The sequence below is a fragment of the Eubalaena glacialis genome, chromosome 1, assembly GCF_028564815.1.
Source record: "Eubalaena glacialis isolate mEubGla1 chromosome 1, mEubGla1.1.hap2.+ XY, whole genome shotgun sequence".
NCBI classification, from domain to species: domain Eukaryota; kingdom Metazoa; phylum Chordata; class Mammalia; order Artiodactyla; family Balaenidae; genus Eubalaena; species Eubalaena glacialis.
In genome coordinates, this window is record NC_083716.1 from 218,179,009 (window position 1) to 218,467,366 (window position 288,358).

Below are 288,358 nucleotides of genomic sequence, written 5' to 3' on the forward strand. Positions count from 1 at the left end.
ATCTCTTTCCAGCTTGGCTGCTGCAGATGTATTTAATTATTGTTAAGTCACTTCAAGAATGTAAGCAAATAGCTGAGTGAACCCCTTACTCAGCTCCCAGACTTCCTGTGCACAGTTCCTACTTACCATTCTATCGCCAAAGAACTACTTATCATTCCATTTTCAGGGCACATCCTTCGGCATAAAATAAAACCTGCTCCATAACCTGAACTGATGTGCTCCATCCAATGATTAAAACACCCCTTGGAAGGAAATTCCATTTCCTTCTTTATCCATACATTCGAGTGTTAATACCCTTTTTCTAAGCAACAAGTTCTTATTTCCCAAGCTCAAGCTTTCTGCTTCATCCCTATCACAGGAAATGAACAATGATGTAATGAGCACAAGACCAGCTAATCACTAGCTATCGAGAAATATATAATATCTGAACGTATTTTGTTCATTCAAAATTAGGGTGCATTTGATTAATGGTATTTGGTATAATTAATATTTAAATTACATGATATTTTATTGCCCTCTAAATAAACTGTGTAACCATACAATTTTAAAAAGGTTTGAAATAATTTAATATTTTTACAGTCCTCTTAATAAATGATTGACCATGTAACTATGAACAGTTTTGAGAGTGTAAAGAAGCATTATGAGTGACTAAGCTTGGTTCACAGATGTAAACCAGGACTGTCCTGTGCAAACCAGGATGCATGTTCTCCCTGCTTCCAAAGCACATTCTCAAGCTAAAGAAGAGCTAAGTTTCCTCAGCCAAGCAGGCAACTTTCTCCCATTTAAAGTTAGAGTTCACATCTGCAAGCAAATGAAATAATCAATTCCCCATTCCTGCAAATAGGGAAACCCTGTCTACTTAAATTTTCAACATCAATAACTTCTCCAATGTGCATGTAACTAAATTATACTACATCACTCCTCCACCAAAACTGAGGAATAATGTAGCGAGAACTTCTTGTTCCACTCTCTCTGCCACTCTCTCCTACTATCTGAAAATATCGCTTACAATTTTGTTTTCCAGTTTGTTTTCTGTCCCCCCACCTCTCCCAAACCACCATGTGAGCTCCATAGAGGCAAATACTTTTTCTGGTTTATTGCTGTATCCTCACTGCCCAGAACATAGTAGGTGCTCAACAAATATTTACTGAATGAATGAAAGTCCATATGCAATAAGTATTATTCAATTAAAAGCTGAAAAGGAGATAGATAGGAGGACGATACTCTTGGCAGGGTTTTGTCGGGCCACAATTTCAAATGTCTCTTAGGGCAGGTAAAGGATGAAATGATTTCCCCCACAGCCAGGGGAAATCCTTATGCCTACAATGCGGGGGCAGTGGGGATCGTGCTCCACTGAAACCTGCAGCTACACACCAGCTCCAGCCAGTTGCTGCTGTGTAAAGGTGGAGAGTCCAGTGATGTCAAATCTTCCACGTTTTCAAGACCAGAAATTTGAATTTCAAGCCAATACCTAGGAAGTAACATGTTGGCTCTTTAATCTTTTCTATAACATTGTGCAGATTAAGTGAAACGTATCTTGTGTAGAATCTGGTTTTTCAACTGCACATTTGTGACCTCTGGTATAATTCTAATTCCACCAATTGAAAATTCATTAGGATAAATTCTTTTTTTCTGATATAAATAATGTTTAGAGTATTAATCTTCCCTCTCATTCTCAATTTCAAAACAATGACTTTTGTTACATTAATACATCTGCAGCTATTACCTTCCAGAACTGGGAGATTTGACTGTGGGATGAAAAGGGACTAACCTATCATATCTGACTTTGAGAGTGGATCATTTTTTTTTTTAATCTCTCTTCTCAATATGACAAAATCATTTTTTTTTACATCTCCCTTCTCGATATGACAAAATTATTTTTAAAATAATTATCATGAAATAAAACTAATAGTAGCCACAAAAGCAATGAAAACTGTGAAGATTTATCTTTTATTGAATTTCACATATAGTCATGCCAGTAAAAAATAGAAAATTAATAAACTTAGAGAATAGAATAAATATTATGTTAAACAAAGAAAAAAGTAACAGATTGATACTTTTTAATGATCTTAATACATTTTTTTGTTAGAAAAAGGGAAAAAACATCTTTTTAGTTATCTGTTGCTAAATGAATAATAGTTTCTGTGTCAAGCCTTATCGTCTGCAAATTTGTCAATGCCTTCATCAAAATAGATTTTTGTGTATTTAAGCTCATTAGCAAGTGTAGCCAGACTGTTTAATCTATCTTCGCTCATAGCTCAAAGAACACATTAATTTCAAAACAGTTCTCTCACTCAAAGCAACAATTATATAGTTAGGAAAGCCTTAAAAATAAGTTTGGTAGAGATTTACAAAAATTTCATTTCACAATAAATTTAGCTACCCCAATACTCATCACACCTTTATTTCTTTGGGATTGATACTAGCAGCCTTTAAATGTCTATGTAGTCAAAAAATTTTGAACAGGGCTTCCCTGGTGGCGCAGTGGTTAAGAATCCACCTGCCAATGCAGGGGACACAGGTTCCAGCCCTGGTCCGGGAAGATCCCACATGCCGTGGAGCAACTGGGCCCTGGGCCCATGTGCCACAACTACTGAGCCTGCGCTCTAGCGCCTGCTAGCCACAACTACTGAAGCCTGCATGACCTAGAGCTCGTGCTCTGCAACGAGAAGCCACCGCAATGAGAAGCCTGTGCACCGCAACGAAGAGTAGCCCCCGCTCACCGCAACTCGAAGAAGCCCGCACGCAGCAACGAAGACCCAACACAGCCAAAAATAAATAAAATTAAAAAAAATTTTTTTGAACATAAATAAAAACTTGAGGAGCCTACATAGAATGACAGAATTGAAGTAACAAGTGCCCTTTCTTCTTCTTTACAATTACAGTGTTATCATTGTTTATTTAAAACCTGTTTAAATGCTGGAATATATAATTTCAGAGGAGCTGGAGGTAGAAATCCCACTACGGCAAGTTGGAAAGATTCTGAATCGTCTTGAACGTATAACCTGGCATTCTCCAAATTTTCCTCCATGTAGAATACAATATTTATCAAAGGATAATTTTCTTTAAACTTCTAATTTTAAGTTTGCATATATATTATTAAAACTCAGTAACAACATCAATTGTTTAAAACTTATATTGACAAAAGATGTTTTCGGAAAGGAGTATTTTATCACTGATGTTTGGAGTTGCTGGAGCTAGGTGAAAAATTTTTTTTTAAAGTCTTTTAGTTGGTTCTATTATTATTTTTAAATTCCCAATTTCATCTGCATTGAGGTGGACAGATTCCACTGCCACTTTTGAAAGGTCACAGGAAAGGAGTAATAAATTGAGGGACAAAAGAAATAGATGAGGAAGAGTATTTTATACCCACACGCTCCCTTTCCACTTTTATGGGAGATGCTCGCAAATTGTCTTATGTTTACCCTCTGGATCTGATTTCCTACATACGCTAAGGTAAGTCATTGTTTTTATTTAAAGAAGGAGTCACTGAGGATGCTAAAGTAACTGAGCTCTGGTACCCCTCAACTCATTGGAAGTCATTTTAGTCCCTTTTGCTCCCCAGGGGCTTAATTCAGGGCCACCACTGCCTGCTGTTCAACTCGAGTTTCAGCAACCTACTGTTGCCGGACACGCAGCGATCTAAATGCTGAAACACCAAAGTTTGCAGCAGAGAAGGGGTTTACTCACCAGGCAGATAAGTGAGAGGATGGGAGAACAAACCTCAAATCCGCCCCTCCAAAGGTGAGGGGCTCGGGATACTTACAGGATAAAGCCGAGGCTGGGAAGCACGCGGAAAGGTAACTGGAGAAAAGGAAAAGGTGAGGGAATCATTGCTCTGCACAGGCACGACTAAGGCAAAGATTTCTTCACAGGACGCCGGTCCAGAAAATGGCGGCGCGAATGCGCTCTGAGGGTGGAGCTCCTGGTCGTTTGACGTCAAAAGGTCCAAGCAGACACTCGCGCATGCCCAGTTGGAAGGGCCGTGGTCCTAACCAGTCTTAACCGGCTCGGGCCCAAACTAGACACAGTTGAGTTCAAGCGCCTGCAAATCAACTCGGGCAAACATCTTGTTTGTATGTGATGCTTGGCGGTCTTTTGTAGCAACAATTAAAGCCAGCTTGAGCAGCGAGGCAGGATCCAGGTGTAATGGATTTAACTGATGATTACCCTCGGGTTCACTCTGGCGCTTATTTCAGCTGTTTCTGATCCATGAACCTGTTTATCTTGTTTTCGAAACCAGTTCTGGTTTTGTTCTATCTTTTGCATTTTATCTACTGTTATTCTATTTTTGTATTAAAGGTGGGTGCAGCAGAGCTTCGACTCCAAGCTGGCATCTCTGTATTCCACTGGCATGTACATATGCATGCACGTTTGTAAGGTTAATTTAAACTCTTAAAAAGTTCTGGAGTGAAATGCACGAAATTCATCATGGTGCTTATCCTGGGGCGATGAGGAGGACGCTCATATTGGGAGCAGTGTCAAAATCACTTTAATCTTATCTGTAATATTTTAAGTTTTAAGGGAGAATGTAGAAATATATTAATTCAATCATTTAAAATTCACTTAAACATTAATGAAATAAAACCTAATGAGAATGAGGAATGAGGGGAAGTATTTTATAAATACGTGCTGTTTTATTCTTTTTAGTTTTTAACTTAGAAGCATGATTTTACCTCTATTAAGGCTCAGTCCATCTATTTATGTGATGTTACTTTAATGGAGCTTTAAAAATATTAAAATTATATTGTTGCACTTCATGCTTTTATTAAGAGATGTTTAAATTTTAAAAATTGAAAAATTATTCACAAAGAACAATTCACTGAAATATTGTAATGAACCATTTACTCTTCGAGCGCTAAAATCTACAGAGATAAAAGTATACATCTGTGTCGCCATTTTTCTGAAAGTAATTAATTTACTAAGAAAACTCATTTCTCTGTGGTAGCTCTTACTGATACGTAACATAATGCCTTAACTGGATTGTTAGGTAGGATTTAAATGATTCACATGTGATTCTGCGACAAAGCCGCTTCTCTAAGAACAGCTCAATATGATTCATGCTCTGTGCTATATTTTAAGAAAACAAGAAAGAATAGAGAAACGACTACAAAAGCAGATGGGAAAAATACTTTAGAAGCTGTCTTGGTATCTATAAGTGTTGTAGAACCACCTGGCTAAAAAAGCAAAAGAATGTTCATTAGGAAAATTAGCAGAGTTGTTGGGAAGAGATTCTTTTGGAAAGACCCCAAACTCAGGTGTGTCTTCCTTTTGTATGTGGCAGTTGAGTGCATTTCCGTTTTTTAAAATGTTCCATTAGTTTCTTTTTTTTTAAACATCTTTCTTGAAGTATAATTGCTTTACAATGGTGTGTTACTTTCTGCTTTATAACAAAGTGAATCTGTTATACATATACATATGTTCCCATATCTCTTCCCTCTTGCATCTCCCTCCCTCCCACCCTCCCCATCCCACCCCTCTAGGTGGTCACAAAGCACCGAGCTGATCTCCCTGTGCTATGCGGCTGCTTCCCACTAGCTATCTATTGTACATTTGGTAGTGTATATATGTCCATGACACTCTCTCACCCTGTCACATCTCACCCCTCTCCCTCCCCATATCCTCAAGTCCATTCTCTAGTAGGTCTGAGTCTTTATTCCCGTCTTGCCAATAGGTTCTTCATGGCCTTTTTTTTTCCCCCTTAGATTCCATATATATATGTTAGCATACTGTATTTGTTTTTCTCTTTCTGACTTACTTCACTCTGTATGACAGACTCTAACTCCATCCACCTCATTACAAATACCTCCATTTCATTTCTTTTTATGGCTGAGTAATATTCCATTGTATATATGTGCCACATCTTCTTTATCCATTCATCCGATGATGGACACTTAGGTTGCTTCCATGTCCTGGCTATTGTAAATAGAGCTGCAATGAACATTTTGGTACATGACTCTTTTTGCACTATGGTTTTCTCAGGGTATATGCCCAGTAGTGGGATTGCTGGGTCGTATGGTAGTTCTATTTGTAGTTTTTTAAGGAACCTCCATACTGTTCTCCATAGTGGCTGTATCAATTTACATTCCCACCAACAGTGCAAGAGTGTTCCCTTTCCTCCACACCCTCTCCAGCATTTATTGTTTCTAGATTTTTTGATGATGGCCAATCTGACCGGTGTGAGATGATATCTCATTGTCGTTTTGATTTGCATTTCTCTAATGATTAATGATGTTGAGCATTCTTTCATGTGTCTGTTGGCAATCTGTATATCTTCTTTGGAGAAATGTCTATTTAGGTCTTCTGCCCATTTTTGGATTGGGTTGTTTGTTTTTTTGTTATTGAGCTGCATGAGCTGCTTGTAAATCTTGGAGATTAATCCTTTGTCAGTTGCTTCATTTGCAAATATTTTCTCCCATTCTGAGGGTTGTCTTTTGGTCTTGTTTATGGTTTCCTTTGCTGTGCAAAAGCTTTTAAGTTTCATTAGGTCCCATTTGTTTATTCGTGTTTTTATTTCCATTTCTCTAGGAGGTGGGTCAAAAAGGATCTTGCTGTGATTTATGTCATAGAGTGTTCTGCCTATGTTTTCCTCTAAGAGTTTGATAGTGTCTGGCCTTACACTTAGGTCTTTAATCCATTTTGAGTTTATTTTTGTGTATGGTGTCAGGGAATGTTCTAATTTCATACTTTTACATGTACCTGTCCAATTTTCCCAGCATCACTTATTGAAGAGGCTGTCTTTTCTCCACTGTATATGCTTGCCTCCTTTATCAAAGATAAGGTGACCATATGTGCGTGGGTTTATCTCTGGGCTTTCTATCCTGTTCCATTGATCTATATTTCTGTTTTTGTGCCAGTACCAAACTGTCTTGATTACTGTAGCTTTGTAATATAGTCTGAAGTCAGGGAGCCTGATTCCTCCAGCTCCATTTTTCGTTCTCAAGATTGCTTTGGCTATTCGGGGTCTTTTGTGTTTCCATACAAATTGTGAAATTTTTTGTTCTAGTTCTGTGAAAAATGCCAGTGGTAGTTTGATAGGGATTGCATTGAATCTGTAGATTGCTTTGGGTAGTAGAGTCATTTTCACAATGTTGATTCTTCCAATCCAAGAACATGGTATATCTCTCCATCTATTTGTATCATCTTTAATTTCTTTCATCAGTGTCTTATAATTTTCTGCATACAGGTCTTTTGTCTCCTTAGGTAGGTTTATTCCTAGATATTTTATTCTTTTTGTTGCAATGGTAAACGGGAGTGTTTTCTTAATTTCACTTTCAGATTTTTCATCATTAGTATATAGGAATGCAAGAGATTTCTGTGCATTAATTTTGTATCCTGCTACTTTACCAAATTCATTGATTAGCTCTAGTAGTTTTCTGGTAGCATCTTTAGGATTCTCTATGTATAGTATCATGTCATCTGCAAACAGTGACAGCTTTACTTCTTCTTTTCCGATTTGGATTCCTTTTATTTCTTTTTCTTCTCTGATTGCTGTGGCTAACACTTCCAAAACTATGTTGAATAATAGTGGTGAGAGTGGGCAACCTTGTCTCGTTCCTGATCTTAGTGGAAATGGTTTCAGTTTTTCACCATTGAGGACAATGTTGGCTGTGGGTTTGTCATATACGGCCTTTATTATGTTGAGGAAAGTTCCCTCTATGCCTACTTTCTGCAGGGCTTTTATCATAAATGGGTGTTGAATTTTGTTGAAAGCTTTCTCTGCATCTATTGAGATGATCATATGGTTTTTCTCCTTCAATTTGTTAATATGGTGTATCACGTTGATTGATTTGCCTATATTGAAGAATCCTTGCATTCCTGGGATAAACCCCACTTGATCATGGTGTATGATCCTTTTAATGTGCTGTTGGATTCTGTTTGCTAGTATTTTGTTGAGGATTTTTGCATCTATGTTCATCAGTGATATTGGCCTGTAGTTTTCTTTGTGACATCTTTGTCTGGTTTTGGTATCAGGGTGATGGTGGCCTCGTAGAATGAGTTGGGGAGTGTTCCTCCCTCTGCAATATTTTGGAAGAGTTTGAGAAGGATAGGTGTTAGCTCTTCTCTAAATGTTTGATAGAATTCGCCTGTGAAGCCATCTGGTCCTGGGCTTTGGTTGTTGGAAGATTTTTAATCCCAGTTTCAATTTCAGTGCTTGTGATTGGTCTGTTCATATTTTCTATTTCTTCCTGGTTCAGTCTCGGCAGGTTGTGCATTTCTAAGAATCTGTCCATTTCTTCCAGGTTGTCCATTTTATTGGCATAGAGTTGCTTGTAGTAATCTCTCATGATCGTTTGTATTTCTTCAGTGTCAGTTGTTATTTCTCCTTTTTCATTTCTAATTCTATTGATTTGAGTCTTCTCCCTTTTTCTCTTGATGAGTCTGGCTAATGGTTTATCAATTTTGTTTATCTTCTCAAAGAACCAGCTTTTAGTTTCATTGATTTTTGCTATTGTTTCCTTCATTTCTTTTTCATTTATTTCTGATCTGATCTTTATGATTTCTTTCCTTCTGCTAGCTTTGGGGTTTTTTTGTTCTTCTTTCTCTAATTGCTTCAGGTGCAAGGTTAGGTTTTTTATTCGAAATGTTTCCTGTTTCTTGAGGTAGGCTTGTATTGCTATAAACTTCCCTCTTAGCACTGCTTTTGCTGCGTCCCATAGGTTTTGGGTCATCGTGTCTCCACTGTCATTTGTTTCTAGGTATTTTTTGATTTCCCCTTTGATTTCTTCAGTGATCACTTCGTTATTAAGTAGTGTATTGTGTAGCCTCCATGTGTTTGTATTTTTTACAGATCTTTTCCTGTAATTGATATCTAGTCTCATAGCGTTGTGGTCGGAAAAGATACTTGATATGATTTCAATTTTCTTAAATTTACCAAGGCTTGATTTGTGACCCAAGATATGATCCTGGAGAATGTTCCATGAGCACTTGAGAAAAATGTGTATTCTGTTGTTTTTGGGTGGAATGTCCTATAAATATCAATTAAGTCCATCTTGTTTAATGTATCATTTAAAGCTTGTGTTTCCTTATTTATTTTCATTTTGGATGATCTGTCTATTCGTAAAAGTGGGGTGTCAAAGTCCCCTACTATTATTGTGTTACTGTCGATTTCCCCTTTTATGGCTGTTAGCATTTGCCTTATGTATTGAGGTGCTCCTATGTTGGGTCCATAAATATTTACAATTGTTATATCTTCTTCTTGGATTGATCCCTTGATCATTGTGCAGTGTCCTTGTCTCTTGTAATAGTCTTTATTTTAAAGTCTATTTTGTCTGATATGAGAATTTCTACTCAAGCTTTCTTTTGATTTCCATTTGCATGGAATATCTTTTTCCATCCCCTCACTTTCAGTCTGTATGTGTCCCTAGGTCTGAAGTGCGTCTCTTGCAGACAAGTGTATATACGGGGCTTGTTTTTGTATCCATTCAGCCAGTCTATGTCTTTTGGTTGGAGCATTTAATCCATTTACAATTAAGGTAATTATTGATATGTATGTTCCTATTACCATTTTCTTAATTGTTTTGGGTTTGTTATTGTAGGTCTTTTCCTTCTGTTGTGTTTCCTGCCTAGAGAAGTTCCTTTAGCATTTGTTGTAAAGCTGGTTTGGTGGTGCTGAATTCTCTTAAGTTTTGCTTGGCTGTAAAGTTTTAATGTCTCTTTCGAATCTGAATGAGATCCTTGCTGGGTAGAGTAATCTTGGTTGCAGGTTTTTCCCTTTCATCACTTAAAATATGTTCTGCCACTCCCTTCTGGCTTGCTGAGTTTCTGCTGAAAGGTCAGCTGTTAGCCTTATGGGGATTCCCTTGTATGTTATTTGTAGCTTTTCCCTTGCTGCTTTTAATATTTTTTCTTCGTATTTAATTTTTGCCAATTTGATTAATATGTGCCTTGGCATGTTTCTCCTCGGATTTATCCTGTATGGGAGTCTCTGCACTTCCTGGACTTGATTGACTATTCCCTTTCCCATGTTAGGGAAGTTTTCAACTATAATCTCTTCAAGTATTTTCTCAGACCCTTTCTTTTTCTCTTCTTCTTCTGGGACCTCTATAATTCGAATGTTGGTGCGTTTGATATTGTTCCAGAGGTCTCTAAGAGCGTCCTCAATTCTTTTCATTCTTTTTTCTTTATTCTGCTCTGTGGTAGTTATTTCCACTATTTTATCTTCCAGGTCACTTATCCATTCTTCTGCATCAGTTATTCTGCTACTGATTTCTTCTAGAGAAATTTTAATTTCATTTATTGTGTTGTTCATCATTGTTTGCTCTTTAGTTCTTCTACGTCCTTGTTAAACGTTTCTTGTATTTTCTCCATTCTATTTCCACAATTTTGGATCATCTTTACTATCATTACTCTGAATTCTCTGAATTGTTTTTCAGGTAGACTGCATATTTCCTCTTCATTTGTTTGGTCTGGTGGGTTTTTACCTTGCTCCTTCATCTGCTGTGTATTTCTGTCTTCCCATTTTGCTTAACTTACTGTGTTTGGGGTCTTCTCTTTGTAGGCTGCAGGTTCGTAGTTCCCATTGTTTTTTGTGTCTGCCCCCAGTGGCTAAGGTTGGTTCAGTGGCTTCTGTAGGCTTCCTAGTGGAGGGGACTGGTGCCTGTGTTCTGGTGGGTGGGGCTGGATCTTGTCTTTCTGGTGGGCAGGGCTGTGTCCAGTGGTGTGTTTTGGGGTGTCTGTGAACTTAGTATGATTTTTGGCAGCCTCTCTGCTAATGGGTGGGGTTGTGTTCCTGTCTTGCTATTTGTTTGGCATGGGGTGTCCAGCACTGGAGCCTGCTGGCTATTGGGTGGAGCTGGGTCTTAGCATTGAGACGGAGATCTCTGGGAGAGCTCTTGCCGATTGATGTTACTTGGGGCCCGGAGGTCTCTGGTGGTCCAATGTCCTGAACTCAGCTCTCCTACCTCAGAGGCTCAGGCCTGACACCAGGCCAGAGCTCACAGACCCTGTCTTGAGTCACGTGTACTATGTCCAGATGGTCTCAACACCACAGTGGTCTCTCAGGGCTGCCTCCTTAAAGTAGCTCCCACTGTGGAAACTGGGCAAAACAGAGTACTTGGTCTTGAATCCAAGTCTCCTCCTCATCCTTCCAGCCACCTTTGATCCAAGAGTGCCCAGCAGATACTCCCCCTGGGTAATTTCTATGTGCAGCTCAAACTGACAATCCCTGAGATATGGCATACCATAATGGAAAATATATGCCTAAAATCATATTCTACTCTTCATAAAATATTATAAGTTTTACTCAGATTTTGTTGAGAGGAAAGTTGAAACAGGATTTTTAGGAATTATGTTAATACCTTCATCTGTCCATCCATACCCCCATTTATTCAACAAGCAGTTAACCGATTTCTGATCTATGCCAAATTGAGCTTAGTTTATAATCGTAATTTAGGGCAATTATCTTTTTAAAAATAGGACTATACTGACCCTTTCTTGGGAGAATTTAACCTGAAGAGATAAAGTGAAGGAACAGTTTTGTAACTACTGGGGCTCAGACTAAGGTGGAAATAATTTTGTCAACTAGATATCTTCTGCTGTGACTCTTTTCTCTTTGAACAGATGCTTTAAGGGGAATGGAGTGAATGAAATCCAGTTAAGAGGATTCCTGGAATCAAGAAAATGCAGAAAGTTCATCGTAAAACTGTTAAGTGCAAATAGTTATCATGTCATCCACAGGAAATTTTGATTTTAGGATTTTCCTTTTAGAAGACACACTGTAAGCAAAAATGTTTTTTAAATTTGCATTTATTACTGGTCTTGATAGCTGAAACCAAGCCACGGCACTAAGATGTCAATGAGAGCTATCATTTGTGCAGAACTTACTGTAAGTAGGGTCTTTTCTAAGCACCTTCAACATCATGCAATCCTCATAGCAATTCTGTGCAGTAGTTACTAGCATTATCTCCACTTTTAAAACAAGAAAACTGAGTTACTGAATGGATAAGTAAAATGTCCAAGATTGCTCAGATAAGGAAACGGGAAGTGAACCTCAAAACTGGGTGATGAATTTCAAAACTGGGAGTTGAACCAAGGCAGTTGGTTCAAAGGCCAACCTTTGACCTCAAAGTGTGTCTGAGGGGCAGCAGCAGTGGGCATCCCTGTGAGCTTGTTAGAAATGCAGAGTCCTAGGCTCTTTCCCAGACCTACTCATCAACACCTGCATTTTAGTAAGATTCCTGGGTGATTCATATGTACCATTAAGCTTGAGAAGCAATTTTCTAAATCCCTGTTTTATACTACCTTCCAGGTTTGATGGGCTCAGTTTTATGAGCTGCTTATAAAAGTGTAGATACAATTAATGTACATGTTGTTGGTATATATATATATATATATATATATATATATATATATATATATACTGGCCATAATGAGGAGCCCAGTCAGAAGTAAGGTATATTAGATTCTTCTCTAAAAGAATGATTCTCCAAACTCCTTGAAGATAAAAATCACCTGGGTACTTGTTAATAAGAACTACTCCCTAATCACTCACCTACTAAATCATATTATCCAGGGGAAGGTCCTAGAAAGATGTATTTTTTTTTTTTTAACGAAGAGCCCTAAGTTATTCTTATTACGAGGGAAGTTTGGAAATATTGCTCAAGTTAAGCTTTTCAATCAATAAATAATGAAGACACAAAATCACTGCATCTGAAAAACCGTATCTTGATCGAAAGTGCTGTATTATCATGTCTAAAGAAATAAAGGTCCATCAAAAGGGAGCTGGTTGGCCATAGAAGCAATGAAAATAGCTTCTCAGAGACAAAGCTTTGATGTCAGAGCTCAGGGCTCACTCAGCTCTGATAAGGCAAGAAAGTTTCCACAATCAAGGATGTGTCTTTTGAAGGTGTAGCCTACCATGGAGATGGATGCTTCAAGCTGGAGAAGCCTGATGACATTAAACACTGGAGTCATGTAATTAACTCAACTTGCCCCGAGTCTCTGCTCAGCAGGCAACCTTCTGATTAAAGCTTGACTTCCTATGTATTGTGCTTGCAGGGAAGAAAATGTATTGGCTGGGGGATAGAAAAGTTCAGTTAAAGTTCTCATTGTATATCAATAATCTGACACTCAGATTTTACACATCAGTGTTCTGGACTTTGATGTGAGTCCACCTATAGGAGATATGCTCCTTTATGCTGGTGAGATATGATTCTGAGCCTGCAGAGCTGAGGTGGGGTGAGAGGTAATGCCTGTCATTCCTTGTGGGAAAGACCTGCTTGGATAGCCCTGCCAGAGCCCTCTTCCTTTGAAGCTTTTCTCATTTGCCTTTCTGATTACAATGCCTTTCCTCTTTAGCTTAAGGCATTTATCTGCTAGGGGGGTGAGCTGGAAGGACAGTAACTCTGGAGGACAGGGTATTAAGAAGGGATTTGCTAAATTTCTTTGATTTTCCTCCTTCCACCCCATTTAGTAGATTAACAATCTAGCCTGGAAAACTAGGGAGTGAGTTCAAAATCACAGAGTTTTCTTGTAATGTAAAGAAAATACATTTTCTGTCTTAAGATTTGCTATTCATTTGTAGAATGGGGATCAGATGTAGATAAAGCTTGCTTGCTTTCCATCCTGGGGAATTAAGGGCAGGACTTCGGAAAGAGAGTAGGTAAGTGGAGAAGAGAGTGAACATAGTGCTGATTTTCTACTCTGGGTTTTGACACAGGAGTGTGTGTGTCTCTCTGTGTTAAATATTTATTAAATGAGCTTAATGTGGAAGGTGAGCCACTGTGTATCACTTTGGAACTTGCCACTTCAAAGTAAACTAGATCACACGGTATGGCACAATAAAGGAGACACTGGGTCTTAGTGTAGCCACCTTGAGTTGAGTGCGGTATGGTCTCGGACTTGAGAGCAGTGTTCCTTGACTAGGTGACCTCTGTGCTAAGGGTGAACTGCAGTGCCTATGCGAGAAATGGAAGATGTAACAAACACTGAAGGCTGAGGATGAGTCAGCCAGGAAGTACTACCACACTCTGATCAAGCCAAAAAGACCAGATCACAAGTTATGTCAGCACAGGCTTCAGCCATTAATCCTAACAAGGAAAACAGTGCCCAGGGAACAGGGGACATTGCCCACCGCAGAGACTATCAGAGGCAGAGGACACTACCCCTGGCAAACTTGACCCTCTCCTGCACTCATGAGGACACATAAGATCCCTTTTCTGGCATAACTGGTAATTCCCCTCCAACTACCACCTAGTTCTCTGTTTCCTTTCCCCTTATGCTCTTGAAAAAGTTAACTGTATATTTCATCTCCACCTTCCCTCCTATTATTTATTGAACTTATTCCTGAGGTTTTTTTTCTTCTAGCATTCCACAGAAATGTCTCTTGTCAAGGTCACTCATGAGTATGTCAAATCAAATGGTCAGTTTTCAGTTCTTATTTTAATCTGCCTAGCAGCTGCCCAGACAAGGGCAGCTATTCCCTCCATTTTAAAAACACTTTCTCTTCTTGGCTTGCATGTTACACATTATTTCTGGATGTTCTTTCTCTACTTCAAAAATACCACAATGCCCCAGGATGGTCTCTTTAGATGGTTTCTCCGCTTTAGACACATTCATCTCCCTGAATAACCCCATTCAGACTTGTGGCTTGAATGTCCATCCCTAGGCCAATGACTTTCACACTTTATTTTCCCAATATGGACCTTTTTCTGAACTCCAGATATATAGATCTATCTGCTCACTCAACATTTCCTCTAGATGTCTAATAAGCATCTCAAACTTAATGTGCCTTAAAACTAGCCCTTGAGTTTCCCTCCTAAACCTCCACTGCCTCTCCAGTTTCCCCATCCTCCAATAAATGACAATTCTATTTATCCAGTTGCTCAGGTCAAAATTCCTGGATTCATTCTTGGCTCTTTTTTTTTTTTTTCTTACGTATTTCTCACTAATCTGGCAGCAAGTCCTGTCAGCTATGCCTTCAAATTATATCCAGAATCTGACGATGTTGTACCATCTCCGCAGCTACAAACTTTATTCTGCTGTGCTAGTTTCCTAGATTGCCCTGACTTCTGCTTTGCCTCCCTGCAGTCTGTCCTCCATAGCTGCCAGAGTGGTCCTTCAGGCTTGCTGGATCCGTGGTTAAAAAAATGTCATCAGGACGTGGTTTATTATGTCATTTTTCAGTTCTGCTTGTCTGTGCTTGACTTAATATTAAGTATGTGAGCTCTTCCTATGTTATAAACAAGATGGCAGTTCGGAACCCTAGACTCACTTCCATTCAGTTTAGCAATCCCAGGAAAAGGAAATGTCTCTCTCAAAGTTTAAAGATTAATTCAACGAGAAGGAACCAAGATGGTGGAGTAGAAGGACGTGCTCTCACTCCCTCTTGCGAGAACACCAGAATCACAACTAGCTGCTAGACAATCATCGACAGGAAGACACTGGAACTCACCAAAAAAGATACCCTACATCCAAAGACAAAGGAGAAGCCACAGTGAGATGGTAGGAGGGGCGCAATCACAGTAAAATCAAATCCCATAACTGCTGGGTGGGTGACCCACAGACTGGAGAACACTTATACCACAGAAGTCCACCCACTGGAGTGAAGGTTGTGAGCCCCACGTCAGGCTTCCCAACCTGGGGGTCTGGCAACAGGAGGAGGAATTTCTAGAGAATTAGACTTTGAAGACTAGGGGAAATGGATTGCAGGACTTCGACAGGACTGGGGGAAACAGAGACTCCACTCTTGGAGGGCACACACAAAGTAGTGTGCGCATCAGGACCCAGGGGAAGAAGCAGTGACCCCGGGGGAGACTGAACCAGACCTACCTGCTGGTGTTGGAGGGTCTCCTGCAGAGGTGGGGGGTGGCTCTGTTTCACCATGGGGACAAGGACACTGGCAGCAGAAGTTCTGGGAAGTACTCCTTGGCGTGAGCCCTCCCAGAGTCTGTCATTAGCCCCACCAAAGAGCCAGGTAGGCTCCAGTGTTGGGTTGCCCCAGGCCAAACAACCAACAGGGAGGGAACCCAGCCCCACCCATCAACAGTCAAGTGGATTAAAGTTTTACTGAGCTCTGCCCACCAGAGCCAAACCCAGCTCTACCCACCACCAATCCCTCCCCATCAAGCCTCTTAGATAGCCTCATCCACCAGAGGGCAGACAGCAGAAGCAAGAAGAACTACAATCCTGCAGCCTGTGGAACAAAAACCACATTCACAGAAAGATAGACAAGATGAAAAGGCAGAGAGCTATGAACCAGATGAAGGAACAAGATAAAATCCCAGAAAAACAACTAAATGAAGTGGAGATAGGCAACCTTCCAGAAAACAGATTCAGAATAATGATAGTGAAGATGATCCAGGACCTCGGAAAAAGAATGGAGGCAAAGGTCGAGAAGATGCAAGAAATGTTTAACAAAGACCTAGAAGAATTAAAGAACAAACAAACACTGATGAACAATATAATAACTGAAATGAAAACTACACTAGAAGGAATCAATAGCAGAAAAACTGAGGCAGAAGAACGGATAAGTGACCTGGAAGACAGAATGGTGGAATTCACTGCTATGGAACAGAATAAAGAAAAAAAGAATGAAAAGAAATGTAGGCAGCCTAAGAGACCTCTGGGACAACATTAAATGCAACAACATTCACATCATAGGGGTCCCAGAAGGAGGAGAGAGAGAGAAAGGACCCGAGAAAATATTTGAAGAGATTATAATTGAAAACTTCCCTAACATGGGAAAGGAAATAGCCACCCAAGTCCAGGAAGCGCAGCGAGTCCCATACCGGATAAACCCAAGGAGAAACATGCCGAGACACATAGTAATCAAATTGGCAAAAATTAAAGACAAAGAAAAATTATTGAAAGCAGCAAGGGAAAAATGACAAATAACATACAAGGGAACTCCCATAAAGTTAACAGCTGATTTCTCAGCAGAAACTCTACAAGCCAGAAGGGAGAGGCATGATATACTTAAAGTGATGAAAGGGAAGAAGCTACAGCCAAGATTACTCTACCAGCAAGGATCTCATTCAGATTCAATGGAGAAATCAAAAGCTTTACAGACAAGCAAAAGCTAAGAGAATTCAGCGCCACCAAACCAGCTCTAAAACAAATGCTAAAGGAACTTCTCTAAGTGGGAAACACTAGAGAAGAAAAGGACCTACAAAAACAAACCCAAAACAATTAAGAAAACGGTCACAGGAACATACATATCGATAATTACCTTAAACGTGAATGGATTAAATGCTCCAACCAAAAGACACAGGCTTGCTGAATGGATACAAAAACAAGACCCATCTATATGCTGTCTACAAGAGACCCACTTCAGACCTAGGGACACATACGGACTGAAAGTGAGGGGATGGAAAAAGATATTCCATGCAAATGGAAATCAAAAGAAAGCTGGAGTAGCAATACTCACATCAGATAAAATAGACTTTAAAATAAAGAATGTTACAAGAGACAAGGAAGGACACTACATAAGGATCAAGGGATCAATGCAAGGAGAAGATATAACAATTATAAATATATATGCACCCAACATAGGAGCACCTCAATACATAAGGCAACTGCTAACAGCTATAAAAGAGGAAATCGATAGTAACACAATAATAGTGGGGGACTTTAACACCTCACTTACACCAATGGACAGATCATCCAAAATGAAAATAAATAAGGAAACAGAAGCTTTAAATGACACAATGGACCATATAGATTTAATTGATATTTATAGGACATTCTATCCAAAAACAGCAGATTACACTTTCTTCTCAAGTGTGCACGGAACATTCTCCAGGATAGATCAGGTCTTGGGTCACAAATCAAGCCTCAGTAAATTTAAGAAAACTGAAATCATATCAAGCATCTTTTCTGACCACAACACTATGAGATTAGAAATGAATTACAGGGGAAAAAACGTAAAAAACACAAACACATGGAGGCTAAACAATACATTACTAAATAGCCAAGAGATTACTGAAGAAATCAAAGAGGAAATCAAAAAATACCTAGAGACAAATGACAATGAAAACACGACGATCCAAAACCTATGGGATGCAGCAAAAGCAGTTCTAAGAGACAAGTTTATAGCTATACAAGCCTACCTCAAGAAACAAGAAAAATCTCAAATAAACAATCTAACCTGACACCTAAAGGAACTAGAGAAAGAAGAACAAACAAAACCCAAAGTTAGCAGAAGGAAAGAAATCATAAAGAGCAGAACAGAAATAAATGAAATAGAAACAAAGAAAACAATAGCAAAGATCAATAAAACTAAAAGCTGGTTCTTTGAGAGGATAAACAAAATTGATAAACCATTAGCCAGACTCATCAAGAAAAAGAGGGAGAGGACTCAAATGAATAAAGTTAGAATGAAAAAGGAGAAGTTACAACAGACACCGCAGAAATACAAAGCATCCTAAGAGACTACTACAAGCAACTCTATACCAATAAAATGGACAACCTGGAAGAAATGGACAAATTCTTAGAAAGGTATAACCTTCCAAGACTGAACCAGGAAGAAATAGAAAATATGAACAGACCAATCACAAGTAATGAAATTGAAACTGTAATTAAAAATCTTCCAACAAACAAAAGTCCAGGACCAGATGGCTTCACAGCTGAATTCTATGAAACATTTAGAGAAGAGCTAACACTCATCCTTCGCAAATTCTTCCAAACAATTGCAGAGGGAGGAAAACTCCCAAACTCATTCTATGAGGCCACCATCACCCTGATATCAAAACCAGACAAAGATACTACAAAAAAAGAAAATTACAGACCAATATCACTGATGAATATAGATGCAAAAATCCTCAACAAAATACTAGCAAACAGAATCCAACAACACATTAAAAGGATCATACACCATGATCAAGTGGGATTTATCCCAGGGATGAAAGAATTCTTCAATATACACAAATCAAACAATGTGATACACCATATTAACTAATTGAATAAAAACCATATGATCATTTCAATAGATGCAGAAAAAGCTTTTGACAAAATTCAACACCCATTTATGATGAAAACTCTCCAGAAAGTGGGAATAGAGAGAACCTACCTCAACATAATAAAGGCCATATATGACAAACCCACAGCAAACATCATTCTCAATGGTGAAAAACTGAAAGCATTTCCTCTAAGACCAGGAAAAAGACAAGGATGTCCACTCTCGCCACTATTATTCAACATAGTTTTGGAAGTCCTAGCCACGGCAATCAGAGAAGAAAAAGAAATAAAAGGAATACAAATTGGAAAAGAAGAAGTAAAATTGTCACTGTTTGCAGATGACATGATACTATACATAGAGAATCCTAAAGATGCCACCAGAAAACTGCTAGAGCTAATCAATGAATGTGGTAAAGTTGCAGGATACAAAATTAATGCACATAAATCTCTTGCATTCCTATACACTAATGATGAAAAATCTGAAAGAGAAATTAAGGAAACACTCACATTTACCACTGCAACAAGAAGAATAAAATACCTAGGAATAAACCTACCTAGGGAGACAAAAGACCTGTATGCAGGAAACTATAAGACACTGATGAATGTAATTAAAGATGATACCAACAGAGGGAGAGATATACCATGTTCTTGGATTGGAAGAATCAATATTGTGAAAATGACTATACTACTCAAAGCAATCTACAGATTCAATACAATCCCTATCAAATTACCAATGGCATTTTTTATGGAACTAGAACAAAAAATCTTAAAATTTGTATGGAGACACAAAAGACCCCGAATAGCCAAAGCAGTCTTGAGGGGAAAAAAACGGAGCTGCAGGAATCAGACTCCCTGACTTCAGACTATACTACAAAGCTACAGTAATCAAGACAATATGGTACTGGCACGAAAACAGAAACATAGATCAATGGAACAAGATAGAAAGCCCAGAGATAAACCCACGCACCTATGGTCAACTAATCTATGACAAAGGAGGCAAGGATATACAATGGAGAAAAGACAGTCTCTTCAATAAGTGGTGCTGGGAAAACTGGACAGCTACATGTAAAAGAATGAAATTAGAACACTCCCTAACATCATACACAAAAATAAACTCAAAATGGATTAGAGACCTAAATGTAAGACTGGACACTATAAAACTCTTAGAGGAAAACATAAGAAGAACACTCTTTGACATAAGTCACAGCAAGATCTTTTTTGATCTACCTCCTAGAGTAATGGAAATAAAAACAAAAATAAACAAATGGGACCTCATGAAACTTAAAAGCCTTTGCACAGCAAAGGAAACCATAAACAAGACCAAAAGACAACCCTCAGAATGGGAGAAAATATTTGCAAACGAATCAACAGACAAAGGATTAATCTCCAAAATATATAAACAGCTCATGCAGCTCAGTATAAAAAAAAAAAAACAACCCAATCTAAAAACGGGCAGATGACCTAAATAGACATTTCTCCAAAGAAGACATACAGATGGCCAAGAAGCACATGAAAAGCTGCTCAACATCACTAATTATTAGAGAAATGCAAATCAAAACTACAATGAGGTATCACCTCACACCAGTTAGAATGGGCATCATCAGAAAATCTACAAACAACAAATGCTGGAGAGGGTGTGCAAAAAAGGGAACCCTCTTGCACTGTTGGTGGGAATGTAAATTGATACAGCCACTATGGAGAACAGTATGGAGGTTCCTTAAAAAACTAAAAATAGAATTACCATATGATCCAGCAATCCCACTACTGGGCATATACCCAGAGAAAACCATAATTCAAAAAGACACATGCACCCCAATGTTCATTGCAGCACTATTTACAATAGCCAGGTCATGGAAGCAACCTAAATGCCCATCGACAGACGAATGGATAAAGAAGTTGTGGTACATATATACAATGGAATATTACTCAGCCATAAAAAGGAACGAAATTGAGTCGAATTTGTAGAGACATGGATGGATCTAGAGACTGTCATACAGAATGAAGTAAGTCAGAAAGAGAAAAAGAAATATCGTATATTAACGCATATATGTGGAACCTAGAAAAATGGTACAGATGAACCGGTTTGCAGGCCAGAAATTTAGACACAGATGTAGAGAACAAACGTATGGACACCAAGGGGGGAAAGCTGCAGGGGGTGGGGGTGGTGGTGTGATGAATTGGGAGATTGGGATTGACATGTATACACTGATGTGTATAAAATTGATGACTAATAAGGACCTGCTGTATAATAAAATTAATAAAATTCAAAATTAAAAAAAATAAAAACTAAAACAAACAAAAAAGATTAATTCAAGGATGATTGCCTAATTTTACTGGAGTCATGTGTCAATCTCTAAAGTAATCAAAGTGGTCACGCGAAATTAGGTACTCTGGCCATCCTGGGTCATCTGCCCACCCTAACTGCTTAGCATCTGTGCTTTATGCAGAAACAACATTTAAATGTAAAATGTTTGGTCATCTGAACATTTTTCCCTAGCAGTTAACATTAAATTATAATAGCTAGTCTTCTAAAGCTAAAACAAACATAACTGCAAAAAATTCAGAGCAAAATTATGAAAATATTTCTAAATTGAAACAGACTTTTTGGTGCCTCAAAGATTGAGCAAGAATAGTTGGTACTCTGCTGGGTATGGCAGATACAATGATGAAGGAATAATAGGTCACTACTCTTGATCAACTTAGAGTGTAATGGGAAGAGAAAGATGGTATAGAGATGATTATAATGCAGCAGGGAAACACTGCTGCAGAGGCCTGCACAGAATGCTTTTGTAATGAGGATAGAACAATGAAATCTCCCTGAGGCTTTCTGGGAAGATTTCCTTAAAGAAAAGGTGAAGAAGAAGAGTTTCTAGATAAAAGCTAAGTGGGAACAGGGAAAAGGTCTTTCAAGAGAAAAGAGTATTGTGAGCAAAGTGGCACAAGAGTGCGAAAAGATCTGTCATAATAGGAAATAGCAAGCAATTCATTGAAGATGGGCGTAGACTACATGAGGAAGAGAGGTGGACGTGGTGGGGTGCCTTATGAAATATTGATACTTTGAGGGTCAGTTAAGGAGTTTGCATTTCGTTCTACAGATTATGGAAAACCAGTCTGGGTTGATAAGTAAGGGAGGGATAAGATTAAGTGTCACAAATGATGCCAAAGGAAATAATATCATTCCCTTTTAGCTTGCTGTTATTATACTTAAAAACTTAGGTTGATAAGCATACTTTAATGAAGCAAGCAGGCTCCCAGGCTCCCGTCGAGGTAAGCGGATGCAAGCCTGCTGCGTCACCCTCACCCTCACCCAGGAGGGCATTTGCTGTTGTCTAGGAAATTATCATCTCTGAGGAGAAGAATGAATCATTCGGGCAGGCAGCACATTTGGAGAAGGTAGTTGTACATATCATTTTTCCAAATGTTTTAATATTATGAAAATCAGGTTTTATAGGTGAGGTGAAGATTGCCACAATCCTCAGAGGTAATTTAGGTAACTCATATGAAAAAGCAGAATCTGTACGGGTTATCCAGAGTGGAGGCAGTCCTCCAAGAACTGGGAATTCTCAAAACATTTTCTCTACTGCAGAGAAGCCCCAAGGGATGGGGGTTCAAATAGTTTTTTATGTACGTTCCTTACTTATACGTAAAAATGCACCGTGAAACTCTTATACAGTACATCCTCACAGACAAAAAGACAAAGAAGAAATAAATGTGCAGGAATGTACAGAAGCAAAGCATTAGAATTCCATTCCCAAAGAAGGTACCAAAATCCTCCTATTCCAGTGGATTCACTGTAATAGCTGTATTATGGAATAAAGCGTCATCTTTCCTTTTTCTTCTCCATGAATAAACTACCTCATGGGAAACTTCACTGCATTTCATAGATTTAAACAGAATAAAGATGCTTGGTTTCCATACCAACCATGCCTGCTTCTCTTTTGTTTCTCATTCATTTATTTATTCATCTATTTAACCAACAAATCTTTATTGAGTACCACAAATATTTATCGTGTGTGTAGGTACTGATGGGAAAACTAGGAAGATCAAAGTAGGTCTCCTGTCTTCATAGAGCTTCATGTCTAGTGAGGGAGAGAAATACTAAATAAACACTCAAAAGTGCCATCCCTGTCATCCAGAGGCCAGCTTGGATTTCCCTGCCTACTGAGAGGTAGATGAGATTGGCTGGAACCTCCCAGATCCACATCCTGGGGGGTCAGAAGCTCTGCTCAGCACATATCCGGACCCCTCTGACTCATGGTCTCCCCTCCCGCCAGGCTTCTCCTGCTCGGTGGTGAAGCAGGCATTGTTCTGTGCCTCTTTCAAAGAAGACAACTCATCCCTTCCTCAACTTCCACTGGACACTCATTCACATAAAGCATTTGTAAGTATGACTGACTTTAACCAAGATTTAGGGGTAGGAGGACAGTCCACAGCATGGCTGCCCAGCAAACGAATGTGAAAACATTTGGATATTCATGGTTTTAAAAGTCCATTCAACCACTTAGTTTCTCAATACTCAGTTTCTCTTCAATACTCAGCCTTCTACCATCTCACTGGTTCCTCCTTTCTCCATTTCCTTTCTCTCCTCCCCCTGTGTTTCTCTTCCTACAACTGCTCAGAAGCAAGCAGCCAACCACCACAATAACAAACACAATGAACAATAAACAAATCCCTTTATTCTCTCATGGAGCCTGACCATTTTTTTGCTTGTTTGGACTCCTGAAGACACTCATCCTCTCAGAATTACACTGTCTACTCCAGAAAGCTTATCTATGTATTATATTCAACAGGATATTTTCTACCTTAAATTTTGTTGCCATCTGTTAAGATATATATCATTAATCTAGATATATTACAAATTAGGATGCAAGCTCTCACAGAAAATTAGGAAGTACAATAGAGTGCAGTTTTAGGACTGGGGGATTAGATTTAAACTGAAGAATTAGGGAAGGAAAGCTTCTCTGAGAAAGAACAACATTTCTGAAGGCTTAGCTAGGCACAAACTGTGGGGGAAGGGCAAGTCACGCAGGGAGACAGACATATGAAAATACACGCAGAGGTGTGGAGGGAGGAAGGAGTTTGGTGCACTGGCAAAACCAAAAAGAGGCCAGCATGGCTACACCCTAAAGAGGAAGAGGAGAAAGAAAGCGATGAAGGTGCAGAAGTAAGCAGGGGCCAGGTCCCATGGGAGCTTGTCATCCATGTGACTCCAATTTTTAAATTCCTGGCTCTTCCCTAACAAATGAAATGACTTCATGAACTGTTTTTACTAAATGTTGATTTTATTGATTTTCAAAACAGAAACAGTTGTGCCAAAGCAAACTTATACACACACACACACACACACACACAAGTTATGTAAAGCACCTTCCCCAAGGGCCATATAATTTGGCATTATTACGAAGTCTATTCCATAGCCATATATATGATTCTGGGTCAGCCGGGTAATTAGCTGAAAATTATCTTCATATTCATTTTCCCTCCATAGGAATGTTTCCTTCAGAGAGATCCAGAATATGAACCTTTCTGTAATAGCTTTAAAAAATGTTGTCTGCCAGCAGCACATGAATTCTCTATCATCTTTCAGGATTTGTATCTGCCCAGCTGACACACCTATTTCCGCCGAAAAGCAAGTAGCTTCTTGCTCTGCTCCGTGCCTTACTATTGGCAAGGCATTGCAGGAATAGATTTAAGCTCTATTTACCACCAGGGTAAACTGCCCTTCTATAGCATTCTTGTAGAAAGGCATTTCGGGGGGGGGGGTCAGTATGTCCCCATGTATTTACAGGTACTGAAAATGACATACACACACTAGACATTGTGCCCACTCCTTACTGCCAATGTTAATCTGGCCCTTGGCACTTTACAGATCACAAGAGATTCATGTATTCATGATGATGTTCATTCTGTTATTTTCTGAAAATAAATTGTTTGCTCTCCCAATTCTACCTACCCCAAACTACCTTACTTTTCTTCTCCACTCTTTCTTTTCAACTGCTAATAGCCATGCTCTTATTATTGAAAGTATTGAAAGTATTATTGAAAGTGTCTTATTATTGAAAGTAATAAATTAAGGCATTCATCTTCAGTGGTTTCACCTTTGCATAAGAGTCAGCAGCTTACACACTAGCATGCTCACAGTGTAGAGTAGACAGGAATTCATTTCAGTAGTAAAAACATTCACTGACCTTAGAAAGAAAACTTTCCATTTATAGTTACTGGCTAGTCTTGCACAATTGTAACTTTCCAATACAGTATAAGACTTTAAAATTAAGATATTTTGAGGAATTTGTATCTTCTGTGGCTCTTCCTCAAAATGAAGCCATTGTTGAGACTGAGTTTGCTGGAGGTACTAAGACTACAGCTGGTCATCTTGTGAGTCAGTGCTTATGGTGGAACCTTGGCTACTGGTATCGGCAGTTTCATAGCACTTTTGGTCTTTGGCAAAGTTGATGAAAACCTGATTTTTCAAGGGAAATAAAGCCATTAGTACTTGGTAAACCAAAGGAAGAAATAAGGTGTGTGTGTATGCACAATGGGAGAGCAAATAAGAAGAAAACTAGATTTCATAGGGGCACGCCCAAACACATAAACAAACTCTCACTAGGAGTCCTTCCTTTAGGTATTGAAATTTATCTGGGGTTTGAAAATAATATGTATATCTGCAACCTATAAACACATTTATAGGTTTATACATAATCATAATATAAATCTAAAGCTATAATTAAATATCTATAGCCACATATTTGTATCTATTTGATCTGTATCAGTATCTTTCAAGTATCTTTTAACAAGGAGCACAACCCAAGCCCTTATCAAATGTTTGTATGATGATGTTGAGAGAAATTTCACTAGTTTCAAGAGTTTCACTAGTTTCAACAGTTAATGCACTAAAATAAAATTTGTATACAGAGCTCACATCAACATTATGTTCAGTAAGCTTATTATTTAACAGGCTGACCTTTATGACTTTGTTTAAAATTCTATTAGTCATAGATTCATCCAGAAAATATTGAGAGTCTACTTTGTGCCAGACATGATACTGGTAATTGGTTACAAGTCAAAGGATAAATCTTCTGTGTTGGCAAAGCCATAATTGCCTTAACTCCCCATAAAAAATTGTCCATGAGATGCAGCATGATTCAGAGGCCTCTGTAGCCTCACTTTCAGACCCATTCCAGTGATAGGTCCAATCAAATGTTCTATATATCAGGTTGGTTGAACTGTATAAAACTAAAACAGTGCAAAGGTGATGACGGATGTTCCATGATGCCTCGAGTTATTGAATATAAATGTAATTAAGACAGATGATGTGAATGAAACAAAAGAATCCTGCATTTACCACTTTGGTTGCCTGAATCTAGCAGATCTAAAGCTTTGGCACCAAATTCTCACTAGATAAGCCCATCCTCCCCTAATCTAGGAAGCCAATCAATAGAAATGTTATTTAAGAAACCTACCAAGGGGAAAGTAAGGAAAGTGTTAACAGCTATTTGTTTTATAGATGAAAATAATTGTTGCTTTACATATACAGATAACTGGTGGGTATAGATGTCGTACAGAAGGAAAAAAATCTTCTTTTCTCCATTAAAAATAGTTAACTCTTTTCACATTTTTTCCTAACATCCCAAAATGCACTTAGAAATAAATTAAGCTAAGTTTTTCAGGTGCAAGTTTAGATATTGCTTCAATTAAAAACAAATTCAATGTCATTAAAAAGAAATAATCAGAATGTGTAATAATTAATGTGACATTGTGCACATGGATCATGGTATCCAGCTTACCTCTTCCAGAGTAGTCTGACTCACTAAGAAATTTGTGATATTTAAAGCAGTCTTGTTGGTTTCCAGCAGATCAAAAATGTTTGCTACTCCTCCTGCGGTGACCGGCACATGATACTCTAGCATGCTGAGGTGCTGATCCTGTGGGAACCAGAGGGAAAAAATGTATTTCTCAATGTCAGGTAATATTGACTTGACTAGACATAACTTGACCAAGAGCTAAGAAACGTACTGAAATTCATTCCTCTGAAAACGATGTCACAGTGTAAATAATGGGTATGTTTTGAGACTAACAGCTTTCGAAGACGAGATAAAAAGTTTTATGAATATCCAAGAGAAAACAAATTAAAAAGCTAATGAAAATTCCAAAATATTCTACATTCATGTGCACTTATAAAGACATTACAGTCTTGCCTAGGAAAAAACATTGTGGAATGGTATTGCCAATGTCAGATTACGCTTAGCTCACATAAGTGTTTTCAGAGATAACTTTTAGAAATTTCATTTTTTTTTTAATGTTAGAATTGTTCTAAAAGGCTAAGGATTAGCTGTTCAATTTATATTGGCTAAAGTTGCCAGATTTCAAAAGCACTGTCTATGAGAAACCTCATTCAAATAATGCTACATTCTTTCTTAACTCACTCTAAAGTTCTTTTCAGTTTATTTAGTCTGTAGTATCACCATCAATTTAGTAACCTATTCTTATTTCCTTAGAGTATCTTTAACATCTTGCTTTTCTGCATATTTCATCAATTATCATATCTTATTTATTTTTCCTCTAAAATAACTCTCAAATGTAACCTTTCCTCTCTATTTGCACCATCAATTTTATTAACTTGATGCTCACCACTCCACATCTGAGTTATTGCAACAGCCTCTTCAGAAGCTTAGAAACCGTATACACTCATATGTTCTGGCACAAAGTAGCTAGGATAATCTTTCCTAAACACTAGTCTGGTCAGGATGGTTTTTTTTACTCCATAAACAATCCCTGTAACCTACATTGATCAGATCAAGATTGTATATTGCAGCCTGGTATTCCAGACCTGCGTTACTGGAAACCCCTCTTCTCACTCCTTTGCTCACTGTCTAGCCCCTCTCATTGATTTGTGTTTACATCACACCTGACACTGCAATCAGGCTATCTTATTGATATTTATTTTTACTCCCAAATTGTTGTTTGGTTATTTCCCTTTTAGAGATCTAGAAACCATCACATACTTGTAGAGAATGGTCTGCTTAGGAAGTAATCAAACTTTTATCATCACTGCACTTGTCTTGTATAGCGCTAGTCCCCTGAGGAACAGACCAGGGCAAATGTAATCTCATCACTCAGTGAATAAACACAGATTTCAACCCAGACGTTCACTGAAAGAAGAAGTACTATGACCAATGTGGTTTGTGCAAAAAAAAAAAAAAAGTGTCCTTTAATTTTTAAATTTGATTTTAATTTAGATGATAGAAAATGGACTTTGATAAGAATCAGAGGTTGAGGCAAAGGTATTTTATAGAGATAAAAGGATTGTTTTTAAAAATGAACTCTATTTTGCTTTCCAAAATCACTTCACGTTAATATGGTGCCTGACAGTTTATGAAGCATCTTTGTGGACATTTTATCATTTAGTTCTCACACCAGTCTTGTGAAGTAGATGTCAACAGTATTTGTAAAATAGGAGTACGAGGCTCAGAGACTTTAAATGTCTTGCTGGAAATCACACAGGCAGAGCTGGACCTCAGCCCAAGTCTTCCAATTTCTTTTCATCATTCCACAACTGCCTTCCATTTAAAAACAATCACTTGCTATAATCATCTTATATCAATTACCTGCACATCAAAGATGTTACAATGATAACTTTTCTGTCAAGTGCATTTAAATATGTACTATGTGAGATTTATATGTATATATCTGTGTGTGTCCATCCTGTTGATATGTATATGTAAGATGAAATTAATTGAGCAATGTTTCAGGTAGTGTGGGATTTAAGAACTTGATTTCCAAGCAATTCTGCTCAAAACTTTGTGGGCTTATCTTTCAAGTGAGGAAAGCAAAGGAGATAATGTCTTCTAGCTGTGACATTCTGGAACTTTGTAATTTTTTTTTCTTAGAAGAAATGCCCTTGGTCATATGTATCTGTCATTCCTCAATTCCCTAACATATGTAACTAATAATCTAGTTAAGTATACAACCTGAAAACTAATACGATATGGTCATAAAGCCTTTGTGAGGAAGAAATAAAGGTATGTAAAAGGACTATGTTACTCTTAAGTAGCTACAAAAATATATAACTAATTTGAAGATTTTATCTGTTAATACTAAGTGTGCTTCAGAGTATCTTAAGCATCTGGAACTAATAAATATATTAAGATGAATAATAAAGCTATGGTCAGCTTGAAAATGACAAACATCCACTACGATATTAGATTATGACTATCAAAACCAGTCAATCTCTTACTTTTAAGTATGTTTTTGGAAAGTGAAGTTGCATGAACCTTGTGAGGGGCTCCATGCTCACTCTAGCATTCTTCACGTGAACCTTGACGGTAAATCCTCGTCCAAACCTAGAAAGAAGTGCAAAATACAGTATGAGTTATGTTTTGCTGAAATAGCTCCTCTGGAATTCTAGATAATGAAACAGGACCCAAGCTGATCATGATAGCCCCTTTTCCTATATAAAGACTATCATTTTGCCATAAAAGTTCAGGGCATCTTGCAAACTGGAAATAGTGTAATGCCATGACTTTTTATTTATTTCTACCACTATACAAAGTCAGATCCTTTGGACAAAAGTTGCATTAGAAAGAAAATACAAAATCTTGGCTTTCTTTGGCATCCATGAATTGGTAATTGATGTAAATTCCTGGAGCTACATACTTTCTAATTTAAAGCAAAGAGAATCTTTAGAGGCAAGTTATTGGAGATTCGATGTCAATCGTAAAGATTAAAATCACTGGGTTTTTAAAAATAAATAATAAATCAATATACTAGCTAACAGTTTGCACCAAAAATAGAGTTTGTAAACAAGTCACAACAGACTCTCTGGGAACAACATATAAGGCCTTTTTCATCCTTTTTTCTTATCTTGGTTAATATTGTCTTATAAGAAAGCCAAGCTGTTGTACAGACAAAGGTATAAAGTAATGTCATGATGTTGGAAGATTAACATGGATATGTATAAACGCATATGCACTCTGACAAACATAAAAATACTAATTTAATTTTAATTTGATAGTATGATATTTATGCACATCTCCCCAATGTATTTTTGATGAAAAGGTTTTGAATGCAGTAAAAATGTTAAATAGCTTGCTGAAAGCCTGTGCAAATGGCAAATGAACGTGTTAGATAAAAATCGATGCCTTCATGTACTTGTTAAGATATAATTTGTTACCGAGATAACTCTTTTTTTTTTTTTTTTGTGCGGGTTTCTCATTGCGGTGGCTTCTCTTGTTGCGGAGCTTGGGCTCTAGGAGCGCGGGCTTCAGTATTTGTGGCTCGCGGGCTCTAGAGCACAGGCTCAGTAGTTGCGGCGCACAGGCTTAGCTGCTCCGCGGCATGTGGGATCTTCCCGGACCAGGGCTCGAACCCGTGTCCCCTGCACTGGCAGGCAGATTCTTAACCACTGCGCCACCAGGGAAGTCCTATCATTTATTTTATTTTATTTTATTTTTTTGAATTTTTGAATTTTATTTTATTTATTTTTGTATACAGCAGGTTCTTATTAGTCACCAATTTTATACACATCAGTGTATACATATCAATCCCAATCGCCCAATTCATCACACCACCACCCCCACGCCCACGTGGCTTTCCCCCCTTGGTGTCCGTATGTGTGTTCTCTACATCTGTGTCTCAACTTCTGCCCTGCAAACTGGTTCATCTGTACCATTTTTCTAGGTTGCACATACATGAGTTAATATACGATATTTGTTTTTCTCTGACTTACTTCACTCTGTATGACAGTCTCTAGATCATCCACGTCTAAACAAATGACTCAATTTCGTTCCTTTTTATGGCTGAGTAATATTCCATTGTATATATGTACCACAACTTCTTTATCCATTTGTCTGTCGATGGGCATTTAGGTTGCTTCCATGACCTGGCTATTGTAAATAGTGCTGCAATGAACATTGGGGTGCATGTGTCTTTTTGAATTATGGTTTTCTCTGGGTATATGCCCAGTAGTGGGATTGCTGGATCAAATGGTAATTCTATTTTTAGTTTTTTAAGGAACCTCCATACTGTTCTCCATAGTGGCTGTATCAATTTACATTCCCACCAATAGTGCAAGAGGGTTCCTTTTTCTCCACACCCTCTCCAGCATTTGTTGTTTGTAGATTTTTCTGATGATGCCCATTCTAACTGGTGTGAGGTGATACCTCATTGTAGTTTTGATTTGCATTTCTCTAATAATTAGTGATGTTGAGCAGCTTTTCATGTGCTTCTTGGCCATCTGTATGTCTTCTTTGGAGAAATGTCTATTTAGGTCTTCTGCCCATTTTTGGATTGGGTTGTTTCTTTCTTTAATACTGAGCTGAATGAGCTGTTTATATATTTTGGAGATTAATCCTTTGTCCGTTGATTCGTTTGCAAATATTTTCTCCCATTCTGAGGGTTGTCTTTTCGTCTTGTTCATGGTTTCCTTTGCTGTGCAAAAGCTTTTAAGTTTCATGAGGTCCCATTTGTTTATTTTTGTTTTTATTTCCATTACTCTAGGAGGTGGATCAAAAAAGATCTTGCTGTGATTTATGTCAAAGAGTGTTCTTCCTATGTTTTCCTCTAAGAGTTTTATAGTGTCTGGTCTTACATTTAGGTCTCGAATCCATTTTGAGTTTATTTTTGTGTATGGTGTTAGGGAGTGTTCTAATTTCATTCTTTTACATGTAGCTGTCCAGTTTTCCCAGCACCACTTATTGAAGAGACTGTCTTTTCTCCATTGTATATTCTTGCCTCCTTTGTCATAGATTAGTTGACCATAGGTGTGTGGGTTTATCTCTGGGCTTTCTATCTTGTTCCATTGATCTATGTTTCTGTTTTTGTGCCAGTGCCATATTGTCTTGATTACTGTAGCTTTGTAGTATAGTCTGAAGTCAGGGAGTCTGATTCCTGCAGCTCCGTTTTCTTCCCTCAAGACTGCTTTGGCTATTCAGGGTCTTTTGTGTCTCCATACAAATTTTAAAATTTTTTGCTCTAGTTCCATAAAAAATGCCATTGGTAATTTGATAGGGATTGCACTGAATCTGTAGATTGCTTTGGGTAGTATAGTCATTTTCACAATATTGATTCTTCCAATCCAAGAACATGGTATATCTCTCCCTCTGTTGGTATCATCTTTAATTTCTTTCATCAGTGTCTTATAGTTTTCTGCATACAGGTCTTTTGTCTCCCTAGGTAGGTTTATTCCTAGGTATTTTATTCTTTTTGTTGCAGTGGTAAATGGGAGTGTTTCCTTAATTTGTCTTTCAGATTTTTCATCATTAGTGTACAGGAATGCAAGAGATTTCTGTGCACTAATTTTGTATCCTCCAACTTTACCAAATTCATTGATTAGCTCTAGCAGTTTTCTGGTGGCATCTTTAGGATTCTCTATGTATAGTATCATGTCACCTGCAAACAGTGACAGTTTTACTTCTTCTTTTCCAATTTGTATTCTTCTTCTTTCTTTTTCTTCTCTGATTGCTGTGGCTAGGACTTCCAAAATTATGTTGAATAACAGTGGTGAGAGGGGACATCCTTGTCTTGTTCCTGATCTTAGAGGAAATGCTTTCAGTTTTTCACCATTGAGAATGATGTTTGCTGTGGGTTTTTCATATACGGCCTTTATTATGTTGAGGTAGGTTCCCTCTATGCCCACTTTCTGGAGAGTTTTTATCATAAATGGGTGTTGAATTTTGTCAAAAGCTTTCTCTGCATCTATTGAGACGATCATATGGTTTTTATTCTTCAATTTGTTAATATGGTGTATCACATTGATTGATTTGTGTATATTGAAGAATCCTTGCATCCCTGGGATAAATCCCACTTGATCATGGTGTATGGTCCTTTTAATGTGTTGTTGGATTCTGTTTGCTAGTATTTTGTTGAGGATTTTTGCATCTATATTCATCAGTGATATTGGTCTGTAATTTTCTTTTTTTGTAGTATCTTTGTCTGGTTTTGGTATCAGGGTGATGGTGGCCTCATGGAATGAGTTTGGGAATGTTCCTTCCTCTGCAATGTTTTGGAAGAGTTTGAGAAGGATGGGTGTTAGCTCTTCTCTAAATGTTTGATAGAATTCACCTGTGACGCCATCTGGTCCTGGACTTTTGTTTGTTGGAAGATTTTTAATCACAGTTTCAATTTCATTACTTGTGATTGGTCTGTTCATATTTTCTATTTCTTCCTGGTTCAGTCTTGGAAGGTTATACCTTTCTAAGAACTTGTCCATTTCTTCCAGGTTGTCCATTTTATTGGCATAGAGTTGCTTCTAGTAGTCTCTTAGGATGCTTTGTATTTCTGCGGTGTCTGTTGTAACTTCTCCTTTTTCATTCTAACTTTATTCATTTGAGTTCTCTCCCTCTTTTTCTTGATGAGTCTGGCTAATGGTTTATCAATTTTGTTTATCTTCTCAAAGAACCAGCTTTTAGTTTTATTGATCTTTGCTATTGTTTTCTTTGTTTCTATTTCATTTATTTCTGCTCTGGTCTTTATGATTTCTTTCCTTCTGCTAACTTTGGGTTTTGTTTGTTCTTCTTTCTCTAGTTCCTTTAGGTGTCAGGTTAGATTGTTTATTTGAGATTTTTCTTGTTTCTTGAGGTAGGCTTGTATAGCTATATACTTCCCTCTTAGAACTGCTTTTGCTGCATCCCATAGGTTTTGGATCATTGTGTTTTCATTGTCATTTGTCACCGAGATAACTCTTGAAACTGCTTTCTGAGAGTATTTTGGTTGGGGAATAATAATAATAATAATGATATTATTATTATTAGCTTTTAGGCCTTCCAGGTTTTGGGGTTATTAATTAAAAAAAATTCAATCCTCAGTACTATAATTTAACTTTAAGGTGAATCAGTGATTAGTTTCTCCATTCCAGTTTTACTACTCATTGTAGGATGGGCTGCTGAGATAATCCCTGAAGGTGAGTATAGTACTGGTAGATTGATTACCCTACACCATGGGTTAAACAATACATTTGTTCCTCACCTGCTCTTAATATGCTGCAATGATCCAATACACTGGAACCTTCCATTCACCATAATGGCCAACCTGGTACAGAGAGCTTCACATTCCTCCATGCTGGAAGACAGAATCATGTCAGCATTCCGGGCACAGAAAATTGGTTTAAGTTCATGAGCATAAGCTTAACTTTTTTCATTATGGCACCTTAGAAACACTGTTTGAGTATTTGAGTTCCTTAAAATGTCCTTTCCCTTGAAGAACAAAAAAATCTTTTAACATATAAATTAAATGTCTTCACATAGGGTTTATTACTGTTTCTTCTCAAACTTGAGGCCATCTCTCTCACCTGGATTGCCCACTCTATCAAACACAGTATTTCTTTTAAGCTCTTTCAAACTTTGACTCAAGACCTACATTTTGTAAGAAATGTTTCCAGAATAATACTAAGCTGTTTTCATTACGCCTTATACTCTGTATTCAGTTGGCTTTTATGCTTTTGTGTTTATAACTAGTTAACCTGTACTGGATTATATAATTCTAATTTCATGGACGATGATAACTGGAGGAGATCTTAGGTATCACCCTGTCCACTTAATACAAAAGTTAATGGAAATTAGGGGAGTTTGGGGGAGAATGGATACATGTATATGTATGGTTGAGTCCCTTTGCTGTGCACCTGAATCTATCACAATGTTATTAATCGGCTATACTCCAATATAAAATAAAAAGTTAAAAAAAAAGTTAATGGAAATTAAATGATTGGCTTCAGAACATATACTGTGCTAGGGCAAGGCTAGTATATAGGATATAAACAAGTCTCTTGATTCTAAACATACCTAGTTCTTTTTTCTACTATATGATCATTATAACAAAAGGATGAACTTAACATAAGGCCGACCTTGTAAGAAAGGCACAGAGAAAATACTTCAGTAGCTTTTTTACCTAATTGATTGGAAGGGTCTACTTCATGGAGAAGGCTTGTGAACTAGTTCTTAAAGGACTAGTAAGATTAGAATCTGGAGAGATTTTGTGAAAAGATCAACTCCAGTAGAAGGCGCAGCCAAAGAAAGCGCACGTGATAGGAAAGGGCAGTGAGTGTAAACGGAACCACGAGTCATTCAGATTGACAGATAGGAGAGGGTGTCATAGGAAAAAAAGACTAGAAGTTTAGACGGGGCCAGATAATAAAAGGCCTTGCATACTAAGCCGAAAAATGCTGAATTTTATGTGATAGGCAATAGGGAGGCATAGTTGAATTAAGAGGGCCATAAGTTATGGGAAATATGTTTTTTAAATGATTGCTTAGGCCCTGTCCCACCACAGGAGCTGGAGTCTCACCATGAAACCTTCCGGACTTGCTCCTTTGACTGTGAACATAAAATACTTTAATCCAATTGCGGAATTCACTATCAGTATATATTACACGGGATTACCTTTCCCGTCTCTCATCCTAACATCGTGTCATCTGACCCTCAGTTTACCTGTGAGAAGTGAGGATGACGGAACATTTATTCTGTACTTCTTCTGAAATGATCTTCCAGAGGTGCCGTTTTGATTTAGGATCCATCCCAGAGCTTGGCTCATCCTTATTAGAAAGTTACAAGAAGAATTTATCAAATTAATTAAATTTTGATGAGGTTCTTTACATGAATCATTGCATCTCACTTGCCTAGAACAGAAATCACTTTTCCAGGTCACGTGACTAACTTGTTTTATACTTAATAGGCTTCTTTCTGCTGCTGTCAAAAAGCTCAAAATTAATCATTTAAAATTGTCAATCTGTGTTAAAAAGTGTCTCAGTGAAGTTGTACTCTTACTTTACACTTGTCTCTCATATTTCTTTGGAAAAAATTCTGCTTCAATTACTGACAAAGCAAGAATTTTTACATTTAATACGATATTGTCACATATATATTTGAAGCTACATCAGCAAGACTGCTACCTTGCTCCTGATGGCAGAATTGTGGCTGTGAGTGAGAGATAATATGTTATGTGAAGCACAGAGAATTCAATTTGATTTGTTTTTGTTAATATGATAGAGGTGTATTTTCAGTTTTATGTTATTAATTGAAATTTAATACTCCTTGGGGAAATAAAAGTAAGATTTGTAGAAATTGCCAAATAGAAAGATATAAATTACATTTTAAAGTAAACGATGTTTAGAAAAATTATTCAGACATAAAATTAGAAATGCAGCAATGAAAAACCTAAACAAGCAATAGTAAATCCTGACAGATGATTAAAAAACCAAATTATAGGTAGAGATTAGGTAAAAATTAAAAACATATGTCTGAAATGGAAAGTATATACATAGGATCATCAGAGGTTTATTTTTATAGCAAGGGGTTAAATTTAAATTTAAAGAAAGAAATGAGTGTTAATTTGGGGAAACAGTAAAGGTTATATTGTCACTGTTCCTATTTTTGAAGACAATGGCATTACAGTAAATATATATAAAAGAAAATACGGTATCTTTCTCTCATAGCCTGATTTCAGTTCAGCTCATTAATACATAATATTTGCATACAGCTTTTAACATTTTAAAGTACTTTACATCTGTTATCTCACAGGGGTGCCTAAAGATTGTTTTCTTCAATTTAAGGGACACTTATACAATAGAATTCCATTATGAGCATCGATTGGCAGGGATATAATGCATTATAAGCTTCCGGTATTATAGAGAGATGGGTTGTGCATTACTCTAACTGGGCAGTTTAAATGATTTGATCCTCCATATTACTTAATCTCTGGAATAATGTGATGATTTATAACTGGTGATTTTATTGCATATAGTTAAGCCTCTTTTGGAGTTTGGAAGTCCTTGAATGGAGGGGATCTTCCAAAATAAGGGCAAGCTTATTTCTCTGAAATAAACACTTTTCACAGTGTTTGGCCTGGGGAGCAGAATGCTATGTCACTCCTAGTGTAATTTATATTTCCAGATGATCAATTTAATTTTTCAGCTCTTAATCAAAATATAAATGTGACATGTATTTCTTGCCTCCAAAAAATTCAGATAAAGTAGAATGGCATATTGTCAAGATTGCGTCTCAAGCTAGGTAACTCATATTTTTAAGCAACAAGGAAATAACATTTTAGCACAGCATGTTGTCCTCAAATGTGTATTTCCTTTTTGGTAGAAGTTGGAAAATGTGTTAGTTCACCTGATCAGTCACTAATAGAACTGATTTCTTCAATAACTGGGAATCAAATTCTGTCATAATTTTACTTACTCATTTGAATATCCTGACTTTGTTTCAGCTACTTCCGATTCCCATGTTTCCTCTGAAACCGACTGAGCCATAGCTTCAGACAAAAACATTTTTGAGGGCATATTTTTGTGGCAACAAATTATCTGATATAAATTCCCTTAGTGAGACAATATATGTAAAGTGTTTTACAAAATAACTAGCATATAGTGAGACCTCAGTAAATGTTTATTGCAATAATGATAATGAACTGTTACACACACTATTGGATATGTGGTTCTAATTAGGTAGTAGCCTTTTTCACAATGATTCTCTTACCAGCAACAGTATGGAAGGTTTCCCTATCAAGGCCAGTGCAGTGGATAATTTTCTTTTTGTGCCATAACTACACATAGAGGTAGTTTTGTCCTTGTAGGGCATCAGGTAAAGCCTCCTAAGGAGTTTATGAACAGTCTGTGGGTGGAAAAGAGGACTTAAGTTGATTTTCCCTTGCCAAAACCCTTAAAGCATTAAACGGGAAAAAAGCTACTTGTGAAAAGAAAGTTTTATAATGAAGAAACACATTCCTGAAAAAATTAAAACATTTAAATTCAACATAAATTTTAGTTTATTTTCAAAGGTCCACTTAAAAATTAATAGTTCAGGGACTTCCCTGGTGGCGCAGTGGTTAAGAATCTTCCTGCCAATGCAGGGGACACGTGTTTGAGCCCTGGTCTGGGAAGATCCCACATGCCGCGGAGCAACTAAGCCTGTGCGCCACAACTACTGAGCCTGCGCTCTAGGGCCCGCGCACCACAACTACTGATCCCAGGTGCTGCAACTACTGAAGCCCGCGCGCCTAGAGCCCATGCTCCACAACAAGAGAAGCCACCGCAATGAGAAGCCTGCGCACCGCAACGAAGAATAGCCCCTGCTCAACGCAACTAGAGAAAGCCTGCACGCAGCAAAGAAGACTCAATGCAGCCAAAAAATAAAAAAAAATTAAAAAAAAAGAAATATAAAAAATCAAATTGGAAGCTATTCTATTTTACTTGGGCATTTTGTAGGTAATTCCATGTTTCAGTACTTACCTGAACACTAAAGGATATACAGGCATCACCAAACATGGCTCAACCCAGAGCCTAAGGCAAATGTCATTCTTTATTTGATAGTTTTTAAAAGACAACTGAACAAACATGGGCCAAGATGTTTCTAAAGTCGAGTTCATAGGTTCATTTATGATATACACAATCAAGCTAATACTGCCTCAATTATCACTGTCAGGAGAAGAATGTCATAATTTTCCAGATGTCAACTTGGTCTCGAGGGTGGGTGTGTGGGAAGCAGAAATAATAATGGTTTTCAAATGAACTAGTTTTTCACACTTATACTCACTTCTTTAATGTCTTTTTCTGGAATTCCATGTATCCTAGCATAGAAATACAAATGTTCTTCCACGGTTACCAGGTCATCCAAAGCATCTTCCTGAGGACAGTAGCCAATTAATGAGCTGTGAGAGTCCACGTGAGTCAGAGACCTGAATTGAAAGAATCAAAAACACAAATGACTTTGAGAAGATGTTTCCCTCTTAGTCCTCAGATGTTGGGAAGGTAGCTCTATTTGGGTCATGGTGATTGGTGAGTCTGGTAAAAAGAGGTAAAAACAATCCCACCATCATAGTCATACTTAAAGGTTTAAAAATTTCCACTCGAGTAGCTGTTTTTCCTCTAAGGATTTAATAATAAAACCACAAAATAACATAAAGAGTTCATTTTAATTATTTTTCTCATTTAACTATGTTGTGTTCAGTAATTTGAAGCATTTGTTTTCACACCCAAACTTATTTCTGATCAGAATGTTTCCACTTGTAGGAATTATGTCTCCAGTCAGCATCTTGAAGATGGTGGTCTTTCCTGCTCCATTCACCCCAAGAAGGCCAAAGCACTGGTTTGAGGGAGAAAAAAAAAAGATGTAAACTTTAATTCAAACCAAAGACATGGTACTATTATATCTCTTTTCTTCTTCTCCTTGGGTGAAATAAATTACCAAGAAAAATAAATCACTTGAATTACTCATGGATATTGCAGTGCTTTGTTGGCACTGGATAAAACTTTCTCTTTTAAAACAATTAGGTACTTAAGTATCTTTTTTCCTTTAATCATCTGAACATTTTACATATACATAGGACTTGTTTTACATACTATATTATAGCACACCTCTGTGTGACATGATAGAATACCCAAGTCAGATATGCTAACCTGACAAAGTAATTATATTTATAGATTTCAAATTATTCACACAAAATCACAACTTTACTGAATAAGCTACTGAAGCGATAATCTCTTTATGTGGTAGAATAAACCTGATGCATTTAGTTTGCAGCCAGGCTCGGAAAAAAGGGAAATGTCCACATTCTTCTTCTCCTTTCAAAGCTGCCTTACTATTGTTTCTATGAAAACAGCAAGAATATGAATATGAATGCAGTTCTAGTACCTCACTTGCGACAACTGATTTCTTTATGCTGTCTTTTGAAGAGCCCTGGAAACTAAGAGTTGAAAAGAGCACCCTGCATAGACTTCTTGACTGGAAGTCCACTCAGGGAGGATAGTAACTTGGGAGGGGGCTCAGGACTGGGTGTGTGGTGAGTCCTCCCCGCCAAAACGAAGACTTACGGGGTAAGTAACACATAGACACATGTAAATTACATATATAGAATCCATCAAAATATTCAGAGGTTGACTTTCATATTTCTAGAAAAAAATTAAGGAAAGATAAAGATTTTTGCCACTTACCATGTCAATACAAAGGATAGCTAGAAACAAAACACTATTCCTCACCTCCCCAGCAGGTATCCCAATGCTGATGTTGTTTACAGCTATAATCTTTTTGTGGATAAGGTGGTAGGTCTTTGTAAGACGATGGAGTTGGACCAGGTCATATTCATTCACACCATTCTCAACTCTAAACCTCTCAGCCCACACATCTTCATCTTCAACTATTGTCTCAATAACAGGTGAAGAATGAAATTTTTTGAAGCAGAGTCTAAAAAATGGGCCCAATGATTCTGCATCAATGACTTTGAAATGGTACCACTCAGTTTTGACATATTTTAATAAGTTCTCACTTCATTAAAAGTGGGCTATCACATACTAGGTTTCTTTTAAATTTTTTATGCATTATGGTACTCAAATAACTTAAAAATTAGTATGGATGCTCTTTACAATATTTGTTATAATATTTGGGAAACAGCTTTTGCTTTCCATGACTTAAATGCTTACAGATCCACTATTAAAAGTCAGAATTTTAATTTCAGTAACTAAGGAAATTAGTTTGGGTTTGAAAGTTACTGCCTAACAGAGAGACTAGAGTCATTAGTAAGACTCAACACTTTACAAGCCCATGATCAATGATCACCTTTTTTAAATCCTCTCTATTTCTTCTTTTGTCATCACGATATGAATGTTATTCTACAGTCTTTTTACTGTGAATGTCTTACCTAGGATCTAGCCAATATATTAAGGTTATCAGTCCTGAAAACTCACGAAATCTCAAACCCACTTCAGTATCTTGCCTAATGAATACCAAAGCAAACCAAACCAACAAATCAATTCAGGTCTTCCTCCCAATGTCCCCTGTTTCTTTTAATGATACCCCCCGAGATTCCAATTGTGATGTTTTCTTTGAAAACATCCCCATTCCAAAATCCACTCATGCAGTCAGACTCCTAGCACTGGAAATGCCTTATAACAGCCAGTCATCTATCATTTTCTGACTTTTTCTATTACCATCACAGGCTTTCATTTTTTTTTCACACAGATTTATCCAAGAACCTCAAACTGGTCCAGCGTCTCTGACTCTTCCCTTACAGTATGCACTGTCTCCACAAAAATCACAGCTCCTAAAGCACCATTTGATCCTGTTGGTGTCTGTTCAAAAACCTTTAATGTGCTACTATTTGTTTCTTGAATAAAGTCCAAGCTATCGCTTTTTAACCAATCAGTAGACTCCATAATTTTCCAACCCCATGCTTTAGCTCCTACTCTTTCATTACATCTAGTCTATGCTCTAGTCAAATTGTATTACTCATTTCTCAAATATGCCTCAAGATTTTTCTATCTTTGCTCTTGTCTTTCCTTTCATTATTATTAACTTAAATCTTATTTTTCAATAGGTGATACATGCACTTCATGTATTAAAATTAAAATGGTACTGAAGAATATTTAGTGAAAAGTTAAGTCTCCTTCAACCATATACAGTTTTTTAACAGAGGCACTCATAATTAGAAATAATCTATGCATATGTATGCATAAGTAATATATATTCCTTTTTTAAAACTCAAATTGTAATATACTTCATTTATAGTTCTGAACTTGCATTTCTCACTTAATAAATATTAGAAGTAATCCCAAACATTACATAGTGAACTGCATCATTCTTTCTAATGGCTGCATAGTGTTTCATTGATAAATTATACATATAATTCATTTAACCAGCTCCCAAATGAAGGACATTTAGGTTGTTTTCATTCTTTTGCTATTAGGAATTCTTTTGCTATGATGAGTAACTTTATACATACACAATTCTGCATATGTGTTAGCATATCCATTGGAAAAATTCCTGGAAGTAGAATTGTTGGGTCAATGGTATGTGTATTTTTATTTATGATTTTGTCCTCACTTTACTCAATCTTCTTTTCCCAAATCCATTGCTAATATTCTACATACTCAATTCTCTTTCCCCACTTCTACTTTCTATTCTTCCAAACACAACTCAAAGACTACATCTTTTGTTTATGTACATATTTTCTCTCTACCACTGAATCTTGATCTCTTGGAGGCTAACAATTGTGCTTATTTAATTTTACTCCCTCACTTTACAATACCTGCAGAGCCACAGTAAAGTCTGATAACTATTTACTGAATTAAGTAGATTGTGAATTATGTTACAATTTTTAAAAGTTTTTTGAGCAAAACATTTCCATATTACTAATTGAAAAGCTTAGACTACTGACCCCTCTCTGAATATTTTGAATTGAGTTTTGTCATGGATGTCAAACACTGTTTTCATTGTATTTACCTGAGTTTATTTATTAGCCACTCATTGATTAAAAGTCGCAAGAAAAAGAACATGGTTCCTTGAGAAACCAAAGCCACAAACATTGCACCTAGTTTATCCATCTCAAAGGTTTCACTTGGATATTCCACTCCATATGCTTTTAAGAAGTCTAGGACTGACTGTTGTTGAGAAAGTTCAATCAAACCATAGCCAAAACAGAACTGCGGGAAAATCAGGAAAATGCGCTTGAGGGTTTCAGAAATAAGTTCTAAAGTCTGAAATAAAAGAAATAAAAATAAAGCTCAGTGTTAGCCTTCCAACAAATTGACAAAAAATTGAAACTAGATGTAGATAAATATTGAAACCTGAGAAGCTTATCTAGATTGGCAATTGTTTCACATGCATACTGAATTTACATATAAACATTTACTATAACCAAATGGTGGAGATTTATTACTAAAATACAAGCCAAAAAGGATTTTATATATATATATTTGAGATGGTCTAAGGTGTCAGGCCAAACCCTGGGGGCAGAATCACTTTTAGACCTGCCTTAGGTCCTAGGAATGTAGTGACAGCCAGGGTGCTAGGGTCTGATAGAGTATCTATGGGTAGGTGTCTGAGTAAAGGAGGGATTTAGTACAGTAAAGTTTCAGAACCTAAGGTAATTCCTACTAGAAGAGGGAATAAAATGGTAAAATGATATGGAAGGAGAGACAACCTATCTCAACGAGGAGCAAATGGCTCATTTTCACGTTATTCACGCTTGGGACCAACCACTTGCACCTCATGAATTTTCTTCTTCCTCCTGGAGTGTGCTTGTCTATTCCTCACTTCATTTTCTTTCTATTCTTTTCCATTCAGTTGTCCAGCACTGAGTGTGCTTGTCTATTCTTCACTTCATTTTCTTTCTATTCTTTTCCATTCAATTGCCCAGCACTGGTAGGGCTTCCCTTGTCACCAATCATGACTGTTAGCTCTGAATGGAAAGTGATGCTTACAATGAAGTAGACTCCAATACATGACTGAAAGGGAATGAATCAGGTTTTTTCTCTATGTATGTTCAAATGAATCTTAACCCATAGTCATATAACTAAGCCATTGTCCTTGTCCCTACCATACCATAACAATTTGTTAATGAGTAAAAAGTTTAGCTGACTGATTGGTTGCATGGTTTTTGTAGTGCCATACAAGGTATCTGACTGAATGTATCTCCATTTACCTACTCAAGCCCTATCAAATGTCAATAGTTTTGACACTGCATAAATATAATCATAGACATTAACCTAGATGGAACCTAAAAAGAATTTTAAAATGCCATAGTTTCCCCTCTACTATATTTAATAGAATCAAATGAAATTCCCCTATTCTATTTAGAGAATGCAAAATACAGAAAATCTTTCCACCTTGGAACATGTTGAAGCATTTGATACAATAACTGAAGTTTAGCAGACTAATAAAGGACCTTACCATATCATTAGGCTTTTCCTTGGAAAGGAAGTACACCACCGACAGGGAAACAATGGAATTGATGCCAAAAAAAAGGTTGATGCAGACATAAGTGATGAAAGCCACTCCTGTTTCATGGAAGAGCCCAGCCAGCAAGTACATCCAAGAAAATGTGGCATACCTTTATGTTAATAACACTAAGAATTAAAATCATGCCATAATTATTCTTTTACTAAATAAATAACTTCGATAGTGTTCCAAAGTGAAAATAAACATTAGAGATCAGTTGTCAAGCCTTGTAGTTAGATCTCTCTTTTATCCCTCTTTTTAACAACAGCCAAAAAAAAAAAAGTGAAGCACGCTTTTTAAATGACAGTAAAGGTCTTTTAAGGACTCTTGAGTAGTCATTACAATTACAAATTAATTTTTCCTGGAGATGGTGTTACCCCACCCAGGCAAGACATTTTTTTTTGGCTCAGAAATGTGAGTTTAATAGATATATCTTATAATTTAAAGTTGAGAAAAAAAATGACATTGTCAGCTAGCTAAGCAGACAGAGTATGCTTAGAAGCTGCATGTCCTGTTTTGAGCAAATACTTGAGCAACCTTTGGGGTAATGAAGTAGAACTAGAGACAGAGAGATCCTTCATCAGCTACAACTGCTAACTAAATGGATACTACCCATTCATTCAGGGCAGAAAGAACTGCTACGGTAAGTATTGGTTATATCAAACTGTATTACCTGTATTAATTACCCTAATTCAGAAACAATATTATGTGTGTTCTTAGGCATCGATAAAAATAAATATACATGAATATATTTACTTTTTAATGCCTTATATATTTATATACACTCACAACTTGTTAATACATAAATTCATACATGTATACACATTTTTCTGATCATTCTAAGGCCTCCACTTTTACGTGAATTAAATTACATATGTAAATTGTTAAGTGTGACAGTCAGCACCCAGTAAGTGCTCATTAATGACAGGTATTCTGTTAACAACAACAACATTAATTTTCACAAGTATTACACTTTACAGACTATGGACAGCAGGTGTAATGTATTGTTAGTCATTACTCATGGCTAATGAAACCCCAAGACAATTGTAAATTAGCTACTGAGATTTAGGTCCTGTTTGTATCTAGGAGCATTTAATTCTGTTAATTCTTTCACTGCAGCTTACCCAAACAACAGAAGTAGGAGAGATACAGCGCTTAGGTTGTTTTCACTGTAGAAGGCAGGTATCTTGAAAATTGCAATGACACCAATTGAAAATGCTACAGGCACCAAATAGAAGGCCTATGGGAATATGTAAAACTACGTTTAATACATGGCAAATATTTTTTAAAAAATCAATAGCCCATCTAGTTTAAAACTGTAACAAATTGAACTAGAAACACTTGAAGAAATGAAGTTTTATCTATGTTCTTGTTGCTTGTAACATTCAGTTCATTTTACATTGATTTCACTCTAGAATTTGTCTCCTGCAATATGAGGTCAAGCCAGTCTCCATCTTTATAGAGACACTAACAGTCCCTGGTGTTCCTCCCTCCAGGCTTTGAGACTTGGGATCATTTGGTGACAAAGGTTCAGTGAGAAAGATAAGACAGCAAGGTATCTTTGTATTCGATTCAGCCCTCAAAGTATTGATTTCATTTTGAACGCTGGAACTCTCTCAGATGGTTGATTTCTAAGGCTTGGTTATCAGTGAGAGCCACCCTGTGCAAAACAGCAGGGCAGTGGGTACCACACATTCTTGGAATCACAAGGATATGAACAAAGAATTCAGTGTTTCATCAGCAAGCAGAAATAGTAAATGCTGAGGGTTTGCAGCAAGATGTACACAATGAAAGAGATGGGAATTTGATTAGGGAGGAAAATCTCCTAAAATTGGAATGAGAACCAGAATCTAAGTAGTAAGTAGCCCTTCAAAGAAGTGTGTAGTTTAAGCTTTCTTGACATATTAAAGCTCCTATTAAGTCCAGAGGAATCATTACCATTTTTTTTTTAGATTTGACTTCTACAACAATCGCATTTCAGACCTCACTGGATACATTAACCAAACGGATAGGCAGTTAATTACTCTCCAACCCTGCAAGCCAATGACAATTTCACCATAATCACCAGGCAAATACATACCCATCCTGGGCTTTTGGCCATACTGACACATTTGGAGTCAAGAAAAACCATCTGAATTTGGGACCATTTTATGCAAATAAGAGAGCTATCAATTAAATTCACCTTTTATTTTCCCTACTAATCTCTAATGTGTCATTCAGCAGAGGCTACTACTTCGAATTTTTCACTATTAGTTGATTAAATTTTTATAAGCTTGCTTATGTGGTACCACTGGGCAAGGCTATTCTGCTCCTAAGCTTCCATTTCTCCACAGTAGTGGTTCTCAAACTTCAATGTGCTTAAAATAACTTGGGGGAGCGGTTGTTAAAAATGCATATTCTCCATGCTCCACTCCCAAGATATGGACCTCTTAAGTCTGGAGTGAGGACCAGCAATCTGGATTCTAACAAATGTCCTGGGGAATCTAATATAGAAGGTCCTCAGACCACAGAGATAAGGGCAAGGCAGGTGGATTTCTCTTTCTTCCAGCCACTGGATGAATATAAGCCTGATGCAATTTTTTTCTTAATTTATTGTCTTTGTGGTAATAATCTGAACAAACCAGGTCAAATAAATCTCAAATATAAAATTGTCTTCTACCCAAATCGGTCCTGTCTTTCTTGCAAAGACACAAGTTACTCACCATGTCATAAATGAAGTTTGTTACCCAGTAGCATGTGACACCAATGCCTGAAATGTGCTGCAGCTGCTTGGCTTTGGTCTGATGCTCCCGTACAACATAGGTGACAAAGCTGGCAGTGGTGACAGAGTAGCCCAGCAGGATGGAGAGTGCCACTAAAATATCGATTAAGCTGCTCATTCTACATTGAGCAATAGGGAGAGGAGAGCACACATAAGTTTTGGGAACTCTTTTCTTTTCAGAAAGATTCATGGCTAAAGCCATCAACAAAACAGTGCAAGAGCTGGCTGTGACACAAATAAGTCTTCTTGCAAGGCAGCCAGATAATATCTTCTACATGACTTGGCTGTGACCCTGGGATAAATGTAGCTTGAGTGCATCTGAATTGATGAGGGATATTTGATGGAAAAACCTCAGTCTCCAAGGGCTACAGGGTGTATGCAAGAGATATAGTTCTTGAGCATAGAAATCGTACTTAAATGCTATGCAGGGAAGTTGAAATGATGAAACACTTATGCACTTGACTTACAAAAGCAGGAGATTCTGTGAATCTACAGTCAACAAGCTCTACTTGGCAACCTCACTCTACACACTTTCAGAAACCTCCTTTTATCCCAGTGAGTGACTTATATTACCAGCTCTTCTAGATTGACATTCATTCAGATACAACTGTGATTTCCAATTATAGCACTTTATACAAAAGCTCAATAAGCCAAGGAGAAAAGAGTCATGCCATATATGTCTGCTTACGTGGCTTGTTCTTGGTCTTGCACTCCTGGATAAGGATGGCTATACAGGATGATACCTTAAAGAAGAGATGGTTCTTTTCATTAGTAGGTATTCAGTTAATCGGGAATACCAATTTTTATGCACACTACTATATATAAAATAGACAACTAATAAGAACCTGCTGTACAGCACAGGGAACTCTACTCAATACTCTGTAATGGCCTATGTGGGAAAAGAATCTAAAAAAAAATGAGAAAGTGGATATATGTATATGTATAACTGATTCACTGTGCTGTACACCTGAAACTAACACAAAATCAACTATACTCCAATAAAAATTTTAAAAAAAGAAGTACCAATTTTTATTATTTATTTATTTATTTACTTATTTAACATCTTTTTGGAGTATAATTGCTTTACAATGGTGTGTTAGTTTCTGCTGTATAACAAAGTGAATCAGCTATACATATACATATATCCCCATATCTCCTCCCTCTTGTGTCTCCCTCCCACCCTCCCTATCCCACCCCTCTAGGTGGTCACAAAGCACGGAGCTGATCTCCCTGTGCTGTGTGGCTGCTTCCCACTTAAAGAATTTTATTTTGGGGATACTCCTTTAAAGGAAAATGATGTCCCCCCCACCCCTCCCCCCACCCCCGCCAATCTCATCAATACCACACAATTGATGGTATTCACACACACACAAAAAGCCCAAAACAGTTTTTCACACTGTGCATGGAATTTTGGGGGAAGGGGCAAGAATTTACACTTCTTATATAGCATGTTTCTCCTCTACTACATTTAAGTCATTGTTTTCCAGTTTCTTATCTCCACCTGGTAATATGGATGTTTGTATTCAGTAGCACTTTAGAAATGCATGACATTTAAAGAAGCACCTCAAAGGGAGACCAATTATATGAGGCTCTCCTAAAGAACAGACATTTTCCACCCCCATCCCTCTTCATTGTGCTATTGGCTGCCGTAGGGAAATATTGTAGCCTGAGAGGATCCCTTCTCCTCCTTTACTGCTTCTGAGATGCCTATTGTTCTAGAACTCTACCAAGAGTAGAGCTTGGGAGCTTCAGCCACTCTGAAGGGATTGTCACTGAGACATAAAGATCCAAAACGATTCAGAGAAACTAGCTGGCTCCAGAAAAGTAGTCACTTAATTCCAATGCAGTCCTAAATTATTTGTACCTCCAAGGGTTGGTTATACTTTCTGAGTATAAGTGTAAGCAAGGTTCTTTCCTCCCTTTTCTTACAGGACGTTGGTTAGCCAGAGTCAAAATGGGCTGACAAGTTTCGCAAAGGGCCACGGTGTGAAGGCAAAGCCTATACTGTCTGAGTAACTTTGGAAAAGAACAGTAAGGGTAGGAGCGAGGATATCCCTTAAGTACTTTTTCCTATAAAGTCATAAGCTGAACAAGAACTTTCTCACTACTGCTCATATAGTATATGTTCATTATATTAGGATATTAAGGCCCTTTGATAGCACCCAAATATTATAGATTATTCTAAAGTTCTATTATTTCCATTAACTTAAATTTATAATTTTTATTAAGTAGAGTGTGACATATTTTGAGGTTGAAATCTGCAATTGTTATATATTGAAGAAAAAATATAATATATAGTTAAATCAAAACAAAGAAACCACCAGCAACAATAATCAATTTGACCTATAATTTTAATCACATCATTGGGGGAATGCACTTCTCTTATCTTTTGTGTAAATTAATGGGCTCTCTTTTTACTGAGATTCAATTTTCTTTGGGTCCTACTTAAACCTTGTTGCTGGATTATAACATAGGCAAGGGGAAAACATTTCTCTTAGTCCTGATCTGTATTTCAGAATCAAGAAATACTCTATTTCACCAGAGGAATCTTTACAAATACACTTACTCCAATATGAAAAATGTTGCTAAACCAATTTTTTTTTACAGATCTTTAGCAGAAACATCAAGTACATGTATTAGGGTTTGGAATCTATATCACAATCTTTTCTGTGGGTTCTACAGCATCCAGCATAATGTCTTAAGTACAGTGACTAGTCAATGAATGCTTATTGACTCGAATAAAATCTTAAAATTTCAATTATTTCCCCCATATACAATACACATTAAAAAGAATACACTTTCTGTTATTTCTACATGTGTAAACCTAAAATGAGTAACTTCCCATTGACCACTGCTAGTAATGCAATAAGAATAAACATTAGGGTGGAGGGAACAATGTGTCAATATTTTTGGAAAAAAGCCTGGTTGTGTAGCATTTGTTAGTGAAAACAAGTAAATCTGTATTCTAGGGGAAGAAAGAACAGAACTTCCAGGTTAAATTAACCACTAGAGGGAACCACATGAATATAACAGATATTGACATTGCAAAGGAAAGCTAATTAAAAGATTTTTATTAGCATGTTAAAATTCAAAGAGAATCAATTTTACAGCTAAAGCAAAATCTCAATTCATGTAGAATCCAACAAGGTGCCTTAAGACAGCTAGTGTAGTAAGGGGAGGTGGCAGGAGAATAATTGAGCTGATTTTTAAAGACAACATTATCATGGCAGATCCCATACATGCATTACAAAACAATAAAAGCATTTTAAGGTGACATGGATTTCTTTTTTGAAAGAAAACAAACTCCTTCCAGAGAAGGTGGAAAGCTACCACTTTCATAAGCCTATATGAGAAAAGTTAATAAAAAATAGAAGGCACACTACTACTAATCTCTATATAACTCAAGCTAAGCCTTATTTTTAAATTAAAAACATTTCCTTTTAGGGTCAATATGAAGTTTATGTTCCAGAATTCTTAACTCTTTAGACTATGTAACTTAAAAATACAGTTGTAGGGGCCACAACAAGCCTGCTGGGATCCAGAGTGATTCAGACTGCTTTCATCTTGGTAAAGAACGCTAGTAATAAATGAAACCTGAATATAGGTTTCAAAAGTTGATCCTTCAAAAGTGGCATTGTCTCTTTTTCTTACCTACATACCTTTGCAACATTTCCTCCTAGTCATTTCTATGGTTCTTACACTTTCATTTTCCGTCATGGCAACAAATGTCTTTTGCTCTCAATAAGACATCCTACTGAAAGTCAAGGGTTCAGTAGTGTTTCAAACCAGCTTATACCAGACCCACCTGGCTTTAGTCATCATTTAACTTAATTTACCACTTTTGACTCCACACTTTATTGATGCTCTAGGTCTAAGGACTATCTATCAATCTTGTAGGAAGCAGTAGGAAACAATAATACTCATCCTGAGAGGGAGCTAATGATTAGCAATATTTTATACAAAGCATGCGTCATTACGGTAAGTACTCAGTTAATGGTAGCACTTCTTTCCTGTTAGAACTTCTTAGCTTAAAAGTTTTGTTTTCACATTTAGATTTGTGTACAATATTTATTGGCATTATTATTTTATTTTTTAGCCTATGTACAAGTAAATAGTTATAAAATATTTTCCTATGAGATATAAATACTAGCTGTGAGAGCAGAAATAAGTGTGAAGTCAGCATTATTATCCTGACTTGATAAATGAGGAAACTAAGTTAACCTGAAGTTAAGGGGATTATCCAGAATGTTCCATCTGGTGGTAGTTACTACTTCCAAACTCCTTTTAAAGATCTGTGATTTAAATACCATAAAATAGCTGCCACTGGGAGGAAATGGCATCTAGTGCACATTTTCATATGGACAGTAGCAAAAGTTGCAATACAAGAAACTTCTAAGTAAGTAACTTTACCATGTCGGGCAGCATCGTATTTTGACATGTTAACTCGCAGGAGGAAATTATTCAAGCTGTTGAGGTAAGCTGGAAGGGAGTGATAGCCTTCTGGATCATACCATACCTGTTAAAATTCCGGAAGAAGGCAAGATCAGTATGGTGTTCAAATAAATCAGGCAGTCTTTACATCTTACAGCCTATATAATTTATATTTAAAATAAGGGCACCAATTTCCCAGTAACTTATTTCATCTTGGCAGATTATGAACCATCCACCAGTGTTGACCACAGAACTCTAAGTTTCCAACCTAGAGATGGGCAGAGATTGGGAAAACAACTTTTTTTTCCCTGCATGAGAGCACCAAGTTACTAGTTATTCTAGACCTTCTCTAAAGGTAAAGCTTGAAATAAACAGAAGACATCAGTATTATCTTCATTTCTGTGACTGGACTGTAGTGATTCTGGAACTAGAACTAGGGCATTCTGTCTCTCAGTAATAATGATAATAATAATAATAATAATTAAAAAGCAACTGGCATATAGGCCAGGCTGTAGGAAGAAATTAAATACATATACAAGCATTGTGTCCTTAGCAACAAGATTGATAACCTTGAAATACCCCCACTAACTTTCTATTCCTACTTGTAACCCACAAGAAAGTGAGTTAGTTCATCTGCTATGTCAAAAGCAGAGGGATTTAAAATACTGGTATACCTCAATTCAAGAAAGCCAGTTGGTAATTCAAAATTACAAATCTGATTTAGAGAGAAATTATTTAATATTAGAACTCCCTTACTCTATGTGTGGAGAGAGGGAGAAAAGGAACAAAGCGGGGCTGGAGGCGGGGGTGGACATTCAAGTCCCTAGCACTACTATTTACTTTCTATATGACCTTATAAAACCCAGCTAAAATAGACTTAACAATATCTATCTCTTAGGGATGTTGTGAGGATGTGTAGGTAGTTTGTATAAAAGGTGATAACTAGTTCTTGGTTTATTAACAGTCACTAAATGAATATTATTTTCTTCACTTCCCCCAAGGTTGTATATATCTCTTACTACCAAATGAGAAATATGTGAAGAACAATTTAAAATTTAAAGACTGGGGCTTCCCTGGTGGCGCAGTGGTCGAGAATCTGCCTGCCAATGCAGGGGACACGGGTTCGAGCCCTTGTCTGGGAAGATCCCACATGCCGCGGAGCGACTAGGCCCGTGAGCCACAATTGCTGAGCCTGCGCGTCTGGAGCCTGTGCTCCGCAACAAGAGAGGCCGCGATAGTGAGAGGCCCGCGCACCGCGATGAAGAGTGGCCCCCACTTGCCACAACTAGAGAAAGCCCTCGCACAGAAACGAAGACTCAACACATCCATAAATTAAATAAATAAATAAATAATTTAAAGACTGCTTGTGATCATATGTGTAATCATATGTGTCTGATTCTGTGACTCTAGCTTGTTTCAAATTCAAAGCATAGGTAAAATCTAGAAGAAAAAAAGTCAACAGGATTATTTATATCCACCAAATTCTAAGTTTCCATGTTCTTTGAAAAGCAAAGCTAAACATATATGACACATATACAAGGAAAAATGCATAAAACATTCATGTATAGTTTAACAAAAAATTATAAAGGGAGTATACCCATCACTCAGGTTGAGAAACAAAAATTGCCAGCATCCAGAACACCTCCCTGACACTCTGTGTCCTTCCAAATCACAATGTGCTCTCTCTCTCCCCTAGACAATATGGTTGTTTTGCCTACTCTCAAAGTTTATGATAAATGCAATTATAGTTGTGTATTCCTTTTTGTTTTTTCTTTTGCTTACTAATAATGTTTGGAAGAGTTAGCCTGCTTGTTGTATGGAAAAGAGTTCATTCATTTCCATGGCTGAAAGTTCTGTTAAATGAGTATCTAACAATTTATTTATTTATTCTACTGTGTATGGACATTTGGGGTTGTGTTTTCGGCTAATATGAGAAATGTTACCACGCACATTTTTGTGTATGTATCCGGGTACTTGTGTGTACACGTTTCCCTAGGATAAATACACAGGACTGGAACCACTGCATTATGGAGTATGCATTATTCCAAAGTGCTTTTCAAATCTACTGACCCATGTTTTGTGTTTACCTCATGAAAATGCTTGAACATTTCAAGTTCACATTCCCATTTGTATGACATCCCAAAAGAAAGATCACAATTTACCTTGGCAAGTGTTCTATTAGCAGGAACTGTTGTTATATCAAAACGAAGGTCTTTAGTCAAAGGCAGCCCAAAACTCCAACCTCCATATCTACACAGAAAAATTGTTTTAATGGAGAAAATATGCATAAATAGATCTAAAATGTTTAACTAAGAGCTCATTTTTTTTTTCTTTCCATCAGGAACACATTTACAGTATGAAATAAATACTGTCTGACAAATGTTTTACAGTTTTATCGATTTCTTTTATCATATTTTAGTCTAAAACATACATTATAGCTAGAAGTTCATGGACTCTTAAAAATAAAAAGTGGATTAAAAAAATTCAAATGGTAATTTTAAGGACAGATTAGTTTAAATATTCACCAAATTAAGACTGGGTTAAATAAATAATGGTGTAGTTACACTAAAATAATTTTCTTGTAACTGTTATCCTAAATGTGATGCTATACAGCTATATTTCTGACATGGAGAGAACACTATAGCACATTCTTCACTTCTTTTAAGAAGTAGGTTTTGGAATGGTTTATTTATAATAAACCTCATTTTGTTGAAAATATTTACATGCATATTCATGTGTACTTACCAACTTTCCCTCCCCAGCTTTATTAAGACATAATTGACAAACAAAAAGTGTATATACTTAAGGCATACAAATGCTTTGATATATGTACACCTTGTGAAATAATCCCCACAATCAAGCTAATTAACACATCCAGTATCTCACATAGTTACCATTTTCTTGTATGTATGTGTTGAGAATTCTTCAGGTCTACCCTCTTAACAAATTTCAAGTAACAATACAGTATTCTTAACTATAGTCACATTGCTGGACTTAGACCTCCAGAATGTATTCACCTTGCATTACTGAAACTTTGTACCCCTTGACCAACATCTCCCTGTTTCGCCCTTCCCCCCAGACCCTAGAACCCACAACTCTACTCTCTGCTTCTATGAATCTGACTATTTTGGATTTCATATATAAGTGAAACCATGCCATGTTTGTCTATTATTTCACTTAGCATAGTGTCTTCCAGGTCCATCCATGTCGTTGCAAATGTAAGCCTGCCACGCTTACATCTATGGCAAATGTTCAGGTGGCTTAGGAACATGCCTGTGGCTTTGCTATACAAAAAGACACTTTATTCACATGCAGATATCATACTCCAAGTTTTGAGATATTCATATTGGAACTAAGGACAACTGTCACCAAAAGCCACACCTTAAAATTCTGCAAGCTGGCACAATCTAGTCAACAACTTCACTTTCGCTTCGAGAAAAAAATATGTACACATTTAACAATACATTTTTGAGGCCTAAAACAATGCTTTTCAATGTGCTCAAATAAATCTTAATTTAGAGTCATTAAATTAATTTACTTAAATTTTAATATGTAAGGCTGTTTAGATAAAACAGAATTTACTCATATAAATAATCAATAGAAACTTGCATTTATTGTCACAAATTCAAAAGATAGTTACTATTAAAATTAGAAAGCATGATATTCTAAGTTAAACGTGTTATAAACAGAGTATTTTTACCTTTTTTGCATAAACTTATTGGCAGTTGATATAAGATAGTTTTCCAAGTGGTGGTCAGTGAGGTTATAAATTACTTGGGAAGAATAAGTTCTTCTATGAGGTGGAGAATAGTTAAATTTAGGACATTCCTGAAAGATAAGGTTAAAAAAAGTTCTCTTTGGACAATGCTGTACAAATTAAATAGACAATGTCAAGGAGCTTCAGTCTCATGATTTGTCTATTAGTGCAACTGGTAGAGTGTGATAAGAGTGTCCTCTGCCTCTAAAGAGCTTTGAAAAGGAAGTCATCTTGCCTATGCCAAAAAATCAGAACATTTATTATTTATACAGAGAATATACATGTGTTTAGGACTTGCTTAAAGCCAAAAAAGAACACAAGTTAACTAATGTTCAATATTTCTTTCACTGTACTGACAAGCTTGATATGTTTGGAGGATAACATTAAACGTTAAGATGACTCAAAATTCCCTCAATAATTCACAGGGAAGAGAAAAATGTTTGCCCCAAATTGAAAAGATAACATTAACAGACATAAGTTCTCAGGGATGAACAGCAGTCGATAAAAAGTTTGTGTTATATTAGTTTTAAGGTACCAACCTAGGTGTCAGAACCCAATTTTTCCCGTATCCAGATCCAATCTTTATATATATATGACTTATATATATGTATATATGTGTCACTTATACATATACAAGTTGCAGAGACAGTACAGAGAGTCCCTGCATGCCTTTCACCCAGTTTTCCCCACTGTTAGCATCTCACATTACCATCATACATTTGTCAAAATTAAGTGCCTTGGTACATTACTATTAACCAATCTCAGAGCTTAGTTTAAACCACTTATTTATATGTTCGTAGCTTTCTGCACTTCCTGACTACTAACTTTTCATTGAAGTGTCCCGTGCTTCACTGCCACGAACTTTAGTTTGGGAAAAGCCTAGCACTTTGCCAGTTTTTCCTTCCATCTTTCACATGGTGTTCCAGAGCCTGAGGCTAGCACCACATGTGTATCAAGAGCATAATGTTGCAGGTTGCTCTAAAAAATGAAGGCTGAATTTCACCTTGCATCGAGTTGTATCAGCTTGAAGGTCACATTCTATAATGCCACCGGTTTCATAAACAGAGATATCCTTATGTATGCAACTTAATTTTTAGCTTTAACTTTTTATTGACTTACATTATACATACAGAAAAGCACACATATTATAAGGATACTGCTTGATGAATTTTGACAAACTGAACACACCCTTGAACCAGCAACTGGATCAGAAAACAGAACAATGCTATTACCCCAGAAGCCCCCTCATCACACTTCCTTCCAATCCTACCACTCCCAAAGTAACCAGCACAGAAGAGTTTTTCCCGTTTTTGTATTTTATATAAATGGAACTGTATCATATGTACTCTCTCGTATTTGGCTTTTTTCACTCATCATTTGTTTCTGAGAATATGATGTGTGTAGTGTAGATCATTCTCATCTTGCTGTATATAGAATTTCATTGTGGAAATAGATTACATTTGATTTATCTACTCTACTGTTGCTGGGAATTTGGGTGGCTATTACAAACGGTATTGCTATGAATATTCCAGTATATATCTCTTGGTGAATTTATTCACATTTCTGATGGGTATATAACAGGAGTGGAATTGCTGAGTCCATAGAGTATGTATAACTTCAGCATTAGTAGATACTGTCAATGCTTTTAAAAGCTGTTTACACAAATCTGGATTCCCATCAATGGAATATAAGGTTGGAAAAATTTTAATCTACTGGGTTGTTTTTTTTTTTTTTTTTTTTGGTTTTTTTAATTAATAAAATTTATCTAGATTCCAATTTTAAATACTAAGTTGGTAGACTTTTACTGTGACCTAAAGAAAATACATGAAGGATTTCAGAAATTAGCTAGGTTAGGTGAGGGATTAGAAAATGCTTTGAGTACTGGGTAAGAATAATACTTATATATGCAAGGATTTCAAAAAATGCTTGCTTGATCCCAGCTTTTATTGCTAGTCACCATCTTACGTGAGACCACAAAAATAGGCTGCATTTACTGAAAACATCTTTATTTTAAAATAGTGTACCAAGACAGTTTAGGACGTAATCATATGTCACCTTGAAGAAAATACTGCTAGATTCCTCCTCTATGGGGAGGTAAGTTGACAACATAGTGACTCTCAGAAACTAATAGTTACCTCTTCTCTTCAACAATCTTTAATTTCCCCAGTGAATTTGTTTTCCTTAAAAGTTTATTGAATTGATAGGCCTAGAAAACTAAGGTGTGTATTTATAGAATACAGACAGGGTGTTGGTTGGAGAATCTTTAATGTTTCTTTCAGGACATGGATTTTTCTTGCATCCTGGAGGTGCTGCTTGGAGACATACAGAGTTCTGTTCTGGACTTACACATTACTAACTTCCCAGATGACCACTATAGTAGCAGTCTCACTGTATTTTCAAATATGACAGTTATGTGAAACACAGAGCTTTCTGGTTACAACTGAACTGAGACCAAAAACTCATTTTCTGTCAGCTTCCACAAAGACTGTCATAGAATTACCTACCTCAGGAAGTTTGTCCTGAGATGGATTTAAAACAGTGACCTGAAGTTCAGTGTTTTTCAGCTGCCCAGGTCGACATCGCTGAGCTACTAGCCTCCATACAATGAAATTATACCAACTCTTTGGTAACCTAGATAGATCTTTCAAGCTTTGATATTTATTCCTTTCTTTTTTCTACTTTCCTGAAAGCGAATTCCATCTTACCTGGATATTTTCTGAGCAGGAGCAAACACCAAAATTAGTGATAGGTTCTCCACTGCTGTTCCATTTTCCCAGACTGTCTTTCTTTAAACACCTTCTGCAAGTAAAAATGATATTGAAGTGAGGTATGTGTACATTTGCATGTTTATGTACGAGCATATAAGTGAGAATTTGGTATTAAATTCAGGTGTATAGTCCTAAGTTCAGTTTACTGATTTTTCGTAACTTGAATATACATTGCACTACCATTTCCAAGTGAGTTGACATTTTATGGGAGATTGAGGGAGAGCATTTAAAGATTAAACAGTGAAGAGACCAAAGCTCACTGAATTGTCTTAATGTGGCAGGATGGAACTTTTCGGACCCCTTTATCTTCTTTGCTCTTTTCATCCTCTCCTCTGAAGGGAAGGGGATACTTTAGCAAAATAATGCACCGATGTCAGGTTTCCATGTGTCATGTACCATCTTTCATGAAGTTTCAATAAGCAACACTATGTAGTGCAAAAGCATGGGGATTGAACTCGGAAGATGTGGGTCTCAGCTTTAGCTACACAACCTACTTTCTAGATTTCTTTAGACAAGTTATCTTAGTCCACATGACCCTCAGTTTCTTCATCTTAAAAATGAGATTAATAATTCAGTGACTGTTTAATGAAAATATGTACACAAACGAACTTTACAAGTTATAAAGCACCTCTTTATTATTACAGTATAGCATAACCATGGAATGAACTAAAGGAGATAGATAAAATCTGTTAAAGATAGAGTTCAATCAGGGTGCTGACCTCCTCCAGCCAAATCACACACACTCACTTAACCACACTCCCCCACATACATACACACACGCATACACATGCACACACACACTGGAATGTTGGGAAAAAAAAAAAAAAACAAGAACCACTTACGGATCACTGATACTCAAACACATGTTGTCAATGCCAGGGAAGCTCCACATTGCTGAGACCAGTTCTTTTGTGCTTGGGTGAGAATTTCTGTAATATTAAAGGATAGAAACAAATTCATGATTCCTCCACTAGTCTCCCATATTAAACTCATGCTCATAAATAATTTGAAGAAATGAAATATGCTGTCTATAGGACTGCTTTCTTAAAAATCTAAGAAAGACTCAGACTCAGAAAAAAAATGGTCACCAAAAAAATAAGCACATGTCTCTATTTGGCTGCCTTATTATTTGTCACATGCATTTAGTGATCACCTACTGTACATATAACATTATATTATACAGAATTCTGACACTGCTATTCAATATTCAATAAAAAGCTATTTGCTATATATTACAACAGATTGGGAAGCCATACCTAACCTGGCTTTCCTGATTTAAAGTCTCTTAATTAAAAATAAAGATGTACTATAACTTTATTTTTAGACAAACACAAAAATTCTTAAAAAGTTGTTTGTTGGTGACAGAAGTATCACGCTGCAATAAAGCAAACTGTGTATTCCTTTGGCAGGATCAGGTACTGCGGCTACTAAGTTCTTTATTCTTTAGCACTACATGGCATTCATTCAGGCACAACGTACCTCTGGAGGTGTGTGGAAATGTTGTTTTAGTTAAAGGGAAGAAACTTACGCATAGAAGGTTGTCTGTTCAGAGGTACCGTAAAGAGACGGGGAGATCTGGATCTCCGGATAGCTGTTGCTGGAACTTCTTAGCGTGCCAAGGCCCATGGCGGTGGTTACAAAGATGATGGGGAGAATAACCTGAGCTATGAAACCTTTCCAGTTCCTGCGGGTGTGGTGGAACCTCTGAATGAGTATAGCCATTATCTTCTTCAGTAACAGTCCAAAACCATCCAATCTCTCTCCTCTGGTCAGGATTTTGTCTGATTAAAAAAAAAAAAAAAAAAGATTTAATATGGTTCTGGGAAATCCTGATAAATCAAGAACTAAAGTAACTTCAGAACCTATAGATGAATGGTATAATGTGGCATGGTAGGAAAAGCTTATATTTTAAAGATTTGCATTTGAAGTTCAGCTCTTCATTGATCAGCTTTGGGCCCGAGCCTCTCCATCTCATACAGCTTCTGTAAAAGTGCTTTGAAAATTATAAATTACTATGCACAAAATATTCTTTGTCATACACATAGTACTTTAACATGTCAAAGTGAGATATCTAGAATTTTATAAATGAATATTGTTCCCAATCTCATAAAGTCTCAATGCAGAATCAGTATTATTACTAATTACTAATATTCAAGAGGTAGCTTCTATCAAGAGACTGAATTCAAATAAAATAAATAGAAATCAAAACAGCAGCCTCGTCTAACTCATTCCTATTGTGGGTAACTTAGTGATGGTAAGTGTAATTGGCTCTCATTGTAATGTGAAGTCCAATGAAGTCACCTTAAACATAGGAAAAGGAAAATGCTCTCCGCCAAAGTATAATTCTAGTTCAAATACTTATTCATTACATTCCTTTTAGAAATCTGGACTGATTATATGGCGTTTCAAAACTCTATTTTTACCGCATGAGTCACAAGAAAGAACTCATTGGAAAAAAATGCCTACCCTCTTTCCCCCCAAACCCACCCCACACTGCCCTGAAATGCTTGCTCTTCAGGTGCTGAGTAGATATCCCATGGCTTCGGAGAGTGAGAGCAGCTGTGGAGGCCATAAACTGTTGCTTCCCCAACAGTGCTCATACAACTAATAATTTCAGCAGCCCCTCTAAAAATAGTTTCAAATATAACATTCCCTCCGAAGGCCTGCCACCAAGCACTCCTTTACATGTGATAAGATGACAGTATTTGTCAACTCTGCGGATATTTTTAATTCTCCATCACAAATTATGCAGCACAAAAATCATTATCTTCATTTAGCTGATAAGGAAGAATACAAAGCTGCTTAATTTAAAATGAATTCCAATTAAATAGAGTGAACAAGTTTAAATGCAAACTCCTATCTCTGCAAAGGGGAACTGCAGAAGGAGCTGACTATTTTAAGTTAATTAGTATGCTTTTCTGTTTCTTGAGAAATTACATGTTGATGACTTACAGGTGTATCAAATGGAGCAAATGTGCTTTCTAAAAGATAATGTCAATGAGGGGAACATTCTGACTGAAGAATAGTTTCAAATTATGAGACAAAGGCAGAGGCAAATACATAACATTTACTTCCTGAAGCAGATGACCACTCTCTAATCAAAGTCTTCCATTCCATAGTCTCGACAATTACATTCCCAAAAGATGATACCTGAGGAATCTAGCAGGGGACAAATGAGACTCCCAAGTTCTAGAATTACACAAACATTAGAGATTATCTTTTCTGAGTTTTAGAGCCAAGCAAATGTTTAATCAAAAGTTCTATTCCTAGAGATTTTTCCCAATTTAAGCAAACTGTTGAAATGACTACTCCATCGTTTATACATGATTTTACTATATGCTTCCTTAAGTAAATAGTGTTTCCAAAGGCATAAATTAACTGTCAGAAAGATAATAAGACAGGATAAAAGTTATTTTCAAAAGAGCCCAATCCCTCAAAGTCATGTCAAGAAACATGATTTTCCAAACATATCTTGTGTGAAGAATTGGGGGGAAACCTATTATTATAGATTCTTAACCATCAAGTACAACTTCACCAATTCAGAGACCCTCTCCCAAAAGCATCTTCTCAGAGCCTGAATTTTCTCAGCATATGAATCACTCAGAGGTGGGGGAAGGTTAGACATGTTTTCCAATGAGGTCCCATAAAGAGGGATGACTCTTTTTTACAAAGAACCTGTTTTTAATGACTATGACCACCACTTGAACACGTGTAATAGCAGTGAGTGAGCTACCTTACAAGGTAACTTGGCTCATTGTTGGACACCACCAATTACAAGAAGGATTTTAACTTGTTGAACACAACTCTGGAGTTGTAGTAAGTCACATCCTGAAAATGACTTCTGGTGGCTAGAAGGAATACTAATCACCACCCTAACAAGGAAGTTCTTTCACATTCTTCAAAATGTTTCTGAAACAGAGAATTCAATTTGGTTTAATAAATATTTTGTATATAAAAAAGAAAGCTTATATTTCTTTAGTCTTTTTAAATTTAGAAAGAAAATTTAAAGTTGAATTAAAAAAAAAAAAATCTGTCCTGTGATTTTTCTCCCTTAGGTCATTTATTGGAATTAAGCAAAATGTGCACATTAGATTTATTGTACCATCTCTGTCTGTGAAATTGCTGCTGCTCACAGATAAATCATCAGGAGTTGAGATGCCACTGGTACTGGAATTTCCAATTTTCTTTTGTGTTAAGTGCTCAAGACTCATAGCATTATTCTTCTGTGACCCTTTAGTCAAGTTCAGAAAGACCTAGAAAGAGAAGCCAGAACACTTCATTAGTGTAAAACATGCATGTGTTTTCTAGTTTCTTTTTTTTTTTTTTAACATCTTTATTGGAGTATAATTGCTTTACAATGGTGTGTTAGTTTCTGCTTTATAACAAAGTGAATCAGTTATACATATACATATATCCTCATTATCTCTTCCCTCTTGTGTCTCCCTCCCACCTTCCGTATCCCACCCCTCTAGGTGGTCACAAAGCACCGAGCTGATCTCCCTGTGCTATGCGGCTGCTTCCCACTAGCTATCTTACATATGGTAATGTATATATATATGTCCCTGCCACTCTCTCACTTTGTCCCAGCTTCCCCTTCCCCTTCCCCGTGTCCTCAAGTCCATTCTCTACGTCTGCATCTTTATTCCTGTCCTGCCCCTAGGTTCTTCATGACAATTTTTTTTTTTTTTTAAGATTCCATATATATGTGTTAGCATACGGTATTTGTTTTTCTCTTTCTGACTAACTTCACTCTGTATGACAGACTCTAGGTCCATCCACCTCACTACAAATAACTCAGTTTTGTTTCTTCTTATGGCTGAGTAATATTCCATTGTATATATGTGCCACACCTTCTCTATCCATTCATCTGTCGATGGACATTTAGGTTGCTTCCATGTCCTGCCTATTGTAAACAGAGCTGCAATGAACATTATGGTATATGACTCTTTTTGAATTATGGTTTTCTCAGGGTATATGCCCAGTAGTGGGATTGCTGGGTCGTATGGTAGTTCTATTTTTAGTTTTTTAAGAAACCTCCATACTGTTCTCCATAGTGGCTGTATCAATTTACATTCCCACCAACAGTGCAAGAGGGTTCCCTTTTCTCCGCACCCTCTCCAGCATTTACTGTTTGTAGATTTTTTGATGGTGTCTTGTTTTCTAGTTTCTAAGCTCAATTTTGATTTTAAATTTTTACCATATTTATTGAGACAAATAAGTACGACTTTAAGTGAACATTTTTGAGAGTGACTTTAAGTGAACATATTTGTATGTAAAAGATATGTGTTCTCTAAGTGAAGCAACATGTTTGTTCTCAGAAGTCAGTCTTACATAACAATGGTATTGAGATAATTTTAAGATTTTCTGATTTTGTAAAATGCTTTTTTTTATTTTTAAATTTTTTGTAATCAAAAGCATCTTTATTTTTGGTTCCCTTCTTGAAATGTTTATTTATTTATTTATGTTTAAAAATTTATTTATTTATTTTTGGCTGTGTTGGGTCTTCGTTGCTGCATGTGGCTTTCTCTAGTTGTGGCGAGCGGGGAGTGCTACTCTTGGTTGCGGTGCGCGGGCTTCTCATTGTGGTGGCTTCTCTTGTTGCGGAGCATGGACTCTAGGCACGCAGGCTTCAGTAGTTGTGGCCTGTGGGCTCTAGAGCGCAGGCTCAGTAGTTGTGGCACACGGGCTTAGTTGCTCCGCGGCATGTGGGATCTTCCCGGACCAGGGATCGCACCTGTGTCCCCTGCATTGGCAGGCGGATTCTTAACCACTGCACCACCAGGGAAGCCCTGAAATGTTTACTTTTAAATATTTCTTTTCTTTCTAAAAAGAACTGTTCACATTTATTCTCAAGGAACAGCAAGTTAACCAGTTTTAAGCAAAAAGGAAATGTCCAGGTGTACCTCTTCCATGGTGGTATCTGAAATGCCGTAGCACCCGATGTTGAGGTCACTCAGGCCATTGTCCAGTGCTCTCAGGAGTGAAAGATAGGCCCCTGAGACTTTGGTGCTAAACGGAGGAAGCACATAGACAAGCTCTCCCCCGATGTCCTCCTTGAGGTAGGCTTCAGGGAGATGTGACTGGATCACTGCTGTCACAGCTGTCGTGTCACATACTGTACTTGCATTTACATTTGGACTCTAGAGACGAAAAGAGAAGTTAAGAACTCCCTTGTCTTTACACTGTAGTGCCCAAGGGCCCCAATCAGAGGGCAGCAAGTGCTTTTAGGCCAGTTCAGACCTAAGCCAGGTAACACATCCCTCCTCTCCTGGCTTCCCGTCCCACTTGGGAGCCCTACACTTGCCTGTAAGTCACTTTCTACTGGCTCCCCTCTCCCACCTCACCCTGTCCCTTCTCCAGCCTCCTTGCCCACCATCCTCTTTTCCCTCTTATGTGCTCCACCCTAGTGACAACAGACTCTTTCTGTTGTCCGATGCTTCAGGCTCAGGCATGCTTCCTCCTCAGGGCCTTTGCAATTGTTCCTTTGCCCCAGATAGTGACATGGCTCACTCTCTGCCTGGCCTCAACTCTTGGCTCAACTGTCACCTTCTCAGAGACCCCTTCTCTTACTGCCCTACTTAAAATGGCACCACCCAGCATTCCCCATGCCCCTTCCTCTGCTTTATTCTACCCATAGCATTTATCACCTGCTAATATTCTAAATAATATATTTATCAATTTTACCACCTGAATTCCCCACACTCCATCAGAATATAAACTCCATGAGGGCAGAGATCTTAATATCATCAGTTCACTGCTGTATCCCCAGCGCCTAGAACAGTGTCTTGGGCACATATTAAGACATCATATGCACCTAATACATAAGTTTTTGAATGAATTAATGAATATAACAATGAACTACTTTTTTATATTTTGGAAGTCACATCCGGATGATCAGATATAAAATAAATGATAGTAGTCAAAACCTTTCTAATAGCATATACATCTGGCACAGTATTGATACCTATGCTATTTTAGGTGGTATAGGGAGCCTTAGTAAGCATTTTTGTTCTTCAAAGATGTGAAAGCACCACTGGCCTGTCTGAATTAATCTCCACATTGCCATTCAAGGAATACTGATCAGAAAGTGAATACATGACTGCATATTCTCTTCATTTGCTTTTTATAGAGCGGAAAATCTAATTTTTAGCTTTATAGGCTGAAATGCTAGGGAAACTAACAGGCTGATCCTCCGTCAGTAACCTTAGTACAGACCTTTCTTTTGTCTAGCACATTGGTTCTCAGTGTGCAATCCCAGACCAGTAGCAGCAGCATCACATGGGCTGATGTGGACCTTGGCAGAAATGCAGTAAATTCTGGAGCCTCATACCAGATCTACTGAATCAGAGACTCTTGGGGGTGGAGCCAGAAATTTGGGTTTAACAAAAGACCTTCAGTGGTTCTGATACCCGCTCAGTTTGAGAAACATGAACCTAACAGATTAATTTTAGCAATGAATAAAGCTGGACAGATTCTGCTTCTGTTTCATACAAAACTTAATTTATGGTCCCATAATGAGGTATGTTTTCTCTCCTACAAACCTTTTTCTTGGTGAGTGTGAGGTGATACCCGTCCCCAAAGGCTTCCTTGAGATAAAACGGTGACCCGCAGCAGCGCAGCCCACCCTCCTCCAGGAAGGCGATGCGGTCACTCAGCACTTCAGCCTCGTCCAAGTGGTGTGTCGACAGAATGATTGTTCTGGCTTGAAAATACAGAGGAGAACAACCAAGAATGAAAAGTGAAGCTGCAGTCCCCAGGATGTACTGAGTTAGCACAAGTAAATCCTGTGATTTATGAGGAGGAGAGTCACGTTTTATGGGCTAAGTGAAAAACTGATCAGAGGAGCTTTCAAAATGAGAAATTCAGACGGGGTATTCCTAAATATTTTTCTTATGAATTGGCAGCAAACACACATTGGTTATGCTGTAAGGCTAAATGTCCATGCTCTGTAGTGGGGGCAACTCCTCCTACTCCCTTAGTCTGTTCCCTTGGCTTCACTTCCATTCTCCCTCTTTCTTTCTGTCTCTCTCTCCCTCCCTCCCTCCCTTCACTATGAAAAAGCAGTAATTTTAAAGACTTTTTGAATATTCCTCTCTGATTAATCCACTCCACTCTGATTGCTCCTTTGCTTCACATCCTGTTAGCACTTATTTAGTCTGTTTTCAGTTTATTTTCATTTGTGTATGTTTGGTATCTCTAATTAGATTCTAAGATCCTCTAGGCAGAATTTGGAACTTCTATTGGATTTGCATGCTCTCAAAAGGGCCAGTTAAGTGCTCAATTCACAGTGGGCATTACATAGATATTAACTAATTGATCCAGAAATTTAGCTGGGAGAAGAGAAGACCTCACAAAAGGAAGAGCACACCTTAGATCTTTAATGGAGATTATAAACAGAAAAGGCTTTAACTTCTTTGCGTGCATCCCAGAGGGCAAAATTATGACTGTTGCTTGGCGAAGTTATACGAAGATACTCATACCAGTTTTGTTCTTGGATATAACATCCCATATACTTCGGCGAGAGCATGGGTCAACTCCAGTGGATGGTTCATCTAAAATTACCACCCTTGATCCTCCAATTAGAGCTATGGATATGGATAACTTCCTCTTCATTCCTCCTGACAACGTTCCAACTCTCTTATGACGATGGCTATATAGTCCAGTATCTTTTAAAGTCCTTAAAAAATGATGTATAGTGGTTATTTTTTTTACAGACAGAAAATGTGAACAATGGAAAAATACGAAAAGCACCCTAAATGAGAGGTATTCACTAAGCAACTATTATGTGCTCAGCAAGGTAAACTATTGAAGATTCATGATACAGTTTTCTGTTACTTATCATCTAGCTGGAGGTATAAAACTAATACTCAGAAAACAACATAAGGAATATATGGCTCATTATTTCATTCATTCATTTGACAAATATTTATAGAGTGCCTGCCTATGTTCTGCCAGACTGTGTTTCAGGGGCTGTGGAAAGGCACTGAGCCGATAATGTTCCTAACCCATAAGGAGACTATGTTCTAGTATATGTGTGTATCAGGAGGAATGCTGGGGAAATTCAGTAGATAAACATATTCCCAAGTAAGTTTATGATATGCTATTTTGTGATAAGTGTGATTAAAAAAAAAATACAGGGTATATGAGATGAGTGCCTGGGATATGCTATTTTAGGCATCTATTTTACACATGGTGGTCCCCTCAGAGAAGCTGACATTTGAGCAGAGACCAGTAAGGTGGAGGAGTAAGTCAAAGGGCTGTCTGGGGAAGGCTGCTCTAAGTAGAGGGAACATGGGAAGCCCTGAGGTTGGAGCAGGCCTAGCATAACTAAGTGTGCACCTGGGTGAGCGTGCCTAGAGCAGAGTGAATGGGGGAAAAGCAGAAGGAAATAAAATCAAAAGGATTGGAGGCAGGTCACGAAGTGCCTCATAGACCTTGCTAAGAACATTCCTGAGTTTGACACTGAGTGTGGTGAGAAGCCATTAGAGGGTTTTGACAGAGGAGTGACCTGGTCTGATCTGCAGTTTAAAAAGGTCACCTTGTCTGCTCTTTGAATAGACTGTACAAGGGAAAGTAAAAGCCGGGAGTCCAGTTAAGACCGGTATGGTAGGGACTTCCCTAGTGGTCCAGTGGTAAAGAATCCACCTTCCAATGCAGGGGATGTAAGTTCTATCCCTGGTCAGAGAACTAAGATCTCACATGCCGCAGGGCAACTAAGCCCATGTGCCACAACTACTGAGCTTGCGTGCCTCAATGAGAGAGCCCGCATGCCGCAAACTACAGAGCCCACACGCCCTGGAGCCCACATGCCATAACTAGAGAGAGAAAACCTACACGCCACAACTAGAGAGAAGGCCGTGTGCCACAACTAAGACCCGAGGCAGCCAAGAAAAAAAAAAAGACCAGTATGGTAGTCACGGAGATTAGAAACAGAGGATTGGGGGTAATATGGGAGTCAGATGAAGACAGTTAAACAATTCCAGTATAATAACTGGCCAGTGAGGATAATGCCCTTAAATGTATACAATACTAGAAAAGTAGAAAAACTAAAAACAATTGTTTCCTGAGAAACTGTCTCCTACTGGTATTATTACTATAGCTTGACCTCTTTTTGAGAGGAGTTACCCACACATGTTCTCATTGCTGTCATATCTGACCTTTTTACTTCCTCGTGCAGCTCCTTTTTAGTCCAGTGAGGAGATTTGATGGAGCCGTATAAGAGGAGGTGCTCCTTGGTAGTGAGGTAACTGAACAGGACATCATGTTGCATGCAGACCCCCAGGTTCTTCCTCACGGTGTGGAGATCTGTTTTGATATCTTTTCCATAAACAAAGATGGTACCTGCTGAGGCATCAAACAGCCCAGTCAACAGGGAGCTGGGAATGAAGAAACCGTAAATTAGGTGTGAACCAGAACTCTGAGTTAGATTTTAGGACTAAATGTATCTCAGTTGTTAGCAAAAAATGTTACAGTGTATCTTCCCAGGCCAGGTCAAGCTATGAAGTAAAATGGGATGAACTGGGAATAGAAATTAAAATTACTTTTACGCCTCTAATAATTTAGAGTGTGATAGAAACACTATGTGATGATGATGATGATGATGATAGTGGTGGGGTGATGGTGGTAGTAATGACAGAAATGGTTGCGCTTTTTAACTGCAAATGCACTCCCTCCTTGAGCAAACTCCTGCACTTCCCTGGCATCAGGTAGTACCCATACGCAATTAAGCCTCAAATTTCTGTTTTCCACATGAACTCTGGTCATCTTCAGTCCCTTACTCTACCCTGTGACGAGAATATTCTCACCTACAAACTCCTCACCATATTTCAGATGGTCAGTAAACTGGGGACTTATTTAAATTTATTTATTTATTTTTGGCTGTGTTGGGTCTTCGTTTCTGTGTGAGGGCTTTCTCTAGTTGCGGCAAGCGGGGAACACTCTTCATCGCGGTGCACGGGCCTCTCACTATCGCGGCCTCTCTTGTTGCGGAGCACAGGCTCCAGACGCGCAGGCTCAGTAGTTGTGGCTCACGGGCCTAGTTGCTCCGCGGCATGTGGGATCTTCCCAGACCAGGGCTCGAACCCGTGTCCCCTGCATTGGCAGGCAGATTCTTAACCACTGCGCCACCAGGGAAGCCCTGGGGACTTATTTAATATCCATCTTCTCCACTAAAATGTAAGCTCCATGAGGTCAGGGAAAGGACTTGTTATCTCACCACTCTCAGTACCTAACTAGTGTCTTGCACGTAATCGATCTTAAATGACTATTGCGGATTAAATAGGGAATCAATATAATATGTAATTCTTCCCATAAAAACACATTAAAATCAAATAACATATTTCTTTATATATTCTTTATATTCAGAAAACTGAAATGGGGACTTTCTCAGCTAAAATTATAGCCTCTTCAAAATCCTTCTCCATCACTTTTCTTCATTGTCCTCTTATTACCTGTTAGAAATCTTACATTTTAAGCACTGTATTCTTACTAGAAAGCCAACTCTGAATTGAAACAGGTCATATAAATGAGAGTAGCTGCATTTCACTCATTTCATAACTCTCCTTTGTGCCCTTTTATTTACTAAAGATTAATTTGTGTATGTTTTGGCAGTCACTGAGCTTACTCATGATGATAGCAAATAGCATAGCCAACAACAGACGCTTGTTCTCAAGTAAGGCCTAGAGCACCAACAGCATCTTAGAGTGGACTCCAAGCTAAGCCTAGTAGAGCACTGGAGGTGAGTCACAGAAAAAAATTCAAAAGAACGTAACTTTAAAAACATTTGTATCTTCTCCATTAGGATATAGGAAAACGCTAGTTAAGTGGAGAGAGAGAAAGAACAGCCCATGTACCACTTGTGGACTCTTTGATCTATATCTGATAGCTGGTGATTCTTTTCTTTCTTCATGAATCCAGGCAAGGGTTCCCTGTAATAGAGTGGCTGGGGCTGAGTGCATTTATACCAAGGCTTGTGAACCCAAACTGGTACACGGGCCAGGATAAAAACGCAAAGAAATGAAATAGACTGAATGTATGAGGCAGTAAAGATTGGTGGGGGCCAGGGATGAACCAGAAAGTAGACGACCCCTTTGAGAACAGTCACTAACAAGCCCCAAACCATTGTCTCTACCTAAGCCTGTAGATCCAATGTTGCCAGAACTTCCTATTATGTAAGAGATAGCAGGAATACTTATTTTTATTGGAGAACTCTCCCATTTTTAAATGCTGGCACTGAAATTAAAAATTTTGAGAGGTACCAGTGTGCCAATATTAGGTAGCCCAAATAAACCTATCTGGTGGGTCTGATCTGGACTTTGAGCTCACAATTTGGACCTTTGATTTAGACTCCATTTTACCGGAAACAACTTGAGCTATCTTAATCCATCTGGGAGCTGTAACAACTTTACATTTATGAAAGAAGTGAGGAAATATTAAGTAATACGCTTCCATGACACCTAAGTGTTGAAAAGTAACATACATGGTAGTAGTTTTCCCAGCGCCATTGGGCCCCAGCAATGAAGTAATATGCCCTTCATAAAAGTTCAGACTGAGGTTAGCAACAGCAATTTTTGAGCCGTAGTTCTTTGTGACCCCATGCAGGGCAACCCCAACTGTGAGATCTTTAGGTTCAGACTCAGTGTTGGAGGGAAACATGTATTCAGGACCTGGAAAGAAATTAAGAAAAGAGTTGTAAGCTCACAACGAAGAAAAATGAAGCTAGAGTTAGACTTTTCATTAATTAAAAATTGAAGACTATGAAAGCACAAGCCTCAAAGTAAAAAATAATTCCAGGAATAAATGATCTATTATAGTCTTCAGCCTTCTCACTTGTTTCAAAAATGAATGAGAGTGTTGGAACCACACTCTAAGGTTTATATTGCCCTTCTCTGTCAGAAAAAGTAGTCTCAGAATATAGTATCATAATAATGAATTCTCCTTTATTCCACAGATCTCAAATACTCAAAACACAATTTTAAGGCTTGGTCCTCCAATTGGACAGGATGATATCTACTTACAGAATAAATGTCTACAGTGACAAGGCTCACTCAGATCTGTGGTTTACAGAATCGGTTCATTAATTACTCTCTACATTTCCTTCAGGCATCACAAAAGGACCACTTATATGGGTCATCCTTACTTTATAAACCTGACACTGCTCACCCAATGTCAGTAAAACATGAGCCTTAAACTGTTTGTTCAGTGTTGGTGATGGGTTATGCTAAATTATCCATACTTGTTACTTGGTTACTCCTTATGACTAGTGACAGACGCCTGAGGTGAGGGGTGCAGACTGGGGCCAAGGAACAAAGTTTTTCTCTGTGTGACTCTAACTGGAACACAAAGGGATCTGCAATCTTGGCCTAATTAGCACCATATGCTAACCAACTGAGCTAATGAGCTCAGAAAAAGCCACAATTTAATCTCTCTAAGAGTCCAAACACATATGTGTAGACATATTCATCCATGACTAAAAGGATAATTTTGCCATTTAGAAAAAGATAATTAAAATCACTAGTCATGTAAATTTTATATCACTTCTCTCATAATAATGCATCTTGTTGACCTACTTGTCTTACTGGCAGATGGGCTGGTGATCTGCATCATGATATTAGTAAACATAAGGCCATTGCTTTTCTCATGCTTCACTTCTGCACATCCCAATCGCTCCTTCCAATAGGAAGGAAGGAATGGAAAATACCATGGAGCTGCCATACCATATGTACCTGTAACAAAAATGTATTAGGAAAAGTAATTATTAATTGATTGTTAACATTAAGCATCAGAAGCGAAATAACAGAGTACTTACTATACAGTGTTCAGGAAGTATTTTCATTTTTTTTGACACTATATAAAACTAAAGTGGTCTCAGTTTCCAAAGTAAAGTAAAAAAGATAGCGTTTCAAAAAATTCTTTCTGTTTTAAACAGCTTCATTGGGTATAGTTACACACCATAAAATTTAAACATTGTAAGTGCAGAGTGAGATGATTTTTAGTAAATAAAGTTGTGCAACCATAACCACAATCCAAAAATTCCAATAACTCCAAAGATTTCTCCCATGCCCTTTGCAGATAATCCCTACTTTCAACCCAAGTTAAAGGCAATCACTGACCTGCTTTCTGTCTCTATATACCTCTCGTTTACAGAAATTTTATATAACTGGAATAGAATAATAGTCTTTTATTCATTTATAGCATCAAAAACCTACAAATATAAATAAGGCTTAATGGAAAAACTCCTGATCATGTTGAAGTTTTAACCACTTGAGACCTAGGAGGGGAATCCCACTAGTCTTGTTCCATGAGAACTGGATAAATTCTCCTTAGAATTAGGAGACTTGATTTTTGCCTTATAATATCTTGTTCTTCCATTTGGAAAGACTGGATTCCATGCTCCTTAATTCACTCTGTCCTTTAAAGGAACATCAGAGAAAAAAACTCAACAGTGCATTATCTCATCCTGGAAAATTCTGTTTAGTTTTGGGATTTAAGTATTTCTTTTTGGAGATGATATGTGGCAAATAAAAATATTAGAAAATATATATTAGCAGATTTATAATAAATATAATTTATTACCATAAAAAAGCATGCATCTATAGGAAGCATGTTCGTACCTGGGAAAACGTTCCTGACATACCAAGCTATAAGGAAATAAATGAAAGAGTCAACTAGGATTAGACAGCATAGCCAGCCAAACGAAGTGGTGTCATCCTGAACTGGGGAACTGTACATATTTTCCCACTGAAGACCTAAGAAGTGAACACATAGATTTATTCTTCTGTGAGACATATTGCAGGTGTGAAAGATAAAATCCAGTTGTAAAGGAAGTGAACCTACCAATGCCCTGCTCCTCATATCGTGCAATGTACTGACTTGCATAGCTGAAAGCTGTTGGGGACAGCAGGTTCTGTGAAGAAAATCAATGGCAATGATAGTTCTTGTAGATTTCACACATTTCGCCCAGAGGGATCTTAACATACTTAAAACTTTGGGCACTTATATAGATAAAACTGACGTTAACTCTCTAAGCATATTTAAAAACACAGAGGTCCCTTACCAAGCATGCTACAACTCTGGAAGAAGAGGAGAGGACATAGCAGAAAACAAAAGCAGTAAAATTATAACTTAAAAATATTTATCAAAAATCCAAAATATATATATCTAAACTTATTAAATGTTGCTTAGCAATTTATAAAACCAGTAATAATAGGGTAATGCAATGTTAAGGCTAATATCAAATGAAATGTTAGGGACCAGAAGGTGTTTTTACTTCAGAGGTTGACTTCAAGTAATAGAAGTTTTATGCATGAAAATATACTAAAATGTCAACTGAGTACTAATAATGCAACAAATTAAAAATTTAGATGTTGTTTAAACTCAAGGTGGTTGTTTAAACTCAAATGAAAGTTATTTATCACTTTCTATTTCCATAAACAGCAAAGTTTTAACATGACTCTCAGTCAATGATGAGCTTTACTTCTGCTTTCCAAATTTCAAAGTCAGTAAACTTAATGCTTTCGTTAAAATTCTTAAATTAATTTAGTACTTTAATTGAAAAAGCAGAAAAGAATTCAAAATTGATTATATGCTCTCAGCGTATTTGTCTTTATGCCTGTATGTTATATTATATGTCATAAAAACCATGAGAATTATTCATTTATGAGAATAATGCCAGTTATAGAGGCTCTAAGATATTTAAGGAATTGGGCCAAAGAGAAGTCAGAATTCTTGATGATCTTCAAAACTTGATGTATTACATTTTAACTGTTCTTTCTTCAGGTACTATCTCTTAACAGCATCACATATTATAGTTTTAGAAACCATGGAGGAAAAGTTTTCTTTTCATAGTCTTACGCTTGTATGGTAGACAATGATGTAACTGACTCTCATTAGGACAGTTACTCATATTTTGCAAACACTGAACTTTTACATTTAGATAAGTATATTCTCAGTTGGAGAGCCAAAACCACCAAAAAAGGTCCATTCCTTTCACACCCTGGCCATTCAGTTGTGACAGTTGACTCACCATGAATACTTTTACTATATAGCTCAACTCATTCTCAATTGTAACCAGAACAATAAATGGAAAAAAGGCAATGATGTAGATGAGGCTTCCAATCAGAGCTGCAATGTTGGTGTTGTTGAAGAAGACACTGATAAGGTAGCTCATGGCAAGAACTGAGAAGCTATAGTCCGAAAAATACAGGAACAAAATGAACCCATTTGTTTTAGGAAGAATATTGCCAAACTTGAGTATAATGATGAGGATGATGATGGTAACCAGTAAAAATCCAACACTCTCTATAAGCCAGGCAAAAAAGTGGCTGCAGGAGTTTACACCCATCATCTTCATGTACTGTAAAAAGGAAAAAGTGTTAGCGCCTTCTTAAGCTAATATACACTTAAATAACAATTATTCCTGTATCATTCCAAAATGTCCATGAGACTCTTCATACACATGGAACTAGGCATTTTAATGATTTATCTAAGTCTAGTATTTGTCCATGCTTGTTAGGTGAAATTAATATGACCATTTATTCCAGCCTATCTTAGATTGTATGTTCCCAGAGTGCCCCAATATAATGAATGATTTGGATGGTGAGGTTTGTTTTGTTTATTGACAATTTCATTTTATAACTGGTATCTAAGTGATGTCTCCAGATTAAACTAGTTTAGAATAGATCATCAAAATTTACGGTATACCCTGCAGAATTTTACAACATGAATTTGACATTTGTGCAGGCATGAATATTTCAAGCTGGCGAAAACCCATGGTTTACTTCAAATTCAATGTAGGGACTGAGGTAATAAAATTCCATAATATTTTTACTAAACATGAATGAAAAACACAATCAGTATTCATATTCCCGAGAGAATTAGTATAGACCTGATTCTTAAGAATTTAAAACAAGCAAACTTTGAAGGGGGACTTTCTGCCTTTTGACATAACGTCCCCATCCTTAAAATCCCCAACAGTCTAGGTCAGGTATGTCATCTTTGTTTTCCAAAAAGATGTCCATGAACCCAAAATGAACTCATGTATCTCAGGTAATCTATACCTCTCTCTCTCTCAGTTGATATTCTTTAATAACCCAGTGATATCCCTAGAGACCAAGGCATTCCACCAAGGTAGAAAAACAGACCAGCATGTTTGTGCATTAACTCAAAAGGATTCTGAAAGATCTGAAGTCCCTAGGACCTTGGGTGTCTTGAATTTGGTGACTTGAATTTGTACCTGGTTTCTAGTTTTAACAACTCTTGATTAATGTTAAGCTTATGAATGTAAATTCCATTTAAAAAAAGAACAAAAGAAATGTTCCACTAACAGCTTTATAATCCAGTATTTTTTTTTGTAAAATCAAGGATTTTCAATGTCCTCCCCCTTTAAATCTAGCTTGTCCAGGAAAAAAAAAAAAAGGGAACGTGCCATATCTTTTGCTTTACAAGCAAAATTGTGAATTTTACTTTTTGCCTTTGCAACTTATTACATTTTGATAACTCTGCTGCTCCAGTTGTTACCATGGAAACAGCTACCTGACTGGCAAGAGTCTAAGCTGTGGGCCTTAAGCTAATCACCACTGTGGAAATCCTGTGACTTTTCCTCTTAACTTTGCCCTTTTCCTCACCCTCTTCTCTCCTACTACTTCTCTCCTCCCAGACCCTGCCACCCTTTGCAGTAAAGACTCAATCTATGTTTCCATAGGAATAAATGTGTGGGTCAAAGTAAAAAAATCAGCATGGAGTGAAGATTCACTATGGAAGGTTTTCTCCATTGCTATGTATCTATCATTGAAAAGAAAACTACATTTTGGTGTGAAAAAGACCTCACAGATCTTATTTTAGCAATTCTTTCCCTGCACCCCACCCCATTTGAGAAATTACCGCGTCATGTTTGACACATTACATGTGTCATGTTTGATGACTTCATTTCAGAGATATTCACCAATTTTTTTGGTGACTTACCGGTTATTTGTATTTTGACGTTTTTACTGAGTGTAATGCCTATCTGAATATAATTAAATGGTGAGTTATAGAACCCATATAACTACCCCAAAGCTGATATTCACCACCTAATTTCATGTGACCTACACAAAAAATATTCCCCCCCCCCATAGCAATGTATGTCAGTAGGAGGCAAGTCACTATATTTTACAAGGGGGATATACAATATCAAGGACTCTATCAAAGACATGAAATACAGCTGACTTAATGTATAAATATGTTTTCCTTCTCTGACAATGGATAGCTTCAGTATAAAACATTTATATATCTAGAAAATTCTCCATTCATAGCCTTGTTAAAAAGTAACTTAGCAAACCCAAAGACCAGGACTGAAGGTGTTGATCACCGTAATTTTGAAGTTTTCAAGGCTCAAGATCAGATTTCTATTCCCAAGAGTTGGTAAAAGTTGGAGACTGATCATTGCTTTTTATCAAAACAGATCAGGTTAGGTACTTCCAAAAGTGCTTACTACTTAACATTCTAGATCAAACTTCAGTGTTAAACTTCAGGATTTTATGCCATGAAAAGAACAGCTGTTATTCATAAAGAGAAAAGGCAATGAGACCATGTAAGTCATCCATAAATTATTCAGATTCACTGCCAATTTCGAGATAATCAACAAGACCAAACTTGCTAATGGAAGGTCACCCACAGAGAACGGCTGGCGTTAGTGTCTCCTCAGGGTGACAGATTCAGGTGTTGGCTTTGTAATCAGAGTCACTTTTCTCAAGCCCCCCAAACCTGCTGGAGCAATTCATCAATATCTGATAACGTGTTACTCAGGAAAACCCCTCTGCACAGTGGTCAAAGTCTGTTCCAGTTCTTGGCAGAAAATAATGACAAGAAAGAGATTCTGTAAGATTGTGGATAAATGTGTCACATTCAAGAGAAGCTTATGCACAGGGATTGACATTAATGTTGTCAGGAAAAGAAATCATAAATATACATATATTTACTTGACAGCAATGTCTTCATTCAATTCAACAAGAATGTCAAGCACTGGTTAATAAGAAATAATAACATTTTCTACCTCAAATTTTATATCCTATTATAGATATTTATGTTATTGGTTTTAGTTAAGATATAAAGGATATTGTGATCATTACTTGGAATATTCCAAATTCTCACTAGTAGGATGGATAGTGTGTACTAAGAAGACATAAAAAAGAATAAATTAGGCAGAAGGGGAGAGGCAGCATGACCAAAGGAGGGCCTCTGGGGTGTGGAGTTCTGGAGTTTGGAGGAAAACACATCCCCTTTCTCACAGAGCTGAGGTTGAGGAACAGTTGCCTGGCTGCATAGAGTGAAAAAGAGAACCTGGGTGGGAAGGTCTCCATGTCACTTACTATGAAAAAAGTAGAGGCATAAAGAGGCTAAATAATTAGTCAAAAATGCAACAGCCAGGAGACCTTCATGATGGCAGAAGAGTAAGACGTGGAGATCACCTTCCTCCCCACAAATACATCAGAAATACATCTACAGGTGGAACAACTCCTACAGAGCACCTACTGAACGCTGGCAGAAGACCTCAGACCTCCCAAAAGGCAAGAAACTCCCCACATACCAGGGTAGGGCAAAAGAAAAAAGAAAAAACAGACACAAAAGAATAGGGATGGGACCTGCATCTCTGGGAGGGAGCTGTGAAGGAGGAAAGGTTTCCACACACTAGGAAGCCCCTTCGCGGGCGGAGACTGCGGGTGGCGGAGGGGGGAGCTTCGGAGCCACGGAGGAGAGCGCAGCAACAGGGGTGCAGAGGGCAAAGCGGAGAGATTCCCGCACAGAGGATTGGTGCCGACCAGCACTCACCAGCCCGAGAGGCCTGTCTGCTCACCCGCAGGGGCGGACGGGGGCTGGGAGCTGAGGCTCGGGCTTCAGAGGTCAGATTCCAGGGAGAGGACTGGGGTTGGCTGCGTGAACACAGCCTGAAGGGGGCTACTGCGCCACAGCTAGCCGGGAAGGAGTCCGGGAAAAAGTCTGGAACTGCCTAAAAGGCAAGAGACCATTGTTTCAGGGTGCATGAGGAGAGGGGATTCAGAGCACCGCCTAAACGAGCTCCAGAGACAGGCACGGGCCGCGGCTACCAGCGTGACACCAGAGACGGGCATGAGACGCTAAGGCTGCTGCTGCAGCCACCAAGAAGCCTGTGTGCAAGCACAGGTAACGATCCACACCTCTCGTCCTGGGAGTCTGTTCAGCCCGCCACTGCCAGGGTCCCGTGATCCAGGGACAACTTCCCCGGGAGAACGCACGGCGCACCTCAGGCTGTCGCAACGTCACGCCAGCCTCGGCCACCGCAGGCTCGCCCCACGTTCCATACCCCTCCCTCCTCCCGGCCTGAGTGAGCCAGAGCCCCCTAATCAGCTGCTCCTTTAACAACGTCCTGTCTGGGCAGAAACAGACACCCTCAGGCGACCTACATGCAGAGGCGGGGCCAAATCCAACGCTGAACCCAAGGAGCCTCGCGAACAAAGAAGAGAAAGGGAAATCTCTCCCAGCAGCCTCAGGAGCAGCGGATTAAATCTCCACAATCAACTTGATGTACCCTGCATCTGTGGAATACCTGAATAGACAATGAATCAGCCCAAAATTGAGGTGGTGAACTTTGGGAGCAACGATATATATATTTATTTCCTTCTTCTCTTTTTGTGAGTGTGTATGTGTATGCTTCTGTGTGTGATGTTGTCTGTATAGCTTTGCTTTTACCATTTGTCCTAGGGTTCCGTCTGTCCGTTTTTTTTTTGTTTGTTTGCTTGTTTTGTTTTTGTTTTTAGTATAGTTTTCAGCACTTGTTATCATTGGTGGATTTGTTTTTTGGTTTGGGTGCTCTCTTCTTTCTTTTTTTTCCTTTTTAATTTCTTTTATTTTTAATAATTATTTTTGATTTAAATAACTTTATTTTATTTTATTTTTTTCTTTCTTTCTTTCTTTTTTTCTCCCTTTTCTTCTGAGCCATGTGGTTGACAGGGTCTCGGTGCTCCAGCTGGGTGTCAGGCCTGAGCCTCTGAGGTGGGAGAGCCGAGTTCAGGACATTGGTCCACCAGAGACCTCCCAGCTCCACGTAATATCAAACGGTGAAAGCTCTCCCAGAGATCTCCATCTCAACGCTAAGATCCAGTTCCACTCAACGACCAGCAAGCTACAGTGCTGGACACCCTATGACAAACAACTAGCAAGACAGGAACACAGCCCCACCCATTAGCAGGGAGGCTGCCTAAAATCATAATAAGGTCACAGACACCCCAAAACACACTACCGGACGCAGACCTGCCCACCAGAAAGACAAGATCTAGCCTCATCCACCAGAACACAGGCACCAGTCCCCTCCACCAGGAAGCCTACACAACCCACTGAACCAACCTTACCCACTGGGGGCAGACACCAAAAACAACAGCAACTACGAACCTGCAGCCTGCGAAAAGGAGACCCCAACCACAGTAAGTTAAGCAAAATGAGAAGACAGAGAAACACACAGCAGATGAAGGAGCAAGGTAAAAACCCACCAGACCAAACAAATGAAGAGGAAATAGGCAGTCTACCTGAAAAAGAATTCACAATAATGAGAGTAAAGATGATCCAAAATCGTGGAAATAGAATGGAGAAAATACAAGAAACGTTTAACAAGGACCTAGAAGAACTAAAGAGCAAACAAACAATGATGAACAACACAATAAATGAAATTTAAAATTCTCTAGAAGGAATCAATGCAGAATAACTGAGGCAGAAGAAAAGATAAGTGACCTGGAAGATAAAATAGCGGAAATAACTAGTGCAGAGCAGAATGAAGAAAAAGGAATGAAAAGAATTGAGGACAGTCTCAGAGACCTCTGGGACAACATTAAATGCACCAACATTCGAATTATAGGGGTCCGAGAAGAAGAAGAGAAAAAGAAAGGGACTGATAAAATGCTTGAAGAGATTATAGTTGAAAACTTCCCTAATATGGGAAAGGAAATAGTCAATCAAGTCCAGGAAGTGCAGAGAGTCCCATACAATATAAATCCAAGGAGAAACACGCCAAGACACATATTAATCAAACTACCAAAAGTTAAATACAAAGAAAAAATATTAAAAGCAGCAAGGGAAAAGCAACAAATAACATACAAGGGAATCCCCATAAGGTTAACAGCTGATCTTTCAGCAGAAACTCTGCAAGCCAGAAGGGAGTGGCAGGACATATTTTAAGTGATGAAAGGGAAAAACCTACAACCAAGATTACTCTACCCAGCAGGGATATCATTCAGATTCAACGGAGAAACTAAAACCTTTACAACAAGCAAAAGCTAAGAGAATTCAGCACCACCAAACCAGCTTTACAACAAATGCTAAAGGAACGTCTCTAGGCAGGATACACAAGAGAAGAAAAGGACCTACAATAACAAACTGAAAACAATTAAGAAAATTGTAATAGGAACATACATATCGATAATTACCTTAAATGTAAATGGATTAAATGCTCCAACCAAAAGACATAGACTGGATGAATGGATACAAAAACAAGACCCATATATATGCTGTCTACAAGAGACCCACTTCAGACCTAGGGACACATACAGACTGAAAGTGAGGGGATGGAAAAAGGTATTCCATGCAAATGGAAACCAAAAGAAAGATGGAGTAGCAATTCTCATATCAGACAAAATAGACTTTAAAACAAAGACTATTACAAGAGACAAAGAAGGACACTACATAATGATCAAGGGGTCAATCCAAGAAGAAGATATAACAATTGTAAATATTTATGCACCCAACATAGGAGCACCTCAATACGTAAGGCAAATGCTAACAGCTATAAGAGGGGAAATCGGCAGTAACACAATAATAGCAGGGGACTTAAACACCCCACTTTCACCAATGGTCAGATCATCCAAAATGAAAATAAATAAGGAAACACAAGCTTTAAATGATACATTAAACAAGATGGACTTAATTGATATGGACATTCAAGCCAAAAACAACAGAATACACTTTCTTTTCAAGTGCTCATGGAACATTCTCCAGGATAGATCATATCTTGGGCCACAAATCAAGCCTTGGTAAATTTAAGAAAATTGAAATCATATCAAGTATCTTTTCCGACCACAATGCTATGAGACTAGACATCAATTACAAGAAAAAATCTATAAAAAGTACAAACACATGCAGGCTAAACAACACACTACTTAATAACCAAGAGATCACTGAAGAAATCAAAGAGAAAATCAAAAAATTCGTAGAAACAAATGACAATGAACACACGACAACCCAAAACCTATGGGATGTGGCAAAAGCAGTTCTAAGAGGGAAGTTTATAGCAATACAATCCTACATCAAGAAACAAGAAACATCTCAAATAAACAACCTAACCTTACACTTAAAGCAATTAGAGAAAGAAGAACAAAAAACCCCCAAAGTTAGCAGAAGGAAAGAAATCATAAAGATCAGATCAGAAATAAATGAAAAAGAAATGAAGGGAACAATAGCAAAGATCAATAAAACTAAAAGCTGGTTCTTTGAGAAGATAAACAAAATTGATAAACCTTTAGCCAGACTCATCAAGAAAAGAAGGGAGAAGACTCAAATCAACAGAATTAGAAATGAAAAAGGAGAAGTAACCACTGACACTGCAGAAATACAAAGGATCATGAGGGATTACTACAAGCAACTATATGCCAATAAAATGGACAACCTGGAAGAAATGGACAAATTCTTAGAAAAGCAGAACTTTCTGAGACTGAACCAGGAAGAAATAGAAAATATAAACATACCAATCACAAGCACTGAAATTGACACTGTGATTAATAACCTTCCAACAACCAAAGCCCAGAACCAGATGGCTTCACAGGCGAATTCTATCAAACACTTAGAGAAGAGCTAACACCCATCCTTCTCAAACTCTTCCAAAATATAGCAGAGGGAGGAACACTCCCCAACTCATTCTACAAGGCCACCATCACCCTGATACCAAAACCAGACAAAGATGTCACAAAGAAAGAAAACTACAGGCCAATATCACTGATGAACATAGATGCAAAAATCCTCAACAAAATGCTAGCAAACAGAATCCAACAGCACATTAAAAGGATCACACACCATGATCAAGTGGGGTTTATCCCAGGAATGCAAGGATTCTTCAATATATGCAAATCAATCAATGTGATAAACCATATTAACAAACTGAAGAATAAAAACCATATGATCATCTCAATAGATGGAGAAAAAGCTTTTGACAAAATTCAACACCAATTTATGATAAAAAACCCTCCAGAAAGTAGGCATAGAGGGAACTTACCTCAACATAATAAAGGCCATATATGACAAACCCACAGACAACATCATCCTCAATGGTGAAAAACTGAAACCATTTCCAGTAAGATCAGGAATAAGACAAGGTTGCCCACTCTCACCACTATTATTCAACATAGTTTTGGAAGTTTTAGCCACAGCAATCAGAGAAGAAACAGAAATAAAAGGAATCCACATCAGAAAAGAATAAGTAAAGCTGTCACTGTTTGAAGATGATATGATACTATACATACAGAATTCTAAAGACGCCACCAGAAAACTACTAGAGCTAATCAATGAATTTGGTAAAGTAGCAGGATACAAAATTAATGCACAGAAATCTCTTGCATACCTATACACTAATGATGAAAAATCAGAAAGTGAAATTAAGGAAACACTCACATTTACCACTGCAACAAAAAGAATAAAATACCTAGGAATAAACCTACCTAAGGAGACAAAAGACCTGTATGCAGAAAACTATAAGACACTGATGAAAGAAATGAAAGATGATACAAACAGATGGAGAGACATACCATGTTCTTGGATTGGAAGAATCAACATTGTGAAAATGACTATACTACACAAAGCAATCTACAGATTCAATGCAATCCCTGTCAAACTACAAATGGCATTTTTCACAGAACTAGAACAAAAAATTTCACAATTTGTACGGAAACACAAAAGACCCCGTATAGCCCAAGCAATCTTGAGAAGGAAAAACGGAGCTGGAGGAATCAGGCTCCCTGACTTCAGACTATACTACAAAGCTACAGTAATCAAGACAGTATGGTACTGGCACAAAAACAGAAATATAGATCAATGGAACAGGATAGAAAGCCCAGAGATAAACCCACGCGCATATGGTCACCTTATCTTTGATAAAGGAGGCAAGAATATACAATGGAGAAAAGACAGCCTCTTCAATAAGTGGTGCTGGGGAAACTGGACAGCTACATGTAAAAGAATGAAATTAGAGCACACCCTAACACCATACACAAAAATGAACTCAAAATGGATTAAAGACCTAAATGTAAGGCCAGACACTATCAAACTCTTAGAGGAAAACATAGGCAGAACACTCTATGACATAAATCACAGCAAGATCCTTTTTGACCCACCTCCCAGAGAAATGGAAATAAAAACAAAAATAAACAAATGGGCTGTAATGAATCTTAAAAGCTTTAGCACAGCAAAGGAAACCATAAACAAGATGAAAAGACAGCCCCCAGAATGGGAGAAAATATTTGCAAATGAAGCAACTGACAAAGGATTAATCTCCAAAATTTACAAGCAGCTCATGCAGCTCAATATCAAAAAAAACAAACAAGCCAATCCCAAAATGGGCAGAAAACCTAAATATACATTTCTCTAAAGAAGATATACAGATTGCCAACAAACACATGAAAGAATGCTCAACATCATTAATCATTAGAGAAATGCAAATCAAAACTACAATGAGGTATCACCTCACACCTGTCAGAATGGCTATCATCAAAAAATCTACAAACAATAAATGCTGGAGAGGGTGTGGAGAAAAGGGAACCCTCTTGCACTGTTGGTGGGAATGTAAATTGATACAGCCACTATGGAGAACAGTATGGAGGTTCCTTAAAAAACTAAAAATAGAACTACCATATGACCCAGCAATCCCACTACTGGGCATATACCCTGAGAAAACCATAATTCAAAAAGAGTCATGTACCGCAATGTTCACTGCAGCTCTATTTACAATAGCCAGGACATGGAAGCAACCTAAGTGTCCATCGACAGACGAATGGATAAAGAAGATGTGGCATATATATACAATGGAATATTACTCAGCCATGAAAAGAAACGAAATTGAGTTATTTGTAGTGAGGTGGATGGACCTAGAGTCTGTCTGTCATACAGAGTGAAGTAAGTCAGAAAGAGGAAAAGAAATACTGTATGCTAACACATATATATGGAATCTTAAAAAAATAAAAATGGTTATGAAGAACCTAGGGGCAGGGCAAGAATAAAGACACAGATGTAGAGAATGGACTTGAGGACACGGGGAGGGGGAAGGTTAAGCTGGGACGAAGTGAGAGAGTGGCATGGACTTACATATATTATCAAATGTAAAGTAGATAGCTAGTGGGAAGCAGCTGCATCGCACGGGGAGATCAGCTCAGTGCTTTGTGACCACCTAGAGGGGTGGGATAGGGATGGTGGGAGGGAGACGCAAGAGGTAGGGGATATGGGGATATATGTATACATACAGCTGATTCCCTTTGCTGTACAGCAGAAACTAACACACCATTGTAAAGCAATTATACTCCAATAAAGATGTTAAAAAGAAAAAGAATAAATTAGCATTCAAATAAAAAGAAGACATAAAAAAATTGCCTCAAGTGAAGCACCACAGGACTACAGACTCTTGCGTAATTCTTGGTAATCTTGTCTGCCGACCACAGATATTTTAGGTTACCTGTCTGAACTGAGAGAGAGGACAACTCCAAAATTTTGTCTCCAAAGCAATATAAACAATCAAGTCCCCATAAATGACTTATATTAGAGCAAATAGATGAAACTAACCACGAAACCGAGAACATAATGTGAAAAACAACTCTTTGGTGTGATATAAAATCAGCTTTTATACAGATTTAATATTTTAATTTTAAAAAGCAAGGAATGCAGAATAAAACTCAATTGCGAGACATTTTGAAATAGTTTTTTTTAAATCTACAGGCTTAATTTTATCAATAAACTTATTGGGCATTAATATTTGTGCTAAATTTCTTTAACAAGTTAAAGGAGTTTACTAGAATCATACCATAACAAGTTCAAAGGTGAATGGCTTCACTGAATTAGCAACTGACCTGGTTTCTCTGCCTAGCTGTGACAACAATTACAGAAGGAAAAATGTTTTGTTGGTTTGTTTGTTTACTTTTTTATTCAATTGGGAAAAGGAAACAGAGAATGGGCAGCTTTAGATCTTAGTAAATATTAAAATGATAATATTAAAAAGTGATCTTGAGTCGCTGGTAACCTAAGAGTCTATCCACCATCATCTTCAATAGTCGTTAGAAGTCTAGGCTACTAAAATAAAATTGTGAGAGAGAAGGTAGCTATGACACGGTAAAGAATTGGTCAGAAGTCCAGACACTTGAGTTTTAGACCCAGGTCTACCATTAACTAGCCCATAGTTTTCATCAAGTCACCTCTCACTTTCTGGGCTCAGCTTTTTCATCTTTAAAAAGGAGGAGGTTAGTTTAGAACTGTTGGCAGAGGAGGGAGGCTGAGCAGGGGCATTAGAAATATTCTACTCATTCCACACCAGCTTCCGTCAACTCATCTCACGAATAGACCATATTCCTTTAAATTTACGACACTGCTAATTTTAAGATGTGTCATTATTTTACATGCCACCAAGAAAGAAAAATCACTGCCAAATAAATTATGACACCTTATCAAATACATCTCAATTTCAGAGGCTTTAAAATGTGAAAAAAAAAAATCATTCTTAGAATTGATAAAAAAATGAATAATCGAATATCTCTTCTGTTCTGGCAGTGAGAAAGTACATTCTGGAAATATAATGCTGAATGAAGTCTAGATGACAAGACTCAGAGAGTTTAAGGGATTGGGCCCAAGTGAATATGAACTGGAAGACTCAAAGCCTTATTTTCTGATTCCAAGTTCAGTGATCTTCCACTATGTAACTTTGACCCCCAAGACTCAGCTAGTTAAATTTTGAAAGTAGATGCCTGCAAAATGAAGACACAGAGCTACCAAACAGAAACTGGTTCATTGTTAAAAATGTCTTTCATGTCTTCTATTGAGAAAAACTCTTTATTGTGCTTTGATGTTTTTTTGATGACATCCATAGATGCATTCAGAGAGTACTATTTATTTATTTATTTATTTTTGGGCCATGCCATGCAGCATGTAGAATCTTAGTTCCCCGACCAGGGATCGAACCCGCTCCCCCCTGCATTGGAAGTGCAGAGCCCTAACCACTGGACCACCAGGGAATCCCCCAGAGAGTACTATTTTCAAACCAAAATAATACAGAATGCATGTATTTTACATATACGTATATAATATATACATAACAGACATATATCACAACACATATATACACACACACATGCTTATATTTACTTATATTTTTAAGGTAGATTATTTACTGTGCTGTAGAAAAGAACTCAGTTTCTATCACAGTTTGCTATTTCAAAGTTTTCCTTTAATTTGTAAAGATTCACTTCTGAGTACCAGGAACCTGACAGAGAAATATAAGGTAGGAGCTTGCAACCAAAGTTATGGTCCAGGGCATGGATTCGAGTTTCTAAATTGGGGTTAAGAAAACATTGTACACAGTCCTGAAAACAACGGGGCTCAAACCAGTTGATGAGACTTTTACCAAATTATAACTGAAATATAAAAATGCAGCTGAAGATCACCCAGAATTCAAATAGGAAAGGTAAAAAGTGTGGGTTCAAACTCTAGGACAACCCTGGAAGTCTGATGTTGAGCTGACAAAAACATAAAGCAGTAATTTGTACTTTGTAAGGAGAAATAATCAATTGCCTAAAAGCACTGGCAAAGTAAGTCTGAAAAGTACAATTGGGCTAACAGGTTACTCTAACCTCATTGTTTCAGATTGTCAGCCAGGCCTGCAATAATTATTGTCCCTCAGTTTTGAAATGTTTCCGCTATCTTGTCACTTCGTGAGTGAGTGTAAAGAATGGGCTCATTACAGGATTAGCAGATAAAATTATTTCTACTGTAATACAATCAAAACATCACACAATGCTTTTTCATAAATTCTAAAAAGAAGTGAGATATTTTGGATTTGGGGATAATGATGAAGAATACGTTCAAGAAGAGATCATGCTTTACATCCCAGGTTCTGTCTTTCATCGTCATATTATTAACCTAATCAGTAGCATAACGTGAAATTCTTAGTCTCTATAAATCACAAGTCAGTGAGAGAGAACTGAAGGAGACAAGGTATACTGGAAAGAGAATTTGCTTCTTGAGAGCTGAAACAAGCCATATGTCTCTGTCCACGTCCAAATCTGTATCTATCTATATCTATATCTATGTCTGTATCTATATATCTGTATCTTCATTTGGACTCATTTAGTTACTATGCCAACAATTTTCCTGCCTTAATAGTTATTATTGTTATTATTTAAAATTCTTTTGTTAAATCCTAAGTCCTACAGGTAACTTCTTGGGCAAAAATTACTGTTAGTATCATAAATCATACTCAGATTTTATTCAGAATTATTCAGATTTCGTTTTTCAGAAGCATTTATAAAATAACTTCTACACAACTTTTTGAGAAGACAAAATATTGCCGTACCAGCTGCCTTAATGTTTCATAATATATTTTTCCATCTAATTCACCAGGTATGGGTCAGGCTTTCTGAGTTTGCTTAGGTATGATGAAAATCATGGTAATTAATTATATCCATGTACAACTTATTTAATAAGAGATTCTCAACATACCTCATGAAGTCGGAGGTCTTTCTCATAAACAAGTTTTTTTACAAATGCAGCTATAAATATAACCCAGGCAACCATGAGCACAATTGGAAGGGAATAAGAGACACTGGTTAGGAAGCTGTAAGGAAAAACAAAAACAAAAACAAAAAAACAAAAATCCAGTGACCAAAATGAATGTCACACTTGCAGATTTTAATGTATAAAGAACACACTCCCTCCTACACTGACATTATACTCATGTTCTGAAATTGAGACTAATTATTATTATGACTCTTTCATTTATGAAGTGTGAAGCTGACTTAACAGTAAGTGCATGATTTTCTTGCCGTACTGCTGCAAGAGTAAAACAGTTCTGGGTTGTTAGATAAAATTGCCAAATTGTTTAAAGGGTGTTTGTGTATGTCCTGTTCAGGAAAATAATTATTATACAGATATAATTGCAAGGCTCTAAGCCCTTCTGTCTAAACTAAATTCTTATCTAAAAGGCAGATTTAAAATTAGATGATGATTGGTTTACCTAGCTAAAAGATATATCTTCTCAAATTACTGTATTTATCTACTCTTTGGAAGCTGATAGTTATTATTAAACCAAATTTCCCAAAACGAAATAGAATGAAACTCAAAATCATTTGATTTAAAATGCAAAGAACTTGGATTCCTCAAAATAATGCTCTAGGGGATGTTTCATAAACAGTATAGAAATGTTTTTTCTGGTAACTAGAGGGTTGCTGGAAGACTTCACTGGGCCCTACATATATTCCTGAATGGCTGGCCCATAGTACCTGAATGTTCAAATGCAGTGTTTCTCAAAGTTGAGCATGCATCGAAATCACCTGAAGGGCTTTTTAAAACAGATTCTGGGCTCCATCCATGAGCTTCTGATTTATTATATCTGAGAGGGGGTTTGGAATTTGCATTTTAAACAATTTCCCAGGTGATGCTGATGCTGCTGGTCTGGAGACCACACTCTAAGAACCATGATGCTGACATTAGCCACCAACTACGGGCTAAGGCAAAGGAGTAGTTTTCAATGAGAGAATCTCTAAATTGATCTGTTTTACATATTAGGCTCCACTGAAACTTTCACTTGCAGAAATGCCCCAAGGCCATTTTCTTTTTAATCTATGAGGTCAAGGAATTACCTTCAAGTTCCCCATGAAAATTGCAAATATTTATGGAACATGACATCACCATCATTCATTTTCACTTTAGCATCAGAAGTGTATCACCAACAGAGATATGAAGGATTTTTTAGTGGGGGAGAAGTGAGGGTTGGGGCCACATCCAATTTTTTTGGTTCCTGGGAAACTGGCAAGGGGGAAGCACTTAAAGAATATTTGTTGAATGAATTTTGTGTTGGATCAGGTCCAGCCTTGATGCTGTTTCTGGCCCTGGAATTAGGAAAAGGCCTTCATTCATTAATAACAAATCCCCGCTAATGTTTCTTTCAAGTGACTGTGTATTTTAGGTTTGGTATAGTATGAAAGAGAAAATTCTGGTATTGTAATTAATGGACCAATGCAGTACCAGCTATTCAATTTCAGGCAATTTACTTGGATTTCAATTTTTTCATCTGGAAAGCGTGGCTGATAATATCTGCTCTCACTTTATGAGGTTGTTTGGTGCAACAAATGAAATAATATATGTGAAAGCACTTTGTATGCAACAAAGAGTTTATATGGGTACATTAAGGCATTATGTTCATACTCCCATGAAGAATGCAGAGTACAGTTACTTTACTCTTAAAAGAAACATCCAGGTAACTACCATCCTAGGTACTAAAATTTATAAGGGGAAGAAAGTCAGAAGGAAAATAGATGAGAATTTTCATTTAATTGAAACCACAGGTCTTAACTATGGTTCATGCAAGCCATTTCAGTTCACACATGGTTTAGGCAACAAGGTCCTGACTGGCTTCTACAATAAGTAGCTAACCTTGACAACCTGCTGACAGAATCATCACCTGTCTTCTCGTATCACTGCTGCACAAACAGCTACATAACCTCATCTCTATAGCTCTTGAAGCAGTCAAAGGAGACAGAAGCATTGATAGAAACAGAAAAAAAAAAATCCAGACCCATCTCAATTGTATATAAACTGCAATAACTGGGCTGAATAACAAGCACAATTCGTTTAAAGTAATATTCAGCCTCAAGCTTTTGTGTAGAATGAGCATGAAAAACTTAGCCCACCAACCTTATTTTCTTACTGTGGTCAGAGTGGAAGAACCATTCAGTGCTACCCTACTGGCAAATTTCTTGAATATTCAAATTCAATGGTCTAAAAGCATGATCTTTACATTTTTTGTTCATTTAGCAAAACCATTTTAGATAAAGATTCCTACCAAGTGGACTGAGAATACATACGATAGTTTCAGATAGCACAATATTTATCTTAGAGAGTTGATCAATAATGTTTTATTAATTTTTTTCTGTAAAACTGACCCTACACTCACATATTTCTAATTAAATTTGAGAGTTGGAAGGGATTTTAAGATTGTTGTGTTTAACATCCTTATTTGATTAGAGAAAAGTAAAACCAGTTGAGAGTGGGTAACATCAAAATCATGCAGTGATGCACTCAAGTCTGGAGTCCAACTCTCTTAATTTGGGGGCCAAAGTACTTGGAAGGCTAAGGATTATATTAAAGAAAACATGGATCATTTAGTAAGAACTTTAGCATCATTTGGGTAGCGATGAGCAGCTATAGTAAGCTGTGCCCTATACTGCGGATCTTTTCCTTGAAACAAGCATTCGACAAAGGTTTGGTGAACGTTATTCCTTTCACGTGACACATGTGAATGAATGAAAAGAAATGAATTCTAAAAAAAGTGGTTGATTATTTAAAATGCCTGGAAGTGCATGGACTTACTTGTCTTTCATGTAGCAGGGATAAGGAATTGCTTGGACCTGGACTGCTATTTCCTGGGAGTTCCTTCCAGTCTGCAATTCAATGATTGCTCTTTCAATACTATCCTGTAAGTAAACAAAAGCCCTGCCATAGATCTGGTTGTTTGATGGAGAATTGTGTGGCCCTGGGGCCCATATCTTGGTTCTTATGCTTCTTGTGGTCTGTGAGGTCTTGAGACTCATGCGGATGGTATATTTTACAACAGGAGGAAGAGAGACGTTTTCAGAGTCATAGCTTCTGTGCTGGCTGCTATTAGAAGGAAGCTTAAAAATAACACCTAAAAATAAAATGGCAACAACATCAGAAGGTTATTTTATGGTTGACATTATTCATTGTTTGGAGGGTACACATAGGGGGCAGCCAAACAGGCAACTGACTTAGTAATGTGACAGTAAGGTCAGACTTCTAATTTACAGAAAAGGTGGCTAACTGAAAGTGACAACCTCAGAGACTCAAAGCAGGAGTTTGAGAAGATAATCACAAACTAAGTGGCCACATTAAATATATCACTCTAAGCCACTTACTGAAATTAAACACACACACAAATGAATAATCTTGACTGATTACGAGGATGGACTCAACTTCATCCTGTAACTATGTAATCCTTTACAGTTTTAATTTTAACCATACCAACAAAATTACACATATTGAAGGCTCCTCAACCAATACGGTTGGTTGCCTACATGAAAGGTTCTCATTTCTAAGGACATCAGAGGGGACAGTGTCCTCCCTCCACCCCCAACTACTTTTCTGAGTTCTGGATGAAAGGAGCGAGGGAAGAATTTGGCCAATTTTAGTACAGAGAGAAGCTCAAATTCTAGTAGAATAACACTTACTTCCAAAGAGTTCATTGCTTTTGTAGAGTCTTTTAGCCTCTCTTTCCATTTCATCTATGCTTTTTGCTGCCTGAATACGGTCATACAATATACAGGAGGAAATATTTACTGTCAGGGAAGACAGTGTGTTAAGATGATCAATGAGGTCAATGCCGTTCTCTAATTTTAGCCTTAGAATATCTAAAGAAGAAAAAAAAAAGACACAAAGCATATTATAATGTTGTGTTATAATGTTGTTTCTAGTAGTAACAGGACAAAATACTGATATTTTGGTAAGTAGTAAACCTTAAACTAGATTATAAATAATAAGAACTTGTAGAATTTACTCTAAAAATATCTAGTACTCTATATCTGGGAAAATGTAGCCAGTTGTGCAAATGTTCACTGAGGAGAATGTTGAACTAGTTACAGACACAGTAAACCCAAGTACAAAGAATGGTACAAACTAATTCAGAAGTATATTCTGCTACAATTCAATTAACCAAAGACTAAAGGTGAATAACTTTTAAAAATCTATCTGCATCAGTTAGGAAGAAAACTATAAACTAGAGGTGAAACGTTTGAATAAACAGAAATGCTTGCTTTGTTCAGGGAATGTAGATGTAAGAATTTAAGCAAGGAAAGTCTATGCAGAGGGTGTAGAACAAATAAATGACATCATTCGGTCAGTTGGGATACAGAATCATTTCTCAGGTGACAATCTATGCCACATAGTTACAACTTTCTAATACTGTTTGACTTAAAACCTTATGTGAGCTATCTCTATTCATATCTGTATTAATCTAGATAAAATGATCAAGATTTTTTTCCAGGTAATTACTCTGGAAGAAAGAGGATTTAATTGCTCTTCAATTTCAGGATTCCTTATGAGGAAATCAACTGAGACAAAGGGTAAATATAAAATTGCAAGTTAATAAATCACTTGGCCAATTAAAGTTTCACTGACTTCATCATCATGAATACTGAGAAGGCTGTGATATCATAAATCCCTCTTCACAGAACCCAAACATGTCTCTACCATCGTCCAATAGAAGACTAAATTTCTCACAGGGGGCAACTTCTTAAATGCACCTCTCATTAGAATTTAAAGTGAAATGCTTTGCTTCATATAGACATTGGTGGGGGAGGGGTAAAATTGTGGTTGAACAGTGGCCTCCAGCGGCCACTGGAAATCAACACAACAGCAAAGGGTTCTTCAGAAATGCTGGTAGATAGAGCTATGAAGAGTCAGTGCTCCCCAAATCCAAACTATAAAACCTCTTTGATACTAAGTTAAATATACAATTACACAAACAGTAAGTCTCACTGCTGTAGTCATTTTAACCTTCTTTTAAATTGTAAAACTCATCTCCTATATCCAAAGTTAGAAATAAAAAAAAAAACTATATAGGAAATTTGTAGTTTATCCCTGATATTTTGATCAAATGTTTCCTTACCCAAATGATAATTTTAGAGAATAAATCACTAACATCTTTCTTTAATCAAACAGGGTTGACTATCATAAAGTACATAAAATTATACAGAATATAAATGTAGGCATAATTCCTCCCCACCGGTTTACAACCTAAATCACATAAGTCCCAGTAGCACTGGGGAGGAGGAGGGGCAATTGCTCTACTGCGGTCAAATTCTGATGCTTTCAATCCCTTCCTCTTACCCATGGTTGCATAGCAACAGGGAATCAGACACAGACTGAATTAGACATCTTGCATCCCTTATGTTGAAGGTGGGGATGTGGCAGAGGGAATGCATAAGTTCAGACAGCTTTCTTTGATCCTCTTCTGCCTGTTCCTTTTAAATGATCATGAGAGGAGGAGCCGACCTTGAATAGTGATTTAGGTTTATTTTCGTTTGAGTCTCTGCATTGCTTTGGTTTTGTTTTTGCTAACTCTATAACTTCTCCTGGTTACATTCTGAGTTAGTCAAAGTGATACTAAGGCCAGTGGAGATAAAATTATAAATGTAGCCAGAAATAAACCATTTCATCTTCTTTTGTCCTTAAAGACTTGCTTTTCATCAAGTTACCCCAAAAAAGTGTCCTCCTGTAGCAACCTACCTGTGATTGAAGGACAAGCTGCATTTACATGGAATATATTGCATTATAATTATTGAAACTAACTACAGGCACTGGGTATCAAAATAATCATTACTACTTGTAACTGTACAACTAACTAGGAAGAAGATGGATAGATATATCCAGGATTTTACTTTTCTTAGGATAACTAGATAGAAACCAAATACAGAAGAAAAGGAAAAGAAGATCTTATATGGCACAAGGCTTTTCACATTTCTGACGTGACAAGTAAATAAAAGTTTTGTGACTCTGGACTCACCGAGTTCATCCATCTGTTTCAAGAGTTCAATAGCATCAAGTCCCACGGAGAATTTTACAAAAACTTGCACAAAGGGGTTTCTTAGAGTATTCTAACAATATAGGGAATCAGTTTCAATACAAAAAGAAAACATGTTTAATCATCGTCTCTCAAATAACACCACAGTGAAATGAGGTACCACTACTGGGCATTTTCAATGCACCATTTTGCAAAGGCTCCCAACTGATTTGTATTCTAGTCCTACTACTTCCTAGCTCAGAGGCTTTCAGCAAGCACTCAGCCTTTTCCAGCTTCAGGTTACTTTTCCGTAAAGTGGTATCTAATCAGATTACTCAAATGTAAATTATTATGGTACTGTTTTATACTGTAATAAGTGCAGCTATGTGAACATGGAAAAATAAACTGATGATAAAACTTTACATGGAGTAACTCATGGAAAGACTGAAAATTAAAAAAAAAAATAAGTGCTTTAAAAATATAAAGGCTTTTGTAGCTATCTTGCAAATTAGGAGACATAAATTCTACCACTGTAGTTGTCTACTAGGTAATACTTATTGAGATTTTACTAAGTCCTGGGCTTAGAGTCTAGAGTCTACCTTAGAGTCTAATAGAGTTTACCTTACCTTGATTTTCTCACTTAGTTTTCAATAATACCTAGAGGTAAGTACTATTATTATCCCCAGTTAATAGAGGACAAGGCTAGGGCCCAAGAAGCTATGTAAATTTCCCTAAGGATGTATAATTAATAAGGGTCGAAAGGAAAGTTGAAGAGAGAGACTTCAACTTGATTAAAGAAATGTTTATTCATCTTGTGTGTAAATTCATGGCCTAGTTTTTATGTGAGCTATGCTTAAGTTGTTTTCCCTTTAGAGGACAGTTCAGTACTACTTATTATTCTGTCCTTCTACCAATATCTTGTTTTGTTATCATGGAGATAAATGATTAAGAATAATATGTATTAATAGAGCATATATATAATAGAATTAATTTGCTAAATCTATAGTTGCTGAGGAGACTAAGAGTAGTTGGTAGCATGAAGACAGATGGCTATCATGCAGCTATACACTATGATAACCCAAGTTCCTTAAAATCTAACTATTTACCAGGAATTAATTTGCACATTGTGGAAAATCTGAATCAGAACGTTACTAATAAGGAAAGCACTGTGTTAGTTGCAATTCAGAGACGATCCATCAAATTCTATTTCCATTCTCTTATCACTCCTGTTACAATCAATCCTGTCTATAATATATAATACTATTTTCAAATGCTTCCACAATATGATCTTCACAAGTCTGTGAAGTGGTTATCAATGGACCCATTTTAGAGTTTCATAAACTGTAGCAAGTATTTTAAGTCATTTGCCTAAGAGTTCACAATGGCAAAGCCAGGTCATGTGCTAAAAGCTTGAAGTTTCAAATTCTGTACACATTTTCAGAAATAAGTTTTCCTCAATAATTGAGAACAAGAACTTATTTTGGTCTAGAACAAAATAAAGATACTCCCATTAGATAATGATCCCTTTATGGACATGGTCATAGCATTTCTTCTTAGCAAATTACTGTACTTTGGAACTGTTATGCACAGATAATGTCCTTTCTTAATTCACTGCTTTAGCCAACAAAACTTTCCTTAATGAAATAATATGTGTAGGATTTTTATCTGTTCACAGAAAAAAAGTTTTCGGAGAAAAGAGCAATTTTCCACTGAGGAAAACACATGTGTCAAAAGTACCTTCCATGTAGCCTTTGTTATCTGAGATTCACTAAAAAAGGCCACTTAAAATATCCATTTGTGATTACCAGAGGTAGGGGGTGGGGAGATGGGGAATTGGATAAAGGTGGTCAAAAGGTAGAAACTTCCAGTTATAAGATAAATATGTAGTAGGGATGTAATCTACAACATGATAACTATAGTTAACACCGCTGTATGACATATAGGAAAGTTGTTAAGAGAGTATGGCCTGAGAGTTTTCATCACAAGGAGAAAATTTTTTTCCTTTTTTTTTTAAATTGTATCTGTATGAGATGATGGATGTTAACTAAACCTACCATGGTCATCATTTCATAATATGTATATATCAAATCATCATGCTATATACCTTAAACTTATACAGTGATGTATGTTAATTATTTCTCAGTAAAACTGGGGTGGGGGGGACTGAGATTTAATCAAGATAGTAATGTGCTCAAGATCAGAGAAGAGTAGAATATTAAAATAAATGGACATGCTTAATATTAGAACTAAATTTAATAGTAAATTGTGGGGAAGATGTTTGATGAAAAGTTTATTTTGTATTAATTGTGTTAAATATCTATTTTAGAAATTAATTTTATCATTTATAACAAAATTCAGGTTGTAATTGTAACTATGCACTAGTTGATAGTCAAAACAAAGACTGAGTAAAGCATCTTTTGCGTATAACTTTTCTAACAAAGTTGTATGACACAAATTCTTTGTTCTATGTTTAACTTCTTGAGCATGATTATAAAGAAGGGCATTTTTGTTGTTGCAAAAATCTTCTAGGGCTCCATCAATTTTCCAAGGGCCTCTCTCAAGTCTTTGAATACACAAGCCATACTCTCTTGAAGTTCCTAAGTTGTCACCATTCCTGAAAATTTTCTCTTCTCCTATTGATAATGGGTCTAACTCTGCTGCTTGATGTTTAGCTGCCAATAGCTCTCTTTGTGACTGGAACATTTCCCCACACTACTTGCATCCTTTTCAGAAAACCCTGCATCTTTTATGGGAATTGCAGATTACACTTTTCAACTAGTGTGTATTGGATTTGAGTTGCACTGTCAAATCTTTAACCTAAAATAGAGTGTCAAATGTTTCGACCAAAGAACTCCCCAGATTTAACATTCTTCTTCAGAATATTAGTATTTTAGGAATTCTGGTTCGGTTAAAATAGCAAAACATAATCTAGAGAAATAAAATAAGCATATTTTAAGTACTTTTTATTGCATTTAATTTTGGAAAATAGATTTACATCACTAGTTATGCCTCAGGATCAACTTGTAAAATGATTTATCTCTGAATTACATACAGAGAAACTGTGGTGTAAGAAATGAGGATGGTTACAAACATGACTGACAGATCTGTTATCCTGTCTCAGATCTGCTCTCTGGAGCAGAGGCAATTTTAATCTGTTGAATATGGATTCTAAATTACTATCTGCCCATTCACATAACGATGGTGATTAAAATCTCAAAGAATTACAATTCATACAAAAGTGAATAACAGAACCATCTCCTACCTGGAGAATTGGAATCGTCTGGTTTAACAGGTGGAAGGAATTCATGAAAAATGGTGACTTATCCACCCACTCTTGAGATTTTTCTTTTAATTCTGCCAGCTGCCTCAGAGTTACATTAGACTTGAAGAAACAGAAACAAATCTGGTCCATTAGTATTTTTCCTATATTTCAAAAAGGTATCTTAAGGTTGTTTTGTTACATAATTTCAAGAAACAGTTCTAAAAAGTAGAGATAGTAGAACATTGTCAGAAATTTCCCATATGGTCAAAAGTTTTTAAGTGGCAGCTTTTATAGGATCGAGATCACTTATAAAAATTCTGGAAAATCTAGGGTTTACTTCATGTCCACAGAAAATTTACAGCCAAAAGCATGTCTTCTGGAATTCTCACAAGTTACCCATTTTTACCAATGGTACACTTTACTACTAAAGAAACATTCTAGTTCAAGGATATAAGAAGAAGAATACTTTCATGTATTGCTGGTGGATGTATATAGTTTTTTTTGGAAAGCAATCTGACAATAGTCATTAAAACAGAATATAATATTCTTCAATCCCTCAATCTTGAACATTCACCTCTGTGAAATAAAAATACCACTGTGTAAAGTCATAGGCACAAAAGTAGTTGTTGCCGCATTGCTTACATGAGCAAAAAAACAAAAGCAAACACTAGAAACAAAAAGAATGTCCAACAATTGAGGATTGGCTGAGTAAATTCCATGGTATGAAAAAATTTACAATCTTCAAAAAGAATGAATAAACTAAATCTATTGAATTGGAAGAATTTCCACAAGGTATTGCTGTGTGACTAAAGTAATATGCAGAAAAGTATTATAATGAAACCTCATTTTAATAATGCAAACAATGACCATTCTGCATATGAATGTGCATACAGTATATAATATATAAAGGATTAGAGGAATGCACATAAATTATAGAAAGCCACATCCTTGAATGCTAACATTCATTAGTTTACATGAAAGGAAGAGTAGGATCAAGCAGGGAGAAAAAGAGGTGAGAGTCAAGCAAAAAGAAAAGAAAAAAAAAAAAAAGACTGCACTTAGAAAATAAGCATTTAATGACTTCATTTATGCAAAATTATGTAAAAGTGTGTAGTCAATAAAGCAAATAAGGTATTAAAACACAAACAGTGAAAACAAAGATCATTCTAGAAATCAGTGATGACTTCATGTTTATTTTTATATAGACCTAAAACTAATTTATATTTATATAAACTATAGTTTAATGACCAAGTAATGGTAAAGAAGTTTTTTTTTTTTTTTTTTACTTTCACTCTATCATTTTAAAAGCATCAAGTTTATAATTCAAATCACTAAAGCCAACTTTAAAAGTGAGAGAGAAATGCTATTATGGTTATATTAGGTAGGTGATAAGTATAGTTACTATTAATAATGTCTTTCTCAACACCTATCCTCTATATAAGATATTAAGTTGTACAACCAAATATGAAGCCAATAATCTATAATTTAGCAATTGTTTTTGTTCAAACTAGTTATATAATGCCCAATATTGTTTTTTCTAGTGCCATTATTTTTACATACTTTGAAACTTAGATGCTAGTTGTAGAAAAGTTTTCTGCTTTTGAAGATAAATGGAAAAATCTGAGGTCTTGCTCCAACTAACCTCATTCTCAAGTGTTAACAAGGTTCATTTCTCTTCAAGGAGCTACCACTCAATCTACATTGTTTACACATATACAGGGCAGAAGTTGAGAATTGTTAAGAGTTTCAGAAAGCCAAAGGTAATAGTATCTAGGCTATAAAGAAATCTGAGCCAGCTAGACTAAATTTGGAAGCTGACTACTTTAAAAATCATCTTAATACTCAAGATAGAAACTTTGAGTGATAATGGTCAAACCTTTTCCATTATTGCCTTTGTGATGGGGGTATATGGTGCATACAAAATCCTTCCCAACAACATGGGTTTCAAGAAAGCCCAAATCACAGGTCCAGCAGGCATATTAATGATGTCTTTATAAAGAGAAAAGCAAAATGGTGCTGGAAAGAAAAAGTGCAATAAAACCATTTAATACATGCATTTAAAATCTATTCATGGTAAATTGACAAATATTATTGTTATAGCACCCCAAAATACACGCCTTATACTTCCTTTCTTATTAACAAATGTGACGCATCTGGTGTCAAAGTAAGAAAGCATAGTAACAAATCTTTTTTAGGTGTAAAAGTTTAATCCAATAAATAAGCAAGTGCATAGTAAGTGATGGCATTTTGCCAAGAGGAGCTAGAAAGGTTGAAAAGCACATTTCAGACTGTCTTCCAACAGATATTCCTCACCAGCCCTTAATTTTTAAAAATATGCAAAAGTTTGCTATTGTATTAGATACATAAGAGCTGTCCAATAAATGTTTGTTGAATGAATAAAAAGATGCATAAATGCATCAATCCAATTGCTATATTAAACATCCCTATATTGTTTGGAAAAGCTCAGCCAATCATATTTTACATCTCAAAGCTTATAGATCAAGTAAACAGCTTTGATGTGCCACTGAACGTTTATAGTTCTGCTACATTCATGAAGCTGTTCTGTGTGTGATACAAATTTCTAATTCTAAAAAGTTAAGAAAAAATATTGACCTGAGCAGATTTAAGGCACATTGTTGTATCATTTACTGGCAAGATGTAGTGGTTAAGAGGCTAGACTTTGCAGCAGACTGCCTGGGTTCAAATCATAGCTTTGATACTTTCATGTTGGACAACGGTGTCCACGTTACTCGATTACTTTGTACCTCATTTCCCTTACTAAGATGCAGCTATAGTAGCACCTACCTCATAGGTAAGTGAAGAGTGAATGAGTTGATATGCAGAACATGCTTGATGTGTGGTTAAGTGCTGTATGAGTGCTTTCTTGGGGAAAATTAATGCTTCATTTATTACAAAAGGCTAAGATAACAGCTCAGCATTAAAAAAACACCCGATTAAAAAATGGGGAGAAGACCTGAATAGTCATTTTTGCAAAGAGGAAATGCAGATGGCAAACAGGCACATGAAAAGATGCTCAACATGGCTAAACATCAGGCAAATGCAAATCAAAACCACAATGAGATATTACCTCACGTCTGTCAGAATGGCTATCATCAAAAAGAACAAAAATAACAAATATCGGTGAGGATGTGGAGAAAAGGGAACCCTCGTACACTGCTGGTGGGAATGTAAATTGGTGCAGCCATTGTGGAAAACAGTACAGAGTTTTTCTCAAAAAAACTAAAAATAAAACTACCATATGACTCAGCACTTCCACTCGGGTATATACCCAAAAAAACCAAAAACACTAATTAGAAAAGATTCATGCACCTCAATATTCATAGCAGCATTATTTACATTTGCCAAGATATGGAAGCAGCCAAAGTGTCTATCAACAGATGAATGGATAAATAAGATGTAGTGTGTATGTGTGTGTATATATATATATATATATATATATATATATATATATATATATATATATATATATATAATGGAATATTACTCAGTCATAAAAAAGAATGAAATTTTGCCATTTGCAACAACGTGGATGGACTTGGAGGGCATTGATGTTAAGTGAAATAAGTCAGACAAAGACAAATACTGTATATTACTCTTATGTGGACTCTAAAAAATACAACAAACTAGTGAATATAACACAAAAGAAACAGACTCACAGATATAGAAAACAAACTAGAGGTTACCAGTGGGGAAAGGGAAGGAGGGAGGGGCAAGATGGGGTAGGGGACTAAGAGGCACAAACTATTATGTATAAAATAAGCTATAAGGATATATTGTACAATACAGGGAATACAGCCAATTAAAATAAAAAAGGCCAAGATTTAGCAGACAATGTTGTTAGGAGGCAACATTACCATGCTGATTTTGAAGTATACTCACTGGCATGTAAGGGAATTCCATATTTTGCAGCAATTTGCTCTTTACGTAATTTATAAGTCAAAAAATCCTTGGTGTGGTTGCCTCTCTGCCTCTGAGAAGAGGGCAGCATGGCAACTAAATATTCAGTGGTAATTCCTTGGGAGCACAGTGCTTGGGAAATGGTACTAAATGATCCTTGCGGAGTGTTTAGCCGGTTGTTTCTGTACATTGCCTGTGAGATAAAAATACATGATTTATTAACATTATATGAGCTATAAATGCTACTGAAAACAATATAGAAGAAAACCTGATAATCCTTAGACGATCCTTATAATTCCACAATTCCTTTAAAACATGTATCCCAAATGTAAATGTACAACACTAAACTTCTCCAATTTAAGTGGCAAAAACTTTTGCCAGAGTAGAAGAGTTTTTCTGTAAGTGATTTTTGTCAATGTACTATATTTGTAGCTGAATGTATTATAACTAATCTCAAATAAAAGTTAAGATGACAAAAGGAATTTTCCAGCAAGAATATTACTGCGTGACTTTTCTACCTGTGTTAATGGAAAACTTCTGGGCAGGTGCATTTGTTTCAGGGATCTCATTTTGTCTAGCAGCGGTCGTGCGACAGAAGCCATCTGATTGAGAATCTCCTTTAGCCTTATGAAGAGTTCTATCATCTTTTCTACTGGCTTTCGATTTTCCCTAGGGAAAAACACCTGACAGGAACAGCAACAACAAAAAAAGAAATTATTTTTGTGGAGAAACTGGAACCCTCACACACTGTTGGTGAAAATATTAAAAAGTACAGTCACTTTGGAAAACATTTTGGAAGTTTATTAAATAGTTAAACATAAATTTACCATACAACCAGAAATTGGATTCCTAGGCATTTACCCAAGAGAAATGAAAAAATATGTCTACACAAAGATTTGTACGGGAATGTCTATGGCAGCATTACTCACAATAGCCAACAAGTGGAAACAATCCAAATGAATGGATAAACAAAATTTATATCCTTAAATTGGAATACTATTTGGTAAAAGAAAGAAATTACTTATTGACACATTACAACATGTATGAAACTCAAAACATTATACTAAGTGAGAAAAGCTACACACAAAGACCACATATTGTACGATTCAATTTAAATAAAATGTCTAAAAAGGCGAATCCATAGAGACAGAAAATAGATTAGAGGGTGCCTGTGCTACAGGTCAGAATGAGAATTGACTGTAAATGGACGCAAGGTTTCTTTTTGGGTTGATAGAAATGTTATAAAATCAGATTGTGGTAACGGTTGCATAATTCCATAATTTACTAAAAAACCCATTAAATTGTACACTTAAAATGAGTGAATTTTATAACATATAAATAATACCTCAATAACTTTGCCAAAAATAAATGATTTTAAAAGTCAGAAAGGCAAATGTCAATTACATAATTCTTCATGTACACCCTTATTCAAAAATCATATAATGTGCTCCTTAAAATCAGAAAAGCTCTGTCAAAAAGCTCATGTGGTCTATCAGGTTTAATCATAATCCCCGAATGTATTTCTGTTGCAGGAAGAACACTGAAAATGTTTTTTAAATTAAAATTTTAATTTTATTCTCTCATTCACTCAATTATTCAACAAACGTTAATTGAGTGCCTGTTATGTTCCCAGCACTGGGTGAGGTGATGGGTACGAGGTGATGGGTACAGTGGTACACAAACTGGCATCATCCTTCCACTCAGGGAGTTTTGTAATAATAGGAGAAACAGATATGAAACAAATCAATGAACAAAAAGCTGGGGAATATGAGGAGGTAGGGAGTTTAGCTAAGAAATCAAAAGAAGTCTTTCCAAGATGACACCCCAAAGGGGAGAAAGAACAAACCATAGGAGGAATAAGGAGAGGAAGGTAATAGACAGAGGGGGAAAGATTTGTGAGGTTCATGAAGAGTGAAAGCTCTTGGTGTGTCCAAGGGGGTCAAAGACCACTATATGAGGACAAGATTCATTTGGAGAAATATCACAAAGACAGAGCTGTCTCAATAACACAGCTATTAATTGCAATCAGATTTTTCTAAATCAGATTCAACATTTTAATTTTTCTTCCAGTTCTGCCAAAATTCTAGGAATTCTGACACTGATTTGAAATAAACTGACTAATGATGAGAAATTTTTATTATTTTTACTTGCAATATCTGAAAGAATTAGGAATGGTCTTCTGCTTATAAAATGCACATATTTACTATACTCAACAAGAAATAGTTGGTTTGATATGTGCTCTGCAGAGACATTGTAAGATAAGGATTAAAATTTTAGATAAAAAAATTAATAATATCAATTTATATGCATTTTAAGCTAGGTAAAATAAATATTCATTTAGTTAATGGGTATTTGCTAAGTTCTTCTATGGGCCAGGCACTATTCTTGGCATCTGAAATGTTCAGTGAACCAAGAGGCCCTTGTGGAGCTTACACCAAATAGAGGTAGACAGAAAATAAACAACAAAAGTGAATACTAAATAAAATACATAGTATGCTGGAAGTGTAACAGAAAACAAACAGAGCATCGAAAGGAGGTTTGAGAGTGCTATAGATGAAAGTTGGTTGCATTTTAAATAGGATTGTCAGGGTATCTTATTGAGAAGGTCAATATTGAGTAAAGACACATAGTGCTGCAAATCAGGTGAAGGGCATGGCCTGGAGTGGTCCCATGCAGCTGCCCTGGGCCCAAGGAGTAGCCACGTAGGAAATGGGATTTTAGAAATATGGAGAGGTTGTGCAGGCCCTGGGGCCCCTGCAGGATTTGAGGGTTTACTGGAATAAAATGAGGAGGCACTGGGGAAGGTGTTGAGCAGAGGAGTGACATAATACGATTTAAGTTTTAAAGGGATCACTCTTGCTGCTCAGGGAGTGGTGGGGACAAGTGTGGAGGCAAGGGAGGCCAGTTAGGAGGCCACTGCAGAATATAAGGGTCGGATAATGATGACTTTGAACAGGATTATTTGTAACTAGTCCTAAAATGCCTTCATCCCCTTTGCTGAAATGCATCAACAACATAAGTCAGCCGTGCTGCTTCTGGTTTTTCTTACTTTAAAGAGAAAAACATTTTTTTTTTCAGTGTTTTCAATAACATGTAAATAATTTTGACCTAATATAGATTTGGGTGGATAAAGGTGTTTAATTTTCCTATGTTTATATTTTTCTTTCAGTTTTTTATTCACTAAGTACTTATAAAGCATCTAGTTATTGCAAGATGGAGTTACTGCTGACTTTACAGCTCTAATAATGACCACTGTTTTGTTGTACTGGATAAATAATGGTAGCCTCTATCAAAACTTGATGAAGGAAACACAAAAAGTACTTTTTTAAATACCCAAAAAAACCTCGATTCTTTTACTTAAAAACGAAAAACTTTGTTCTAATCTTTATTTTTATCCCACCAAATTAATGTGCATTCACTTTTTAAAAAAGTTATTATAACATTTGTATTTCATACTCTAGTATAGTGTATATTAAATTTAATTCCTGGTCTTGGATATACAAATTGAGAGTTAATAAGGCCATAATATTAATTTCCTCATCTATTAAATATGCAAATTTACAATATATGATCGCTAAGGTCCCACTTAGCTCTAAAATAAAGCTATAATTCCAAAAGCTGTATAAATGGATCACATTCCTTATAGTATCAGGGAGCATACAGGTATAATCAATTTTTTATATTATACTATAAATATTAAAATATTTCATCAATAGCAACTTGCCTTGTATGTGAAGTTGTGAATGTCTAAGTAGTGCAGAAGAGTGAGTCCAATGAGGTAAGACAGACGGGATCTCTCTGAAAGAGGTATGCTGCAGAATTCCTTCATTGCATCTTCCAATTTGGGACTGGTCATATTAGCATCACAAGAATGCAACCAGAACACACTAGAAATAATCTACAAGTTGGAGGAAGAAAAATATTTTAGCTGTGAATCCTCTGAAGCCACCTGTCCATTTTGAGAGGTTTTCTTATACTTTTAGACTTCATTTAAAAATAAGACAAATTATACTCAAAATCATATAATTTTTTTGTTTAAAGCACTAATTACTATCAATAAACCTATAAAGAGTCCATAGTTCACTTAAGAAAAGTGAAAAAGGAAAAAGGAAAGCTTAAGAAGTTAAGATGGGAAAAGAGACAGAAAAAAATCCATAATGATTCCCAGATTTCTTGCTTGAACGACTGGGTGAATGACGACACCAAGAAAGAAAATTGGTTTGGATTGTTTGGGGAAATTACTAGTTTAAGACTTTTGCTCTCTCGGGAATTCCCTGGTGGCGCAGTGGTTAAGAATCTGCCTGCCAATGCAGGGGACACAGGTTTGAGCCCTGGTCTGGGAAAGATCCCACATGCCACAGAGCAACAAAGCCCGTGTGCCACAACTACTGAGCCTGTGCTCCAGAGCCCGCGAGTCACAACTACTGAAGCCCGTGAGCCTAGAGCCCGTGCTCCGCAACAAGAGAAGCCACCGCAATGAGAAGCCCGCGCACCACAACGAAGAGTAGCCCTCGCTCACCACAACGAGAGAAAGCCCGCGTGCAGCAACAAAGACCCAACGCAGCCAAAAATAAATAAATAAAATAAATAAATTTTTTAAAAAACTGATAAACTTTAAAAAAAAAAGACTTTTGCTCTCTTTAAAATTTTACTCTTACTTTATTTAAATTGCATTTCATTTATATAATCATTTGAAGTTATAATCTTGTACAATAAACTCTGGGGTCCAGAGATGAAAGGTGAAGAAAAAAAGCCCAGAATCACACAATAATATGAATCAACCATCCTGGAGAGCAATGCTTGTGTGAAAAGTGATGTGTGACTATGGGAAGTAAGATGGCAACTCTATTGCCACTGAGTTGAAATAAAGAAAAAGTTTATGAAATTCAAGATTATAGAAACTTTTCTCTCTTTCCTTTTTAAAGTAATAAGAATGTATGCTCTCTATTTACCTGCTTCTACTTACTAAAATGAACCTGCTCTTCAGAGGCCAAAAATGTGATAGTTGAAATTAGATCTTAGGATCATACAAGTGAAAGGTGAAACCAAAGGGGAAAGAATTAATAAAGAAATATTAATTGCTGGGCTTCCCTGGTGGCGCAGTTGAGAACTGCGCCTGCCAATGCAGGGGACATGGGTTCGAGCCCTGGTCTGGGAAGATCCCACATGCCATGGAGCAACTAAGCCCGTGTGCCACAACTACTGAGCCTGCGCTCCAGAGCCCATGAGCCACAACTACTGAGCCCGCATGCTACAACTACTGAAGCCCATGTGCCTAGAGCCCATGCTCCGAAACAAGAGAAGCCACCACAATGAGAAGCCCGCGCACCACAACAAAGAGTAGCTCCTGCTCGCCACAACTACAGAAAGCCCGTGAGCAGCAACGAGGACCCAATGCAGCCAAAAATAAATTAAAAAAAAAAAGAAAAAGAAAGAAATATTAATTGCTATAACAAGAGGAAGAAAAGTGAAGGTAAAGCAGTTTTAATTTTTGTTTCGGAGAACCAATTAAAATGACACAAACATAAATATTCCAAAGTCAGCCTTTAAGGCTTTTAAAAAACTTTATCCCATATTGGAGAATAACTGGGTTGTGTTTAGAAATGACACACTCTGTCACACGTAAGTTTTGAATGGATGAGGTCTTAAGTGCTGAAATTCTTTTAGAAAATTTCTATGACACTTCCAGACAATGAACTTGGAAAAGTGGTAAAAGATAAAACATTTCAAGTGGAAAACCCTATTATCAGCCTATGAGGAAATAACATTACTCATTTTCACAGCAAAAAATGTTTACTATACCTCCAAACTTACCCAGAGTTCCCTTGACCCTATCTATTTTATGTAGTCTGTCTTGTCTTGGGGCTTTTAAAAGATAAAAAGAAGTATTCTTTTTTATTTTAGTTTCAACAAATTGTAAATCGTCTTTTTTTCCCCCAATTAGATTACTGAAACTCGACTTTGATATCATCATAATAGAATGTGAAAATTTACCTCAGATAATGTGAATGTGATAATGAATATAAAGAATTACTGATGGCACCACTTATTTAAGAAAAGCATCTGGGGTAAAGAAAAGGAGAGGACAAAGGAGGCAAAGGAAGGGATAGGAAAAGTAGAGGGAAAGGAACAGACAGTGATAATGTTCCTGCTTCAGAATTTTTCTTCTATTTTCACTTAAGAATTAGGCCTCTAATTTTATCATTTGCATGGAAAATTCACCATATTTGCATGCAGCTTCTCAGTGTTTTACTGGTAAGTGCTCAACAAATACTAAATGCTATTTAAACTTTTAAAAAACTGGATGTAAATACAAACACATTCCACCCCACCTCAGCTCTGTTGTCAGGGATGGGAATGGCCAGCAAATTGTCGATACTCCGATTGGACATTCCTGTTGTTCTCCTCAGTTCTTCTTTCAGTTCTTCAACATTTTTAAACATTTCTATTAACTGACCTGAAAAAAAGCAAAACAAAACAAAACTCACATGTGGGTTGCAATGTAATTCTTTTTAGTCGTTCTAACATAGAGAAACCTTCTAGATAAAACATATAGTCAACATATATGCCTTGTGTCAGGAACAGATGTCTCTCAGTTTTGGCAAACTTTGCATCTTTAGGATCTATTTCTATCTGATTTAGACTTATTCCTATTATGATATTATTAACCTAAGGTAACAGATTGCTCTGGATTATAAATTTTCCTTAAATGTCTACAACGAAAGGTTGATTCAAAGAAAAATATGGTTTCCTCGCAGACTTTGATCACACAATGTGCTAAATATATATTTCTACATTTGATTTAAAACATCACACAAATTCAGAATGCTTTTTAACCTTGGATCATATAATATTGTCAGCTTAGGACAAGGTTTGCTAAATCTGAAATGTAATGCCACAGAGCACTTTTTCCTTAACTTTGTCCAGCACCTTACGGCTTATAAAGGGTTTTTACAATCATTACTTCAATTTTTAAATAGAATGTGTTTAACTCCAAACTCTTTTAGGACAGTTATTACAATTATTTCATATCTGGGTCTTTCAATGAATAGCAAAAAATATTTTGACTTTATCTTAGCAGATTGTGATCTCTAGTTTGCAAATGCCTTTCAGTTTCTTTATGAAGTATCTCTCATGCAAATATACCTTCTTTATTTTTGGACTTAGTGCCCTTCCAATTTTGTGGCTGCCTGTTGTCCAAAATTCCGAATGTCTTTCTTTTCAGTATTGAGGTATTACGCAAAGGATAAATGTATTGCATGATGCATCATGCTCAGAATACTAATATGAGGTTCTGAATCGATATTTCTGTAGACAGCAGTGCATCTTTATTTTTAAAATCAGATTATTCTCACTGAAGTAAATAAATTTCATCCTTGCTCTTGCAAAAGACTATCTAATGCACTTTAATATATCAGAGAAATAAAAGGTGAATAGTTTAACTAGTTAAATTTTTGAAGACATTTTTCTGTGAAACCAAATTTCGCTGTTTCGTTCTCTGCTGGCTTGCTGTGTTGTTTATTTTAGACAAGTAACCATATTTGAAAGCTTCAGGTGTCTCATGTATAAGGGCAGATACAAAGTAGGTTTGGTTAGGAACTTCAAAAAAGCCTTTTCTAAACTGCAGCATGAGAATCACATGCATTTTAATAAGACAGCATTTAAAACATGGATGGGGAAACACCTGGTTTTTCCAAGGTGTCTGCACTATTATTGACATGCAGCATGGCTTCTATCGTCGGCATTAACCGTGTGATATTTTCCAAGTAATTCATTTGCAATGCCTGTTCTAGAAACCTGGAACAAAGCAGAAAAGGAGAAGAAATTGAACTAGGCATATCAATAATTATTTGAGAAGGGATTTCACCAAGGAAGAAGACAATGGAAAAACTTACCGATCCAAATCTAAATTAATTTTGCTTGGATCCCCAGAAAGCAAATCCCTCAGTTTTTCAGATAGAATATTGTCATGATACAGTAAGCTGGTGGCTATTTCGGTGCTGAATTCTGCTGCTTTGAGGAGTTGCACATGAAACGCACTCTCTTCACACAGGTTCCCAAAGTCCATACTAGACAGCTGGCACATTTTCTCTAGTGAACTGAAAGTTTCAGGTTCACAAAGAAGTTTGGTCAAGTTTCGAAGTTGAGACAGCTTTCGAGAGGGGGAAAGATGGGAAACATTAGTTATATTATTCTAAATATTTATTAGTTGATAATAAGCAACCAAAATTGATTTACTTCCTAAAAACATTTTGCTTATGTGTTTAGTGAGTTGGTATTTGACAACAGTTTTACCACAAAGCACTATTTTCTATCATTTGAGTTTACTGTTCTCTTAAGAATTTTATAAAACTTTTGGACCTGTTAGACCTCTTTCTAAAATGTAGTCATATCTTGTAGATTCACAGGTTGAAAAGATGTAGTTTAGTTTTATCTCATTTAAATCACAAATACTTAAACTAATTTTATATTTTAGTTTATTTTTTAAACCACGTGTAAGGGCAGATAGCAAAGCAGATTTGGTTTGGAACTTCAAAAAAGGTTTTCTTCACACCCACTAGGATGCCTACTATCAAAACAAACAAACATACAAACGAACAAATAAATAAATAAAACCAGAAAATAACAAGTGTTGGCAAGGATATGGAGAAATTAGAACCCTTGTGCACTGTTGGTGGGAATATAAAATGATGTAGCTACTGTAAAAAATAGTACGGTGAGTCTTCAAGAAAATTTGAAATAGAATTAACATATGACTCAGTAATTCCACTTCTAGGTATATACTCAAAAGTATTTATTGAAAGTTGGGTTTTGAACAGATATTTGTAGACCCATGTTCACAGCAGCATTATTCACGATAGCCAAGAGGTAGAAGCGCCCCATGTCCATTGACAGATGAATGGATAAACACAATGTGGTAAACACATAAAATGGAATATTATTTAGCCTTAAAAAGTAAGGAGCTTCTCTCACATATTATAACATGGATGAGCCTAGAGGGCATTATGCTAAGTGATATAAGCCAGTCATAAAAAGACAAATACTGTATGATTCTACTTATATGAAGTACCAAGCATAGTCAAATTAATAGCAACAGGAAGTAGAATTGCAGGTGCCAGGGACTAGGGGGAGAGGGAAATGAGAAATAGGTGTTTCACGGGTAGAGGGTTTTAGTTTTGCAAGATTAAGAGTTCTACAATCTGTGTGTATTTAACACAAATGAACTGCACAGTTAAAAATAGTTAAGGTGGTACATTTTATGTTATGTGTATTTTATCACAAGTTTAAAAAAATTAATTAACCAAAAAAAGACTTTTTAAAACTGCGCATGAGAATCACATATATTTTAAAATATGGATTGGTATATACCTTGTTTTTCAAAAGTGTCTGTACTGTTATTGACATTATCTTCTATCCTCTTACCTACTGAGGGAAACTTTTGTTCTATGGAGTGCTTAAAAGGGCCTAAAATCCCATACTCAGAGAAAAAGGAGAAAAATGAAAATCAACTACTTTCCTACGCAAGTATATTCCTCCTTGCGGTTCACTATGCTTTGTGTGTTCTGAGGATATATCCCCAAGTCATACTTCCTGGGGTAAAAAATTATGCCTCTGGGGAAGCCAGTTCTGTTGTGCTTGGAAGCAACCCTAGAGCTACTCTTTTTAAGAAGTGAAATAATTTGGAGAAACATCTAAAGAAGCAAATATGTGTCATTCATCGCAGCTGAGTTTCTAATCAGAAGTTGCATTTTGACAGAAATGAATTATGATACAGGAAAATGTTCAGGAATATTTCTTTGCCTATGTCAAATGGGAAAGGTACAATGATGTGTCTTGGATGAGAGATTTATAGTAACTACACGTAGGCAGTAGCAATTAAACACCAATCATCTTAGATAGTAAAAATCATTGGTCTACTTTCCACTGTATTTAATATTCTAATTGACTTCTGGTTTTGAACTATCTAAAATGGTTTCGTATGTATTAAAATTCTACTTACTAGTCTTATTACTATGAGAAATTTTCCATTCTGTAATAAACCCAATCATTTTACCAGATGTAACTGTTATGTTTGTCACTTGTTCCTTCCTTTGATTTTCCAAATACTAGATATGATTAAACTTCTAATGAATACAGCCCAACCTCTCTGCCAGTGACTTTTATTTTGGTGATTTCTTAAATAAAAAGACAAATACTGGGAGCCCAATTAATTTTTTTAATTGAGCTTTTAAGGGTGTAGTAAATTTGAATGACTTTACTCGGTAGAGACTGAAATATATTTTTTAATTGCAAGTCTGACATACATGTAACAAGAAACCAATAAAAGTCCATAGAGTATAATCTTGGCTTGATAAAAGATATAGAAGGAGAAATTGGAAATCTAGCCGTGTTACTGAAGTAGAACTGGTCCTCTGAAATAAGAATTTAATTCAGGGTTAATAATGTGGCCTGCCCTGTGAGGCACATCCGCCAAGGAGCAACATCATGGTCATTTACTATTTGTCATTATTTACTACTTTCTTCTAAAAGCAATACATGCATTAAACTTTTAGAAACTTCATAGATCATTAGTAATCAACATACATTCAGAGAATTATAATTATCTCTTCAAAAGTATGTGTCAAGTCCAGATTACAGGTTTGTCACAGTCTCATGTATCACAACACTGGTCTACATAGTAAGGGCTCAGGCCTAAACTTGAACAATGACCCCTAACTAACTCCACGTCCAGCTGTGACTGAATTCCCTAGTGCCTACGGTTCCTAATGCATCTGAATCAGAATTGTAAGTAACATGATGGCGTAGACTTCAAAATACTGTATGTGTGAAAATGCTGAAACTGCAACACTTCTGGGCTCTTAGCAGGTAAATGAAAGGAAATGAGACCTATTTAAAAATGCAAAGGTATTACAATATAAGTAGTGTCCTATCTGTATTTCTGCTTAATATAGAGAATATCCATTTTATGAGTATTTCCCCAATCAGGAAGTTATCCTTCCCACCAGAGAGACTGGAAATAAAAGAGGAGAAAACAGACGATGAAGGGAGGAGAAAACTCTAAAGTTCAAGAACAGTAGAATGTTCGGGGCTAGAAAAGAAAAAAAGTCACCAATGAATGACAGGCATTTGGCATTTTGGAGGGTCTAAACCTTCTTAGAAATATCATGAATAAAAATGTTAGGGTGGGCCCTAACTCACTGTCACAATCAAGATACCAATTACCAAGGAGGACAAAGCAGGGAAGTAAAAGCATCTCTTCTTACAAAACTCTGGGAGTCTGTCTTCATTCTTTCAATGATATGTACTGAATATTTTCCATGTGTCAGACTCTGTGCCAGGTGCTGAGAGTACAGAGTAAAGTGACAGACTTAACCATGTTCCTATGGAGCCTGTAGTCCTGGAATGAACGGGTTCTGTCAATTGCAAATAGTAGCCATGCTTTTTATAAATGACAATAGATTTCCCACCTAAGGGACAGGATTGTAGTTTATTTCCACTTCTGTGGCTTCTTGAACCTTTTTCATAATGTAACCCACAAGGGGAGCAGTATACTCAAAATGTGGATGCTGTTTTAAGTTATCCTTAGCTCCATTCCCATACCATTATTGTAAATGACTGAGAATGTATTGTTTCCATTTCCCAATGTATATTGTGTGCTGCTCAGTTACTTTGTAAGTTGAGAACTACAATGAGTAATTGCCCAGGTAATACGATTACATCACCAGGGCTCTACTTTAACACCATCATTTGTTCACACATTCATGAGTCAAGTCTTAAGATACTACTATGTGCTAGATGTGAGACTTTAGAGATGCAGAAGGCATAATTTCATCAGATTTTACACTCTAGTGAGGGAAACAGACCCTACATATACAATGAGTTATAATGCTAAGTAGTAAATTCCAAAAGCCAGAAATCTCACTGTAATCGGAGATTCCTCTTCCCTATGCCTCACACCTCACTGGCTGCCAAGTTGTGTCAACCCACCTCCTACAATGCTCTTGAAATTCTTTTCCTTCTATTCTCTGCCACTGACATAGTGCAGGGCCTCACTTTTTGCTTAGGTTACTACAAAAAATCACCTACTTGGCTTTCTTCCAATCTGTCCTCCATAATTCTCCTAGAGAGACCTTTTCCGAAAATGCAGAATTCACCTTCTTCAAATTCACAATTTTCAGGATCAGATTCAAACTCCTTGACTAAACATAAAGAGTCCTTGGGGATCTGGGCCCCCTTTCCTGCCTCTCTCATGGGCATCTTGTGCTCCAGCTGGACACATAACTCCAGGTAACCTATATCTGTCCTTCAGGTTCATGCCTCTTACCAGTGCATGTCTCTATGTCTGGCATGTAGGACTATAACCTAATCCCACACAGCCTGCAAGACTTAGAGTAAGGAGTATCTCCTCCATGAAGTTTCTTCTCTCCACCTTCACGCTCTGCAATCTGCGTCAGATATGCCACCTCCATATACAGAATCCTGTCCATCCACATACCACAACACTTACCTCACTGTGTTATAATCATTGGCCTTCTTTTCCATCTCCTCCACTGGATTGATTATAAGGACTTTGGGGTTAGAGATTATATCTTTTAAATAAACAGATTAGCATTATGGGAGCATAGATGATGGGTGGAATGAATGAATGGGTAAATATTACATGCATACAAAGTCATTATCCTGACTTGGAAACAGTGAGAAAGGAGATACTCTAATATTATAAGAGTGACATTTAAACTTATCCTTGAAGAATGAGTAGGACTTTTCCAGATGAATGCATAACTTCCTTCTCATTTGCACAAACTAAGATAGTGCTAAATTAAGTACACTAGAAATTTTGATTCATGTAGAAGACTAAGACTACAATGTAGGTAATCTAACTAGCATATTTATTTGTAATATACATGGACGCATGTTTTGTATGCCTGCTTAATTAGACCAGGCTGACTACACAGCAAGTCATCCTGCTTGTTCTGAATAAACCAGTTCTAATTTTACTTTATCCCTGGCTACATAAATCCAATTAAACTGCTGTTCTTACTAGGAGAGCTGCTTTCAAAATTTAAAGGGTTATTTAAGAAAGAGAGTGAATTTCATGATAACCTGTGTACTGTATGTATGAGCTAAACAAAGAATAAGAGACAAACACCAACCAATTCAAACTTCAGAGTTAACATTTTTCCCATTGCTTTCCCTCTCTTTCTTCAATATCATACATTTTAATATGATTTACAGTATTAGTTTCTGCTTCTGATGATAATAATACAAATAAGGTGAGTCAACTTCTGAGATTTTTGTACACTGTGAAGTCTAAAACATCAGCTTTTGAAATCAACTTTTATAGTTTTAAAAACTAGGGGGCTTCCCTGGTGGCGCAGTGGTTAAGAATCCGCCTGCCAATGCAAGGGACACGGGTTTGAGCCCTGGTCCGGGAAGATCCTACATGCTGCGGAGCAACTAAGCCCGTGCACCACAACTACTGAGCCTGCGCTCTAGAGCCCGCGAGCCACAACTACTAAGCCCACGTGCCACAACTACTGAAGCCCACACGCCCACAGCCCATGCTCTGCAACAAGAGAAGCCACCGCAATGAGAAGCCCGCGCACCACAACAAAGAGTAGCTCCTGCTCGCCGCCAACTAGAGAAAGCCCGCGTGCAGCAACGAAGACCCAATGCAGCCAAAAATAAATAAATAAATAAATTTATTAAAAAAAAAAAAAAAACTAGGGACATTTCAAATTAGGAATCAAATTTTTAATGCTTTTTCAAATCGTGTAGCTTAATGAGACAACTACATCAGGAGCTATTCCTTTACGTATTGCATTCTGTAATTAGTCTCTTATGGGTCATTTCAGACAGAGATATCCACTGATTAAAAACAAAATACAATTATGTAGCACCAGAACTCTTGTCACCCTTTTTCTAGCATTAATCTAGACTCAAAATAGAACCAGTATTTAAAAAAATACAGATTTAGAACTTAAATTACAAATATATCTTGCCAGAGAATTACAGGAAGTTTTGATGTTTTTTTTTTTTTCTGTCATGGCTTACTTTTGATTTCAAGACTTCAGGAACTGGAGGGAAGTAATCCTCATAGGAACCATTTTGAAGAAAAGATTTTTTAAATCGAATTGTAGAGTGCAGCAGTCTTAAATTTTCTGTAAAGAAGGAGAAAAGAATTACCTTATGTGAACTGCAAGGTCATCTAGGAAACCTATTTGAAAGACACCTTTATCCTAATTTATTACTAAGTTTTTTCTAAGATAATAGCCTATTTCAATCTAAATATAAAATGAGTGAAAATTTAATCTTTCCTTGAACCATGGAGACTACAGAGTTCATTATTTTTAAAATATTCATAGATATTCTGCTTAGAGACAAAAATATTTCCAGCAAAGGTGCTATACAGTTTTGGTTCTTGGTGAACTGAACATGCTTTTATTTTGGATGTACTATTAAGTTGAAGTGTTTGAGAATAGGTTGTATAATCACTGTGACACAAATATGCCCTTCCAACCTTGATTAATTCATGTCCAGTAAACAGAGACCACACTTAAATATCTGTTGTGCTATTTGCTTGCCATTAAGTCTCAAAAAGCTATTTTGGTGTAGGAACAGTGAATGTATATCTCCTACAAAGTGTAAGAAAATAGATGTTTTATCTTTAAAAAAAGGAAAAGAAATATTTGATTAAATGCAATCTTCACGGTTAAAGTGTGTAAGGATCAGAAGTTAAAATAGTCTGCTACAAAAATGCCTTTCTTTATGTAATTTACATCTGCTTTTGGAAGTCTACATTATCCTTCTTCACTATTTTTTGACAACTAAGATTATTAAGGGCATAGAAAATGTCATGGAGGGTTACGTGAACTCCTAATTCTGGAGACTTGGAAAGTTCATCCAGGTGGCCATTAACACATCTGTTACCTGGCCATTATACATTAAAGTTTGTCCAGGTGTCCAGGTGGTACTAGCAGCAGGAACAGGAGTAATAATATATGATTAGACAGTCCCTTTATATATCAAACCACTGAAACAGATGCATATGGAAACTAAGATTTTTAAATTTTCTTTCTTTTTTAAGCCAACATCTTATAAGATTTACTATTTTAGAACAAAATTACAAACCATGAGTAGTAGCATTTTGACTCTTAAGAAGAGTATTACCTTTTGATCCCATGGCCAAATTGTCAGTGACATTTCTCACACATGCCAAGTAAGGAATATAAGGACTATCTACTGATATATTTAAGAGGGCATCTTCAAAGTTTTCCAGTATTAGGAGCCTATAGAATTAGAAAAGAATATATAAATTAAGTCATATAAAAATAAAGCAAAGCCATTTTGTTGAGACCATGCGAGTCCCTGGTTGTTTGGCATTGGCTGATTTGAGCACTGAAGCACCGTGAAGTAAGACATCTTCCCCCATCCAGCCCAGCTGCACAGTGGCAGCACTACTCTGGATCCTCTAAGTATTTACCTTTCCATGGGCATTATCTCTATATTTAATTATTTTAATATCCAATCATAAGTGATCTTAAGATCATTTCTAGGCACATTTACATGAAAGAAAAAATCACTGGGCTAGGGTTGCCAGACAAAATACAGGAGTCCCAGTTAAATTTGAATTCCAGGTAAATAATGAACAATTTTTCAGTATTAGTATGTCCCATGAGTCTTGCATGTTTCCTTCCTCTCCCCTCCCCTCCCCTCCCCTCCCCTCTCCTCCTTCCCCTCCCTTCCCTTCCCTTCCCTTCTCTTCTCTTTTTTCTTTTCTCTTTCCTCTAAATCTGGCAACCCTCTCTCTGAGCTTCAGTTTCCTCTCTTGTCAAATGATCTGCTAGATCCCTTCCACCTATAATATTCTCTAAATAATTTAAATTCATTTAACTGTGATTAAAAAGAAATGGTAGAATCCAAATGAACAATGTAAGTTCCTTTTTTTTTTCTTTAAACAACCAATTCAGAGTTCCCAAATTAACCACTTTCCGGTTTCCTTTCAAACTGACTGGCATGTGAGGATATAGTCTAAGATTTTTGAGGCATACATATGTGAGTAAGTAAACGTGTATGTTACACATGCCCTGTCACTTCAACTGTGAGCCTGCATCTCTACTTATTTTGTAATTTCTTCCCTTAGTGTCTACTATTGAATGTTATGTACAGCAGAGATAGAACAAGTATCAGTGGTTTATTTGGGAACCATCTATTTTGAATCAAACTGCACAACACACAAATTAACTAGTTCTATTGGATATTTAATTTAGATTTAATTCAAATACTAATGGAAGAGACTTATCCTGGCATAGCTAGTAAACATGTAGGACAATGTCTGCATTAACATCAAAGAAGTCTCAGGGTGTTTACATGTGGGTTAATGACACTGGATCTTTGAGGAAGTTTAACAAGAAAAAAAATCTATGGCAAGAAAAGTCCCTAACTTGGCAGTCAGAGCACAGTTAATTGGTCAGATGGCCGACTCTCATTTAAATACAGTCCACAGCCTCCATGTTTAAAAAAATTGCACCCATTCCTGAGGCTTCTTGCTTTTGTTTAGGCATTTCCTTGACCAGAGACTCTCCTCTCAGTATTACCTCTCTTTCTTTTGTGTTTGTCTTCCTCTTTGTCTTAATCATTATAGCACTGAGCCATTTCCATTCTGGTGCTGTGCTCAGTAGCAAAATACTGGTCTACCTTTCCAGATGAAACGGCACAAGAATGGTGAATGGTGAATTTTCAAGCTTTAAATAGAAGAATGTTGGGCTAAAAGTGACCTTGAAATATCATCTAAGCATTATCTTAGTTCCATAAAGAATATGTGATTGCCGAGATTTTTGAGATTAGATTTAAGATACACCAAAAATTAAGATACATATGTGCCACTGTTTTGGCATAAACATCCAAGTATTCCTTTAAACGATTTAATTTATGTATTCTTTATATAAAAATCTCACCTACTTCTCAAGAATGGTTACAACTAAAGATGAGCTTATGGATGCATGCATGCATGTGTGTGCACGCACACACACACACACACAACACAATAAAAAATAATTAACTTTAGTGCAAAAATAATGAAGGAGAAGAGCTCTGAGGAAAAAAAAATTTTTTGAGCAGCTTTCTTTAGAAAATTCTGGACCATAAACATTTTTATCTCATGCCAAGTACTGCCACTCTATGATTATTTTAAAGTGGGGAGGGAAAGGAAGTCCAAAGATAAGAAATCCCTTAATTGCATCAATCTCAACAAGAGCCATCTTAAAAGTATTGAATTCTTTCTAATAAACTGTCAGCTAGCTGTCAGTAACCAACTACATTTGCTGTGGAATTTTCAGGTCTGAAGCGCTAACATTATCAATGCTATGGATGCCCCAAGGCTCTGATAAAGATACCTGGCTTCAGCAATAAGCATCCAGTTGTCTCAATTCAGTTTTTTTATATATATATATATATATATATATATATTTATTTATTGGAGTATAATTGCTTTACAATGTTGTTAGTTTCTGTTGTACAACAAAGTGAATCAGCTATAAGTATACATATCCCCTCTCTCTTGAGCCTCCCTCCCATCCTCCCTATCCCGTCCCTCTAGGTCGTCACAAAGCATCGAGCTGATCCCCCTGTGCTACGGAGAAGCTTCCCACTAGCTATCTATTTTACATTTGGTAATGTATATATGTCAGTGCTACTCTCACTTCGTCTCAGCTTCCCCTTCCCCACCGTGTCCTCAAGTCCGTTCTCTCCATCTGCGTCTTTATTCCTGCCCTTTCACTAGGTTCATCAGTACTGTTTTCTTAGATTCCATATATGTGCATTAGCATACGGTATTTGTTTTTCTCTTTCTTACTTCATTCAATTCAGAGGTTTTTTTAAAAAATTATTTTTCTGGCTATACAGAGAATGTGTTTAAAAGACTTGATTATTTGGAACATGGAATCCTGTCTGGGGTAAAATTGCCCAGAGCTGTGAGATTGCTCTTGGGAGAAGCATCTGGTTCAGCCACCTTAGAGGAGGAGAGATGTGGGAGCAGAAAGAGGAGGTGGTTATTGATGGAAGGATTTTGCCTAAAATTACCCAGAGTTGGGGAACTTCTCATCGAATAATAGAAAGTTTATAAACAATTGCATAGATTTTATTTTAGAAAAAGAAATGAATGGTTAAAAGTAAGTCCTATTATTTGTTTTTATTTGTACACATTTCCATTAGCACAAAAATACATCCTTTGGGACTAAAGTTAAAGAATTTCAATAATATAATTTATCAGGCCAAAACAACCTTTTACGTAACAGGCCACCTAGTCTCTAAATTTGCCTTGAACTATATGCATTTACTTCAGTCAGCTTCTACCATAACTATTACAGTTACTTCAGAGAACTGCTTAGATTAATGGTCCTTAGAAGCTAAGGTAACTGCTGTTATTTCCACTGCCTATTCCTGAGACAACGTATTTACATGCCCCACAAAGAGTCCAAAATTAAATTACCTATAAACAGTTTTGGCTACCTGAATACTACTGAAGCAACCAAAGTTTGCATTACCTTGAGTGAGCATACAAAATATTTTGATTTTTTAAAACCGAAATAAATAGTACTGTAAAAAATTGGAGACTTCTACATCTTTCATGATGAAAGACCTGAAAAGAGTTGGAAATTGGGCCTCCAGCTAGATTCTCCTCATAGACATAAGGTAACCAATCCAGACAGAACATGTGGGATCTAGTTATACAATCTTAGAACTGAAAAACAGATCCTCATGTTGCATTATCCGAAAGTACCATTGAATAATACCAAAAAACAACTTTCAACTTTACTGCACTTCAACTGTGGTCTTTTTCTGTGGTCAGTCAATAATTGATTTTTCTATTCCATGGCCTTATATACTGATAAAAGAATTATGTTTATGAATTGTTTTGATTGCTTATTCAGCCAAGTTACTTACCAGTTTAGAAACAAACCAACAAACCAACAAAGACTTACTGTGCAGCCAGGCTGCTTGGGGATAGAGACTGTCCATCTTCCTCACTCCACACATGTGTTGTATTATCAGAGCCACCTAAAGTGATAATATTTATATAGGAGAATATTTAACATTTCTGTAAAGGATTTATTTTTCTAAGCAAAAATCATCCCAGGTCAAATTAATGGGAAAAAAATGCAGGAAGTCTGCAGAATTTTTCTCCAAAGGATTTTACAAGAGATGTCTAAGCTCTTTCAGTTGGAAACATTTAAGATATTTATAGGAAATAGATGCCTACTAATTGAAATAATTCCAATGGTCAAGCGTATGTATTTCGAACAAATTATTTCTCTGTGCATCAAACCATTGCATTATTTTATCCTAAGACCTGTATGCATAGATGACTCTTAAATATCATAATGCAAATTGACTACCCCATAACTTCTTAATCAAACGAAGCCAATTTCAGTCTCACGGGTCACTGGATTTTTTTGTTTGTTTGTCTTCGGTTGTCTAGAATGTAGCCGTAGGAAACATCTACCATCACTAATCTATATTTTCTATCTTTCAAAAAGCAGCCAGTGATTTCAACTGAATGCAGCTGTGAATGCAAATTGGCTAATGTTAACAGAACCATTCTGAGTGGTCTCAAATAATATGAAAGTTTGGAGTGTGGAAGGCAATCACTAAGTTGGGTCTAATGGAAACCATATGTGAAGATCTAATTCAACACAGAGAATTGTCCCTAGAAGTTAAACAGGTTCCTTATTCAGCTTGCTGCATAACATTGTATTGTTAAAGAGTAAGTATGCAAAAACATTCACATGCAAAATTGAAAATGAAATACTTTAAACAGCTACTACATAAATAAAAACATCATAAATCCAGTGCTTTCATTCGGCCCCTTTAAAGAAACGGTATTACTTATTTCAGTCTTCCCTGTAGACACTACTAATTCCTTATAAATAATCCAGTAGTTTTAGTGCTGTCATTTTTTAACATTGGCCTAACCATTTTCAATAGGATATTTTATTGCCAGCTTTAACGCTTCTCCCGTTGTCTCTAGTTCGCGTGTTCTAAAGCCTTCTAAGAAGGTCCTAGCACAAAACTAGGAAACCATCTGTACTTTTCTCACGCTGATCATTTTGTTTAAGCATGTGTGTAAAAGACTCACAGAATTAAAGACCTCCTTGTCTACGTCTGTATCAGTCATGTCTGAGTAATGTCTGCTCTGTCCCTAGTATCTGGCAGAGTGGCTTTTTCAGTTTTCCTCTCTGGCAGAAGGGAGTTCTCTGCTCTGCTCAAGATGCAGCTAAGTATTATTACTCTAATGATAGCAATGCATTAGTGAGTGAAAGGACCAAGAAGAAGATACCCAGAATAAATAAACCTAATTAATAATGGTAATACCTATTATTTATCGGCATCCATATATGGAATAATCCAGGATAGGACTCTGGAGACCTATATGCTTTTGCAGTGTAAAAGTATATAAAACCATTTTCCCAAGATCATATCTTGCTCACTTTGAATTCCTATGTGATGCTGAGCAAGTTCGTTAGCATTTGTATTCTATATGGTTATGGAGTGTCTCTTCCTCATCACGCTATTCAAATGAATAACTAATAGAAATTAACTTTATACATATCAATTATAGGCTTGACCTTGATGTTAAGTACGGACTTCTCCCTCTGGCCACTTTTCATTCTGGACTCTAAGGTGTCTGAGAAGAAATACTGTATTAAATAGGCTTTAATGAAGTGGAAATTGTTACAGACCTTTAAAAAGTCAGATTTTACTTTATTTGTAGAATTAGGCATATATAAAAAGGGTGCCCAAAGACACAGAAAGAAATCCAGTGCACAGATAACCTCTTTCACCAGTAAAGATTGCTTTCTGTTTTTAAAGATGTAATTTCATGTAATTTACTACTTTGCAAAACAGCAAACTTCAATGAGCCAAAAAGGTAATCTTTGCTCTCAAAACTCAGTTTTATAAATGAAAATACTAAACTGTGAAGTAGGGATCCTCAGTGGGGTGGAGCTGAGAATTAGACTCCTTAAAACAGGAAGTTAGGAGACAAGCTTCTTCCCAAGTGTTTATTAGCATCTCCATATTATCATGGTTGCTGAGGAGGCTTCTGAAAAAACCTTGAACTATGTTCATAACCAGGGTTGAATCAGAACTAGACATGGGGTGGGGAGGTTTGAATTAGAAACAGACATGTGGTGTGGAAAGGAATGGGGCAATGACTATCAAAAAATGTATCATGTGGGAAGGAATCTGACACACATAGTCAAACTCCATCAGTGGCTGAAAGTGGAGCCATTCTGAGGTTTGGTGGTGGCAGGTACTTGTGTGAGCTATCATAATGTGTATGTGTCCCAGGTGGTAAATATGAGTGAGGCCATCTAACAAAGAGCTTGGGGGCCTGGCTTTGGGCTTAGACAGATCTAGGCTCTAAATCTCAGTTCAGTCACTTGCTGGATGTATAACACAGGCAAAGTGCCCAGCCTCCCTTTGCCTCAGTTTCTTTGTCTGCAAAATGGGATAATAACTATCGCTTATAGAGTTGTTTTTGACGATAGAAGGGACTTAAGATAATAAAACATTTATCACTGACACAAAAAATACTACCTTTTTATTTTTTCTTTGAAAGAGAGGAGTGAGACCTTCAAAGCTATCTGAGCCCTGTCATGCATTAGAGAGGACCCAAGCAACTCCATTCCACTCCAGTTTACTGAATGTAAAGCCAAGGGAAGAATTATGTTCACAAATACCGCTAAACGCCATGGAGACTAACCACGGGTGGCTTGGGCAACGTGGCAGGTGTCTGTACTTCAAAACAAGTGTGAGTTTCCTGAAGGATTCCCAGAAATACCTGGAAGGATTTTTCAAAGGCCATGAAATTTCTGCTCAGGCAGGTAGGTAGAGGTTTAGGGTTAAATGACTTAGGAATTGACATTAATGCTACTGCGTTGGTATCCTCAGACTGATAAAGTCACACGTGTAGGAAATTAAAAAACAAACAAATATAAGCACATCTAATTTTAAAAATAAAAACACATTTCCTTGATGTATTTCCTTGTCATCCTGACTATCCAGTGGCATGGCTTAATACATGCCAAAATCATTAGCATGTTCATAGACATGAGACATGGCCATTGTTAAGGATTGAAAATTGAGTTAGTTATACTCTTCAACAGAAAAAAGTGTTTTGCTGCCTCAGTTAATGACAGGTTCTTTTGCTTCTAAGGCACTGAGGAGCTTTTGTCCTTTGTAAAAAAATTTTCAACTTCATCCCTCTACTTTACAATTACAAGGTGTGAGTCTGAAGATGAAAAGGAAAAGAATGGTAAGGAGAAACTTGAAGTTCTCAAGTCTTTAAAATGAAAATATAAAAATATACAGAGGAAATAATTAGTGTTTTTTACTGTACTGTCTGGTTTTCTGGTCTGGACTTTTTTAAAAGTGCAAGTTTTTTTTTTAACCTTAATGTTCGTCAAGACCATTGAATTTAACAAGAGTCAATCTTGCAAGCTAGACATTAATTCTGTAATTGATTATATAAAAAATGTTCTAGACTAACAGAAATTGGTATCCAAGTGTATGTTAGACCCCCCTTCGAGAAGTCTTCAAAGCCTTTCCAAACCTGCTATTCATATGAAAACTAATAAAGACCTTGTAATAAACAATCAGGTTGTGACCTGATGCTCTCAGGACACTTATCAGTAATCCAAAGGTAAAGTCTACATATTTAAAAGCTGACAAACTCAGTTGAGAAAGCCTATTTCTAAATTCATTCAGGAGAGGTAAATGTTAATGAAACATTTTACTTGGGAAGTAGGGATTTATTCCTTATAGCCCTAAATGTTTGTCTGTATATGGCTGTGTGTGTGTCTGTGCATTTCCATGTGTGTGGTATATAATGCTATCCTCTATATGCAAAGGTGATTTTTTTCTGATTCACTAGCAACATGCTATAGTTTGTCTTATACCTATAAGTGACAGTAGATCTATAGTGATCTATTCACGCTCTGATGTCCATCATGCATTTTCAAGATGGCTGGTTGAGGGGTATATTTTTACCAAATACTCATCCTGATTAAAAAGACAAAATTTGGAAATGAGGGTAAAGATACTGCGATTCAGTGTAGGCTTTTGTTCAAAAAGTAGTGGTAGAAATCTACTTGCTGAGGCTTACTCCCTTACTCTGATATTTATTTTTCATACCAACTATAAACATAGTTTTATAATATAGCTAAGAGAGATCATTTTTACCAAAATAAAAATCCTAGAAAGTCACAGCCTCTTTTCTGGCCATTTCTCCTTGTCTCCACACTTTGGTTATCTAAAGACCCAGATTTAGTTGTAGCTTATGTCCCCACCTAAGAATAATACCATCCATAACTGATTACTTCACTTGTACTTTGTTTTTTATTTTTAATGGAACTGAATACAGAATTGCAACACAGAATTGAACACAGGAAGATGGAAATATAATACCTGGAGATGGGGAGTCCAAAGTGTAAAGCAGATGTTTAACAAATTTATGGAGAGTTCTGAAACCTTCGTTAGTTGTAACACGTGGATAAACCTTCTGCACGGCCAGCAGCGCACTAACAAGTTGAAAAACAATTAAACCAGATTGCATTTCAAGGTTTGCAGACAGAAACAAAAGGTTATTCAAGGAGAAAATAGCTACAGTATAGAAAACTATTCTTATAACATAAGAAACAAGATGCTGCTTTTGTCATCTAATTACTTGTTTGTCTGTTTATGCACAAAATCCCAACAAAGTGTTCTTGAACCAGACAGAGCACTTCACGTTTCCAGGATTCTAAAACCTAAAAGGCCTTAAAGTAAGAAGTGAATTTCATGTCAGTTTTTTTTTTTTTTTTTCTTTGTTAAGACCTAAAAATAAGTGGTTAGAAATAGAAGCTTCCAGTGAAAGGATACTTCTTTTTTTTTTTTTTTTAATTAAAAGAAAAAATTAAATATTGGAAATTACTTTCATTAAAAATCAAGCCCAGATAAAAGATCCAGTTTCAAGAATAATTATTAATTAAGCATTTGATAAATATTTACCTTTACAAAGGTAAACAAATGGTAATGTTTTTGAAAAAAAAAATGGAGCTTGCCTTAATGAAAGACTGCATTCTATCCCCTAAATGGCCCATAGGCACTGCTCCAGGGGTAGCTCAAAACTAATATCCAGACTAACTGGCACTGTCCTCCTATGATATTTATGTTACTAATAAGATGGGCAGTCTACACTGTGGATGAACAATCAGCAAATTCACTTACGCTGGAGTTCATTCTCTATTTCCAAAAAATCAACTAGTGACTTAAGAAATGCCTTTTTTATCCCCTTATTGTCATTAGCACATTTTAAAAATGTTAGCATTGTACAAGTATGTCTGAATTTCACAAATACTGTGAGGCAATGCTTTAATATACATGAGTAGTAACTTAAAAGGCTTTGTTAAGGATTTGCCACTGTGAAGTTAAATGTAACACATACTAGGTGATAGTTTTTCCATGTGTATCCTAATCAACTGAAGGCTCACTCCAGCAACAGCATGTGCATATACTTTCTACCATATTTTTGGAATTTTTAATATTTAAATTAAGATCATTTTAATTTTAGCTCTCTAGCTATGAATGAAAATATTTAGAGAGCTAAGAGTATCCTCTAGTTTCTAGTAGATAGGTGTCTATATATAAACATATATATATTTATAATTTTATTTACTTCTCTAATAGTTCCATAAAGTCATTTTCATTTGTTTTGTTTTATAGACAGGAAAACTAAAGTTCAAAAAGTTAAATAACTTACACGAGGTTATACAAATAAATAGAACTGGTTCTGTCTAATTTCAAAGTTTATGTTCTTTCCACTTTATGTCTTGCCTCTGGCACTTTGCCCCAACATGGCGGGGAAGAGGACAGAACATTTCTGCACTGAGCCCACAGCATTGTTAGCTTGTTTTTACAGCTGTGTGTTTGGCCATAGGGGCATGGCTGTATTTTTTTCATTTCTGCTCTATATACATAACAGTCAATACCTCAGGAATTTTTATATTTGCCCCCAAGAATCTCCTGGTTCTCAGACTTTGAGTTACTTCTGAACCCTGGTCATCATGGAGACCAGTTAAATGTTCTGAGGTTGTAGATCTCTGCCAGCCTTCTCCCAGCTTGGCCTTCTGCTTGACTCAGCTAATCTGTTGTCTCAAAGTAACACCTTCAAAGACTGAACACTTGGCAATCTCATTGTAACTGTCAGCATTATTGTTATTAATATCATTAATAAAAATGTCAGAAGACTCAATTCATCTTTTTCTAACAAAACGTGACTTAAAAATGACACCTGACCATTGTCCTCTCTGAAATCCTTTAAACTATTGATCGAAATACTTTTATTTCACTTCATTGATTTTGTTTTTCTGTCCTTTTCATCATATATAAATGGAAGTTATCCAAAACAAGTCTCCTTACATGTAAAGGTAATTTAAAAAGGAGTTTTTGTGATTCATATCTCAGCACAACTTCTTCCTCATAAATGGTGAATATCATGTATGTTTTTTCATATACACTTCTTGACTTCTGAGATTACTCATTTTTGCTAACCTCTGTCATAATCTTTTTTTTTTTTATTTCAACATTTATTCAACACTGTGGCTCCATCATTTTATTTTATTTTATTTTTTTTAATTTTTTTTAATTTTTTTATTTTTTATTTTCCACGCACACACACACACACACACACTATTTTATTTTTACAAGAGATAAATAGACTGCTCTGTCATAATCTTAACATTATATAATCTGGTTTTGGTGACTGAACTATATAACAACTTACAACTTTGCAAAATTGCTGGTGTAAATAACCTCAAAACCTTTTTATGGGGTTTATTTGTCCATATTACTTGATCAACAAAGAGTAAGATAAACCAATGATCTGATGATAAAATACAGTCATTTGTGAAGAATTTACGGATTTTACTGATACTGTTAGTTTAATAATAATAGTAAAGAAGATTTAACTTTAAAAAAAGGTTTATAAAGGGCTCTCCAACAGAAATATAATGCAAGCCACATATTTAATTTTAATTTTCTAGTAGTCACATTAAAAAAAGTTAAAAGAAACAGATGAAATTAATTTAATAATATATTTTATTTGATCAATACATCCAAAATGTTATAATTTCAACACCTAATCAATATAAAATATATTAATATTTTGTCTTTTATTGTATTGTCTTCAAATTTCACTGTATATTTTACACTTATGAAGCATCTCAACTCAGATGCTAAATTTTCATTGAAAGTACTTAATCTGTATTTAGATTTCATTACAATTATCAGTGAAAAGTAGATTCACATACCCATGTTGTTTCAAACATATTAAAACTTTTTCTAATAATTGGATCAAGTATCAGTGTTTAAAATTTAAATTAATTAAAGGTAAAGTTAAAAATTCAATTCCTTAGTAATAATAGCACACCAAGTGCTCAAAATCACATGTGATACACTGTGCACCTTAAATTTACAAAATGTAACATGTCGAATTTATTAAATTAAAAAACCTCACAGGTGGCTAGAGGCTATCATATTAGAAAAAACAAGTATATAAATTGGCAATAAAAATTTAAATTAATTAATTAGTTAATTAAATAATAATAAATAAGTAAAAGTCAACTACTTTAAAAAAAAGTTATTCAGGTTAGATAAAAGTGAAATGTCACTTGCTTTATAATAATTTGAAGCGATTTCTTTTAAAAGCTGTTTTCATTATTATGTAGACTGGTTTACAACATTCTAATCATTACCTGAGAATATACCCTATTGCATAATGCAGTAATTTTATTTTAAATTTGAAGAGAATTAAAATAGTCACCGTGCAATGTCCTTATGTAATTTACTCTACCAAAATAATGTCTGACATATTTTTAATTAATTAATTTATTTTTGACCCGAGAGTATTTTTTGGATCTTCCACCTTCCAGTGAGTATTATTTTGTGGCATTTTTGGTTTTTATTTGTTGTTTAATAATGAAATTTCATTGAGGTATAATTCACATAAAATATGATGCACCTATTTGAAGTTACAGTTCCATGAGTTTTGACAAATCTATACACTCATGTAACTACCATGCTAATTAAGATATATTTGGATCACCCCAAAAAAGTTTTGTCATGCTTCCAACAGTTCTCCCAAGATCCACTGATCTGATTTCTAACATTATACATTAATTTTGTCAATAACATAATATCTACACATCTAGTATGTGTTCCTTTTTTGTTTTTTGGTCTGGGTTTTTTTTGCCAGCATAATATTCATGAGATTTATCTATGTTGTTGTGTGATTCAGCAATCTGTTTATTTTTCTTACTGAGTAGAATTCCAATGTATGAGTAAACTACTAATTTTTTCATCCATTCTGTTTATGGATATTTGTTTTTCCCTTAATTTTTAGCTATTATGAATAAATCTGCTATAAACATTGGCATACAAGTCTTCATGTGAGCATATGCTTTCATTTGCTTGGGTAAATATCCAGGGGTAGACTGCTACATCATATGGAGCTATTTTTAACTTCATTAGAACCTGTCACACTGTTTTCTGAAATGGTTGTATCATTTTACACTCTAGCTTGCAATGTATGAAAGTTCTATTTGCTCTACATTTTTAAAAAATTAATTAATTAATTTTTGGCTGCACTGGGTCTTCGTTGCTGCGCGCGGGCTTTCTCTAGTTCCGGCGAGCAGGGGCTACTTTTCGTTGCGGTACGCGGACTTCTCATTGCGGTGGCTTCTCTTGTTGCGGAGCATGGGCTCTAGGCACGTGGGCTTCAGGAGTTGTGGCACGTGGGCTCAGTAGTTGTGGCTCGTGGGCTCCAGAGCGCAGGCTCAGTAGTTGTGGCACACAGGCTTAGTTGCTCCATGGCATGTGGGATCTTCCCGGACCAGGGCTCGAACCCATGTCCCCTGCGTTGGCAGGCAGATTCTAACCACTGCGCCACCAGGGAAGCCCCCTGCTCTACATTCTTGCCGCTGACTGGGGTTGTCCATCTTTTAAAATTTTACCCATTCTAGTGAGTGTTAGTGATATCTTACTGTGGTCTGAATAGTATCTTGACTCTTTTCATTGCTACATTATACAATTCAGACGATCCCCTTTCTCTTCTGATTTACCTGTTTGTTTTCTAAAACAGAATATACAAAGGAGGGAAAGAATCGAGTGTCAAAATTCTGGGTCAGTGAAAATTTCCCTAAGAGCCAAAATGAGGACCAAATCAAATTTCCTAATATCTTGCTTCTTCTAATAGCTTAGTTATGACATGTTATTGTGGAAAGAGCACAGGACTTGGGTTCGGATTCCTTGAGTTCGGGTCCTAGCTTCACCACTTACTAGTTGTAGAACCTTGAGGAAGTCATTTGACCTCCATGAGGGTGTGTTTCCTCTTCTATAAAATGGGGATATCTGTAGTCTCAATCTCAAAGCACTGTTGTGAGAATCAAATGAAATTAATGCAACAACATGAGGGCTTATTATAAGGTCTTTGAACAAATATAAACTCTTGGGAGCTTACCAGAGAAGATGAGAAAACTCTTCTGGTGCTTCAGTCATTAGCGATGGAATCCACTGTGCTCTTAGTGACATATTAGAGAGGCAGTCTGGGTTCTGGAGTTAAAAAACCCAGGTTCAAACCCTCCTAGCTGCATGATCATCAAATATTTAATTTTTATAACCTTCTGTTATCTCACTTATAAAATAAATAATAGTTCTGTTGTAAGTTTCAATGTGATATATATAAAGGGTCCAGTAAAGTGTCTGGCATGTAACAGGCACTCAGTAATTGCTAGTTGTTAATGTAGTTGTTGTTGTTTTGTGTAATGCACATTTCCAAATTAGCTAGACAGGACAGCCAAAACCTAAGTATGTGTCCATCAAACTCTGAATGCTGGCCATGCTCTGATCTCTTTCATGAGGAACGCAGGCTTTAAAAGGGTTTCTTCTGCAAAATTTTTCAAATCTTTGTGTCATATGTGTCAAATAAAGCCAACCCAATATGCAGGCTTAAGCTGGCTGCACGCGAGGGAGGCCAACCCCCTTGGGGTGACTTGGTGTAAACTCTAGCCAATGGGGTTGTTTTTTACTGTGTAGTACCAACCAAAACCCAATGAAATATTTTCTTCTTGAACAGTTAAAATACTAGATGCACAGAGCCCTGGTTGTCCCTGAGTCAGCCTGAGCCAAGGTTCCAATCTACCATTGGTCCTGCTCTACCATCTTTCTCAGAAGTTCTGGGATACCAACTGACACTATAGGTGTTATGATTATGTTCCTCCTTGTTTCCTCATAAACCTGTCAATAATCCTGATGACCACAATGTGTGTTTCTCCTTTGCTTAATTAATACACTTAGTTTCGTTGCCAAAATCTGCAATAAGGTGCTGAAGGATTATTTGCTGTGTTTAAATTACCTACCTGCCAGTGATCCTAAAGGTAATATTAAAAAAAAAAGAAAGAAAGATATCTTTATGAACAGTAACATTCCCATTAATTCTTACTTTTTCTTACCTGTTTGCACTTCGAAGAACATCAAATAGATTGCTTAGTGTCGTGTCATTCTGGAACACGTTAGGAAAACTGGAGAGAAGCTGCCACACAGCTGTCTGCTCTTGCACTTGTGAGAAAAACGACAGCACTTTGACCATTTCCTGAAACACTGTCTTCTGGTTATTGGGATCACTTGATAGCTTAAAAAATAAAACCACCAACAGGGTGAAATGAGACTTCAACATCTGTAACCACATGGCTAACTGCCTTTGAAAACATTAAAAGTTTAGATTTTCACATAAGCAATTCTTTCAGATTTTCATTCAGTTTGAAGTCATCTTTTACTGGAAAAACTATAACCATTTCAAATGTTCTTACACATAATTAGATTCTTTCCTATAGTTCCAGAAATTGGCATATTTAACGTTTTGTTAACAAAAGTGTTTATACAAAATATTTTAAATTGTGTTTGGGAAATTAAAATTAATTTCTTAAAATAAAATTAGCTTCAGAGTAATATTTTTGTTTTTCTTTAGGATCTGGTTTAGGATCTGCAGACGTATCTTCTCTATATCCATTAGTAGACCTTATATTATTTATTATTTGCATAGAAAACCCTTAAAATTTATATATTTTATATTATATGTGTGTGAATATGTATACATACAAACATATGAAAATGTCTACTATTACAATTATACATACTTAACAAAATAAAATATTTCCAAAGTTCTGCTGGAATACAAGGAACTTCAGTTATAATAATGATTTAGAGTGAATATCCTATGTAATAATCATATCTTGTACTATAAGCAAACAAATAAATGAAAACCATGACCTGTACTTTTGCTCTGAATCACAGGACCCAGCTAATACCTTCATTATATTCCCACCCAAAACAATCTTCTTAATAAGCTCATTCATACTAGTAAAGTCAGGCTTTTGTTCTGTCTTAATTCAAGGTCTTTCACGCTGAAAATGTGATTTTGAACAACATATTCTTAACCACACATTCTACGTGACTGCTGAGTTTGCTGAGATAGAATTTTAAGTGCTCTACATTGGACCGGGGTTATTATAACAGTGTCTCTAATCTAGTTCATTTGGAAAACTCAGATTACTGAAGAGTAATTTAAGCATTCTGCACTTACAATAAAATTCAGAGAATCAAGGGGAAAAATGTTAGATGTGGACATGTTTCATTTATTCCTGTTTATAAAATTTTGAGAGAATTCTGAATATTTTTGTGAACTTTCATTGTATGTGGAGTTTCATTAAAAGAAGATTATCAGTGTCTAATTTTCGCATCTTAATTTAAGACTAGCATTTAAAAATAGTCATTAGCACTCCATATTATAAAGTTCTTGGTTTTAATATATAATATTTGGGAAAGAGGGATTATATTATTTCATAAAAAAATCAAATTTGTAAATTGGGTTTGACCTTAGAAGAAACATTTTAAAGATTATTCTAACTTCTGAGAGTTATAAGGCTCTGATAGTTTAGTTATTAAACTTACATTGTATCCTGAGTAATCTCACTTAAATAAAATATCTCAGAGAAAACAGTCAATCTTCATTCACCATAGGGCAAAGTCAAATTTCATCTACAAAGATGTCTTCACATTAACCATAATGCAATATTTTTGGTTCAACATTAACATAATTTCAATCCTGCACATTTAAATAGCAAATAGACATATTACTTAGAATTAGACATTGTATGTGAATCTCTGTGCGAGGAATTCATGCCAAAGGTGAGCCAACATTTCAGTCAGCACTTCCTAGTCCATGTGGGCTATGCATTTGCTCTTTGATTCATTTTGAGTCACTTTGTGTACACGAGAATGGAAACAATACACTTCCTTCTATTGTTTATGAGATCTTGATCACGTTAAAATATTTACACTCACCTGAGAGAACTGGTTTGTTAGTTCTTGGAGAGAAGACTCTAAAAGGGTCATGTTGGACAGGCAAAATATGTTAAAAACATTTTTCCCTAGAGTGGTCCAAGAGAAGGCATAATCAGCAGTATATCTTGGATAGCTCTCACACAGTTCTCTTCGTATGTCTTCTGAAGTCGAATTTTGCTGTAAAAGCAATGTGTGTGAGAAGAGTGGTATAATAATGTTAGTAAATATAGATATTAACGTGTCCTAGTCTTCAAGGAAACTGACCTGTCTACATAATAGCCATTTTAAGGTCCTGCATTATAGCAACTATTAAGTTAACACTAAAATACATTGGGTTTACCCATGAAAAGTCACTGGGAGAATGTGTGAATGTGGTAACTCTTGCCATCTTTATGATTTAAAAGATTTGCATATGATTTTTTTAACTGAACACATTTCCTGTCTCTGACTAGACAACCTAAACGTACTAGATCTTGTCTCACAAAAATCTTCAGGCTTAAAAATCTTAAGCTTTTCCTGGACATTTAACAGCAGAGACTTAGGTGTCCTGATAATTTGTGACACTTCATTGGAAACTGGCCAGGATCTTTGGAAGACTTCCAAAAAGGAAGAGCTTCAGAGTCTAGTCTCAAGACCAACAGTGTTTGTTTAGAGAAGTGGAAAAACATGGATTGTGTTTCATTTGCAAAGCAATTATTTCATTTAAGAATTATGCATATAAAGAAAAAAGAAAACACATATATGAAAATACATACAAGCATATAATTATCAAAGGCAATAATTGGAAAGCATTTTTATAATGGAAGTCCCCCATATATTTCACAGTACAGACCAGTTAACAGATGCAGCACTATTTTCAGCTATAATATTGATCACATTCACCATTAAGTTGTTTAGATATTTATAGAGCCAATTACAGTTAGTTGCAATATTTAATGCATCCTTCCTAATAATTAATTATTATAACCTGTGAGATGAGGGCTAGCTAACTTCATCCTCCCTTTATATCACAAAATCTACACTCTACCTTCCAGTGATTCAACTTCTAAATGTAAGGAAACAAGACAGGCTCCACTTATTCCAGGAGATACTCTAAGTGCCAGGTCTTCTAGTCATTCATCCACATCTCTTTCTTAACATTACATATAAACTCACCCCAAAATGATTTCTCTACTTATTCTTGCAAAGGTTGCAGAAAGCAGTACACAGAAAGGAAAAGGAATCAGAGAGATTGCTGACAGAGGCATCAATATGTGATCCTAATTTTTACATCCCTTTTCTGCTCCAACTACTCTGAAAATATATATCTATACATAGAAAATTCATTTTTGACTTATCTCCATCGGATACATGACTCTGTGCTGCCTCACAAAATTCTGAAATTTTATTCCATGTGAGAAAGAGAACCTGGGAGTTTCAATACAATAAAGTGGTTATTTTTGAGACTAGCACTGCTATTCTAGCTATTAAAGAACTTAACTGATACAATGCAAGGCTGTTTGCTTCTAGGAACCAACATAGAAGAAATAGAATGGAATAAAATAACTTTCCCTAGTTTGCACCCTAGCATGATTTGTGGAGGCTTTATACTGGAATTACGTGGGCACATGGCGGGGCTTCCTCAGCTACACAGGGTGCTTTAGGTACCTCAACTATTATATAAACTAGACTTTCCAAATCTAGACTGGACTGACTCTGGAAGTCTTATATTTCAACCAGCACTGGCAGAATTGCCTTGACAGGTATGGTGCCTTTTCCTGACATACATTTTTGTGTTGTTCTTTGGCTTACTGACATAAACAAGTTTATCAAGATGCCTCAGGTATACAGAATATTAATTCAAGGGGAACTAATAGACACATATCAAGCAGCAGTGGTTATGGTCACAGGAATATGAATAAAGACCAGAGTTATGTCCCTATGTTTCAGATGGAAGAAACGTCTACTACATAAGACATGGATATATTATTAAAAATTCTTATGTGTGTGTGTGATAGATAGTTAGAGAGAGAGAGAGAGAGAGAGAGAAGTAGTCTCTCCATGGCAAAATATTAAAAATGATCTCCTCTTAATTTCTGAAGAGCACGTAAAGCAGGACTCATGGGCCAGCCAAATAACTTAAATGTATGAATCTGGGGGCTTCCCTGGTGGCGCAGTGGTTGAGAGTCTGCCTGCCAATGCACGGGACACGGGTTTGAGCCCTGGTCTGGGAAGATCCCACATGCCACGGAGCAACTAGGCCCGTGAGCCACAATTACTGAGCCTGCGCGTCTGGAGCCTGTGCTCCGCAACAAGAGAGGCTGCGATAGTGAGAGGCCCGGGCACTGCGATGAAGAGTGGTCCCTGTTTGCCACAACTAGAGAAAGCCCTCACAGAGAAACGAAGACCCAACACAGCCATAAATTAAAAAAATAAAAAATAAAAAAGAATACCTATGGCTTAAATTATTAAAAAAAAATGTAAGAATCTGGTTGGATAAAAGACAATAAGGAAAAGTGGGGATTGCAGCTGACAGAAGAGTACCTCTTCTGCCTAAAGGCATTCAAATTCAATTTCTCAAAATCCCTGTATATGTGCACACATACACATATAGCCCATAGGTTGTCAGTTTACACCTCTGATAGAAATGATGTTTATCATCTTGCAATCTGGAATCTTAAAGTGGAAGACTGCTAAACAGACGGAAATCCATAGGTAAGCGCTTTAAACCACGCTAAGGAAAGGGATTTTATTACTTTGGGGAGATATTTTTTATAGCTCTAATTTTTCCAAAAGCATTATTAGTATAGATAAGGCAGCAAGTCTGATGGGTGTTAAAGCTTCATCTGCTTTCATACAGCATTTTTTCTTTCCTGCTTCAGGAAATTAAAAGATCACATGTAATGCCACCCTATTTTTTACTAAATGAAAATCTTAAGTTCATTTAAGGGACTTAACAGGGAAGTAAATAAATATCCAAGACCTTAAGGAATTTAGAATGCCTCAAAATTAAGCTTTTTATCAAAGAGCTCCTAAGAAAAGAATCTCCCGGAGGTATTACTCCAAATGGGAATACTCTTCCTATTTGGAAGATTCCTCTATTAATCTAAGAGGCATTTGTTTACCTGCTTTTTCTTATGAGTCCATACAAAACTGAGTGAAATTACCTTTTCCAAACTAAGGATCCAGGCAAGCACTTGACTACCATTGAAAGTATCTGTTCCATTACTTTCCAAATCAGAACTTGGACTAGGAAATACTGCGGCTGTTGTAAAAGAAAGAAGAGATTAGCATACTATACACACACACACACACACACACACACACACACACACAGGCAGGTTCACATAAGAATCCATAAATATCACTTATGCTCTCATATACTCCACAGCAAGAATATGCTCAAATATGCATCTTCCATGAAAGTTTCATACTGGCCAAATGGCAAAGTCCATCAGTTTTTCCTTTCACATAAAACTGTGATGGTTTTGGTCTGCTTTTGGGTTTTTTCCAATCATTTTTGGATGTCATTTGCTTTCATTCCAGTTTATATCATTAAACTTTATCACCAATATTATTGCCTAATAAACTGAATCATTTCTGTTCAGGCCTAGAGGATCTGAGGTGCCTCCACTAGCTCCACAGATCCATCATACCCAACATCTGTTCAAAGGATCTGCCAACGCACATCTGGTGATAATGTTTTTTTTTTTTTTTTAATTATTCAATTGGGAGGCTAAAATCTGCTTAGGATCATAAATTCTCTCCTCCCTGATGTGGTTTTTGTATGGATTTCAGATCAAATAAATGGGAGGAAGCAATAAGTCCAGACTACAGTATATGCTAATTAAGTAATTCCCAAAGCTGCCTCATCCAGTACTATTTATAATGTGGCAGAGTGTTCCTGGTCAGGAGCGTCAGCTGGAAGAGTACGTTCAGATCTATAGCATGGATGTTCATTAAGCCAGTGTGTTCACTTTTATAAACTGTGCACAGAAATACTTTATTATCCTCACAACAAAGAATCCTAGTATTCAAAGATACAGCGGCCTAACATCAGTGGGGCCTAGGCTTTGTTAAAATGCTCACTGGGCTGAAGAATTTACCAACTGATTCCTCTAGACCAAAGCAATACATTTGTGAGATGACTGACCAAGCTAAGAAACATAATCTGTGGCTACTGAGCAAAGCAAAGCTTACTGGACCACAACAGTATGATCTTATTTCTACTGTGCTTTAACCTACTCAGCCAAACACCCAGAGATCATTCACAACAGCACGTTAACGCCTCAAAACCATTCACCACCATAGTCCTACTACAATAACAAAGGACCTTTTTTCATTTGGTCCATCAACTTGTATTGGAATGTTAATATCATAGAATCTTAAATATTGCATGGCATTTTTAAAGGTACTCCTTTTTCTCCCCAGATCACCAATCATATTCTGACATACAGGAATCTTTGTTTTGTTCACTAATGTATCTTCAGTACCTAAGACAGTGCCTACATGATAGCAGGCACCCAATAAATATTTGCTAATGAATATAAAACAGTCCTGCTGTTTTGAGAGTTTACTCTCAATTTGTGGCTTCTAACAAGTGTCTCTCAAGACCATCTGCAGCAGAAGCACCTGGACATAAGGTTCAGGAAGCTCAGCCTGTGGGTTTCTGCACATTAATGTCTGAGGGCCACTGGCCTAGCTGTGAATGAAAGAAGTACACAAGCACAGTGAATGACTGTGATGCTGAGTGGTAGAGTGGGAGGAAGAAGACTATAGCTAGAAAAGTCCCATCTTGGCAGTTGCTCTAGTACCAGGTCAGCCGGATGACTGGGACAGGGAGGGTGTTTAACCTTGTTGGGCCTCATATTCCTCATCTGTAAAATGTAAAGTTTGGACAAATCTCTGAGATTCTATCCAACATTTTTTATTGCTGGGCATTCTAACCATCCCAGTGTCATCTAATTGCAGGCAACTGAAGAGTCCCTAGTCAATTTTGGCAAAGTGTGTAATTCTCAACATTATACTAGTACCATTTAGGGTTTTGCTCCTAGAGAGTATTTCAGTAAGAACTTAATTTCCAATTATTCTCAAGACCTTTGCATAACGGCACCACCACACTCAGGCAACCATAAGGAATATTTAGATCTCTTAGGGATATTCTAGGCATTCCATCTTTGTTTGAAAAGTTAAAAGTATAACTTTTAAAGATTAGACCTTTACTGGTTGTTCCAAAAGGCCTGTTCTAAACTGGGCAGAAGAGGATAGCTTACCCAGTGATGCGTGCCTTTTTTCTGGAACTTCAGTGCTCTGGAGTGATAAATTGCTGTCCTTCTCCGGGTTGGATGACTTTCTCAGAATTTCACTAGAGAAGAAAAAGCAAGAACTCTGTAACTTCACTCACATTAATTTCAGTTAGTTACAGCAATGTATTATGTGGTAGATTCCAGGGCTCTCCCAGGACTTTCAAATTTTTAATCTACTTTCTGGGATTTTAATGACAAAACTCACCTAACCATATACCAATGAATATATAAGGGCTCCTACAAGGTAAATTTTTAGTCAGAGAAAATGGCCTAGATAAGGTTTAAAATACTTATTTTTTACTTCACTATTATAGGAAGAAAAAAGGACTTTAGAGCTAAATACTGAAAATATTTATGATATATATTTTTTCTTTTAAAAAGATGGTGGATCCCAAATAGATGGTAGTCAAAGGGTGCTTCAGAGACTGAAATCAAGGTCTGCTTATTTGTCAACCACCAAAGAAAAATAAGTTTTCTATGTTAAATTATAGATGGCATTTTGAAGACTGTCAAAGATGAATACTTGCAAGACAGATTCAAAGAAGAAGGAGAAGAACACACATTTATTGAATATCTAGTCTGTGCTAGGCACCGTGGTTGGTGTCATTACAGGTGGCACCAGGTGTTAAAGAAATAATGATGTACTCAGGGTTTTAATTGTACTGAATGTATCAAGGCTGTAATGATAGCATGTGGTGCCAGGAATCCCTGCACAACATGATCACACCAGCTTTTGGAAGAAAATATTATTGGACCACTCCACAATTCAGTAACCCTCTTTTTAAAACATCGCTCCCTGTTTAGTTTATTATTATTAAAATGGAAATAATCATATTTTCTTGAAAACTTGATATACCTAAAGTAAGTGTCTAAAATAAATATATCTATTTCAAGAGTGAAATAAGTCCAGATGTCTGGAATGAATAATCTGCATTTTGTCTGATTGTTTATAAAAAGCTTACTTACGGTACGTAAGAATGGATATAAAAAGATAACAGTGGAAAAGCAAGAAGTTCTGCTTGCTACTGTGGTTCGATTTGACTTCCCTTTTTAGAAACAAGATCTGAGTCCTGGTTCCAGGATACTTTATGATTTATAACTGGAAAAAAAAATGTTTTTTTTTTCCCAGCGTGTCCTTTTAATAAAAATGATAAGAAGGGGTGATATTTGTTTTCATTCCCTAGTGTTCTTCCAATATTCTCTATAAAATGTACTGGTTGCTCCAGAAGTTCTGCATTCTTAATGTATATTTGAATTATTCATGACCATGACTGTATTCCCCTAAATCTTCTTACATTCCTTATGCTGACTATTTGGATGGGAAAACTGTTCAGATAAAAATAAGAACTGACCTGAACCTTTTCCCTGCTCTCATACAGAAGTTTTAGAAAGTTTGAGAAAGTCAGGTTCACTTTTCTTTTTCTCGACATTTTTTTAGTTCAGCTTGAAATACTGTAAGAAACACTACTGAATATCAACACATTTTGAAAATAAAGGGAAAAACTACCTTCATAAAATTTTTAAGGAATAGGGACAGCAACAAAAACCAAAGGGAGAGTGACAAACATCAAAAAGAACAAAGAAGGAGCAAGAGAAAACAGAGACTGAAAAATAAATGGGAGTGGGGGAGAAACAAAAAAGAGGTGATGGGAAATTAAGAAAGCGTGAGCTTGGAGAAGCAAAAGCTGCATCAACTCTACAGGGGACACCTTGCCCATTTTCCCACGTTCAGATAAGAGCCCAAAAACTATTCCTTCAAATATTCTTTCAATGCCAAAGACAAGTTCATCCCCTTCCCAGCAAGCTGCTGGCTCAACAGGTTTGAACTTGCTCAACAGAAAATGTCTTCCAGACAAGGAACTCTGGAGGCCTCTTTTCTAACAGGACCCGTCCTTGACCAGGAAGTGCCCACAATTACACGGTCGCCTACGAATCCCGCATTACAGGAGTGGGGAGGTGGTTCATCTCCTTTTAGGTGGTCCTGGTACGGCTTTTTGTCAGGGAGAGAGCATGGGATATCACACGTACTTTGCTGGTCATCTTCCTGCAAATTTTCCCCAGTTTTGCTTTGCATTTACAATGTGTAGTGTGATGGCACGCGTCCTCTGCCACTGCTCAACGTAACTATTGTCTCTAAACTCTTAAAATGGAAACCACAAAATAAATGAACAACAGCAAGCATTTTGTGGGTAAAAAGATGAATGAAGGCTCAAAGTTGAAATACAGCTTACCTCCCCCAAGCAAAGGTAATTAGTTCTTTTGACTCCCTATTAAATTACTAAAGGAGGACAGGAAGGTAGCCAGTCTTACTGAGTTAAGTGTAATCTCTGAACTTTCTAATTAGCTTGACCATACTTACAGACAGAGAACTCTATGCTTCTTAGAGCGATGAATGAGAACCAGTATCTTTTCCATCATTTTACATAATTTAAGCACTTTGTACATACTTACTTTATATAAATTTTAAGTGTATTATGTTTGTTTGTGTACCTATTCCCATCACTCTTCCATTCTAGGCTGTGACATCTTTGCAAGCAGGCACCATGATGATGCTCTTTTTATCCGAAACACCTAGCACAGTACTGAACCGTAAGATCAGATGGCTGATTAAATAAAAAGAGACAGTGTTGCTGGGGTGTAGAAGAAAGAACTTTGGAGTTGTTAGATATCTTTTGAATCCCAGCTCTGCTTCTTCCTAAAAAATTTCAGCCTCATCTGAAAATCAGGAATGATACACCTATCTTGCAAGGCTGTTGTGAGTACTATGTGAGATGTCCTTAACAAGTGCCTATCTGGGCCTTGTCATCATAAGCACTCACCAATATTAACTGTCGAAGTGCCCACAAAGAAGATGGTACAAAGACACAGCCTTCACCATCAGTATGGAGCTGAAGCCCCATACTTATGTATCTATACTCCCCACATAATCTTACAATACTAGAACCTTCAAGATCTCTGGACACCAAATGGATGCACCCTTTTCATTCATAATCTGGAACCTGCGAGCACTGGCTGGTGAGGTGGGAAGAGGGAAAGTACCTTACCCGGAATTTTGTAACCCTTTCTTCATTTTTTTTTTTAATTGTATATATTTAATGTGTACAACATGATGTTTTGTTTTGCTTTTTTAAAAATTTTATTTATTTATTTATTTATGGCTGTGTTGGGTCTTCGTTTCTGTGCGAGGGCTTTCTCTAGTTGTGGCAAGCGGGGGCCACCCTTCATCGCGGTGCGCGGGCCTCTCACTATCGTGGCCTCTCTTGTTGCGGAGCACAGGCTCCAGACGCGCAAGCTCAGTAGTTGTGGCTCACGGGCCCAGTTGCTCCGCGGCATGTGGGATCCTCCCAGACCAGGGCTCGAACCCGTGTCCCCTGCATTGGCAGGCAGATTCTCAACCACTGCGCCACCAGGGAAGCCCACCCTTTCTTCATTTTATTATTTAATTTCTTTATCAGTTTACTCATAAGAGGAATTTTCCATTTGAAGTAATGATAAATTTTCTCCTCAGACTGTAAAATGCTTGAGAAAAGTCTATTTACAGTGCACTGTGTTGGCAGATGGTAGGATGTTTAGCACATGGCAAGCACTGAATAATAGATAATAAAGAATACCGCTTGGAAGAACTGACAGCTAAGGAAGCGTCTTTTTTTTTAAAAATAGCCTGCCCTGCCTCCACTGTTGCACACCTGCTTCTGCAAAGGTCCTTGGAAGAGTAAACACCCAGAGATGGCACCACAGACACAAACATATAATCAATCTTACACTGTACCCACCATATTCATTCATAAACTCACTAACATTTATTAAATTCCCACGATATGTAATATAATGGGAAAGTCAAATAAAAAAAACAGGGATTGTAATACGTTAATGATAATAGCTAAGTAAGGACATGCCCAGGGAATGATGACAACACATGACTGGGGGTGCTAAATTAGAGTCGTCATTTGTGTTTCTTATAGAGCGAGATCCTAGAATCATAACCTAATTCATGCCTCTTGCTACCTTAAAATCTTTTTCTTCATACTTTCACTAGACTAGTGGTTTTCAACTGGGGGCAATTTTGTGCTCCCTCCCCTGCTCCCAGGGGATATTTGACAATATCTGGAGAAATATTTAGTTGTCACAACTGGACGGGAGTGATTCTACTGGTATCTAGTGGGTAGAGGCCAGGGATGCTACTAAACATTCTACAGTGCACAGCACAACAAAGAATTATCTGATCCCAAGTAGCAATAATGTTCAGATTGAGAAACCCTGCACTAGGCTGTGACAGAGAAGTGGATTTATTCAATGATGACTCCTCCCTAATCCCACTCTCTAGGACCAACTCAGGAGATTTAAAACTCCTATTCCGGAACTCTGAATAGCTCTAAGAAAGTCTCAGAGAATCTCTCTCATACTAGATATCTCTGGGAGGTATATTAAGGCATTATGCAAAACTTGGATGCCCCCTGAATCCAGCAGGTAGGCTCACCTGAGTCCAGAGAATTCAACCTTCTGGGTGAGGCAAGAAAGCCTGAGTCAAATCTCCAAGTGGCCCATGGCATTACTTTACTGCCTTTTACTGGACCCAGCCACATGTACAGTACCACGGAGATGGCTAAGGGCCCGCCTCTAAGATGTTGAAGAGGTAGAGTCTGCCTCTATGGCATTTATAGTGCTCTACTTTGAAAAGGAATTTAATAAGGGAAACATCTTGGATTCAAAATGTTAAATTTAAGATACCAGGAGGGAAACTAGGCTCAGAGTAGTTTTACTTCTTCTCAGACATGTCTACCAACAGTTACATTGGGGAAATGTCACATTTATAGATATCACTGCAACGGTAGGATTTATGCACTTATATTGAATGTCTCTGTATTTCCTGTGAGTGGGAAAGACTACCTGTGTGGGCGGCATCCATGTGTGCCATGGTAATTCTGTCTTTAAAAGGAATTGCTTACAGGAAAGACACATATGGCAAATCCTGAAAAGAAAATTCTGACATTCTTTTTTTGTCTTTAAGGATTAGTTAAACTTTTTATATTTTTTTTCCTTTTTCCCGAGAATTATAATTATATGGGTATGTAGTGACACCTGGAAAGAAGGTATGAAATCTGCTCCAGGCCCAGTTCTGATTCCAGCTTCAGATGACATTCATTACTGACTTTTAAGTACAAATAAGAATGTTGTAATGGCATTGAGGCCTCCTCAGTGATTTGATACGGTTGTCCTTCCTGACTCCCCCAAGAAGAAGTCATTTTAATTTTTTTCATTATTTTCTTCAATTTCATTCTGATGTTCATTCCTTCAGGGTCATCTATGCTTCAGATACAACCCCTGCCTGCCCATGTTCAACATACACCTCTCTTCTAGGTAGTTCACTTACCAATCAACAATCTATACCATTAAGGTGTTAAGATTTAGAAATGCCTTCATATGTTGCTCTGTCCTAAGATTTTTTATATTCTTTGGAGGGACTTTGGGGATATAATGTATATCTGAGCTAATACATTTCTAAAGGCACCATGATGGGCAGATGAGGAAATGCCTTGGGGGTAGATGTGTATCAGAAGCACGTAGAATATAGAGGAGATAACATCACAGTAGCTTTCAGATGACCCTGTACATATTATGTTCTACCTAGCCCTGACACAGGCAGATTAATATGGCAACACTACAAGGGAATTTGTCATTCTGCCATCACAGTCAGCAGCAAAGCTACCTGCCTATTCCTCTAAACTGACTATACAAGGGCCGCCATTGATTTCTTCCTTTTATTAAGTTCTGAGATTCTTTTTTTATGGCCTATCTCAAACACACCTTCCTCTAGTCTGGTAACCACCACCCTATCTGTCCTTAATGATCTTACTCACACAGGTCTCTGGAGAACTCTTCTGACATCTCCCCACCCAAACCTCCCTCCACTCCAATAATATATCCAACAGTGAGATGCACATTCCTCAGGCAGAAACAATGTCTCAGGGTGTCTGTGTAACTATTCACCATTTGCTGTCTGACGTTCTGGGCACAGTGAGAACTAAACAAATATTCATCACATTTACCATGTCATAGATTAATTTACCTGTTTAGTAGTCTCTATCTCTCTCTCCCACTAGATTTTAAGTTTATATAGGGATATGCCTTAGTCATCTATGTATCTATAGTGACTTGCATTGTCTCCAGCACGTGGTACACATTCAGTACATTCTAACTCAATGAATTAACAATTTTGCCTGTGTGGCAGTTAAGACTTCCTTCCACTTTGTTTTTGATAAATGAGATTTTAACCTTTATTTTTATATGAATACTCACTAAAATGATTACTAGATAGTTAATAATTACTCTGAAATTAATACAGTGTGAGACCTATACATCTCACCTCATCTTTATAGTCAAATGAGGACACATAACTGTTTTACTTCCACTTCCCTTATATTCCCAATAATACCTTCAGGTCAGTTTGTAAATACATCCATATTTTTCAGTATTAAGCAAAAGTCTTGGCACTTTAAAAATTTCCCCGAATAGAATCTGATTAGCTATGTTTCAAGTTCTGTAGGAGCCATTCAATAGGAGCAGAGGTATGAATTTGGAAAACACAGGTCATGGATGAGTGTCGACATGACAGAGATAGGGAGTAAATCCATAGAGGCAATACCCCACAGGAGCTGCAGGAATGCTGAATTGCTTCTCCAAATAATGACCCTGTGAGCTCTGCAAGATGATCTTTGCCATTTGCCAGCTGTGTGAGCAATGGCACAGCCAGGGGTTCCCACTGTTCTGATGTATTCTTAGAGGCAGGGCAGGGAGGAAGGACCACAAGGCTAAGTCCCATGATGCTGGATCATCATCACTGTGCATTAAGGGCCAAAAAATCATAAATGTAATCATTTCTTCTTTCAGACAGCTAGTTACAGTTGATGCTGAGTATAGTGTTGAATTTTTTTTTAAAGCACCTCATCCTGAAGCTAATGCTTAAGAGAAATATGAATTTAATAACAGAAGGTTGGTGCCAATGCAAAAACGCATCAAAACGCTTGGCGACTGGCCAGCAAGTAGTGACTGAGTGTGATCATGTCTTTCAAAATAAACATGGTGGGCCTCTTTTGATGAAACCAAAGATGGCATTTTTTTTCCCTGACTGTTTTGTTTCTTAATGAGGCTATGCTGGTGAATCTTTCTTCACCAAAGGGAAGTAATTTAGTGCAATGGCTTACTTAGTATGGAACGGCTTACCTAGTAACCATGCCCCAGTTTCATTGCATGGCTATATAAAGCATAAACGTTAATAGCATGGTGGGAAATATCATTAATGCAATTTTATTATTGTACGTAATTTTCCAAATTAAGTTCCAATTACTTGGTAGTTTAGAGAAAATACTGAATATACAGCATTATACAGCTTGAGCTCAATAAAATACCTGGAGATTAGAATAAAACTGAAAAAAAAGAGACACCATCAGCTATCTGGAGAATAACCAACAGAGAGTAAAATAAACCTGGACTTTAATCCTAGTTCCAAAACCAACTCAATGGCTCATCTCAGGGGACTCCATGAATTTGGTTCTCTATTATATTACATAGAAAAATACTTCTTTGGGGGGAGGTATATTTATGGACTTCTTAGATTTTGTTAACTATTTCCCTCATTGTTACTTAGTTCTTCATGGAAAAAAAAAAAAAAAAAGATACAAAGATGAGAGCCCCAGCTGGAGCTGTAATCCAATTTGTAAATAATGGACATTAATTTTCCCCATATCTTCTCTATCACTTGGTTCTCGAAATGTCCATCTCAAGTACAACTTTTCCATGAAGATTTACCTGATTATGTCAGCTGAAAGCTCTCTTTCTACTTTAAGTATGGAGGTGTCTTGCTTCAGCATCCTTCTGGCACTCTTCATTGCACTATCTCCTACTATCATTGATTTAATATTTACCTTACCCTCCTAGAACATAGGCATAAATCTTGTGGGGACACAGAGACTATCTATGAAGTGGTTGAATGAATAAAATATTCATTCACTTTATCTCTACACTGATTATACAAGGGGGCATAGGCTCTAGTCAGCTTTGGGTCTCCTTGCAAAGATACACAACTCAACTAGTTGCTGGCTGAGGTAATGCTTGTATATGCCTAGAATATATTAGTCTCATAGAAAATATGTCATGTCATTTCCCTGCTTAAAAATTTCCAGTGGCTTCTCATTATACTAAAAACAAAAGACAAATCCTTTCCCTTTCCTTACCTGTTTGATTCTTCAGGCTCTTTCTCTCATGGTTTTTATTTTTTCACCATATCCCCTACCGCTTTCATTATCCCTCACTATGTTCTAGTCGTATTAGCCGACTTTCTGTTCCTCTAAATGATCAGGTTTGCCCCCACTTCAGGATCACTGACTATTTCTCTGCCTGGAACTTTATCTTCTAGATGTTCACATGCTGGTGCTGGTTTCTCCCTGTCCTTGTTGGTCTCTACCCAAATGTCACCTTCTAGCAGAGGCCCTTCTTTTGCTACCCTATTAAATTCCGATCTTTCAGTTTCTACCTCTTAACCTGCTCTATTTTCTTGCTAGTACATTTATTATTATCAGTAATTATGCTATTTATTTATTTTATTGCTTTTTTGCTTACTTTTCCATTAGAATGCAAGTAACAAAATGGTAGAGAATTTGTTTGGTTCACAAAACCAATGTGAATTAGCAACCCAATAATTAGGTGTCTCAAGTCATTTCCCAGGACAATTCTTGACATGTTGATATTTTATGCTAAGCAGCTTGTAGTTAGTTACTCTCTTAGAGTATCTCCCATATTATCTGATGATCAAAATCACGATGATAATATTAAAGGAGAAATGGTGCTACATGTCAAGGAATTTAAATTAAAATTTTGGAACCAAATATCTCTGATTATAGATAAATATAATCTTTTCTTGAGAGACACTTAAAAAAATCTCTACCAGGATGGTCAATTCAGATTACAATGTTTTTCTCAGTTCTACAGACAGTTGGGCTCTTGGGTGTCTCTTTAGGTTTAAAATCTCAGGATGGAAAACTGAGGTTGTAAATGGTCTAGATTCCCTATCTTTATTCTTCAGTTTCTTCTCACACCATGCACATTAACCTCATTTAAAGACTGCTGTTTAATTAAGAATACTTTCAACTTTATTACTTTGATTTCTAGACCCTTAATTTACTTATTTGCATTTCCTGGTTTCTGTTATATCTAGAAGTTCCACATAGAGCTAGATAAATATGTTATTCTTCCAGGAGATAATACCCCTGACATCGCCCTATATCTTACGCTTGTGATCGTGTCTTAGGGCAATGTCACTGACAATTTGAGGTAGGACAGAGAACCTCTGAGGGAAGTTAAGAAGGACTGCCTTGCCTACCCAGGTTTTTTGGTTTTTTTTGATTTTTATTGGAGTATAGTTGATTTACAATGTTGTGTTAGTTTCAGGTGTACAGCAAAGTGAATCAGTTATACATACACGTATATCCACCCTTATTTTTTTTTTCTTTTAAGATTCTTTTCCCCTATAGGCCATCACAGAGTATTGAGTAGGGTTCCCTGTGCTATACAGTAGGTCCTTATTAGTTATCTATTTTATGTGTATAGTAGTGTGTATATGTCAGTCCCAATTTCCCAATTTATCCCCACCCCCATCCTCCGGTAACCGTAAGTAGTTTTAAAAGGCAAAATTTGAGTAATTCATCAAAGTAGATTATGCTTAATCCCACATAAAAATGGTAATTCCAGTTTGTACCCACCTCATTCATTCATATTTAGATCATCACATTTGTAGATATAGAAAATAAAGTTGTATACCTAACCTAGGATGGCTTCCTGGATATCTCATAAGGAAACAAGATCTGATCTCTCAAAGCAACTGAACACACTTGGAAGTGTCCCTACCTGTCTTTAAATTGTGCATCATCAATTCCTTTCCTACGAAGCAGATCTTGTGGCCCATAGGGTGTGTCTTTGCATTTAGAGTCTGTGTCACAGAGTAGGGTTTGCAGCAATGGGAAGAAGCCAGTACTAGGAAGGTTTCGAGGTGCAAGGTAACCTAAAAGTTAAAAACAAACAAACAAACAATAATTAGATCACTACGATGTTTGCCTGGGAAGGGAAAGGAGTGCAGTAACTGTTTTGTGAAATTATCTTCTGGATTATGACTGTTTGGGTCCCCCATGTATCAAAAGACTTTAAAATGCTCGTTGCCCCACAAATTTCTCTTCCTGGGATTTATTCTAAGGAAATAGCTGCAAGAATGTTTGCCAGAGTGTTTTAAAAATAAATCACAGTGTACCCATATAATAAAACACAAGGCAGCCAATAAAAATGTTGTCAAATAATATGGAAAATATTTGTAATATATTGCTTATTAAAAAGAGTAGATCAGAAAACAGTATGACCAGAATAGCCATAATTATAAAAAATATATATAAATATATGTAGTATATTTAAAAATCTGGAGTGGGACTTCCCTGGTAGTCCAGTGGTTAAGACTCCATGCTTCCACTGCAGGGGTCATGGGTTCGATCCCTTGTCAGGGAACTAAAATCCTACATGTCGCATGGCATGGCCAAGTAAACAATAAATAAATTTAAAAAATAAAAATAAAAAATCTGGAGGAATTTTTTTCCTTGGTGGTTATTTCACATGACTTTGTTTACTTTCATTTGACTGTATATTAACTATTTTCTCCCACAATGTACATGTCTTCTTCTGTAATCAAAGTCATTATAAATGCAGCCAATCTTCCAAATACAGGAAATATTTTTGGTGTCCTCAAAATTTAACATACTAGATAAATTAATTATCCTGTACACACAACATTTTCTTCCTATTTAAAAACCAATAATAATGGTGTGAATTAATATGCAGATTTTCCCCAATATTAAAGCCACAAGTATTGTAACAGTTAATGGTTTTGTAACCTTTAACGTTTGCTTTGTAAAATATGATAATGGCATACACATGAGTCAAGATGAAAGGCAAGCTGTGAATTACAAATCTTTTCACAACTAGGTTTAATACTAAAACACTAGCTTCCTCCCTTTGGGGAATACAGAGACAATGAACTTTCAAAAAAGGCAGGTTTACCTCCCGGGAGCCTGTGCAGCCCGCCACTGCCAGGGTCCGGTGATCCAGTGACAACTTCCCCGGGAGAACGCATGGCGCGCCGCAGGCTGGTGCAACGTCATGCCGGCCTCTGCCGCCGCAGGCTCGCCCTGCATCCGTACCCCTCCCTCCCCGCGAACTGAGTGAGCCAAAGCCCCCGAATCAGCTGCTCCTTAAACCCCGTCCTGTCTGAGCGAAGAACAGACGCCCTCAGGCGACCTACACGCAGAGGCGGGGCCAAATCCAAAGCTGAACCCGCAGAACTGTGCGAACAAAGAAGAGAAAGGGAAATCTCTCCCAGCAGCCTCAGGCGCAGCGGATTAAATCTCCACAATCAACTTGATGTACCCTGCATCTGTGGAATACCTGAAGAGACAACGAATCAGCCCAAATTGAGGAGGTGGACTTTGGGAGCAACGATATGTATATTTTTCCCTTTTTCTCTTTCTGTGAGTGTGTATGTGTATGTTTCTGGGTGTGATTTTGTCTGTATAGCTTTGCTTTTACCATTTGTCCTAGGGTAATGTCTGTCCGTTTTATGTTTTTTGGGTTTTTTTTAGTACAGTTTTTAGCACTTGTTATCATTGGTGGATTTGTTTTTTGATTTGGGTGCTCTCTTTTTCTTTTTTTTTTATTACTTTAAAAAAATTTTTTTAAATAATTTTTTATTTTTTATTTTAATAACTTTATCTTCTTTCTTTCTTTCTTTTTTTCCTCTCTTTTATTCTGATCTGTGTGGATGACAGGCTCTTGGTGCTCCAGCCAGGCGTCACGGCTGTGTCATTGAGGTGGGAGAGCCAAGTTCAGGACACTCATCCACAAGAGACCTCCCGGCTCCACGTAATATCAAATGGCGAAAATCTCCCAGAGATCTCCATTTCAACGCCGAAACCCAGCTCCACTCAATGAACAGCAACCTACAGTGCTGGACACCCTTTGCCAAACAACTAGCAAGACAGGAACACAAAACCACCCATTAGCAGACAGGCTGCCTAAAATCATAATAAGGCCACAGACACCCCAAAACACACCACCAGACGTGGACCTGCCCACCAGAAAGACAAGATCCAGCCTCATCCACCAGAACACAGGCACTAGTCCCCTCTACCAGGAAGCCTACACAACTCACTGAACCAACCTTAGCCACTGGGGGCAGACACCGAAAACAACGGGAACTACGAACCTGCAGGCCGCAAAAAGGAGACTCCAAACACAGTAAGTTAAGCAAAATGAGAAGACAGAGAAACACACAGCAGATGAAGGAACAAGATAAAAACCCACCAGACATAACAAATGAAGAGGAAATAGGCAGTCTACTTGAAAAAGAATTCAGAATAATGATAGTAAAGATGATCCAAAATCTTGGAAATAGAATGGAGAAAATAGAAGAAACGTTTAACAAGGACCTAGAAGAACTAAAGAGCAAACAAACAGTGATGAACAACACAATAAATGAAATTACAAATTCTCTAGACGGGATCAACAGCAGAATAACTGAGGCAGAAGAATGGATAAGTCACCTGGAAGATAAAATAGTGGAAATAACTACTGCAGAGCAGAATAAAGAAAAAAGAATGAAAAGAATTGAGGACAGTCTCAGAGACCTCTGGGACAACATTAAACACACCAACATTGAATTATAGGGGTCCCAGAAGAAGAAGAGAAAAAGAAAGGGACTGAGAAAATATTTGAAGAGATTATAGTTGAAAATTTCCCTAATATGGGAAAGGAAATGGTTAAGTTCAGGAAGCACAGAGAGTCCCATACAGGATAAATCCAAGGAGAAACACGCCAAGACACATATTAATCAAACTATCAAAAATTAAATACAAAGAAAAAATATTAAAAGCAGCAAGGGAAAAACAACAAATAACATAAAACGGAATCCCCATAAGGCTAACAGCTGATCTTTCAGCAGAAACTCAGCAAGCCAGAAGAGAGTGGCAGGACATCTTTAAAGTGATGAAGGGGAAAAACCTACAACCAAGATTACTCTACCCAGCAAGGATCTCATTCAGATTTGACAGAGAAATTAAAACCTTTACAGACAAGCAAAAGCTAAGAGAATTCAGCACCACCAAACCACCTTTACAACAAATGCTAAAGGAATTTCTCTAGGCAGGAAACACAAGAGAAGGAAAAGACCTACAATAACAAACCCCAAACAATTAAGAAAATGGTAATAGGAATATACATATCAATAATTACCTTAAATGTAAATGGATTAAATGCTCCAACCAAAAGACATAGACTGGATGAATGGATACAAAAACAAGACCCATATATATGTTGTCTACAAGAGACCCACTTTAGACCTAGGGACACATACAGACCGAAAGTGAGGGGATGGAAAAAGATATTCCATGCAAATGGAAATCAAAAGAAAGCTGGAGTAGCAATTCTCATATCAGACAAAATAGACTTTAAAACAAAGACTATTACAAGAGACAAAGAAGGATACTACATAATGATCAAGGGATCAATCCAAGAAGAAGATATAACAATTGTAAATATTTATGCACCCAACATAGGAGCACCTAAATACATAAGACAAATGCTAACAGCCATAAAAGGGGAAATCAACAGTAACACAATCATAGTAGGGGACTTTTACACCCCACTTTCACCAAGGGACAGATCATCCAAAATGAAAATAAATAAGGAAACACAAGCTTTAAATGATATATTAAACAAGATGCACTTAATTGATATTTATAGGACATTCCAGCCAAAAACAACAGAATACACTTTCTTCTCAAGTGCTCATGGAACATTCTCCAGGATAGATCATATCTTGGGTCACAAATCAAGCCTTGGTAAGTTTAAGAAAACTGAAATCATATCAAGTATCTTTTCCGAGAACAACGCTATGAGACTAGATATCAATTACAGGGAAAAATCTATAAAAAATACAAACACTAAACAATACACTACTTAATAACCAAGAGATCACAGAAGAAATCAAAGAGGAAATAAAAAAATACCTAGAGACAAAAGACAATGAAAACACGACGAGCCAAAACCTATGGGATGCAGCAAAAGCAGTTCTAAGAGGGAAGTTGATAGCAATACAATCCTACCTTAAGAAACAAGAAATATCTCAAACAAACAACCTAACCTTACACTTAAAGCAATTAGAGAAAGAAGAACAAAAACACCCCAAAGTTAGCAGAAGGAAAGAATCATAAAGATCAGATCAGAAGTAAATGAAAAACAAATGAAGGAAACTATAGCAAAGATCAATAAAACTAAAAGCTGGTTCTTTGAAAAGATAAACAAAAATTGATAAACCATTAGCCAGACTCATCAAGAAAAAAAGGGAGAAGACTCAAATCAATAGAATTAGAAATAAAAAGGGAGAAGTAACAACTGACACTGCAGAAATACAAAGGATCATGAGAGATTACTACAAGCAACTCTATGCCAATAAAATGGACAACCTGGAAGAAATGGGCACATTCTTAGAAATGCACAACCTTTAGACACTGAACCAGGAAGAAATAGAAAATATGAACAGACCAATCACAAGCACTGAAATTGAAACTGTGATTAAAAATCTTCCAACACACAAAAGCCCAGGACCAGATGGCTTCACAGGCGAATTCTATCAAACATTTAGAGAAGGGCTAACACCTATCCTTCTCAAACTCTTCCAAAATATAGCAGAGGGAGGAATACTCCCAAACTCATTCTGTGAGGCCACCATCACCCTGATACCAAAACCAGACAAAGATGTCACAAAAAAAGAAAACTACAGGCCAATATCACTGATGAACATCGATGCAAAAGTCCTCAACAAAATACCAGCAAACAGAATCCAACAGCACATTAAAAGGATCATACACCACGATCAAGTGGGGTTTATCCCAGGAATGCAAGGATTCTTCAATATACGCAAATCAATCAATGTGATATACCATATTAACAAATTGAAGGAGAAAAACCATATGATCATCTCAATAGATGCAGAGAAAGCTTTCAACAAAATTCAACACCCATTTATGATAAAAAAACCCTCAAGAAAGTAGGCATAGAGGGAACTTACCTCAACATAATAAATGCCATATATGACAAACCCACAGCCAACATCGTCCTCAATGGTGAAAAACTGAAACCATTTCCACTAAGATCAGGAACAAGACAAGGTTGCCCACTATCACCACTATTATTCAACATAGTTTTGGAAGTTTTAGCCACAGCAATCAGAGACGAAAAAGAAATAAAATGAATCCAAATCGGAAAAGAAGGAGTAAAGTTGTCACTGTTTGCAGATGACATGATACTATACATAGAGAATCCTAAAGATGCTACCAGAAAACTACTAGAGCTAATCAATGAATTTGGTAAAGAAGCAGGATACAAAGTTAATGCACAGAAATCTCTTGCATTCCTATATCCTAATGATGAAAAATCTGAAAGTGAAATTAAGAAAACACTCCCATTTACCACTGCAACAAAAAGAATAAAATACCTAGGAATAAACCTACTTAAGGAGACAAAAGAGCTGTATGCAGAAAATTAAAAGACACTGATGAAAGAAATTAAAGATGATACAAACAGATGGAGAGATATACCATGTTCTTGGATTGGAAGAATCAACATTGTGAAAATGACTCTGCTACCCAAAGCAATCTACAGATTCAATGCAATCCCTATCAAACTACCACTGGCATTTTTCACAGAACTAGAACAAAAAATTTCACAATTTGTATGGAAACACAAAAGATCCCGAATAGCCAAAGCAATCTTGAGAAAGAAAAATGGAGCTGGAGGAATCAGGCTCCCTGACTTCAGACTATACTACAAAGCTACAGTAATCAAGACAGTATGGTACTTGCACAAAAACAGAAATATAGATCAATGGAACAGGAAAGAAAGCCCAGAGATAAACCCACACACATATGGTCACCTTCTCTTTGATAAAGTAGGCAAGCATATACAGTGGAGAAAAGACAGCCTCTTCAATAAGTGGTGCTGGGAAAACTGGACAGGTACATGTAAAAGTATGAAATTAGAAGAGTCCCTAACACCATACACAAAAATAAACTCAAAATAGATTAGAGACCTAAATGTAAGACTGGACACTCTTAAACTCTTAGAGGAAAACATAGGCAGAACATTCTATGACATAAATCAGAGCAAAATCCTTTTTGACCCACCTCCTAGAGAAATGGAAATAAAAACAAAAATAAACAAATAGGACCTAATGAAACTTAAAAGCTGTTGCACAGCAAAGGAAACCATAAACAAGACCAAAAGACAACCCTCAGAATAGGAGAAAATATTTGCCAATGAAGCAACTGACAAAGGATTAATCTCCAAAATTTACAAGCAGCTCATGCAGCTCAGTATCAAAAAAACAAACAACCGAACCCCAATATGGGCAGAAGTCCTAAATAGACATTTCTCCAAAGAAGATATACAGATTGTCAACAAACACATGAAAGAATGCTCAACATCATTAATCATTAGAGAAATGCAAATCAAAATGACAATGAGATATCATCTCACACCGGTCAGAACGGCCATCATCAAAAAATCTACAAACCGTAAATGCTGGAGAGGGTGTGGAGAAAAGGGAACCCTCTTTCATTGTTGGTGAGAATGTAAACTGATACAGCCACTATGGAGAACAGTATGGAGGTTCCTTAAAAAACTAAAAATAGAACTACCATACGACCCAGCAATCCCACTACTGGGCATATACCCTGAGAAAACCATAATTCAAAAAGAGTCATGTACCACAATATTCACTGCAGCCCTATTTACAATAGCCAGGACATGGAAGCACCCTAAGTGTCCATCGACAGATGAATGGATAAAGAAGATGTGGCACATATACACAATGGAATATTACTCAGCCATACAAAGAAACGAAATTGAGTTATTCGTAGTGAGGTGGATGGAATTAGAGTTTGTCATACAGAGTGAAGTAAGTCAGAAAGAGGAAAACAAATACAGTATGCTAACACATATATATGGAATCTAAGGGAAAAAAAAAAAGGTCATGAAGAACCTAGTGGCAAGACGGGAATAAAGACACAGACCTACTAGAGAATGGACTTGAGGATATGGAGAGGGGGAAGGGTAAGCTGTGACAAAGTGAGAGAGTGGCATGGACATATATACACTACCAAACGTAAAATAGATAGCTAGTGGGAAGCAACCGCATAGCACAGGGAGATCAGTTCTGTACTTTGTGACCACCTAGAGGGGTGGGATAGGGAGTGTGGGAGGGAGGGAGATGCAAGAGGGAAGAGATATGGGGATATATGTATATGTATAACTGATTCACTTTGTTATAAAGCAGAAACTGACACACCATTGTAAAGCAATTATACTCCAATAAAGATGTTAAAAACATAAAATAAAATAATAAAAAATTAAATTAAATTAAAACGGCAGGTTTAGAAAAAATGAGGGTAATTCCAAACCAAAGACTGCAGAGTAAAACCTTAACTTCCTCATGAATCTGTTAAAAAGATTGTCGGTACAGATATGTTTTTATTATAAAAAGAAAGAAGAAAAAAATAGTAAGAGCAACATGGCTAAGTATGCACTATTAGTAGAATGAAGAATAAATAGAAATTCAGTCTAAATAACTGAAATGCAGATCTACATAAAAAAATAAAATTGAAAATAAAAAGGAAGGGGTAATAGGAAAGTTGGCCAGAAAAAAAGTAAAGAGAAAAAAAAAAATGAAATGGAGAGAAAGATTGGAAGATGCTATACTGTTGACTTTGAAGATTGAGGAAAGAGCCAAAAGCCAAGGAAAGTGGGCAACCTCTAGAAGCCAGAAAACAGATCCTCCTAGAGCCTCCAGAAGAAATGCAGCCCTGCCAACACCTTAATTTTTAACTCACTAAGACTAAATTTTGGGCTTCTGAACTCCAGAACCATAAATTAATAAATTGGTGTTGTTTTTAAGTCACAAAGTTTGTGGTAATCTGTTACAGCAGCTGTAGGAAAAACTAACACATATGATAATACCAGTATGAATTAAAGTTTCGAAAATTCAAAAGAAATTGGAAAGACCTTAAATCCATCAGAGTATTCTCTACTACCTTCTAAGAAGTTTCTTTTTCTGAACCCAGAAAGACCCGTGTCTCTCCTAATATTAAACAAGTGAAAATTGCAGTGAACCTTCAATGTTTTCACTGTGGCGCAATTCCTTGAATAAGCTCAGAGCAGCAAATTACCTGTTAGCATTTCACATCACCCCTCTATAACAAAATTCTGCCACAGTGAACTGCATACAGCAAGACCTTTATAGTTCTGCAGTGGAATTTCACCATTAATCGTAAGTCACCCTTTTACACAGATTCCACGTGGATCCACTAACTCAGGGTGTGGGTCTGCAAGTTGGCTTCTTCCTAGTCCATCTCAAACACATGCAGGGGGTCGTTTGAATGGAAGGCAGATAGAAACAGATGACCCCTTTGCTCTATAGCACTCATCAAGCTGATGGCGTGACTAGGCCAGTGCTGAAAACAATGGCAGCAGCTCAGGAGAAGCCATATCGCAACAGGAAGAAAGGAAAAGAAGCGAAAAGATGTCACGGGAAGAAGGTCTAGGAAGAGGTGGCACATTACATCCAGTTTTACTTACTCTGGCACTAATTACAATTGGAAAATTATTAAAGAAAAATTTGAAAGAATTTAAACCCACAACATTCTTTGCTATGGTTAACAACAGATATGCTTATCCTACAGGAAAATTCATCAAGGAATTTCTTTAGAAATAAGATCCCATGGTATTTAAAAAGTATAGACAGTCCACGTTTTGCAGTTTTTTTGATTTGATAACTGATATTTAATTTGTTACAATGGGTTCATGAAAAAGAGGAACTGGTTGCGGTATGTACAAGTTTAAGTTAACACAGCATCATGCAGAATATGAACTGTCTGCGTTATTTATTTTACCATCACTTTTTAACCAAGAACCATACACCATTAAAATAAGAGAGCAACAACAATAACACTGACTTATCAAGCATCTACTGTATTCCATGTATGTCATTCATCCTTCTTTGATATCCACAGTATACTTTCTCATGCACATCAACCTGTCACAAAATCTGGAAATCCTCTAGAACTAACAAGTCAGAATGAAATAGATTTAAACTGTATTGTAGCTTTCTTGTGAAAAAAAAAGAAATTTTCAATCTTCTGCCCATCTTAGTTATTTGTACAAGGAAGTAACTACTCAGAGCAATGGTGGAATCCAACCATCCATCACATGTTTTGAAGAGCTGCTACTTCTAAACTGAACTCATTCTACTCTGAAGGTGTCTCTGGCACTTTCAGGCTCCAAAATTATGTTTGTCTTTATATTCCTAAATGCTAGGATGCTGGAAAAAGAGTCACATTTCTCTATCCTTCACAGAACTTCTGTGCAGCGAGCATGGAGCATGCAAAGTTAAAGCTAATAATTGATGGCCCATGTTCACAGCCAGAGCACAGATTTAAGGATACATGTAGAGGAAGATGATAAATGTGCAAACTATGGCACCACTTGTAGGTGAAAAACCAGATCTCAGGGTCTTGGGATGGAGTGTGAGGCAGAATAAAGTCCTTGGTATCACGAGTCCCCAAAATCTCTCACTCAGGACAACATTCATACCCATCTCCAGGAGGAAAGCTATTGAAGAACTTGCAATTTCGCAGGGAAATTGGAGCCCCAAGACTCCAGCAGAGTCTGGGAGTGAGGTGGGGTGGGTAGTAAGCAAAATTTCAAGCCACTTATGCCAGGCATCGGCAGTGAGGTGGGAAGAGGGTAGTCCCGTAAGATGGATGCAGTCAACATTATTGACACAGTCCAGTAACACTGACAGAGTCCAACGGTATTCCAGGAAGTGGATTCAAACCAAACTATAAAATATTGTTAGTAGTAAACCACCAGTTAACTAAGCTTTTAACTAAATCAAATTTAGTTTTCATCGTTTTAAGAATGAAACTGGCATTATAAAAAGATCCAGTTTAAGAATTTTCAATAAGATACTTTGTAAAGAATTATGATATCAACCTATACCTCTGTGTTTACCTAGAAAGAGGATCAAGTTTGATTTTCCTTTCCCTTTCTGCACGAATGTCCTTATTCAGTACAACATTAGGGTGACATGACATAAAAATGACAGCAGTAGCTCTCAAAGTGCAGTGCCTGGCTCAACAGCACCAGCGTCACCTGGAAACTTATTAGAAATGAAAATGTGAGATCTACTTCGTAAAAAACTTTGGGGATGGGGTTCAGTAATCTTTATTTTAACAAACCCTCCAGGTAATTCTGATGCACACTAAAGTTTGAGAACAACGGGATTAGACTGCAAACTTTTCCATAAGAGTTAGATAGTAAATATTTTATGGTGTGGGCCATACTGTCTCCATCACAATTACCCAACCCTGCCATTGTAGCATGAAAGCAGCCATAGACAATGTGTACATCAATGGGCCTGCTTGTATTCCAATAAAACTTAATTTATAAAAAAGGCAATGGACTGGATTTGGTCCACAGGCTGTAGTTTGCTGACCCCCAGGAGGATAACCTCTTACACATGTCCCTCTCCCTCTCCCGCCTCGTTCATTTCTTGTTTTCACTTGACCTCCATCCTTCTTTTCCCTTATCTCATCTAATCTACTTACTATTCTCTCTTCTCTATTTCTTAATCTTTTGTTCTTTCCTTTCCACTTGCCACCTTCTTCTTTCCATTTCTTCTTTTCTCTCCTCCTCCTGCTGCTCCCCTTTCTCTCACCTACCTCTCTATCTCATTACTCATTGATATAGCCAAGAAGGCACATTTCTCCCAACATCTTCTCTTATTCTTTTTTTTCTTTTTCACCACTACAGAAGGATTTTTGCCCACTTCCATAATAAATTCAGGAGCTTTTTGCTCATTGGCACTATCTACAGAAGTACTATTTTCTACTCACTGTATTTTTAAAGAAAGAAATGTCACAGTCTTTTTGGTAATGAAGCCACTTCCATTTGACATCATTAGGCTCAGAAAGCATTCTGTAGGCTGCCTTGGTGACATCTGTAAATATTATAATAATGGTAGAATTGGAGAACTTCCACTGTGTTTCTTTGTGTTTTTCTCGAAGCAGGTCAGAACCCAACCTAGGTGGTATTTTTGTGTTTCTAGGTGAAAGGAATTTGTTCTTTACCCTAGTGAAGAGATGAATGATAAATCTTGGAAGAAAATTCTGACTTTTTAAAATATGGAGTTATTCATTTGAGGAGTTATATTTTTCTTAACTTTTTGGATATAGGGTCACATTTGCAGAAAAAGTATCAGGCCTTCTAATCAGGCAAATGATAAGTCGCCTTGTGAAACACCATGGCAAGAATCTGTCACCATGACAAGCACACAAAATGAGACAAGTATATCTGGAAACATTACCTGCAAACAATCAGATAACAATCAGATAATGAATAAAGAAAATATGGAAAGGAAATGAATCTCAGAAGTATATCTGTAATAATTTATTAAAGTAAGTCCTTTTATTCTTCTAATTTTTGAGCAAATTTCCTTCTCAATAACATTTTTAAAGAGATAATTAAAATTATGAATGACATAAACCTTACCTTTCAAATTATCATGAACCACAGGACTGTCCTTGTTCTCGTACAAATGCACTTTCCATTTGGAAGATCAGGCTGTTCCCTGAGGACAGCTGTCTTGTTCCCCTGCCCATCACGAGGTAAAATCAAATACACTAGCTCTTCCTGACTTCACTCCCTCTGAAAACCAGCTTTTTTTTTAACCTTTGTAGCCCAGAGACCTTAGCTTAGGATTAAATACTGATATGACTGTGAATCTTCAGATAGAGACATTAGCTCAATAAACCTGCACTTTTTGAGAGACTAAAGAATAAGCTATTTAAAAGAAAGAAAATTTCTTACATATTTTTTAGCACAATGCTTGACACATTGTAAGCAATAATTAATTATATTAATAAATGAATCAATGAATAGATGAAACCCTGAGGGTCACAGTGAGACAGCATGATTTAGGATTTTAACATAATATACATCTTTATCTTTATTATTTGTAAGACAAAGTTTCAAATTTTATCCCCAAATTATAGTAAGTTCAATGGATAACAATGGATATAGTAAGTTCAATGGATAATACGTACAAAGGATAGCATTGCATTATATTCATGTTCCTTATAAAAGCAGAGAGATTGATATTGATGAATGAAATCAATAACATTTATCATTACAGGCTCTTTAGTTCTTGGTTTCTCTGAAAACCTAGCTAGTACACACTGAAAAACATCAACCACTGAGTTTATTATCCACAAAGTGAATCCATCCATCATCTATTCAATAAATATTTACTGAACAGATATTGTGTGTCTGTGGTGCTAAGTAAGGTTCATTCTTCTATTAAATTTTCTTTCATTTAAACATTTTTAAAATGTACCTCTGGGTTATTAGTGTGTGTGTGTGTGTGTGTGTGTGTGTCTGTGTGTGACTGTGTTTGAGAGAGATAAAGCAAGTGAGTGCCTGCTTTCAAAGCTCATCATACTTTTATTAAACAAAATGCATATAGAAGTCATTTGTTTTCATGAATCGTCAGAAATTTTATGTATAAAATATAATTTAAAATAAATAGTAAAACATTGGCTTAAAAAAACTTCATATTTTGAGAGAATTAAACAATTATCATTTCATGTGATAGGATAGGCAGGGCAAGTGTACACCTATTTTGCAGATAACCGCAGAAAGATCAAACAATTTGCTCAAGGTTACATGAAAAGCAAAACGCCAGGGATGGATCTAGAACAACATGATATATGACAATAATGAAAACAACATTTTTTTCAGCTAAGTTTCAGTATATCTTGGAGTGAACAGACTGAGAATTTGAAAAACAGGTACCACCTCTGGTTTTGCTGTTGATTCATTGAATCCCCAGGGGTAACTTAACCTCTTTATATCTCTATTTCCATATCTAGCTAATTGAGGATAATGGGCCTTGCCACCTCACAGGGCAACAAGAGAGATTAACTAAAGCTTGTGTAACGTGCTTTAGCCCTTGTGTAAGGGCTAAAGTGAAACTGGGTATACATGGTATGACTGTGCTGATTGGTCATATCAAAATTGAAGCATTGAAGAGGAAAGGCCACACAGAATCATGAGTTACCATTGCTCACCAGACTGCTGTTGCAACATCTGTCTAATTCACACGCAGTGGCTGGGGCTCTGCTGCTCTTTGTGGTCTCCCATCTCTGTGCCTTAAACCAATGAATGGCTAGGATGATTGCATGACGTGTTTCTCTCCCTAGTAATTCATAATGTGTACCTCTATCAACTGGTGTAGTGCTTCAGTTACTGCGTGCTCAGTGGGTGTGGCGCCGTGACACATTCTTCCTCATTCTCCCCAGGCAAGTCTTGCTTCATAGCATAGGTGCTTTTCCAAGTTCAAACCCATTGGCAAAATGTAGACAGTTTCTGGCAGTGAGGTCTGAGGCACAATGACTACTCCTTAAAGCGGTGGGTAAGGAGGTACTGTATACTCAAAAGGTTGGCATCTGTATATGTTTAATGGCTAGAGCCACAGAGAACAAGAACAAACTTTGGGTCTTTGAGATGGTGTTTTTTTTTTTTTTTTTTTTTAAACATCTTTATTGGAGTATAATTGCTTTACAATGGTGTGTCAGTTTCTGCTTTATAACAAAGTGAATCAGTTATACATATACATATATCCCCATATCTCTTCCCTCTTGCATCTCCCTCCCTCCCACACTCCCTATCCCACCCCCTCTAGGTGGTCACAAAGTACAGAACTGATCTCCCTGTGCTATGCGGTTGCTTCCCACTAGCTATCTATTTTACGTTTGGTAATGTATATATGTCCATGCCACTCTCTCACTTTGTCACAGCTTACCCTTCCCCCTCTCCATATCCTCAAGTCCATTCTCTAGTAGGTCTGTGCCTTTATTCCTGTCTTGCCACTAGGTTATTCATGACCTTTTTTTTTTATTCCCTTAGATTCCATATATATGTGTTAGCATACTGTATTTGTTTTTCTCTTTCTGACTTACTTCACTCTGTATGACAAACTCTAACTCCATCCACCTCACTACGAATAACTCAATTTCGTTTCTTTTTATGGCTGAGTAATATTCCATTGTATATATGTGTCACATCTTCTTTATCCATTCATCCGATGATGGACACTTAGGTTGCTTCCATATCCTGGCTATTGTAAATAGAGCTGCAATGAACATTTTGGTACATGACACTTTTTGAATTATGGTTTTCTCAGGGTATATGCCCAGTAGTGGGATTGCTGGGTCGTATGGTAGTTCTATTTGTAGTTTTTTAAGGAACCTCCATACTGTTCTCCATAGTGGCTGTATCAATTTACATTCCCACCAACAGTACAAGAGTGTTCCCTTTTCTCCACACCCTCTCCAGCATTTACTGTTTCTAGATTTTTTGATGATGGCCATTCTGACCGGTGTGAGATGATATCTCATTGTAGTTTTGATTTGCATTTCTCTAATGATTAATGATGTTGAGCATTCTTTCATGTGTTTGTTGGCAATCTGTATATCTTCTTTGGAGAAATGTCTATTTAGGTCTTCTGCCCATTTTTGGATTGGGTTGTTTGTTTTTTTGTTATTGAGCTGCATGAGCTGCTTGTAAATTTTGGAGATTAATCCTTTGTCAGTTGCTTCATTTGCAAATATTTTCTCCCATTCTGAGGGTTGTCTTTTGGTCTTGTTTATGGTTTCCTTTGCTGTGCAAAAACTTTTAAGTTTCATTAGGTCCCATTTGTTTATTTTTGTTTTTATTTCCATTTCTCTAGGAGGTGGGTCAAAAAGGATCTTGCTGTGATTTATGTCATAGAGTGTTCTGCCTATGTTTTCCTCTAAGAGTTTGATAGTGTCTGGCCTTACATTTAGTTACCACTGGCATTTTTCACAGAACTAGAACAAAAAATTTCACAATTTGTAGGGAAACACAAAAGACCCCGAATAGCCAAAGCAATCTTGAGAACGAAAAATGGAGCTGGAGGAATCAGGCTCCCTGACTTCAGACTATACTACAAAGCTACAGTAATCAAGACAGTATGCTACTCGCACAAAAACAGAAATACAGATCAATGGAACAGGATAGAAAGCCCAGAGATAAACCCACACACATATGGTCACCTTCTCTTTGATAAAGTAGGCAAGCATATACAGTGGAGAAAAGACAGCCTCTTCAATAAGTGGTGCTGGGAAAACTGGACAGGTACATGTAAAAGTATGAAATTAGAACACTCCCTAACACCATACACAAAAATAAACTCGAGATGGTGTTCTTCATGCTGGGATCCTTCCCACATCTCCCACATCCCTTGGAGTTGCTTCCAAGTATCACAGTGAACAGATTTTGAAAGGTGCAAAAAGTGTCCCTGTGGGGATAATTTTGGGCTCTGGCTATGACACTGCAGGTGTGAGAGGAAGTGGGGAAAGATTCCTGCCTGCTTTATGTCTTTGGCTTATTACTATTATTATTTTTTAAAATTTTATTTATTTTTGGCTGCGTTGGGTCTTCATTGCTGCACACGGGCTTTCTCTAGTTGGGATGAGTGGGGGCTACTCTTTGTTGCAGTGCACGGGCTTCTCATTGTGGTAGCTTCTCTTGTTGTGGAGCACGGGCTCTAGGCTCCCAGGTTTCAGTAGTTGCAGCACGCTGGCTCAGTAGTTGTAGCTCGCAGGCTTTAGAGAGCAGGCTCAGTAGTTGTGGTGCACAGGCTTAGTTGCTCTGTGGCACGTGGGATCTTCCCAGACCAAGGATCGGACCCATGTCCCCTGTACTGGCAGGCTGCACCACCAGGGAAGTCCCCTATTATTTTTTTTTTTTAACATCTTTATTGGAGTATAATTGCTTTACAATGGTGTGTTAGTTTGTGCTTTATGACAAAGTGAATCAGCTATACATATACATATATCCCCATATCTCCTCCCTCTTGCGTCTACCTCCTACCCTATTTTTTAAGATAGGAGGGTGAGGCAGTTTGGACTTGGGACATTGTTATCTCTTTGGATGTTATCTCTTTGATCCTAAAGTACACACTTGAATCGATGGTCACCCTAAACGGCTCCATAATCCACCTTACTAAGTTTCTGGAACAGATTGTGCTGCTCTCCTTTCTGAATATTAAGGAGACCCTGCTGGGTGATGAGTTCCAAAGGGTATGGTCCAATCTATTCAAATTGTAAACAAAATGGTTTGATTCAAGGCTAGGAGACATAACAGGAACACATACATGCTAGGTAATAATCTGCCACATGGACTGAATCTGGAGAAATTCAAAAGCAGGAATCTCCACTAATACTATTCAAAATATTCCCACTTGGCAAAGAATGTTGAGTTCTACAGCTCATCTTGGGGTCTGTTCATCCTGTTAGACAGGGCCTAACGGTAACCAATATTTTGCTTTTCTGAAGCTTGTTTTTTAGGAAGAGAGATTCACAATTTCATTTTAAAAATCTCCCTGCCATGGCCATTCAGAAACAGAATCTTGGCAACTGTTTTATTTCCTTCTAAATTAAAGTTAAAAGAAAAATGAATCCTACATCCTCATTTCATTGCAGGACATTCTTCCTATAAAACTTAATTTCCTAAATCTCCCTGGATGTGGCTGACCAGGAGAGGGCCCTCTGGCCTCTGGGGCAGGGCTAAAGTGAAACTGGGTATACATGGTATGACTGTGCTGATTGGTCATATCAAAAAGACCTGGTACCAGTGGGTTGAGAGCCACTGTGCTGAGCCCCATCCATTGCAGCCCCTCCTCTGATACAATTCCCCCTCCCACAGGTCCAGCAATATCAGTTAACATGTAGCAAAAAGAGGGAGTACTCTGGAGGAGTGATACTTCCTCCAGTGCCACCACATCTGTTCTGATTTGTGCAAGAAGTGCTATGCTAATTGTTAACTACATTGCGTATCAACCGGGTATTTAAGTAGTTAACTCTCAAAGCCTGCACTGGGAGAGTGAACTGAGGAATTAATTCCTCTCCCATTACAGAGGGTCTCCAATGTGATGTTGGGGATTGGGGGAGTAGGTAGTGGGGGGAATATCAGGACCTCCATAAACCAGACTCTGGGGCCAAATGAGTTTAGGAAACTAAATTCTACCTCCTGTTCTGGGAAAGCCAGAATATATTTGCATATTAAAGACTCTGAGAAGTTTTTTAGTAAAAAACCTGAATAACTTCAGTTAATTCCACATTTCCACATATGTGAACACAGAATTTTTTTCCTTTCTTCTTCTTCCTGTTTCTTAAGGTAGCACTGGATCATATCCTGAGAATCAATATCCCACAGGGCACACTTTGGGAAGCAGTGCCTTAACCCATTGTCTCATGTATTCCCAACTGAAAAGGGACCTGGAACTGGAAAGATTCCTCCCAGCAACCCCTTCCAGGAGGGAACTTTTTAATAAGAAAATATCTTGGCTTTGAGTCTTATTGTACTAAAACTTACATGTAAGCATTCTCTTCACTAAGTTGGCTTAGATATAGTAATTCAGCAAGCACCTTAGCGTTTATTTATGGGAGTCCATTACAACTGTGGGAGTCCTTCAGCAAAACCTAAGCCATTGCTTGGAGAAGGGAATTTCATTCCAGAAGGATTTGGGGAGGTTTTTAAAAGTACACACTCTGGGACTTCCTTGGTGGCGCAGTGGTTAAGAATTCGCCTGCTGAGAAGATGCAAGAAATGATTAACAAAGACCTAGAAGAATTAAAGAACAAACAAACAGAGATGACCAATACAATAACTGAAATGAAAACTACACTAGAAGGAATCAATAGCAGAATAACTGAGGCAGAAGAACGGATAAGTGACTTGGAAGACAGAATGGTGGAATTCACTGCTGCAGAACAGACTAAAGAAAAAAGAATGAAAAGAAATGAAGACAGCCTAAGAGACCTCTGGGACAACATTAAACGCAACAACGTTCGCATTATAGGGGTCCGAGAAGGAGAAGAGAGAGAGAAAGGACCAGAGAAAATATTTGAAGATATTATATTCGAAAACTTCCCTAACATGGGAAAGGAAATAGCCACCCAAGTCCAGGAAGCGCAGCGAGTCCCATACAGGATAAACCCAAGGAGAAACACGCCAAGACACATAGTAATCAAAGTGGCAAAAATTAAAGACAAATAAAAATTATTGAAAGCAGCAAGGGAAAAATGACAAATAACATACAAGGGAACTCCTATAAGGTTAACAGTTGATTTCTCAGCAGAAACTCTACAAGCCAGAAGGGAGTGGCATGATATACTTAAAGTGATGAAAGGGAAGAACCTACAAGCAAGATTACTCTACCCAGCAAGGATCTCATTTAGATTTGATGGAGAAATCAAAAGCTTTACAGACAAGCAAAAGCTAAGAGAATTCAGCACCACCAAACCAGCTCTACAACAAATGCTAAGGAACTTTTCTAAGCGGGAAACACAAGAGAAGAAAAGGACCTACAAAAACAAACCCAAAACAATTAAGAAAATGGTCATAGGAACATACATATCGATAATTATCTTAAACGTGAATGGATTAAATGCCCCAACCAAAAGACACAGGCTTGCTGAATGGATACAAAAACAAGACCCATATATATGCTGTCTACAAGAGACCCACTTTAGACCTAGGGACACATACAGACTGAAAGTGAGGGGATGGAAAAAGATATTCCATGCAAATGGAAATCAAAAGAAAGCTGGAGTAGCTATACTCATATCAGATAAAATAGACTTTAAAATAAAGAATGTTACAAGAGACAAGGAAGGACACTACATAATGATCAAGGGATCAATCCAAGAAGAAGATATAACAATTATAAATATACATTCACCCAACATAGGAGCACCTCAATACATAAGGCAACTGCTAACAGCTATAAAAGAGGAAATTGACAGTAACACAATAATAGTGGGGGACTTTAACACCTCACTTACACCAATGGTCAGATCATCCAAAATGAAAATTAATAAGGAAACAGAAGCTTTAAATGACACAATAGACCAGATAGATTTAATTGATATTTATAGGACATTCCATCCAAAAACAGCAGATTACACGTTCTTCTCAAGTGCACACGGAACATTCTCCAGGATAGATCATATCTTGGGTCACAAATCAAGCCTCAGTAAATTTAAGAAAATTGAAATCATGTCAAGCATCTTTTCTGACCACAACGCTATGAGATTAGAAATGAATTACAGGGAAAAAAACGTAAAAAACACAAACACATGGAGGCTAAACAATACGTTACTAAATAACCAAGAGATCACTGAAGAAATCAAAGAGGAAATAAAAAAATACCTAGAGACAGATGACAATGAAAACACGACAATCCAAAACCTATGGGATGCAGCAAAAGCAGTTCTAAGAGGGAAGTTTATAGCAATACAAGCCTACATCAAGAAACAGGAAACATCTCGAATAAACAACCTAACCTTGCACCTAAAGCAATTAGAGAAAGAAGAACAAAAAAAAACCCCAAAGCTAGCAGAAGGAAAGAAATCATAAAGATCAGATCAGAAATAAATGAAAAAGAAATGAAGGAAACAATAGCAAAAATCAATGAAACTAAAAGCTGGTTCTTTGAGAAGATAAACAAAATTGATAAACCATTAGCCAGACTCATCAACAGAAAAAGGGAGAAGACTCAAATCAATAGAATTAGAAATGAAAAAGGAGAAGTAACCACTGACACTGCAGAAATACAAACGATCATGAGAGATTACTACAAGCAACTCTATGCCAATAAAATGAACAACCTGGAAGAAATGGACAGATTCTTAGAAATGCACAACCTGCCAAGACTGAACCAGGAAGAAATAGAAAATATGAACAGACCAATCACAAGCACGGAAATTGAAACTGTGATTAAAAATCTTCCAACACACAAACGCCCAGGACCAGATGGCTTCACAGGCGAATTTTATCAAACATTTAGAGAAGAGCTAACACCTATCCTTCTCAAACTCTTCCAAAATATTGCAGAGGGAGGAACACTCCCCAACTCATTCTACGAGGCCACCATCACCCTGATACCAAAACCAGACAAAGATGTCACAAAGAAAGAAAACTACAGGCCAATATCACTGATGAACATAGATGCAAAAATCCTCAACAAAATACTAGCAAACAGAATCCAACAGCACATTAAAAGGATCATACACCATGATCAAGTGGGGTTTATTCCAGGAATGCAAGGATTCTTCAATGTACGCAAATCAATCAACGTGATACATCATATTAACAAATTGAAGGAGAAAAACCATATGATCATCTCAATAGATGCAGAGAAAGCTTTCGACAAAATTCAACACCCATTTATGATAAAAGCCCTACAGAAAGTAGGCATAGAGGGAACTTTCCTCAACATAATAAATGCCATATATGACAAACCCTCAGCCAACATTGTCCTCAATGGTGAAAAACTGAAACCATTTCCACTAAGATCAGGAACAAGACAAGGTTGCCCACTATCACCACTATTATTCAACACAGTTTTGGAAGTGTTAGCCACAGCAATCAGAGACGAAAAAGAAATAAAAGGAATCCAAATCGGAAAAGAAGAAGTAAAGCTGTCACTGTTTGCAGATGACATGATACTATACATAGAGAATCCTAAAGATGCTACCAGAAAACTACTAGAGCTAATCAATGAATTTGGTAAAGTAGCAGGATACAAAATTAATGCACAGAAATCTCTTGCATTCCTATATACTAATGATGAAAAATCTGAAAGTGAAATTAAGAAAACACTCCCGTTTACCATTGCAAAAAAAGAATAAAATATCTAGGAATAAACCTACCTAAGGAGACAAAAGACCTGTATGCAGAAAATTATAGGACACTGATGAAAGAAATTAAAGATGATACAAATAGATGGAGAGATATACCATGTTCTTGGATTGGAAGAATCAACAGTGTGAAAATGACTCTACTACCCAAAGCAATCTACAGATTCAATGCAATCCCTATCAAACTACCACTGGCATTTTTCACAGAACTAGAACAAAAAATTTCACAATTTGTAGGGAAACACAAAAGACCCCGAATAGCCAAAGCAATCTTGAGAACTAAAAATGGAGCTGGAGGAATCAGGCTCCCTGACTTCAGACTATATTACAAAGCTACAGTAATCAAGACAGTTTGGTACTGGCACAAAAACAGAAATATAGATCAATGGAACAGGATAGAAAGCCCAGAGATAAGCCCACGCACATATGGTCACCTTATCTTTGATAAAGGAGGCAAGCATATACAGTGGAGAAAAGACAGCCTCTTCAATAAGTGGTGCTGGGAAAATTGGACAGGTACATGTAAAAGTATGAAATTAGAACATTCCCTGACACCATACACAAAAATAAACTGAAAATGGATTAAAGACCTAAGTGTAAGGCCAGACACTATCAAACTCTTAGAGGAAAACATAGGCAGAACACTCTATGACATAAATCACAGCAAGATCCTTTTTGACCCAGCTCCTAGAGAAATGGAAATAAAAACACAAATAAACAAATGGGACCTAATGAAACTTAAAAGTTTTTGCACAGCAAAGGAAACCATAAACAAGACCAAAAGACAACCCTCAGAATGGGAGAAAATATTTGCAAATGAAGCAACTGACAAAGGATTAATCTCCAAGATTTACAAGCAGCTCATGCAGCTCAATAACAAAAAAACAAACAACCCAATCCAAAAATGGGCAGAAGACCTAAATAGACATTTCTCCAAAGAAGATATACAGATTGCCAACAGACACATGAAAGAATGCTCAACATCATTAATCATTAGAGAAATGCAAATCAAAACTACAATGAGGTATCATCTCACACCGGTCAGATTGGCCATCATCAAAAAATCTAGAAACAATAAATGCTGGAGAGGGTGTGGAGAAAAGGGAACACTCTTGCACTGTTGGTGGGAATGTAAATTGATACAGCCACTATGCAGAACAGTATGGAGGTTCCTTAAAAAACTAAAAATAGAACTACCATATGACCCAGCAATCCCACTACTGGGCATATACCCTGAGAAAACCATAATTCAGAAAGAGTCATGTACCAAAATATTCATTGCAGCTCTGTTTACAATAGCCAGGACATGGAAGCACCCTAAGTGTCCATCGACAGATGAATGGATAAAGAAGATGTGGCACATATATACAATGGAATATTACTCAGCCATAAAAAGAAATGAAATGGAGGTATTTGTAATGAGGTGGATGGAGTTAGAGTCTGTCATACAGAGTGAAGTAAGTCAGAAAGAGAAAAAGAAATACAGTATGCTAACACATATATATGGAATCTAAGGAAAAAAAAAAAAAGGTCATGAAGAACCTAGTGGCAAGATGGGAATAAAGACACAGACCTACTAGAGAATGGACTTGAGGATATGGGGAGGGGGAGGGGTGAGATGTGACAGGGTGAGAGAGTGTCATGGACATATATACACTACCAAATGTAAAATAGGTAGCTAGTGGGAAGCAGCCGCATAGCACAGGGAGATCAGCTCAGTGCTTTGTGACCACCTAGAGGGGTGGGATAGGGAGGGTGGGAGGGAGGGAGATGCAAGAGGGAAGAGACATGGGAACATATGTATATGTATAACTGATTCACTTTGTTATAAAGCAGAAACTAACACACTATTGTAAAGCAATTATACTTCAATAAAGATGTTTAAAAAAAAAATCAATAAAGACCATATTAGACATTGAAAAAAAAAATCAGAAATGAAAAAGGAGAAGTTACAACAGACACTGCAGAAATACAAAGCATCCTAAGAGACTACTACAAGCAACTTTATGCCAATAAAATGGACAATCTGGAAGAAATGGACAAATTCTTAGAAAGGTATAACCTTCCAAGACTGAACCAGGAAGAAACAGAAAATACGAACAGACCAATCACAAGTAATGAAATTGAAACTGTGATTAAAAATCTTCCAACAAACAAAAGTCCAGGACCAGATGGCTTCACAGGTGAATTCTATCAAACATTTAGAGAAAAGCTAACACCTATCCTTCTCAAACTCTTCCAAAAAATTGCAGAGGAAGGAACACTCCCAAACTCATTCTATGAGGCCACCAGCACCCTGATACCAAAACCAGACAAAGACACTACAAAAAAAGAAAATTACAGACCAATATCACTGATGAATATAGATGCAAAACTCCTCAACAAAATACTAGCAAACAGAATCCAACAACACATTAAAAGGATCATACACCATGATCAAGTGGGGTTTATCCCAGGGATGCAAGGATTCTTCAATATACACAAATCAATGAATGTGATACACCATATTAACAAATTGAAGAATAAAAACCATATGATCATCTCAATAGATGCAGAAAAAGCTTTTGACAAAATTCAACACCCATTTATGATAAAAACTCTCCAGAAAGTGGGCATAGAGGGAACCTACCTCAACACAATAAAGGCCATATATGACAAACCGACAGCAAACATCATTCTCAACGGTGAAAAACTGAAAGCATTTCCTCTAATATCAGGAACGAGACAAGGATGTCCACTCTCACCACTATTATTCAACATAGTTCTGGAAGTCCTAGCCACGGCAATCAGAGAAGAAAAAGAAATAAAAGGAATACAAATTTGAAAAGAAGGAGTAAAACTGTCAATGTTTGCAGATGACATGATACTATACATAGAGAATCCTAAAACTGCCACCAGAAAACTGCTAGAGCTAATTAATGAATATGGTAAAGTTGCAGGATACAAAGTTAATGCACAGAAATCTCTTGCATTCCTATACACTAATGATGAAAAATCTGAAAGAGAAATTATGGAAACACTCCCATTTACCATTGCAACAAAAAGAATAAAATACCTAGGAATAAACCTACCTAGGGAGACAAAAGACCTGTATGCAGAAAACTATAAGACATTGATGAAAGAAATTAAAGATGATACCAACAGATGGAGAGATATACCATGTTCTTGGATTGGATGAATCAATACTGTGAAAATGACTATACTACCCAAAGCAATCTACAGAATCAATGCAATCCCTATCAAATTACCAATGGCATTTTTTACGGAGCTAGAACAAATCATCTTAAAATTTGTATGGAGACACAAAAGACCCCGAATAGCCAAAGCAGTCTTAAGGGAAAAAAACGGAGCTGGAGGAATCAGACTCCCTGACTTCAGACTATACTACAAAGCTACAGTAATCAAGACAATATGGTACTGGCACAAAAACAGAAACATAGATCAATGGAACAAGATAGAAAGCCCAGAGGTAAACCCACGCACCTATGGTCAACTAATCTATGACAAAGGAGGCAAAGATATACAATGGAGAAAAGACAGTCTCTTCAATAAGTGGTGCTGGGAAAACTGGACAGCTACATGTAAAAGAATGAAATTACAATACTCCCTAACACCATACACAAAAATAAACTCAAAATGGATTAGAGACCTAAATGTAAGACTGGACACTATAAAACTCTTAGAGGAAAACATAGGAAGAACACACTTTGACATAAATCACAGCAAGATCTTTTTTGATCCACCTCCTAGAGTAATGGAAATAAAAACAAAAATAAACAAATGGGACCTAATGAAACTTAAAAGCTTTTGCACAGCAAAGGAAACCATAAACAAGATGAAAAGACAACCCTCTGAATGGGAGAAAATATTTGCAAACGAATCAACAGACAAAGGATTAATCTCCAAAATATATAAACAGCTCATGCAGCTCAATATTAAAGAAACAAACACCCCAATCCAAAAATGGGCAGAAGACCTAAATAGACATTTCTCCAAAGAAGACATACAGACGGCCAAGAAGCACATGAAAAGATGCTCAACATCACTAATTATTAGAGAAATGCAAATCAAAACTACAATGAGGTATCACCTCACACCAGTTAGAATGGGCATCATCAGAAAATCTGCAAACAACAAATGCTGGAGAGGGTGTGGAGAAAAGGGAACACTCTTGCACTGTTGGTGGGAATGTAAATTGATACAGCCACTATGGAGAACAGTATGGAGGTTCCTTAAAAAACTAAAAATAGAACTACCATACGACCCAGCAATCCCACTACTGGGCATATACCCAGAGAAAACCATAATTCAAAAAGACACATGCACCCGAATGTTCATTGCAGCACTATTTACAATAGCCAGGTCATGGAAGCAACCTAAATGCCCATCGACATACGAATAGATAAAGAAGTTGTGGTACATATATACAATGGAATATTACTCAGCCATAAAAAGGAACGAAATTGGGTCATTTGTTGAGACGTGGATGGATCTAGAGACTGTCATACAGAGTGAAGTAAGTTAGAAAGAGAAAAACAAATATCGTATATTAATGCATGTATGTGGAACCTAGAAAAATGGTACAGATGAGCCCGTTTGCAGGGCAGAAGTTGAGACACAGATGTAGAGAACAGACATATGGACACCAAGGGGGGAAAACTGCAGTGGGGTGGGGATGGTGGTGTGCTGAATTGGGCGATTGGGATTGACATGTATACACTGATGTGTATAAAATTGATGACTAATAAGAACCTGCAGTATAAAAAAACAAACAAACAAAACAACTAATACTAAACTTTCATTGGGTTATTTGTATGGAAATATGTTAATATAAATGTTTCAGACATTACATGAAATTTCTAAAAATCTTATATGTTCTGGTATAATGTTATAAGTCATAATCCTAGTTATTACTTTAAAATGTATATCTCAGAAATAACTAATTTTCTTGTCCACTGCATTATTATGAACTTTCATCAAATCTTTAACCATGGTCATTTTTAAGTCTTTTGTCATTTACAGACAGTTCTGGGTGTACTCTGATGCTTTTGCAAATATGTTCCTATAAAAGGGTTTCATCTTCAAGAAATTCATGGAAAAGACTCTGACAAGTACAGGTTTCTGGTAACTGACTGTACTGCTGAACTGAATGAATAAGCATTTTCAGAACTCTAATGAAAAACTGATGAACTTATAAAAGTGCTAACAAAAGATCAAGATGAAAAAAAAATTAATTACATGGGACTGAGTGAACTGATGAGGATGAGTATAATTTTTGTGACTTTCTGTTTGAATTAAAAAAAAAAAATCCCACAAGGACCCAGAGGCAAAGAATATACAAATCAATTTTCACTGCAAAGTAAAGGAGCTGTTACAGTGGAGGATTACTGGACTGAATGTCAATATTATGACATAGTATGAGTGTGTTTCATGTTTGGTAATTGCAATCATTGTTGCTTTTGTTGTGGTCATCCATGTACAATGCTTGGTGTCAGTCTATTTATCTCTTGTAAAAATAAAATACAGTGTGTGTGTGTGGAAAAAAAAAAAAAGAATTCGACTGCCAATGCAGGGGACACGGGTTCAACCCCTGGTCCGGGAATATCCCACGTGCCGCGGAGCAACTAAGCCCGTGCGCCACAACTACTGAGCTTGCGCTCTAGAGTCCACGAGCCACAACCACTGAAGCCCGCGTGCCACAACTACTGAAGCCCACGCGCCCAGAGCCCGTGCTCTGCAACAAGAGACGCCACCGCAATGAGAAGGCCATGCAACGCAACGAAGAGTAGCCCCCGCTCGCCGCAACTAGAGAAAGCCTGCGCGCAGCAACGAAGATCCAATGCAACCATAAATTAAAAAAAAAAAAAGTATCCTTTCTAATCTTAGCTTTGCAAATGATTTATTACGTAACCATGACCTCTACAATGAGTCATTTCCTCACTTATGCAGGAAAAATAAATCCGGACTACCCATGCATCATAACTATTACAAGTAGAAGAATCTCCTATAAAAGGAGATTAGCCATGTTGAAGTATTAAGCACTTAATATAAGATGAAAATTATGTTTGAAAATTAAAATGTGATCTCAGTAACCCATGAAGAGTTATGATATGGGGAAAAGAATTTCAGTAGTCATCCCTATAGAGGTATGTTACTATTTTTTCTCATTCAGAAATCTGATTCAGTTATGATCACAGAGAATTTTGTGCATTACGGTATAAGAATAAAAGTCAGTGAAATACATTGCTAGGATCATTGTATAGAAAATAATAGGTCTTATAAAGGCAAAAGCTTAGTAACTTCTCTGATTCAACAAATGCTCTACTCGCTTGGGAAGAACAGGGTCTGGTTCTGGATGTGATCACTCCTCAACAGCTTGTGTAATATTTAGATCTCGGGTATTCATATTACATCGATTTACAAATGATTGGTGTGACAACCTGCCAGCAGAAAATGTGTGTCACAACCTTTTCTTTCAGGCAGGGCCGCTGACAAGTAGCAGCCTCATCTTCTTGTCAAACTTGACCTTCTCCTAAGCCAACGATTCTCTTACCAAGACTCCTGCCAGTCAGAAAGAGACAATTTAAGTGACCTGTGGCTCGCTTTGTAACCCACAACATATTTACTGGCCCTCCTCCTCCCTCTCTGTAGACTTTTCATCAAAGCCACTGTCTCAATAGGAAAAAATAATGAGAGAAAAATTCCCCAGTGGCATTTTCTTAAGTTGTAGAGTCAAAAAAAATTAATATAGCAATTAGTATTTCCTATTTTTCTAAGAAAAAAGTTTCTTTCTGAAAAGAACATACCTCAGAAAAATACAATTGAAATCATGAAATTCCATTTTACACCTATCAGGCCAAAGTTTAAAAAGTCTGACAATACCAAGTATTGGAGAGGATATGCAGCAGTGGGAACTCCCATCCCACGGTGGGGAAAAATAAATTAGTAAAGCTACACTGGGGAAAGCATTTGGCCACATTCAACAAAGTTTAAAATATGCATAGTTCTAGGTATATATGCTAGACTACATGTGCACACGCGCACACAGAGACATATAAAAGAATATCCATCACAATACCATTGGAAATAAATTAAAGAACTGAGATCATCAAGGACCACGGATAAATAGACTGTGATATATCTATGCATGGAGTACATGATCAAAATGAATGCACCAAAGTTGCATAAATCAACAGAAGTAAACATATAAAATACAATGCTGAGCAAAACATAATGTCCAGCTTGAAAAGTATGATGTTAAAGGATGCTAGAGTGGGGTACCATTTATATAATGTTTAAAAATCCTGTGGTCAAAAGGTACAGACTTCCAGTTATAAGATAAACAAGTCCTAGGAATGTAATATAGAGCATGGAGACTATAGTTAACAATATTCTATTGTACATCTGAAAGTTTCTAAGTGAGTAGATCTTAAAAGTCCTCATCACAAGAAGAACAATCTGTAACCATGTGAGGCAATGGATGTTAACTGAACTTCTTGTGGTGATCATTTTACAATATATACATATTGTATCACTATGTTGTATACCTGAATATACATGTAATATATTATTACATGTCAATTATATCTCAATAACACTGGGAAAAAACTCTTACGGTTATGCCCGGAGACATATAAAATAAAGGTTCAGGCTGCAGTGTTCATAACAGAAGAAGAAGAAGAAAAAGAACCACTTAATATACTAGCAAGGAAATTAGCAGAGACACACTTCTGCAAAGAATCATAGAACTGTCCCTGATTCCTGACAATGCCCAATACAGAGCAAAGCTCTGCTTCCTAGGACCTGCCTCAATTATCACCCAAAGTCTAAATCTTACAATAACACCCTCTCACTGAGACCCACCACAGTGTGTGCACTCCTCATGTTGTGCCCTCTCCCTATTTCCAAGGAGTAATAAACTCAACCTTTCCAACAACAACAAAATTAAATGAAGTCCAGAAATCACGAAATTTTTTTTAAAAAGCAGCAAAGTAATATTATGTAATGTAGTCAGGTATATAAATATGTAGTAAAAAATATGATACAAGTACGGGAATGTTATACCCTGAATTAATGATAATGGTTTCCTTTAGGAAGGGAGGGAGGGAGGCAGGAAGGAAGGGAGAGAAACCGATCTGGGAGGTTTACACAGGGGCCTCAAAGGTACATTAATGTTTGATTTCTTTTAAACAACAACCAAAAAATTCTGAAAAATATGACATAAAAATGTTAGGGTTTGATAAAGTTAGGAAGTGGATATGTGAATGTCTGTGGCACTTTTATGCTTACCAGTGTGTTTGAAATGCTTCACACTTTTCTTTTTAATGATAATATGCTGGAATTACATTAGTTTAACTAGGAGGTTTTAGTTACTGAAGTACCAGAGAAAACTCATTATAATGCAATCTTACCCACAAGCCAGTTTCAGAATAGCTCTATAGCAATGCTCTTTTGAGTTGATAAATGCCATCCACTTTTTGCAAATGTTATGAGTAACTCATTGACCTAGGTTTTTTTGCCCACTGTCCTCCTTGCCCTGTTTATTATGATACTAGTTGGAAATCTCTCTTCCTGAGAGGCATGGCTAATTCAGAACTCATTAAATGCATGACTCTAAACTGTTCATTATATATTACCTCCAACTTCTCTCCATTGAGCATCATCTGCTATTGTGTTTACTCCATTACCGAGCTTAATTAAGTCCTTCAAGAGTTTCTTATAATCCTCCAAACATAAGTTTGGCAAATATGTACCATTTGTTTGCATTGCTTCTGAATTATTAATAAATATGTTTTAAAATTGTTTCTAGGTTTCTAAAAGTCATCTCACTCTTCAAACTGATTGCCATGCTCTCTCTTTAAAATTTTGCTTACCTCAACTGCTTTTTGGAACTGTCCTGGGATCTAACCTTGTATCTACTATTAAGCTATACCTCAACTTATTTAAAGGACCCTACACTCTGAGCCTTGTGAGAAGATCACAACAGAGTGCCAACCACTGGCTTTCCTAACTGCAAATATTCAGTTAATTTTCAAGGAATTGTAGCAGGTTAGAAAGACATAATTTATTAAAACCATACCAAGTGAGCTGCTTGGGAAGTCATTTCTTTTTCTTGCTAAAGGAAAAATTTGCTCACACCTAATGTGAATTCCTCCCAGGATCTCTCTCCTCACATTTTAAAAACAGGTTAGCCATTAGCCAGCTGGCGGCTCTTTAAAGATATTCTCACAATTAATGGTAAATGATACAATGTTATTAGTGGGTCAATTTCATTCTGCAGTCTCTTCAGATTTTTTAAAATGATAACCAAGTTAAGCAATGCCATTTCAATTCCCCAGACTCCTACAGCTTTCACTACCACTCAGGTCGGTGGTCTCCACCATCACGCAGACAAGAGTAATGCAAGATCATGAAGCATGGTGTTTAGCCTGGACTGTCTGAAAGAGAATTGATCTAATAGACTCCTTTGACTTTACCACATGGATGCTATCATGTAATTCCTGTTACTCTTTTAAATTGTGGGAAATTTTGTCTTTAAATCCCTTCTGAAGTTTATGCAGCCCCAGATGATAAGTTTCTTCTTTGTTGTCCATTCTTGGGTAATATTGTTCTAATATGTGTTTCTACATCATCAATGCAACATCGTTCCTCATTCAATCAATCTGCAAGTGGCCATCAAACACCTTGTATGTACATAATGTGGAAATGTTACTGGTGGACAAGAAAACTATAACTGTCTCTACCCTTAGGGACACTAATGAGAGACAAGAAAAAAACAGGAGAGTTCATCATGTTAGCAAAACAAACTCTGGTCACCCCCATCTTTATTTTTGACCTTTAATACCTGAGAATTACATCCAATTAACTCAATAAGCTCCAGGCAATTATCCCTCTTTTTCTATCTTGGAATTGCCCTTCCAGGATTAGATTACTCTGAGGCAACAATGAAATTAAATCCTTCCCATAAATCCAATAATCAAAATAAATTGGGATGCGAATCAGTACATGAACTAGGTGAGCAGCATAGTGCATTCTGTTTCTTCCTCCTTTGCCCCTTTTTTTGTATATTTAGTGAACTTTGTAGCATCCCTTTGTATGTCTGAGGCAAGCAGATGCTTTCACTGTCTTAGCCTAATGATGTGGAGAAAAACAGAAGGATGTGAAAAGTCTTCAAGTGCTTCGTCTTCAGAGATAATAAATAACGAAAATTGCATTCCTCACACCATCCTCTCTTCCCAATTCAATTTCTGGAAAAGGTGAAAGAAGCATAATGCAGTGCTGTAACACACAAGAAAATCCTTCTGTAGACAGTGGTGGGTTTCTTTCCAGAAAAAGGTGACTAACTATATGCAACTGAAGGATTAGAACTTCAAAATCACAGCACTTTCTTTCTGGCTCTGAGACAATAAAGTATAAATGAGGGGGCCTTACTAAATATTCAATATCAATTCCTCAGTGTCGGCCCTGGAGCATATTGATAAATAATAGAAATGAAACATGGAAGATATCTGAAAGCTCAAAATGATCTCCAATTTTCAAATATCAAAATTGATGTGATTTCACTATTTACTATGCTTAAAGGAACAGTTAATTTCTTCCAATTCAACCTTAGCTTTTCCTGATCATTGCCCCTCTTGTTTGTATCATTCAAGTCAACAAAATGAGTTTCCAGTTTTTGCTTATTGCTACTAGGCATGCACCAATTTCCCCATATGCACCAGACTCTTTTTAATTACTCCTTTTGGTAACATTGCAAAGATCTTATTTTGTGTTACTTAATAAAATGTTTGGGAAAACACTGATAGAAACTTTAAATTCCAAGCAAGTGACTGCCAACATTTTAAGAAGTTATGAAATCAGGTGCAATAAAGAAAATTGTGAAGAAATAAAAGTTAGATATACCAATAAGATTAATATCAAAATACTGATTGGGGCAGGATTCCCCAATGGATAAATGGATAAATGGATGACTCCCGTTTATTGTATTCCTAATATGTATTCCTTTATGTGACATATATTGTTTCTAATTCTTATAACAGCCCTGCTAGGTGGAGACTTTCTTCCCCATTACATATAGTAACTGGGACGGACTGTCTTGCATGTATTTGGAAGGTCTGTTTTGCATGTTCAGTCCCACATCATTTTTCCTGATTGTTTATGGTAAAATTAGGTCTATTATTAGTAACTTCTAGTGTGGGTTTTAAAAATTCATTTAAAAAAGTGGAAACTCCTCCTTAAGATGTAACTAAAAGAGTCAGAAATTTAAAAGGATTTATCATAGAACTAAGACATATTCCTAATTAAGTATCAATATGCTTTAAAAACATGTATTTATAAATCTAAGAAACAACTGCCCTAGGCTATTTAAAAGAGAAAAACTAAGAAAAGAAAGACACTGCTGGAGTAAATGACACGCCAGAAGCAGCCCAGTCAGTGGCCTTAAGTAACATGCATTCTTTCCCATGTCCAGTGGGATGCTCCATTGGGAAGTCAGGATTGTATCTTAAGTGCCATATTCCACTCAATGCTCCATTTTCCTCCTTGCTACAGTAACTGGGGTTTCACATAGACAATACTAGAAGTACCCGGTAACCATTCAATGGAGTTGTAAGTCAAGCTTTTCTTTCCTTTCCCCTCAGAGCTATATTATTTTTAGTCTTTTCTGGACCAGTTCTGGTCTAGAACTATTAGTTAACTGAAGAATGAGAATTAGCTTATTGACCTTGAGAATCATTTGGCTTATTATTAATTTTTGCTTCCTACACCAAGTTTGGTTTTATGGTGCAATTTCTGGCCAGGAAAAGAAAGATATCAATTATCCTGTCTAAATTTTATGTTGTGCACATTTGTATTCAAAAGCTTCAGTTAAAAATTAACTTAATTGGTTCTCTTTAGTCTACCTCCCTTCACTTCTTGACAAAACAAACAAAAATTTGGGAGGGAAGGATTTAGGTTTAGTTTCTCCCTAAATAAAGGTGAACTTTAAACACTGGGCTGCTTTGACACACACTGCTTGCTTTATAATTCATCAAAGAGCTAATGTTTAAAAGTAAACATTTAAGTGTATGTGTATTTTTTTTATATATTATATAGTATTTTGAAAATATGTTTGTGTGTTTACATGTACGTATACACACACAATACACATGTCTTTAGGAAAGTCCAAGAGAATGCAAGAGGGGACACTGAGGCAGGGGACAGAGGGGTGTTTAGGAAGAAGAGATTCAGAATGGAGTTTTGATCCTCTATGAAATCAGTAGAGGATCTTGAAGTTTCTAACATTTCAATGTCAGAAGTTTAAAAAGCCAATGTTAAAAAGCCCATGGATAATTTTTTGTCCTTATTGGAATTGTCCTTATTATGAGTGTTATACAAGTTGTGTAGACCTCAGATAAAGGTGAGAATCCCTCTTCACCATGATATGTTTAAGTTAACATTTTAATGCCTTGTTTTCTGAGCAGCCTTCCTGCCTTCAGGATAAAGTCCAAACTTCAGCATTGAGTAAAACTCCTACCAACCTCCACCCTCTACTAACTTCCAACCACAGGATGTCTCTCCCACCAACTACGATGAATCATTTTCTTTATATTTTTCAATAAGACTTTACAGTTGTGCCATAGAGTTCACAGGAATATAGGCCCAGGGAAGTTAATATTCCTTGTTCAAGCACTTGCCTTCTTTCTCCTCACTGCACCCATCTTGACAGTCTTAAGGCTGAGCTGAGGGAAAAGAAGGATCAGTGGCCCGTGAAGAGTCAAGAAGAGGCTGGTACATAAACACCAAGTCTGTGTGTTCCACACACAATCCCCTTACTAACCACCAGTCTTCTTGCAGTTCTTAGAATACATATAACCTGTTATGTCTCCTTGAAGAGTTGGCTCAACAGGGTGTCTTTTTCAGTTACTATAATAATAACATATGTAACTATCTGTAACTCTAACTTGTTTTTTTATTATTAATTTTTATTGGAGTATGGTTGCTTTACAATGTTGTGTTAGCCTCCACTGTACAACAAAATGAATCAGCCATACACATACAGCTATCCCCTCCCTTTTGGACTTCCCTCCCATTTTGGTTACACAGTGCACTAGGAAGAGTTCCCTGTGCTATACAGTATGTTCCCATGCTCTTTAGCTTTAAAAGTACATTCACAAATAACATCACATTTGAGCCTCATTCACGTAACCATGGACACTAAACATCATTTCCCATTTTATGGATTGGGTAATGAAAGCTCAGTGACATTTGTAAGTAAACAAAGTTGGAACTGTAAACTAAGAGTTGTGATTTCAAATCCCATACGCTTTCCTCCATATCATTTACATTGTGTGATCTGAAAGCTGATGGAAGTATAGACGTCTCCCTCCCACCCCGCCCCTAATTAAATCTTCTTCCCTAACTTGGTATTGTGATAGGCATTTCCATATAGTCATGGCTCTCAAGAGATGTGTGCTTTTAAACCAGACGAATGGATTATGTTACCGAGGTGTCTGAGACATTGGGTATCTGACATATCCACAGGGATTACTGCCTGTTAGTCATTCACATGTAGAGTCACCTAGCAGAGAACAGGTGTCTGTGGCAACGAATAGTGGAAAGTCAAAGTCTGATGGAGGATGAAGGCTGGGAACTTTCCTGAGCAGGAGGCTGTCCCTAAACAGGACACCAGAATGAGAGGCCTGTGTTCAATACAAAAGTGTCAGAGAGGCTGGGATGACTCATGGGAGCCAAAGAGAAAGGCTGGGAGTGTCCCATGGTCTGAAAATACTAACTGCCTTTGGGCATCGTAAGAGATTATATGTCAAAGTCCCTTTACCTTGGACAGCCAGAAAGAATTTGCAAGAAGAGAGGAAAAAACTAACCACACTCAGTTGTCCTTTGGGTAAGTGTTATACTGTCTTTCATTATTTCTCTAGCGTATGCTAAGTAGAAGTCCTATATACTTTACCATCATGGTGCTCTCTTGGGGACAATGAAGTTGAAACCCACAGGTCATATGGCTATACTGAGGCAGAGTAGTTCACATGACATGTCAAGTGGCTTATAATATGTATTCAATCCAGTGACTAAGGTATATGGTATTCCGTGCTGCGTGTCTTAGCTTTAACTGCAATGTATACTTTCCCCTTAAACCATCATTTCAAAATGGAAATATTTTTGGTATGGCTTGGTCTTTTATGATTTTCATGTTTATCATTATGGGGTTTCTCTTTCTACCTTTTACCTTTCTTATAAAGAATATTTTCAATCTGTACCGAAAACATCAATATGTAACTTACATGTGAATCACAACTTATGCTTATAGACAGCATTATTTCAGACACCATAAAGTGCAATGATCATTTATCAAATGTCAATCTGAGTCACAACAGTAGTTTATTGTCTTATTACTCAAACAAAATGGTGGCGTCTGTCTTCCTGTAATTCTTTAAAATCAAATGCTAAGGTCAAAAACAGTCTTCTACTGACCTGAAATGGCTATAAGATTAAAGGTTTTCAACTACCAAGGCTGAATTAAAATCTTTAACCCTCAAAAGAGGGAGCTTGGCCAGAAGCTTTTCATAACTATTATTCCAACTGCATAAAGAGCAATGTGCTAATTTGATCCCAGGAACCCACTGACAGTTACAATTCTCCATGAAGGTCAATTTGCCTTACTGGCAAGGTTTTATGTGTATATCATGCCATATATAGATAGGATGGTTGGAGTAGGAGCTCAAAAAATATAGTTGAATGGACAAATAAACAACACAGTGTTTGGTGCCTAAAGGAGAAGCTAACGCTCTAACATCCAAATTTCAATTACAATGAGTTCCCCATACTTCAGATGTGCTAGACTTTCACTGTTGTAAATATTAATTGAAATTAAGTGAACCAGATCAAGATTTCTAAATATGTTTGGCAACAGGTTATAATAAGGATTTGTATGATGTTAGCTCCAGCTTCACCACTGCATGACTTTAGCCAATTGATTTCACCTCCTCTTTTCTTTAGGGACAAAAAGGAGACAACAGCATCTACCTCGAGTGAAATTGTAAACATTAAATGAGATGTTGTATGTAAAAGATTTACCACAGTCCTGGGCACAATAAATGTTAATTCCTCATACACAAATATTTTTATAATGGGATTTACTTCAACAAGACCTGGCCTAAATTAATTTGTTTTTATATGTAGCAATTCTGTCTTCTTCATTTTAACATTATATACACAAGGATAAGTTTCTCCCTTCTGTAAGTTTCTCCCTTCTTTGGCTATTCATTCTACAGACATTTTAGCACTTTATATGTGTAAGTAACTGTGCTGGGCACAGTTACCAGGGAGGGGAAAGTAGAAGGGAGGAGGAAGGGCAGAAATGTTTAACAAAGCATCATTCTGCTTCCACAAGGAAATTAAGCACATAGGCACTTGGAGAATTAAGAAATATGTAACTGACAGACCCCAAGTGTAGTGAAAAGACCATTATATAATTTTTTTTTTATAAATAATATTTTAACTTTTTTTTTAAAAATAAATTTATGTATTTATTTATTTATTTTTGGCTGTGTTGGGTCTTCGTTTCTGTGCAAGGGCTTTCTCCAGTTGCGGCGAGCGGGGGCCACTCTTCATCGCGGTGCGCGGGCCTCTCACTGCCGCGGTCTCTCTTGTTGCGGAGCACAGGCTCCAGACACACAGGCTCAGTAGTTGTGGCCCACGGGCGTAGCTGCTCCGCGGCATGTGGGATCTTCCCGGACCGGGGCACGAACCCGTGTCCCCTGCATTGGCAGGCGGATTCCTAACCACTGCGCCACCAGGGAAGCCCCCATTATGTAATTTTAATAGAAAACATAAAATGTGGTAATGGTGGCAGAAGAACCAGAACACCAGGATTGAAGACAGGACAACTGACAGCAAAACAGGGAGAGAGTAAGGAAAGGGAAATATTTAAGTTATGAAAGGAGTGTGTTTGTTCAGCTAACCAATCCTTCTGCCTAGAATCCACTGCTGTCAGCAGCACTTATAGTGCACCATTTTTAGGAGGGGGCTGGCAGAAACCACTGTGTCTGATCAAAGGATCCAAGAGTTAATTGATATTATATAGCCTATATTTTTAAATACATCAGGATACAGTAGGTTAAGTGTGTTCATTAAATTTAACCTAGCAGGACTTCCCTAGTGGCGCAGTGATTTAAGAATCCGCCTGTCAATGCAGGGGACAGGGGTTCGAGCCCTGGTCCGGGAAGATCCCACATGCCTTGGAGCAACTAAGCCCGTGTGCCACAACTACTGGGCCTTCGCTCTAGGACCCAAGAGCCACAACTACTGAGCCCGTGTGCCACAACTACTGAAGCCCGTGCGCCTAGAGCCCGTGCTCCGCAACAAGAGAAGCCACCACAATGAGAAGCCCACGCACCGCAACGAAGAGTAGCTCCCGCTTGCCGCAACTAGAGAAAGCCCACGTGCAGCAACGCAGCCAAAAAGAAAAAAAAAAAAATTAACCTAGCAACTATCTAACTTTTGAAGTTAATTCAAATATAAAATCCAGAGGCTATTAGTTAACTTTTGAAGTTCCCAACTCAGGAATACACAGTCCTGGGATAGTTAAATCTAAATGAGAAACTCTAGGAGGACCCTAGCCAGGGTGGCATTTTGCAAAGGCAATGCTTCTCCTGTTTTTACTTCAGTCAGCCTTGGAATGTGTTAGGTAGCATAAGGGGTGTTAGAAGTACGTTTTCATCAATGAAATGAATGCTGTTCAAGTTAATGTGGCTTGGCTAGAAATATTGAAAATGCACTTCCACCTTTACGTGAACAGGGTGTAAGAATCAGCAGACCTGTAGACTAGCATTTCCTTTCAGCCCTGTGCTCTGACACCGACTAAATGATTCTGGGGCTAATGCCCACTGCTACTAAATGGAGTGCTGCACATGCCTCCAAGGTCCTTTTTAGAGTGTCTGCAAGGACAAAGAGCTGCGACTTCATTGAGCTTCACGAACAGTTTCGTGTGACCTCTTTCGTGCATGCTTGCTAATAAATGTTTTTATGGATGGCAAACCACAAGACTTGTTTTCATTACAAATACACCAACTGCCAGCAAGGTGGTGGGGGAGGAACCCCACGGTGCTCATTTATCTCAAGCTATCAGACAATTATTAATGCCTACCAAGAAGATCCTAACAACCATGAATGGCCAAACTGCCTTAGAATATTCTTAACAGATTGGAAAACACAAAGTAGCAAATATTTATTCAAATGGTTTACTACAAATCCAGATCTTCAGGTTCCATTTAGATCACAAATTTATTCTTGTGCTTGCCACTGGGTTGGGTATTAGAAGCAAATATAGATATGGAAAATAAAATTCTTACCCTACATGGGCAAACAAACTTTATCTGTGTGTGCTCACACAAGTGCACATGTGTGTATGTTGTGTGTTGAGGGGTTCAGGAAAAGAAAAGAGACAAGCATGTGTCTGAGCAATTACAACTGGCATAATGCTTGCTATGATGATGGGGTCATGCCCTGCACATGCTATTAAAGTATGAAATTTGGACTCCTAATACCATTTGTAGGCAGAAGGTAATGTGGACAGGAGGGGGTTAGTTAGAGAAGTGGTACCTGCCAAGAGTTTTGAAGGACAAGTTGGAGCTAGCTGAGAGAATGACAGGGAAGGGAGAGAATAATATATGCAAAGGCATAAAGGTAAAGCCCTTGAGGAGTCTGAGTACAATAAAACCCCATGATAATGCAATAACTTGAATTCAGATGTAAAGCATAGGCTCACCAGGTCATTTCATTATCCCTGCAAAACAGGCTCCTGCATTTTACATGACTGAATGTTCCGGACCCCTTATATGATGCTATGGCAGCATTTATTTTAGTTCACTCAAAGTGGCTAGAGTGTGAAGTACGTGGCTGTGAGTGATGGGGAGAGGCTCATGGCCAGAGATGGCACTGAAGAGTTAGGTCAGGGCGTGATCATAAAAGGACTTAGGTGGCATGCGATAGTCTGGATATTAACTTGAAAGTAATGTTGAGTCAGAAAGATATAAAGCAAGGAAGCAGCGTGTATAGATATGTGTTTAGAAAAATAATTGGCATCAGTATAAATGATAGACTGACTGAAGGGGCTAGGTCAGGGATGTGGAAACTAGATAAAAAGCTATTGCAGTTAGAGCAAACGAATACGATAAAGATCTAAACTAAGGCAGTGACGGTGGAAATGGAGACAGAAGACATTTGTTAAAAGACATCTGGGGGCTTCCCTAGTGGCGCAGTGGTTGAGAGTATGCCTGCCAATGCAGGGGACACGGGTTCGAGCCCTGGTCTGGGAAGATCCCACATGCCGCGGAGCAACTAGGCCCGTGTGCCACAACTACTGAGCCTGCGCGTCTGGAGCCTGTGCTCCACAACAGGAGAGGCCGCGACAGTGAGAGGCCCGCGCACCACGATGAAGAGTGGCCCCCGCTTGCCACAACTAGAGGAAGCCCTCGCACAGAAACGAACACCCAACACAGCCATAAATAAATAAATAAATAAATTAATTAATTAATTAAAAGACATCTGGAAGGAAAAATTGAGAGGGCTTGGTGACTAAAAGGATATGTAGATCCATTCCCCGCATTATGAAATGGTCAGTCTGAAAGAAGGGGAAGGTAAGTAGTTTAGTAAAAGATTTGTTGAACAATTATAACAAACCTACATTTCTTAATTATCTTTCTTTAGGTATTGCAATTGGGTTAGTCTAACATGATGAGAACCGTTACATTTCAATAGCTAGAACTGAATGGGATTAGATTCATTTACCATGAGTTGACTGGAAGATTTGGAAACAAAACTGTCAGAGGCTTAGTTTGAGGTTATTTGTCATCAGACCAAACTAGAATTTTAATAAATGGGAGAAGGCAAATTTTATTTCATTAAGGAAAAGGCAATGAGAACGAAGACAGGTGTTCTTGGAAAAAAGCCTGTTAACTCCTAGTTATGATCATGCATTTGTCATCAGTCATGCTGAATGATGCTGGTGATGTGACACGGTGGCTCTCAAATGAGGGAACAGGGATTTGATGCTTTGGGGGAAACTTCAATGATGCACTGATTTAGTCACTCCATAAAGCATTCATATATCCATCAATCCAATAAATATTTATTGAACATCTGCTAAGAGCCATGCACACTGAAAGAGTTGAGAGAGTTTAGATAAATTTTAAAAGAAAAGGATCAAATCTTGGTCAGAACACTCAAAGAAGGTTTTGGTACTTCAGACCTCCATTGTATAATTAAGGAATCCAGAGATATGACAGGAATAATTAAAGTGAATTAACATCTACTCTGGTTTGACTGGATTGTTTTTAGCTATGGCTCAAGTTTTTTTGTTTTTTTCAAGGCTTACTTATGCTCAAATAGGTGCCTTATAAACTATATAATCTTTTCTTGCTTATTGTTTCATGATATTCATGTTCCTTCTTCTGAGAATGGGAAAAGAGCATGTCAAAAGGAAAAGAGTGACTGTTACTCTAAAACTATTAGGAACCCCTATGTTCAAGAAAATCAAGACAAATACTAGCAAGGATATGACAGTAAAATAAAAACTCCCTTTTACAAATTAGTGTGCAGGCCAGAAAGCCTCTGAATATTTCTGCTCTCAGAAAACGTTTTCTCATCAATTTACCTCTCCTGTGTGATTGCTATCTAGGGTCTACTGGAGGGAGGAGAATTCTTTCAAATGTTGGTTCTATTAAGATGTACTTGGCTTCACAACTATAAATAGTTTATGTAGCAATCTGTATTGCCTTCAGTTCTAAAGTGCAGACTCACAAAGAGAAACAAGTTCCATTCACAGTGGTTGCCACTAAAGATGACAGGGCTAATTGGCATTAAGAGGATTTTTATCCAGTGTGTTGCTCTTGGCACAATTTCACATATAGGATCCAGCACGTAAGTCTAGAAACCAAAGCACAATTTATTTCCTTTCTCAAATCTTAGGATAATTTAGAACAGCAGAACTAAGATAAGAACCACTGATTTCTTTTTTGTCTCAAACACCGGATTGGTGATTCTTAAAGCATGGACTGTAATAAGTAAGTAGGTACTTGTGGGGAGTAAACGACTGATATTTTCGTAGCTCTGTCCCTGTGCCTTAATTTTTTTTCCCTAGTAGCAACATGATATGCATAACAAATGCATCACAAGACCTGGGTTCAAGTTTGAAGCTCTTCCACTTAATAGCTGTTTAATCTTGGGCAAGTCATCTAATCATAATAATGTTTTCTAGAGCACTTACCGTATACTTCTACAGACTACAGACATCTTTATATTATCACAAACTATCTTATTACATGCTATCACATTAGATGTGTTACTTTAACTCCCCCCAAAATGCTAGGGGGTAGATACTTTGATTATCCACATTTTACAGATGAAGAAACAGGCTCAGAGAAGTTAAATGACTTCTCAAGGTCAAACTGGGACTTGAATTGAGCACCCTGAACGAAGGTCCATGGGTTTGGTCATCAGGCTCTATTTGCCTCTCTGAGAGTTTTGATTTTCTCATCTGCAAACTAGAAATCACAGTCATGAATCTCTCAGGATTTTTACAAGAATTTAAAGGCAATATTACTTAAAAGGGATCATTGTTATAGTTGCTGTTGTTCTATTCTCCCGATCTCTACTGTATCCTACTGACTCTCTCTTCCCGATATTTTTAAGACTTATTCATTCTTCTCCATTTCTGTTTCTCCAATTGTGTTAGACACTTTTTATAATTTTGGTAACTGTGCAGTTCTTTTTCTTGCTCCAGCCTTCCTCACTCTGATCTGGTCTTCTCACACTATCTGATTAATATACACAAAGCACCATATTCCTATTACCATGTGTCGCTCTTTATTGCATATCAGCTAAAGACATCCCAATATCGTCACTCTGGTATTTGAAACTCTGGGTCCCTTGGTCTTTTATTACGCATTCAAACTCGTTTCTCAGTAGAATCTAATGGAATTGGGAGGGGACATTTATTTATCTATTGAGTGTCAGTTATGTGTGAGGCATTGCTGTTGTTTGGTGGAAAAGACAGGCTTAGGCACAGGCCGCAGGAAAGGGACACCAGGATCCAAACACCAAATAAAAACATACATAGTAAATTACAATGATAAAGGAAGGGTGGTATGGGGTTGAAAACTAACCTAGTGTAGAGGTTCAGGGAAGTTTCCCTGAGGCAAAATAAGACCATTCATCTTATATTTCCCACCACCATGAACTTAGTTCTTGTCTTCCTTCCCTTGAAAAACTTCCCATTCTTTCCAGGCAAATACAACTATTTGTCTTCCTCAGGATGCAATTTAAGTCCTACTTACAATATTAAGCTTTGCTAAGTTTTCCAGCCTTCAAAGATTGTAATTTTTAACAAATCTTAATGCATTTGTGGTTTTTCGTTCCTGCCATCAAAGTTGATAATGCAACAGATTATGGGTTTTAGGGTTAGGTATGGTCCCCACAACTTGATTATTGATGTTTTTATCTAAAAATCCCATGTTCTCCTTTAGATTCCACATAGCATTATAATAAATGAGGCTTTGTTTAATGAATAGCTGAGTGGTCAAGGCTGTGCACAGCTAGATGTCTAGAAACCTATATAACAAAAGTAGGCACCAGAACCATGGCTCTAATACCTTAAGTAACCTTCCTAATGTTTGAGATTAACCTAAACCCACACTTGTTCATTTGCTTTAGGTTTAATTTGAGCTTACACTTGAAACTCTTTGCATTAACATTGCAGAAAAACTGATTATTGCTTATTGTTCTGAAGGTTTGGCTACATTACCTAATGCTAACACAGAATTCATAATAACCCCAAAACGAAGCCTGCCTATGAAATTCACTGGTCCCTATATTTACCCTCCAGATTATATATTTAATGCTAAATTCCCGCATAAAACTAAAGATGATTCAACAAAATAAAGACCTTAAATTTCAGCCCTTGGCATGCTGCTGAAAGGAATGTAATCTACGTAACAAAGTTCTGTGTGTTTGTTTTTTGTTTATGTTTGTTTGTTTTTGTTTTTTCTGGTTTCCAGAGCTCTGCTTAGCATGCAATCTTATAAACAGCTAATTAAAGCTAACAGGATTCAGTGGAGGTGGGTGAAGTTTTTCAGTGCAGATTAGGTTCAATTTTGGTACAAAATTTTGCCGGAGTAAACAGTGTTAGAGGTGTGTAGAGAGGTGTGTGAGAGCTTAGGTATGCCATGCTGTTCTCGAATTCATTTGTTTCCCTTTGTCTGTGGGTTAAATATCAAAGCATAATGCTATTCATATGAGAGGAATTCCAGTTGAACCACACTTATTTCTCCCCTCTAATCCACTCCCACTCTTAAAAAGACTGTATCCAAAACAATGGCACACAGAGCACTGAGCTGAGCTCCCTGTGCTATACAGCAGGTAGAATGGAGGGTGGGGGGTGGGAGGGAGGTCTAAGAGGGAGGGGATAGGTATACATATAGCTGATTCGCTTCGTTGTACAGCAGAAACTAACACAACATTGTAAAGCAATTATACTCCAATAAAAATTAATTAATTAATTTAAAAAAACAATGGCACAATGATACAAAGTTCGTTCCACATAGAATCCTGTGTAGAGTCAGCATATTGTAAACTTCTCAAATCACAGGAGCTCCACATCTCCTATATTTTTTGTATCTAACTTCTATACATTAAACACAATGTCCTTTCAATGAATATGATAAAATCATAACCTGTGAAAGAAGCAAGCATTCTGGTCTGTATTCCCCAGTTTTCCATTGACTTGTCAGTAAATCTGAACAGATTTCTTCATATCTCAAGTCTTCATGTATTGTTGCACTAAATTTGTTCATTTGTTTAACAAATATTTCTTGAGTGACTACTAAATGCCAGGCAATATTCCAGAGAGTGGTTCTGTTAGCTATGCCAACAGCAAGTAAGCATTTCTAATAGAGATGAGTGATTCTGTTTGACAGATAGCATGGTGAGTAGAAAGAATTTGGGTAGTAAGATCAAATTAAATCTTGGCTTCAACACTTACTTAGTGAGATCTGTCACTAAAATCTCTGAAAATAAATATCTTCATCTACAAAATAGCAATACTTCAAAAAATATTTAACGATGCTTGTATGTGCAGGCACCTGTGTCAGGTGCAAGGAATGCAGTATGGCCTCAAGCAGATAAGGACTCTGCCATGATGGGGCTGGATATTTCAGGCATGTTTCATGTACACTATTATTGCATCACTGGCTCTTGTTAGTCTATGTGATGGTTTTAAAATGTGCCCACAGAATCTTTGACACTTTTTCCTTTGAAAGGCAGAGCCTAATTCCCTTGCCCTTGAATATGCGTCAGGCTTAGTGACTTATTTCTAATGAACAGAACATGGTAGAAATGACGCTCCGAGGCTTCCGAGGGTAGGTGATAAAAAGGATAACTTCCATCTGACTGTCTCTTGTATTGTTTGGTCTGGTGAAGCAGCTGCCAGGTCATGAGGACACTGAAGCAACCTACAGAAAGAAGCTGAGGGTCCTCACCAATAGTTGGTACCAACTCATTAGTCATATAAGCAATCCACCTTGAAAACAGATCTTCCGGCCCTAGTCAAGGTGTCATATGAAGGCAACCCTAGCCAAAATCCTTGATTGCAATCTCATAACAGACTCGAAGCTAAAACTCACAGTTAAGCCACTATCAAATTTCTGACCCATAGGAACTGGAAGGTAATAAATGTTTACTGTTGTTGCCATTAAGTTTTGGCAATTTGTTATAGAGCCAGAGATAACTAATATAGCCTGTGATAGAAACATCTGGATGAAGATAAACAATTATGGAAGAAAATCTTTCAAACTTCCTTTAGTTTACCTTCCATATCAGAAAAAGAAAAATTAAATACCTCCTCACAATGCTTCTATTACTACAGGAGAAAATCCAAACATCTAGGTCTAGTATTAAAAACCCTACATGATCAAACCCCACCCAACTTGATCTCCTCTACTCTTTAGCACACTCGACTTTGGCCAAACCAATCTACCTATCCTCACCCAGTTTTTAATCTTGACCTTTCTAACTCTTGAAGGGCACATATCTTCTTGTTGCATAGGCATCATATTAATCTTTTTTCCTTCCAAGCTCAAGTACTGGGGTAATTCTTGACTATGCTAATTCACAGCAATCTCTTCCTTTTTTAAACTTCCAGTAGTTTTTGTTGCCAATGCTGCTTATTTAATACTACTTATGTTCCTAAGTACTTATATTATTATTACATGTCACTATTAAATAATCAATAAATGTCTGAGCTTCTGATATGTGCAAAGCACTGTGCCAAGAGCTATATCTAACACTTTTACTTTAGTTATATTTTTTCATCTATTATGGCATGTAAATTTTTATGTATGTGTTTCTTCCCCCCACAATTAGATTGTAAGCATCTTAAGGGCAGAGAGCAGGCCTATTTGTTACAGCTCTAGGCATGTCTTGTAGAATATGAATCTTCAGAAGCATCTTTGTATCATCTCCACAGAGGGCAGCAATTTCAAAACAATGAAGCGATTTTTTTGACATTTTCTCATTCTCCTAATATTTACAAAACTGGCAGCACAGTGATGCAATTTTAGAGTGTGAACACTTGTTTCAGTGGAACTGGGTCCCCCAGGCCATGTAACTTAACCATGAAATCATCTTGGAGAAACATCTGTGCAGAAAACTTCAGGGAATTATGAACACTTCTTTCCTTAGTCACCAATCTGATGGTACTCTCTGAGAGAAGGCATTCTCCTCAACTGTCCTGAAAATGTTGTCTTCAACATAAGACATGAAAAATGGTGACTCTTTGGACGTCCTTAGGATTACAGCAAAAGATTCAGTGCTAAAATGAGGCAGAGAATGCTGGCAATGGCTGCAAGGTAACAGGGTGAAAGCAAATTCTTCCATGAAATTACTCAAAGAATTAAATTCATTCTTCAATAGTAGGGAGCTAGTAGAAAATGCAACTGACTTAAAATAAGAAAATAATTAAAAAGAAAGAAAAAGATAGCTCTCAAACATGAGGTTGCATAAGAATCATCTAAGGAGTTCTTTAAACTCCACCCCACTCACGACCCTCACCACCTCACCACCTCACCATCTCATCACCACCTTCACCATCACCATCACCAGGTGGCAATTCAGAAAGCCTACAGTACTAGTGGGAAGCAGCCGCATAGCACAGGGAGATCAGCTCAATGCTCTGTGACCACCTAGAGGGGTGGGGTAGGGAGGGTGGGAGGGAGACGCAAGAGGGAGGGGATATGGGGATATATGTATATGTATAGCTGATTCACTGTCATAAAGCAGAAACTAACACACTATCGTAAAGCAATTATACTCCAATAAAGATGTTAAAAAAAAAAAAAAAGAAAAGAAAGCCTACAGTAAAACCCTGGAATCTATGTCTTTCAACAGGTGTATTTAGATGATTTTGATTAACGTAGAGTGGTTAAGTGTATCTGTTTGTAAATCATGAAGATGGAGAAAAAACACTGTTAATATTGTGATTCCTGTATTACTTTCTCTTTAGTTAGCTGCAATTCCACTCCCAGATTTGTCCTAAACTGTGTTAATCTCATTTGGACAGTATGAAATTAGAGGGTTATAGCTAGTTGTGCATGGAAGACCTCCATATTATAAAGAGTAATTATTCTTTAAAGAAATCTGGATTTGAAAATCTGGAAAGAAAATGAAGAATTGAAGGAGGCAGTGTTAAAAAAATTCTGGGGAAATCACCAGCTGTGATATTTTAGCACCCTAGCATTTCCAGGGTAATCAAGAGATCGTGAAAATGAAAACTGAAGTGCAAGTCTTAAAACCAGAACTCTGTGCCCAATCCAGTCACCAGTTCCTACTAAACCCTCTTTCATTCTGCCATAGGAACTCTTTCTAAAATGTTATCTGATCCCGATGTTCGAATTTTAGTTGTGTGTATGTGTGTGTGTGCGCGCGTGTGTGTGTGTTATATGCAGAGAAAAAAGTCTAAGAAAATGTACACTGAAATGTTAACAATGGTTATCTTTAGAAGGCAAGATTATGTTACTTATATTACTTTAGAAGGCAAGGAGACTTCTCCTTTTTGCAACATGAATACTTGTATTAAATTACTTAATTTTTAAAAAATGAGCATGTATTTCTATGGTCAGCAAAAGATATAAATATTTTAAAACAAAATTAATTTACTCAAAAGTTCCAATGTCTTCTCATCCTCTTCAAAATAAAGTCCAATACTTTTGCTACTGACCAAATAGCCTCATCTCCCAACACTCACAATAAACATTCTCCTTTTTCAGACAAAGCGAACTCCAAATTCCTGGCACATCTAACCCTTTCATGCCCTGTGTCCTCACTCATGTTGATTGCTCTCTGTTAGGAATGCAAAGACACTAGTTGTCTAGCTGACAAACTCCTACGCATTCCTTAAGAATCACGGTAAGACACAGAACTTCCTTGTGAAGCCTTTCCTGATATCCCAGGTAGTGCTATATGAGCCACACTGGAGCCCAAGGCAAAAGAAAAAGCAGTAATACTGATCTTGACTTTATTTAAAATTTTGTATATAGAATTTTAAAATTAATGTTTATATTTTAGAATAGTGTATTGAAATATGATTGATCTTGATTACTGAGTTTCTGTTAACCCCTCAAACTTTGCCTTGTATCTGCCTCCCCGTGGCCCCAGCCCCGATTCCAGGTAAAACCGTCTGGATTCCATCTTCTCTACTGCTTCTGCTCTTGGGCCCACCTCCACTGGGGAATGTATTGTATTGCACACTTATTTCAGTTCCTGATATGTAGTCTGGTACAGACTTGATTGCTCTGAGTCCTCAGGACGTTCCTGATCAGCACAGACATGAGATACCTTTTAAATATGTGACAATGGCAAGAATAAATGTGAAACCTTAATCAAGTGTCTTACATTTTCTGAGCCTGTTTTCTTATCAAATAATGAGAGACTAGATGATCTCAATGATACTCAATTATTGATATTATACTCTATATGTATTATTATATCATATATAATATAAAAAATAATATCCAACACTAATGTAGCTCTTATTATGTGCCAGGTACTTTTCTAAGTATTTAACAAGTATTAATTCATTTAATTCTCACAACTCTATGAGGTAGGTGCTATTATGAACCTCAATACACAGATATGGAAAATGAGGCTCCAAGCATCCAAGAGTTTTATCCAAGGTTTATGTTTGAATACAGGCAGTTTGGATCTCTAGTCTGTGCTCTAAGCCCCTACATTGCCTCTCACGATAGTAATGATTTTATATATAAGCATAAATACATAAATATATAACCAAAACAAAGACTTTATTTTTTAATGTGAAAATACTATAGGTCATTCTAATTCTAACCCACAATGAAATTCTCACTGACCTGAGACAAGCCAATATTGTATGCTGTGGCATTTCTTCCATGAGAGCTACTTTCACTCTAAAAATACACTGGTTCATTTATCTAAGCAAAGGACATGATATGACCTAATCAAAGAGAATGAGAAAACTTGAATAGTGAGAGTAGCATAAAATGACTAAGGTTTGGTAGGCCAGCTTTCCTGGGTGATGCTTAGAGGAAGGTTTAATAAAACAGTCACTCAGGAAAACACACAGCCAACCATGAAGCCAGACCCTCACTTGTGAGCCTGTGTGTGGGCTCTATGTTCTCTGACAAGTGAAAAGGAATTGGCTGAAATTACTTTGTTAAATCAGCCTCTTAGCCTCTAAGGGTATATTGGAAACATCAACTGATAGTGGTGACCTCAGCAAGTGACATTACTATACTTGTGAGAATTTTATAAGCAATCATTTATTTATCTGTATTTATCAGACAGGCTTTGATATTAGAGGTTCCTATCTGACAGTAACAGGAATTCCTCTGCTCTTTATGAAGGGAAGAAAAGGGAAAAGGAGTTAAAAAAAAAAGAGAGGGCATGTGACTCCCAGAACCACTTTCAGTGAGGCAGTCACCTCTGAGAAGCTCGTAAGGTAGATCATCAAAAGTAGGGATGAAGCAAAATGAGCAGAAAAACAAAATCCTCCACTGAGCAATCAACAGTTATTCTTTACGCTTTATCTTTGTGCTTGTTAAATTGTTATTGTACTTCAAGTTATTTCCCGTTCTCTGATGCAACTCTGTGCACTAAGCCTAAGAGGGAATTAGTTGAGAAATCCTTTTGTCATGTTATGTGGCATTAGGGTGTGCCCATCTGCACTGCGTGAGAGAATGGCAGAATTCCAAGTCAGGGAGATGGGCAACTACCAGCAGGAACTGTGGCCGTCCCCGTGCACAAGTGTAGCGTATTCACATCCCCTTTCCTCCTGCTCCATTCAAGTCTGCCCGGAGTGCTAGAGCAGGCAGTCACAATCTAATCCCACTCCTCGGCTTCTATGAGTTTCACAGCATTTATCTCTGTGTTATCATCTAAAGGGTCAGTAATGTTCCCCAAAACAGTTAACTACTAATTTACTGATGGAAGAAGTAAATGATGGGACTCTGGCTTTGAACTTCAAAAGCTGTTCCATGCAATGCAACTGCTTCCCACTAGTTATCTATTTTACATTTGGTAGTGCATCGCACGGGGAGATCAGCTCGGTGCTTTGTGACCACCTAGAGGGGTGGGATAGGGAGGGTGGGAGGGAGACACAAGAGGGAGGGGATATGGGGATATATGTATACATACAGCTGATTCACTTTGTTATAAAGCAGAAACTAACACACCTTTGTAAAGCAATTATACTCCAATAAAGATGTTAAAAAAAAAAAAAGCTGTTCCAACATTTTCTGGAACTTAAACAAGAAGCAGACTATAAATCTCTCCCACACAAAAATCTTTCATATGCGTTCACAAGAATTTATTAATTTGTGAGGGAAATTCCCAGGTAAATCTACCTGGGGAGGAGTGAGGGAGATTTATATCTATTTTCTTTTCCTAATATTACCATTATAGACATTTTTGATAGCACAGTCATGTTTACCTGGGTCAGAGAAGTAAAAATCAAACCCTAAACAAGCTAACTTGTTGTCCTTCACCCACCTGACTTACACTGATTTTTTTATTATCCATCTCTGGATGAATTTTGTAATCCAATCACCCATATCAATTTTTCAAACTGTATCAAATTCTGACCAACACATAGCATTCCTATTTTGTTCCCTATGTTAGGAATTATGCTGTATTGGACAAGAGTGTGATGTTATGATGTGATTTCTGCTATTAATGTACTATCTGTCCAATGAGTGAGTCCAGATTAAAGCATAAAGCAGTCGAAGACCACTCACTATTAGCCAATATATCCACAAGAAAGATATAAAGGAGAAATAATTGGAGTTTGAATGACCAGGGAAGGCAAAAGGGTAAGCTTGTCTTTTCATAGACAATGGGGGGGGAGCCATGAGCATGGGATGTGTGAAAGACTTTCAGAAACAGTTTCTTTAGGCACAGGCATCATACTTCAGAACAGAAAGTTGGATGAATTCTAATTACGAAGGTCCTGAAAGTGAGGCAAAGAGGAGTTGAAACCTGATTGACCCAAAGAGTATTTTAGGGGATTATCTGATGATAAAATGTGGGAAGGGTTAGAGGCAGGGCTTCCCGAAACCAAAAAAAAAAAGACAAACAAAAAACAAAAAACAAAACAAAACAAAAAAAACACCTTTTGAAGAAATCCAGGCATGAAACTGAGATCTTGAACCAAAGGGTGGCAGGAAGTATGGAAGGGAAGGGATAACTCCAGGACACATTTCACAAGATGGATTCTGATTTGAAGGATAGTGGTTTGGGAGGTGAAGCAAAGGGAGGAGTCAAGATGACTCAGAGGTCTCTAATCTGAGAGATTACCTCGTGTTGCTGGCACACCTGAGAATGGAGAAATCGGATGGGGCAATCCCGAGCAGAAGATGAGTGATGATGAGTTCTGATCTTCCCAGAACAAAGCCTACGTTAATTTTAGCCAATCAACATACAAAAGGATATTATTTACTATGGGTCCCTCGACTAATACTATTAAATCATGAGTGTTCTGGAGAGCATGGTACACCCCGGAATTCTATCCTTGTGCACTTGCCTTCACTTTCATAAAAACACACCACACAAAAAGTCAGAGCAAGAGCAGGGCCGGAAAAAACCTCACTCCTCTGGCTTTCAAAGCCTTCACCAGTGAGAGGCCTCATAGGCTCTTTCCCACTAACAGTTCAGATACCGTAGGTATAACAACACCCATGGATCCCACCAGCCACCAATTAATCAATAATTTCAATCTTTCTTCTCACATTTTTTCCTAGAGCTGCTGACAAACAGAAAAACCAACTGAGTTCACTTCTACAAACATCTTCGATCTCTGATAGTACTAACAGGTGGTATGAGGAAGAAAATGGAGAGGCTGTAAACTCAAATGAGCCTTAAGATTGCCATTGTTGGCGTTTGTGACCTGGAAAAATTCACTGTATGGGTTGGGGGAGGGGAGGGAACTGTGGTTAAAATCCAGGCTCAGGGACATAGTAACTATGTGAACGTTAGTAAATTACTTAACATTTCTATGCCTCAGTTTTGTTATCTTTAAAACAGGAATAATCATATTACATAGTTCAAAGAGATGATGTAAGTCTTAACTCAGGAAATATACGCGAAGTACTTAGCACAGTGCCTGCTGATGGTCAAGTTGTCAATAAATGTTTACTCCTATTATTATTTTTATTGCATCCATGAAGACAAAATGTATGCTTTGGAAGCCAAAAGATGTGTTAGGAATGATGACCTTGGATTTACCAAAGCTGCTGAGCCACATGTGGATGGGTGGAATTCAGTTTAACCTTGTGATAACACAAATTTGGATATCATTCAGTTAGCAGTTTCCCTTGCCTTCCAACAGTCCCTGTGTTCAGCTGTGGGACTGGCTGAATTTCTTATTTTCCGAGGGGGCAGGGGTATTAGAAAGTGACAGCCTCGAGACAGTTGGAGTTTAATTCAGCACATGATATTTGTACAGTTGGAGTTTAATTCAGCACATGATCGTATATGTACAGTATAATTTCCATTGTTTTTAGTGATATTTTCAACCACTTAAAAAACACTGTTTTTCGTTAACTTCATAAAAATGTGACTTCTTGTTGGCAATACTGCATTTTTGGGAGTCCACTTATATCATTATGGGCGGGTCTTGTAAAGTAATCATCACTGAGGAACTGTTTGCCTGCACTTTCATGGGTATGTATGTGTTAGAAGGAGACAGAAGCAACTCACTGCACATTATAGCTTGGCTTCGCCTCAGTGTGATGTGCGAGTTTGGTTTGGTTTTGTTTGCTTTTGCTCCTAAGCATAATATTTTGGCTTTTAAAGCTTGCCTCTTGACAAGCCACTGCCTGTAGAGATTACAAGCGGTTGGAACTATTTCAGACTTGGCGCCTAGGCCCATTTCTTCTCCGTGTGAACAAGAAGCATCTGGGCCTGTCTGCCAGCCTTTGGAAAGCTTTCTTTACCTGGGACTTATTATTTGCGGGGGCAAGTTAACCTAAGCTCTTGGTGGCAACACAAAAGGGAGTAAATGAAGGCAGATGATGCCAAAAGTCAGCATTTTGCTTCAGACCGGTGCTCACCATGGCAGGGACTGCAGCAGCTTCCTTACTCACCAAAAATCCAGTCTTCTCCAGGGCCCAACAGAAGGACTATGGAGGGAGTCCTTTGAGTTGCTGATTATATTTGTTCTGAATGATTTACCAGTCCTACACACCTGCCTCGCTAATCTGGGAGCAGAATGTACCCACGGGATGACAACCCCCATTCTCACCATAGCTGAGTTTCAGCTGGGGTGTAGTCTGGAGTTTCATCTTCATTTCTCTATTGCCCAACTAGTACTGAAGAAGTCACTGAAGCCCAAAAAGGATTTTTACTCTGTTAAGCAGGATCTGATTTCTGTGATACTAGAACTACAATGATACATGTAGAATTTGTCAAACAGGGGCAGCATTCCACATTAAAAACTAATATTTAGGATAACTCTGATACATACATCAGAATCCACTTCTTCCCCATATATTTTTTATTTCATGATAGAGACAGGGAAGGAGTTTATATTCCTAATTTCTAATTTTTAGTCTACTTTTGCAAAACCCAAATAATGAAACATGAAAAATTAGTACTGACTACTGCATGTAAGAAATGTGAGTCTATAAGCTTAAAACCAGATTCTGGAGCCAGACTGTCTGGGTTCAAATACTGACACCACCACTTATTAACTGTGCAATCTTGAATGAGTTACTTAACCTCTTTGTGCCTTGGTTTTCTTGACTGTGAAATGAGGAACACGGCCATTATGTAGTATGAGATCAAGAAATATTTATCATGATTATTATCAGCTCATTTTAATCTTCTGGTATAATAGATGTGAGAAACAAAGTAAAACAACAATCTAAAAAAACAGAATTAAAAAACCTAAATCCATACTGGACTGAATGTCAATATTATGACATAGTATGAGTGTGTTTCGTGTTTGGTAATTGCAATCATTGTTGCTTTGTTGTGGTCATCCACTTACAATGCTTGGTGTCAGTTTATTTATCTCTTGTAAAAATAAAATAGAGTGTGTGTGTGTGTGTGGAAAAAAAAAATAAAAAACACCTAAATCCAAACTATCATTTTGAAGTTATTCTCTCTCTACCACAAGAAAGAAAAAAAAAGTAACTGCATCTATACTAGTTTTAGATTCTCTACATTACTCTACAGAATAGTACCTCCAATTATAAAATTACATTTTATACTCTATTGATTATAGGATGAGTTAAAATCTTGGACATACTTTGTATTTGGCTCTATGTGTATGAGGGTAAGATATGACACAAATCTCATGGACAAAGAATAAGTAAAGGTGGTTTCCAATACCTTTCTCTCTTATCCCACATGATTGAATTTTGGCAAATTAAAATCTCCTTGGGTCCCAGTGTTCTCATCTGTAAAGTGAGAGGGTCCCTCTCAGTTCTAATAACAAACCAATAAACTATTTTCTAGACTGAGTCTTATATGGTCTGAGAGACTAGCAAAAATACTTTCAATGTTTGAACTTTTCTATAATTTTGCTCCCTCCTACCCACAAACATAATTGCTTCTAAGCTAATTATTACTAGAGTATGACAATAGATTCACAGTAAAAAATGGTTATTCATTTCCTTTTGGATAGTGTGTTTTGCAGAGCCTTTTATTTGGTCTGTGAAGCACTTGTCACATGGCTTCTCCAAGTTTTTCTTTATAATTTAGTGGGATTATAAGAGCTCTCCATGATTTTCCCCATGAATCTCTAAATCCTATAGGGTAACATCAATTGGTTTAAGACTACTCACTCACACACCTTATATTTTTCTCTTAGAAGTTTTAGAAAAGGAACTTTATATAACTGAAAAATCCTTAAGAACAAGAAATTGGTGAAAATAAGTTGTTGAAAGGAGCTAACAAACTCCTATTACTATCGCTAGCAAATTGATAATTAGCATCTTTAACTAGAGTAGTTCAAAGAGTATTTGTCCTTATGTGCTGAATGCATTATTTCTGAAGTCCATGTTACTTAAGATATACAAGAATACATAAATTCCAACAGTATACAATGGAATTAATCTGTTATAAAGAACTAATATATACACAATATAAAGAGAACAAAATTATGCTGTTTCTATAAACAACCTAATAAAATCTCATCAATAACTCTACATAATCACTTGTGCAAAAGTCCTTTAGAAATGATAAGGTGCAATTCAAATGTAAGGAATTATTTGTTCTAGCGCCAGGAGTTTAAATGCTTCACACTAATTGAATTGATAACTCTCTTTTGAATTATCATATTGTGTATAATTCAAGTAGATTCCACCATGGCTCTCATCTTACTTCTTAGGACTGGGTGATTGAAAAGCACTGTGCTTACTTTAAAAAGTCACTAGCTCATTATTCTCTTTACAAATAATTCGGCACAGTTTTCTTTTATTTGGTGGATTACCATAATTTATCTGAAATACAATTTGATTTTTCAGAAATCTGATTTACAAGAAGCTTTTTAGGAGATGGCTGCTTTGTGAAACATGAAACATCTGACCTGACTTTACTCCTCTCCTAAGAAAACTGACTCCAAAGTTTAAAAACAAAAGCAAAAACAACACTGGTCAAATCATTGGGGTTAAAAGGGTCATCTTGCTCAGTTTTGAAGACTTTTCTGAGTCTCTTCTGTATTTCCATCCTGTATCCAAAAGAAATCATGAACTGAGTTGGGCATTGTGCCCATTTTATAACTTGGTAATGACTAAATGTAACTGAAACAACACTAATTGGAAAATAATCTTCTTTTAAACTAAATGTTTTGATACATTGCACCATTCAAATATTAGCCCTGAAGAAAGATGAGATTTTTATAGTACCCTGGATTTCATTTGTTCAGTTGATCAAATTCCAGTCTATGGCTTCTGCTATTATACAAAAGAAAAGGATGATCTAAGTTTGAGATGGCTGCTTGTTTGTGGTGTACACACTATGGTGAGATTTATGAGATGAACAACAAATGAGTTAAAATTTTATAGTTAAAGATTAAAATATATTCTTGCTCCTACATACTTTATATTTTTCTAGATAAATATTACAGGCTCAACTTCTTACTGATTCAAAAGACTGGGGAAAAGACATACTAAGCATTTATACAAACACTTCCAAGTGGAAACACTACTCAGAAAAATAAATTTTACAATAAAACACTAAAGTGGTAGCAAAATAAATTTTAACTAGAATCCAAAAGTTAGGGAAATAAACAAATCTCATTTACTTACAAGTTGGCTTTGGTCTTGGAGGAAATTTGGTCCGGGTAATAGCCAAAATTATGAAAATAATAACTGGCCATAAAATCAAGACAAGTGTCCAAAGCTGCAAAGTAATGATAGAAAAAAAATGTTAACTATATTGCTAAACCAAAACACCTGACAAGAAGTACATTATACTATAAAATTCCAACACAAGCCAGATATTTGCCTGAAAATATTATTAATAAGAAAGGAATGAGAGAGTTTTAAAAATGCAAGAGACTGAAATAAACACAAGAAGGATTTTTCCAGGTTTAAAATCTTAAAATAACCTTCTGAAGCCCCCTGTCCAGTCACCTTTCATGACTGTCCCAAGAATGATGCTCTTCAAATTCAAGTATGGGGCTTCCCTGGTGGCGCAGTGGTTGAGAATCTGCCTGCTAATGTAGGGGACACGGGTTTGAGCCCTGGTCTGGGAAGATCCCACATGCCACGGAGCAATTAGGCCCGTGAACCACAACTACTGAGCCTGCGCGTCTGGAGCCTGTGCTCTGCAACAAGAGAGGCCGCGACAGTGAAAGGCCCGCGCACCGCGATGAAGAGTGGCCCCCGCTCACCGCAACTAGAGAAAGCCCTCGCACAGAAACGAAGACCCAACACAGCCAAAAATAAATAAATAAATAAATAAATAAATGGGGAAAAAAAAATTCAAGTATGATCAGGAACTTCCTAACTTGAAAATCTTTTAGAGCTTCCCAGTTGTTTGTTGGATAAGGCTCAACATGCTAAACAGGGCATATAAAACCCAACCTAATTTCAACCAAGATGTACCTTACCACTTCCAATATTAGCACTCTATGCTCAGGCATAAAGATTAGTGTGTGACACTGGCTAATGGCTCAATAAACATTGTTGAACAAATGAATGAATGAATGGTTGAGTCAACAAGTAAAAGAGTAAACAGAAACTTAAAGTTCTATGCAATTCCCTCCAAACCACTATAAATAGTATCTTGTGTCTGCTTCTATTATAGAACTTATACTCTTTTTATCAATATATTTTTTTTTTGGCTTGGCTCATGAAACAAACTGGTAATTCTTTTATGGCAAGAACAGTGTCTAATTCATCCCTGAATTTCCACTGGTATAGAATAGAGGTTCAATAAATGTATATTACATTGAAATTTCTATTAGAGAATTTCACTGTAAGACACTTCAGGAGTGGCTTTCCTCCCCATGTAAACATGATTCAGTTCATAAGACACTCTCTGCTTCATAGTTTACATACCTATAAAATTGGTTTCATAGCAGTGAAAAACATGTATTCACAAGAACATTAACTGTGCCTACAGTTAAACTGTTTCTATCTGATTATGCAGTCAGACTTGTTCTCATTCTTCCCCCATTTTTCAGAGATGATTTGCTTCTGCCAAATCTCAAACTACTGCCTGGGGCTCTTCAATTCTCCAAAACAATCTAGACCCATTCAACTATTGATCCTTAAGTAACTCCCAACCTAAATTTTCCATGAAAATCTCCATGTGTCTCTATCAGCACTGATCTCCTTGCTGGCAGATCTGTCACCAAATTCTTAGACTTTGGGTTTAAGGGCAAGTTTCAGAAAATGGAGGAAGTTGACTGTCGATCTGGGGAATCCTAAGGTACTCAGTTTAACCACAGCTTAAAAGCTTCCAGACAGGTTCAACAGCCTAATCTATAGAAGCACTTCTCAAGCATTAATGTGCGTACCAAATCACCTAAGGATCTTGTAAACACATAGATTCAGATTCAGTAGATCTGTGGCTGGCCGGAGGTACTGTATCTCTTTCTAACAAGCTCCAGGTAGGTGATGCTGATGCTTCTGTCCATGGTCCACACATGGAATAGAGGAATTCTAAATGCACACCACCCTACCTAACTAGCAGGATTGTTTACAGTCTTGGAATATTTTTGTTGGAAATTTCCTTTGAGATCAGCTAATGAACAGAATTCTGGGCATTTCTAAACTTGGACAGGAAAAAAAAGATCTCATTTTTATTTTCTCCAGCTTATGACTCTTTAGTATTTCCATTAATGATGAATATAGGCTAGGAACCACAATGTTATTAGAAGTACCTGTGACTTTGTCACCAATAGAAACCACAGATACTTTCAAATCGTATTAGTGTTGTTGCAGATACCTCAAAGTGCTGTTTATACTCATCACAGCATTAAAATTATAGTAGTCATGGATTCACCTTTATTTATTTAATGATAGAATAAACATGCATTACCATATCATAAACTTGCTTTTCGATACCTTAATAACTGAATTTCAGTATAATTGGTTTTATTTGGAATTGTATTAATTTCACTGATTTAAGAACATTATTCTTAGAAGGGCCATAGGCTTCACCAGGCTGTCAAAGACATCCATAGCACAGAAGAGGCTAAGAAGCCTTGATCTGATCCAACTCCCTTTTTTATTCTCTGGGTTGCAGAGGGTTAGCATAACTTATCCAAAGTGACATACTCAGCTGGAAAGCAGAGCAGGGGACAAGGATCTGAACACCAAGATACTTAAGATAGCATTAAAAAAAAATCATGCCACTCCGAGGAACAAATACGAAAGTACTACAGAAAGTGTATTGGAAAAACATGCGTGTTATAAAAATATAAGATGTGTTATTATTCTAGCCTAATCTCTGATATATTTGAAAATTAGAGTCTATTCTTCGAAGATCCTATATACAAGGTACAATTTTTATTCTATGTGACACATTTGAAATGTAGACTATAAGGAATTAAGGTTAAAAATATTTAATGTTTGTGGATTTATTGGTTTTATATTTGAAGCCATTGTTTTCCTTTTAAAAATGTATTCATCTGAGTAGGTTCAGTGCCCCATAGCTACTTTTAGGAACATCTATTCATTTTCCATAGCAACCTCATGAGAATTCAGTGAGCAACTGAGATCAGTTACACCAACACAAATGTACATTCGCATTCAAATAAGGAACATAGGTCATGGGATATCTTTAAGTTATCTTTTGGTTGATATAATTTGATGGTTTCATGCGGATGTTTTGGTAATTCTGAAATTAATTTTAGACATGATTTAGATCCAAACAAAAATGCAGTATCAGAGTAGTTTAAGGCACCCTGTTTTAGGTAAAATCCACCGCAAGCCCATAAACAATCTATTATCACAAGATTTCCTCCAGGATTTTAGGTCAGAGAGGTTTGGAGAACATTTCTACGTACAGAACTTTAGAAGGATAGTAAATCCAAAGCCCTCCACACTGTGATCTCAGGAACGTTAAGGTTGACAAGTTAATCACAAAAGCAAGAAATAAAATTTAAATTTTCATACCAGCAGGATTGCTCTCAACACCATTCTAAATATTATCATAAACAACCTAGAAGCAAATGCAATGTCAAGGATCCAAATATTAAACCGATGAGCCATGACTTTTTTTGTTTGTTTGGAGAAAAGGCTAAAATATTGATTTTACACATACAGACACTGGGGCTACTTGAAAACTTTGGGAAAAATAGTTTTTAAGAGTTTCATATTTTTGCTAATATTTTAATTATCTCACACGTGCCTCTATACCTCACTTGCATTCCATACTCCCTGCATTCTTGACATCTAAGGGCATATGCACACTGAGTAATTTACAATTCCTCAGTGGGCCATGGCATTTGTCTCTTTTTATTTCTCCAGAGTTTATTTGCTATTGAGATGTCCCCTTCTGTTCGCTTTCTCTTCACTTTCCCCTTTCTGAAAAATTCAGTGCCCAAAATCCCTTAGGTGGGGCAGCAAGGTAAGTTCACATTAGGACTCGGGGCACCACAGTGACACAGTGAGGGAGGTGGGTCCTTAGCAAGGTGAAGAGGATATCCACAGTGCAGCAGCCAGACATGGGGTTTCAGGACCCAAGTCGGGTAAGGAGGGTGTCTGTGCAGGGCAAGGAGCAGGTGATTGGTTTCATATAGGAAGGTTGATTAAAAGTAAATATATCCCACGTTAGAGGAGCCGGGCTTTTCACTATCCATCAGAGAAATTATAAACATGATAAAGGGAAAAACTAGAATGAACCTGGCAGTGTTGGGTTACAATTAAAGGTATGGCTATGAACTGCTGGTTCATGAAATATTGCGATAAATGTGTGTGTATAACTTCTTTCTTTCCAGTCCCACAAGTTGTTTCTGCCTCATTGTGTACTTTCCCTGTCCCAGCCCTGAAAATACCCATTTTTTTCAAGAAACACTAGCTTCTTTTAGTGGATGAGAGCTAAGTGTGCTTGTTGCTATTAGGGTATTGCCATTTCCAAGCTTGAACAGAGCTATAGAATATATGTAGAATGTATGTAGACACAGAGATAGTTAGATACATACATACATACATACATAGAAATAGGTAGGTAGGTAGACCAACAGACAGAAGAGCACTAGATATACTGCTCAGAGAATCTCAGAGAATGATGGGGACACATCAATAAAACACAGATACCTGCAAATGACCATAACTGAGCATCAAACTTGACCCACTGGCCAAAATTAAACATTAAAGACATTATGTTAATAAAAGAGTATATCTAACTGAATAAATTAGGCATCCATGAGTCTATGTAAATATAAATAAATGTATAAGGCAACATAAATTGAAAGTTTAATGAGGAATGGAGTATGTAGTTGGTCTCAAAATATTTCCCCATAAAATGAGACAAATTGACATCATGCACCACCTGATGTGATGCACTATGAAGAACAGAGAATCACTTCTGTGGTATTCCTTCCAGAGATAAATAACCTGAGTCTCTACTAAATGAATACATTACAAAACAACAGATACTCTACAAAACAACTGGTCTTGAATGTTCAAAATGTGTCAGGGTCATTAAAGTCAAGGAAAGACTACCAAACTGTTACAGACTGAAGGAAACTAAAGACATGGAAACTAGATACAGAACACGACTGGACTATTTTTCTATAAGGACATGATTGGGAGAATTGGTGAATCTTGTATTGGATCTAAAGATTTGATGGTGGTATTGGGTTATATTGGAGGATTTCCTTGTTTGTGAAATATGCGCACTAAGTATCTGAGGTAATGGGGCACCAATCTCAACTAGCTCTAGAAAAAAATATATTTGTACTGTTCGTGCAACTTTTCTTTAAATTTGAAATTATTTTAAAATTAAAAAATTTTTAATTATTTTAAAAATAATTCTTTTTGAAAATCCAGAACCAATTTTTAAAAGACAGCAAAAGAGGGGCTTCCCTGGTGGCACAGTGGTTAAGAATCCACCTGCCAATGCAGGGGACACGGGTTCGACCCCAGGTCTGGGAAGATCCCACATGCCGCAGAGCAACTAAGCCCGTGCACCACAACTACTGAGCCTGCGCTCTAGAGCCTGTGAGCCACAACTACTGAAGCCCGCATGCCACAACTACTGAAGCTTGTGCACCTAGAGCCTGTGCTCCGCAACAAGAGAAGCCATCGCAATGAGAAGCCCTCGCACCACAACGAAGAGTAGGCCCCACTCGCCGCAACTAGAGAAAGCCCACGTGCAGCAACGAAGACCCAACACAGCCAAAATGTAATTAATTAATTAAATAAATCTATTAAAAAATTTAAAAATAAAAATAAATAAAAGACAGCAAAAGAGAAGAGGACCAAGAAAAGAGATTTAAAGAAAAAAAAAACATGCTTTCTATCCAGGAACTCTATCCTGTTGCACAACGCAGGTGATAAGTTTTCGAGAATTAATGATGATGACAGGACACACTTCAGTGGCCTTGAAGTCAGTGAGGTCATCCACTCAAAATTCTAGGTTAAATCTTAAGAAATTCCTTGAATGAACCAAATGTAAATTCACTCCAAAATTTCCATTCACTATAAGATCTGTAGTACTTTTTAACTCAATTGAATTACCTAGTAACATCTGCCTTTGCATTTGCTGAGAACTATTGTTTCATATCTCTGAAAACCTTTCAAATCTAATTTTCTGAAAAATCTTGGCAGAGCACATAATTTCAACTTTAAGTCATTCACACTTCATTACTTTGTTAGAACGCTTTATTCTAATTATTGTTAGTACACCTGATTCCATTTGTGGCCATCGTTTTTATTATGTTATTTTCATTAAAAGTAAATAAGAAAATAAGATACAGGTGAACTTTAAATCAATGTATTACTATATATTTAAAAATTTGAGAAACTACTACTATTTGAATGCCTGTAAGTAGGATATTCACTCTCTAGTCTTAATCATAAATGTCCTCATTTCCTACTGTCTATGCTTGTCCCACTTCACACAGTTATATTACCTGTCTTGCCCTTACAGATATTTGAGTTTGTATCCCTTGCACTAGAGTGGTTTGAAGTTAGTTATGTCTGAAATGAATAATACTGAATATCAGTACAATTTCCAGATTTCAATGGGGATTCTTCTCCTTAACTCTGAAAATAAATAAAAGTAAAATGTTTAGGATGAAGATTCTCCATTTCCCTCCATGAAACCACAGTCTTCGAGAGTCTTAAGGAAACTTACAGTTTAACATACACTATAGTAATCATTCATATAAGGCTTATACATTAACACAATAAAAAATTATTGAGCACCTACTGTGTACCAGGCACTGAGGATAGAGCAATTAAAATTTTCAGTCTTTTGAGGAAGGGAAACAAAAAAAAATTGTCACCAAATGTAATAGATAATGCTAAGATACAGGAAGTCAAGAGTGTGAAAGGAAGATAAAGCAAGGGGAGCTGAATCTAAAGCTAAAAGATGAAAAACGGTCAGGCAGAAGAAAGGATATGTGTGTTGGATAGAATATGAGAAAGAAGTGGGAGTCTTTCAAGCAGGGGAAACATATGGGTGAAGACCCACAAATGGGAAAGAGGGTGGAATATTCCAGGAAAAGAAATAAGTCCAAAATGACTGGTACATGAAAAGTTAGGGAAAACATCTCTGCAATATGGTTATGCAGCGTGTACTTGAATGTTTCTGGTGACTAGAAGTTCAATATTTCACGAGACTTCTTCATTATTGGACAACTCACACTGTCCGATTTTTTTGCTCATATCAAGGTGATATCTTCCTTCCCATGACTAACACTTATTTGTCTTAGTTTGGCTTCCCCTCCGGCAGGAGAATTCTACAAGTATTCAAATAGAGACAAAGTCCTCTCTCCTCTTGGGTACCAATGCCAGTTCCTTCAGCAATTCCCTGTTAAATATGATTTCAAAATATCTTCCCCAGGGTGAATTCTTGTTGTCAAGTGGTCTTCTTAAAATTAATATCAAAATTCAATAAAGTACTCCAAATGATAATAGCTAATAATTGACTGCTGAGAATGTGCAAGGTGCTACGTTAAACACTTAACATGCACTATCTCATTTAATATAATCACCTCATTTCCTCTTGCAGATGGGAAATTAGAATCTTAAAGAGACTAAATAAGCCTTCATTCCATAAGCCACTAAATGCTAGAGCTGATATTTGGACCCAGGGAGCCTGACTTCAGCACCTGCACAGTTAACCATTAAGTTTTGTAGCCAAACCACGACAGAATAGATTACTAGCTCTCTTTGATTGCAATACCACACTTTTATTACTTCAGCCTATGACAGCACTGAAAGTCATTTAAAGGTCGAGCTGTAACCTAGAATCATAACTTTTTATTACAAACCTGAAAATAAAAATCACCCAAACTTTCCTATATAAAGTATAGTCTTTTTCTCCCTCTTCTATTCCTTCCTTTTTGCATTGTCTGTTAAGTCAAAGATGACTGTTACTTGGTGTTTGTTAACAAGGGGATTCCAAGGTTCATATTCAGAAGTTAAGAGTGTGATACTTTAGATGTGAAACAAACTTTAGTTTCACCCCCAAAACAAGGAAACAAAAGTGGCACAGGTGCTTCCCTGGTGGCGCAGTGGTTGAGAGTCTGCCTGCCAATGCAGGGGACACGGGTTCGAGCCCTGGTCTGGGAAGATCCCACATGCCGCGGAGCGGCTAGGCCCGCGAGCCACAATTACTGAGCCTGCGCGTCTGGAGCCTGTGCTCCGCAACAAGAGAGGCCGCGATAATGAGAGGCCCGTGCACCGCGATGAAGAGTGGCCCCAACTTGCCACAACTAGAAAAAGCCCTTGAACAGAAACGAAGACCCAACACAGCCATAAATAAATAAATAAATAAATAAATAATTAAAAAAAAAAAAGTGGCACAAGAGTTCTGTTAATTGGGCTTTCTGCTAGTGAACACTGCCATCTACATAAATAACCCATCTAAAAACTGGAATCAAGACAATGTTCTGAAATCCATATTTATAGATTATAATACAATTTGAAGATTGGTAAACCTTCTATGATGTTTATGAAAATAACTCATTTTTATTGGGCTTTAAGCGAATTTATTTCTCTATTGCTTCCACTTCTAAAACATCTTTATCTCATTTACTTTTTGCTTGACTAAACTAATAAAATGTGCATGTCTGCTATGTGCCAGGCACTGTAATGAACAAGTAGATACAAATTTTTTGAACAATTAAAAGGCCTTAAGGGAGTAAATGGTACAGTTCCAGAAGAGGTAAAAGGGCCTGGAACATTTGACCGTGTAGTTGAGAGACTTGTGCAAGACTGAATTCATTTTAATCTGATTTAGAATTAAATTTGAAATTCGAGTTTAATTCTAAATTGTTTTAATCAAAAAATTATTTTAATGCATGGACCAACCTGTTCCAAAATTTTCAAGTTAAGTCTTCCTTTTTCTTTAGCCATTGTGAGGGAAAATTAAATGAGCAAGGCGAGGATTGGGGAAGAAGTGTCAAATTTCATCCAGTTTTAGAAGTTTATCAAGTTGTAGGAATATCTATGATAGAAAAACTAGGTCTATCATCAACTGAGCTAAAGTGTGATCCACGAGCTAAATAGTTACAACAGAAAATAAATAGTTGAAGTTAATTTTCCTTCTTTAGGTCATAAGTCTGGAATTAGATTCCACTTCTATAGAGACTTGTAGTCACTTCTTGATATGCCTATTTAGAATCCATCTTCTTAATGAAAGATAAATTCTTATCTTGCACTATCTAGTCTTTAAGTCTTCAGTGCCTTCGCTGTCCCAGGACTCTGTTTCCTGTCATTAACTAGCATCTCATTAGGTGAGCCTCCCTGTTGCTAACCATCTCCAGTGGAATGTATGCTCATTTTTCCATTATTTTTTAGAGTTAAATTACAAGCCCAGCAGGGTAGCAACTGCATCTAATTGATTTTCTCTATTGCCTAACATTTCTGTTGGCGCCTAATGTATTTTTTCACACTCCTCTAGTATTCATTTTTTGCAATATAATTGAGAATTGGTATTACCACTAATATTGAAAAACAGCAGTATCTAAGGCCTCCTTAGGGAACATGATCTCTTTGTTGATGGGCTGAACTCTGAGCAGGGATTAGAGAATATTGGGAAAGGAACTCAACTTAGGAGCAATAGAGAAGCAGCAGGAGGTAATGGAAAGAAGAGATCCATTTTTGGTAAAATATAACTTTGTGTTTTTAAACTCACTATGTGACTCTGGACAAGTATCTTGAGCTCTCAGGGGGCCCTGTAAAATCAAGGCAGTTAGATAATCTCAAAGAGTTCAGAATTCTGACATCTGATTTTCCAAAAAAGAGAGAAACATTAACTCTAAGAACAATTTTGAGGAAAGTCACCTCAAAAATTAAAAATCCTGCCTTCCCTTTTTTGCAGCCAGGTCAACATGTAACTTATTCCGTTGTTATTTTACTTCTTAGACTGTATAGTTGTTTAAAATTGTTTTTTCACTTTCTAGTCTAGTATATACTTTATAATAAACTTCCTCAGTAATCCCCACTCAACTTTAATAATTTTACTATATTTTTTTTTCTTGTTTTGCGTCTCCATTTATAGATTCCTAACTTCTTCCTCTATACACTATCCTTCCTACTGCCTTGCTCTGTGATTGACTCTCTTGAAAACAAAATGGAAGAGGATGGCATGGAGGTGATACTAGCATTTTTCCTTAACATTCACTAATGACTATACATTTCCAGTGTCACACAACTTAATTTCTATTTTCCTGGGTATAAAAGTATATTTTTAAAGTGCCATATTCAGAACAATTACAAAGATAGAGATAAAAATACTTGCATTTTAAATAACTGCTTGATGGATGACAAAGTCCAGTTCCTATACAAAGACTTTGTCCTCTCCTCCAATTTATATACCCCTTCTTTTCATGTTGTCTTCTAATTTGTCTATATTTTCTTTTCACATTTTAAAAACATTTATCTCCTTTTAGATTTTTAAATCCTAACTTTCCAATCTCTTGATTTTCTCATTCTTCCCTCTTAAGTAACACTGGCACACATATATCCCTTCCACCTGTGTCCTCAAGTCCTCTCTTCCAGTACCAAGACATAGGATTGGCTCTAGGCAAAACTATGAGGAAATACACCTTTCTTTGCCCTCTACCTCTCCACTTAAAATTGTCTTTCCTTCTCCTTTTGGCATCACCATTTTCTAAAGGTCTCTTCTGTCCCTCTGGTTACTCATAATGGATTCCAGTGGGCCTTCCGTAGTGCCCCAAATTCTGGACTTTTAATGATCTCACTTCCTGCAACCAAGACTGTGCTAGGTCCCATTCTCTCAAGGTGCTCTTAAGATCTGAATCATTTGATGTCCCAAAATGAACTAATAGTTCATGTATTCTCTTTCCCTAGGCAAAAGTATTATTATCAGGGGCTTTCAGGGATTTTGGTTACTTAGGAATAATATAAGTTATCATAGTGAAAACATTTTAGCATGCCTGACTTTCACCTTCTTTAAATATGCCATGTCCAGCAGAAATTGACTAAAATGGAGAAAAACTCTAAAGTAGAAAATTGATATGCCAGCTACTTTACATATGAGGAAGGAACTTATTAAAGTTTCTAAAGATAAAATTTCTTAATGAAAAAATTTATTCACCTGAGGGTTTATTTTTAATTTTTAGGTGAAATGTAATTGTAAGGAAAATATACCACCTTAGCATTCAGCTTATCAGCAACAGATATACGTTTTCAGTTCCTTTATTCTTTTATTTTTAACTATTGAGTTTTCATCACTTAGGAACTTTACTGTATATAAATTTCTTCCTCTCTCCCACACGCCCTTCCCCTGGATTTCCTTTCACCATTACTTTGAATAAAATATGACACAGACATTGCCCCAAATCCCTCTATAATCTATTTGCCAAGTGTTTCACCATTTATAAAGCACTTTGAAATACATTAGCACATTTGGTTCTTACCACCCTATGAGACAGATATAGTAGACCTGATGCCCATTTTACAAATGGGAAAACCAGTGCTCAGGGAAATTGTGATATGCTCTTTTTTTTTTTTTTTTTTAAAAACATCTTTATTGAAGTATAATTGCTTTACAATGGTGTGTTAGTTTCTGCTTTATAACACAGTGAATCAGTTATACATATACATATGTTCCCATATCTCTTTCCTCTTGCATCTCCCTCCCTCCCACCCTCCCCATCCCACCCCTCTAGGTGGTCACAAAGCACCGAGCTGATCTCCCTGTGCTATGCGGCTGCTTCCCACTAGCTATCTATTGTACATCTGGTAGTGTATATATGTCCATGACACTCTCTCACCCTGTCACATCTCACCCTTCCCCCTCCCCATATCCTCAAGTCCATTCTCTAGTAGGTCTGTGTCTTTATTCCCGTCTTGCCACTAGGTTCTTCATGGCTGTGATATGCTCTTTAAGTCGTGTAGCTAGTGAGGAATAGAACCAAGAAGCCAATTCTTGTCTTCTAACCACCCCCACCTACCCAGACTCTTTCCCTGCTGAATTCCACACAGAACCTACTGTGGGAAAATTATGGAAAGTTTCACTTTTGTGTTGTTTCCGATTTAAGAACAATGAAGTAAAAATGTTAATGATTTAAAATTTTATATCCAAACCCACACTCGTGTAATCACATAATGCCTTGTGATTTTAAATCCTATCCACCAAATTCACAAAGGCAAATCAACTTCTCCCTCGTACTATATACATCAGAACACTTGTAAGGTGTAAGTAAGTAAGGCGTCAGGCACTGCAAGCAAACCTAGAGTGAGATAAGGTGTATAGATAAACTTGGTTTCTATGATGCATATTATTTGCAAATATTTATATTATTAATTTTAGGCTGGGAATTACCTTCTAAAATGAAGTATATCAAATGTCTTTTTGGATTTCTCCAGTTTTCAAACATTCTTCTGAATATGCAACAACTCACAGAAGCCAGTTCCTTTCTCAATCTCCCTGCACCCTACCTGGTGAGGATGTAATAGCTGGCTATGTAATTTAAAAAGCAAACATGAGTGCAAGAGCACACACACACAAAAAATATGTTGCAATAAGCAGAGTAGACAGATTGTAGCAGTAAAGTGATTCAATAATACTCTTGAAGCATCACATACATATTAACCTTTGGCATTTCTAGTAAATAATTTTTATCAACCAACCTTTCTATTGGTTTTGGTTTTTAAGTACTTTTCTCCCCCATTTATTGTACCTTTCGTCTGAAACTTTTCCTCATCTCATTTTTAACAGAATTCATTAGGAAAATTTCTGAAAGCATTTTGGCCCAAAATCTAGAATTCAACACAAGTTCCAATTCAACCAGTAACAAGATGTATCCTTTTCTTGGCCGGGCCATATCCTGGTTTATTCTTTTAATTTACTGAAATCAAAAGGCAGCTTTGGGGGCATGTTTAGACTCACCCCATTAGCTGTAAGACAGATGCAGGGATGATTTCGAAATATCTCATTCCTGGTTTAGAAAATGATTTAAAACTCTTCTCCTTCTCTTTTTACATGTCATGAACAATACATTTTAAAATTGTCTGGAGCCTTTCCCCCAGGACCCCTTCCCTTGTTTTACTCACCGGCTGCCTTTTGACACCTAGCCAATTTTTCCAGACCAGGACCTGAAGCTGATGACACGGAGAAGCCATCCTTCAAACGCCACGGACAAGAGAATTCCTCTCTTTTCCTCCAAACCTCAAAAGAAGAATTGGTTCCCCGTCCAACTTGCTGTGTGTCAATGGGTCAGAAGCCTTTTCATGGCATAGCCTTCCTGCGGGCTGGGGTAAGAAACCCACAGATCTTCTCTCCCTCTAGGATTTTTCCCTTGGGTTAGTCCTGACCAAGGAACACTTCTCAACCAACTCTTTCTCTCAAACAAGGACCCAGACCAGGATCTTTTGGTGGCTTTTGCTTGTTTTAAAATAACATCTAGTTGTTTCTTGTTGCATAAAGTCCAGACTCAAGAGAGAATGAATATCCTTCAGATACTGCCTTGCCAAAAAAAAAAAAAAAAAAAAAAAGCTGAGCCCACACCTCCTACTCTCCATAAAATTAACTGCCTATCCACACCTTCCAGCAGGTGTCACCTGGTCTGGACACGTCATGAGGAGTTAGGTGGGACCCTTGCTAGGCCAGTAGGACTTGTCCTACATTCTCTCGCTTTCTTCACTACATAGTGCCTGCTCTAGCAGAGGTAGGGCACAGAGAGCGTGTTACAGACTCTGGGCCTAGTGACTCTCATAACAAAGTGTCATTAAGATGTTTTAAGTCAATGAGGCCAGAGCTCAGCTGATACACTTTGAACCTTAGCCCACCACTAAGTATACTAGAGAAGGTCTCAATATTTAGCTTAAAGTGAAGTTGAATGCTTTGATTTAGCAGGAAGTGACTATGCTGGCTTCTATCACAATTTAGACTACAAAAAATGCAGAAAATAAAAGGTAGGCTGTAGGTGACAGAAATGATATACAATGGATACCCTCATTTGGGGGCCAGGGATTCATGTGTCTATTACAGCCATGTTGTTTCAGGCTTTTATGGTTAAAGAAGACATAGGTTGACCCAGGATATTTCTGAGTATATGATATAATAGAGTTCTACTGCACTTGAAATCTCTAAATCAGCATAAGAAATCTATTTTAGAATAAGGGAAAAGAAAAAGGCTTATGCTTGAATTATTCAAGGTACTTTATAATTAAGTAATTTTAATTGTGATTTAAGGGTATATACGATCCAGGAAGTCTGGCATAAAGGCTTTTAGGAATAACCTTGCTTAAACACATTAATGACAACCCATTCCCTCTGATTTTCAATGCCTACACAATCTAGCTCCAGCCAATTTTGCAATCTCATCTTCCAACAGTCTATCAAAAATGCGTGGCCACCTGCCAAACTGGTATATATTACAATATGCAATGTAACCTCTGCCTTCTGGTCCTTGGCTTGCTTATGCTAACTCCTCTACCTTGAATACATGCCTCCCTCTCAAAGCACCTACCTCTCAAAACTGTCCCCAAATTGACATCTTCCATGAAGCCTTTTTAGATATACCCCTGTATATATATATCCCGTCTCCTGTCTTTGAATCCAGTATAGTTTTTTGTTTATATTTCTGTCAAGGAACTTGCATTTTTGCCTTATTGTGCCCCACTTCTGACTGTAGATTGGGATGTTATTGACAGATACCTTAGGATTTCCCCTTGAGGGAAGAAAGAAAAATTTGGCAACCAGAAATATGCTGCACCCAGGACACACAGGTGATGAAAAATAAATTTTTTAAGCAAAAACTAAACTGAGCAGCAAATAAAGAGAGTCAAAGTTAGAACAATACAATCCATGAAAGAACACATTTACCAGTAAGCTGTTTACAGATGTTATTCTTACAGTTGTACCGAGAAGTTAAATTACTCCATTTGGCAGGACTACAGTGATCTGCCACAGGACGTGGCTGTTCCACTGCTTCTGCCTGAGGCCAGCACACCCAGGTTGTCTTTAGGAATGATTTTCGATTCTCAGTCCACAATATCTGCCTCTGACCCCTTTCTCTGCTGTTGGTGACTCTACATCTTTGACACTGACAGGTGCATCCCTTTATCAAGTAAGGAGTCATCACATCTACCAGACATAGGCAGTGCTTACTTTTGTACATTCACTTCACCAGCAGTAAAAATAAAAATATAGATTTATCGTGGAATAGCTTGCGCAAAATTAGTTATTCCAAGGATTCTAGACTTCTGCTTTCCAGAGCACTAGTAATCACAAGTTTTGGAGAACAGTTCAAACAGCACAAATCTGACTAAGCCATACTAAGAATTAGATTTGAGCACGCATCGTTAGCCTCCTGAGGTTGGTCTCACCTACTAAACCTAGTTAGGATAAGAGCTCTGATAAAGCTACACAACCGTGTTACTGGTGGGCTCTATAAACGTTGGATGTGACAACTCTTGTCAGTCAACCAGTCAAGTAACACACTCCAGGACCAGGGCAAGAGGGGACTGGTCCAACCACAGATAAGATACTGATGTGGCTGAAACACATTAATTTGTTTTAATAGTACTTATTAAAGATCTACATTAATAATAACAATAGTAATAATAATAAATACTAGATCACAAAGCCCATGTCTATTTAACTCATCACTGTATAATCCAAATCTAGCACAGGTCTCATCCTACAGTAGGTGGTCAATTAATGCTTACTGAATAACTGAGTAGGAAACATTGGTTAAGAATTTATTGAGTCATTATAAAAGGCCTATCATATAGAAATTGGCATTATCCTCATTTTCAGAGGAAGAAAGTGACATTCATAGAGATGCTGTAACTTTCCTAAGTTCACCCAGTTAGAAGTGGGGACAGTGGAAACAGCAGAGAGGGAACTCAAACCCTAAGTACATACTTTACACCTCTGTGTCGTGATACCTTCAGCCGATGTGCTGCACTGCATGGGAAGCGCTGAGAAGAAAAGGAAAGAACTTCACGGTTTTTCCTGGTTCTCTAGGGGCCTATAAATCACTTGTATTAAAAAAATGTTTTAATGTCAAAAATAGGTGCACAAAGAATAATTGCACCAGGAATTCAGGAAAAGGAATGCTGCTCTTTTTGGGTTTCTTGGTAGAGCAGCAAAGAACTTCCCAGCCTGGCCCTTGCCAGCCTCATCAGGTGTGTCTCTCCAGTCTCAGCCATCCCTCCTGCCATCTGCTGTAGTGCCTTGGATGAGGACTATCTACTTTCAGGCTTTGGTCATGCAGCTCCCTCTGCCCAAAATAAAATCATGCTCATTCCTAAAGGACTGACGAAAGTGCTACTTCCTCTCTGAAGTGTTTCCTAGCCCTTCCACCCACCACAGCCCCACTCCCGTCTGAATTTAATCACCCCTTCACCTGTTTTACCATAGACCTCCGTTCATAAAGATAGTCAACTCCTTATTGGCCTTTGACACAGACAGTTGGTCTCTTCATCTATACTCCGAACCCCTTGAAGACAGGGACTATGCCTTATCAAACACGAAGGGTTGGAGATTAATTCTTTATCCCTGGAGAATGGTGAGAACTCTGGCCTGATTAGATCTGAGAGCTGGTTTGAAGTGCTAGATGATAAAGTCTGGAGAGTGAGGGACATTAATGCTAAAGATCAGAGGATGCCATGTTGAGGACTTAGAATGGGAAGTTCCTGGCAACTCTTCTGAAGAGACAGAGCATGATAAAATTGATGCTGTGGGAAGATGAAAATGTTAGTAGGATAAGAGATTCAGGTTAAGACCTGAAACCTCTATTTTGAATGAGCTAATGATGAAGTTAAATAATTTAAGAATTTTGATGGGAACCATACGCATAATTTTAGTCCTTGACTTCCAAATCTGTTTTTGCTCATAGCATCAGTGACAACTTACTTTTTTTCACACCATTTAATTGACTTTTCCATTAAGATACTATGGGATGCTCATCACACACAGGATCTAGTCTTTATAATAAACCTGTGATGTCAGTTTATAACATCTGCTCTATAGATAAGGAAGCATAGGTCAAGTAGCTTTTCTGGGTTACACAGCTAATGAGTGTAAGGACCCATGTCTCTGTGTCTTCAAAGCCTGTTCTCCAATAGGCCCTCATAAAGCAAGCATGGATCAGAACACATGGCAAGCGTGTGCATTTAACCCAGGTGGAAATGTGAAATTAGTTGGAAAACTGGAGCCAACTCATGCCAAAAATAACAGCATCCTCCTTTTATGAGAAGGGTGGGGTTCTGCCAGAGGCTTAAGATAATGAGGCAACAATTGCTAATACCTCATTACCTAAGATCCACTGTGATATAAGGTGGTGATAGCCAGTGCTATAAAACAGGTAGATGTGTGGAAGTTATCAGATTCAGGATTTCCAGGTGCTTTATCAGTACTGAGACACTCCAATGATGATGTGGTTAGAAGAACTGTGTCAAGAAGCAACTGGTAAAAATCTGATCCACAAAACCAGGAAGATAAACATATTTTAAATGGGCTTAAACAAGACTCACTCCAAGCTACGTTATAAGGCAGCTTCTCCTTCAAGATGATACAATGGTACAAAATGACCCATCACAAATAACATGGTCTTGTAAGGAGAGCCATTTTGATAAACTAAGGATTATCTTACTTACCACTGAGCCTGGGAATTTCCACCTATGACTCTGGGAATTTCCACCTATGACTCTGGGAATTTCAGGATGATTTACAATCTTGCAAAGAATTACTCACCCACTCACCCAGGATGAGTAATAATTTCCTTGTTTAAACTGGTGAAGTATGTTGAATTCATTTTACTACGTATGTTGCTATAATCTTGTGGGGATAAGAAGTAAGAACTAATTGGTCCCTTTTTAGCCAACCTATTAAAACTTAAGGAAAGATTTGATGTAGGAGATCAGTCCTCCCTTTTTGCAGTATAAGTTTTCGTCAATTCACTTTAGAGGAAAAGATGAAAATGAAAAATACTATTATTGTTTTCTCCTTCTCAACTTACGTCTTTCCCCACAAAAAAAACCTAACACAGCTTAAAAGACAAATCTGTGTTTTTATCTAGTATTACTTCTTTCTTTATTTTCAAAAAAATACAACAAACCAACTTCTGCATGTGTTTTAGTCTTTGGTAACTGGCCTGTCCATGGAAAAATTTTAACAAGACTATCACAAATATTAAAGGTTCCTGTATTTAGGTGGCAGCATGCGTTCTCTTGAATATAACAGAAACGTAGAAAAATTTACTTTTTCTTGAACAAGCTAGAAAATTATAATTTCTTGCATTTTAAAATTCCAAACCTTCACTATAGAAAAAAACAAGTCACCCAGTTATCTGTCCCCTCAATCTTGAGCAACACTCAATTTTTCCATATATTTTCTATGTGTATTACTACTAGATTACTTTGAAAAATCAGGACTGGGGTAGAAGGGGATTGGTCAATGATTTCAATTTAAATCAATAATAAAATATTTTTGTTTAAAAGTCTCTGATTCAAGCACTATTTGGCTAGTCCGCAGAGAATTAAGGTCTTTGTTTCCATGCCCCTTCATGTGTCTCCTTTAATAGTACTTCCCTTTCATCAGGTGCCCCGCAAGCAATATTTTGAAACAAAGTAGAAGAAAAGAAACCAGGAGAAATGGAAGGGAGTAATTAGTTGCCATGTGTATTGGTATCTAATAGTTTGACTTCTGAACAAGAGAATATATTTTTTAAATAGGGTAGAATAAATTCACAGGTCCATACTCAAAAAAATCCATTTCTGTATGTGTGTATATAGATATAAAAACATGCCCGTATAGATTTTACAGACAATAGAGACAGAAACACAAAACATATGCATAAGTATGTAAAGAAATATTCACAACATTTTAGCCATTATATAAGCATACATGAATTGTAAATGTGAAGAAAATGGTGTATAATAAAAATGAAACATCTGGTCCTTCAGATATGCATTTTAATGAGTGCCTTAATGACAGCATGTGACAAATGGAGCATATGGTATGATATCAGTAAACTTTTGCTACAAAGAACTGGACAGATCTTTTGAACCAAATATTGTAGCATCTAGATTCATCCGCAGTATTTTTCTAAACATACAAATTCAAAACTATTTTAAATTAAATAACTGCACATTCATTAATTTTTTTATTAAGTTTATACATTAACTTTCTTCTTAGGGGGAAGCATTTACATGTAACACAAAATGAATATATCTCAATCTAAAATGACAATTTCAATGACTGCAATGAAGCTAGCCTTGCCCATTCTGCTATTACTCAGGCTTTCTCTCTGGACCATGGAACTGTCTTGAAAGCTGGTTATGATCTGTATAAAGGCCATAATAAAGACAAAACTTGTTCAAAACTCTTCAAAAGGGCTTGCACAAACTTTCCTACCACTACGGGAAACGTAATCCCATTGTCACCTAGAGTTTGACCCTCAAATCTTCAGCCTTCCTTCAATAATGAAAGTTCATTGTTTAGAGCAAACAACAAGCATTTTGTGTAGCACCAGGAGCCCCTGAAATGAACTTCTGTTGATGCTGTGGTTCTGCAGCCTCAGGAGGTCATTGGCAAGATGCCACTTTGATATAGCAACTTCATTCCCTAAACTAAGGGCCACGTGAGAAATGTCAAATCATGTTGCAAGAGAAGGCACTGACTTGCTGTGAAGGGAGAGAACACTACAAGAGCTTATTTTAAAAGAGATCTGTCTTGACTAACAAGGAAGCAGGGCACCTGGGGGGAAAGAGCAGAGGGAGCCTAGTGGGGAGACATATATTGGGGCCACTTTTCCTCTTCCCAGCTAGGTTGACTCCGGAGGGAGACATATATTGGGGCCACTTTTCCTCTTCCCAGCTAGGTTGACTCCGGAGGGAGACATATATTGGGGCCACTTTTCCTCTTCCCAGCTAGGTTGACTCCGGAGGCTCCAATGCTCTATCTAGAAAGTGGGGTAATAGTTATGTTTAGTCCACAGATTTGTTGGGGAATTAATTAAAGGATCAAACAAATGTAAACAACTAGATATTACCTAAGCCCTCGCTGCCCCCCAGTTCCTACATCTGCGTACGTGGCTTGAAATAACACTCTATATAACCCAGACAGAAGCTCAACCCATTGGTGGTGTGTATAGGAAAATAAAACAAACAAACAAACAAAAAACATTCACACAAATTGTTTGGTGAGTTTAGTCCCCTTATTGGAGATGAGTGGCTCACAAACTGTAGAGTGTGTGACCTCTCAACTTCACCAATGCACCCCCTCTCCTCTCTCCCTCCCATCTCCTTGTTTCCTTCACTCCTTTCTTCCTCCTCCTGTTCTGGGACTATTAAATTCGTCTCCTTTTCTCTTGTTGAGTAGTTTTGCTTCCTTCTCGGAAGCTTGGAGGCCTCCTTCTCTCCAGACTCTAGAGGGATGCATTTACACCCCAGCTTACCAGTCAGTAGAATAAGGGCTGTTTTCTCACCATAAGAAACTCTGGTAGCAGCTTCTGAAGAAGTAAAAATTTCACAAACTCCTTACAGTTAATTCCTATTATTACTGGCTAAAATAATGCTTGATCACTTGGAACCCCCAGAACAATGACAATCAAGGAATATAATGAGATTAATTCCATAGCAATTACTTCAAACTCAAAGCAATATTCAATTACGTATCAGGACATACGAAATACTGTCATTTTCTATTTTTCCTATACCCAAGGCAGTTTGAGTAGAAGTGTAGACCCCTCTGGGATCTATGACATACTCTCAGGGGCCCATGAATTCTTTTTGAAGATTAATATTTTGGGTCTTTTATGTTTATGATACTCTGAAAAATTCAAGTCTATTCTACTTTATCTGGATGACCACATTATGAACAATTAAGTGGCAAGTGATCATTTATAATAGAAATGTTCAACCTTTCAGTGAATTGATAAACTTATCTAGATCCTCTATTCTAAGGTGAAAACGACAATCGTTATTTATCTGTTATTGTAACTCAAACTCAAAAGAATCTTTAAATTCCTGTACAAGTTATAAAAGCAATACTTCTCTGTGGCAATGATATTTCATAACTGAATTTTTTCTTATTTTTAATATATATTAAGGCTTTGATTTGCCATCATTAACATGATGTAGTGAAGCAAAGAAAAAACTAATTGCAGTGAGTCAGTGAGAAAAGGTGGAAGTAGATTTAATGCTGAAATTATACTTTCATGATAATATTGAACAAATACATACAAATGTTTTTTTAAAAACTGTAGTTTCAGCACAGAGGAAAAAATTAGCAGGAAATGACTTGTTCACGACATTCTATAAACCAAGATTTCTTGATTATACTTTAAATTCAGAGAAGATTGTTCTTTGGAAGGTTTTGATTAAATATAAAGTCTGAGCTAGCAAACAAAGCTTTAAAATAATTGGTCCCACCATGTATGATTTGTATGTACATGCATTTCCTACATTTAGAATATACTGACTATACTGCCTCTTATTTGTTGGTTAGAATCAATCCACTTAAATATCAAAAAATAGCAGGTAAACATGGACATAACCCCTATTATTAAAGGTATGAAGGACAGAAAATTAGATCATAAGCAACACTGAGAAACTCCGGGGACAAACATTTTGGGACCTGAGATGATCTATAGATGTGTCACTTGGCTAGGCTTAGTTTCCAGTTATTCATTCAAAGGCTAATCTAGGTGTTGCTGTGAAGGTATTCTGTAGCTATGATTAAAGCCCATAAACAGTTAACTTTAAGTAAAAGTATGACAGATAATCTGGGTGGGTCTGCTTCAATGGCTGAGAGGCTTTAAGAGTGAAACTGAGGCTTCCCTGATAAAGAAGAGACTTAGCCTGTGGATGGAAGCTTCAGCCAGAGTTTCAGCCGGTCCTTCCTGGCATCCTGCACTACAGACTTCAGACTTGCCTGGCCAACAGCCTTCAACTTCATAGCCAATTTTATGCAATTAATCTCTTAATAAAGATCTCCTGCTGGTTCTGCTTTTCTGGTGGAACCCTGAGGGATACAGGGCCCCAGCAATCTGATGGCATGCAGATGTTCAGCAATCATAAGGAATCAATACCAAATAAGAATTTAAATCCAAAAGAACTTGGTAGTTATTTAAAAACTAACCTCTCAAATGTTCTCTTTTTTAAACTCTTGATTTTTAAAAAGTTTCTGAAACAGTTATGCCTATATCCAAATACTTGAAGGGAGAAAAAAAAGAACTTGCTTTCAATAATTTTTAAAAAATGGTACCTATTACCTATTAAGTTCTGAAGCCAGCAGGTAGAAGTCTGGGAAATAGGGCAAGTTTGTCCTCAATCTCCCCTTACTTGTTTCACATTCAAGGGGAATCTTTTCAATCCACTTTGGTTTTATATTTGAGTCTGTCCTCATAAAACTTCCCAATCCTGGCTTTCTCTGCTCCCATCACCATGCACCCCATTTCCTCCAAATCAAAATTCCTTTTCCTGGTTTTGGATTTCTCAAGATTTTCTGATAAGCTAAATAAAAGCGTGACACAAAAACAACAACAACAAAATGGTATCTACTTCTTATGAAGAAACATTATTGATCATAAAACTGGGAAAGTTTCAAACAATTGCTGTAAACTACATTGGATGAACAACAAAGAGACTGCAGTGCAGGGATTCTTCAACACTAGACAGATAGTTTTAGCAAATGGCCATTAGTGGTGGGTACCAGCATGATGTCCCAAACCATCGGAGAGAACTGTCTCAGGGGTTACAAGTTCAGAGAACAGACAAGATCTATCACTCTAGTAGAAACCAATAAGGATCCAGAACAAATGTGGATCTGTGAGCCTCCCATTTCCCAAACCTTACCATCACCTTAGCTCCTGATACTTTAAGACCATAAAACCAGCCCTCAGTAAACCCCCTCATCATCTTGAAGAAGATCGCAAGGAATGAGAAGAAATATAAAAGACTGAGAATTTATCTCAAACACATCAAGCCATCATAAAGAGGTTATGTAAACTGGAAAGGACTGTTAAACTGTATATTAGCAAGTTGGTAGAATTTTTTTCGCTCCATGTTATCCAGTGGACTAAAATATTATAAAGATGATCTAATCTATTAGAGAAAATAAAGAAGCTGCAATTTAGTTACACATTTAATAGCGGCATGAGTAAATTTTCAACCTCTTTTATTGAAATAACTGGGATTGCGGTACTAACCAGTGTCAAATGATTTTCCAAAGCCTGCTCCCTGAATGGTGTTCAGGAATATACTTAAAGGGTTTTCTGCTTGTTTTAAAGGTGTGAGAAGAGGGATTATTTTATTTAAGGATGAGTTAGAATAGAAAGGCAATGGAATGAAATGTGTAACATCTATTTCTTTTCAGATAATTTGGACTAAATTTGAATCACTGAGGTTATAGGGTTGAGAACCAAAAACTGATGGAAATGTTCACAAAAGATTTTGTGAAATTCTGAGTACAAGCAGAATTTCTTTGCTGCCCAGGTGATAAAATGTAGCATAAAATTAAAAGAGTGAGACTGGTTTTCCTGTCAAACAAATGTTAAGAGCCATTTATAATCAGGAATTAAGACCCTGAATCCCTTTTAGACATCAAACCTTCTGGCACAGAGCAAGCTTGGAGGGAGAAAAAGGCAAAGGGGACCCCAACCAATTCAGATTGACCCCCTAAGACAGCTAGAGTCCTTTAAGAGCTAGCACTAGTTCTTTAATAAGGAGGAAATGAAGCTTCATGTCAGAATTCACTAAGGTCTTTTGTAGCGGAACTGTCCTGAAGTGTGGCTTTAGTCTCATTATTTGACCAAAATAATGAGACAGTCTCCCCACAGTCTCAGCCGTTGTAAGATGAAGCACTGAAGGCCATTTCAGACATCCCTGAACCTGTGTGATTAATGGTTGCATCATCATGTATGTTACCATTGTACCTAACCAGAATTTCATGGTCAGTAATAAATAAATGTCATTTGGATGTATTATTATTATCTTAATTGTTCTTTTTAAATATTGGTAAAATTTCTAGGTACAATTTCAAATAAAAATTTGTTTATGTGCTGGTTATATGGAAATTCTGTGCCAATTAACACATATATTTATTAAAGTAAGAGTAAAATGTTGCTACAATGGCGTGCTTTGAAAGCTATTAATTCAATGTACAAAAACAATTATTAAGAACCTTGAAGTCTTTTAAGTAACTAGGAAAATAAATTGACAGTTAATATGAATGTTAAGAGAGAATGCACAAACTTGTACTTTTACATAGACTGTTGTAATAACAAGCCTCCAAGATGACGTCCCGTGGGCCTCATATCCTGGTATTCATGCCCTTGCATAGTACCTTCCCATATTGGACAGAACTGACCTTTGCAGGAGATTGATCAAGATGGCAGAGTGGGAAGATGTGGAACTCACTTTCTACCACAAACACATCAAAAATACATCTATATGTGGAACAATTCTCACTGAAGACTAATTGGAAACTGGCAGAGAGACTCTTGTACAAACAAGGCTATAAGAAAGATCCACATGGAACTGGGTGGGAAGGGAAGAGAAGCAATCAGGGTGGAACCTGTGCCCCTGAGAGGGGACTCAGAGGCAAAGGGAGAACACATGAGCAGAGATCCACTCTGAGGAGTGAGTGGTCTGAACCACACATTAGGCGCTCCAGTCCTGGGGTCCTACACAGGGAAGAGAGCACCCTTAGTTGGTTGGAGGGCTGCAGGGACTAAGAGGAGGGCTGTGTGAAGCCTGGGCTCCACTTGTGAGGAATGCATGAGTGCTGGCTTGCTCCTGATGCAGGGTGGAGAGGGCAGACTGAAGACTGCTCCAGTGGCTGCCTGGTTTCCTGAGACCACCCTAGCATGCACCCCAGCCTGAGATGAACAAACGTTCCAGCCCCACCTACTTCACCCTGCGGCTCCACACTAGAGCGAGGCTGCTATGACGGACTGGGGAGAGAGCTCAGACATGGGACACAGAGGTGACTTGGACCTCAGGCTGTGTCTGCAAGTGGCAGGGGCAGCCAAAGCTGGTGTTTACACAGGCAGTGCATTAGGGATGGTCCCGAACTCTGACGGCAGCCAGACTGCCACAGCAGATGCCCAATAAACGCCAAGAGCCTACATGGACCCCACCTGCCCTGCAGCATGGCTCACAACAGCCTGGTGGAGGCAGAGGCTGGTGGGAGTGATCAGCTATAATGAACAAAGAAGACTCAGATACAGCAGGGGCTGCCATTGCTAATGCTGGTAAGGCAGCACACTGGAGGCTACCTCGACCTGTATGGCTGGCCTGCCATAGCCCATGACTGGTCACAAGCCTAGAGTCTGCATGAGCCCCCCTTGCTCCAGCACTCCCCTCTGGGGTAAGGGTGTCAGTGCTGGGAAAGGGGAGAGCACATATTTAAAGGCAACGGAGCCAGCTTGGACCCAACCCTCAGAGCTTCTGCTCCATCAACCTGGGACCTGACCCCACCCCTGATAAGGCAGTGACAGCCACTGAGCAGAGGGAAAGCCCCACCTCACATGGCTCCAGCTCTAGCCCCTTCATCTCCAGCCTCACTCCCTACCAAGGTGATAGCTGCCAGCACACCATGAGGAAAGATGTGACTTCTCTTCATGTCAAATCCAAATCTCCCACCAAAGGTACACAGACTATATAGGGATGCTCCCACATGAGGACCCCCTTTCAAGAGTGCAATAGGGAACTTTTAACCTAAATTCATAAAGGCAGAGAAAGTTAAGCAAAATGTAAAGACAGAGGAACAGTTCTCAATTGAAGGAGCAAGAGGAAACCCCTGAAAAATAAATAATGAAGCAAAAATAAACAATTTACCAGATAAAGGATTCAAAGCATTAGTAATAAGAATGTTAAATGAATTAGGAAAAAGAATAGATGAACACAGTGAGAATTTTAACAAGGAACTAGAAAATATAAAAAAGGCCCAATCAGAAATGAAAAATTCAATAGCTGAAATAAAAAAATGCACTGGAAGGGATGAGTAGAAGACTACTGAAGAATGCATAAGTGATCTGGAAGATAGAATAATGCATAAGTGATCGCATGAGTGATCTGGAAGATAGAATAATGAAAATCACCCAATCAGAACAGCAAAAAGAAAAACAAATTAAAAAAGTAAAAAAAAAAACAGTCTAAGAGATCTCTGGGATAACATTAAGCATATCAACATTTGCATTATAGGGGTCCCAGAAGAAGAGAGAGAGAAGGGGATTGAAAATGTATTTGAGGAAATTATGGTTGAAAACTTCCCAAACCTGAAGAAGGAAACAGATATCCAGGTACAGGAAGTACAGAGGGTCCCAAACAATATGAACCCAAACAGACCTACACCAAGACATATAATTAAAATGGCAAAAGTTAAAGATAAAGAGAGAATCCTAAAGGCAGCAAAAGAAAAAGCAAAGAGTCATATACAACAGGATCCCCATAAGGCTGATTTTTCTGCAGAAACTTTGCAGGCCAGAGGGCGTGGCATGATACATTCAAAGTGCTAAAGGGAAAAACCTGCAACCTAGGATACTCTAACCCAGCTATACTACAAAGCTAAAGGATTCAAAACACATGATACTGGCACAAAAACAGACATATAGATCAATGGAACAGAATAGAGAGCCCAGAAATAAATCGATGCATCTACAGTCAATTAATCTATGACAAAGGAGGCAAGAGTATACAGTGGAGAAAAAAATTCTCTTCAATAAGTGGTACTGGGAAAATAACACAGCCACATGTAAAACAATGAGATTAGAACATTCTCTCACACCATATACAAAAATAAACTCAAAATGGTTTAAAGATCTAAATATAAGACCTGAAACCATAAAACTCCTAGAAGAGAACACAGGCAGAACACTCTTTGACATAAATTGTAGCAATATTTTTTTTTGATCTGTCTCCTAAGGCAAAATAAATAAAAACAAAAATAAATAAATGGGACCTAATTAAACTTAAAAGCTTTTGCACAGCAAAGGAAACCACTAACAAAATGAAAAGACAACCTACTGAATGGGAAAAAATATTTGCAAATGATATGACCAATAAGGGATTAAAATCCAAAGTATATAAACAGCTCACACAAGTCAATGTCAAAAACACAAAAACTTACTCAAAAAATGGGCAGAAGACCTGAATACACATTATCCAAAGAAGACATATACATGGCTAACAGGCACATGGAAAGATGCTCAATATCCCTAATTATTAAAGTAATGCAAATCAAAACCACAATGAGATATCACCACACACCTGTCAGAATGGCTAACATCAGAAAGTCTATAAATAAAAAATGCTGGTGAAGAGGTGGAGAAAAGGGAACCCTTGTGTACTGTTGGTGAGAATGTAAATTAGTGCAGCCACTATGGAAAACAGAATGGAGGTTCCTCATGAAACTAAAAGTAGAACTACCATATGATCCAGCAATTTCACTCCTGGGTACATATTAAAAAAAAAAATGAAAACACTAACTTGGAAAGACCTATGCATCCCAATGTTCATAGCAGCATTATTTACAATAGTCAAGATATGGAAGCAACTCAAGTGTCCACCAACGGACGAATGGATAAAGAAGATGCGGGGGGTGTGTGTGTGTGTGTGTGTATACACACACACACACATACACATACACACACATACACAATGGAATATTACTCAGTCATAAAAAGGAATGAAATTCTGCCATTTGCAACAACATGGATGGACCTAGAGGGTATTATGCTAAGTAAAATAAGTCAGACAGAGAAAGACAAATATTCTGTTGTCACTTATATGTGGAATCTAGAAAAATAACACAAATGAATGTATATAACAAAACAGAAATAGACCCACAGATATAGAGAACAAACTAGTGGTTACCAGTGGGAGGAGGGAAGGTGGGAGGGGCAAGATAGAGGCATGGGATTAAGAGATACAAACTACTATGTATAAAATAAATAAAAATAAATAAGCAACAAGGACACATTGTACAGAACAGGAAAATACAGCTATTATTTTGTAATAACTTTAAATGGAGTATAATCTATAAAAATACTGAATCACTATGCTATACATCTGAAACTAATAAAATATTGTAAATCAACTCTACTTCAATTTAAAAAAAAGAGGGAATCAAATCAAAAAAAAAAAACTAACCTTTGTAAATAATAATCACATATTATGCTTTCTAGGGATATGTCAAAACAGACATTGAGGCTTCTGTCTTGCTTTCTCTTGAATTACCTGTCTTGGAGAATCCAACCATTACATGGTGAGGACACTCAAGCAGCCTATGAAGAAGCACATGTACGTAGGAAATGAGGCCTCTAGCTAACAACCAGAACAGCTTGCCAGTCATGTGTGTGAGCCATCTTGGAAGTAGATCCTCCAGCCCCATCAAGGTTTCAGACGACTACAGCCCCAACTAACATCTGGACTGCCATCTCAAAAGAGACCCTAAGCCAGAACTGTCAAGTTTCTAATCCATAGAACATGAGAATAATAAATGTTTATTGTTCTTTTAAAACACTAAGTTTTGGGGCAGCTTCTGATGCAGCAATACGTAACTATTACAAATATAATACTTCTTAACCCAACAATTTTTTAAATTTAGTAACAGTGCAAAACAGAATAATAGAGATTATACCATAATTCAAATCTTTGTAGAATTGCTTAATGTACTAGTATTTATAGCACTAAATAAAATAACTTTTAAGAATGACAATTATTAGTTATTTAATTACATTTAGGCCTTAAGTATTTTAAGAAAAGGCTTAGTTTTGGAGTCCTCATATTCTGAGGAGGAATTACAAGCAAAATGTTAACTTTACTTCTTCAGTATTTCAGCAGAAGAAAAACCTCCAAAATTGTGTATAAAAATATCCATGATAAATTATGTTTGATCTTGTCATAATGAAAACTATGAATAAAAGAAAATATTAAAGAAAAATTAGGTACCCCAAACACATTTTGTTTTCATTAATCACACTGCCAAACAGAAGGCTTTATTAAGACTTTTTTGTTTTCAAAATCAAATTTTCTTATAGTCAGTCTTAACAGGTTAAAAATGCAAACAAAAAGCAATAGACTGCCAAACATTTTCCGTCACTGAAGATGAATTTTTGAGATTTAACAAGACATGAATCCTAGAAAACGTTGCTGAATATCTTTTTCCTGAATTATAGCATATCAGTATCATATATGAGTTATACTATGCTAAATTATGTTAATTTTATGAATATTGTATGAATTAAACTGCTAGTGATATTATTGAATATGCTATGTGCATGTGTATATTCAGAAACATACACAGAACGGATATGTAATCATGGAACAGCATAATATAGCAAAATTACTCGCCATAAAGAGAAAGGTAACAGTCCCTCTCATCATTGTTCTACCACAAATAAACCATATGACATACAAGAGATCTGAAAACTGCTTTGATATGTACATATATAAGATATTCTAGCAAAAGGAATGGTGCCATTAGGTGTTGCATATTTTATTTGTTCAACAATGACCACTGTGCTCATTTCATAGTGTCTGCTTCCATTTTCGTTGTTTAAAAAAAAAAAAATTTTAGTTTGAAATAATTTTAAGCTTACAGAAGAGTTGCAAAAATAGTACAGAGTGTTCCTGTATACACTTCACTCAGCTTCCCCAATGTTGCATGACCATAGTATAATTATCAAAACCAGAAAATTAACACTGGCACAACAGTGTTAACTAAACTACGGACTTTATTCAGATTTCCCCCATTTTCCCATGAAAGGCCTTTTTCTGTGCCAGGATCCAGTCAATCCAGGATCCCATGGTGCCTTAATTGTTATGCCTCTGTAGTCTCCTCTAATCTACTACGGTTCCTTTCTTTGTCGTTCATGACTTTGAGACTTTTGTAAAGCACTAGTTAGGTATTTTGTATAATATACCTCAGTTTTGGCTTGTCTCATGCTTGTTCATGATTAAAGTGAGGTTTGCGTTATTGGGAACAATAGCACGAAGGTGATGAACCCTTCTCAGGGCAGCCTATCAGAGGGCATATGATGTCAATATATCTTATTGCTGGTGATGTTAACCTTGAGTTCATGGTCAAGGTGGTGTCTGCCAGGTTTCTCTACTGCAAAGTTACTATTTTAGAAGAGATACTTTGAGACTACACACATATCCTAATCCTCCTTAAATTTCACCCACTAATATTAGCATCCATTGGCGGATCTTCCCTGTAGCAATTATTACTGTGGTGTTAAAATGCTGATTTTTCTATTTCCTACCTTTCTTCGGCACTTATTAAAATGGGACTCCTCTGTAAAGAAGTGTGTCTCTTTTCTATCGTTTATATATTTATTCAATTATTTATTTATATCAATATGGACCCATGGGTATTTATTTTATTCTTTGGATTAACTTCTATTATGTTTAACTAATTTTTGTTGATTTTATTCAGTCCAGTGTTAAAGATGTCTGGATCAGGAAGATCCAACGTTAGTGCTTAAGTCAAAATGCTGGAATTCAGTGTAGCCCTGATAACGTAACAGAATTCTATACAGAATTCTGTCTTTTAACATGTTTGTTTCTGTGTGTGTGTGTTCTACACTAAACTTGCTTGTAGATGCTCAATAAATGTCAAACAAATTAGTAATTACTTAGAATTGAACATTTACTAAGCCCTCAAGGTATAATTATAACTATGTTGAACAGTGCCCCTGCCTTGTAAACATTATGGGGCTTACATTGTTAGCAGGCTTTTATTCCACCATGAGTACACACGATCAAAGAGCATTAAGTTTCTCTCCAGAAATGGAGAGCAGAACATTGAATCGTGTGTCCAGATATTAATCGTGAGCCCTTGGTTAAGGCCAGTGGGCTAGATTTCTACACAGTAAAGTTACTATCTGGGGAGAGATACTTTGAGACTATGTTACTATAGTGTTCCTCCTTCCACTTTTGTCTACCAATTTTACCCACTAAATTTACTCTTCCAGACTGCTATTTAGTCAATCACAAGATGCAAAGAATTAAAAATACTTTGACTAAATAATGGTAAAATTAGAAATCTTTTCAGGAAAGTGTACTAGCCTGACATGGTATAGAGGTTTAGGTAAAAATATATATAATTTAGATAAAGCCAAAGCTTTTCTCTGTTACTCAAGTGTTTTAGTTAAAAATAAATAAATGGCTTTTGCCTAAATTATCCAGGTAATTACAGTTAAATGACCCACATGTAGCATTATATGTTTTGCCAGCATTTCAAAGATGCATTTCAGTACCTATTATAATGTCTTTTTATGATATGAATTATTTTATTCTCTGATAATGCCCTACCATGGTGAATAATCAAAGTATTCAAACTACTTTTTCTAATGCAATTTAAAAAGAGCTAATAAAAAATCCTGAGTTCAGATTTTAGGCCAGAAATACACCTGCATTGGGAGGGAAGAGAAATTAGGAACATGCTCCCATTGACATTCTCCAGGAATTATTTTAGAATGTAATACACCTTTAAAGCGGCTTAGAAACTCTAGAAAATGGGGAGTCAATATCACAAATTAAGTCAAATAAGAGACGTTAATTAAAAACAACCTACAGGGAAGAATATTACTGTTACTATTTAATTTAATTTTAAAAATAATTTATAGACTTTATTATTACCCAAGGGAAAAAAATGGAGAAAGTTTGCATAGAATGCCAAAGTCTATGTACATGACTTTCCATGAGATTAACATGCATCAACCCTCTGAAAACCCTACCACCTGCACTGCATCGAACACACAGCTTTTGTGAGTCCATATGGAACAGGGCTGAGAACTTAGCAAAACACTTATAAATTCATAAAACTATTGTATATAAACCTCTCTTTAAAAGTTAATAAGCAGCATATTGGGATTGGTGAAATTAAGTGGCAAAATACATATGTGTACATAAAAAGTAAATATTGAGGTCAAAGGTGTAGCTTCATACTTAGAATAACTTCAGGGAAACGCCCAATAAGTCTAAAACGTTATACCTGACTTCTGTCCAACGTTATGTGCTCCAGGACATTTCTGGTGAATGCAAAGTCATCTGGACAACTCAGAGAACTGGAAGGTTAGTAGGAAAGTCACCAATTAGCACAGGTACTAAATTTTTTTTCATGACCTAGGATATGTCAGTACTCTCTGCATCTGAGTTCTTAAACTCCATGTCTGTAAAATCAAAATTATGATACCAACTTGCTTCTCAATGTTGTTGTGAAAGTTATCCAGTAAGAGGCAGAGCATTTTAAAACACTGAAATGGGTTCCTCTATAATAAAGTCAAATATCAGTATCTGTTCCCCAGAGATATGGCAGGTTTTTCTCTTCTGGGAGACTTATGAATTCATTTGTCCTGAAAGTTTGTAACATCCACTGGTCTGAAAGGAGAATGTTGGATTAAATTTCTTGACATCCTTTATGGCTTTATTCTCTTATAAATTAAATGCTGCTTTCATAAAACAGTTCTCAGTAAGGTCTGATCAGTGATATGTACTCTATCATCCACTCTTACCTTTCCAAATCATTCTCCAGATTGCATCCACAATGATCTTTTCAAAACACACACGAAAAGATGTCACACACACTCTTTTTAAAGCCCTTGAATGCCTTTCCTTTGTGTTTAGGACAAAGATCAAACTCCTTAATGGTCCACAAAACCTACTATGGTCAAAACCTATTATGGTCTGATGCCTACCTTCATACCACCCTCCCAAATTCTCTCTACCAGTCTTCCTTCAGTGCCTCGTCACCATGCTCCCTCCCACCCCAGGGCCAGGGCCTTGCACACACTTCCTATCCTCTCCCAGTTAGTACCCACTCACCCCCTCCCTTTTTTTTTCTTGGTCTCTTCTTTAAAAATATCTATTCTAACAGCACTGTGCTTATCTCCTTGATAGCACTTATTGTTGCAATTTATTTACATTTTTGTGTGTGATTATTTGATCCCTGTCTGTCTCCCTCACTGGATTGTAAACATATCAGAATCCTTGACGTGTTGGATCACGTTGTGTCCCAGGGCCTACACAGCGTCTTACCCCAAAAACGCTGTCAGTAAATTTCTGTTGAATGAATAATATTTACTTAAATCATTACTACTGTAATTGAAGGCAGTCAAGTGAATCTCCCTTTTTGCATGACCTCTGTACACATTACAAATAAGCATAGCAATATATTGGTAATGATGCTGATATCTATGCAAGATCTTTATTTCAATAAGATTAAAAAAAAAAAAACAGCTTCTTTTTGAATCTGGCATCTTTACTGAGAACACAAGCTGCGCTTGATCTCAGTAAGAAATAGAAACACAATGATGATCGGCAGCCATTGTGGAAACACATTAGTAGGTCTCAGAGTTGTCCCTAAAGGACAACAGTCCAGCCTGCTGAAAGGTCTAACCTAGTTTTCCATCATTTTATATTATGTGCTAATGCTTTCCTTTACCCGTTTTAATCCTCTTGTGGGATAATGCTAATCATTTCAGCTTCCTATTGCTAAAGTCCTCTGGGCACCTTGTTTTTTTAAGGGCAACAGAAAACAGCTAAAATTCTTATCAAAAGTATCCTGGGTGGTATATGCTTCCTGTTTCTATGAAAATAAAACCTGTCCTTAAATGTTAGCACATCTTTAAAAATATAAATCTATCAAGGAGGAAACAAACATCTGAGTGAGCCCACCTCTCAGGGGAAATATTTGAGTTACACATTTTAAAGGACCTCAGAGCAGCTCTCTGAAGTAGAATAAAAACAAAGGCAGAAGTGTATTGGTTAAAGCCCCTGACACCTGGACAGAAGGGGTCCTGGACTCTCTTTAAGTGCAGAAAGGATCTGTTCTACCCTTGAGCAAGGTGATTTCTTTGGGTCTCTGTTATTCTCTTTAATAACAGAGATATTCATTCTTGCATTCTCTGTTTCATCCTGTGAGATTTTTTTTTCTAATTATTTATTTAGATTTTCCCCAGCTTTATTGAGATATTATTAGCATATAACATATGTAAGTTTAAGGTGACACATGTATATATTGTGAAATGATAACCACAATAAGGTTAGTAAATACTGTTAACCACCAAGGGCTCACTGCCCGGCATGCACAGAAGCCAATAATATGGCACTGGCTTTTGAGGAAAGAAGGAGCTTTATTGTGAGGTCAGGAGGCAAGGCTCTCAAACTGGTCTCCTCGATCCAAGGTCCTGGGCAAAATTTAAGGAGTTAGGGGAATTTCAAACTTGGAAGCTGATTGGCTAGTCTCAAATCAGTTCATATAAGCTACTCATGCTTCTGGAAGCCAAATTTTCCTTAATGAAGGACTTCTCACTTCGTAAAGTGCTCTGGTGGCAACATCTCTGATCTTTGAGTGCTGCGGACTGAAGATTCTTGGTTCCAGGGTCATCCTGGAGACATGGGTTCTGGTTCTGAACATGTGCAGTGCTGTCTCTGTAAAATAACTCATTTGTTTGATCAATCAACCTATTGGAGGGGGCAAAACCAGTTGAAGCCAGTCAATGTTTTACATTCTGTTTCAATTCCCCCCTTTATCTTTGTACATTCTTCAACTTTGAGGGAAATAGGGTGCTGACCGCTATGGCTGACAATAAGTAGTAAAAGGATTAATCCTAAGATATGACTCCTAATTTTTATAGCTCTTCAAAAAAAGACCTTATTTCTTTGAGAATCCATGAAAATGTGTTATTTTTAAACATTGTTAGTGGTTGAATTTGAATTATATAGGCCTGATCCAGACTCTTGGGTGAAAGCCATCTACTTTAAAGATGTCCATGTCTTCTCTTCCTGGCCAGGTGGAGTCTTGGCTGTCCTGTTTATTTTTGAAAAGTAATTTAGGGTCAGTGAAGGGTTTACAGCTGTAATCAGGGGCTGAGAAATTGGTAATCGGTTTCCCTCGGGTGTTATTAAGATGGTGGGTCCTCCTACTTCCTTCTGTCCATGGAGAGTGTGCCTGTTTGGGAATTGTCCATCCACTTAGCCTGCAGTTGATCCTCAGGGAGTTGATTCTTTCCAAGTTTTGAGGAAGGCCCAATCCTCTGGGCTTATGCAGTGCAGGGGAATGTCTGCTTGACATGCATGGCTTTTAGGCTATAGTTCTTGACAGTCATCTCTAATGGAAAGCTTTTCAGTGTTCCCTAAGTAAACCCTCAAATCCAAGCTGGTTTTCTTTGAGACTGTCCATTCTCCTTAGTGGCTTTTCCAGGGCATTCTTCCAGCCAAGTTGTGGATAGTCACTACTGTATTTTCTTGCTTCTCTCCAGAAACCAAACTAGGAGATGGAATTGCTTCCTAAATCCTAAAGTTCTTGCTTTCTCTCTTATGCCTCAACCCAGGGGATTTGTTTATGTACTCCCCCTTTTCTGCCTCTGATCTATAAAGCACAGCTTTCTGTGTATGCCTGAATACCCTATTCCCTTGATGGGGCAAGATCTACCTGCAAAATTAAACGACTTTCTCACCAAAAAAAGTCGACATTAAAGAACTCCCAGACCAAGCCTATGCACTCCAAGCTGCACTATTACAATTGGAAGACAAGCCTCAATGAGAAGTTCCTGAGGAAGTTCTACAGAAGGTAAGAGTGAATGTTCGTACTGATGGAAGGCCAAGAAGAACCAAGATGTCTGAACCAATAGTAGCAGAGCTCTGTCCAGGTGCTAAGGCTCCAAATTTAAAGCAATATCCTTTAGAGAGGCATGCTAAGGAAGATACAAAGCCTCTGATAACTACCTTTCTTAAATACCAATTAATCCGACTTTGTCAGTACCCATATAACACTCCAATCCTGCCAATACAAAACCCCGGGACTGGAGATTATAATTTTGTACAGGATTTGAGAGCCATCAACCAAATTGTAGAGGATATACATCCATTGCTGCCAGATCCTTATACTTTGCTTACAACTTTATCTGGAGACTTTTGCTAGTTTGACTAATATAAAACAACAATATTGCTAGATGTTGTTCTCCCACGAGGATTTAAGAATGCCCCCACCATCTTCAGGTAGAATACATTCAGCCCAAGGCCTCACACAGGCCATGGCCTTTAGCACCACCACCAATGTTTGTTCCTCCGGGCAAATTTTCCTTTTTAACCCTCTCTCTCTCCATATATATATATACACACACACACACATATATATACACACACACACACATATATATATATACACACACACACATATATATATATACACACACACATATATATATATATGTATATTTAAAAGCATTTCAGTGCTAATTCCATGCTAGTTTGTCTCATATAAAAGAGGGTTAAATTTCTCAGTAAGGAAAACCCAAAATGTGTTCAATTGTATAAAATTCCTTTAACCCAGGCACGGGGTATGTTCTTCAGGGGTGGAGAATTTTCCTGCTTTACACACCCTTATTTTTCCTTTGCCCTCTCACCCCAACAAGGTAATCAGGGCTGGTTCATTAAGAACCAGTATCAATACCTCTAGGCAATCATCTTAGGCACGAGTAAAAAACCCCATCACCTCCATAAGGCAAAGTTTCTAGTCAGGGAGCAATGTCTTTTACCTCTTGAGTCAGAGGACTCTCATTCATATCAGGTTTATTTCATTTATTTTTATTTATTTATTTTTTTTAAATAAAGAATTAGGAACAGGAAAGCCATGGTACGTACTGACTAGTGGTAAGCATTTAATGTATTTATATATTTATTTATATATTTATTTTTGGCTGCGTTGGGTCTTCGTTGCTGCGTGCGGGCTTTCTCTAGTTGTGGCGAGCGGGGGCTACTCTTCGTTGCGGTGCACGGGCTTCTCATTGCAGTGGCTTCTCTTGTTGCGGAGCATGGGCTCTAGGTGCACGGGCTTCAGTAGTTGTGGCATGTGGACTCAGTAGTTGTGGCTCTCGAGCTCTAGAGCACAGGCTCAGTGGTTGTGGCGCACAGGCTTAGTTGCTCCGCGGCATGGGGGATCTTCCCCAGGGCTTGAACCCGTGTCCCTTGACGTGGAAGTGCAGAGTCTTAACCACTGGACCGCCAGGAAAGTCCCTCATATCAGGTTTAATAAAAGTTTGCTATAGTCATCCAAGAGCCAACTCCTATTAGCCAATCCTAACAAATAAAACAGTCAGACAAAGACAAACATGGACAAAGAAATCCAAAGGCCTGGGACTTTAACCCAGGGTTCAGGGCTTCTAACCCAAAACTTTGAGTACCTCAGGGGTATAACCTTTTATGTTTTCTCCCTTAGGGTGGGTCTCTAACCCACAATCCTAGCCTTGGGACTCTAACCATAATCCTGACGAGGTTATTAGACGATTTAGGCACAGGTGCATTTTAACAAGGTTACTCATACAAAAGACGCCTGATCCAGGAGCTGTTCTTCTCTCAAAAGTGAAAGTAGGGACTTGCCTAGGAGCGCAGTGGTTAAGAATCCGCCTGCCAACACAGGGGACACGGGTTCGAGCCCTGGTGCGGGATGATCCCACATGCCGCGGAGCAACTAAGCCTGTGCGCCACAATTACTGAGCCTGCGCTCTAGAGCCTGTGAGCCACAACTACTGAGCCCATGTGCCACAACTACTGAAGCCCGCGCGCCTAGAGCCTGTGCTCCACAACAAGATGAAGCCACCGCAATGAGAAGCCCGCGCACCGCAACGAAGAATAGCCCCCGCTCGCTGCAACTAGAGAAAGCCCGCACGCAGCAACGAAGACCCAGCGCAGCCAAAAATAAAAAAACAAAAACAAAAACAAAAACAAAAAACAGTGAAAGTAGCACCAAGGAGCCTGGAGCTGCCCAGCAGGAAAACAGGAACCTGATAGCTGAACTTCTAGACAAATTCGGTCTAGGTGGCCACTCAGAGTCAGTGGGAAATCACACACCTCGCTGGAAGCTACAGTGCCTCAGGCAAGCGGTCACAAGACCTAAGTTCCTTGGTGGTCGCCAAAACTTGTTACCAAGCAGGGTCTCACTGCCCAATGCACACAGAAGCCAATACTATAGCACCAGCTTTTGAGAAAAGAAAGAGCTTTATTTTGAGGTTGACCAGCAAGGAGACAGGAGGCATGGCTCAAATCTCTCTCCTTGTTGGTTGACCTTGCAATGAAGCTCTTTCTTTTCTCAAAAGCTGGTGCCATAGTGTTGGCTTCTATGTTCATTGAGCAGTAAGCCCTTGCTCAGTAACAATACTTCTACCTCCTCACCTAACTACCATTGTGTGTGCGCGTGTGTGTATTTAAGATCTACTCTCTTAACAACTGTCAAGTATATAGTATAGTATTCTTAATTACAGCCACCATACTGTACATTAAGTTCAAATACATTCTAAAAGATCTACATTTTACTCCCCATGCCCCACAATTTGTGGTTTTGCAGTCATATTTTACATCTTTATATATTTATCCCTCAACTGTTTATTGTAGTCATAGTTACTTTTACAATTTTTTGTCTTTTAATCTTTGTACTGGCTTATTTAAGTGATTGATCCTCAGTCCTTACTGTATACTTGCCTTTCCTGGTGGAATTTTCCCTTTTCTATATAGATTCTTACATTTTTTCCACTTAAAAAAGACCCTTTAACATTTCTTTTAGGATATGTCTAGTATTGATGAACTCTTAGTTTTTGCTTGTCTGAGAAGTTCTTTATCTCTCCTTCTATTCTAAATGATAATCTTGCTGGGTAGAGTATCCTAGGTTGCAGGTTTTTCCCTTTCATCACTTTGAATATCTCCCTTCTGGCCTGCAAAGTGTCTGCAGAGAAATCAGCTGTGGGGATTCCCTTGTATATGACTCTTGCTGCCTTTAGAATTCTCTCTTTAACTTTAAACTTTTGCCACTTTAATTATGATATATCTTAGTGTGGGCCTGTTTGGGTTCATATTGTTCGGGACCCTCTGTGCTTTCTGTACCTGGATAACTGTTCCTTCTTCAAGTTTGGGAAGTTTTCAGCCATAATTTCCTCAAATACATTTTCGATCCCCTTCTCTCTCTCTCTTCTTCTGGGACCCTTATAATGCAAATGCGGATATGCTTAATGTTATCCCAGAGATCTCTTAGACTGTTTTCTTTTTTTTTTTTAATTTGTTTTTCTTTTTGCTGTTCTGATTGGGTGATTTCCATTATTCTATCTTCCAGATCACTTATGCATTCTTCTGTATCACTCAGTCTGCTATTCATTCCTTCTAGTGTGTTTTTTATTTCAGCCATTGAATTCTTCATTTCTGATTGGGCCTTTTTAATATCTTCTAGTTCCTTGTTGAGATTCTTACTGTGTTCATCTATTCTTTTCCCTAATTCAGTTAGCATTCTTATTACTAATGCTTTGAATTCTTTATCTGGTAAATTGTTTATTTCTATTTTTCAACGGTTTTCTCTTGCTCTTTCAATTGAGAGCAGTTCCACTGCTTTTTCATTTTGCTTAACTTTCTTTGCCTCTATAAGTTAGGTGAAACAGTTACTTATTATGGTCCTGAAGGGGTGTTCTTATACGGGAGCATCCCCACACAGGCTACACGTGCCCAGTGCCTTTGATGGGGGAGCTAGATTTGATGTGGATGCAAATCGCATCTTTCCTCAGAGTGTGCTGGCAGCTATCACCTTGGTAGAGAGTGGGGATGGAGAGGGAGGGGCTAGAACTGGAGCTGGGTGTGAGGTGGGACATCCCTTCTGCTCAGTGGCTGTCACTGACCTATCAGGGGTGGGGTCTGATCCCAAGTTGCTGGAACAGAAACCCTGAGGGTTGGATCCAAACTGGTTCTGTTTCCTTTAAGTGTGTGCTTTCCCTTTTACCAGCACCCGGACTCTTGCTCCACAGCGGGCAAGTGCTGAAGCAAAGGGGGTCCACGTGGGTTCTCGGCTCCTGTTCAAGCTGTCTCCAATGTGCTGCCTGTGCAGGCGCCAGTAGTTGTTTCCCTTGCTCTGCTCAGATGTAGCCTCAGGTGCAAGTCCCCTTTGTCCCTCGCAGCCAATCACTGACCCTAGCCTCTGCCACCCGTGCTCTACTGCTTGTTGTGGAGCTGCAACAAAGGGCAAGTGGGTACATATGGACTCTCGGTGTATATCAGGTCGTGAGCTGTGGTGGAGCAGCTGCCATCTGAGTTCTGGGCTGCTTCTGAGACACTGCTTGAGTAAGTGCCAACAACGCCATCACCACCCCAAGCAGGCTCTGTCCTGAAATCAGGTTGCCTCTGCATCCCAGAGTTTTCTTCCCAGTCTTGACAGCCCTAGATCCAGTGCCATGCTGTGACATGGAGTGAGTGGTGCTAGAGTGTTCAATCGGCTTGGGCTGGGGTACTCACTCAGGCAACCCTGAGAAACTTCTATTCACCCCCTCTGCCCCACCAGCAGTCAAGCCAGTGTGAGTGTGCTCCTCACCAGGGGAGCCCAGGCTTCCCACAGCCCTCCTCTTAGTCCCTGCAGTCCTCCAACCAGCCAAGGGGGCTCATCTTCCCTGTGTAGGACCCCAAGACTCAAGGAACTAATCTTTGGCTTCCACCACTCATTCCCCAGGGTGGGTCTGTGCCTGTGTATTCTCCCTTTTCCTCTGAGTCCCCTCCCAAGGGCACAGGTCCTGATCTGATTGCTTTCATGTGGATCTTTCTCACAGCCTTGGCTGTACAAAAGTCTTTCTGTCAGTTTCCAGTTAGTCTTCAGTGAGAACTGTTCCATACATGGATGTATTTTTTAAGTGTTTGTTGGGGGAGGTGAGTTCCACGCCCTCCTACTCCACCATCTTGATGAATCCCCTCATCATGCTGTATATTAAATCCCCAGAACTTATTTATCTTATAGCTGGAAGTTTGTACCCTTTGACAAACATCCCATCTCTCCCACCTCCAAGCCTCTGGCAACCACCATTCTACTCCTTGTTTCTCTGAGTTTAGATTTTTTAGATTCCACATGTGAGAACATACAGTATTTGTCTTTCTCTGTCTGAATTATGTCACTTAGCATAATGCCCTCAAGGTCCATCCTTATTACTGCATATGGCAGGATTTCCTTCTTTTTTATTGGCTGAATAATATTCCATTGTGTGTGTGTATGTATACATATCACATTTTCTTTATCCATTAATCTGTTGATAGACATTTAGGTTGTTCCCATGTCATCATGGCTATTGAGAATAATGCTGCAATGAACTGGGGGTGCAGATATCTCTTTGAGATAGTGATTTCATTTCCTTCAGATATACACCCAGAAGTGGGACTGCTGGATCATACAGTAGTTCTATTTTTAACTTTTTGGGGAACCTCCATACTGTTTTCCAATGTACCAGCATTGCCACCAACAATGCACAAGGGTTTCCTTTTCTCCACAGCCTCACTAACACTTGTTATCTCTTATCTTTATGATAATAGCCATACTAACAGGTGTGAGATGATGTCTCATTATGGCTTTAATTTGCATATCCTTGATGATTAGTGAAATTGAGCATCTTTTCATGTATCTGTTAGTCATTGGTATATCTTCTTTGGAAAAACGTCTATTCTGTTCCTCTGCCCATTCTTAAATTGGATTGGATTTTTGCCATTGAGTTGTATGAGCTTCTTATATATTTTGGACATTAACCCCTCATCAGTTAAATGGTTTGCAAATATTTTCTTCCATTCTGTAGGCTGCCTTTTATTTTGCTGATTGTTTCTTTTGCTGTACTGAAGTTTTTTTAGTTTGCTGTAATCCCACTTGCTTATTTTTGCTTTTGTTACTTATGCTTTCGGTGTCACAACCAAAAAATTGTTGCCAAGACCAAAATCGAGGAGATTTTTAGCTATGTTTTCTTCTAGTAGTTTTATAGTTTCTGGCCTTACATTTAAGTCGTTTACCCATTTCAAGTTAATTTTTGTGAATGATGCAATATATGGGTCCAATTTCATTTTCTGCATGTGGTTATCCAGTTTTCCCAGCACCATTTATTAGGGACCATCCTTTCCCCCAATGAGTCTTCTTAGCTCCATTGTCAAATATTAGTTAACTGTATATGTGTGTGTTTATTTCTGGGCTCTTGATTCCGTTCCATTGATCTATGTGTCTATTTTCATGCCAGCATCATACGGTTTCAATTACTGTAGCTTTGTAATAAAGTTTGAAATCAAAAGTGTGATGCCTCCAGCTTTGTTCTTCTTTCTCAAGATGGTTTTGGCTATTTGGGGTCTTCTGTGGTTTCATATGAATTTTTTTCCTATTTCTGTTAAAAATGTCATGGGAATTTTGATAGGGATTGCACTGAATCTATAAATGGCTTTGGGTAGTATGGACATTTTAACAATATTAATTCTTCTGATCCATGAATATAGGACATTTTTCCATTTACTTGTGTCTTTAATTTCTTTCATCAGTGACTTGTAGTTTTCAGTGTACAAATCTTTCCCCTGCTTGGTTAAATTTATTCCTATGTATTTTATTAGTTCTTATGCTATTGTGAATCTAATTATTTAACTTATCAATTTTTCATGTGTCTCTCCTAGAATGTATGCTTCTTGAGGGTAGGGTATTACTCAAAGTAAGGACCACTTCAGCAAAACTGTAGGCTCAAAAGACATTTGTTTGATTAACAAATTGGTTTAAATCATTGATAACTATGAATATAATTATAGTTTCTGTACGAGTAACTATTTTAAGCACTTTATACATATGTTGACTACTTTATCTTCTATCTTATAGCTGGAGGCTCAGCAATGTAGTCACTGTGATCAAAGAGAAGTCTTTGATCTGCTGGTGAAGGCCATCCATCCTCTTTCAGTTTTCAAAGGGATATACAAGGAACATCAAGCAAATACTCAAATCAACCCTAACAAATAATAGTGTGACAAATATCCCAGCCAAACTTCCCACACATTTCTGTGTCACAATATGTAAGACATCTAGCTATGCCTGATGATTCATTCAGGGATGCTAGAATGAATAATTCTGGCTCATTCTCCAAACAGCTCTTAACTTTTAAGGCCTGATAAAATCTGTTGCCCATCCCCTCCACTCCCTTTACCACCACCTTTCCCCTGCTGGACTCCCAAAATGTGTTCAGCCAATTTTACATCATTAGGTAGGAAATTGGAGACTTTCTTTTTGAAGAAACCAACCCACCGAAAAGAAAAGACTTCAGAAATGATTTTGAGAGTATCCTGGTGAGACAGCTAGGCCCCATATCCTATCACCCTGTGGCAAGGTCTACAAATTGGCCAACCGTGTCTAGAAACAGAGCTGCCAACAATGTATTCTTTAAAAATGAACAACCAGAAACCGCCAGGCAATGAAGGGAAGGTGTAACATAAAAGGCAGAGGTTGAACAAACAGGAAAAGGAAATACAGAGGAAGCAAAAATAAGGAAGGAAACAAAAGGAAACTCTAAAACTTTTAAATTAATTTTGTTAGCTAAGAACAGGTGCTGCAACATCTAAAAGAAGGTAACAACATTCATGAAACAAGCAAAGGATGTTTTACTGCAAAAAAAAAAAACCAAAGAAAATTAAAAATACAATGCAGTGATGAAGAAAAAAAAAATACAGTGCAGAAGTAAACCTTTCAACATGTAGGGGAAGCAAAGTTTTTCCTCCCTTCTCTTAGTGCTGGGCCTGAGAACTAAGTTGACATAGACAGGTTAATAGGAGAAAAGCATACAAATTTTATTTTAACATGTACATGGAAGCCTTCACAGGAAAATAAAGACCCAAAGTGGTTAGGTCTAAGTGTTTACATACTAGGTTGAACAAAGATAGTTATTATGAAAAAAAGTAACTAAAATATATAAAGAGGCTAAAGGAAGATAAGGGTTATTTTAACAAGGTTTATTTGTATAGATTCTTCTCGGCCTCTACTCTGTCTCTGGTTATAAGAATGTTCTTTTCCTCCAGATTCAGGGAGCATATCATTCACATGGGAGTTTTATCCCCTGTTTTTAAGAAGAAAAGGGGAGGTAGAGAGCCTTTCTTGCACCTGTTGTTGTTCAAGTGCCTTCAACTCAAAAAAGTCAATATGCCAAACTGGCATATTTTGGAGTGGCATGTTCTGAGCCCTTTCAAGTGGAAGTATTAAAAAATAAAATAGAAAGTAAAAATAAAATACACAGATATTAGAATTGGGGAAATTTTTTAATTTATTGAATCAATCCAGGAACTCCAGCATCTAAATAATAATAGTTCCAGAAATAAAGAGTAGAGAAAACAGATGACAGGAAATTACCATAGGATAAAATGAGAATATTTTCCAGAATTGAAAGGCATATATTTCTAAATTTAAGGGACCCATTGATAAATCCCACATTGAAGCACATGATATAAAATTTATGAATGACAGGGATTCAAAATATAAATTAAAAAAATATAAAACAATTTTGTAACTATGTATGATCATGGATATTAACTAGATTTATTGTGGTGATCATTTCACAGTATATATAAATCATTATGCTGTACACCTGAAACTAACATAATATTATATGTCAGTTATACCTCAGTGAAACTAAGCAAAAAATAAATAAAAAATAAAGGTACCTGCCATGAACCCTTTCTCAGGGAACTACTGAAGGATGTGCTTCTTCAAAATAGAGGAGTACATCAGGAAAAAGATGTGCACTGAAGGAAACAGAAAACACCAGGCAGGAGAGAGGTACACAGCCTCCAACGGAGTTTGAGGAAAGAAAGTCCTAGGAAGACAGCTGTGCTGCCAGCTTTGGAGCAGCCAGTCCCAGTTAGAGCACGAATACCAGAAGAAACAGCTTAGAGTTGAAAGCGGTTGCCTCTGAGTAGCAGGAATTGGGAGTTTTTCATTATAAGTACTATTTTTATTTTTAAATTATGTCCAGTCATGACTTTAATAATGATTAAATTTAAATTTTAATGGGTACACAGAAGCAGAGTAGTATGGAAAGAGGCTTGCCCATTCTGTCCAGGTCTCCCTGGGTAACATTCCTCACCATGTGAAATGTATAACCTTCAGCTTCTAGTGTCCGACTTTACAGGCTCAAAATTTCATTTCACCTGCACATAAAAAGCAGGTTCATCTTTGGGAGGAGTGAAACTCAATCACACTCATGAGATGAGGTATAGTAACCTAGGATGAGACTCACTGCACTGGTGGCCAGGATGCCTATGTCTGCAAGAACGGTGTATTCTTTTTCTATGGTAAAGCAACATGGTTAGGTAAATGAGAATCATTGGTTTACACTGAGAAATGACAGAGAAGTTCCAGAGGCCATGTGCTCGCCACAAGATCTCCCTCTAGAAGACCTACCTATGAAATTACACAGTTAGAAGGTTGCTTGGAATCAAAGCAAAACAAATTCAATGACCTCATCCTAAACTGTTATGATGATTTTGCAAGACAATATTATTATCCACTGCCTTGAGTATTCAGAATATTCTCTTATTCTAAGAACGAGAAACTGACACTCAGAAAATTAAGTAGTTTGCCTAAGGTCACACAGCTAGCTAGGATTTCAATATAGGTTTGTCTGATTCATAATATTTCTGTTGTGCCTCACTACCTTCCCAAAATAAATAAGGAAATGGGTGATACAAGGACTAACTCTTCTTACCTAAGCACTTTTTTCCCCTTTTTGCCATCAACAGGCCTTTAACAAAACCCATCTTCTAAATATGGAGGGTTAAAAATGAAAGAAAACAAAAGGGAATAATATTTAATGAATGCCTACTACGTAAGGTTCTGTGCTAACAATTTTAAATTTTTTATTTACCTATTTTATTTTTTTATTATTTTTTTAACATCTTTTACCTATTTTAAAAATAGCTTATTTAATGCATTTATGAGTCTCACCTCCTTTTACATGCTGTTGTTTATCACACATAAACAGCAGTTATTTTGTATTATTAAACCAGACTTGGAAATTTGCATTGCTGTATTTTGGAAATTTTGTTGGCATTTTTACTTCTGTGAAGTTCATTGCATTAAAAACATGTCCAAAAGATCCAATGCATCTCCAATGAGAAATGGCCAGTCATTTCAGAAAAATGAAAATGGAAGTAATAACATATCATATTCTGTTACCACCACTGCTCTAAAGCCAGATGTTAATGAGCTCAACTCTATAATCTGCCTGAGCATTTGTAACCTCGGGAGGGGAACTCTACAGCTTTAGGCTAGAAGCAGCAGCAGAGAATGTCTCTCACTAGTGCAAGACCAGTGCTGGGTATGGCTGCTCATCAACTGTGGCACTTGCAGGGGGCACCGCCGGGACAGGAATAGGGCTGGCCAAATTTGCCACTAGATATTAAGAGGTATGTGAAAGCCATCAACTTTTCCCCATTTCATTGTGAAGAAATGGAAAAAATACAGTAGCCAGCTACCACACTGTCAGTACAGAAAAGTAGCATTACCAACATTTATAATTTTTCTTGTGGAAATTCAACTGTATACCTTGGGAAGGTGGGCAAAAGGTAGCGGGAAAGACAGAAAAATAACAATTAAGATGGAGCCAGAAATCCCACCTGCCATCTCTCTCAAAATGTTGAGTGTATACCAAGATGAGTAAAAGTAGAGACGTGAATCTGTTCTCTCAGTTTATCTCAGCTTCTCTGAGCTTTGCATAGTGTGAGACTCAGATGCACTAAACAGAATTCTGCTACTCAGACACCAAAGACAGTTTTCTTATAACATGGCCCCTAAACAGAAGCAAACTCCTTCACCTGGTGCTCAAGGGAAGATAAAGCAATGTGTTCCAAAGCTGGAGGAAAAACTGGCTGAGCCAAGCTCAGCTGCAAGACGCTTTGGTGGCCTCCAGCTGGCATCATCCTAAAGGAGTTTTGGTAGAAACTCTGACTAATCGGTAGTTTTTCCCTTCTTGCCAACTTGAGAACCCAACCTCGACCTAAGATGTAACCTAGCTATACTAGGTTCTAAGCAGCCTCAAGATAGGGCAATCTAAGAGTGCCAGGCTAGTCTAGTAATGGAGAAAGTCAGTAAGATTTTGAGATGCTATGAGGACAAAAGCCATGGTGAGGATATTAGCTATTCCAATGTGCACCTAGGACACCATAAATCTGAGGCTCGCTCACTTCAAAGACCAGGAGTTCCGTGTAGTCAACAGATAGCAGGCAAGAGGATAATTCCAAGAAAGGATTCAGATGTAATTCTCATTAAAAATAGGACTAAAGGTGTCATGTGTCTGATGCTAAACTTGGCAGTCCTATATTTTAACTTGTGCTATAAATAAATGTCTCTTTCTTATTATCTTAAATATTCCCTAATTGTGTAGTAGTGTGATCTGAGGAGTTTTCAGTTATTTCTGAACCCTTGGTAGTGGGCTACAGTGGCAAGAGAGCTAGTCTAAAACTATACATTTGCTTTCTATAGCTCAAGATGTGTAGTTTATCATTGTTGGAGCCTGTCTTTGTTGTGGGATGCATCTGTTTTACACATCATCTTGGCTGACCAGAAGTAAGTCAAATACCTACTCAGCGTCCTTGGGACTGCTCCAGATACTGGTGATTTAATACAAGTGCAAATACATCAAGCTGGAATGATAAGTATTTTGTTTCATAATATAAAAGACATCCTTATGGTAAAAAAAAAAAAGGTACACCTCACTAAACACCTATTAGGATGCCTAAAAAAACCCAACCCTGGCTCATACTAAGTATCATCAGAAGAGTTTCTGCAACTCTTATAACATCGCTCATGGGCATGCAAAATGGTACAGCCAACTCTGTAAAACAGTTTGACAGTTTCTAATAACATTAAACATATACTACTTACCACACAACCCAGCAATTCTACTCATAGGTATCAGCATTTACTCAAGAGAAATGAAAGCTTATATTCACACAAAAACCTGTACATGAATTTTGTAGCACATTATTTATAATTTCCAAAAATTAGAAACAACCCAGATGCCCTTTCAGCAAGTGAACAGACAAACAAACCATGGCACCTCCATGTGGTGGACTACTACTCAGCAATAAGAAGGGGCGAAATATTGGTACATGCACCAAAAGAAATGAATCTCAAACACATTATGAGTTTAATACTATATTATTCCAATTATATGACATTCTGGAAAATGCAAGACTTCATGGTGCAGAAACAAATCAGTTTTGTCAAGGGTTAGGGCTGAAGGAAGGGTCTGACAACAAAGGGACAGCTCAAGGAAATTTTTGGTGTAAGGGCACTGTTCCTGATTGTAGTGTTGGTTATATATGACTATGTATCTATTAGAACTTACTGTACATCAAAAAACAAGTGAATTAAAAATAAAAAACTTTTAAATATATGTACAGCTTCACAACAAGATTTGTTGTAAATGAAGAGACTGGTAGATTCACCAAGAGGTCAGCAGTCTGAATTTAGGCAAAAAGGTAGAAGTGGTTACGAGCCGAGGACAAGCAGACCTGAGAAACATGGGAGCAGGCAGGGCACAAGGAAAAGATCATTAGAAGGGAATTCTCCATGATAGAGTCTAGGCATGAGTGCAGTCATGAAAAATGGAAGCATTTCTTTACTCGAGAATCAGCTCCAATTTATTTTAAAAAATCATTTCAGAATTGTTCATTGATATCTGTCTCTGGAATGCAGTCATGGAAAGAATTTTCCATGCAACAAATATGTGGAGACAGTGAGAAAAACAAAATATACTTGGAATTGATTTTAAATGAACTTTGCATTTTCTCCAGCATTCCCATACAGTTGTTCCATATGAAAATAATTTTCAACAAAAATACTATATAAACACAATATATTCACAGAAATAGGCCAAATAATTAATAAAAATATGTTTTTCTCCCCTCTCATAGTATGGGTAGTTCTATAATTCACGGGAGGACAACCGTCATACCTAATAAGAGAGGACAAGGAGGAAGTGGATTTCAGATGGAGACAGAATCTGGGAGGCCAGCATCGCTCAACTTAAGAAGATTGAAAGGCAGCTTAGAGATCATCTAAGGATCCCTATCGTTTTACAGATGAGAAAAACTACGGCCCAGAGATGTGAAGTGACTTGCCAGAAGCCATAGAATTATTAAATTGTATAACCTAATCTTCAGCCTCTAAGTCCAGTGTTTTTGTTTTGGGTTTTTTTTTTCTACAAAAGTACAATTTGCTATTCTTTCCAAAGAGGGGGAATATAGACCAAAATGTACAATTTAAACACTCTATGATATAGTGGGGGGGGGAATGCATATTTGAAAATTTTATTAAAATGCAATTCTTTCTAAATAGTGTCCTGTTACTAATAACTATAATTCTGTAATTTTCAGAACTCAGCCAAATGAAAAAAAAGTCCATTATTAGTTCTCAGACAAGTTGAGTCTCTCTCTCCCAACTCTAGTAGCTGGAAAGTTGTATCAGCACAAAGACCAAATCAGAGGCATGGGCTTGGTGTGACATTTACATATAGGAATATACAGCAGGCTCTTCATTTAAATGAATTGCTGTTTGGTTTACTCTAAGAAGGTTTGCCCTCTGACCTCAATCTGTTCAATTACTTGTACAGCCAAATCTCAGTTCTTGGTATGCATTTATTCATTCTTTTACCAAAAAAAAAAAAAAAAAAAAAAGTATATTATCCCTGGAAAGGGGTTAGACAGAGTCCCAACAAATGGAGTAAGGGGTTCAGGCCAGAGATGGCCCTGCCCCGTGGATGCTGACCTCCTGCCTTCATCTTTTGGTTCTAGAGAGACTGTTGAGCAACAAAGGTGAGAGACAGAGAGACACAGAGAGAGAGAGAGAGAGAGACTCAGTCTAAATAAGAACTGATAACGGGTTTTTTTCACTTGGTTGAGTACTGAAAAGTACAGTCATTAGTTACAGGACATTGTTTACAAAGGTTTGCAATATATAATTTTGGTTCACTGACCAAATGAATGCACTGCAGATCAATACAGATTTTTTTTTGTTGTTTATGGACTTTTATACATGATCCTTGGTCTCTGGAAATCTGCAAGAACAAAGCATCATAAAAGGGCTGCTCACGTAATAGTAAAATAACAGCATTATCTTTCCAGAATTATCCATTAACCATCCTTGAGCGAGCACAGGAAAGTCCAACTTACTAGATGCTTATCAGAAAAAATTCCTCTACATTCTAACTCCACACATGTGTGTTACAAAATTACTGCTGAAACTCCATCAAATAAACAGCAATAATTTTAAATGATGGATGATGTTGTTTTATGAAATTAATCTTCAATGGTAGATTTAATGGTAGAAGGGGGGGAGCTAAAGCTCAGGTTCTGAGACGTCCTTACATATTTGTTTAATTCATATTGTCTGTCTCCCCACAGTGGAATTTAAACTCCACAGAAATAGCATCCTGTCTTGACTGTCTTGTTCACTGCCATATCTCTAGGGTCTGACAATAACTGACCTTTATTTATATAATGAGTGAATCAACCAATTAATAAGGCAGAAATCTTTGATCAAGGGAAACTTCAGGTGTGTTTTAGGTCTCCATAAAAAAGACAGTAAGAGTAAAAACTTTTTGAAAAGGTTAACTAATGTACAAATGAAAAATATTTTTGTTACTGTCATTTTAAGTTGAGGATATTCACTCTGGAGTATCTGCACCCATCTGCTTTAAGATACTAGTGACAGCTGTCTTGGCCAATAATTTTAATACTCATTATATCACTTCAAGTATTAGTAATTCTATATATGAGAACTCATGACATTTTGACAGAAGGCCACCTACAAAATGTGTCTGAATTATACATGCAAACAACCTGAATTAATATCAAAGGCAAGGAAGATCTTTTTCTCAGAGGGCAAGAAGAGAATTCATACCAGTTTATCAGTTAATACTCTGGCAAAGGCTTTTGCTGGAAGATATTTAATGTTCTTTTCAGTATTCAATCAAACAACTGTCTGAAGAGGATGTTGTGATTTGGGTAATAATTTCTCAAACACATTTACATCCCTAATTTCGTTTTGAACCGAGTCAATCAACACGCCATTTGGGATGCACCTGGAGGCAACTTGTTTGAGGTTTTTTTCTGGAAAGTGAGAACTACTCAACATCCATTTGCACTTGAACTGCCAGTAAATACTTCCCAAAGTCCCTTAGCTGTAGGAGGAAGAACAAAGGAAACAGCCATTTTCAGTCAGTGCTTTGTGATTTCTGTATTTCACAAGCTGGAGAATAGAACAGAGGATACACTCAACTCTCTTCGGGGTCACTCTCTGAAATGGAGAGGAAAAGGCTGTTTTTTACATTTTCAAATGCTTTTCCCTTCAGTCCGCGGCAACTTCCCCTGACAGCCATATTTGCACGTGGTGTTGCCTTATAAGAGTTTTTCCTGGTTTTTCACTCAAATGGCAAGTGAAAAGTGAGGTAAATATCTTCAGTAATTTATTAAATGGCTAGCTCCCAAATCCTCCTTTTCAAATTTATTACCTTTCTCTTCCTTTACATCTAGTGTTCCTAGACCCTCAGCCTGCACTCATAGCAGGAGCCTGCATTCAAAGGCTTTAATTGAGGCTCAGGTTGGACATGAAGGGAATTCTTTAAGCAGGGAGGTGGGGGCTGATCCGTGGTAGGAGTAGGTAAAAATGAAAATGAAAACACAGTGCCTGAGCTGCTGTGTTCATACAATTAACTCCTCATCACTCATCATTCCATTCAAGAATCTCTGCAATATGGACCATGCCTACCTTTCCATTTCCCACTACTCACACACGTGAATTTTAATGTCTAGCCAGATTTCTCTTCCATGATTATGCTCTGCACTTATCTCACCCCTGTACTTTTATTCACACTTGTGTCCTCCACCTGGATCATACCCAGTCTATCTCAGCCTCCTCCTGTCCTATACAATCTTCAAGAGCCATCTCAAATCTACAATTAACCCTTTATTTCTGGTCCCCCGTCTAGATAGAACAAGATAAAAACTGAATTATTTTTTACAGCTGTGTGAGAAAATAATTGGCAAAACTCCTTGAGATGAAAGGTGATGCCCTGGGGCATAAACCCAAGAAACAAAATGATAGTCATCCTGTTCTTCCAAAGAAAGGGAAAAGAAAGGTCTCTAGGAGGAGGTAGGATAAGAGACCTTACAGGGAAACAGCCAGTGAAAATATCTGGTGACTGATTAGCCAAAAAATTTTTTAAGAATGGAGAAACCAACGTCAGATTAAAGTTGTTTGCAGGGTGTGAAGGTTAGTTTTTGTGTCAACTTGACTAAGTTATAGTACCCCAGTTATATAATCAAACACTAAGCAAGGTGTTGCTGTAAAGGTATTTTGCAAATGTGGGTAACATCTATAGTTAGTTGACTTTATAGAAAGGAGATTACCTTCAGTAATGCAGGTGGGCTTCACCCTCAGCTAAAGAACTTAAGAGCAGAAACTGAGGTTTCCTGAGGAAGAAATTCTGCCTCAAGACTGTAACATTAACTCCTGCCTGAGTTTCCAGCCTATGTATGTATGTATGTATATGTAGGTATTACATATATATTTATATATTGTATATATATTATATTGTACATATAAACATACATATATAACAAATACATATCATATATATATGTGTGTGTGTATATACATACATATATATATATATACAGTTGACCCTCATTATTCATAGATTCTGTAGTTGATAATTTGCCTACCCACTAAAATTTATTAGTAATCTCAAAACCAATACTTGTGGTGCTTTTGCACCTATTCATGGACATGCACAGAGTAGCAAAAACTTTGAGTTGCCCAGTGTGCACATTCCTACCTGAGGTCAAACAGTCAAATCTCTGTCTTCTTGTTTCAGCTCTCATACTGTAAACAAGTTTCCTTTTTTTATATTTAGGGCTACTTTTTTTGTATTTTTATGTTTCTTTGTTGATTTTGCTGTTTAAAATGCCCCCCAGCATAGTGCTAAAGTGCTATCTAGTGTTTCTAAGTGCAAGAAGGTTGTGAAGTTCCTTACAGAGAAATATATGTATTAGATAAGCTTCATTCAGGCATGAGTTACAGTTCTGTTGGCCATGAGTTCGGTGTTAATGAATCATATATATATATATATATATATATATGGTGTCCTCGAACAGAAACACACATAAAGTTATGTATTGATCAGTTGATGAAAATGTTGGGACCAGTGACCCCAGGAACTCCCTGTATTTCCTCTAGGACCAATGGTTAAGTATCTGCTAATTCAGTGTTTACAGCAACTTAACAGAATATAACTACTGTGGATTGTGAATAAAAAGAATTGATTATATATAATATGCATACATACATACGTATATCTATATCTATCTATTTCCCATTGGTTCTGTTTCTCTGGAGAACTCTGACTGATGCACACGGCTCTTGTCTCAGGTTATAAACTGCCTCCGGTGTTCCCAGGAGAAACTGGTAGCGAGTTAAGGAAGCAAGAGAGAGAATGGGAAGCCAGGCAAGAAGCAATTTCAGATGAAGTCCCCTTCCTCTGTTATTGGCTACAGCCTCTCTGGAAGGACATAAGAGCCCATGTACTTTCTGTTCGGGTTGGTCCTGGCAATGGATTTCAGTGGCTCAAACACTGTCTTCTGAGGAAGAATAGAGGGCTAAGTCCACAGGAATGAAGCAGCCTCAAGCTGGGAGAACAGAGGAAGAAGTGACTAATAGATATCAAGATGGCACCAGAAAGGAGGGAATCACCTTTATCTTTGTAAACCTCATCCCTAGCACCTAACCGAATGCCTGGTATATACTAAATGCTAAAAAATATTGAACAAATAAGTGATCTATCCTGCTGCATTTCACTAGGATGCACATGAACAAACAAACAAGGCAGAAAATCAACCATTCTCGGGAGTTCTTTTTTGATGCTTCTCTAGAGTACAGCTGTTGAAAAATATTTGTGAAAGGGAAGAGTTTTAAAAATAGCTTCATGGCTACTTGACAGATAATTCCTTCTATAGAACTAGATGATAAAATTAAAGTTATTAGTGTCTTGCCACAAAATTTTGAGAGCTTATCCTAGCAATAAGTCAGGGAAGAAGTCAAAACAAGAATCACAAAACATACATTGCTAAACCAGGAAACTCTCTCTCTCTCCTTCCCCCTCTTTCTCCAACATACACACATGAAAGGTTACTATTTCCATAAAAAATGTTCTATACTCACCATAAAATTCAAATTTAAATAAATAAATCAATATCAGGATATCAGGACAATCTGATATTAAGTGATATTAAGAATAGTTTTCTACAGTGTCCACAAAGTGAGGAATAATATTTGTATGTAAAATGCGAGAAAAGATTTGTAGGGATAAAGTCTACAATGGTATCTGCCTTTTGCAAGAATCAGAACAACATTATATAACTTCCAGAGCTGATTCTTTAAAATGCTGTGAATACACTTTTTACCAGGCAAGGACTGGATTACCCCATCAGGCAGCTGAGATATTGCTCAACTCTCAGGGATAGGTCCCTATCACCAGCATAATCAAGTCCCAACTCCTTAGCATAGCATGTAAGATCTTTTTACCAGCGGTCCCCAACCTCTCTCTCCAGCCATATTTCGTGCCCCTCCCCCTTCAACAGAGCTTACAATGGGTCCACCCGAATTATTCATACTTCCTCCAGTGGAACGGGCCATGCTCTGGTCCTGTTTCTTCTGCCAAGCATAGCCTTGTTCTCTATGGTAAACTCTTACTCATCCTTAAGGAACCAGCTCAAATAAGCTATGAAGCAACCCCTGATCCTCTTATGCCAAGGGAGGTTAAGTCAAGCTTACCTCTGTGCTCCCAGAGTTTTTCACATACCCCACCTGATGGAACTTTTATCATACTGTATTTTAATTGTGCAGTGTGTAAGCTCCTTAAGGAGAATAACTACATTTTATTTATTATCTTTGTTCCCACATGCTCTGGCACATAGCAAGTTTTCTGTAAATCATGGACAACCTTTCTATTTTAGGAAAAGTGATGATATGAAATCTTTGGACAAATGTAAATAGCAGGTAAATTATTTGTTATTTTAAGGATGTTTAAGAGCATCGTAAAACAAACAAAACATCAAAAAAGTCTTTCCCAAAAGGGAATAAGCATTAATGGGTAAACCCAAAAACGAGTGGATAATGATATAATAAAATGTTTATGTAGGTATTTAAATATGTTAAAGGTTTTCTCAAAATGGGAATTTGGAATGAAGGCTTAACCTGAGACTTGGATAAGAAATTACTTCCTAGAATTGAGCAGATGCTACAGCATAGAACCAGTGTCCAGGAATGGAAAGAAGCATAACCTGACCTACATTCTATCTGAAGAAAATTGTGGGGGGATGGGGGGGTTCTAGTCAAGTGGTCAATTCCATGGGAGTCTCAACATGAGATACAGGATGGGTGTTGCAGGAGATAGGAGGAGCCTAGAGATGGGTAGTCTGGAGCAGGTAATATTCAGAGGTCTAGTCAGGCAGGTAGCTGATGGGCATCAGGAAGTTCTGGAAACAGGATACAGAGTCCCAGACCTGAGGCTTGAATTCAAGGGTAGAATTCCATGCCCTCACAAAGACTGACAATGAAGTCATAGTGAAACAGGAGTAACAAACAGGCTATCAAAACAGAAATTCAGGCAAAAGTGAGAAGACAGGAATACAGAGTTTGGAATTAGGGTACAAGATGGAGGGTTTATCAAAGCACAAGCCTAGGACTTCCCTGGTGGCGCAGTGGTTAAGAATCCGCCTGCCAATGCAGGGGACACAGGTTCAACCCCTGGTCCGGGATGATTCCACATGCCACGGAGCAACTAAGCCCGTGCGCCACAACTACTGAGCCTGCGCTCTAGAGCCCGCGAGCCACAACTACTGAGCCCACACGCCACAACTACACAACTACTGAAGCCTGTGCACTCTAGGGCCTGCGTGCCACAACTACTGAGCCCGCATGCTGCAACTACTGAAGCCCGCGCACCTGGAGCCCATACTCTGCAACAAGAGAAGCCACCGCAATGAGAAGCCCATGCACTGCAATGAAGAGTAGCCCCTGCTCGCTGCAACTAGATAAAGCCCACATGCAGCAACAAAGACACAACGCAGCCAAAAAAAAAAAAAAAAAAAGCACAAGCCTAAATATGATCACCAAGTTAGGGCACAGTGTCAATTTGGAAATGGCAGCAGAATTAGTGAGATGCTTAATTGCTGGAACGCCTCACCAAGGGATTCTGGAGTTCCCCCAGTCAAGAATAAGATTGGACCCAGCCAGACTAAACATGCCTTGAAGAATCAAGAATTTAGGTTAGGGAAGAGAGAGGAGACAGGGAGCCAGAAATGTCAGGGTAAGTTTTAAAGGAAGGTAGTAAGGGCACTTGCAGGGAAGACTGGTTGCTCTCTTCAATACGTTAACGGATATTTGAAGTATGCAAATGTCAGCAAAGATGATTTGTGATTCTTGATGAGGACAGCAGGAAGGAAGGAGGGTCCAACCTACTTGATGACACCAAGGGCTTGAAGAGCAAAGAGGCTTTGAGTTGTTAGGAAGTGGAGGGGAGAAGGACATGCCTCTCAGAAAAGACTAGTTGATCCATAGTTAAGCAGCTCTGAAATGAAACATCAAAGACTCTCAAAGACAGAAAAGGGAAGAGGAGATGAAAAGAAATCAAGCGCAGAACTTATAGGAAAAAAGCCCAGGACATGTTAGTATGGTATGTTTTGATACCACTTTATGCCCCAGTATGTAGTTCGGTCCTAGGTAGTAGGTAAAGTATTCTAAGCAGAATTATACAAACATCACTGATTTTCATTAAGAAAATATTTTCTAGAGCTTATTCCATTAAGCCAACTTGATTCTTTGATCAATTTTATATACAATGCAGTTAATTTTTTTTCATTTTTATCTTTAATATAACTAAAATTACTTTTATTGTGATTGACTCTTTCCAACTTATATATTACTCTGAAGCTATGATTGTTCTATTGAATTTCTTGAGAACATTGTATTTTCCCAATTATAGATTCCCCCATTGTGATTTTTCTCTGGCAGCTCTTCTAACAAACCCAATTTCCCCTCACTGAATTTGACATATTTAAATTTTGTCAAAAAGATTTGATTCTGGTATCATATTTTAGTGATTAATAAAACATCATGTAAAATTTTAGCTCTTTTATTTAACGATGAGTATTTCCACTAACTCTAATTTTATCTAATCTTTCCCAACATCCTTCTTCCACAGATTTTTAATCTTTATCAAATTTTATAATGTTTAAGTTTTCATCCTTCTAAGTTTTATTTTGGGATAATTTTATCAAAAATATTTACATAATGGAGTACTATGCAGAAACTAACTAACAAAAAACAAGAAAGATCTCAATGAATTGCTATTATTGTTAAAGAGCAAAAGAATGTATACACTAAAAAAAAAAGAATGTATACACTATGCCACCTTTTGTATAAAAAAAATAATATATATAATATACATAAACATATACATTTTTGCTAATTTTTGCAAAAAGAAACACAGTAAAAATTAACCAGAAACTAATGGCAAAGATTACCTATGTGTATGGATGGAAATGGGTAAATGGGAATGAGACTTCTCTGAATATGTGTTTTTAATATAATTTTCTGTTTTGAATCATATGCACATATTGCCTATTCAAAATTAAATGAAAAGAGAATTTTTTTTAATTAAAAAATATTTTTTTAAATTTTTGGCCATGCCACAAGGCTTGCGGGATCTTAGTTCCCTGACCAGGGATCGAACCTGCACCCTTGCAGTGAAAGCAGAGTCCTAACCACTGGACCACCAGGGAATTCCCAACAGAGAATTTTTTTAAAAAATCAAAATGAATTCAAACAGAAACAAACTGAAGCTAACAAATAATCACTCAGAAAAATATTCATTAGTTTGTATTTAATTCCAAGCTTATTTATTAGAAAATTAGAAGTAACTCTGCTCAGATGGTTTACTAATATCTGATGAGCTCAATTCTTCTATATATGTTTACTTTGTGGGCTATGTGCTAAAATGTTCATGCTACTGGTGGAAAAGCAGAAGGGAGAGTCTAAAAGTCCTTCAGGGATGGACAGACAGCTCAGCTCAGTAAATTTGTCAAAAAGAAAAAAAAATCTATGTTCTGATAATAGGGAGCTTTCTCAGACCAAGATTTCCCAAAAAGAGAATAAAATGGCAGAGTAGATGGATCAGTGGAGTTTTTGCCTGGTACCTAAAAAAAGAAGAATCCCAGAAGGTTGAAGGATGTATCAGCTTTGACCTTTGGCATAGCCAACCAAAACTATAGCAACAAAAAGGAGGAATGTTACGAAGCTTCATAATAAAGACAAAAAATAAAGTTATTTTTATTTTAATAAAGGGGAAAAAATAAGGACAACACAACTGATCTCAGTAGCAAATACCTTATCAAGGGGCCTCCTGAGAATTCAGGGAAAGCAGAGTCCCAGTGGCTGGAAGGGACTTTCTGAAGCTTAATATCTAGTCCAGGCTGTATAACCTTCATATGATAAAAAATAAGTGCACTTGATTTAATTAAAAAAAAACAATTGGTGGGGAGGGAAATCACAGGAAGGAACAAAGCAGTACTGTTTCTCTCTGAATGGTCTTTCAGAGAAAAATCCTCCACTTCTCACCAAAAGATTCTGTGAAAGATTAACCATGAGGAACAGCAAAGAGAAACTTGGCTTTTGGGTTAAATGGGTTACAGGGTAAGGGTTAGGTAAGAGGAAAGGCAGATTTTTTTGCAAGAATATCCCAAAATTTTGTTCAGGAGTTAGGTTTCAAGAATTCTTTACACAGAATCATTTTTACATTTTAGCCTGTATCTTAGTTACATCTCTAAATGCAAAGTTTAGTGTAAACCTTAGTGTTTTAGGCAGTTATTGAAGGACTTTTTACTACTACCAACATTTTCATGCAATGACCCTCTCTTGAACTTCACATTATTTTTAATTTATTCCATAATAAAGTTCCTAAATGCAAAGGATCAATTACAATATTATTTCAATTTTAATAGGACAATTGTGTAAATAGTACCTAGCTTATACTGAAATGTGGATTGCTCCCTTCTTCTAAAGTTTTAAACTACCAAATATCTACACTCTCTCGATTCTTTCTAATTATCTCATCTATTTTGGCCATTTCTCCCTACAGCCTTTCACACTCACAAGCTGTTTTTTGTTTTTGTTTTTTAATGCAATACTGGTGATTGGCTGCCTGCAGGCAAAGTTATGTTCATGCTCTAAAAGTTAATTTGGAAGTTCAGATAAGGCCTGTATATACCAACTTGCCAGAATGAAAAAAATTACTGGATAGTCTAAAATGCCTCAGTACCTTTAATTAGCCGGTAGACATATTCCACTGCACAAGTTTTTATATAACACTGGATGCTCAATTCTTGTTAAAGTAATTGTTTTTAATTCCAGATATTTTAGGAATGGTTATCAAATTACATATCAAAAAAAGTGACCTCATGTGCAAATCATTTCACCTTTTATTTCTTTAACTAAAGAATTAAAACAATCATATTCAATTAACCCTTGGGCAAACAATAAGGTGCCTTAGAGATTGTTGGAACAATATGTGCTATCAAGCTCAACTATTATATTTTATATATAGTTAGTACATCACTTCAAAAACACCATGAGCAAAAATGTAACAAAAAATCAGAAAGAGAGAGAGATTAAATTTGATTCTGGAAGATTTCACAGTCAGTTTGGTTGACCCAAAATGAAATATTCTTTATTTTCTAACTTGTAAAATTCTACTCCTACCACCTTTAAAAAAAGAAGTGGTTAACAACAGTATGGATTAATAACAATTTATGGATTATCCAGACCTCTTTGGCTTTTCTTCTTTTTTCAGCCTACTTATTGCCTGGTTTTTATTGATATGTGTCTTCCACTGAAAGTCATTTAAAATCCGTATCACAGAGAAGAGCCAGAAAGAAGAGCATGATGATGTGAGCTGGGGCCTTTCCCACGCAGATGCCCTCTGCCTCCATCGAAGTCAAGCCCTCTGCCTCCATCGAAGTCAAGAGGTCTGGAGATGTGTGGGGGACCTGGAGCCAGCAAGGAGGTACAAGAAAGCACAGGAGCAGAGAAAAGCACAGTTGGCCACTCAGAAATGAGCGAGAGATGTTGCATGATGGGCACAAGCGTGAGGAAAGTCCCTTCACGTGCAAACAATAAATGCCATTCATACACTAGTTGAAGGAAGAGGACTCAGAAGTCATTACTGTGAAAAATTACACAGCGATGTTAACCCACAGGTTTGGTTGGTATAAGTCACACCAAAAAAAATTATTTTAAGAGACATTTCATATTCTCTTTAACTTTAGAAACATTGGAATTTTATTTTCGATGGCAAGTATAAACTAACCTGAATAGGTGGTCTGGGCAAATTCTCTGATGCTTTACCTCTGCAGCAGTTCCCAAAGCATTAGGACATTATTGCCCTTTTGCCTCCAATTTTTAAAAAATACAAACATTTCACATGCTCTATGACAATGCTTTCTAATTGGGTAGACAAATGTGCATGTGAGAAAATTTTGAAATGAGACTAAAAACTAGCATGAGTATAAGGGATCTGGCAGTGTTTTGTGGGTGTGTGTTTCTTTTTACTTTGAGAATACACTTTTAAGAAAGCTAACCAGCAACTAAAACTTTGAGTGTAAATGGCCAGTCTGGTCTATGCTGTTTTACATTTCTGAACCTCTTCCTACCATATGGACTTTACTCCACATATACAGAATGCGTCTGTGCTCCTGACAGAGGGGAGAGCCAGCCTGTCAGCAAGCCTGTCAACATCACATCAGAGTAAGGGGGCACTCCCAGCATGAAGGCTGATAAACCTGACAGGAATCCTAGCTTTTGTTTTACCATGAGTTATACTGACGTCTTACATAATCAAAACAAGAATCTGCCCTGTATAAAGGTCTAGAATTCCAGGATGTGCATGTGACTTTATCTAACCTTACCCACAGCTTTTCTTTGACCAGTTTATTTAGGAAACACCATTCCTCCCTCCTCCTGTCATAAGTATAATAGTATAATCTCTTAGTCGATGTTTCAGATGACTTGCTTCCTTTACCTCATTTTTTGTTCTTTTCTTCTCTCCTCATTTTGACCAAATATTGGCCTGAGCAGAGGCTGGCAGATGGAAGCTCTCAGACAAATCAACAGACAGGTCAAAGGCCATCTCCAGCTTTGAAGTTTACCTAGTAAATGAACGACATGAGATAATAATTGCCTCCCCTCTTTCTCCTGCTTACCTGAAAACCAAAACACTTGATGAGGAGGAAAAAATGCAATGAAAGGAAAGCAAAGGGGCAGAGTGTACAAAGTAACTATTGGAATTCAGGAGTCTTTGATTCAATTCCTAGCTTAGCCATTAATTAGTCCTATAATCTTTGGCTAAATCTGTAAGCATAATAACATGAGTTTTTTACATCACTAAGTTTTGGGGTGCTTTATTATGCAATAAGAGTAACCATAACACCTTCCAACTCACTGGGGACTATTCTTCAAGATATTTTCAAGTTCATGGAAAAGTCAGAATAGCACCAACTGAGGACTAGCATCAGAACAGTCAGAATAGCATCAACCTGTAGGGCTGCGTGGGCACGTACTGGCTGATAAACAGCTCAGCCAATCACACCTGCTTCCTAACTCTCATTATCCTGTTTTGATAACCATTTCCTTGCTCTTTTAAAAAAATAGTCTTACCAATCATGAAAGCATCCTTTAACAACATAGTTTACTTTTGTCTGTTTAACTTTATATAAATGGAATCATATTGTAGGCATTCTCTTGTGTCTTCCTCCTCTTGTTCTATATTAGGTTTATGAGATTCTTCCACGTTTAAGCAACTCACTTCCTAAAAGATCAGGCAAGCTTCCCAAAGCAGAATAGCACAGAGAAACAGAATGCAACTCAGTCCCTTTCAGTACACATGATGGGGAAAAAACGTTCATAGTTTGTCCCTTCTGAGGTTCTTTCATGCCTTCCTTCCGTCCTTCCTTCCTTCCTTCAACACATATTTATTGAGCAACTAACTTGTGCCAGGCTCTGTTCTAGACTTTAGGGAGTGAGCAGTGAATAATATAAAGTTCCTTGTCCTCATGAGGCTTACATTTTAGTAGATGGAGATAGACAATAATAAGACAAACTGACTTATATCATGAGATGGTAAGTGCTAAAAAGTGAGAGAAGAAGGAGGAGGAAAAAGAAAGGAAGGGAAGGGAAGGGCGAAAAAGGGAAAGAAATCAGAATAAGAGTTTAAACTTATAATGATAGAGAGGGAGATCACCCCTCTCATTCCCAGCCATGGTTTATCTTTTAAATCCCTCTGACAATCATCTCATAATCTCTTTTCAATCTCAGTTCTCTATATATGGAATCCTAATCCTTTTCATTTCAAAGCTTCGCCTCTTTTCCAGTAAGAAAAGAAATCTATTTGCCTTTTTGTATTTTGCCAGCATTGGATCCTTGACCTTCAACCAAATACTAAAGCAGCCTTTCCTTTGCTTAGGATTTTCAGGCTCTGAAGAAGGGTAAGTGGCTCTGCTCCCCCAAGGTGCGGGAAGAAGCTCTACCATCAAAGGAAAACACATCTCACTATAACAAACATTAATTTTCTTCTAAAAACAACACAGTCCAGTCTCCTATAAGGATATCATATTTCTTTTTGTAACAGGGCCTTGATCGCCCACCCTGCTTGTGAAATAAAAACTCAGGACTTATTATGATAAGAAGCATGTGACTACTTCCTGTGGCTGCTGTTTGAACTGGAGGGCCACAACCTTACTTGAAAATGGCTGGGAAAATCCCCAGGTCTTTTCTGATAGTAGCTGGGAGGGGGGCGGTTCTCAATTCATCTCCCCACAGCCTTAGGTGAGAAATTTGGACATAATTCTATATGCAAAAGAGATGAAAGAATTGTTTTTAAAAATCAGGGGACAAGAATCATCACAGGTTAGCTTTAGGATAAATCTTAGGATAATAATAGGATGTGCTGATAATCATAATAATAATAACAACAAGGAGGTGGGAGAACTAGTCAGAAAATGACTACAAGTGCTTAGATGAGCAGCAATGAGCTCTGAACTGAAGTAGTGGAAATTAAGTGGGAAAAGTCAGAAATAGATTCACGGCACATTGCAAAAAGAAATCACAGAGCTTGGTAACAAATTAAATATTAGGCAATTGAGAGATGCCAATGTTTCAAGTCTGGGAACTATGTGAAAAGAAATAAAGGATAAAGGAAGAAGAGGAGAGACAATTAGGGCCAGGATGGTGCAGTGGAGAGTAAATAGTGTTGAACACGTTAAATTTTAGATGTTCACAGACATCCTATACTGGGTCAAAGTTTCTTAATCCTTGAGTCAAGGAAGACTTCTCAAAAGCAGTTTCAAAAGAAGTTAAGAATGTGGACCCTGGAGTCAGATGCTGGTTTGAGTCCTGCCTCCACTCCTTGCCACTTATGTGACTCTTGGCAAGTTGTGCTTTCGGCTCAGTGTCTTCATCTGTAAAATGGAGTTAACAGTGCTTTCCTCACAGAAAGCTTAAGTGAGAGAGTTAAAAGAGAAAATTCAAGTAGACCACTGTGAGTATTTCTTGGCATATAGTAAAGGTATGTAAAAGTTACAAATCTTACTCTTTGTTCACTGCTTTATTCAACCTTACTTAAGATAAAGGCTCATATAAAAATTCTAGATTATCGTCATGTAACACAGAATCACTACCTCTTTGTTCACTCTCAAGATGTGATTCAAGCTTGGCAGTCAATGACTGAGTTTGCAAACTGTTCCAGGTACTCTTTCCAACGGTGATGAGACACATAGAGTGTTTGGCAAAATTCTTTGCCTAGAGAGATCAGGAGGATTCCGTACACTTCGCACTTTGTAATCATGATGAGAATTACATGTCAATTCATCACACTTTTATATCCCTAATCTTACTCAAGATGATTTCAGTTGAACATGTGTTTATCAAAGTGGTGATGTAAAAAGAAGGTATCTTGTGTGAGTAAGGAGTGCCCTCTCTGATGGGTGTATGATAGCAAATCAATGCATTGTGTGGGGATGCGAACAAACAAGGTGTATCAGAATCTTTGGAACATGCCCAAAGCTTATGAATGAATGTGATGTCTGGGTGTTTGCTGTTGTGCTATTACAAACAAAATGTCTATTTTAGAACATGTCAATAATTCCTTAAAGTTTTAATGTCCCATTAGTCGCTTAAAATAAAATGTGTACCAAGCAATTGTCACATAGTTTATAAAGATTTTAAAGAAGACCACTCATTCATTCAACATTTATTGAGTACAGACCCCATGTAAGAAAGGAAACAGACCGAGTAGACTCTGACAAATCTCACCTTGAAATCTGGCTCTGCAACTTTCTAGTAAGATTCCTAAACCTACTGAGTCTAGTTCTCCCCCTTTAAAATGGAGATAATAAATCTACCTTGCAAAGTCAGTATAAGCATCAAACACTGTAATGTGTTTAAAGTGCCTAGAGGCATGCCTAAAATAAATAGAATTTAATTTGTTAACATTTTGATATTATTAAATTAATATAATTACTGACCATTAAATGAATGTTCAATAAATAGAAATTACTGCTACAGTATTATACATGCCAAGTACTATAGTGCATAAGAGACAAGTATACTATCTCTGCCCTCCAGTGGCTCACAGCCTTATGGAGAAATGTGTAACCCTCCTCATGGTGATATAAGGTTGGTCCCAAATATTGCAAATTCAGAAACTCAGGTAGAACACATTTCACAGATTTTGCTCTAAAACATACAAACTTCCTGAGACTGAGCTTGTCCTAGAATTCAAACTCTTTTTAAGAAATGCAGGTCTATCAAAGAATAATTGGTTTATAGGTACCAAATTGAAAATATTTTCAACCTTCAACAAATACCACCCATGAAAGACTTGCTAGCTAAGATCTTGTTGAGTAATGACATCTGCCTGTGGTTTGGACAAGTGGAGGGTCTGCTTGTATTATAGTGCCTACTGGAGGGATCATGAGAACCTGACCTCTCCTGCGTGTTTTAACCATTCCGCTTGTTCCTTCCTGCATTTTTGACCCTGCAGTAAACAGAACTTTGTAAGTCCTATATACATGTAATGAAGCTATAAAGTTCAAAGCACTGCTTACAATTGCTTTGTTATATATAAGTCCAGTGTTTAATTAGATGTGCCATATAGTACTAAGTAGATACTAAATACTAATACTTCATATCTTTATCATTAAGCCTTTTTTTAGTAGAAAAAAGGGGCAAATATTTACAAAAACCTACAATATATCTCATGTCCCATTCAAGTAGTAACTTGTTACTTTTAATGTCATATTATCTTCATGCCTCACTATTCCTCTTTGTAAACATTTGACAATAGCTCCAGTATTATGTTTAACCTGTTTCTGAAAGTATATCTTACAAATAACTAATAAGTGATGGCTATTTGCTCTACCTCAAAAGAACTAGGAAGTGTTTTGCCATCACCCACCGCCTATATCAAGGCAAGTAGAAGACCTCAATTCTAGGCGTGCACTTAATTCATCTCATATGTTAATTCCTAGATATGTACCAAGGGCTGTCCTAGGCACTAGAAGTTAAAAAAGATTAATGATACTTGACTATCAAAGGGCTCCTGTATGGGCATGTAAGAAGACAGACAAGCTCATTGGTAATTTTAATACAAGGCTGACCATGTCTTCTATGTCCACTGGGATGAGTATCTACCTGAAATGAATTCTGGTTTCTGGATGACACCTTTTGTAGCTGTTATTGGCCTGTATGCTAATGAAACAAAGATTTTTACCCATTTTTACACAGATTGAGACGTTTTAGAAATGAACATTCATTTAGATTTTTAGTGATTCAAACAAATATCTCTTCTCTCTTCAGATTTCCTTGTACTTATCTACAGCATTGTATTATCAAGTATTCCACCATTCACCCCACCACTGTAAGAAAAGAAGCCAAAATAATGAAATTATAAATACCTTGACTTAACATTAACTTTCCTGCAAAAGTCTGAAGATGTTTTGCAGCATTGCTGGATTTAATGTGAAGCCTTTTGTCATACTTTGAATAGCTAAGGAAAATGTCTAGACCAAAAAAGGGAGAGTGGAAAACATCAGGAGAGATTAAAGACTCGACTAGGGATTAGAAAACCTCGTTGTGTTCCTGTTCCAGACACTGACTTGCTGTGTGATGTTACATCCCTTAGGCTTTAGCGCCTCTGTTGTAAAATGAGGAAAAAGGGTAGATCTTCACCTTCTGAAATTCTATGATTCTAGGGTTCTTAACAGGAGAAAAGCAAGGCCACTCCCCTAACTCCAAGGGTCTCTTCAGTTACTGTGAGGAAAGTTGTGCCCCCAAGTGGATGATGGAAAATAACAAAGCCTTGTGCCAAGAACAACTGACTTCCTGATGATCTTCTTAAAGTGCTTCTCAAGTGGGAAAAAATAGGTTCCGGACATTGGTAGCTGGCTATTGTTGACAAACAGCTACTTAATTTATTCTCTCAGAGTCGAAAACAAATGATGCCAGCAAATTAGTAATAGCAGTGTCAGGATGAAAGTTTCCCTCATAATCCTTTATTAAAAAGCCTAGCCAAGGGACTTCCCTGGTGGTCCAGTGGCTAAGACTCCGTGCTCCCAATGCAGGGGTCCGGGTTCAATCCCTGGTCAGGGAACTAGATCCCACATGCCACAACCAGGAGTTTGCATGCTGCAACTAAAAGATGCCGCATGCCGCAACGAAGATCCTGTGTGCTGCAACTAAGACCCAGCACAGCCAAATAAATAAATAAATAAATAAATATTTTTTTTAAAAAGCCTAGCCATCAGGAAATGTAATCTAGAATTGAAAGCCTCTTGTGATGGTTAGTTTTATGTGTCAAGTTTGCTAGGCTATAGTAACACCTTAATCAATCAAACACTAATCTAGACGCTCCTGTAAAGGTATTTTGCAGATGCTAATATCTACCATCCGCTGACTTTATGTAAAGAAGATTCTCCTCTGTAATATGTTTGGGCCTTGCCTAACCAGTTGAATACCTTGATAGCAAAACTGAGGTTTCCCTGAGGAAGAAGAAATTCTTCCTGTGGACTGCAGGAAGAATTAAATAAAGAAACGTTTTAGAAATTTATTTAGCTGCTGCCCAAGAGGTTCCAGCTAACTGGCCTGCCCCATGCATATCAAACTTGCCAAGCTAGACACCACAATTACATAAGCCAGTTCTTTGAAATCAATCTCCCTTGCTCTCTCACTCTTGCTCTCTCTCTCTATGTGTATTTATATATACATATATATGTGATGCATGTTACATACATTTTCTCTCTTTATATATAATACATATATACATATATAATGTGTGTATTCTACTGTTTCTATTTTTCTAGATTTCTGATTCCTACATCTCTGTAAATATATATGATATCTGTCTGTGTGTATTTAAACATATTTAAAATTCTATTACTCATGGAAACATTTCATTAACCTTCATCTTGTAAGCTAAAACTGTCAATTTAGAATAAAAGCCTATACATATATATACACACACACACACACACACACACACACACACACATATATATATAGTACTTAATATGTGTCAGGCTTATTTTATACAAATTGATTTATTTAATGCTCACTTCAACTCTATGAGAACAGTATACCTATCATCCTATTTTACAATTAGGGGACCTGAGGCAAGAAGTTAAGTGACTCCCCCAGGGTTATATGACTGGTAAAAGGTAGAATCACGATTCAAACTCAGGGAGTATGGCCATAGAACCAGAACTCTTAACCACTTCACTATGCTGCCTCTTGGAACCAGTCCTGAATTTCTCCCAAAGACTGCAAAGTGATACTATGGCATGAATAATTCTAGAATAGGCAACTTCAGATTTTGATTTTGTTGTTGAAACCAAATTCAGCTAGATCTCTGATCTCTCTACCTAACTCCAAACTCATCAAACAGCGGCGAAGAATCCTCAACCACTGTGAGTGGGTGTACTTCAAAAGTCACTGCTGACAAAAGCACATCTCTGTTCATCTTCTCATTGTTTTCCTTAATATTAGTTGCTAAGCCAGGAGCAACTGTAGTCTTCAGGGATACTGAAGTGCTATATTAGCCATCAGAGAAGCAATGAGATTCAGTGCTGTGTTTGAAGATGTTACCATTACTGAATAGGTTTGAAATTTTTATACTCCAAAACTTCCCCATGGAAGTTGAAGGAAGTAGAACTTTTAACTCTCACAAGTGAATATAATTTTATGAAAAGTGCAGACAAGATGTCAGCCATGGTTGTGGTCACCCTGTCAATTAAAATCCAGACGAGACTGATTGGGCCCAGTCTACATTTCGTGAGGAGTCTAGAGTCCTTCCCCAAGACTTCCCAGTTGTTTCTGTTCTTATGATTACCTAAGTGTTGAACTCCAGTCACACCATTCTGACCATGCTATTTTCTTCCTCCATCACATCAGCTCAAACAGGCATTTCAACCCTCTTCCATAATTTTTATACAATCTAGTGTGTGTCTACCTGTCTCTCCTGCCAAGAAGAATTGTCTATGACTTGGAAATGAGCAAAAGAGATTGCTAAGATTACTATGTGTCCTTTCAGTGAAGGCCTAGGTATGGTCTACTGGACTCTGTGGAGAGCGCCTGATTTTACACAGGTGTGCATCTCTAATTAACTTTCTATTAATCAGGCTTTTTACAACTCTCTCAGGGTTGTGAAAGACTGACAGCAATGCAAATGATTCTTGTCCAAAGCAATGGGAGTGAATTTTGCCCAGTTAAGATACAATTTATTTCTGCCTTATAGAAAAGACCGACCCCAAACATAAAATGTTACTGCTCTATAAGAAATTAACCAGCTTTGCATCTATTAGCAAATTCATCTAAGCATTCCTGATTTCATATTTATTGCTTTTATTCAAATTCTCATTTCAAGTAGTCCTAATATCATAGCTTCCTGCATTATTGAGTTGAATAAAATCTTTGGCATATGTTCATTTTATATTTGCACGAGAGCCATATTATTAACTTTAAAAAACTGCAATATAACATTCTGACCATTTGCGAAATGGACGGTATTTATATTGAAGAAACACAAAGGATTTTAAATTTCATATTAAGCATCCTCCTTAGAAACGCTTTTGGCCATTTCACCAACTCAGTTTCCAAACTGAACCATGTTGTCTGGCTCCAAGTTCTTTTGTTTTTTCTGCTCTCCCCCACCCTTATGCAAATAACCCTCCTGTATGCACACTGCCCCCCAAGCTCCTAACAAGGAGACTTGAAGAATTAGTCTCCGAAACAAAGATCTTTCCTCCTTAAGAAGAATTGTAGTGCCAACTTTATCTTGGATGATATCTTGGTAAGTGAGACTGGAGAAGATTGAAAAGGAAAGTAAACCAGCAAACCAATTTGTACTTTATAGATGAAAAATCGGATGCCCAGAAATAATTTGCTCACATATATCCAACTACTTAGTTAATTCATTATTAGAGAAAATATGCCTTTTTCTACAATATATAAATTATTTTAGACTGAACTAGAAAATTTAAATTAAGCATTAAAATGGAGTTATTTCGGTCTCATTAAAACCTCTATAATAGGATCACGGGAAAAGTTTTAATCAAGTAAAACACAAAGTAAATACAGAGTGTGTAGTAATATTTGATCCAATTGTAAACTGGTTCTTCAGAACTGGGAAGATATCTTCCTATGGAGGAAAATGTCATTAATGTTCACATTAGTGGATTAGATGTATCATTTAAAAACTTCAAATTTACTACAAACAGTTGTGTAAAACATCATTGTTGCAACATTATTTAGGGAAAAAAACAAATATATCTAAACTGCGAGAAATGTCCAAAATTTATCTTGAATGTAGTTTCTTTAAAAAAAGAATAGGCTTATTTTCAGTTTGATGAAGAAAATATAAACAGTTGTAGTGATGTTGAAAGGAAATTTTAGAAACTTTCAAAGGCCTTACAAAATAAATGGAATAAATATCTGGTACATATAGCTAATAAAAATAATTGGAATAAAATGCTAATATAATAGCTAAAATTTATTCATTCAACTTAACAAATAGATGCATGGCTTTCTTTCTTTAGTCTTCACTCAAAGTATCCTTAGTGAAGCCATCTTTGAACTAACACTATCAAACTTCACTACCACCACTTCTTACTCTTTTCCTGCTTTATTTTTCCTCCTTAGCACTTATCATTACTGCATATACTATATGTTCCACTTTTAAATTTTAGATTCTATTCCTTCCTCTAAATGTGCTCTCCAAAAAAGCAGTAATTTTTGTCTCTTTGTTTACTTCTGTATCTACATCACCTAGAACAGTGCCTAGCACATAGTAGACCCTCAATAAATTTTTGTTCCCAGAATGAGTGTTGCATCCAGGAATGGAAGAATACAGTTTTTTAAGCAGACATAAAAATTATATAAAAATTGACCATGAACTAGACCATAAAGCTAGCTTCAAGAAATTTCAAAGATATCAAACACATTACACTTTCTGACCACAGTGGAATTAAGTTAGATTTGCTAACCAAAAGTTAACTAGGGATGCTCCACATGATATGTCAACAGGGAAATGCAAATTAAAACAGCAATGAAATATCACTATGCACCTACTGGAATGCTCAAAATCCAAAACACTGCCAGCACCAAATGCTGGTGAGGATGTGGAGCAACAGGAACTCTCATTCCTTCCTGGTGGGAATGCAAAATGATGCAGCCACTTTCAAAGACAGTTTGGCAGATTCTTACAAAAATACACATACTCGTATCGTATGAGTCATGTGCCAGTAGTCATGTCCCTTGGAATTTAACAAAAGAAGGTGAAAATTTATGTCTACACAAAAACCTGCACATGATGTATACAGCAGTCTTATTCATAATTGCCAAAACTCAGAAACAACCAAGATGTCGTTTAGCAGGTGAATGGATAAATACACTGTGGTACACCCAAACAATGGAATATAATTCAGAGCTAAAAAGAAATGCGCCATGAAAAGAAAGGAACCACAAATGTATATTACTAAGTGAAAGAAGTCAGTCTGAAAAGGCTACATACTGTATGATTTAAGTTATGTGATATTCTGGAGGAGGCAAAACTATGCAGACAGTAAAAAGATCAGTGGTTGCCAAGGGTACGGGGAGGGATTAATAGGTAGAGCACAAAGGATTTTTAGGGCAAAGTACTCCATTCGATACTATAATGATGGCTACATGTCATTATACATTTGTCCAAACCTATAGAATGTACAACACCAAGAGTAAACCCTAATGTAAACTGTGGACTTTGGGTAGTTACGATGTGTCCATGTAGCTTTATCAGTTTTAACAAATGTACCACTCTGGTGCAAATGAGGGACACTATGCATATGTAGGTACAGGTGGTATATGGGAAGTCTCTGTACCTCCCTTTCAAGTTTGCTGTGAATCTAAAACTGTTCTAAAAAATAAAGCCCTCGCAGACACAGAGAATGGACTTGAGGACACGGGGAGGGGGAAGGGTAAGCTGGGATGAAGTGAGAGAGTGGCATGGACATATATATACTACCAAATGTAAAATAGATAGCTAGTGGGAAGCAGCCGCATAGCACAGGGAGATCAGCTCCGTGCTTTGTGACCACCTAGAGGGGTGGGATAGGGAGGGTGGGAGGGAGACGCAAGAGGGAGGAGATATGGGGATATATGTATATGTATAGCTGATTCACTCTGTTATAAAGCAGAAACTAACACACCATTGTAAAGCAATTATACTCCAATAAAGATGTTAAAAAAATAAAAAAATAAAGCCTTTAAAAAATTAACTAGGAAAAAAAAAAGCCAACACAAACATAGGAAGGAGCTATACCTTCTACTTAGTTACGCAACTGACCCACAAAGGAATCCACAGTGAAAGGGCCAGAGGAATAAAGACCCTGAACTTTCTCTCTCTCTCCTGCTCTCCTTCCTCTACTGCCAGTAGTCCCCACTGGCTGAACCTAAAAGGAAGCCAACAGAAGGTAAGGAAAACCATTAAAATGGTCCACAGAGGTCAGCCATCCAGGGCACCAAGCTGCGTGGGAAAAGTGGAGAGTAATCTAATGAGGTAATGGAAGATATCAAGCACAAAACAATGTCTACAAACAATAACAACAATACTTAAACAAGCATGCATTGTATTTAGTGATAATTAGTTGTAAAGATTTCCTTTATCATCAGGAGCAAAACAAGATGCCCATTGTCATCATTCTAATCAAAATTGTTCTTGAGATCTTGTCTAGGATATTGTAATAGGGCAATGTTACAAAAAAAAAAAGTAGAAATATCAAAAAAGGAAGAAAAACAATGTCATTATCTCCAGATGATATGATGGTCTCAGTATAAAACTCAAATGATTTACAGATAGACCATTAGAACTGAAAAGAGAGGTTATATATGTAAAATGAGTATTTAAAATACATTAAAACACATTTTTACACAACAAATGTATAATAGCAATAAAACATATAACGTGCCATAAATAAATTCAACAAGTGAGAAGATCTCTGTGGAGAAAATGATTAAACATATTAAGAGACATTAAAGTAGACTTAAATAAAATGGAGAGTTAGACTATTTTCAGGGATAGGAAAACTTTCTATTCTAAAGAAGTCACTCTTCCCAAATTGATCTAGAGATTAAATGCAATTCTGATCAAAATCTCCAAAAGTTATTTTTGGGAAATAGTGAAACTCATTCTAAAAATGTATATAAAAGAGCTTAGGACCAAGGTCAAGACATAACTGAAGAAGAAAACCAAGTTGAAGAAACTTCCCCTACCAGATCTCAAGCCTTATTATAAAGCTACATAATTTTAACAGTGTGGTATTGGTACAGTGTGATAGACAAACAGACCAACAGAATTGAACAGAGTCCAGAAAAAGACCCATACAGACAGTATAATACCGTTGGCACTGCAGAAGTGGGAAAAAGTCACTGCAGGAAATAGTTCTGAAATAATTTAGCACAACCATATGGAAAAAATGAAATTTGGCTCCTACTTCACACCATATAAAAATCAATTTCAGATTGATTCATTATTCATTATAAGGCAAAATATACAACTTTCAAAGGATTATATAAGAGAATATCTTCATGACCTCAGGGTAGAAAGGGATTTCTTAAGCAAGGCCTAAAAATCAACAACCCTAAGGAAGATTAAAATATTAAGAACTTTTGTTCATCAAATGACACCATTAAAGGAGTGAAAAAATTGAACAAGATATTTGTGATTATTTAACTGATGACAGATTACCATCTAGAATACGTAAAGCATACCTATGAGTCAATAAGAAAAAGACAAACAGACTAACTGAAAAATAGTCAAAGGAATGAAAGAATGAATGAAGGAATGAAGAAAGAAGCACAAAAGGCCACTGGAAAAGGGTTTGGCAGTATCTAATAAAATTGGACACGTGCATATACAGTGACACAATACTTCCACTTCTCGGTATATACTCTAAAGCAGTAAGTGTATATTTCAAACTGGGTTGTGACCCACTCACTTAAAAGTGAAATAGAATTGAATTGAAAAATCAGAATGCACTACAATTAGTAAAGGTAAATATTATTTTGTAAAATTGTTTTTTCACACATTATGTATGTGTGTGTTAACTGAATTGTGAAGAAAAAAAAATGTTTTACCGTGTATCTCAAGCAAAAAAAGTTTGAATGCCATTATCTACAGAAAGTCTTACATTATGTGTACCAGGATACAAGTAGAAAAATGTTTATTACAGCCCTATTATGCTAGGTTATAATGGCAAAAACCTGAGAGCAACACAAATATTCATTACTAGTAAAATGGATAAATAAAATGTGGTATATTTATGTAATATAATATAGTACATTAATAAAAATGAACAATCTAGTACAAATATAAACAAGATGATCTAAAAACAGTATGATGATCAAAAAAAGCAAGCTCTAAAAGCATATATATTGTATGATGCTACTTTCAGGTGATTCAAAAAGAAGGAAAAGTAAATGTATTATTTAGGAACACATACCTAGGTGCTCCTGTAGCAAAACTAGGTGGTAAAGCTATAAAGAAATCCACACAAATTGTTAAGACAAAATTCAATATTGTGGTAACTTGGGGTGAGGGAGGGGAGGGAGGTGATGCAATCAAGGTGGAGCACTGGAAGTCTTTTAAAGTGCTTATCAAGTTTTATTTCTTAACCTGAGTGGTAAGTACGTAAGTATCCATTTTATTATGATTCTTTACTTGGTTCGTAAATGGTACATACAACTATACACAACAACTGTACATAACATATATGTACAGAAATGTGTAATATATGTTACAATGAAAATTTGAAAATTTACAATAAATGTCATCTATTGTTATTTTATTTAATTCTATATCTCACTCAATAATTTGACATTAGAAGAAAACGTAGCACTATGGCTGGTGCATAGAAAGTTTAAATGAATATATAATTTATATTTTAAATATTTCAAAATTTAACAAAAAGTACATAATCAGTACTGTTAAAACTATCAAACCTCTTTGTTACCTCTATCAGGTCAACTAGTGTTTCTAAGAACTCAGTAACAAGACCAAGCCAGGTTTGCCTCAGTATTTAATTAGTGCCAAGCCATTGGTATCCAGGCCCACCATCACTCTAAAATCTCTTCTCTAAAGAGATACTTGGGAACGTAAAATGTTAATTAAATGAATAATTTTAAGAACAGAAAAAATATGTTGTGTTAGTTTCAGATGTACAGCAAAGTGATTCAGCTATACATATACACTAACACAACATTGTAAATCAACTATACCCCCATATAAAATAAAATTTTTTTAAAAAAGGAAATGGAACAAAGGAAGAAAGAAAAGCTGTGATGGAGCCCCACCCATTGCCACCACTTCGCTTTCTGTTTGAGACAAAAGGTGAACGTCTTGCACTCACCCCATCCTGGCACCCCAACCTTATCTTGCCATCCCATTGTTTGACTTCTACTCACACCCCACCTGTGTGAGCCACAAGACTTGTGCTTCTTTGGAACTAATAGTACACATATTGTAGCAGACACCCATCAACCTGTTTGGAATGGGAAAAAAAGGAACCTCCTACTACATACAACATGAACTGAGCCTCCTTTTCTGGCTACATTCAAATTCTGTAGACCCTGCGTATCTTACGTACATATTACATTTACTGAGCACACTTTGTTTAAACACTTTGTTTAAGCATGATCACACTTTCATATGCAGCATCTCAAAGCCTCCCCAAATACTAGGTGGTTATATCCTGTATATTTAAGAAAATCAAGGCTCAGTGAAGTTAAGAAACTTTTCACATGACAAGTTAATAGTAGAATAAGGAGACTCAATTCCCAGTTTCCAAAGTTTCTCCTTTGTATGTATCATTATGATGTTTCTTGTTAGAATGATTCTTGTCCAGTGAAGATGGGCTTGCAAGTTTCAGAGGTTTATATTAGCTTTACATTAAAAGTTTATATCATTAAAAAAAAGCACGGTATTTGTACAAAAACAGACACATAGACCAATGGGTCAAAGTAGAGAGCCCAGAAATAAACCATGCACCGACAGTTGATTAATCTATGACAAAGAAGGCAAGAATATACAATGGAGAAAAGACAGTCCCTTCAACAAGTGGTGCTGGGAAAATTAGACAGCCACATGTAAAACAATGAGATTAGAACATTCTCTCACACAAACTCAAAATGGTTGAAAGACCTAAATATAAGGCCTGAAACTGTAAGACTCCTAGAAAATAACATAGGTGAAACACTCTTTGATGTAAATTGTAGCAGTATTTTCTTTGATCAGTTTCTTAAGGCAAAAGAAATAAAAGCAAACATAAACAAATGGGACCTAATCAAACTTAAAAGCTTTTGCACAGCAAAGGAAACCATCAACAGAATGAAAAGACAACCTAGAAAATGGGAAAAAAAATTTGCAAATGAGGCAACCAACAAGGGATTAATATCCAGAATATACAAACAGCTCATACAACTCAATATCAAAAAAACCAAACCACCCTATCAAAAATTGGGCAGAAGACCTAAATAGACATTTCTCCAAAGATATACAGATGGCTAACAGGCATGTGAAAAGATACTCAACGTGGCTATTAGAGAAATGCAAATCAAAACTACAATGAGCTATCACCTCACAACTGTCAGAATGGCCATCATCAAAAAGTCTACAAATAAGAAATGTTGATGAGGATATGGAGAAAGGGAACCCTTGTATACTGTTGGTGGGAATACAAATTGGTACAGCTACTATGGAAAACAGTATGGAGGTTCCTTAAAAAACTAAAAATAGAGCTACCATATGATCCAGCAATTCCACTGCTGGGCACATATCCAGAAAAAAACTAAAATACTAATTCAAAAGATACATGTACCCCAATGTTCTTAGCTGCATTATTTACAATTGCGAAGATAACAGAAGCAATCTAAGTGTCCATCAACAGAATAATGGATAAATAAGATGTGATTTATATATATACATATATATACATATACAATAGAATATTCAGCTGGAAAAAAAGAATGAAATTCTGCCATTTGCAGCAATATGGATGGACCCAGAGAATATTATGCTTACTAAAATAAGTCAGAGAGAGAAAGACAAATACTGTATGATATCACTTATATGTGAAATCTAAAAAAATAAAACAAATGAATGTATATAGCAAAGAAAAACAGACTCACAGATATAGAAAACAAACTAGTGGTTACCAGTGGGGAGAGGGAAGGGGGGGAGGGACAAGATAAGGAATATGGGATTAAGAGATACAAACTACTATGTATAAAATAGATAAGCAACAAGGATATACGGTACAGCACAGGGAATTACAGCCATTGTTGTGTAATAATTTTTAATGGAGTACAATCTATAGAAATACTGAATCCCTAAGGTGTACACTTGAAACTAATATTGTAAAGGAAATACGCTTCAACAAAAATTTTTAATTAAAAAAAACAGGAAAAAAAATGGAGGTGGAGGACAACCTCAGTATAAGATTGCTTATATAATTACACCCAGAATATGGGAAAGGTATCCCTGATATTTTGTTAAAGTGAATAAGTTGCAGAGCAGTTTATATGTTATAAGAACATTTGTGTGTGTGTGTGTGTGTAGTAATACCAACTGCTAAATAAGCACAATAAAAATTTGGAGTAATCCATTTCCTAATATGAAAATCAAACAGTGACAGAAGACTTCAGTTTAGCACTAATCATGATCAACTAGCAATGTATTATTTTCTGATCATTAAAGAGCTGGTTCTAGTCTGTGAAGAAACAGTTGTTTGTTTTGCCAGGCTTGTAAATGCTGACCCAAATATTTTTCAAAAATAGCAACAGGGACACTATATACCATCTTGGCATTCCCTGTTGGTGGATAATGCACTGTCCCTCCCTCTACCGCACACACAGTATGGATGCTCCTTTTACATTATTATGTTGACACCTGAATGAACTCTGATTTGATTCGTTGGCCCAACAGTACCCCTGGGTGAGTTTATAGTCCTGAGGATATCCATGAAAAAAGTTTTAACTGCACCCCCCCGACCATCATTTGCACTTTCAAATTTAGCTCATGTCTGTTATAATTTATTTGAATATAAAATGTAACAAGGTAAAATTATTAAGACTTTTTCTCTCCTTCCTTTATGCATTCAGCTTTAGAGATGACAAAAGATGACATTTCAGATAGAATCAATTCTATGGATATGCAACAAACATGCAAGCATTTTTCTTAAAAAATTAGAAAATAAAATTCCTGTAAGTAAAATATTTGATGACTGGTCCCAATAAGCCCTACAAACCAAGATTACATTCGAGATTAGAAGGTTGTCTATCTCTAAAGCCCAGATTGCTCCCCAAATTTACAAGTCTATGCTTTTTACACTGAGGGTATCATCACACCCTTCCTATGCACCCTTGAAACTGAGGACAGAAAGTTTAAATATTAACTCTAAACCCTAGTGGCTTGCTTGTAATCTAAAAAAGGTCACATTTCAAGGACTCTGAAGAAAGTCACGCTGAAAAGGCATTCTGCTCTAACTTCAGGGCAGCCATATTTCAGGAAAATAGGAAAGATGGGCATGACTTGCAGTTGCCATAAATAGCACTGTTGGGCCATCTCCTACTAGTTTTCCTTGCTTCACTCCCACTTATCCATTAGTGTTTCTTCTCAGCTATTTCCTCTCTAAGGTGGGTAGATAAGCAAAACTCAGAAAATACCTGATTAATGGATCTAATCAATTCAAATCGATTTCTTGTGCCGTTGGTCTTTCCATCACAGCTTTGAGTAAAATCTTTAAGGGCACTCTCCCAGGGCCAGTGTAGCTCAAATTTTCCTGCATTCTATTCACAATTTGCAATCCACGTGAGTTATTTTTCTAGATCAGGCATTTCATTAGAGATGGTACTAATTTAGCGTGCATAATGTCCGTGGTGCTCATACCCTGGGGGGTGTATTTAACCCTCCCCTGGGGAGGGGGAGGGTTAATGGGGGGGGAATGAGGCAGAGTATTGATGATTTATCAAGATTGTAAGATAAGATAACAACGTGGAGGCATCACCCTTTCATAGTCCCTTTTCCTCTGCCAGGAGTTGTAGCATAGATAACACCCAGATCTTGGTAGCAATGGCTGGAAACTGTAGTAATAGATTCATTAAAGACAGAGTGGATAAGTTCAGCAAATAAGTCTCTTACTCAGTCCCAGAAGCTGGACTAGACAAGTGATGCAAAGTCAAAATGTTTGAGAAAAAAAAAAAAAAAAAAATGTTTGAGAATATTAAGCAACATTTATTTCTGTCTACAAAACCAATAATAAGATATATTTCTGATTCTAATGACATCATGATAGAACTGCATTTCAATGATATGCAAGATATGGTAGGGGAAATCTCAAATTTTTCCAGTTTTGTATTCTCATTTTGTCAGTTGCATTCATCTTTATCTGCATTTTTCTGAAAATAAAAAGGGCAGAAGGGCTCGTTTCATTGACAGCCATCCTTGATACAGGAAAAGATTTCCTGTTGACTGTTAAATATGCACCTCACACTTTATGATGCATCTCCAGGATACAGCAGTCAGAAAGCCAGAAGACAACTTTCATCACTAGTGAACTTGCTGGAAGTTTTAGCAGGATGTTACAGAGTGAAGGAATCATTATTATTGAACCTAACTTATAACTGGGAAAGTCTGAAATGTAATGTAGTTTACTATACAGCTTATATTAGGGCAGCAGTCCCCAAGCTTTTTGGCACCAGGGACCAGTTTCGTGGAAGACAATTTTTCCACGAACCGGGTAGGGGAGGGAAGGTTTCAGGATAATTCAAGCGCATTACATTTATTGTGCACTTTATTTCTATTATTATTACGTTGTAATATATAATGAAATAATTATGCAACTCACCATAATGCGGAATCAGTGGGAGCCCTGAGCTTGTTTTCACTTGACACTCACTGATAGGGTTTTGATATGAGTCTGCAAGCAATTGATTTATTATGTCTCTGTGCAGTCAAACCTCTCTGCTAATGATAATCTGTATTTGCAGCTGCTCCCCAGCACTAGCATCACTGCCTCAGCTCCACCTCAGATCATCAGGCATTGGATTCTCATAAGGAGCACACAGCCGAGATCCTTCGCATGTGCAATTCACAGTAGGATTCTCGCTTCTGTGAGAATCTAATGCCGCCGCTGATCTGATAGCAGGCGGAGCTCGGCGGTTATGCGAGCGATGGGGAGTGGCTGTAAATACAGATGAAGCTTCGCTCAATTCGCCTGCTACTCACCTCCTGCTGTGCGGCCCAGTTCCTAACAGGCCACGGACCAGTATCGGTCCGTGGCCTGTGGGTTGGGGACCCCTGTATTAGGGTACTTGGCAGAAAGTAATTTAAGAACAATGCAAAACAGATACACATTCAATGTCTGCAAGTTCCTTTTAACCATGGGTAAATCAGTTACTTTCAAATATGTTATTAATGGAACAAGACACAGAAAAAGCCCCTTTTTTCCTGTTTTTCAACAAACTTGCTTTACTACCAAGTAAGTGCTTCCTTTCTAATTAAATGGTGAGTTCACTGAATTGTCCAAAACAAAGAGTTTCACTGTTATATTGAGTTGAAAAGCTTTATTTCAAATATACCCACTGGAAACAGCTCAAAATGCTGTTTTTGGTATTCATACAAACATTGATGATGTGCCTTTTAATCTTTGCTTCTCATATTGAACAGGTATTATCTTTATTTTTTTAGTCAAAACTAGGGATATTTGGAGAGATTAAGTCAACATTGGTATCCATAATGTAACTCAGTTTTTCTCTCAATCAATTATAAGCATTATTTTAAAATTTGGAGAGTGTATATATGTTTGTATCTATGTACATGTGTAATGTGTATGTGTGTGTAGACACACATATTTGTACTTTTTTTCTTCTTAAATAAGCAACTTTCCTCACATTTTCTCAAATGCTTTTGAAGTTAGATTTAAGCTTTAAGATTTCAAGATACAGGGACCTCCCTGGTGGCACAGTGGTTAAGAATCCACCTACCAATGCAGGGGACACAGGTTCGATCCCTGGTCTGGGAAGATCCCACATGCTGCAGAGCAACTAAGCCCGCGTGCCACAACTACTGAGCCCACGCACCACAAGTACTGAAGCCCGCACTCTAGGGCCCGCATGCCACAACTACTGAGCCTGCGTGCCTCAACTACTGAATCCGCATGCTGCAACTACAATTCAAAAAAACAGATTTCAAGATACTAATTACTGGAGGCCTGAACCAAGATGGCGGAGTAGAAGGACGTGCTCTCACTCCCTCTTGCGAGAACACCATAATCACAACTAGCTGCTGCACAATCATCGACAGGAAGACACTGGAACTCACCAAAAAAGATACCCCACATCCAAAGACAAAGGAGAAGCCACAATGAGACGGCAGGAGGGGCGCAATCACAGCAAAATCAAATAACGTAACTGCTGGGTGGGTGACTCACAGACTGGAGAACACTTATACCACAGAAGTCCACCCACTGGAGTGAAGGTTCTGAGCCCCACATCAGGCTTCCCAACCTGGGGGTCCGGCAACGGGAGAAGGAATTCCTAGAGAATCAGACTTTGAAGGCTAAGGCTAGTGGGATTTGATTGCAGGACTTCAACAGGACTGGGGGAAACAGAGACTCCACTCTTGGAGGGCATATACAAAGTAGTGTGTGCATCAGGACCCAGGGGAAGGAGCAGTGACCCTGCGGGAGACTGAACCAGACCTACCTGATAGTGTTGGAGGGTCTCCTGCAGAGGCGGGGGGTGGCTGTGGCTCACCGTGGGGACAAGGACACTGGCAGCAGAAGTTCTGGTAAGTACTCCTTGGCGTGAGCCCCCCCAGAGTCTGCCATTAGCCCCACCAAAGAGCCCAGGTAGGCTCCAGTGTTGGGTTGCCTCAGGCCAAACAACCAACAGGGAGGGAACCCAGCCCCACCCATCAGCAGTCAAGCGCATTAAAGTTTTACTGAGCTCTGCCCACCAGAGCAACAGTCACCTCTACCCACCACCAGTCCCTTCCATCAGGAAACTGACACAAGCCTCTTACATAGCCTCATCCACCAGAGGGCAGACAGCAGAAGCAAGAAGAACTACAATCCTGCAGCCTATGGAACAAAAACCACATTCACAAAAAGATAAACAAGATGAAAAGGCAGAGGGCTATGTACCAGATGAAGGAACAAGATAAAACCCCAGAAAAACAACTAAATGAAGTGGAGATAGGCAACCTTCCACAAAAAGAATTCAGAATAATGATAGTGAAGATGATCCAGGACCTCAGAAAAAAAATGGAGGCAAAGATCAAGAAGATGCAAGAAATGTTTAACAAAGACCTAGAAGAATTAAAGAACAAACAGGGCTTCCCTGGTGGCGCAGTGGTTGAGAATCTGCCTACCAATGCAGGGTTCGAGCCCTGGTCCGGGAAGATCCCACATGCCGTGGAGCAGCTGGGCCCGTGAGCCACAACTACTGAGCCTGCGCGTCTGGAGCCGTGCTCCGCAACGAGAGGCCGCGACAGTGAGAGGCCCGCGCACCGCGATGAAGAGTGGCCCCTGCTCCTCGCAACTGGAGAAAGCCCTTGCACAGAAACGAAGACCCAACACAGCCATAAATAAATAAATAAATACATAAATAAATAAATTTATTTAAAAAAAAAAAAAAAAAAAGAACAAACAAACAGAGATGGACAATACAGTAACTGAAATGAAATCTACACTAGAAGGAATCAATAGCAGAATAACTGAGGCAGAAGAACGGATAAGTGACCTGCAAGACAGAATGGTGGAATTCACTGCTGCAGAACAGACTAAAGAAAAAAGAATGAAAAGAAATACAGACAGCCTAAGAGACCTCTGGGACGCTAAGAGACCTCTGGGACAATATTAAACGCAACAACGTTCGCATTATAGGGGTCCCAGAAGTAGAAGAGAGAGAGAAAGGACCCGAGAAAATATCTGAAGAGATTATAGTCTAAAACTTCCCTAATATGGGAAAGGAAATAGCCACCCAAGTCCAGGAAGCGCAGTGAGTCCCATACAGGATAAACGCAAGGAGAAACATGCCGAGACACACAGTAATCAAACTGACAAAAATTAAAGACAAAGAAAAATTATTGAAAGCAGCAAGGGAAAAACTACAAATAACATACAAGGGAACTCCCATAAGGGTTAACAGCTGATTTCTCAGCAGAAACTCTATAAGCCAGAAGGGAGTGGCATGATATACTTAAAGTGATGAAAGGGAAGAACATACAACCAAGATTACTCTACCTGGCAAGGATCTCATTCAGATTCGATGGAGAAATCAAAAGCTTTACAGACAAACAAAAACTAAGAGAATTCAGCACCACCAAACCAGCTCTACAACAAATGCTAAAGGAACTTCTCTAAGTGGGAAACACAAGAGAAGAAAAGGACCTACAAAAACAAACCCAAAACAATTAAGAAAATGGTCATAGGAACATACATATCAATAATTACCTGAATGGATTAAATGCTCCAACCAAAAGACACAGACTGGTTGAATGGATACAAAAACAAGACCCGTATATATGCTGTCTACAAGAGACCCACTTCAGACCTAGGGACACATACACACTGAAAGTGAGGGGATGGAAAAAGATATTCCATGCAAATGGAAATCAAAAGAAAGCTGGAGTAGCAATTCTCATATCAGATAAAATAGACTTTAAAATAAAGAATGTTACCAGAGACAAGGAAGGACACTACATAGTGATCAAGGGATCAATCCAAGAAGAAGATATAACAATTATAAATATATATGCACCCAACATAGGAGCACTTCAATAATAAGGCAACTGCTAACAGCTATAAAAGAGGAAATCGACAGTAACACAATAATAGTGGGGGACTTTAACACCTCACTTACACCGATGGACAGATCATCCAAAATGAAAATAAATAAGGAAACAGAAGCTTTAAATGACACAATAGACCAGAGATTTAATTGATATTTATAGGACATTCCATCCAAAAACAGCAGATTACACGTTCTTCTCAAGTGCACACGGAACATTCTCCAGGATAGATCACATCTGGGGTCACAAATCAAGCCTCAGTAAATTTAAGAAAATTGAAATCATATCAAGCATCTTTTCTGACCACAATGCTATGAGATTAGAAATCAATTACAGGGGAAAAAAACACAAACACATGGAGGCTAAACAATACATTACTAAATAACCAAGAGATCGCTGAAGAAATCAAAGAGGAAATAAAAAAATACCTAGAGACAAATGACAATGAAAAGACGATGATCCAAAACCTATGGGATGCAGCAAAAGCAGTTCTAAGAGGGAAGTTTATAGCTATACAAGCCTACCTCAAGAAACAAGAAAAATCTCAAATAAACAATCTAACCTGACACCTAAAGGAACTAGAGAAAGAAGAACAAACAAAACCCAAAGTTAGCAGAAGGAAAGAAATCATAAAGATCAGAGCACAAATAAATGAAATAGAAACAAAGAAAACAATAGCAAAGATCAATAAAACTAAAAGCTGGTTCTTTGAGAAGATAAACAAAATTGATAAACCATTAGCCAAACTCATCAAGAAAAAGAGGGAGAGGACTCAAATCAATAAAATTAGAAATGAAAAAGCAGACGTTACAGCAGACACCACAGAAATACAAAGCATCCTAAGAGACTACTACAAGCAACTCTATGCCAATAAAATGGACAACCTGGAAGAAATGGACAAATTCTTCGAAAGGTATAACCTTCCAAGTCTGAACCAGGAAGAAATAGAAAATATGAACAGACCAATCACAAGTAATGGAATTGAAACTGTGATTAGAAATCTTCCAACAAACAAAAGTCCAGGACCAGATGGCTTCACAGGTGGATTCTATCAAACATTTAGAGAAGAGCTAACACCCATCCTTCTCAAACTCTTCCAAAAAATTGCGGAAGAAGGAACACTCCCAAACTCATTCTATGAGGCCACCATCACCCTGATACCAAAACCAGACAAAGATACTACAAAAAAAGAAAATTACAGACCAATATCACTGATGAATATAGATGCAAAAATCCTCAACAAAATACTAGCAAACAGAATCCAGCAACACATTACCTACCTAGGCAGACAAAAGTCCTGTATGCAGAAAACTATAAGACACTGATGAAAGAAATTAAAGATGATACCAATAGACGGAGAGCTATACCATGTTCTTGGATTGGAAGGATCAATATTGTGAAAATGACTATACTACCCAAAGCAATCTACAGATTCAATGCAATCCCTATCAAATTACCAATGGCATTTTTTACGGAACTAGAACAAAAAATCTTAAAATTTGTATGGAGACACAAAAGATCCCGAATAGCCAAAGCAGTCTTGAGGGAAAAAAACGGAGCTGGAGGAATCAGACTCCCTGACTTCAGACTATACTACAAAGCTACAGTAATCAAGACAATATGGTACTGGCACAAAAACAGAAACATAGATCAATGGAACAAGATAGAAAGCCCAGAGATAAACCCACGCACCTATGGTCAACTAATGTATGATAAAGGAGGCAAGGATATACAATGGAGAAAAGACAGTCTCTTCAATAAGTGGTGCTGGGAAAACTGGACAGCTACATGTAAAAGAATGAAATTAGAACACTCCCTAACACCATACACAAAAATAAACTCAAAATGGATTCGAGACCTAAGGGTAAGACCGGACACTATTAAACTCTTAGAGGAAAACATAGGAAGAACAGTCTTTGACATAAATCACAGCAAGATCTTTTCTGATCCACCTCCTAGAGTAATGGAAATAAAAACAAAAATAAACAAATGGGACCTCATGAAACTTAAAAGCTTTTGCACAGCAAAGGTAACCATGCACAAGATGAAAAGACAACCCTCAGAATGGGAGAAAATATTTGCAAACAAATCAATGGACAAAGGATTAATCTCCAAAATATATAAGCAGCTCATGCAGCTCAATAATAAAAAAACAAACAACCCAATCCAAAAATGGGCAGAAGACCTAAATAGACATTTCTCCAAAGAAGACATACAGCTGGCCAAGAAGCACATGAAAAGATGCTCAACATCACTAATTATTAGAGAAATGCAAATCAAAACTACAATGAGGTATCACCTCACACCAGTTAGAATGGGCATCATCAGAAAATCTACAAACAACAAATGCTGGAGAGGGTGTGGAGAAAAGGGAACCCTCTTGCACTGTTGGTGGGAATGTAAACTGATACAGCCACTATGGAGAACAGTATGGAGGTTCCTTAAAAAACTAAAAATAGAATTACCATATGATCC

At 37.2% G+C, this 288,358-nt stretch overlaps 1 protein-coding gene across 1 annotated transcript; it reads right to left on the reverse strand.

Annotated features, from left to right (window-relative positions):
- Positions 1 to 25,255: 25,255 nt before the first annotated feature.
- ABCA12 (ATP binding cassette subfamily A member 12) lies at positions 25,256 to 215,762 on the reverse strand. Its single transcript, XM_061204760.1, has 53 exons — positions 215,694 to 215,762; positions 202,791 to 202,884; positions 146,933 to 147,086; positions 137,000 to 137,091; positions 134,876 to 134,991; positions 131,748 to 131,924; positions 129,857 to 130,035; positions 123,777 to 123,889; positions 119,291 to 119,366; positions 115,479 to 115,597; positions 114,363 to 114,469; positions 108,203 to 108,459; positions 107,992 to 108,104; positions 106,640 to 106,764; positions 104,032 to 104,205; positions 100,826 to 100,990; positions 100,290 to 100,500; positions 98,266 to 98,405; positions 96,390 to 96,509; positions 93,131 to 93,221; positions 90,798 to 90,977; positions 89,923 to 90,238; positions 87,055 to 87,169; positions 73,337 to 73,666; positions 72,148 to 72,217; positions 71,925 to 72,059; positions 70,890 to 71,036; positions 69,791 to 69,977; positions 67,470 to 67,688; positions 65,793 to 65,989; positions 64,854 to 65,014; positions 63,216 to 63,452; positions 61,415 to 61,565; positions 58,841 to 59,093; positions 58,155 to 58,241; positions 57,250 to 57,343; positions 54,488 to 54,615; positions 52,950 to 53,037; positions 50,767 to 50,872; positions 47,045 to 47,099; positions 46,298 to 46,475; positions 44,720 to 44,835; positions 43,548 to 43,707; positions 42,099 to 42,352; positions 39,860 to 40,064; positions 38,857 to 38,966; positions 38,418 to 38,559; positions 37,362 to 37,496; positions 35,316 to 35,419; positions 33,859 to 33,951; positions 29,132 to 29,237; positions 26,682 to 26,819; positions 25,256 to 25,357 (listed from the first exon to the last, which is right to left on the reverse strand). The coding sequence occupies exons 1-53, from the start codon at positions 215,760 to 215,762 to the stop codon at positions 25,256 to 25,258; spliced, it is 7,791 nt and encodes a 2,596-aa protein (XP_061060743.1).
- Between the last annotated feature and the right edge of the window lie 72,596 nt (positions 215,763 to 288,358).

What these genes read in the sequence shown, in the direction of transcription:
- ABCA12 (XM_061204760.1), bottom strand. Translation starts at nt 215,762, where the DNA reads ATGGCTTCTCCGTGTCATCAGCTTCAGGTCCTGGTCTGGAAAAATTGG. An exon ending in AGGTAATTTCACTCAGTTTT is followed by an intron (nt 131,925 to 134,875) that starts GTATGGACTCAT and finishes TTGCTTTTACAG; the next exon opens with CAAAATTCGACTTCAGAAGA. An exon ending in TAACAAACCAGTTCTCTCAG is followed by an intron (nt 130,036 to 131,747) that starts GTGAGTGTAAAT and finishes TTATTTTTTAAG; the next exon opens with CTATCAAGTGATCCCAATAA.